This window comes from Photinus pyralis, unplaced genomic scaffold (assembly GCF_008802855.1).
Source record: "Photinus pyralis isolate 1611_PpyrPB1 unplaced genomic scaffold, Ppyr1.3 Ppyr1.4_LG5, whole genome shotgun sequence".
NCBI classification, from domain to species: Eukaryota; Metazoa; Arthropoda; class Insecta; order Coleoptera; family Lampyridae; genus Photinus; species Photinus pyralis.
Window position 1 is genome coordinate 24577066 of NW_022170596.1, and position 215824 is coordinate 24792889.

General features: G+C 35.8%; 16 protein-coding genes and 1 long non-coding RNA gene across 25 annotated transcripts; 11 read left to right on the plus strand and 6 right to left on the minus strand.

Annotated features, from left to right (window-relative positions):
- The first annotated feature begins 16425 nt into the window (after window positions 1-16425).
- Window positions 16426-17261, plus strand: LOC116171316 (flexible cuticle protein 12-like). Its single transcript, XM_031488086.1, has 2 exons — window positions 16426-16562; window positions 16822-17261. The coding sequence occupies exons 1-2, from the start codon at window positions 16554-16556 to the stop codon at window positions 17128-17130; spliced, it is 318 nt and encodes a 105-aa protein (XP_031343946.1). The 5' UTR covers window positions 16426-16553; the 3' UTR covers window positions 17131-17261.
- Window positions 17262-22978: 5717 nt separating this feature from the next.
- Window positions 22979-23652, plus strand: LOC116171571 (endocuticle structural glycoprotein ABD-5-like). Its single transcript, XM_031488491.1, has 2 exons — window positions 22979-23131; window positions 23293-23652. The coding sequence occupies exons 1-2, from the start codon at window positions 23030-23032 to the stop codon at window positions 23590-23592; spliced, it is 402 nt and encodes a 133-aa protein (XP_031344351.1). The 5' UTR covers window positions 22979-23029; the 3' UTR covers window positions 23593-23652.
- A 6339-nt stretch (window positions 23653-29991) lies between these two features.
- On the plus strand, window positions 29992-31135 carry LOC116171482. The gene is made up of 2 exons (XM_031488346.1): window positions 29992-30119; window positions 30180-31135. The coding sequence occupies exons 1-2, from the start codon at window positions 30111-30113 to the stop codon at window positions 30972-30974; spliced, it is 804 nt and encodes a 267-aa protein (XP_031344206.1). The 5' UTR covers window positions 29992-30110; the 3' UTR covers window positions 30975-31135.
- A 4945-nt stretch (window positions 31136-36080) lies between these two features.
- Window positions 36081-36678, plus strand: LOC116171819 (endocuticle structural glycoprotein ABD-5-like). Its single transcript, XM_031488823.1, has 2 exons — window positions 36081-36236; window positions 36288-36678. Exons 1-2 carry the CDS (start codon window positions 36228-36230, stop codon window positions 36609-36611), a joined length of 333 nt encoding a protein of 110 aa, XP_031344683.1. The 5' UTR covers window positions 36081-36227; the 3' UTR covers window positions 36612-36678.
- Window positions 36679-54010: 17332 nt separating this feature from the next.
- On the plus strand, window positions 54011-54576 carry LOC116171857 (flexible cuticle protein 12-like). The gene is made up of 3 exons (XM_031488879.1): window positions 54011-54069; window positions 54120-54244; window positions 54292-54576. The coding sequence occupies exons 1-3, from the start codon at window positions 54061-54063 to the stop codon at window positions 54476-54478; spliced, it is 321 nt and encodes a 106-aa protein (XP_031344739.1). The 5' UTR covers window positions 54011-54060; the 3' UTR covers window positions 54479-54576.
- An 11705-nt stretch (window positions 54577-66281) lies between these two features.
- On the plus strand, window positions 66282-71146 carry LOC116172148. Its single transcript, XM_031489294.1, has 4 exons — window positions 66282-66405; window positions 68364-68481; window positions 68532-68663; window positions 69441-71146. Exons 1-4 carry the CDS (start codon window positions 66394-66396, stop codon window positions 70751-70753), a joined length of 1575 nt encoding a protein of 524 aa, XP_031345154.1. The 5' UTR covers window positions 66282-66393; the 3' UTR covers window positions 70754-71146.
- A 14802-nt stretch (window positions 71147-85948) lies between these two features.
- LOC116171755 lies at window positions 85949-123057 on the plus strand. Its single transcript, XM_031488737.1, has 2 exons — window positions 85949-86102; window positions 121694-123057. The coding sequence occupies exons 1-2, from the start codon at window positions 86073-86075 to the stop codon at window positions 122864-122866; spliced, it is 1203 nt and encodes a 400-aa protein (XP_031344597.1). The 5' UTR covers window positions 85949-86072; the 3' UTR covers window positions 122867-123057.
- A 2667-nt stretch (window positions 123058-125724) lies between these two features.
- On the plus strand, window positions 125725-129117 carry LOC116171314 (neural Wiskott-Aldrich syndrome protein-like). Its single transcript, XM_031488083.1, has 8 exons — window positions 125725-125947; window positions 125996-126223; window positions 127052-127148; window positions 127199-127455; window positions 127500-127679; window positions 127725-127958; window positions 128005-128106; window positions 128704-129117. The coding sequence occupies exons 1-8, from the start codon at window positions 125855-125857 to the stop codon at window positions 128863-128865; spliced, it is 1353 nt and encodes a 450-aa protein (XP_031343943.1). The 5' UTR covers window positions 125725-125854; the 3' UTR covers window positions 128866-129117.
- A 133-nt stretch (window positions 129118-129250) lies between these two features.
- LOC116171315 (queuosine salvage protein) lies at window positions 129251-131387 on the minus strand. The gene is made up of 3 exons (XM_031488084.1): window positions 130515-131387; window positions 130253-130468; window positions 129251-130204 (listed from the first exon to the last, which is right to left on the minus strand). The coding sequence occupies exons 1-3, from the start codon at window positions 130608-130610 to the stop codon at window positions 129521-129523; spliced, it is 996 nt and encodes a 331-aa protein (XP_031343944.1). The 5' UTR covers window positions 130611-131387; the 3' UTR covers window positions 129251-129520.
- A 331-nt stretch (window positions 131388-131718) lies between these two features.
- Window positions 131719-133309, plus strand: LOC116172851 (GPI mannosyltransferase 2). Its single transcript, XM_031490150.1, has one exon. It carries the CDS (start codon window positions 131785-131787, stop codon window positions 133225-133227), a length of 1443 nt encoding a protein of 480 aa, XP_031346010.1. The 5' UTR covers window positions 131719-131784; the 3' UTR covers window positions 133228-133309.
- A 1440-nt stretch (window positions 133310-134749) lies between these two features.
- On the minus strand, window positions 134750-138673 carry LOC116171869 (cytochrome P450 302a1, mitochondrial). Its single transcript, XM_031488900.1, has 8 exons — window positions 137892-138673; window positions 137606-137843; window positions 137374-137558; window positions 135848-136052; window positions 135640-135796; window positions 135273-135521; window positions 135017-135223; window positions 134750-134937 (listed from the first exon to the last, which is right to left on the minus strand). Exons 1-8 carry the CDS (start codon window positions 138046-138048, stop codon window positions 134827-134829), a joined length of 1509 nt encoding a protein of 502 aa, XP_031344760.1. The 5' UTR covers window positions 138049-138673; the 3' UTR covers window positions 134750-134826.
- A 1165-nt stretch (window positions 138674-139838) lies between these two features.
- LOC116171870 (MICOS complex subunit MIC27) lies at window positions 139839-141156 on the minus strand. 4 transcript variants are annotated; one of them, XM_031488905.1, is made up of 5 exons: window positions 141002-141156; window positions 140673-140946; window positions 140392-140625; window positions 140202-140224; window positions 139839-140051 (listed from the first exon to the last, which is right to left on the minus strand). In XM_031488905.1, the coding sequence occupies exons 1-5, from the start codon at window positions 141014-141016 to the stop codon at window positions 140019-140021; spliced, it is 579 nt and encodes a 192-aa protein (XP_031344765.1). In that variant the 5' UTR covers window positions 141017-141156; the 3' UTR covers window positions 139839-140018. The 4 variants fall into 4 exon arrangements, with proteins under 4 accessions (XP_031344765.1, XP_031344764.1, XP_031344763.1 ...); XM_031488904.1 differs by having other exon boundaries at window positions 140104-140224; XM_031488903.1 differs by having other exon boundaries at window positions 140202-140341.
- A 647-nt stretch (window positions 141157-141803) lies between these two features.
- On the minus strand, window positions 141804-150171 carry LOC116171868 (DNA repair endonuclease XPF). Of its 2 annotated transcripts, none has more exons than XM_031488899.1 (15): window positions 149848-150171; window positions 149632-149799; window positions 149407-149587; window positions 149210-149362; window positions 149039-149164; window positions 148857-148993; window positions 148657-148808; window positions 147827-147978; window positions 147256-147780; window positions 147068-147208; window positions 146803-147015; window positions 146578-146754; window positions 146085-146417; window positions 145890-146037; window positions 141804-141982 (listed from the first exon to the last, which is right to left on the minus strand). In XM_031488899.1, exons 1-14 carry the CDS (start codon window positions 149961-149963, stop codon window positions 145891-145893), a joined length of 2721 nt encoding a protein of 906 aa, XP_031344759.1. In that variant the 5' UTR covers window positions 149964-150171; the 3' UTR covers window positions 141804-141982; window position 145890. The 2 variants fall into 2 exon arrangements, with proteins under 2 accessions (XP_031344759.1, XP_031344758.1); XM_031488898.1 differs by having other exon boundaries at window positions 145851-146037.
- Window positions 142392-143968, plus strand: LOC116171871 (ceramide-1-phosphate transfer protein). Its single transcript, XM_031488906.1, has 3 exons — window positions 142392-142735; window positions 142782-143172; window positions 143217-143968. Exons 1-3 carry the CDS (start codon window positions 142626-142628, stop codon window positions 143346-143348), a joined length of 633 nt encoding a protein of 210 aa, XP_031344766.1. The 5' UTR covers window positions 142392-142625; the 3' UTR covers window positions 143349-143968.
- A 129-nt stretch (window positions 150172-150300) lies between the features above and the next one.
- On the plus strand, window positions 150301-158593 carry LOC116171866 (tectonin beta-propeller repeat-containing protein). 4 transcript variants are annotated; one of them, XM_031488894.1, is made up of 11 exons: window positions 150301-150440; window positions 150491-150733; window positions 151273-151608; window positions 151651-152319; window positions 155483-156115; window positions 156162-156348; window positions 156521-157339; window positions 157392-157795; window positions 157843-158158; window positions 158206-158351; window positions 158401-158593. In XM_031488894.1, the coding sequence occupies exons 2-11, from the start codon at window positions 150509-150511 to the stop codon at window positions 158434-158436; spliced, it is 3771 nt and encodes a 1256-aa protein (XP_031344754.1). In that variant the 5' UTR covers window positions 150301-150440; window positions 150491-150508; the 3' UTR covers window positions 158437-158593. The 4 variants fall into 4 exon arrangements, with proteins under 4 accessions (XP_031344754.1, XP_031344755.1, XP_031344756.1 ...); XM_031488895.1 differs by having other exon boundaries at window positions 151651-152253; XM_031488896.1 differs by lacking the exons at window positions 158206-158351; window positions 158401-158593 and having other exon boundaries at window positions 157925-158092.
- On the minus strand, window positions 152641-153571 carry LOC116171872. 2 transcript variants are annotated; one of them, XR_004145550.1, is made up of 3 exons: window positions 153220-153571; window positions 152984-153161; window positions 152641-152815 (listed from the first exon to the last, which is right to left on the minus strand). It is a non-coding gene; the product is annotated as an uncharacterized LOC116171872 (long non-coding RNA). The 2 variants fall into 2 exon arrangements; XR_004145549.1 differs by having other exon boundaries at window positions 152641-152906.
- Window positions 158594-162760: 4167 nt separating the features above from the next.
- Window positions 162761-205720, minus strand: LOC116170293 (protein outspread-like). The gene is made up of 10 exons (XM_031486574.1): window positions 205701-205720; window positions 179571-179636; window positions 174395-174827; window positions 169378-169556; window positions 168363-169012; window positions 167439-168306; window positions 166301-167386; window positions 163889-164586; window positions 162855-163383; window positions 162761-162803 (listed from the first exon to the last, which is right to left on the minus strand). The coding sequence occupies exons 3-10, from the start codon at window positions 174795-174797 to the stop codon at window positions 162798-162800; spliced, it is 4419 nt and encodes a 1472-aa protein (XP_031342434.1). The 5' UTR covers window positions 174798-174827; window positions 179571-179636; window positions 205701-205720; the 3' UTR covers window positions 162761-162797.
- Between the last annotated feature and the right edge of the window lie 10104 nt (window positions 205721-215824).

Below are 215824 nucleotides of genomic sequence, written 5' to 3' on the forward strand. Positions count from 1 at the left end.
ATCGAAAAAGTACGAATTGATTTGGATTCTACGCACCAAAATTAATAAGAAAAGGTGTTTTCCCGAGAAATTTTGGTGCAGTCGATTTTTGGTAAAAAAGGAAGGTTTATACACTGCCTTTTTTTGAGGCCCTCATAAAAAATTGTGTCAGATCGACCCGGAAAAAAAATTTTCTTATAGAATGTGGCCTGTAGAATCCATAATTTCAAACAGTTCCAAGATTGGGCTACTAGTTCAAAAGTACAGCCCTTTGAATTTTCTTTCGAATTTGGTTTCTAGTCAACTTTTTATTGAGAAGTCTGATCGAAAAAGTACGAATTGTTTTGGATTCTACGCACCAAAATTAATAAGAAAAAGTGTTTTCCCGAGAAATTTTGATGCAGTCAATTTTTGGTAAAAAAGGAAGGTTATACACTGCCTTTTTTTGAACCCCGAAATAAAAATTGTCTCAGATCGACCCGGAAAAAAATTTTCTTATAAAATGTGGCCTGTAGAATCCATAATTTCAAACAGTTCCAAGATTGGGCTACTAGTTCAAAAGTTACAGCCCTTTGAATTTTTCTTCGAAATTGGTTTCTAGTCTATAACTTTAGATTGAGAAGTCTGATCGAAAAAGTACGAATTGTTTTGGATTCTACGCACCAAAATTAAAAAGAAAAAGTGTTTTCCCGAGAAATGTTGGTGCAGTCGATTTTTGGTAAAAAAGCAAGGTTGTACACTTTCTTTTTTTGAGGCCCGAAAAAAAAATTGTCTCAGATCGACCCGGAAAAAAAATTTTTTATAGAATGTGGCCTGTAGAATCCATAATTTCAAACAGTTCCAAGATTGGGCTACTAGTTCAAAAGTTACAGCCCTTTGAATTTTCTTTCGAAATTGGTTTCTAGTCTATAACTTTTGATTGAGAAGTCTGATCGAAAAAGTACGAATTGTTTTGGATTCTACGCACCAAAATTAATAAGAAAAAGTGTTTTCCCGAGAAATTTTGGTGCAGTCGATTTTTGGTAAAAAAGGAAGGTTTATACACTGCCTTTTTTTGAGCCCCGAAAAAAAAATTGTCTCAGATCGACCCGGAAAAAAATTTTCTTATAGAATGTGGCCTGTAGAATCCATAATTTCAAACAGTTCCAAGATTGGGCTACTAGTTCAAAAGTTACAGCCCTTTGAATTTTCTTTCGAAATTGGTTTCTAGTCTATAACTTTTGATTGAGAAGTCTGATCGAAAAAGTACGAATTGTTTTGGATTCTACGCACCAAAATTAATAAGAAAAAGTGTTTTCCCGAGAAATTTTGGTGCAGTCGATTTTTGGTAAAAAAGGAAGGTTATACACTGCCTTTTTTTGAGTCCCGAAAAAAAAATTGTCTCAGATCGACCCGGAAAAAAAATTTTCTTATAGAATGGGGCCTGTAGAATCCATAATTTCAAACAGTTCCAAGATTGGGCTACTAGTTCAAAAGTTACAGCCCTTTGAATTTTCTTTCGAAATTGGTTTCTAGTCTATAACTTTTGATTGAGAGGTCTGATCGAAAAAGTACGAATTGTTTTGGATTCTACGCCCCAAAATTAATAAGAAAAAGTGTTTTCCCGAGAAATTTTGGTGCAGTCGATTTTTGGTAAAAAAGGAATGTTATACACTGCCCTTTTTTGAGGGGCGAAAAAAAATTGTATCAGATCGACCCGGAAAAAAATTTTCTTCTAGAACGTGGCCTGTAGAATCCATAATTTCAAACAGTTCCAAGATTGGGCTACTAATTCAAAAGTAACAGCCCTTTGAATTTTTTGTCGAAATTGGTTTTTTGCCCATAACTTTTGATTGAGAAGCCTAATCGAAAAAGTACGAATCGTTTTGGATTCTACGCACCGAAATTAATAAGAAAATGTGTTTTCCCGAGAAATTTTGGTGTAGTCGAGTTTTGGTAAAAAAAGAAGGTTATACACTGCCTTTTTTTGAGGCCGGAAAAAAAATTGTCTCAGATCGACCGGGAAAAAGATTTTCGTATAGAATGTTGCCTGTAGAATCCATAATTTCAAACAGTTCCAAGATTGGGCTACTAGATCATAAGTTACAGCCCCTTGAATTTTTTTCGAAATTGGATTTTTGCCTATTACTTTTGATTCAGGTTTTGCCTAGAAAAATTTCAAGGGATGATTTATTGGGGTTTTATTTTGTTATTAATATCCTTCAATAGTTCATTAAAACTTGGTAATTTTTGGATCTAGTGGATCAAAATCTCCAATCATCACTGAATCTAGTTCATGAAATAGGAAACTCAACTAAGTAATAAAAATTTAAGTTTCATTAGAAACGCATTGTCGTTTCGACTTTGATTTATAGGAGTTACTTATGCTTTTCCTTTACAGCAGAGGACAAAGTGCAGAGCAAAATTGCTTCGAAATAAAGTATCCAAATGTGCAACAGTAAAAGCACCTGAAGGATACGCGACTGTACAACTATAATCAATTACCAATACAACATGTTTGTATTAAATTTTCTCTGTGGGTCAAATAAGATTGCTAATGATCACATTTTTCGCACAGCTGTAAATGACGCCACATCCTAATAGAATACCAAACCTGTTGCTTGACGTTCACTACTGGAATTTCCTTTATTACAATTAAATGCGAAGATAAATAAGCAATACCCATCCTTACAAGTACATCAAAGATGTGAAAAATGTCCGACGATGGTAAATATTGAATATAATTTTCGTCATGCATCATGTGATAGTTAATTTTAATGCACATTCGCTATTTCAAAATTTAGTGAATTCAGTATTGAATCTTTGTCTAATCTACCGATTGCAAAATTAGTAATTACGGTATAAAAAATACTAATGTTGCGGTTATTTAAATTTATTATATTCGATTGACCCGCAATAGTAATTAATACACTTGGACGCATCTAACAAAATAAAGGTACATTCCACAGGTACTCATTAATGTTGTAAATATATCCGTGAGTATTTGTTATTTCGTACGTACATTTTAACGTGACATTTGAACATCTTTTACCTTGGGCAAGGTTAAACGCTGACCAATAACGGTCTTTCCCTTTCTGTTCTTTGGCATTGTGGATAGAGGATTCCATCCATACCTGAAGATATCTTCACTTTTATCTACTGTCGTGATAGGTTTATAAAATTAAATTAATTTAATTCTCGTTTTTTTTTCTGGCAGTAGAAATATCAATCGGATAATTAAAACAATATTTATACCCATTCTATCTTTCGTTTCGATAGGTAGGTATACATATGATGTGAATGAAGATGATTAATATATTGTAATAGGTGAAAACTGGTTATGTAATAGAGGCAACACAATACGAAGATGAAATGTCAGCACGCATTCTACTTTAAATCAGCCTTTAATAACCCTCGAGATGAATTTGCGCTGCAACATTTTGCCATTATTACAATGCTTCAGACCAAACTTGGTAGCATCATTGTTCTGCTTCCGTATTTACATTTTTTTTCGTATTTGAAAATACCATTATTTTCTCTTTGAATATTGATAGACACTTAGCTTTTTTTGGTGCTATATCCGAGGTTACCTAAATAAAAGTTAATAGTCTTATAATAACAATTAGGGATTATGTACACGAACCGGTAAACTCACGTTTAATCGAAATCTAATGATTATTTCAAAGCCAAACATTTCACTTTGTCTTACTGGTATTTATAATAAACTCTAATTCAAGAGCGTACTGAATGAAAGGAGGATGTCAACAAACATGAATAATTAATTTCCATTGTAAATTATTTTTTACTCCTGTTTACCGAAGTGAAAAATTGTTTATCTTGGTAATTGTGCGATTTTAAAAGCCAAGCCGTAAACAACTAACACGTTTATTAGACGCTCCTCGAATGTCAATGTGATGACTTGATGAGTATCTAAACTAATTTATAAATCATGCACTTTTGCGTAATTAGTACCTACCTGTCAAAATTTACCATTTTCCAGCGCAACAAAATAAAATGAAAATCTTCATTAACTGCACGAGCCCTGAATGACATTTTCCTATTTGTCGCATTCCTTTTTGGGAACGTGATATTCAAGCAGCAAATTTCGAAGCCGAAGACTCTAAATGATTGAATCACTCATTGTCAATTTGAGTAATAACACCAACTACAAGAAATTGTTACGTTTGTTACGCTTTAGGGGAAGAGAGTCTGTTATGTCGTAGGTCAATAATCGTAGTACGCTAATATTCACGTAAGCTGGATCGTGGGAGTATAAAGCTAAGCAAATAATTAATAAATGAGGGCACTATAAAATTCTTAAATAGCTTTAGGTAAAGTAAAAAATGAAACGATAACATTTTGAAGCTGATTTACAAGTGACCTAATTGAGCTTAGTATTACTAGATTCTGGATTCTAGACTAGGATGGGAGGGTGGACAGGGTCCACGCGCACCTAGGCCTCAAATTCGGGTCCTTTGTAGTTCCTCCCTGAGTAAAATCGTTCAACCCCTTAATTCCACACGTGAGATGAACCTGAGGATGTTGGAAGGGGAGGCGGCTCTAATCGTAGCCATGTCCGGCTAGGATACCCTTGAGGCCAGTCGGACTAACTCATCAGCTTTCTCATGACCTACCATTTCCAGCATGCCCTTTGACCCATGCGAGCTCAAGGGTGTTGCTACTTGCTCTAGTGCATGGTGACATTCGGAAACCAACCTGGATGTAATTTTACAGAGACCAAGTGCCCTACTATCACTGGTGTTTCTGATAGTTTTGTTCTTTATCTTTTGCGTAAGAACTTTTCTTGCGCTAACCGTTAGTCTTACCCATTCTGAGCGGTATACCGTTGGGAGTTTGCCTAGTGGTTGGGTGATATGGAAGTTCACTTCTTGGGAGTAAATACCAGTGAAGTAGAATATATCTGGTCGGGATGCCACATCATCATCGAGATAGTTTTTCCCTAATACGAATTGAGGAGTGAGCTAGTTCGATCGCCCTTCTAGAATATGCAATCACTTCATCACCTCGCCCAGAATTCGAGAGTGGCCCACCTCAGAACCTCTGCTATTCAACAACCCCTTATTTTTCAGACGCAAGGATGCCATAATGGCCTGCTCTCTCACGTGGAGATCTAGTGGAGGTAGGTGGGAGTTGTTCGCATCGCGCCCGTGCAAGCAAAGCACGGAAGACTTCGCACATGGTTAAGAAGCCTTGGGGGATGGTCCCAAAAGTCTACCAATTGCGCGACGACTTTGCCAGAAAACCCTATTCGCTTTTTCGGCTTTGAGCTGGAAAAGGTTTAGTCCAGAGAATAGAGAAAAAAGAGGGGGGGGGGTACTTTAGAAACGGTCCGGTAGGTCTAAATTTTTGATAAGTTGTCTAGGATGGTTAGTAAGTGTTTGAAATGCAAAATGCACAATTATTCCTCCTCCGCGCCCAGTCCCATTTAAACAAACAATCTTAGACAACATATCAAAATTTTAGAACTACCGGACCGTTTGTAACGAACTGCTGAGAACGATTTCACCGCCCAGGTCACCCTCGCCACATCCACCATCTACCAGGCAACCACCCCAGTTGGGGTATGGCGCTGTGGTAACTTCGGGAATGTGGTCGTCCCTCAGTACCTCGGCTGACTCTGAGAGGTAGTTCGTGTAAGAACCATCGTATCGCCTGAGGCTAGCTTGGTTATAATATGAACTTTCGTTAGAATTTTTTAGGCGGGATACTGAGGGGGTGGATTCTACAGAGGTGCAAAAACTCTTCCATGCCTCTCTCTGACGCCTTCCTATACAGCCATAGGTTTACCGTATAGGCCTCCAATCGGCTGTAGCTTTGCTCTTCTTTGCCTTATTGAACAGTTTGCCCAAACGAGTTTTCTGCTTTTCGAGCACCCTGCTCCACCACGGGTGGTGTGAGTCTTGGCAGTTCTCAGAGGACATCCCTGTTCAAATAACTCCACAATGGAGTTACTTTATCCTGTATGTCGGCAGGACCCAAGAGGCGTTCCCCGAAAAAGTGCTCTCTGTTTTTCTCCAAGGAGATGTTTGTAAAGGACAATATCCGTTAACTTGGGGTTGCAAAAACCCTTTCGGACGGCTCCCTTACAGTTTATTTCAAAATGAAATAAATCTATGATCTGACATAGTCGCTTCTGGAGTGACTTGCCAGTTCGATATGTAGTCAGAGATTCTCAATGATGCCCGACTGAGATCATCAGTCTGGGTAGTTACGAACATGGGTTCACTGCCCTGACTGAGTATTACCTAGTACTTGTAGATATTCAAGTAATGATTTACCCCTAGGGTTGCCGTTAGTGTTCCCCCATGTAGTACGGTGAGCATTTGAGTCACAACCTATAATGAGGAACTCTGCCATCTTATTACTGGGAGGTAGGTTGACAGGATCTCCCGGGAGATATACTGATGCTATTACATTACTCCTTGACCTTTACCCTGTATGTCACAGCTTAACTGTATAGTCGTGATAGCACGATCACACAGGTGTGGCAGCAGGAGCTTTAAGGTCTAGGTTTTTATTGCGGTTCCTTTTGTGCCCCCAAGACCAGAAACCCTCAGGTTCGTGAATGAGGGTAATGTCCTGCTTTACAGTGAGGCGTCTGCCTAAGATAACAGCAGACGCCCTTACAGTGTTGCAGGTTTATTTTGATAAAATTCTCTTTCATACTTATGTATGTAAACAATATCTGTTTATCCGGCGTTGCGGGAATCAGACTCCACCAGCGCCTCAATATTCGCAAACTCCTACTTCGAAATCGGCCCAGGTGAGTTACTAACGCTGGAGCAAGCACTGGCTAGAGTTTACCTCGACAGCCTAGGCGGTGATGCTTCCGTAGCTTGTTGCAGTTGCACACTCGCATATAAGCAAAGGCAATCCGATAGACAATACAATCGGATGTTTTCCGACACTTATTTAAGCGAGTGCCTACTAAGCGTGACCTAAACGGCATCGCCCTTACCTCCTTCCCGTCGGCGCGATCCTGTACGCAACGACATCACCGATCCTCCATTTTTTGTACCAGATTTTATTGGTACTGGTCTTTCGTTGACTGATTGGCCACGGAATCGCCGACTGGTATCGGAGCCGAAATGTCCCAAAACCAACCTAAACCATTACAACTTTCTTTGACGCATTTCAATCCATATGGATGAAGTGATATGATAAAATTAACATGAGTGAATTAATTTATCACTTCAGCTAAGTTAATATAATTTATTAGCAGCTTACGTAATTAACAAACTTAATTCAAATTACAAACAATTGACGGCCGAAAGGGCCAAATTTTAATTAATCCTAATTAAATACAATGCATTATTTCGGAAACGTTAACTGTAATTAAGTCTGCCTTCGAACCACCCTTCCAATGGCGGGATTCGCGCCCGCCATTTCTAAGCAATTGGACCAATAAATTTGTGACATAAGAGATATTAATTATTAACTTACGTAGTCTGGATTAAGATTTGTTTTATTTATAAATTTAGTTGTTAATTTACGTTGTTTATTCGATGCCTAAGTTTTGTTTGTAACCGTACTTATTGTAATTTTTTATTTTGTTTATTTAATTGTAAAGAATTTGGATTATTGATATTACCAGGTCATTCAAACTTTATTTAACTGGTATGTGTTTCTGGCCCTAAGTGCCGATTTGTTTTACTACAATTTTTGAATAAATTTGTGCTTTGTGTTAAAAGAATGGTTTTGTATTAAAATGAGCCCAAGTTACGACCCAGTATATTAAGAGTTATTTGTTATTGAGAGTGACCTTATTAAATTGAGCTAGCTGGACAGGTGTGTGGTGGGTGGCTTAGTGTCCGTATGCCATTGCACATAGGAATATATTTGTGTTAATATTTCGTTGGAATATTCATTGTCTACCAGGAAATCAGAAATCAAACAAAAAAATTTTTGTTTCAGGTAAAAACGAAGGGGAGCAGTTTTTTCATTCGGGGACCAGATATTAAAAAATTATTCCATATAGAGCTAGTCATTGGCCAGTTAATTATTTTGCTAAAGAATTTTCAAGACAGTCGAAACAGTGGTTCAACCCCCTTATATACAAACATTCTGGCGAAAGAATAAATTGCGATAATACTGAGGATATATCGTTGTATCAGTTTATTTAACAAAAAATCATGTATAAGAGGATTCGAAAAACGTTGAAATTTTCGGACTACTTTAAAGTTTTTCACTTATGGGTCGGGGACGTTTCATACCCAGACAACTCATACCCGGACGACTCATACCCGGACACCACATACCCAGGACAACTCATACCCAGGACAACTCATACCCAGGACAACTCATACCCAGGACAACTCATGCCCAGGACAACTCATACCCAGTACAATTGGTACCCAGGACTATTCATACCCCATGATAACTCATACCTACCCAGCACTATTCTTACCGACGATAATTCTTACATAGGGTGCGCCATACCCGGGAAATTTTACACATGTGGGCATCATCTCGGGACACGTTTGTCAGCACCCGAGGGAATAGCTACCGCATTATATACTCCATAATATACCCCTTTGGATCCTCAAGGTTTATTTATATTGAACATGTGTAAGAACTGTTCAGTTTCCTCCCCTCATTATTTTATAATGAAAATTTGGATCAACAGTTAAACTGTGAAATGTAGACTAAAAGTGGTCATGTTTAAAATTTCACTTGAAGTAATTCAATTTTCTTTACTTTGCTTTTGACCGGGAAAATTGAATTACTTCAAGTGAAATTTTAAACATGACCACTTTTAGTCTACATTTCACAGTTTAAATGTGGATCCAAATTTTCATTTTAAAATAAAGAGGGGATGAAACTGAACAGTTCTTACACATGTTAAATATAAATAAACCTTGAGGATCCAAAGGGGTATATTATGGAGTATATAATGCGGTAGATATTCCCTCGGGTGCTGACAAACGTGTCCCGAGATGATGCCCACATGTGTAAAATTTCCCGGGTATGGCGCACCCTATGTAAGAATTATCGTCGGTAAGAATAGTGCTGGGTATGAGTTATCATGGGGTATGAATAGTCCTGGGTACAAATTGTACTGGGTATGAGTTGTCCTGGGTATGAGTTGTCCTGGGTATGTGGTGTCCGGGTATGAGTCGTCCGGGTATGAGTTGTCCGGGTATGAAACGTCCCTACCCGTTCACTTATAACTCCGAAACTAAGCGTAAATACGCCACACGTTTTATCCAGCATGCTGAACCTTCTACCCCATAGAAGATTTCGTAATGATGCCTCGTGGACGCTATGAACAAACACACTTTGAAAATAGTTGAAATTTAGAACGTCATATTACTATAGATAGAATATTAGGTAAAGGAACTTAATGTATACGGCCTGATATTACAGAAATAATTATTAAACGATGGAGCACCAGAGATTAAGTGGTATCGATGCATTCCACACTTTTATATGATTTTTTATGAAGATGAAACCTTTAGTTCACAACCATTTATTTTTATGGTATTTAATTTCTACCTTTTCTTCATATTTCGTTTAGGTAAACCAGGAAATAACACGCGTAATTATACAGCAATATATTGATGGGATAATTACTACGTACCACATTGTTACATAGGTTTAGAGAATTTAGTAATAAAAAAAACCAAACCTTCTCAAAGCGATTTATGTAAAATTGTTACACATTAATAAATGGTACGTCTTCCTAAGTTACTATTACTTACTCAGATATTTATCAGAGTTAATCCAAGATATTTATCTTCTTTAAAGGTTAGCGGTAGATTGACCGAGAAGAACCTTTACTACAGATAACAATAATTATTGGGCAAACACCAGATGACCAAGTTGCTGTAATAAAAACAATGTTGATCGTGACAATTCATCTTGTTTGCAACTTAGCCTTTGATACTCTTGTATAGCTAACAAAAATGAAATAAAATTACACCTATTCAAATTAAGTCTTTAAACCCACTGCAAGCGCGTTATATAAATTATTATATCTACTCATTTTATTATACCATTAAATTGAAAGATCAGGACGATAATTTTCCAATGGCAGCTTTTTCACCATTAAGCACTTTCATCAGTTAATTTGGTATGCAAGAAATTCAATTTGTGAGGGCGTTTCCTAAGTTTACAAACTGGGTTACATACACATTAAGTCCGTAAAGCGGAAAAGAGAAAATTAATAAATATGTAAATTTTAACAATAAGTAGTATCGTCTCATAGAACACCCATATTTCATTGCCAGAAAGAGGACAGTGTGATTTATCAGTGTAATTTTCATCGATTAAGGAAGCATTGTTCTTACGCTTTGCACCGGAAGGTATTTTTAATTTCCTGTTAATCCTGTTAATCAGTAGGAATCTAGGTATCATTACAAACAGTAGCTGGAATAGAAATTTCTTGGACTGAAGAGACTTACCCCTGTCATGTACATTGGCCCCATTTACACACAATTGTAAATCTGTTTCACTTTGGACCATAAAAGTTCTAAATTAATTAACACCGAAATTAAATGCAAATAAAATTCCCAACTATTGAAATAATATAAACCAAAATCGTTTCCTTAGATCTGATTCTTATCAATGAATGAAATACAATGCAGAATCTTTTCATACAAATAGTTCTCATAGGTAGATTTCTTCAGGAATATCAACGTTATTTTAAGCAAAACCAATATGCAATTTTCTAGAAATAACCAACCTTCCTTTAAATTTACAATTATTGATCCTCTTTTCTCGGAAAAATGCCACTTCCAGCCTGGTAACGTTAACTTCGTGTTGAATGCAAAGCTCCAAGTTCCAATTTTACGAAAATAATACACAATATTGTTATATACTCTGGAATAAAACGCCAAGATTCCTCTGTGCTGTGTTACCTAATATTAAATTTTGCCCAATTAATTAAGCTTTGTGTTGTGGGTAAATGGACCAATTGTTGCCTCCCGAATGATGTCTTCAAAATATTATTATCGCACAAATGTTTTACGCAAAAATGGTTTGTAACTCTAGTGCAAATATACAACCACAACGGAAAACAACAATACTGCTATGCATTACAACAACACGCCTATTTGTGTCTATTTGTATATACATAGCGATGAGTGATCGTCGAGTCACACTTGCATTTCTTGTTTACACAGGAAATCGTACTTAACTCGAACTTCCAAAGTCGACTCGATAGTCACTCATTTTTGATCGCCCAATATATAATACCTATTGTGGCTCGGTGAGGATAATGGCTAGCTCTTGGCAAATTCGTTTCTTTGAGGTTCACCCAATGGACCGATTTGCTTAAGATTGTACGACGCGCCTTGCGAAAACGACCGGCGCAGATTTAGCATTGCGTAACAGCGTTTAGCGAATGCTTGTTTTCCCACTCTGTACACTCATATTTATAGGTATCGCCCTTGGAAAATCTGACCCAATAAACGCTTTATTACAACGATGAATGGTATAAATACTTAACCTCCGCGCTATCATAAACTTTTTGTAGATCAACATTCGGTTACTACAAACGTATTTAACTCGCCCTTATTTTAATTACAATGACCCGCTTCATTTGCCTGATCCCGAATATACACATGTACTGCCGCACAAATATTAATTTCCTTACACATTCGCGAACACAAAATTATATTTAGATACGGAGGTCTTGTTACAAAGTTCGAATTACGTTTGTTCAGATTCCATAAGAATAATAAACAAAAATTTGTAAAAGGAATCTAAAGAATATTTTGAATTCTGATGAAATTTCTAGGATATTCCATTCGAAGAAGATCCTAAGGTGATATTTATACGATTCTTTTAACATTCTAAAGATTCCAGACGTTCTTATTAGTTTTATACAAATTCTAAGAATGTGCAGAAGAACCGTTAAATCCTAGCTATATTCTATAATCGCAGGAATATTCTAGAAAAGCTCCGAGGAAAGATTAGGAGAAGAATTCTAATGCGACTTCAAAGGTTATCAGAACGTTCTTGGCGATTCTGTAACGGGAGAGGTCATTTGGGATTTCAATTTTTTTCTCGAACCTTCGTTGGAATCGTATCAAATTTTAAATGTAAGGGTAGATCCGTGTTGTTTTTGGAATATTATTGGAAGTTGCAGGGTGTCGAAATTTAGATATTTAAAGTGTCCCATAAAAAATCGTCCGCGGTGGAATTTCACTAATAAAAATTAAAATCGTGTTGGAAATGAAGTGCATAATTCAAGTTTCATCGCCTCTTTTGTCTTCGTAATGAGTTCAGGATATTATGGCGCCGCGATAACGCAAGGGAATCTCAAATTAAGCCTTTTTTAAGAGCTAGATAAAATTACATCAGTGAAATCGACATAACGCAAAATCAGACCGTGGAAAACTTGCATCAGCTTTCCTCTGTATGAAAATTAATGACCTAAAAACGTTCGGGATTGGTAACGCAAAAAGATCTAACCAATAGGGAATTTAGATATAGCCATTTTTAATTAATTCACCATTTTCACTTTGTCCGTTCCTATGTGTCGCTACTAGATCTTTATCTTAAAAGCTATTCTACTATTTTCGGTATTTGGTTCGTTATGGTGTCGAGGCTTGCACCAAGACACCTTTGGTTAATATCATTTCGCAAGAAAATTTCCTTTCTAATGATAACAATAAGAGGGGGGGGGGGGGAAAGGTGTTCCAAGATCAGTGTGTAAATTCGAAATGGTGGTAATTAATAGTTATAGAACCAAAACCTTCGCTTTTCTCGGATTTTTTTACATTTCGAGAAACCTTCTCTAAATTTGATCAGCTGTTTTTCGGTTAATATTAGGTCTAGAAATGCGCTTCACCAGCCAAAGTCTAGCAAATTTAATGCCCTACAATTTTGTAATGCACTAGGTTACAAAAATATTGTTACTTTACGAGTTATAAGCGAAGGTTCTTACCCCCTTTACAAATTAGTACACAATCTTGAGGCCGAAAACTTATGATATACATCCTGGTGTACTCCTAAAAAACCTGTAAAAATTCCGTTAACTTTGGAATACGTCCATATAAAATGTGATATCGACTGGTTTAATATGAGAGCTCAAATAAGAAAGCTAAGTCTAAATAAGGGCTTCATTGGAGCACTCGCTGGTTCTCAATCCTCTAAAATCGGCAGTCATGTTGTTTGGTAACAAGCAGAAAGTCACCGACTTGAAACATTTGGTAAAATTCAGAATTGGCGACAAAGCTGTTGCACTAAAGGAGGAAGCAAAAAATTTAGGAATAATGATAGACAATTCGTTTAGATACAACAAATTACTCACTAGCTACATTCAGAGAGCATATGCAAATTTAAAATTTATCTTTCCCCATAGGCACTACTTGTCCCAAACTTTAAAAGCTCAACTCTGTAACGCGCTGGTACTAAGCCACTTTAATTACTGTTCGCAAGTCTACGGTCCGTGCATCACTCAGGATATGTCTGCAAGAATACAGCGAGTACAAAACTCCTGTATTAGACTAGTATTTGGTCTTAGGAAGTTTGATCGAGTATCTTCCAAATTAAAAGAATTACGCTGGTTCAGCATGAGGGATAGGCGACTGCTTACTGCGGCGTGTCTGTATCATAAAATTATCTGGAACAAATCTCCTCCATATTTATACCGCAAAATATCTTTTAGAACCGATGTTCACAACTTAAATTTACGGTTTAGTGGTGGGATTACTCCACCCTCTCATCACACAGAAATGTACAAGAGATCTTTTAGTTATAATATTTTTAAAGTATATTCGTCTGTTCCAGATTTGATTAAGCCCCTTTCTCCGCAGTATTTCAAAATTAAATTGCGTCAAATATTAGCCCATGACTCTGTACGTACGTTGTAGATTGTCATTCATGTCTATCTTGTTTAACTTGTCTCTCGTCTCTTTGTCCGCTTTTCTTAGTATATTACTCAATCTCTTTTCATCTCACTCTCATTTAGTTACTCCTATGTGCATTTATTACTATTTCATATTTTCCTTTTTATTATATTACTCAGTTATAAGCATTACTTGATTATGTTAATTCTAATTGTATTCAGGGAGTCGGTAGAAGATCAGAACCTGCCTGTGCAGCAACTGAACCGATAACCCCTGTGGTTTCCATTTTTTTAATTTGGTGGAAATAAACACATTATTATTATTATTATTATTATTATTAAAAGGTTTCTAAAAAAAACCATGTGGGATATTTTGGACATCAAATTTACAGTTGTCTTCGGGTGACGAATTTAAAAGCCTAACGACTTCAAGTACATTTTTGAATTTTTGATGAAAAAAGATTAAATTATTCGATTCCATGTGCATCATAGGTAGAATGCTCCTGATACAGGAAGTGAACCAGAATAATGGTTCATATGACAATACACCTTTAGTACTTGCGTCATTTTTCATACAGCTAGGAGTTTATCCCTTAATTGTAGATAGCGATTCTTGGTCCATCTACGGATTTGTAACTTTGGAAACAAACACCCCTACGGTTAACTGCACGTCACACCAGAGCATAGAATACAATAGAAGCGCTTCTGGTTAGACATGAATCACTTATTCGGGTGGTAGTGGGATGAATGTGTGCTTTCAGAAGAAGGGACATTGTCTGGTTTAGTAACAAGTTTCATAAATTTACTTCCGCTCCTCAGGGTCACCGATAGCGACGAAGAGTAGTTTCGCAAGAGAAGATCATCACGAAAAGGGTGTGAAGCGAACTAACGACTTATCTTGATCTTTCGGACGAGCATAAAATTATTTTAGGGATCTCTTCCACTTTCCAGAATTTTGGATTTCCTTCACACTAATTTCTGATGGTTCAACCTTCGATCGACAATTTTCCAGTTTTGCATCGCTTCCTACAGTTGGAAGCGTATGTAACTTTGAACTCTAACCTTACCTACTATAATTGCTATTATTATTGTGGCATGCAAACGAATATCGTGCGTGCTCATCTCCTTCATTCGCGTGGTATTTCCATTTTGTGCGCTCATTCCGATTAACAAATGTTTCTCATATTGGCGGAATCTGGTTAAAGTGACCCATTAAGTATAAAAGTGGATCTTGTCAACATGCAACTGGTACGAGTTGCGCAACTAAAGGTGCCAGGAAGTCTATTTAAATTTAGATTACCTACTAAACAAAAGGTAATAAAGGGGAGACCGACAAGTGACATTTACAACATTTTATGTACTACAAGTGATTGTGTGAAGCTGTAAAAATATTTTTTTAAATATTTTGAAAGGTTATTGAAAACATCAACGTTAAGCTTTGTAGGAAATTTGCGACCAACCTCCTCTCGCGGTATAAGTGAATGATTGAATTAAGAATTAGAAAAGGTCAAACGTAATTATGTAAAGATATTAGCGTTACTTGTATGCATCCAAGTACAATGGAGATAAAAGAAACTCCGTTACTTAATCCGACTTGTTTATGAGATCTAAAATCGCGTACAATAGTAACAAATTTTTAGGATAAGGTAAAGACGTAATTGTTTTGAAATACGAAGCCAATTATTTATTTATTGATGGCTTAATTGTTAAAAAAACAAAGAGATGCTGCGTGCAAATGATGGGCAGTTGACTTTTATTGCATGTTGTTATAGCAACTGGAAAGATGTTTGCAATCCGATAATTAGGTACAGCTTCATTTAAATCTGCAACGATTTTGTGTAATCGAAGAAACATGGGGAAGATGCAGTTTTCGGAGATTGTTAAGAAACACAATATGCGTATGTGTATGTTGCATAATATCCTTTGGCATTTTCGAATTAATTATTCCAATAGTTATTATTTACACGTAATTTGCGAAATCAATTTCTGACCTGAGCCCATCCGGTGCATCTGTGAAATCCTCCAGTTGCCACATTTTCAACGTTATAAATCAACAATTACACATCGTAGGACCATTTCTTATAAATTAGTTGCTCAATGCATTGTATATTCGAATGGTTTTATAGAGATTAGGTATTCTAATAATTGGCCCGTTTATTTCTTACTTAGATATAATTTTTTTCGAATTAAGTTGCGCAATTCCCTAAACGTCTCAATTTAGTAGGTAACTGAGGCTAAAAACGATAATTTTAGACGTAGGAGGTAATTTGAAATGGAGATTTCGATGATAATTGATAACGCTCTTCTTTTACGTGATTGCAATTGAATTGTCTGCAAAAGGGGGTGATGAATAATGTAGAAAGTTGACGATCTTGTGAAGATTTACCGCATTCTCCGTAACCTTCAATTACGATTACTTACACCTGCATTTTTATTGTAATTTTAGAATCCTAATAAAGTAATTAAATGCGCGTAAAAGGTAAACTCTACATACGCACGAGCATTGCTTAAAAATTGCCTTGACAACCAAAGTACCTAAAGTGTTAATAAATATTAGGATACACACTCCCAAAAGTCAAAGAATGCCTTCGGGAAGTATTTCGCTCGAAGCCAATTAAAGACTCGCATGCAAATTAAATCTAAATACTCTATGACTTCTTCACTTTGTAGACGAATGGGGGATTTTATAAAAAGCTCTCCCTGTTTGAAGATATAAAAGCGGCGTCAACTGAAAACTGGCAGTATTCTGGTGTACACGACTTTAACAAACATCAACAACATGAAGACGGTGAGTGCTATTTACACATTCTATTACTTTTAAGATGTTACTTCACTCGCGTTTTCACTGCCGATCTCTCATTTAGGATGGTTTAGTACATGGAGTGTTGTGTAATAATTTTTTCTTCGTTAGAATTGTAATTGGATAATAAAAGTGCATATACAGTGATTACAAAACCTTAGTGACTGCTACTTAACACCAACAGAAATGGATACATATGCAATCATAGGAATTTATCTCTACTAAGTGATTTCTTTTTCTCTTGCAGGCCGTAGTTATCCTCTCAGTGTTCGCAGTCGCTTTGGCGCGTCCACAACAGCCGAGATCTCCTGACGCGGACGCCCAAATTTTAAAGTACAACAACGAAAACAACGGACCCGAAGGATACAATTTCGACTTCGAGACGAGTAACCAAATTACACGACAGGAGGAGGGCAAATTGGACAACCCGCAAGCGGAGGAATCCAACATGAGGGTTGTCGGAAGCTTCAGTTACCCGCTTCCCGATGGTAAAACCCTCAAGTTGACGTTCACCGCCGACGAAAACGGTTACAGACCACAGTTTACCATCTCATAAACATTTCTCGCATAACGCTCACAACTAAAGTTGTTATATTATTTTATATTAAAAGATAAATATGTAAAAAAATATGTAAATATATGCTTTTATTCCTGTTTCAATAATAAAGACGAGTCTGTTTCAAACAATATTTGTTTTTTGAGATCCATGCGTGTAGGTGATGTAAAGATTCATCAAAAAGTAAACAACTTTTTATTTTCTAATCGAGGATACTTCATCATCGTGTCACCTCCACCAATAAAAATTCTTAGTGTGTTGTCACTGAAGGTTAGCGATTATCGTTAATCAAATACATTCCCTACTGTGACAAAACTTTAACACTTTTTTTATAATAATCCTTCCGAGTGTCTGCCCAAAATGACCCCGTCAGAATAGTCACACCTTCTATATAATTTCAACTTACTTAGAAAACAAAGAAAAAGTATTTTTATGTAAAATGTAAATTGTTAGTACTCAATAATTGTACTTCCATGGAAATTGCAAACGGTAACAAATGCGATACACATTCTTCTGGAGGACCCGAATAGCACAAAGCTTCTTCTAAGATAATTCATAACAGCCGAATTGTTCTAATATTTGGTCAGTATTTCGCTTGCACTACAGCCTACATGTAATTAGGCCCCCTCTTCTAATAATTCAATTTTTGGTAAATTAAAAAAAAATGCTTGATAATTCGAGGACTAAGCAAAAAAACAAAGAAACAAAGAATTGAATAAATTGCCAAATGGCTCAAGCATCATTGAAATTTGTTAAGGGGGTGACCACTCCACCTAAAAAATCTAGGGTTTGAAACTGACTCTATTCCAGCATTTTTTTTGTCAATATTGAAACCGATTTATTAGGAGCGTAGATTTCAGATGGGACACTTCAATTTATAAACAAACGGATGATGATAGTTCAAAGTCTGTCAACACGATGCCACTGCCAACTCGACCTTCAGCCGGATTACGTGCAGCTCTATTGTAAATATTGCAGATTGCAATTGCAAAATGAGAATTATTTTAAAATCCTGCTATATTAGGTGAAGGATATAGTAAACATAAAAAAATGTTTACTAAACTTTTTTGGGCGGCCTCTTCTCTAGGGGCTATTTTGTATGCAGGTGACCTTGTTCTAATCTGTTTTAACGTGGCGAGAGGAGGGGGGTCAAGTAATTCAGATTTAGATTAAGCTTAAAAATTACTGAATCAATTAACTCATTGACAGATTCCTTCCTTTTGCTGTAGTCTTAGGGGGTGTGATGGTGTTAACGTAATAATAAAGCTGTCGGCAAGAAATTCATGTTTAATAGAAACGGCTGCCCTCTCAACTTCCCCACTGTATACACTTTCTTCCGAAAAACTAGTAATATCAAGTAAAGTTCGCTGGTAGCCCACAAAAGAACTTCAGAAGAGAAGAAGATTTGTTTCAAAAATGTATAAAAATATTTCCAAATTTTTTTGCAAAAATATAACAACAAGAATAGAACAAACATTATTTTAAGGGCAGAAATGGGTATAAACCAGGATTCTCTAAAGCAAAAAATATAGTCATTGTATATTGATCAATTATACAGCGGTGTAGTCCCTAGTTTTTATGAAGTGTTACTTTAATTTCATTCTGAAGGAAAAGGAAAATTGGAGGCCATGTAACTACAACTTTGAGTACCCGTTTCCTTATTTTCTTCGATTTTTGTTGTTTTCATACACTTTTTGTGCAATTTTCTTGCAATTAATTGATTATAAGACCTCCCTATTTCTATTAAGCATGGAATATGTACTTAAATTCCGTTATCATACGGTGATTGTGTTTTTGAGGTAATTTGTAATTGCCGGTTTAGGAACATTTTCGCCCCTAGGCACAACCCCCTTAAGTGCCTACCTGCTAATGGCACTTCAGTTTAATTAAAAAAATCCTTTTTTTTTTATTAGTATTGCTGTGTGCAACTGGTCCGTATGTCACAAAGACCGTACACAAAACACCAAAACAAAAACCTAGCTAGCTCTTTCCCTTTACTTATTAACACGGCACAAAACTTCTCCCCTGCACAGAGGATAGATTCGACTCTGCTCTCTGTTAACCTGTTAACTTCTAACAGATAGTGGGTCAAACCAAATACCTTAAACTCCAAACTGAACTGCAAAATTTTGCATAGTTAAAATCGCAAGAATCCAATAAAAACACAGGAAAATTAGAAATCGTCGTTAGAATGAAACACACGGAAAATTAATGACAATTACAAAAGTGCGATTTAATTCTAACACACACACAAGGAAAATGGTACAAAAACACAAACAATTATTACAAAAAGACTAAAATTAAAATTTAACTACTTACATTACTTGTCCAGGAATTGAAATTTCCAAATAAAAGGTATCCGTACACAGTTCACCAAAAATTATAATTTTCAATAAACACACTTTATGCTAACGACAGGGTAATCGCAGCAAGTATAGTGGCGTTGATAAACACCTCTCCTTGCAGCACCTTTGATGGCCAAGACTTCAAAATGTAGAACAAAAACTAGCCGCGAATTCGGCTTCCGTCTACGCAAACGAAACTTCTTCAATCTTCAAACTCACATTGAATGAAAACTTTCAATGCCGGCTGTGACTTCAAATGAGTACTAACTGGCCGTAAATCAACGATGGAATTCGCAAGAAGCGAAATAAATTCTCCAACAAAACGTAACTCGGTGCTGAACGTAGCAAAAAGCCGATTTCAAATTTCAATGAAACATAGTTCTTCGTTGACTGTTGCTAAAAGTTGATTTCAAACGTAGTACGGCGTAAACTCTGACTAAAAGCGACGTTTTTCCTCTTAGCGTCCTATTTAAGGCGAAAACCCTTCTTCCGAAAATCAAAATTGCAACAACCAATCATACACAGTTGACAACGACTATCCCCTCAACGTACGTTAATAGACCAAAAAATCGAATAGTTTTTATAAATCAATTCGTTATCAGACATTAAGAGACTTAAATTCTAGGAAAAAATAAAATTTCATCTCTCTTAACTACACAGAAAGGGCGATAAATCACATCCTCCTGTCAATTAAATTAAACATTTACAATTGATAACAGATAAAGACCAAACAAAATTCCCAGAAATTTCTATGCTAAATAAAATAAAAATGTAAACAAAAACAACCTTGACCGCTTTCTCGTATGACACAATAATCCCCATGCCGTTACATAGACCAACTACAAATTAATAAAATTTAATTACAAATGTTAATTACACAAGGAGACCGCCCTTGTCCATCTTAATTAAGACGTCCGAAAATTTCATCTTGCCAGACGAAATAAACACAGCAGTATTTAACAGTTACAAAATAAATGAAATAGGATTAGTTTACCAAACATTGACTCGGTACACGGCATGTTAAAGTCCATCAGTACGCTGACGACGCACAAGAAATCCCATTTTCCCATAGTTTTCAAATATGGTATGGCAAACTATTTCAAGTTGGGCGTTGGGGGCGACAGGCGCCTTTCCATATAGAGAAAAACACCTCTGAAGTAAACCATGAGGGCCATATAAGTCATATACCAAAAAATTCCTCTTTTTGTCACTACTGCAAATATATCCTAAACAAATTAAATTATGGAATAGTGATGTGCAACCAGTTGGGAAAAGCAATTGATGTGCAACCAGTTGCGAAAAGCACCATTGTTCGTAACGAGCGGATTTCTGCGGAAACGAGTGAAGCGAGTTCCGCAAAAGAAAGCGAGTTACGAATAGCAGTGTTTCCCAACGTGTTTCAGGCAATATTTTTTCTAATTTTGATACTTCTCATCACTAGTTGCGAAATATTATACTTTTCACAAGTGGTTGTGAAAAGTAAGGCATTTGACAATGTCAACGAGTCTTAAAAAGTGTCAGTTTAAATGTCAAAATTTAGAAAAAATAATAAATTGTTTATTTCGCGATAAGTTTGTCGATATTTCTTGAATTCTTTTCATACTGAAAAACATAAAACCTGATGGGAAAAGAAGATAGACCTTCGGCTCGTTCTAAACTATCCTCCGATTCCAGTGCCTTTGTCTCTATGCAACATTGATAAATCGATTATTAAAACCGACAAATTTGCTTTGCTGAAACTTCTTCAGGCCATCTTGTATACCTTCAAGGTATAGGACAAAAGATTTTACCACTCTAGGTAGGGCAATTCAGTCAGACGGACGAATAGACGGACGAACAAAACGCAAACAACAGCACATTTTTTTTTCTTTAAAAAATGCGCTAAAAATTGTCCTATATAAAGAGTAGGCATATTGTTTAAACAATACAAATAATTACTCCCCCCTCCCCTCTGAAAGGCTTCTGATTTAAATAATAATAAAAAGAACGAAAATTTACAAAATAGAGATTTATTAATGAAATCGGCCATTTTTAATTAAGAATTAATCTGATTCGTTTTTTCTAGCGAATTACAGAAGACCCCAAAATCTCGCGCTCGTTTAAATGTGCAATCTTGCTTTTCCCAGGGCTTGTAGTAAAATCGCACTACGCAGTTTTAGTCATGTAGGCTTAATTAAGATAATTTACTCTCAACGCCGGACAGAGTGGCGCAAAGACTTCCGAAACTCATTGACAAATTGCACCTAGAACCGCGCACCCTTAACGAAGGAAAAACAACCCCTTACAATCTCGCTCGATCTGAGATTCCTATGTGCGATAAATTCAACATATACGCTCAACGCAAATGCAACAGGTCAAATACAGTTTTGTAACATATTATAGAATCTAACCTTTGCGTTTCCCAAAAAAAAGGAACATTGGAAAATTAAGTATGTATTAATTACTTATGAGCAAGCTTCAAATTTGCATGGCGTATTTAAAGCCATTATAAAATATGCATGCATTTATGCAGAATAAAACGTCGAAATATTCACTTAAATATGCATTTATCTTTCTAATATAACTTTATACAAAAATAGAAAATGGCCAAAGCGTCAAATTATGTCTGTTGTCAGCAAATATGGATTTGTATCTACAAAAAACTTCTTTGAACCTCGCTGGGGCTCTTTTTGTATAGTGCACATTTTCAGTTCCTGTTCGAGCATCTTATGCAATTCATTTTAGGAATTGATTTCTCCGTTGGTACGAAAATTTGGAATAAATAGAAGTGACTGACTTTCTGTATCAATAAATATCAACGGTTTTAGTGCTTGCAAAATTGTAAGACATCCATTGGTTTTAACTACCGACAAAACCATTAATAGTGACACTTTGATAAATATGCAATAATTACAGAAAATATTCATAATATGCAGGAATTCGTAAAAACCGCAAATCTAATGCATTTATATGTACCTTCAAATTTAATTATGATTTATGAAACGCATAAAAATTAAAATTTGTATTACCTTAAGGGTCGCAGAGAAAACATGACTACTTTTGAGACTGTATTTAAAGTATCCAATTACAGTTGGCTACAGTTGACAAAGGTCTAGGTCATCCGGCTGAACCCCATGGTTTTGTGAGAGGAACATAGGAATTATTTATTAGTAGGTACTTCGCAATTTCTGACAGGTTCCGTAATGCAATACTTACTTGACCTTTACCTTTACTAGTATTTCATCAATTACTGTCCATGATCAATTGAATTTACCCGTGCGGTTTTCAAAGCCACAATGGCTCTTATGCTTATGACCAATTTTGAAAATCAAAGGTACCATATCTCTCTAAATTTGATTGTTATAATTTATTAAACTACCACCAACCATACAACCAATAAAAATTACCTACTTCATCTAATTTCTTTGAATAGAACTTGAAGAATCGCCATTTATCAAAACGCAGGCGGAATTTCAAACGATGTTGCAAATGTCAAAGATGTATTGTTTTAAAAGTAATGGTTTGGGCGTAATACACCTAATATAATAAATGGCATCATCCTCAAATACGAAAGGATGGGAGTTTCTAAGATTTACCTTCTTTTCGGATATAAAAGGCGACTTCAATCACAGAACCAGTATACTCTTACGTTAAACTGCAAACGCATTATGAAGACGGTGAGTGCATCATTTTTATATAACTTTCCCACATTTGTTACTGTCCATGTTTTTACTATAATTAGCAATTATTATCTAATTTCGGTTTTGTTTTACATCACCCGTTGCATCAGTAATTACGCCTTCATCTTCTGTATTTAAAATAATCCATCTTTCCTCAGGTACTCTTAATCCTACCAATTTTGGCGGTCGCACTTGCAAGGCCTCAAAGCCCTGAAAGTCAGGCGAAAATTGTGAGATACGAAAATGAAAATGACGGTATTACCGGATACAAGTTCGGTTTCGACACGGAAAATAGTATCAGCCGGGACGAGCAGGGCACGTTGAAAAATCCCGGCGCCGAGAATGCCGCAATGGAAGTGCACGGACAGTCTTCGTACACGGACAATACCGGAAAGAAGGTTTCGATGACTTACGTTGCTGATGAGAATGGTTTCAGACCGCGTTTCACAATTAGTTAGGTCGTCCAATTGTTTTGTTTGTTTCCTATTTCGCACTAAATAAAATGTTCTTTTACATTAGCCCTGGTTGTGATATTTGTAAATTGTATACATAGGCATAGGAACAGTGCTTGGTCTAATTAGACGGTAGCCCATACTGGAGATTTAGTTGAAGTAGGTTTACCACACCTCGGAACAGAAGTTAAACGGTGTCAAACTGGTGCTACACTAAGTACCTACGATTAGTCTTTCACAGGCAGAGAAAAACCGATTCTGTGCGAAAAACCAAAAACTCCTTAGGGAGGTTAGAAACATTATTACTATTATCGGTTTATCACGATACCATTGTCTTTGCTACTACTGTTTGAGTAGTGGTCCCAAAAATTTAGCTGCACAAAAGATACCAAACAATCCTCCAATTAATTTTGGGTCAAGATTATTCGAAGCCTGCCTAGTAAACCACGAACTTCATCAGTAGGTTTGGTGAAGAAGAAATGAAAAACCACAAAATTCACACCAATGTAGTCAAGTTTGATTAAGCAATGGTAACTGGAAAATTGGGTTCCACCCTCAATTCAGCACATATTACATAATTATCCTGTATTTCCTTTTTTCGTAGCTCAAAGTTCAATGAGCAAGTTTAATTCCGTTATAACTTCACATCAAAAGCAACAGTCTCTTTGGCATTTGAAAATATAAAGGATATGAAAAATGTAATATTTTGCAAAAATTTATAAGCGGAAGTTTGTATTTTTTTGTCAGACAAAAATCTCAAACCTCCACTCAAGGTTCTTCAAAACTACTACTTTGTTGGTATGATTTACCGTTTCCGTTTCGCTTCTTCAGACAGTTCAATCTAAAATATTGGACTGGTAAAGTTTATTATAGCATGTCCATATCCAATGTTCTGTGCCAAGCTGCACCCCATGATGGAATATCTTTTTTAAACTATCATTTTGAGACTATTACTTATAAATTGGTTGGTTGGTCGGCACGGAAATCTAGAGATTTCCAAGGGTAGAGCAGTTTAAGCGTTGCCCATCATACAAATTCTATAGGTTGACGAAATGTGGAGGGCCGATTATCTACTAAATTACTTAACTAGTGGAATTGTATTCGTAAGCCGTGGTGGAAATGAAACCCGTCTTTTCTGCGTCGGTTAATTTCTGTAGAGCTTTGTTTTATTAATGGATTCCGGATGTCTGCGGATTAGATGTCGGGGATTTAGATCATATTCATTCATTCATTCTTAATCGGAGCTTCTGGATTACCACTGTAAATTCGTGAGAAGACGGAATTTACAGTGCGAAAGGATAACCTCTTTCTCTTGTGCTTCATGCTCTTCTTCGATCGGGAAATATCCGGAAATATCCACTAAATCCGCTAAATAAAATCTTTCGGGGTTCGAGACCGAAAGTCTGTGTTTTTCGAGAATTAAAAAACCCAGGGATTGTTACGAGTATTTTGGTTTTATTGAAACGTAAAATAGCTAAAATTTAACAACGCGAGTTCCGTTAGTTACAGTAAAAAGAGAAGACACTTTAAAGTGAATTAATTGTAATGTGCCAGTTTTAGTTACGCAGAAAAAATACGGATTATTTCGAATTTAAGAGGAAGTAATAAAAAGTTATTGTCGAATTGTGCTTGCTAATGTTCATCCCGAGGGCAGCTACTCCCTGGTCAATTAATGGAAGAAAAAGTTATCCGACGGGAAAATCCTAATATACATTTCCGTTAGTTAATCTTCTACGTCATGGTCACTATAAGGAGGGTTATCTTCAGCCTAATTTTAGTATGTTAACTTAAAGAAAACCATCGTAAATCATATTAGACAGAAGTAAAAAAAATTTGGCAAGTAATTTTGAGTTGTATATTCCTAAAGAGATCAACCTAATGGCATATGAAACCGTTTTGTAATGCATACACTTTACCGTTTAGAAATCCATTAGAATTGAATTTGTTAGCTAATAGAACATATCACTTTTTTATTTAAAATTGGTGCGCTCAAATTTCAGTAATTTTCCAATTATTGGGTCCATTTATGAACTGTGTATAGAAAATTGTACCATATATCATTCCTAGGTTCAATAAGTTCATGTTAGTTCGAAAGTCGTGCCAAGGGAAAATTAGTCTAGTATATCTAATAGTCTAATATATCTAAACTTGACCACTATGACCACATGGGGTTTAATTTTGCGAGCAGGCAAAGCAAGAAAAGCAGCTTTTAAAGACAATTAGGAAATTCGGAATTTTTTCATTAAGTAAATCACTAAAAAAATCATGGTAAGTGTAGCAGGAGGTAAATCATTATAAATATTTGCTAAAAAATTCAGATTCATTTAATGAATTAGGTATATTTTGCTTCAACCCCTTTAATTACAATAAGCCTATTACACATTTAATGGCTACGTAGTTAGCACAGAAATATGCAGACCTTAATATGTGACAACACAATATATAAATTAACGATTAAGACCTAATTAAGGGTCTAATTTAACACCCTAATGCATATAGGCCATTCTTCTTTATCAAGATTTTGCGATTCATTCTTAAATTTGGCTATTCAGTGGTGTGCAATTGAAATATTCACCACAAGCATTGAATACTTTATACCCTCAACAGGCTTTCGCCCAATTACAGAGTGACCCTCATAATGCATTTTAGAGGTGGTCTTAAGTTATTCTATACTATTCCGGTATTTACCTTACGAATTACGAAAACTGCAGGAAAACCTAATTCGGAGTAGCCGGTAGAATGCTCGAAACTGATCTAAAAGGATATTCCCATCTCTACCACAGATGAAAAATTCACCTCAACTCAGGTTCGAACACCCGATTGTATCGAAAACCAACATGTAGGTAATCAAACGATATATCAAGGCGTCGTCGAAAATTCACCTTTGATCTGCGGGTCGCAACCTTGTGAGCTCAAAAGGGTGCATTCTGACTAATTTGTAACAGATCACATACAAACAAACAAAAGGGGTAGTGAATACCGCGGCACAAAATATTGCGAAAGTAGTTCTAACGTCGTCTGACACCCTGCCGAAGCCTGTTATGATATTAATACCTTCTCTGACTACGTGTTGATCCCATTTTTACTAAAAATTAATTGATATTTAAATATTGACCTTGCATATGTATATATTACAGTGTCTTATTTGTAATATGTTTGAGATCGTTTATTAAATTACCCTCGATTGTGACATCAATGATTGTTTATGTTTATCCCTATCAAGTATCTTATTTTTTGATTTGTCAAAACCAGAACAAAAATTCCGTAGTCAGCATTGTTTCTTCCTTTTGGATAAGTATTCTTGAAATTTACTAAAAACTAAGTGGCGCCTATCTGGTTTACTATTACTATATCTCTTTTTGCTTTGCTTTACTAGTATATAAGAACCCTGATAACCACCCCGACCCACCGCTACTTGGCCTGAGCTTACCGTGTGCCTATCTCAAGGTGATTTTGTTACTTTTGCCCAAACTGAACGTAACAAAGTTTTTACCCAAAATCGTCCTGAAACCTTCATTTTTATGCCTACTTTCTGTCAGGAAATTTGAGTTTCCGTAACAGAGCAGACTACGTTTCCTGCCGCCTGTCACTTTACTGGCCGCAGCTGTCACTTTACCGGCCGTACCGTCTCTTTATAGGCCGCAAATGTGACATTGCTAAATGTCAATAATGATTCATGTCATCACTGACAGATTGACATTAATCAAAAGTTCTATGTAAAAATTGAAATTGTATAACAAAATACGATCACAGAATACGGCCTTCTCAGAATAGAAACAGCAATGTTACAAATTTGTATGGTATTTTGGCGGACCCTGGTGGGTGTACTGTGAACTAAAGCAGCAAAGTCAGAGTAGCGCCATCTGGTGACCAGCTTCTAAAGCCATGAAGTCATTTCCCCAATTCGATCATAAATATCGATAAAGAATACACAGTTGTTAAATTAAAGTGTATTTAGATACAATCACATTACATTATTTTTAACACAGAGAATTTAAATTACATGTTTACAAATTACATATAAAACTCAGAAGTGAGTGGAACTTACGCTTTGTAGATGTTAACACTTTGTAGAAAGATCCTTACATATCGATTTGCCGTACGAAATATTTGGTTTTAGTTGCTGTTTGGACTAAATATTTTTGTTAAAAATATCTTGAGAACTAAATTTTTTGTTCCAAGAGGTAATAAAACTGCTTCAGCAAATTGTCATAAAAGTTTTTGACAACAAATGTTAACTTGACCCTGGTGGTTACTTGTTACTTGACAAGCGAGGGTGGAAGTTGTTGAATTATCTAAAACGAATTACAATATAAGTATCTACGTCTATATACTTAATTATAAAACTCAAGTCTACACCCTTTTGCGCTGGCAATTTATAAATTCCATACCTTGCATAAATAGGAGAGAAATAACAGCACATTTCAACCGTCTTCGCGTTTCAAGCACAAAACAATCTGTTGCAAAATATGGGAAACGATGCCTTTTTGATATTTCATCGTTACAATCCGTCACACAACACTTTTTACGGTCACATAACTTGTTCATATTTTAAATCTTTCAAAAGTCAAAATTGACGTGTAAAACCATGTGTACGTATAAAATCGACGGTAATAGTATTTTACATTATTAGCCAGGTAAGTGAGTTTTTACTGGCGATAGGAGAAGTTGACCGGCGAGCCGTCAGGCGAGCCTGTCATCTCCTAGAGCCAGTAAAAACTATTACCTGGCGTATAATGTACAATATTTTATTTGTTACTCATTTGTAAACGTAAATAATTAGTTCTTAAATTAATCTTGAAGAAATGTCTAAAATATCATGTTATCCATGTAACAGAGACTTCGCATTAATTCTGGCCAATGAAATTACTAGAATACTAACTTGTAAAATTTTTACAAGTCTGCTGTCAGTTTTACAAGTCAGTAGCGTTTAAAGATGACGTTTACCCGTTTGCGTTTTGTCTTGTTAATCAACGTTTACAACTGAGTAACAAATAAAAATATTTCCTGTAACGAGCAAAATTACAGGTTTTGCAAAAAAGTATTTGAGTCTGCGATAAATAGTTCTCCGTACAACCACGGGAAACGCTGTAATCAGTGACAATTTAGCGCCATTTATGTTTCTGTTCTGTGAAGGTCTTATTCTGTGAATACGATTTCGGGTAAAATTTACTACACAACTCGTAAGTAAAATGACATTACTTGACTCGCAAATTAAAGTACTTGGCTCCAAAGTCCAAAGGGGCCTCGCACTTCAATATTTCCTCGCCAGTAAAGCGTCATTTTCCGGACTTTTATGGAAATAACTATTGTGTTAAAAATACAAATGCTGCTTCCATCAAAATAGTCTTATCAAAAGAGGGGGTTTGGGGTGGACTGGTTTTTATCCTTCATGGTACTCTAATAAAAGTTCTCAACGAAAGGAATTAATTTCTACTAACCATATCTCTCCTCCTCGACCCCTTATTGTGATTGGATATAATTCCTTATATCTCAAGAACCGATTGACGGAGGAAGGTACTCACAAAGTGCGATTGCGACGTCTGGAATAAATATATCCATTGATGATTTCAAAACTTTAAAAGAGAGCATCTCGAAAACGGTTTGTCGGAGGAAAATGCTCTCAAAGGCAAAATGAATCGTCTTGTGAATATCATGAAAATGTTAGAGGAAAGTACCTACAAATCGAAAATGCAATATTTCAGAGACTTTCTGTAAGGGCTTGATTCTTCTTGCATTATATAGAGTAGATTTTGAATGTATGCCAACTAAATAGTTCATCAATGAAAACTAGGTATCGCAATTGAGAGTTAAAATTTCTTCTTCTTCAGAAAATTTCGTTCCACCCGCATGGTACTCAGGCAGTTAAGCATTTTAGGGTAGCTCTGGGTTACATTTAAACAATCCTATTCGGTCTTCAGACACCCTATATGTTACGACCCTATGTCCTTACAATTCCCTCTAATTAGTTAGTTAGGTTCAAATCTAAACCGTGTTAAGTTATGAATTGTTGGGAAAGAACTGGTTTTGCCAATGGCCATAACACTTTGCACTCTCAAGGTACAATTAAGTTCGATTTAAACTATCTTGAAAATGATTAGCATGAGTCACTTTTAATTAAACTACCGGCATTACATCCAGCCAGAAGTAAAACGACTTACCAATATGTGAAGGATAAATATACTCTTTAGGTCATTGTCACTTCTGGGACCTTGTTTCGAGCGGACGAACATAATTTATCCCATTTTTTTCAGCGACAAAGAGCAGCGCTTAACTTTACAACATCCATTCTTCTTGATTGGTATAAAACTATTAATTTCCTTATTAATATTCTCGAAAACAGGCTTTTGATACTGTTTAAATGTTAAAAACCGCATAAGCATGAATATATAATCTAAAGGATGACACAATTTACAAAAGATGCGTCAAATAAATACCTACCCCCTCTTTTTTTCTATATAAAAGAAGTATTATTCTCTACATCAGAACTAGTTTTGTTAAATTAACAGGTGAAAATTGGTGCCATGAAAACGGTGAGTGCAAATCACTTTCGATACTTATTAAATTGTGTTGAAAATGTGCATGATTTTTAGGTCATCGTATTAGTGGTGTTAGCATTTGGTGGGCGAAGTTATTCCCATCCCCAAAATTTAGGTGATGTTACTGCTCCAGCACAAACCATACCTGTTGAAATACAACAAGTTCCACAGCAACAGTTCAGTTTTGGACCAAGCGAAACGACGACTGATGCTTCAAGCTACTACGATTATAGTTCTTCGTTGACAACTGAAGGCAGTACTCATTACGAACAGGATGCCTATCAACCATCTTCAAGTGACTTTTACCAATCAAGTCAGTACACTTCTCCTCCACGCTCCCGAGGTTCGGCACGCTATGGTGTATCCCAACAGCCACGCGAATCTGAGTTAACCTACGTGCGCCAACAAACACAAGATTTCACCAGACGGAGGACCGTCACACCCAGCTACCACACCGACGAAGTTCCAACAACAACCCAACAACCCTTCCGTCGATTCCCTCAACAACAACCGAACACTATTCACGATGACACACAGTCAAAATCAAACTCAAAGGACGAAGAGACAACCTCCAAACGTCGCGGAGGCCGACGCCACCCCGACGCAGACGCCTACATCGTACGCTACAGCAACGAGAACAACGTGCAGAAGGGCTACAAATTTGGATACGAAACCAGCAACAACATGATGAGAAACGAGGAATTGGTCTTTGAAGATCCGGACCACGCTGATCAGCCGACAATCTATGGCGGATATGAATTTACCGATCCCGCAGGCGGAAGAGTTGTCGTCACTTACACCGCTGGAATATTTGGATTTAAGCCTATCATCAAATATATTAAACCGTGAATCATGCAAGAATCTTTAAAGTTCAGTTGAAAATTTACTATTTATATATCAATTTGCATAAATGAAGTAACTGTAACTTATGGTAAGTAGCTAAATTGATTATAGGCTGAATGTGATTAAGAAATTGGAAATATTAGTATTAAATATATGCATAATTAGTCGGTTATATTTTAATGAAGAACCTTTCTTTGAGTTTTAGCAGAACATTTTATGAAAATCTAAGTATCTAGTGGTATAGCGACGTGGTGACATCTGGAAATAGGTAAATTATACGTACCTATATGGTAAACTACCCCCTTCTTGCACCCACAGCTAGCCCAGGGGATCTTCAACCACACATTCCCAAAAAATCGCAACTGCTTGAACTATTTTTTCTCTTTGCCGTTTTTTTGGCATAGAATGACTAGATTATTTTGACTGTTTATTGAAATGGTGAGTCCATTTAACTTACTGGCACGATTCAAATTCACGTATTCTGCAACCCTCGAGCGCGAACATCAATTTTACATAATAACAATGTACAGACAAACAATTTCGGGTTTCTCTCGATATTTCCCGCCAGACGGGCGCCATCTACTTTCCTAGACTATTAAACGGCGAGTCCGATAACCCTTACCTAACAAAATATAGAGCGCTAATTTATATTTCGTAATACTCAACTCCAAAAACGATTCAATTCTTTAATTTGACGACACCAACCCACCAAAATCTAATTAATAACGTGCCTACACCCATGTGTCCTAATTACTCTAAAATCGAAAAAAATTGAAATGGGCTACCGGGCTCCCTTTACATAATATATGCCATAAAAACTCTTAAGCTTGGATCTAAAAAAATTAATTACAGTATTTGATATGACCCTAAGGGCCATTCCAATCAAGTAAAACGCCTACAAATGGATAGATAACAATTCGAAAACTAATTAAGTAATGTATTATTCCCCTTCGGAAATATGACCCAAGAAGAAACCAGGAATGAGAATTTTGGAAAAAAAAAATTTTACTTTTGATTTTTAGGTTCTTGGCATTCCGATTAAGAGCTAAAAAAATTAATTGCAACGGACTCGTTAAAATAAGACGACAATAGATTTCTTAGAATAGCGAAATTTCATAACATGAACATAATTATAATTCCATAGGCGTAACTCACTGGAATTTGCAGGAATACTTAAGCACTCTAAGGTAGCGCCAAGAGCCATGGGTCCCTTTTCCCATTTTAAAGAATTTGATACAAAATAATGACCTTTTACATTCTCCCAAGCGATAGCATATCTCCCAGAACCCGACCTTTAACTAATAAAAATTGTGATTACTGAATCGTCCAAATGTTCCTAAAATTTTCCTAAATTTTTAGGAAAATAAATATGCGTGCAAAATTAAAAATGTATGTATGAGGGGTTTAAAGTTCTAAAATAGAGATTATTAGAGTTTCTCCATAGACTAGATACAAAAAATTTCAACATCTGTGGAGTTTATAACATTGCAAGATTTTCCATGGAAGGAATTTTCTCTCCGAATTTACTTATATAAAATGTTCTGCGTTCGTTTTCCAATATCAAAATTGTACTCAGGTCCAAATTTTGGTTCTTAGTATTATTACGACGAACTTCGGTAGTCCGCACGAAATCAGTAAGCTTTTAAAATAAACGGTGTAATTAGTTAATTAAGTTTAAAGAAACTTTATAATTAAATTAAGTCAATCAACTCAAACGGAAACTGACGGAACGGGACGAGCACACGAACTCGAGCGCCACCAAGCGATACGGACGCGATGGCACAGATAACATGTCGGAGAAACGGTCTCCAAAGATCTTGCGGGCAGCGGAGATCGGCTTCTGGCGAAGGTTCCGAAAGCAGAATTACGGTAACGATTGCCCTAACAGGGACGCAAGCAACAAAGCACAAATTAATTAACGGTAGCTACAGAAAATCAAATACGGGAAAACGAAACAATAACCCTCCCTTATAACTAATCAAACAGCAAGTAGGAAAAAGCTTACCTTGCAATTAAACGTAGCGGCAGAAATTTATGTACAAGTAAAAGCAAAAACGGTAAATACGGTGCGATACACTTAATGCAAAATAAAAATCAAACGGTACGGTTGCCAAAGTAAATTTATGGAAATGCTCAAAATTGCGGAACTTACGAAATGTAACTTACGAAGATGCAGTAGATCCCCCTTAAATAACGACTTTGCCATTTATAAAATTAGGCCATTCCATGGAGGGATCAACGGTTTTTTCAACCGACCACCGTATTCGGTTATTTACACCCAAAAATTAAATCTTCCTTAATTCATTGTGCGGTCTTCGGACGTCCTAAAAATCTGTAATTAAGAAAGCTTATTTTGAGACCCCTCACGACTGTTTCGGATACTGTTTCTGCATCTTATTTATCGAAAATTCGGTAATCCAATTCACACCTATTGTTGGAATCGTTGGAATCAACCGGCGGGGTCGGAGATAGCAAGCTGATACGCGTAGACTGCACGGCCTCGACTGGTTTTAAGCTTGTTCTCAATTAACATAGGAAACTAAAACCGGCTTATAATGACTTAACAAATTTGAAATTCTAAAATATTAATTCGCCTCGTCTTCTAAATGGCAACGCAAAAAAATAATCGAAATATCTTGACGGGAACGATTGCAAACGAATGATTAATTACAGATTTTGTTTACGGTAGCGGCGGCTGAAGCACAAATCTACAAATTAAATTAAGTAGATTTACCTTCTTTCTATCTTCAATTGGCATATTTTTCAAACTACCCCACCATCCCTTTATGCAATAAGCACAATTCATACTGACTTAATACAAATCTTAAATTAAAATACCCTACTTGTGATACCCCTTTGTAAAGCTTATTTAACATGCTAACCTCCAATGTTAAGGTAAGTACAATGCCTATAATTCTATTTCTTCTGCGAATAAAATGACGAATTTTTAATAATTTCAATTGGTTTTTCCACGCTATAAGCTAATTTTTAAAATAAACAAAAAACCAGATGAAACATAAAACCAGTAAATTAGAAAAAGCGATACCCTACTTTTTTATGACCAGATAAAAGCATGTTTAATAAGCTTTTCAGAGAGGTGTCACAAGTGGGGTATTTCAACTTAAGATTTTTACATCAGTATGAGTTGTACTTAAGGGGGTGGTGGAGCAGTTTAAAAAACAAGTCGCTTGGATTCCCCTGGTTTTTAAAGAAATGTGATTTTTTATTTTTTGGATATTTCTCTGTAATGACAAAATATAGCCATTGTACGTGTTCAAAGGCCCACACTGTATAGAACGCTTTAGAAAAATACGCCCCTCCAACATTTTGGCTTTGTTTATTAGGCGCTATAATCACAAACTGAAAGGTTCAAACTGCTGAACTGGGTGACTTAGATCAATTTTACAGAATTACAGCCGTACAGTGGTACGCTTAGTCGAGATTTTTTAGTAAGCCTTTCTTTTTTTGATTTTCTTCATCGTCAATCATTCAAAACAGACAATTAAATTTCTAATACGGACGATCAACTGTCAAATCTCGAGCTGGTATAGTTCAACGTTTACAGGGTGTACAAAAACGAGCTGGGTAAATGATGGTCTGGCCCTTTCCAGCTATAATATTTTCAATTATACCGAAAGTTGACTCTCACTTGAAGCCCTAATTTAATTATTTTAGTTCTACGCAAAACTTGAATGAAATTTGTTTTTGAATTGTTTGAGTTCCTCCAAAATACAGTGCGTTCGAGATAAGATGGTCACCTCAATATCTCCTTTATTTCGTGAGATACGAAAAATTTGTCTAATATAATTTTATATGTGACATTACGATCTATCTGGTCGCATATTCAAACTTCCGGTAACACTCCCGGTTTAACCCGAAGTTTTGTTTTTCAAATGCAATGTCTATGTTTTTTTTGCGATATTTAAAAAGAGCAATCAATTTTCTGTATATAACATAAAATATGCAAATAGTTGATTTACAAAAAATGCAGAAATTCGTGAGTCAATATTTAGAAAATTTATAAAATCTAGCAATCTAGACTGGCGCATGAATTTTTTGGGATTTTTTATGTTTTACACAATGCGTCATTTGAATACTGGGCGTTGAAAAAGATTATCTAATTGAAAAGGAAAATTAGAAACTTCCCCAGACGATCAAATAGTCAACGATTTCAAGCTGGTACAGGCTTTTGACTGTTGTTAAATTTATAGCAACGATCCTATCCCCAAGAGGAAGTAAGATTTTATGTAAAAGAAATAATGAGCTTTAGACACGCCAATTAGATTTAAAAATGAAGACCTTTTAGGAGAATTAACAAGTTTTAATAAAAGTTCCTCGAGCGTTAATTGTATTTAAATTATATTCAAATCGCCACTCTCAGGTACTACTCGACAAATTTTACTACGATGACAAGTCAAAATTGTAATTCGTGTTAATACATTTACAGCAATTAAAACAGGTTACAACTAAATATGAATAAGGCTTACTCAAGGAATGGTTAGTCTACTGCTAACTTCCTTTAAATGCTGCAAATAGTAAAATTATCAGTTATGAAACATAAGATTCCCCCCTAACACAGCGATCGAAGTGTCACCTTTACGTGAAAGAAAGTAAATCGTTTCAGGAAGACGACTTTTAATGCAAATTTGATGCAAATATGTCCTTTTATCATGTTTAGTAGACCAACGTTAATACTTTTAAATTAAATGGCAATATCCGTTTGGTCCACGCGAATTTATAATAAATCACTTTTAACATGAGAATAAGCAACGCATCGTGTGTGAAGAATGCGTACTGGCCTACTCCTACTTTTAATTCTTTCAAGTCTATAATGACACTAATTAACAATCTTCTATGTTAAATTAACATTTTTACTATTTTCACTTTTAAAACCTTTCACGCATCTGTTAACGAAACCTGTAAATATCGCAATGCGCTTATAATACCTAGCCAACATGAAAAGGGGATGACCAAGCACGCCGGAAAATAGGTACATCCTTTAAAGTGCTAATAGCAAGATAACACTAAGATAGAATGGTTGTGAAACGCGATTATAAAACTTCAAGTTCGGACGCTGGTTTCTAGGAGGATGCAATATCAAATATGAATACATCTAAATATACAATGAGAACGGCATTTGATTAAGATTGAAATTTCATTAGTGGTACCCCTCTATTTCTGCTCGGATATATAAAGGATCATCCAGTTCAGATCTGGGAGCATTCGTGTGTTTGGTTACTATTAAAAAAACACAAAAAGATGAAAGCGGTAAGTAATGAAAGAGGAGATATTTGTGGTCATTTTTTTAATTATTTGCAGGTAATTTTCTTTTTGCCCCTTCTTGGGTTGGTAATTGGACAGTCTGATAGACCGACCGGAGAATACAATCGTGCCCAGGACGTCGCCGCCTACATTGTGAGATTCTCGAACGAAAATGACATTGAAAAGGGGTACAAATTCGGCTTTGACACAAGTAATGGTATCAGTCGCGACGAACAGGGAACTTTGACAAATGTCGGTACGGAACATGAAGCTATGGAAGTCGTGGGTGGCTACCAGTACACAGACCCATTACAGAGAAAGGTTACCGTAACGTATACGGCTGGTGTAAATGGCTTTGTGCCCACAATTACATACTCGTAGTGTCCTATCATGTTTTTAACTATTTATTGATGATAAATATCAAATAAAGTCAATTGTGTTAATTTTACTATATTGTGTTTCCACAGAATCATTGAATAATTTTTTTATTCAATGACATAATTTAGTAAATAAATTACAGTTGCATAATTGTGCAAAAGAAAGTAAATAATAAATTAAATGTTATGTTAAAGTAGCATTTTAAATAATTTAAATTAGAATGTGACCCCCTTTTAACTAACCCAACACGCATTATAATGTCCACGCGAGTGTCCACGTGTCTTCTTCCTATTTTGCTCAGTTTTTGCATAAACTCGCCAAATTTGTCATGGATCTGGTACATAAATATAACTTGCGAATAATGAATGGAAACTTGGACCACACACATTTAGTATTGTAGTCAATACATCCTTATTTTTCACGTGTTAAATGTTCGAGATATTTTATGACTACCATAAAGTTGATTACCTTTGATCTCTGCTCATCTACAATGGCTTACCTAAATGCGGAAAATTACTAATTTCTACGTCCGTTATCGAGGGAAATCTCCTTCTTCCTGACATTGGCCTCTAACAGCTCTTCCTACGTTAAACATGAATATCTCGCGAAAAATTAAAATAAATATCTCGTAAGAATATTTAGCGGTCGCACCAGAGCAAAGGAAATCAAAGAAAGTGGTGTCATCAAATCTATGATAGAATTATAGTAAATAGTAATAGTAAATTTTACACAAACTTTAGATCTTCAAAGATCCGTAAGGATTTTACCAACACTGTATTGAGTTTCTGTTAGATAACGAGGTTAGATTGATTAACTGCATGTAAATGGGTCTTGAAAATTATTACTTGGGAGTTATTCTGAATGCCGAAGTGATGTAAATTATTTTCAAAATGGCGGCACTTCCGGAAATATGAGAAGTACCTAGATAGTAACTTCGTTATTTTAAATGGCAAGCCCTACTTTTTATTGCATTCTGACATGGGTTTTAAACTATGGAAGGAACAGGCACTGGTAAGAACAGAACTTCTACATTACCCAACCACTAGGTAAACTCTCTACTGTATTCCAGACAAATTGGTAGGACTAACGCTTAGTGCAAGAAAAGTTCTTAGGCATAACATAAAGAACAAAACTATCAAAATCTCCAGTGACAGCAGGGCTGCACTGCAGGCACTTAGTTACTGTGTAAAATTACCTCTAGGTTGGCTTCATATCACCATGCACTAGAGGAAGTAGCATGCAACAACACCCTTTAGCTAGTATCCAGAACTGGCTCCTCCATTTACAGTTGCAACTGTAAATAACTAAAGTAACTCAAGACGCCCAAACTCAACACAAGCCTAGGTGGAACTTAATGTTAGATTATCGCCATAAGAGAGAAACCTTCAAAGGACCATCTCATAGCCTGCCGCGATTTTGCACAGGGCTATCAAGAAAGAACCTGAGATTTCTCGTGTGCATACTTTCTGGGCATTATAAACCAAACAAGCACATGCACTGCATGGGTATGGTAGAATTACTATCCATCGACGACGAGACGGCACACCACATAAAAATGGGGGTAGTTCGTGTAGTGTAATTACATTAATATGCCTCGGCTGCTCGTCGGTTAATAACCCTCTTCTGGCCTCAACGAAAAGGGTAAAAGGTAAAATAGTAACTGAATCATCTTGATTAAAATTTGAATGGTTCTCATTTTTCTTAAAATAGCCTTTGCTGTAAGACACCACATTTTAATAAATGGGGTTGAGGCGAAACGACGAACGCAAATGGTTAAACCACATTCACTTGCAAAAATCTAACTTCGTATTGGTAGGAAACGAACTACAATACGCAAGTAGTTTAAGAATATTCAGGCTCAAGTCGAAAATTTTATTTGGCGTCCACAAAACACCGTCCGCAAGTAGGTAATAGTTATTTACATATGAGTATGGTAAATCAAGGTTTACGTTAACGAGTGAGATGTTTACTGCCGAAGCGTAGCTGAGGCAGGAATTTCGAAACGAGTAATGTTAACTGATTTAACATACAAGTAATGTAAAACATTTTATTTCATACTACTCTTTTTTTTAATTAAAATGCCATACAATTTTTGATTAGAATGTTGTACGCATTCAAATGCAAACAAAAGTCAATCACTTGATTTGTTTGATCTGACAGTAGTTTGACACATTAATATATAGGTTTATATGGATGTCAGTTGATGTTGCTAGGAAACATTTCCAGTCTGGTAAAAGATTTCAGTCTGGGAAAATACGATTTACCAGACTCAAATCAGTCTGGGAAAGCGGCGATTACTAGATAGTATGAAATAAATAAAATTGTCTGTACATGAATATTTTTTTTATTGCCTTTATGTGTTAGCTTAAGCTAATTAGCTACTCCCACTCAACCCACTATACAATCACATACAGCTATGCCTTACTTGGGAGTCGAACCCAGGATCCTTGTAGCTAAAGTTAGAGCTACTAACGTATACTCATCTGAGCTACGCAGGTCGGCCGTTATACTATTGAGGTACAATTACTCTGACTCTGGGGTAAAACTACGATAAGAGGTAATTCTACAGCGGGGCGTGCTACGACACAGGTAAATACCTCGATTGTTTATGCACTAGGAGCTCTCGATGCGCTTTCATGGATGCTTCAATGTGAAATGGTCTGGATCCGCTCCCAGAACTTGGACGTACACAGACCGACCAAAATTTAGTGGCTTCCCATTGATTCGATGTGGGAATGGAAACAGATGTGCTGTTTTCTGTTTCGGAAATTCTCGACTATTCGTTCTCCTCTCGAACATGCTGCTCAAAATCTTCTTCAGCGGTAGGGCGTAGGCTGGCTGTCGGAAATATCCGGTTCTCGGCGTAATTTCGTCCTAAGTATCACCACGGAGACGATTGCCTTGATAACGCACGACTCCGAAAGACAAATGGCGCAGATTCAGCGTCTGAGGGTGTCCGTAGAATAACTTCCGAACGCTTTTCACTTATATTTATATGCATCCCTACGTTATCTACCGTCCTCGTAAGCGCTTATCCGTACTATGACGAATCTCTCCTTGCGGTTATTAGAATGACTCAAATCAGTCACCTCATTCCGAATATACATACGTAGTAAAGCAGTATTTACGAGCCTATTCTATCTATGAAATGGTCAATGACAAAAGTAATGATTGCCTAATAGGTAAACTCTGCAGCATAAACAACCAGCACGTCTATCACATTGGGCTCCGTCTGTTTCTTCAAGGGAGATACCTTAATTTGTTGGTTCGTATGTCCAAGTTGCACAATCTATTCAAATGTTGGTTGCATATGCTGCAGGATGTACCTATTCGGCGATCATTACTTTTGTCAATCACTATACATTTCTAACTTTATATGTCTAGTACCCTTTTAGGCCACCTAATTATCATCTCACTCTCGTACAATTTACATTATTTATATGGCGTTTAAATGTACCCTTAGTTCAACTTTGTACCCTCTACTTTAGGATTCGTGGCAATAGTAATTTGCTGGTTGAAGTTACACCCTAGCTCGTAGTGGTACTCATACAGAATGCAGGGCGTTCCATAGTTTGACAGAGTTAAGTTTGTCTTTCAAAGCGTAATAATTTGAAATTTTCACGCTTTGACCATCTTAGTTACTGTCCCACTCCCTCAAAACCCTCAAAACCACTTTCAAAACCACCTCTTACTGAACATATGAGAGCATTTTTATTTGAATTATTTTTGGCGATTTTTCCCCGCCGAATTACGCAGAAGTAGGAATTTTTAAATTTGTAAAAGAGTCAGTCAGTGTTCTGAAAATATTACTCCAAATAAATATTGTTAGTGGTAGTTTCAAGTTTCGTTTTGATGATTGGGATGAATGTGATGTACCTCATTTTTCACAGTTTTGTTTTGTTAACTGTCTTTAATCGCGATTCGCATCAGGAAGTCTGGGTCTGGTTTTGAATTACACTCTGTGAAATAGTCTTATTTGGTTACTTTTGCATCTCAGTTAATTAGGAATAAAGCTGTAGGAAAATGCTAGTTCAGAAAATTTGAGAGTCGGCTACAACCCTAAAAGCCTAAAAGACCACGGCCCTAACGATTCCACCACTCGTGGGCGTTAAAGAATTACTGAGTAATTCAGAGAAGGGATTTACTATCTGGCAGTCAAGGGTTAAAATACGGTCCCTAGAAGATTCGCTTTCTGTAAACGCGAGTCCACAAAAAGATTTCGCCAACGAGTTACTAAAAGCGCAGACGGTTTGTCCCTCTACTATTCTCTTGATCGGGCGTAAAAATTTTGATATAAAAAATTAAAGTTAGTTAGTTAAGCTAATGTTTGGTTCATCATTTAACAAATTCGTAATCGTGCAGTATTAATTAAATAAGAGACTTCGTTCGAAATTATGAATAAAAGTGTTGACAGGCGCATTCGTTAGAAACACACCAGTAGAAAACCGACGTATTTGCACAGCAAAATAAACGTGAAAAATGTAATTAACCCATTCTTTCATTAAACCAATAAAATCTAGTCAATAAAAGTTCATAAAGGGCAAATTTAGTGCAAGCGCTTATTACATAAGAGATTTCTTCAATAAAAAATGAAGTTAAATAAATGTGAATGCGTACGCACTTTTAGACCATATTTCATTTACCAGCAAATAACCAACACCGGAAGCGGCCTATAATATCTATCAATACTCACATTCAACCCAGAAAGTCGTTATCCGAAGATTTCCCTATCGAAGAGTTTTAGGAATGCAGTTCTCTTAAAGATCGACACCCTAATTGACGCACTGTAACTAACCATTGAGGATTTCCACCATTTCCACCAACAAGAAGAATTGTAAACCAAGGTTAGTTGCACCTATTTATTTAACTCGTGACAGTAAATAATGAATCGATATAAAAAAAATCAAATTAGAGAGCGCTACATTTATATTTGATCGTAGGAAGGTCAGAATAAAATGGAGAAGAAAATAGAAGAAGGCCAACATAAAAAGGAAGGCGCATTGCAACAAAACCTGCGGAAAAATGGCGCCCAACGTGGGGCTTTGGCGTAGGGACTGCTGTAGTTCTGATGTCCCAATTAGGGTGTCTATAAGATTTCTGAAAATAGGGTTACTTAATGAATTCGTTTCAGTTTCTACACCGTCTGACCTTATTTTAAATGAAATGCCCTAGAAACTAGATACTGTTAATTTCTTTAATCTACCCTAAATGTGTACTGAAACCGAAAACTTTTTTAGACGTACCTATCCCTGCAGTGAGTATGATGATAATCTGTCATTGACCGATTTAGAAGCAAAAAACCATCAAGAATGCAAAGGAGAAGATTTAGATTCTACGCCAATTTTGTGTTAACGCACAATAATTATTGTTCATAGTTGGTCACAATTGCGGTAATTTCGTGTTATCTTTGTTTTAAAGAAAAAAAATATGTTTTCTCATGCTTAATAAATTGCATATATTATTCAACAAGTACATTGGAAGTTTTGCTACGCAATTAGAAGAGCTCATTTCAGGGTCGTACAATTATTTCGAAATTGCAGCCATCAATACAAGACAAGTTAATTTTAATCGCACAATACCCACATTGTATTTACGATATTTATGCACATATAAAGATCCGAATTTACGATGTAATAAATCCCCACGAAAAACCATTTTCAGTAACTTACCCAACATTGCCTCCTACTGAGAGTCGGATGAATGAATTAAAAATAATTATTGGAAAAAAATGTGCAAAATACTTTTTAATGTTTATTTAATTTCGTTCAGGACCTTCGAAATTCTTCGTTATCAACTTGGATTATCAGATCTTCCTTTGCAATTCGTTGGAGAGAACTAAGCGAAAGGCAAATGAAGTAAAGAATTTGGCGGCATTATAGATAATTACACCGCAGAACCTTTAATTTTATTTTGTCATCAATAAATTCCTATATAAGTCATTACAAAAGGTATAATGGTGTGAATTGTCGGCTGATTTGTTTAGAAAGTTTCGCATCGGAATTTAGAATCATCTGCCGGTAATGTTAAAAAGTAGCAAAGGTTAGGGGAGTAGTTTGCAATCGGAAATAATAAGGTGTTAAGGTAATCTTTAAATATAAATGTACGAAATGTCTTAACTTGTAATGACATCATGGAACGCCTCAAATACGTGACTTAGACTGCACGATGAATGACGCTACAACGTAGCTCTTTGGGACCGAGCGTAGATTTCCCCATTGATTTATGGAATTTTCAGTGAAACGTAACCTTTTGTTATATGAAGACACATTTCAAAGGAATCTACCGCAGCAAATTAATGTCAAGTCAATAATTGATGACACAGCGGTGGTCCATTAGTATTAATTTTGCGGCGAAGGTTTCACAACTGGAACCCTCCCTCTCTGATACTGACCCTTGGTAACATACTTTTTTGCACACAACCAATTAAACTGCAAAAAGTCATGTATTGTTTATTATTTTTTAGACTTGGAAAACATTTTTCCAGAAATTGTTCCAGTATATTAACTTCATAAACTACAATAAACCACTGGCGACCATATAAAATTTAAGAAACAGTGAAAAATGTGTCGTTGTATACCCTGTATATTATAGGTAGACGTCATGCGAGGGTATTTTTTAGCTGTAAAAATTCTAAAATTACGAAGGGCATTTGATTGCAGTCAACTTCCGTTGGTATCTATAAGACTACTTCAACTATGTACTCTTGGCACACCCTGAAAGAGGTTTCTTTTGCTTGAATATTTAAAAAAATCACATTTTTAAACTTTTTTTGAAAAACGATCTAGAAAACTGCAAACTTATGATATTTGTTTAGCTAGGAAAGCTCTTTCAGATTATATAAACAATTAAAAATCAAACAAATAACCAATTTATAAAAAAAAATGATGGAAACATGAATTATTTCCTCAGGCCGTCAGGTGCTAAGTAAACTCCTAGCATATTTTAGTTTACCACCATGTTCCCGATATTGAAACCTGATTTATCGCTTACTGACAAATTGACGGTTCACAATATTGACCAACAGTTTGAAATTCCAGGCAGGGGGAGAGCATAAATATTTTATTTGCAATTTTGGAGGACATCAATTGCCATACCAAGAACACATTTTCAAAATAAAATGAGAGCCAATTTTGGGAGCTATACTCGAAAAAATTAGGATTTCTTCGTTAATTTTTTTATGAACAACCTTCGCATTTAGAAGAATGGACTGATTTGCCTAGGTATTTGGATATATCCTTTCTGATTATAAAGAAAGTTGATGGGCGTTCGATCTCGACGAAATTTCGTATCTGGGGTTAGCTTTTGAAACAATTTAGAAATTAAGATATAATAATTATTACTTACATATTATATTTGGTTGACTTGTAGTAGGTAGGTGTTCGAAAAATCAATACTTTGATTTGGGATAAAAAAAGGGCATTATGAAAAGTTATATCCCAAATTATACAGAGTGTAGCACCTAAGATCCCTTGGATCATAATTCCTTTACCATAAAAGGTACCGAAAAAAGTCTTATAGCAAAATCGTACACATATTACCGTCGCCATATTTCTAAAATATTTTTGATCACCAGGGGCGTGCTGTATTCCAGTGGCGTATCAAACTTGAATTTTTTTAGAATACCTCATATTTTATTACTGATTCGAATTTTTTTAGAGAAACTAAATCGCGCAAGCGGCTAATTTTTGAATTGAGGCACAGGTTAAGACCTCTTCCACAGTCACATAATTTTTTTTAGGTACTTTATAAAAAAATTCAATTTTTGATTGACCTTCGCCAAAAGTTATATTTTTCAATAATTTCAAATGGCACCCCCCTAAACAAATTATACCTCTGAGTAGCCAAAACTACAAATTTTCTACTGATACAAAGAAAACCACACATTCCATATCAAAATTACAGAGAAAAATCAAACGAAACACCAATTTGTAAAAAAACATTATTCTCCGAATCTACCTAAGTGTGCCATGATGAAACAAAAAAGGTTCAATTCTCACAATTAACAGTAAAGTATCGGTAGTTTAAGATTGTTTTTTAATCAGTTTGATACGCCACTGGAATACAGCACACCCCTGTTGATCAAAAATATTTTAGTAATATGGTGACGGTAATTGTGTACAATTTTGCTATAAGACTCTTTTCGGTATCTTTTATGGTAAAGGAATTATGATCCGAGGGATCTTAGGTGCTACACCCTGTATAAAAGTCAAAGTGTTACCTGTGTGAATTAAGCCATTATTATTATTATTGTTACAATGGAGTCGAAAAGTGGTAAAGTTTCCTGAAGCTTTCAGCGAGTTTTTTAATCATTCCTAAGTGCGTCGAAATATTGCACGACCAGATTAAGGGATTTTTGTTTGAAAAACTGTAAGTAATTTTAAGACTTTCTTTGTTTATTTGTGTCGCTCTTTGTTTCAGGTTTTTCTTAATTATTTATTGCGTATGAGTTTCAAAATAATTTTTTTTGTCTGTGTGTTTATTTGAATCCGTTTGTATGATACAGATAGAGTTCTCATCTTCACATTTTTTCTATATGTGGCCATGACTTATCTCAGGTGTTATACAAAATTTGTGTAGGTAATTGCCTTTGGAATTTTCGGAAGCTACTGAATCTCCTAAATTATCATTTTTGAGTCATTATTAGGATTTTGTGTTGTAGCAAATGCGGGAGTTATACGAGGAGAGTTCGTAAAAATTGTAAGTTTCAATTTTTGATTTATTTTAGCTAGCTGGACAGAGGTTTGTGGGTGGTGTATAGTCGACCCACTGCACACAGCAGTATATTAAACTAAAATCTAAGGCTATATCCGTGGTTGACTCTATGAAACTCCGGTATCCACATTACAACAATTTGAAACAAATTTTTGAATTGGTTAAAAAATTAAATACTTAGGGCGTGCTATACAATTAGAATAATTAGGAAGTCAATTAACCTTTACGCACTTAGACCATATTATTTTGCATATGTTCAGCCCATTTTGACTTACGGTATTATATTTCGGAGTTCGTAGTAAAAACTAATTAGATCATACTCAAACTCGAGCAACAGAACAGACAGAATAGCTACATATTCCACCCCATTGCAAATCACTTGTCAAATATAGGTGTATTCAGTGCTCAAAGTATCTGCACGACCTCCATCGGCAAAACAAAAAACTATTGTAATAAGAAATCCCTCTCTTGTTCTGGGCCCTCAACAGGCTTTCGCCCAATTACAGAGTGGCCCGTATAATGCTTTTTAGAGTGGCCCCTGCAGAAGGTCCTAAGTTGTTCTATACTACTCCGGTATTTACTATACGAATCAGGAAAACCTAATTTGGAATAATGCAGAATGCTCGAAACTAATCTAAGAAAATTCTCATCTGTGCCATGGATGAAAAATTCTTACCTCAGTCCAGGTTCGAACACCCGACCTCCCGGCTATGTAGCCCAACACTCTACCACTGAGACACAGCACAGGAATAACTTACGGCTTTAAACTAGTGGATTACAAAGTAAAGATACCTAGATAAATGGCGTAAGAATATTCAAATACCTAAACATTGTAAGAATTTAAATAAGAGCACAAATCGAAGGGTAAACATAAATTTTATATTACCTAACACATTATTCCACGAACAAATCACAAAGGAAAGTGCTGACCTCCTATCTTCAGTTCAGGGAAAAAATGGAAGTCACGCGATGATAGATCGGGACGATATAGTAAGTGGTCAAACATGTCCTATTGAAACTTATGAAGAACTTCAATGGGACATTGTTGACCGTTCACCGTACAGTCCCGATCTGGCACCGAGTGATTTCCATCTTTTTCCTGAATTGAAGAAATAGCTAAGGGGTCAACACTTTCCAAGGAACATCAAGACAAGACAAGAGTCAGTGGTGCCAACATTTTATGAAGAGGAAAGCGTCTTCACAGGAACGACAAATGCCTCAATCTGCATGGCAATTATGTTGAGAATAAGTGCACCTACATGTTTTTTTGTATTCGCTTTTTTTTATTTATGGGCCAACGGATGTTGAAAAAAACAACCCTCGCAATAAATCTTTACACTTTCGTGTATTAAAAAGCATTTTTGGTGAAAATTGCACATACAAATCGAGTTTTCTGGGAAAAAGTAACTTTTACTCCCTTTAATCTCCAAATCCCTCTAAATAGTTGGGACCACTTTTTAAACGTCTGGATCTTACATGTTACAAGCATAAAAATTTCTCCATGAAACCCAAGGGCGCTCCGACACCGTGCACGATCCAAATATTCTTGTTTCCATGAAGAATATCTTTAAAAGTAAACAATGAAATCTAAAAAAATTACGGTACCCTCTTCGGGGAAGGAATTCTTTAAATTTTATTGCAAATGATTTCCCCCTCGAAGGAGTTTTTTTTTGGAAAATTTCGTTTTCCATGTACCGATGCAGTGGGGACGTGGAACACTTGAGCAGTCCTCCCTGCTCACATTCACTTTTGAAGGAAACGGTTCCAAAACTACTCCTGCCCTATATGCGTAAATAGCGGTCACAATCGATAAAGAAATATGCAAAAATCCACCTTCCACATTCAACTCCGCCCGTCAATAAGAAATGTTATTTTCTCCAGAACATCCCCCTTAAAATCACCAAAGCCAATATGCCCACATATGCTACTATGCATATCTACTATGCTCCGAAATTCATCAAATATCTTTCTGAAAGGCAACTTCCGTCGTCCATTACTTTTCGCTAAATAGAATTGTAATGTTACCATATTCATCCACACCACATCAGATCTTAAAGTGTATGAATAGATTTTGAATGAATTCGTTTTGAACAGCTTGTGCAATGCAATAATAATAATTGTAAACACATCAAAGGGAATGATGGATGGCAGCAGAGATATCATATTAAAATGGTGCAAAAAATTTCAGATGTTAACATAGTGGCACAAGGTGTAATTAAGTGACCTATACCCCGAGAGTGCAAGCGAAGGGTTTACATAACAGTTTATGAAAATATTAACAAAAGCCTACATTCTTAATTAATAGCGCCATAGAAAAGACCTCAGTGGCTCCCCGCGCAAAGGTCAAATCCCGTACAATAAATAACTCACTCATTTTGCAATGAATATTTACGAGAAACGTATAACTTTCCTTAAAAATCCGCCTAAATGTCCCAAGTTATGGCACCGAAATGATAGACGTCCAGCGCATTAATTTCGTTGACATGAAAGTTGCAACTAATTGGCATGCTCATTTGAATAGACTACATCTTCCTTATTAAGTAAATTAGTTCTTCACATTTGATAATTGCATTGCAATTTGAAATGGTGAAATTGTCTGGAAATTGAACTTCGACATTTATTAACGTTAAAGGACAACATAAATGAAAAATACCCAAAGTATTTGAATTTATTAAGGTCTATTATGTAAACTTGGAAGAAAGGTTTTGGACCAACCGACATGTCTAAAATGAGCGTTGATTTTTGTAATCACTTCTTGATTGATTTATAAGAAAAAATCCGGCGGTAGATTGCATGCCTTTACCTCAACATTTCATCTATTACTGAATTACATGCCTGCAACAGTATTCATCGTTGCTTAAGAGACGCTTGTATTACATGACAGCGGTGGTTTTTTTCGCGTCTTCAAGGTAGATTCAAACTTGTTCAAGCGGACATATTAATTCAGGCTGTGTGATTAATAAAAAAAATTTAAACAATCCGCTGCAGCCACTTTTATTTGCTTACCTGTCCATGTTATCTAACCAAATAACTTTCTCTATACGTTAACCTTGTCTGTGACTAAATACCGTGTGAAATTATTTACCCTTGGACTTATTTTTTCAATCTGTTTAATTAATAGCGTCCGATTGTTATCCGATCGTAATTATCCAAAAATTAGATACCCTGTCTGAGAATACGATTTTTCTTGCATAAACCACTCTTTCCTGTTTTCCAATTCGGTTAGTATTTACTGCTTTGTAAGAAATTAACATAAATGATGTATAATGAGTGAAAGACAGTATGTTTGCCTTCAATCGGAAATGCATTTCTTCCTCTGCAAACGAAAATTCCTGGACACAAATTCTAATGCAAATACACACATTTTCAATTATTATGTGTGCACGGTTGGCAAAGTTAAACGCATACAGCAATCTCAAAACTCTCCTCCTTCAAAAGGAATTGGTCTTGGAATCTTTTGAAATGTTCACAGAATCTTGTTAGAATCATCTTAAGATAAAAAAAAGTTTTTTACAGTCTTACTTCCTTGGATTTTCCTTAGAAATCTGTTAGAAACCTTTTAGAACGGAATGCCCTTATCTTGAAAATTTTCTTTCATTTGTATTTTTTTCTGCTTTTTTAAGCAAGAAAGATTAACTTCACCACAGACTCAAAATAAATTATTGTCGTTCCGGTAAAGCTCCTTTCCTTAGACTTGGGGAAACTGAACTAATAAGGCTAAGGGTGAGTTTGTTCGTTCAATTAGAATGCACGTAAACTCTCTAACGGCCAGTTGCACAAAAAAAATCCAGGATTATTGTTTAATCCGGTATTAAGACATTTGATTGGCTTTAAAGTGCAGTATGCAGCCAATCAAATGTCAAAATTCTTGTTTAATCTCAGATTTGGCAAATAATCTAGGATTTTGATTATAATTCGCTTTCCTGCAACCGGCCGTTAACCCCATTTATTACTACTGCTGCTAAACGCAATAACAAAATCGATAAGGTAGCTACGTCTCTTATTTAAATAGATTTGTTTTTTAACTTGATCGAAAACCATTTCTCTTTAACACTTACGGATTATTATTCAAAAAAATTAATGTTAAAATACAATTCGAAATCGAAACTCCCTTTTTGGCACAAGGTCTTTTTCAGATATAAATCCGGGTGAATATTTAGCTAATCATCAGTGCCGCAGAAACAACAAACCCATATTAAATTCTTATCAACAATTTTGCTGAAAGCGTTCTAAGACCTATCTAATGAACAATTTAATCGTGACTTAAAATGAACCCGAGAATAATGCGAGGGAGATTAAAAGGGACTTATTGCGAATAGGCTGAAGACTTTAAAATCTACGTCTGAAAACTTTAAGAAGGTTTGGAAGGAATTCGAGGACCATTTGGGGAGGGGGGACAAAACGTTGGAAAAAACATGAGGAAAAACTAGCGAAAAACTCAAAACCAGAAAAATTGCTGCTCCTAAATTTTGTTACTCATAGTTGCTCCGTCGTATGTTCAATGGAAAATCCTGCGTGTGCCATTTATTGGGTGTTGTAAACACAATAATCATCCCTTTGCCAGCGTTTTCAACACGTTACTTATTTCCGTATTACCGATTTATAAATTATAGATTTGATTGGATGTTAAAAATCCAGAAAAAAGCGTCAGCTCAGCTGCATTGCCTCAACCCACATTATTCCCTATAGAAACGGAAAGTATCTACTGTAATTTTTCTATTCAGGTAAGAAGATGAATAGATTAATACCTACCGGGTGTCTTTTCTCCGCACGACTTTTCAATTGTGAACACGAAAATCGTCCAAACCCCTTTCGGGCATCTAAATTATTAACGGTAGTAATTGATCTCGTTCTGCAAATACAGTTCATTAACAGAAATTATATAAGGCGTTTTGCGCAAAAAATGACCGATCGTATTGAAGTAGGTAGGCACAATAAATTTACAACGTAAATATTGACCAACTAATTGTAAAATTCTACATTACGAAATGTTTCCGGGTTCATCATCGCATGGTCTTGTTGTTTGTCTTACGTATTTAAGTGACATAAGTTTAATCGGGTTATGCTCGGTCGAGACCTTATGATTTTAGTCTACGGATCGCTTTCACAATTTGACATATAAATCATAGTGTTGTAGTTCGGAAATTAATGTAGAGGGGCAAATGTCTAACTTGAGTTATTTGACAATACGAGATGCAAGATTTGTGATGTTATAAATCGTTGATTAATTGCTCAATTGATTGCCCACGCGTTTGAATGCGTTTGGTTATTTAACATTTGCATTTGATAACTTTATTACTGCCCACCCCTTCAGAACAGCCCAACATTTCTCCCTCCAGAATATAATAATCAGTTAATGTCACAATGTGGATAAAATATAATATTATAGTGATGAATATTTATATTTTGAAGTATAAATAGTGAACAGTATTATAATTATTAATTAGCTTCTACCTGGGGTAGATGCCATTCATAATTTCCTTGACTATAATAGAAATGGTAAGTGCGCAATTTCCTTACCAAATACTTAAATTTTGTTGGCGTTTTCAGTTTTAAAAAAGCCGTCACTACCCCGCAACTTTCCTGGAAGGATACAATTTAACTGGATTATAGGAGCAGAGGTAAATCTCGTCCAAATAATCACTACGAAAGTCCCAAATTACGAATTCAATCGCCAGACACCGGAAGATGGAAATTAGAATTCCATGCATTCTACTTTAACGAGGAAAAGAAATGAAAATTGACACTCAAAAAACAAGGCAAGAAAATGCGCTGTCAATTCGGCGAGGCAAAATTGCGTGGAGGTAGAGCCATCAACTTAAAATTGTGAAATCTCATTAAGGAAGTAGGAGGAAAATTAATAGTATATGAGATACCTCCCCAACCTGATATTTGCCGCCCCCAGCCACCCCCGGTTCAAAAATTCAAATGACACCCTGCATTTTTTTCACGAATTCTGAAAGAGCGTAGTTTTTTTAGTATCACTATGCAAAGAAATGACTTAGTTACATAATGAACTTTGTAAGATATTTAGAGCTAAAAGTTAAGAAGAAAAACTGGTAACTTTGGACAGTGGGCAAATGTCGAAATAAATTAAAGCAGATTGTAACAAAAAAATTCAAACTCTCAAAAATATATAGCTTATAACAAAAAATACGACTTATTCATTTTTTTCTTCATATTAAAAATCTGATATGAGTTCAATATGTAAAAAACTCATTTCTTTGCATAGTGTAACAAAAAAACTGAATTCGTGAAAAAATGCAGGGTGTCATTTAAATTTTGGACCGGGGGTGGCTGGGAGCAGAGAATATCAGGTTGGGACGGTATCTCATATACTATTAATTTTCTTCCTACTTCCTTATGAGATTTCAAAATTTCACCACTAAATAAAAGTCCATATAAAGTTTTGCCGTTGACACGTTGAATATAGATCAAGATCTTTGAATGTTTATAACAATGTAATTAGCAAAGATATCAAAAAACGAAATGTAATCTAACATACCTGTACGTTTCAATAATGTTGGTAGGTGACTGTGAATACCGTATGCTATAATTACCATTAAAATGATTTTTGTTAATTATGTTATTATTTATAACAATATACACTGTGTCCAAGAGAAGGATGTCTATCATGGATATCTCCGAAACCATAGAAGATACAATGATGGTCAAATTAGAGAAAAGATGCGCAATTAAAGAGTAACTATCATGGTTTAAAGAAACCATGGAGATTCCGATTACTTCCGAAGATGTGCCAGAAACACCGAAATTTCTCGATTTCATTTCTATTTTTTTAATATTATTTGAACAGATACAAACAAGTAAAAAACGCTTTCTCGTTTCCCGTTTTGAGCTCTATAAGACACCGTTATTTTCAATACAACGGAGAAATCTTCATCAGCTTTATCATTTTATATGTCCCGCAAAAAAAAACATACTGTACTAAAATAGTATTTTTTTATTACGAATAGCAAATAAGTTGGCGGCTCTGCTGGTTTCAACAGAATGGTGCTTCGGCGCACAACGCCCTAATCGTTCGAGAATACCTATCGGGCAATTTATCTATTTTCCAGGAAATGTGTCCGATAGGTATTTTCGCACGATTAGGACTTTGTCCGCGGGTGTACCATCCGGTTGAAACCAACAGTTTCCAATTTATTTTTTTGAATTCGTAATCAAAAAAATGCTACTCAATACAGTGTGTACTTTTTTTACGGACCATATAAAAAAATAAAGTCGATGATTTCTCCGAAACGAAAATCTCTCAGCGAAGAAAGTGTTTTTTTTTATTTTTTTATTTGTTCAAATAACATCAGTTAAAAAGATAGAACCAAATCGACAAATTTCTGTTTTTCTGGCATATCTTCGGAAGTAATCCGAAAATTCTAGTTTTCTTTCAAGCATAATAATAATTGTTTAATTCCGCAACTTTTTCCCAATTTGACCATCGTCCTATGGTTTCGGAGATCTCCATGTTAGATATCTCTATCTTGGAGACAGTGTATATCCAATGGTCCATACGACCATACAGTGGGTATATACATATATTGTTATAAACAAGAACATTAACAAAAATCATTTTAATGGTACTTATAGCATACGTGGTGGATCTATAAACAGATCACTGGGCGTTAATGGGTAGTGGTAACATGTGCAGACCCATTTTCTGATTGAGCAGCGATTTTCCTTGATCATTTTTACTTGAAGCTCAAAAGTTTTGAGAGTCTCTGGTTTTTAAGAGCTTCCACAGTTTGTAAGAATATTAAATTTTCCGAACACTCTTAAGATTTTCCATGTTAAAATAGAAATACAATTTTTTTCCTTGTATTCAATATAACACACCCGTGAAGACAAAAGGTTTCCGATTAAAAATTAAATATTCGTGTTAACGAAATTGACGGCTTTGACCTCATTTTCTGAGCACCCTTCACACATTTTTTAACAGTTGGTAAACATTACACTCAAATTATTTAAAATCGTTCTGACATTTAATTTACATGGATACAGATGCGTTCACCTGAGTTTTTACCTTCCAGATAAACTTAAATGAAACATGAAAAACCAAACCCTAACACCTGTATAATCTCGGGAAAGTGTTTACAGCCGAATTGTGATTGTGAATAGAATTTCTGCCAAGTTTTGCAGTAAATCTGCAAAAAATATTAATTTTTTTTGTTATTGATTTTATTCACGGCAGCGTATTTGCTTTATGGGATGGGACAATGAGTGACACCCTTGCTGCGCACTCTTACAATAAAGGACCACCCTTTAGATCAATTTGGCATGTAACGCTACCAACCGTCTCAGGTACTGTGAACAAATTTTGATAACGTGAGACATGTAGTCTGTAACCCTTGACAAAAATTATACCTACCAATTATAGGTACCCAAATTTTATTAATATGTATATCCAATGAAAGTTATCCTCCACTTCTGTTCTGATCAATAAATTGTTTGCCATCAGTAATTGTATGTTGGAGAGAACGTGAATAAGTACTATAATGTGTATATGCACGAATATTCCCTTTTCCAATAGTATTGGTTTATGTAATTGGCTAAAGCGCTTGAACCTCAACAACATATAATTTTAAGCAGTAACTCTGTTGATATTATGACTGAAAATTAAGATAATAAATGCCAACGTTTCGTGATGATGTTAAGTGAAGTCGAACCCTCCTCAATTAGATTTGATATAAAAAGGCCAAATTTTTATTCTGCACATCATCACATCATCACAATGCAATCGGTAAAGTTCTATTGTAATGAAAATTAGGTATCTATACTTCCTGTTTTTAGACTGTCTTTACTGTACTTGCGCTAACAGCCACCATTCTTGGTGCTCCTCAACTTCATCCAGATCGTCATGCTGTAATTCTTAAATACGATAACAACAATGGTGGCGAAGAAGGTTACAATTTTGGGTAAGCTAAAGAAATGCAAACTTCGATTTCATCCCCTTGTTTGTCAGATTTGAAACAAGCAACGGAATTTCGCACCTCGAAACCGGACAGCTTGTCAATATCGGTACCGAAGGGGAGTCGATGGTGGTTAGGGGGCAATACTCTTACGTGGGCTTGGATGGCGTCGTGTACACCGTAACTTACGTGGCGGACGAAAATGGGTTTCATCCCCAAGGTGCTCACATCCCACGTTAGCTAGTAGTTATGTAAAGCAACGAAAATTAAATCATGACCTCTACTTTCTACAGAAGGAAATGGTGCATCGTCAAGGTGTAATTGTAACAATTATTGTCTGCCCGTGAACTTTACTTTCTAAATTATGTACCGGAATGATGCGATTATGAAGTGTTCGTAACGTGACCCAGACAAGTTTATTGCCTGGGGCGCACTCTCAACAGTATCTTGTTTCATTAAACGGTGCAGCTTATAATTCGAATTTGTCTTATTTGGCCCCAAAACCCACGTATTTATTGTTTGCGTAGCATTTTAATGCAGAATGTCAATTACACAGTAAATCGACGACAGGTTTAGACAATTTATAATAATTATACGCATAATAACCGTGTTGTTATTGATTACATGCTATTAGTGAATGTCATAAGCCAACACCAACACACTCTTGTGTTGACTGAATATGTCGTCTTCAATAAACATATAAATAGAGAGAATGCAAAGGACCTTTTTCAGTGTTATCCAAAAAGTTTAAGACTGTTCGTAGAAAAGGGAGTTATGCGTGATTTGGGGTAGGATGTGTAAGAATCTCATGAAGGTTGCATACGAATGCCCTCTTTACATGGCACGCAGCATTTCAAATTTATGGATTTTAGCAAAATGGAACTCGAAGGTTAATTCACTTTCCATCTCAACAATGATTGATTGGTATCCTTAGGTTCTGACTCCCAGATTACGATTGATTAATTAAGCTGAAAATATGAATGCAAGTTCCCTATTGAAAAATCACCTAAAGGTCCATTTGAATTGCTTATGTATATTAGAAAATCTTAACTGATTTTTCTATTTTGAGAAGTACCGCTAGAACGGTTATTCCCAGGTCCCAGGTCGAAAGGGCATCACGATTAATTTCTGGTGCATAAATTTTCTACGAAATAAATAAACTACACTCGCCACTTTTGCCCAATTGAAAAATCGCAAGTATTTATTTCCGCATAGGTATCTCCAAACGAGTGAAAATACACAGGACCACAATTTTATTGTTGCTTGACTTTTCTACAAGAAACAACCAAACAATTTCGGCGACTGTAACGTCTGGCCTAGGTGCAAAATCCAGACTAATCTACTTCCCCCAAAATATCGGGACAGAAATTTTCTAGTTTTCAGTCTAAGCATTTATTGGTTTATGTTTATAATTTTTGCTATTGGTTTGGCGTTTGGCATAAGAAACACAACCCTATAATATAAATTGGGAAGATCCTTCGTAAAGGCGAAAAACCGCAATACGATCGTATGTAAAGGAAAACTATCGAACTTGAAATGCAAAAATTGATAAAGCAGAAATTCAGTTCATGAAGTATTATTGTGGTGAAAAATACGGGAGAATGGACAATCATTAAAAGACACAAGAAAAACATGGAAGCTGGTGGTTTTAACAGGATGGTGCATCTACGCACAACGCCCTAATCGTGCGAAAATACCTATCAAACAAATTTCGATGGTCGATAAACAATTCAAATGTTTACTAAATGGTTGTGTATATTGAATAAAAAAATTAATGGAACCCTGTTCCCTGTTCTAAATATACCAGGATTTTAACCCACTTATCCTGAATTGCTTTAATTTGTGCGTACAGATTTTAATTATCCTTGCAGGTACCGAAAGCTCCCGTCATTTGGAAGACGATACAAAATTAATATTTTGTGATTTCCGTTCCGTTTATTAATTATTAGAAGATTTTAGAGTCCCAATGCTAATAAACTAAGATAGAAACGGACATGGTCGCCGGTGTACAATAAATAAGCAGACCTCCCGCTTGACACGCGAATTCCCAGTAACTGGACTACATACTTTGGGTCAGATTTGAGTGAGCATACATACCGGTAGATGTATTGCAGAAAACCTCGTTTGATTAGATTGTGTTTAGTATTATTGGAAGCGCGCTAATTTATTATGGATTTTAAAACTAGTCCGAGATTGTTATTATGATCAGAAGCCGAGAAATTAATTAAACAATTTCGAGTACTTTGATAGTTATTAATTATTTGGGCTATACGGAGCCCTTTTCTTTCCGCATTTTGGGAATTCTATAAAAGATAAGAGCTTTATTTGAGAGGTACTATTTGATTTTCAAGATAAGTGAAATATTTTTATTCCGTTGATTATAAGAGAGCTTTTGCTTTGCTTTCCCGCATCTTGTTTCCGAGTAAATACCGTTAGTTAACTTGTAATTCCGTTCTCGCTTGAGAAATCGCCTATCCACTGGAATTTTCGATTTCTCCATCCGACTGCCTGTGGCCTCCGGAAATCCGCGACCGTCCCGGCGCCTTTGAGCAGGAGCAAAAAAGAAATCTCTTGGTGCCGCTCGCAATAAATCGTACCATTCCAACGAGACTTCCGCACCATCTGTCCTGCAGACTACCGAAGATTCTTAAAGTACTTCAAATTAACTGCATACAATTGTGATTTATTTATTTTGTGAATTAAAATTGATCTTTTGCATCCAACTAATTTCTTTTCCGTTTTATGCTTCGCGCTTATAAAATTGTTACCACGAAAGCGTTAGGGTTCAAGGTGCAAACATTTCGTGGCGCTATTTTTGGAGCAGCAAGTTACCTTAAATAATCAAAATTGTCCACCTAATTTATTTATACGAGGTGCTAATAACATAAATAAACGGCAACCGGTAAAAAGGATAAAGACAATTAATTCGTGCCTTTGTTCGCTGTCAAAACACTTAGGTTATAAGAGTAATTTTGGACATTTCCATACCACTCCAGTAAATAAACCAATTAAAACTAATAAATTGTGAGGAACCTGAAGCACGGGTTTGTTCTGGATTCAAATTCGTCAATCATCTATCTAGATTCACTTCCAACGAGTAACCAAATTTTTACCTAACCATACAAAAGTCCGATTGTATTATCAGAAAGGCGTTCACCTTCCAATTTTCCAACTCGCTGCTACCTTCCCAAAGGAAAAAGTCAATTGTCAATCAGGGCATATTTCGACTCATGGATAAATATAAGTTAATGAATTTTTTATATTGTGTCAAAATAAGAATTGACAGTTTTTGAGGATTTCGTAAGTCTTTCTAACCAATTTGCGTAGTTTTTATGAACAGTCAAATCAAAGATATTGGTAAAGTTTTTCTCATGAAATGTGAAGGGATTCTTAAACTCATTAATATCATTCTTTTGTGTGGCTTAAATTTTTAGTTGAGCATCCAAATGTGTTTATAAATTTATGTTTTGAATAGGAATTTTGTGCCGGGTGTGAAATTAATTACGTATAACTTATTTGCAATTAGTTAAAATGGACGTGATCACGAGACAAAATTTACCTTTATTTCGTATTAGAGAAGATGTCATACAGAGAAATGAGCTCAATTCCAGGATTTCCATAAAATCTGCAAACAAAAGAAAACTCCCAAGCTGCAGAGCCCGAAATGCAAAGAACTGAACAATGCCTGAAGGGCCTCGCCTTACTCGTAGTAAGCTTCTACTTACTTAGCCAACGCTTCGGAAGGAAGTGGCCGTCTACTGAGAAAACTCGATCATAACTTTACAGAGGTCGCAAGATAATAAATACAAATACTGAAGGTAACAAGTTAATTAAAAGTAAGAGCATATAACTCTGAAGGGGAAAAAATAGTAATTGATTAATACGCTGTTACGGAAGTTGTTTTTTGGTTGTGGATCGAATCTTGTTATCAAATCTGGTGCATGGCCCAGTTTCAGCAAATGGCGGCTCCCTTATCAGTAAATAGTAAAGTTACTCACATGCGTATGCAAAACGTATCCGGAATTATACTTAAGATGGGATTGGAACTGGTACCATAAATTAAAATAGCCTTGAAAGTCACATTAAAACTGGAAATTAAAACCCTAAAAGAAATTAAATGTACCCCACGTTGATGATAACCTTAAAATGCACATACCTCTTTAAATAAGAGGGCTAATTATAAATGAACGTGCAACAATCGTCGATGGAAAATCGTATTAAATATCAGCCGGAACCTATAGAAAATATACGTCAAGCAGGTTAAATGCAAATGGCGTACTTACAATAAAAAAAATAACGCAACTATATCCTCCTACTGGAGTGAAGGGGTGAAATGCCATTCTCAAATTGATGCGGAATCCCCAATTAACCGAATATTAATAGACACGGGTGGCGGCAATTAAAATCCTATGAGTTTCGCTGTGTGATTAAAAATCAAGTGCACTCTGTCACAGCTGACGAACGAATGGCGAATGTTAATCAACGATAACGACAAATCGTAGGACCGTAAAATTTCGGGTTAGAAGTGTTACGAGGACCATTCAACAAGTAAATATACCTACCGTTAACAATAATAATGTTTCTAATAAAGAAAATAAATCGTTGCACCATGCTAATACCATTTATGTAATATATCAAGTACTACTTGAAATGCATGCACGAGTAATTCACAGTAAACCAATACACGACTAAAATCGAAGCCGAATAAAAATGGCAGTGGGATCATTCATAGTATCTTCATACTCCACGGCACCAAAGACAGCCATATGTCGACACAGTTGGAGGACATAATGAATTTTCGAGCTGCGGAGAAAATTTGTTCTCCAGCGGTGATCGATTTAATGGAAAATGTATCTAACGGTCAGGGTACACAGTGTTTTAGTGAAGTAATGCCTACCTAGACCCCAGTTTAGACATAGCAAGCCGAATTTATAGTATTTGGAACAGTGTCTTTTTCCTGCGCATTTGGCGTATGTAGTTGGTCACAACGGAGAGAGCTTTATTTCGACCAATTGCTATGAATGTTCATAATAGAATGCGCATGCGCTCATTAGTATTATAGTCAACTTTCAAGAAAATCCAGACTTGAACAGTAGCATGTTTTTGTCTAGCTCTTTAGCAGCTAAAGCTTCGGGCCACAAGATCTAAGAGTACAACCTTATCACCGGTAGTGAACTACAGCATAAATGATATTATTCAGCGACTGGGCAGAATTAAAGCTCTAAATAATGTAGACCTGCAACAAAAACCTGCGTAACTTCCACAATTTTGAATAATTAACCGATCGAGCTATAGAGCATTGAATGCATTACAAGACGCGATTTACACGACCAAAAATTTACGTGACCCGGTGAAAACCGCAGCTGGAATTTCGTTTCCATATCCTTAATACTCAACGAAGGTCCTAATGATTATCATGAATGACAACATGTCGATGCAGAAGAGAAGGAGGGAAAAAAACTGAACTGAAGAAGTGAAATCGAAGACTAAACAGGATATCCTTACTGAAGATAAGCAACATTTATATGCTATACCTCTTCTACGAAGACTATTACCTACTGCTCAGAAAGGCAAAGGAAATGAAACAGTTGAGATCAAGTTTCTGAAGAGATCGAGAAAAAACAAGTTGGAATTATTCTGCCCTAAAGTGGAAAATATGACCGAAGTCGAGAAACAGCATTTACTCTTAATTTTCAATTTAAGGGCTTTCCGTTCCTAATAAATGCGAGTTCGATGAATGTTTAGCTTTTAGGTTGCAAAATGGCAAAAGCAAAGGACACGTTATCATTCCAACAACATACCTACAACACGACGCACAATAAGTGCTAATTTTAGAAATTGATTTTAATACCTGAAGAGTGGCCTTTTTTACGCATTCGTTTCTAATAAAATATGTACCTAATACCATCGCTGTTGCCAAAATGACTCCAGGCCTGGCAATATTGACAATTAATAAACATACAAATTAATTTCCAGTGCAATTAATGAAAGTCGGCAATCGCCCGTAACGAATAAAAAGATTACCAAATCTTACGTAACGAATGAGGCAGAAGGCCTTTACTGGAGAATTCCTTATTACGATTTCAACCAAAATTATTACCTACTAATTACAGAAATGCAATTCTTTGTACCAACAAACCCACATAGCCAATGTGTACTTTTTTCCTGAGGAAGCTTAAATGCACCCGGTAATTAAGGAAATTAAGAAAAGAGAAAGACATTTTAACATTGTTAAGTGAAGAAGCTAATTTTAATAGATTTTTAAATTCAAATTAGGCGATAATCAATGAATAATTCATTCATCTTTCAGTTGTCACCGATACACCGGTTGTAAATATTTATAGTCCTTGAGTAAATAGATAGGTATTTATGTACTTCTCCATTCACTATCTATATTTACGGATCTACTGAATGTTACTTTTAGTTTAGTAAACCTGAAATTTAAAGATCATTCTAATTAACACCAGCAGAGGTCTAATATTTATATAGTAATTTAAAATGCATTATTCAACAGGGTAAACCATATCCGCCATCTCATTGTGAAGTATATAACTGTCTTTAAATTGCAGAAGGATCCTATGAAACGACTCTCTGTATTAATAGTTACCGAATAGATGTCATCCTGTTCGGTTTCGGCACAAATTACAAATTTCGGGCATGGAATTTAAAAAATACTATCGATCAATCCAGAAAAATGCCTTTGGGGCAAGTTGGGGGGTTTAGACTTTCAAATTTGTATTTCCATTTACTTTTAAATGATGACATGCTTATGAAATATGCAAATCATGAATAAACAAAATCTAACGTGCAACGAAAAAAGGTACCCAAATTAAAGTACCCAAATCCATGTACTAAGGAAGTTACTTACTTTTGGGATCATAACGTAACTAGACTGTTGTAAAAAGAGCAAGTTAATGTAGTTTTATTTTATAGCAGATGTTAAATTGACATTTCAATATAGGTTTGAATGAGTAGGGTAGTGCCATTTTAACAGTAAGAGTGGATAATATGATCACTTTAACGGCAAGGGTAGATACAGTGAAACAAATCATACTGCGTTCCAATGACACCTTTCATTCTTATTAAAAATGGAACGAGAAGCAAGATATAAAATGAAGTTCCGAACAGAATACAATATTGTTTCCATGGAAAGGACGGAAGCATCTAAGCTTGCTATTTTGGGCGTCTATACCTACAAAATTTTCGGAAGATTTATAATGATTTATATGGCTTCTGCTATCAAATAAAGTTTTGTACCTATTATACACGGCGATAAAGGGAAACTAGCCATCTCGTGAAAGTATCACAAAAAGAAGCATTGTAACGTTAAAATAAACTTTTAAAAAAATTTTGATTACAAGGCGACAAAGTTAAATCAACAAAATTTAAACAACCGTTTGATTTATTATAGAAATATACCGCCATTTTTTTCTAAAAACCACAATCCGATGAAAAGGTATTTCAAAAAAACTGAAAAGAACTTAAAAATGATGTCAAATTTTAGATTGCGGTTACTGACACATGAATTTTTTTTAAAGGTGTCATGTATTGGAATTATAGTAGAAAGGGTAGTATTTTTACATTTTCATGAAATAGGCTTTAACAATTATCTTGTCAATAATAGGTTTTAAAGATTTGCAAAATCAAAATGGTAATTCAGTTGACGGAGTATTGAATTTTGAGATTGTTAAACAGTGTTTTTATTTAACAACGAAAGCTTACTTGTTATCAACTAAACAATAATTAATTGTTAAATCGGCAAAAAGTTAGATCAACCTTAATTAACAAGCAAAGATAATTAATTTTAGTAGTATTCTATTAGTCAAGGCTGGATTTACCACTAGTCTCACAAGGCCCGGGCCTAGGAGCGCGTAGTTCCAAAGGACGCATGGTGGAGAAACCATTTTTAATTTTTTCAGGCTAAAAATGGGCACTTGAGTCGATGAGTGGCAAGGAGAGCCAGACACCATTATTGAATTCAAAGTGAGAGAGCACTGAGCGAGTCGAAAATAGCCAAAGTAGCTCGGAAAGGCTTCCTGCTTCTCCTCTAATCAGCACCTAGCACGTTCAGTAGTGAGGAACGTGTTACAGAGTTGCCAAGATTATTTGCTGCCAACAATGCCACTGTTCTGCACCGTGTCACCGTGTAGTTTAGATGTGATGCGTGGAAACTTTTTACTCAATTCAGCCGATTCGTCACGGAGAGACCCTCCTCCCATCTTACAACCCTTTCCAACGAAGCGAGGCGATAAATATTTTCGCGCCTAGGAGCTCACAAACATTACATCTGGCCCTGATTACAACAGGGTTCAATTATTAATGGCACATTGCTAGTTCAACATTCTTTTAAACACTCTTTTCCACACTCAAACATTTACCTCTCACATTACCCTAACACAAAAATGCCAACCTCGAAGGAAAATATTCTAGATAAATCCACGCAACCTGGCCTTAAAATTCAGGGGCAAATAAAATAAATACCTCTGCGATTTTCTCTTGCAATCTCCTGGAGACTTTCCTAACACATATGCCAACATTAACTCGGATTTGCTGGACGGTATGCAGTTATTTAGTCGCCTCTTACGACACGCAGTGCCCTCTGCGGTAGAGTTATTCTTTCCCGACTCTACACGGGTAGACATGGCAAAAACGACAGTTTAATACAATAAAAGAGAAAAAGATCTATCTTACTTAACGCTCTCACCCGCTATACAAATCATCACCGGTGTATCTCGTACAGAATTTCATTTTGCGCAGGCAAGAATAGACTTATCTACCGTGTAGTATATAATATACTATTGTTTTCACTCTAGTACTTCACCTTCTCTAAATTTGGATAAAGCAACCCGTAAAATGATAAATTACATGTACATAAAAAACACCAAAATCATAAGCAATTCATGTTAAAGCAAGCACAAGCACATTAAATAATAGAAGAAAAGTTAATTAGACGACTACCTTCTCGTATTGCAGAGACGCAAGAGCTTCAATCAACACGAGATGAGTCAGCAATATATACAGCGAAAAATCGGACTTCCTTCAAGGAAACAAACACACTGATAATATACTTCCCCGTGAATACATACATAAATACTTAATAAAACAATGTAAAGGCATAATCACCTGCACAACAACAAACATAATTCAGTAACGGTACATAGGCAAAAACTTGAAGTACGCTACGCTTCAATATCAGAGCTTTCTGCAAAATGTAAATTGTAACATAAAATTCAATGATTAATAGTTAGTGCAAGAAAGATTGCAATGATTATAGACGCGCCATTACTCAAAAACGGCTCGGATTCCAATACCGTTAACTGACGCTAACTGTCCTGCCAAACTTCGTTGTGTAAAATTCCCCGCATCTGCGCAGAACCGTCAAAATCAAAGACCTCATGGTTGTTGTCATGTATACACAGCGCGATTGTTTAAAGTGAAAGGTGTGTTGCCTAACCATAGGAGTGCGTTGATCTTAAATGTTTTTGGACCCTTTCAATGACCCTTAAAGGCCCAGCCTTTAGAAAGAGCAAAGAGTTAAAAAAAAGTCATAACACTTCTAGGAGACGCTTGGAATATCTTGAAGGCCCAGCCTTTAGAAAGAGTAAAGAGTTAAAGAAAAGTCATAACACTTCTAGGAGACTCTTGGAAGATCTTGAAGGCCATTAGCGACGTAAACTCTTAAATACTGCTAAAAACCCATAGAAGCTTTCAAAGACTTTTATGGTCCCATAAAAGTTCCAAAACGTTTTTCAAAAAAGGTGTATAAAGGTGCATAAAGGATCTTAAGGAATTTTTTTGAGCTGGTATAATGTAATAAACATTTTTATGTCATCTCTTAAACGCCCAAAAAGAGCACATGACACCTATATTACTCTTTTGATGGCACTTTTTTTTGACAATTCTATTAAGCCCGTTCAGCCAAATTTGGCTATTTCAAGGCTTGTAGCACAGGTATTAATCTTTCACTGTTTTAAGCACTATGTGTTTATATTCACTATTCGTTATTGTTTATTAATTATTTACTGTTTATCCACTATCTCCATCCGATAAGTAAATATCCTGTGGTAATCTTCGTTTCAGGCGGGTATGTAGGTTTTTTATTCCTAGATTATAGTGTTCACAGGCTGGGCTTATGCGTAGTTTAGTGTTGTATTGTTTATACAGCGTTTTAATAATAGTATATTAAGATACAAGTGTATAATCAAGTCTTTAAAGCACGCGCAACGAGTTTAAGGGCACGACGCAAAGCGGAGTGCCTTTAACGTTGCAAGTGCTTTAAAGATCAATTATACACGTGTATCTTATAGTATTTTTTATTATACCTGCAGTATAATTTAAAAATAGGAAATACAATGAAGTCATATTGACGTTATACTCGAATACATGTCTAATTAAGTGGGCTGGGTGTTCGTAATTTCACGATTGCCATGGAAATGTCTCTTGACGTTTGCTTATAAAAATCATCGTCTTTGTGAATTAAACGATTTCCGTTGAAAAAGATAATACACCGTCCATTAAATCGCTTGTTGTAAAATCTAAACGAACGTTGGTAGGTGTAAAATCCAATCCAGTAAAGCCTATTATAAAGAACATGAAAAGTTGTTTCCATGGATGAATAGGAAGTTACTTACGAATACAGTCTTAAATGCATCGATAATGCTGGCATATATGAAGGAAATGTCAAAGGTATTTAAATCTTCTATATTTTGGTGCATTCATTCAAAACTTTAAAGCAATGCTGATGCGATTAAAAAGTGGAACAGATTTGGAAGCATACCCTAAATTACGCGCGTTTGTGAAAGCTTCAACCAAAGGATAGGTACAAAAGCCAAAGAAATGTTCTGCATTTACAGAAAGCGACCTAAGAGGATTTTTTATTTCATCCAGATGACAGTTTCAAAAGTCATACTTGAAGTATCCTTACTTAGCAACTTTAAAGCACGTGTGTTTTAAAGGCCCTTTTTCGCACGCATTTGAGTGTTTAAAACGGAGATTGTGATTCAGGTATAATAAAAAAGCATTTACGAGCGGTATCCCGGTTTCTCGGTGGATTTGCACATTCCTGACGTACCATGGAGCGTTTACGATAATTCTAAGCACTCGGTTTTGAAAAACTTGAATTTTATTCAGTTGCATTACCCCATATTGGGCAACCGTATGTGAGGACAGGTCTTATAATTGCCTTGTATATTAGGGTGCCACATTCGATTTTTAGTGGTGAGTTTTTGTTTATCACAGGGTAGAGTTTTACTAACCGCGTGTTGGCCTCGTTTAATTTTTTGTTAATATGATATCCCCAAATAGCACATAATACCCTATAAAAGTGTCGACAATGGGACCTGTACATGAATATCTAAACAGATTACCATTGTTAATGTATTTCTGCAAGTGGGGATAGCACTTCTTTAAAACGACATGGAGGGTGGAAATCATTCTAAATCCAAGAGTCGTTCAAAGGACAATATAAGATTGGATGGATTCTGACATTAACGACAAGAATTCGCCCTTCAAAAGTAATGTATGAATAATAAATAAATCTTACGAAAAATGAAGTAGCGTACCTACTTTAAATAGGACTAAAGGACGTTACCATTGATGACGTTCTTAATAAAGAACAATGGATTTTACAGTTAAGCTAGAAATCGAGTTTCAATGGTAACACACAACTTTTTATATAGTTTTTCACCCACAATTTTATAGAGGCGATTTAAAGTGCAAAAATGTAATAACAGTTGGACTAATTTTGTATGAAAAAATTGATGTAGCTACTAGGACTAAGGTTTTCATAGTCAGTTCTCCGAAACTAACTATCTGCAAAAGTGAACGGTAACATGAAAAAGTGGCCCTTAGTGAAAAAAACCCATTGGTGATGGTGACTAAAGTATAGGTACTGAACATGAAAATGGAGCTCCAACGATCAAATTTGTTTATATTCGCTGCATTAATATTCAAACTGTTTATAATTACAATGCCGCAAATTATCAAATACACATCGTCCACACCCAAACAGTTACCCCAGGGTCATACCATCACTGTTTTTATCATTCGATTACATTATACACGCAGATTGAGCAAGTTGGAGTAACAAATGAATCGTAAAGAGAAAGATTCATCACAAAGGTGAATTGTGCAAGCAGTTAAGGTGGCAGTTTACGATGGTTCCAACGGTAAGCCTCGATTTTATTTAAATTTATGCCTTTTGACGCTTTATGCACTCGAATCTAGCACTACAATTGGTGACAATTTTATGAATGAACTAAGACTTACGCAAATCTTGTCACCTTTAACAATTATTATTACTAATCCATAAATCACCGCCGTAATGCACTTTCACAATGGCAACAGAAAGACTTTATTAGTTAATCTACCGATGTCGATTTGTTGTAATTATTTTTAATTAATAATGACACCAATTTCTATATTATTGATAGCATAGGTAGTATGAGTGAAATCGGTATTTAGAACTAGAAGAAGTAGGTACCAGAAGAACTTATCCAAAAGTTAGCCGATGGTGAATACATTTTTCTTCGTGGGAATAAACTGTTAGATAGATCTAAAAGTAACATAAAACCGTAGAAAATTGCTTAATGGTGTTAAGGTTTTCCATTTCCAAATCTGAAAACCCATATTCGTAGGGGGTGTAATTATTTATCAATACCATATACGGTAATTTCATGCTGCTTTGACTGAATTCTTGTAATTTGTAGATTCAATGATGAAATGTCGAATTTTGAGTTATGTGGCATTGAAAAGCACCAATAAATTACTTTCCTTCGAATAAAACTGTCGATAATTGACAAAGATTTGCATATAAATTAAACAGATAATATTTATAAATTTCCATTTCTCAATGTGTAAGGAAGCAACATGCGGAGAAATACATTTTTCCTGAATCCAACTCTTCATTTCAATCCATAGCTTTGGATAGAAAAGTGACGGACTGAAGAAATGTGAGTCTCTGGACCCTCTGTTGCAGTCGAAAAATTAAATTAAAGAACCTAAATGTTGATGTCATCTCCATCAACGATCTAAATAAATCTATTTAGGTCTTTTTCAATCGAAACAAAAATTACGACGCGTAAATTCCAGCTATGTATAACGGTCAGTTAAATTATAAGGGCTGAAAGCCCTCGTCCATATTAAATAAAATTTATCCTCTACGCCTACGGCACTGGTAACAGTTTTTCTTTTCACAATTAATTTTAACCCCGCCTAGCTCTGCAATAAAATTTAAATACCCCTTACTTTGCGGAAAGTTAGCCCTTTATCTCCTTTTCAAATCAGAAAATGACGCTCTGGTTTGACTGCATATGAATAAATACGAATTCTAAAATAAAAAATTGAATATATTGACAAACTAAAGTCGATCCAATTCCAATCTTCTACACCTTTCCTGATTTAAAATATTCTATAGCAAAATCTATCAATTCGGTTAAACGAATTCAATGATACATTTGATAAAAAACATGGCGGACATGGAGCATTTCGCCACATTGTCTTGATAACTGTACCCAAAATAAGATTGCAGCACCGATTAAAAAACGAGCTTTTCCTACACATCCGTTCTTTGAGTCATTTTCGAATTTTTGATAATCAATATTTAAATGATTGAATTATGTGCCTACTATTAGAAGAACCTTCTCAATCGTTCATATTGATTTACTATGGGCACCTCAAGGACCTTGGTAGTAACCTTTATTATAGTTGCTGATTGTGGCATATGGCACGAATTTAATCTATATAATTACCAAGCCATAAAAATAGTTTTTATTTTCGTTTGACGAATCAACACGCAAACTTTTCCTTTTAAGGCAGACCATCAATTCATCTCCACGCACTTTGTTCGGTAATATTCATGTTGATCTCGTCATCGTGCAATGAACAAACATTGCTCATTTTTCCAATAGATAATGCATCTCTCAATTAATAAACATCAAGGTAATTTAAAATGGATAAATTCGATTCGGTCATTTCGTTCCCATCGCCACTTTAAATTATTTCAACGACGCCGACAATCGAAGACCTTCAGCTCTTCTTCATTTCACTCACGCACGAATCAACAATCGCTTTACTCACCAGGAAGGGAATTCAAGGTATTTTTTAAACATTTTTTTTGTTATTTCAGAGATGGTTTTACGTGTTACTTACTTTGGGAGTGTGCGGAGAGAAAATTAAAGACGAGAATCGACCTTACGAGTTTAGTTTTACAATCGACAGCCAGCAGCATCGTTACGAAAAGAAAGGTTTTTTATAAATTATTCATCTTTAATTGTTTAACTTTCATGAATTTTAGATATAAACGGAATCGTTCAAGGAGAGTTCGGGTTTATAACGGCGGATGGGGTGTATCATGTCACAGTCTACGCAACAGATGAAAATGGGAATTTCAAAATCATTAGCATGAAAAATATTAAGATTAGTGAACGTGAGTATTAGCCATTTTTAGTCCAAACCTGACGTTCATGGTACAATATAACGTTGTAAAAGTTTAGTGGTTTACAGGGACATCTGGGTAGTCAAGAAGGAGGCTCGATATCCCCCTCCCCAAGATTGAAAATATAATTATGAGATAATTCATGAAGTATTTCATTCTCAGTAGAGTAACTGAACGCTTTCATGCCAGACTCCCCTTCAAACCAAATCCTACCCAAATCTCTGTGATGTGGTTCCATTCGGTTTAAAAGAAACCCCCTTGTATATTTCCCAATTTCGACAAGGAAGAAAAAAATGCACACACAAGTCGATAAATAGAGAGAGTGATCTATTCCCAGGCCATTCTTGAAAGGGAATTTCCAAAGAAACTTGACAAAATCGAAAATGGTATAACCAAAAGCCACGTTATGGATGCTGAGCATAAAGTTAAACTAGAAACAATTTTTGGGGGGCCTTTATAGCACTTTGTATGTTCCATTCTATAGAATTTAACAATATTTTTTTATACAAAATTTTCCTCGCCTTGCTCATTCAGTAAACTCATTCACTTACAATGCTATGGTCTATAGTTCGACTCTTTTGTGGTGAACCTTACATTTTCGCACATGCTGTAACTTCAAAGGACGTTAGATCCTAGGGGGTGCTTAACATACTATCCAGCCGAGTTACCCCTTCACCATACATACAGATGTAATCATTGATATTAATAGAAAACTACTAAAAGGATTAAAACAATCTTGCTATCTATAATATGAATTGTTTGTTACAGGCCTCGATCGACTCAAAGAATCCGAGCTTCCCAAAATTCCCGGTTTCCAATACCATACACCTACCACGCCGCAACAATCGTACCCTACTATTACTACAGTAGCGACAACCGTCAGACCTGTGTTATCGACAAAACGTCTACCGAAGTTCCTCACTGCTAGCACCATAAGAGTAGGTTGCGGAGGATGTGGAATTATAACGACACCACGCAGTTTGAAAGAGTTTTTCAATGGAAGAACGGGCAAAATTGAGTCTACAACCGTTGAAACTACAAAAGTTACTAATAGTGCCTATTTAAAACCCAACGCACCCCGTCCCGAAGATGCACCCTCTTTCTTTGAGGGCAGTCCAAAACCACGCAGGGTAATTACCGAAAGTATTGTTATATCCCAAACAGAAGCTTCTACGATTTTCAATCGTTCACCTAAACTAATACAGCAGAATGCGGTTACTGAAGAGTTCAGACCTACACTAAGAACTCATTCGGAAGAAACAGTTACAATGGGGACTTCCAATGTTCCAGTTATCTTCAGTTCTCCTTCGGATAATATAGTTACAAAAGCACCACCTGGGCAGAACCCTCAACTTAGTGTACAGGAAACAACTCCACATAATGAAATAGCAAGAGTCACAGGAGCTGTTACTAATTCTACCCCTAAACCTGGAACATTGGTTATCTTCAGTTCAGAAAGAAGTACAGCACCACCTACGCATAACCCACAACTTAGTGTACAGGCAACAACTGCTCATAATTTAATAGCAAGCGCCAAGGCAGTAGTTGCTCATTCTACTCCTAAACCTGAAACTTTGGTAGATGTAATTCGCCCTCAACTCTTAGAGGAGCCAAATAAGGATGTTATAGAAATACCGAAAGGTGTCAAGCATGCCCACCAAAAAACCGCTAGATACGTTCCAGACGTCTCGGCAAAGGCCAAAATTGAAAACGGGGCAATTCGAGTTCCTGGACACGATCCAATTTTGATACAGGACAAATATCCAAACATGGTTGACGGTTTGCCACACGGTGTCACAAAGGCCGACATATCCGACTTGTTATACAAATTTAATTATACAGTTGGCTTCCATGGTCACTACGAGAAGGGATGGAGGAACGGGACGAAGGTTGGGGGTTACTTTGTCAACGGTAGAGATGGGTATAGCAGGATCGTGACGTATGTTGCGGACGAGTTCGGTTACCGTCCCAAGTTTAAAATGGTGCGGCTCGGTTTAGATTCTCTTGGCACCCCCAAGGAAGACACGGAGAAGTCCTTCGGATTAGAAAGCTTTGAGTTTGTTTGGTATCCGCTTAGTTAAGATTTATTGAATGTGCAAACTTTATATGCTTAACTCTTCACTTTGCAATTCGAGTTGAACTTTGTTGCCATAATATAATTTCTGTACCACCCGAATCTTAAGATAGAAACGCCTGCGTTTATGCATCTCTATATACACTTGTAGTGCAACATAAGTTGTCTATCTGTCGCAAGTTTAAGAGTAAATTAGAATTGCTGCGCTAGCGCTTTCTGGTGGGAAAAAATATTTATATAGATATTCGCTGATTCAACCCCTATTCTGTTGAGCTGACTGAATGGTTAAGATTTTACTCGTAGGTTAAGATTCACAAGCTGTCCTACTTTGTCAGCCCATTCGAAATAAGGTTGGACCCATTAGTTTACCCATGAAAAATATATTGCTACCAATTTCAAATTCTTTTTTACCTTTTTTTACTAAGCTAAATGCCTTTAAGAAGTGTATTATAATCGGTATGTATAAAATTCACATCAATATTAGATGATTTTGTTAGCATCTCTGGTATAAGTATCAGAGTGATTGTTCAAGGGGCTGGTATAATACACAAAGAACAGAGACGACACTAATCCTTAATTACCTTGAATTTTGACACCGGTCCCGTATTTTTCCGATGTCGGGGAAGAGCGTAATTGATTGGAAACAGTTTTGTTCGAACATATCGAAGGTATAAAAGACCGGATGGGAATTCCGTTTGTCTCTACTCAAATAGACGTTTGGATAAAGAGAAAACGTACTGTGAAAGTAACGAAATTTTGAATTATGCCGTAAATTAAATTTACTTTTGCAACCGTAACGTATTTAAATCGGTTGCTTCATTTTGCTTTGCAATAAATTTGCCGCAGCGTATCTATAGCTTTTGGTTTTCCTACACAGTAATTGCTACTGCTCCGTTAATATTACAAGGTAAGTTTCATTAATTATAAAGGGGGGAATATTGTCTCGCTTTTTCCAATTGCTTTCCCGTAGGATACCGAATCAGCTTATTTACTATTTCCGCTTAAGGAAATTTCTCTGCGCTTTAAGTTTGTTGGAATCCATTAATGCTCTACAAAAATTAAACAATAGTGTAATATGCTGGGCTAATACAAACAGGTAGAAACTTTTAAACTACTCCAAGACCCAAAATGGGTTATCATCTAAACCAAAGACCCACAAAACAGAACTTTTAAAAACAATAGCTGTAGTTACTACTTGATTCCAAATTTTATTATTTAAACAGATTATCTTACATACCAGAAAGTTTCGCAATCTGGCGCTGCTTTTTTCACAATTCCCTGGTCAAGTTCCAAACTTCCAAACGGTTTTTCGGCCTCACGTCTTGACTGTTCCCTTGGAAGCTAATCCTTGTAGGTATATAACCGAGGTAAGGCAATCCACTGGCCAATAAAACAGGATACAATATTAATTGTAGGTTTATATGAATCCCTTTCGATAGCACCATCAACATTCCGATGTTCATTTCGTGATTCATTGCGAAATTAAATTAGCGAAAACGATTATTTATCTAAAAGCATAATAATTACATAATCACATTTGAGTAATAAATATTTAAATGCGTGTGTTTAAAAATTAAGGTAGAGTAACGGATATCCTTATTTTATTCATGAAGGATGTTTCTTAATTGCTACGGATTACATTTTGATTTTGGTCTAGGTATATAGATGAAGGTAGGAAATCTAAAAGAAGCCATAAAAACAAATTATAACGACTCTGATTCAGTTAAAATAATGCGGTATGTAAATTAGAGAGATTGATATAAAATACAAATTAATTATATTAACTAAATGAAATGCAAAGTTTGATAAAACTTTACTGTGATACATGTGATTGGATGCAAAGCAGTCGTGCTTTAGTTTAGTAGGTAGTACTGCCATTACGTACTGAAATGGTTTTAATCTTCATTAGAAAATCCAAGCACTTTTAGGTAGGTAAATTTTTAATGGAACACTTTTGATATAACATCCCATACGCAGTACCTACGCTTAAGGTTCACTGTTTTCTAAACTAAATAGGTAATGATTTAATGAAACACACAACAGGAAGTAAGCCAACAACTTAAAACCTAGCCCTAGGTTTATTGGAGCAAATTATGGCACTAATTAAAATGAAAGATGGTGTTTTCACAATGTTAGTAACTTTAATAGCGTTAAATTTGTTTAAATCTAATGTGTGGTGAAAGCACCTGCAAATAGGGCCAACGTCACTAACCGATACCCAACTAAATTTTAAATAAATTCTAGAAAATAGTTTAGTGTTATTTCCATATAATTGTCATGACCGGTTAATGGGTTTCGGAAAGTTACTAGTGACAGTCTGACGAGCGGTAATGCTATCTTAATGAGTTTTACGTTTCCAAAGTAGCTCAGACAGGATTATTCATGATACTATCATGCGGGTTTCGTGAGAAGCGCTGAATTGGCAATATGAAACGGCCGTATTTATTTATAATTTATCTAATTAAGTTAAGCGTAAGGGAACGAATCCGATTTGTTCATGAATAAATATGGCTAATTGATGCCATTTTAGGCGTGCTAAAAAATTTAAAAAAAGAGGTAGGGATTAGTCCAGGAAGAATAGAAAAATGGCGTTCGGTTTTAAATCACGAAAACGTCATGTAAGTGATCCGAACTAAGATCTTTATAGGGAATTTTTAAGTGATATGTTCTTACGCGGGTCTTACGCGAAGTTAGCCCTCGACAATGAGTAAAGTGCCGCAAACAGATTACTTACGGTTAATTCTAACTTAAGAATACGTCTCGTTAATCAACTCGCCCGTGTGTCATAAAACTGCGATAAACCGTACGCGAGAATTCGGTAACGTTCAAGGAATAAATTGATCGTAAGACAGCTGTTGTCCCTTAGAACATGACGAGAAATTAATATTTTATGATTTCAGTTCTCTCCATTAATTAATAACAGATTTTAGTTTCCTATGTTAATTCAAAACCCCCGATATAAGCAAGCAAGGTCGCCGTAGCGTGCAGTTTACGCAAATAACAGACACCTTTTGCGATTGACCCGGAATTCCAAGTAAAAATGAGCATTACTGGACTACTGAATTCTGAAACTTCAACAGTAGCTCATGAAATGAGTTTCAGTAAATCGCATCCGAATAAGTCGTGTCTAGTCTCAAACGAGGTGCGTTTAATTAACTTATATTTTGATATATGTACCAGATTTTTAGGATGGCCGGGGGCAAGAGAGATTAAATAAAAAGGTTTTAAACAACCAAACCGACTACGCCGGCCGGCCGGGAAATCCACATTTTTTGAGAATTTTATAAAAGGCAAAACCGTTGTTTAAGAGGGGATCTTTTTGACGTAAAATCTTTTTGCTTTTATAAGTATAATAAAATATAATATATAATTATGTAATAAAATAATCTGCTCCTACTGCAATATAAGGCGCACAAAATGACAAACTGCGTCAACAAAAAAATTTGGGTTGTCAGCCCGTCATTTAGCGTAAACAGATGTAAACGCTTTTCAACCGTCGCTAAAACTACCAGCAATAGCCGCGTTTACTCGTTGTCTCCGGTATTTAAGGAAACACCACTTCCACCATCAAATAAACTCTTTTTTGAATTTTTAAATCAACAGCCAATCACAATTAGCTTAGATAAAAACGGTAACTACGTCAAACGTCCCCTTCTCTCCAATATTAAACCCGCAATTCTTCGCAACATGTACGTGTTTGTTGCACCAAAACACGTGCGTTAATTAATTTTCGCCTAAAAAACCCTTGTCGCAAACGACCAGCTGTGTCCTACGTCTAACACTTTATCTAAATTGAATAAATTACAAAAGCGATAAAATTTAAACAAGAATTACGCATTTAGTCCCTTCAGATCTTCTAAAGTCTGCGTTTTTGAATTCTTTTGCGGTTTCATCGATTATTTTTTTCTTAAAGTTTAACTTATCAAGTTATAATAATTAAAGTTGGTGAAATGGAGTTGCATAGCAAATTTAGGGTGAGTTTGAAAAGATAACTGCCTAATCTGAATCTCAAAATTAACTCACATAACTCGTTTCCTGAAATTTGTTACATTAGATTAATTTCTTCAACTTCTTCAAATTCATAAAAACAAAACATACGAGACATCATAAATGTAAGTGGAAAACATGTTAAACCAATTTATTACAAAAATACATTAATAGTTATTTACATAAAAGTCAGGAAAATGACACATTACTTGCGAAGAAATATTGAAGTACGAGGCCCCTTTGGGGAAGAGTACTTTAATTTCCGAGTCAAGTAATGTCATTTTACTAACGAGTTTTGTATTAAATTTTACCTGAAATCGCATTTTGATATAAAATTTCAATTTGTATATAACACTTTTGATTAATATCAATCTGTCAGTGATGACAGGACAGGAGCCAATATAGACATTTCGCAAATGTCACAGATGCGGCCGGTAAAGTGACGATGCGGCCGGTAAAGTGACAGATGCGGCCAGTAAAGTGACAAGCGGCAGGAAACTCTGCCTCTGTCATGGAAACTCAAATTTCCTGACAGAAAGTAGGCATGAAAATGAAGGTTTCAGGACGATTTTGGGTAAAACGCATGTACGATCAATTGAGATAAAACAACTCGTGAAATGATAGATTGCAAGTGCATAGAACACATGAAAATGGCGCGGCGGTTATCATAAATTAAGATTATAAGTACACGTGAGAATGCCAATAATAAGTATTCAAGTTAAAGTAGACGATTATGCAAACATTCATATTAAAAGGGAACTTCGTCAGATTCTTCAGAGTATTCCGATTCTTCAAATTTCGGATAACGTCTAAATCTTTAAATTTTTCAAGTTTTTCAGAACCTCTCAGTTTTTCATCTTGGGCTTAACGAGCAATTTACTCAAATCAAGTCAGTTTGTAATTACCTATTCGCAATAAATAGCACATAATTGGTGCACACAACTAAGATTATGGTGCTGGACCGAGAATTGGGGAAGTTTCCTATACAAATCGTACCATCTCATATAAGTAAAGCAAATTCAAACGTATATCACTATTTAAGTTTCTGGTACCGTAATAAAAATCTAAATGAGTTTAATTTGCGAATAATCTAAATATTTAGACCAAATTTCAGGCGGGATTTACAGATATTTGCGATGGTGGTAAACGGCCTAACAGTAAAAGAACATAAACAGTTTAAAGAGAACAGAAAAAAGTACCCACTTTAATGAGTCACCGATATTCATACTAGGAAAATCGAGAAACAAAGGCGTTTCTGGGCGCTACCATTTTCGGTTTGGATGCCATGGTCAAGCGGTAGGTGGAAACGAAATAAGAAGCTTTGTTCTACTAAAGCAAAGAAACCGCTAAATATTTATTTGACATGTAATCACCGTTCGGCGTATTTGCTGTGTATCGGTTTACTTCGCCTCCACAATTAAAGGTCGTTAGTAAATTTTTATGCGTTCGAACACAAAAAAGCAATATAGCAAATCCTTTTTGTGATGCGTAGATTTCAATTATGGCAATTTTGATTCGTTTCATCTTATTAAGGTGCAGGATGTTATTTCAAGCTTCGTTGATTATGGTGTAACACATATTGTGTTACAATTACATTTTTTTCTTTATTTCCTAATAGGTATTATGCTTTTGTAATATGGACTAGGTACACTCGGAGGATCTCTTGCTAAACATTCAGAGGTATTTTGATGATGTACTGCTCCATTTGTTAATTATTTGTAGATAAGGTGGTAGATTAAAAAGTGAATTTTTCAAATAATTTAATTAATATTCTATAGGTTATCGAATCTACCAATTCATCGTCAGACCTAGGCTGAAATAAAATAGAGAAGTATGTTTTAGGAGGAGGAATATTATTGCGGTAAAACCTAGAAGCAATTTTCTACCCCTCTTCCGTTTACATAGGACATAATACATATTACCTTTACATATAACAGCAATTCTAACGTATTACAAGCTCAAGTTAAAATTGAATTAAATTACAACTTTACATCATTTTAGTGTGAAAAGTTATACCTACTTTTTGACTGTCATGGGAAAAAATCACAATTGGCCTTGCAAAATTATTAGTCAGTCGTCGTCTCGCCCTACTGTCAAGGTAGGTACCCAAGGCGTGTTACCCTACTGTTTTATTCCCATTTAGGAGTGCAGTAGATTAAATAGATTCGTGGGTGAGAGTTAACGATTGTAAAATCCATAATAGGAGCGTGAACTTTTTAACTTCTTTTGCTCGTTGTTTCCTTTAGTACCAAAGAAGTGAAATAAAAAAGTTGCACATATAATTCATTAAACGTAAGCGTATGTCGACACATTCCAGTTATCAAGCGGTTTCCTTATTTGTCGAAAATATGTCGTACATTTCCAGTGCATCCCACCTAGTTTATCATTTTGATTTCCCAAGCGTTTTTGCAACAAACGCCTACATCCCACACGGGGTCCACATTCGTAATTAATATTATGGCCATCTAAGTCAAACGATCATTAATGCAGCAAGGTAGATTGGCATGGAGGCTTTATTTAAACATTCAGTGCAGATCTCTCACTCTCACTACTGATTTAACGCGAACGTGGAAAATTTACAAATGTCACAATCTCGCCAGCATCGGAGAGAAAATCGCAACCCTTTCGCTTTCGCCAGGTGAATTTGAATCAACTTCTTTGCTATTGCATTGAAGATGCCCTTGGTAAACAATCCTGCGGTCAACAACCAAAGATATCACCCTTGCACTATACGTGCGGGAAGCGCAAGGACGAGCTTTTATAAAAAGCAGAAATTCCTACAGCACCTCAATCCGGCTTTTTTTTCCGGTCGACTCGTTTCATTTTTTTCTGCGGAAAACGGGAAGTTAATCTGTAAGTCGCAAAAAAAGTTAATTCAAAAATGTCTATTGAAATCGAATGTTGTTAACATTTCATAATGGGACTCGACCTTGCCATAAAACGAAGGTTTATCATAAGATTATTAACCTTTTCGCATTTCTTGCACACGTTCAGCTTTTTGTTTACGTATGGCATTTAAAAAGAGTTACCAAAATTGCTCATTACATAATGCATTGCGTCAATATTCTGTAAAAGGGCTATAAATTGTGGGACTACAAGCAATTAAAGAACAACAAAATTGACAACGCGAGTGAGGTCATCAACGGAAAACATTGGAAAATACTCAAAATTCTTCAATGTAACCATCACCATCCGGCTATCCAAATTTATATTCAAAAATTGAAGGTGCCTAACCTTTCGAGGATCGCTTTCCAATACTTTTCGTATTGAAAAATGCAATACCATCTCAATGCACGTAGGTCATAAGGTCAAGCACATATGCTTTAATGTGTTTTATGTTGATATTGCGGTTGGCGATTAATGGGACTAATGGCTTATAAAAAGAGACGTGGTTCAGTCTGTACGGATCCTTAGCTATCCACCATCATTTTTTTGAATTTAAAGAAAGCTTTTATATTTTTTCAAACGTACGGTTGAATTAAGTCAATGAGAAATGTTTTTTTTCAAAATCTTTCCAAAAAGGAGTGGTGTAGGGGGGGGGGCTTTGGGGGCTACAGCCCCAGGCCCCGGGCCTTAAGGGCCCCAGCCTAAGGATGTACTATTTATGATTTATACAGATTTTGTCTCTCCTTTTTTTAAAGCGGTTTTCTAGTAGGTATGTCAATATATTAATGTCTGTTTTGCTATTCTGCAAATATAATATAAGCTTAACGTTTAGTATTAGTATATAAGTATGTATCAGGGTACTATGTATTGTTAAGTGCGACATAAATTCCTTTTAAACAGAATTCCCGAAATTAATGAGAATGCCAGTGCTAATGCTTAGACTGGACTGTAGACGAACACATTCTTAATATATATTTTAAAAGTAAGTTGGATTGGATTACGCATTGCACTTTGCACAGCATAAATTTTCGACAATAAAAATTAATATCGTTAAATTTGGCGTTTGTTGAAATTATGACCTGTTTTGTATAGGAATAGGGCCCCTCTAATATGTTTAGCCCCTGGCCTACAGAAACGTTAATCCGGCCCTGCCGCGGATATTGTGATTGCGACCGTGACCTAAACGTAAAACGGCAACCCTTTAAAATACGAGGGCTACTAAAAAAAACGTGTCTTCAAAGTGTTCCACTCTGATGCACGCACTTATGCCAACGTTGTTTCTACTTTTGAAACAGTTCAAGAACGCTTTGCAAGTGATGTTACAAGTTTACTTCTTCTCCTACACCTTCTGTTTAATTAGATTGAATGTGGTTCTTGTTATGTAATTATATTGATATGCCTCGGCTGATCGTCGGTTAATAACCCTGTTCTGACCTCAAGAATGAGGTAAACAGTAAATCAATAATCTTTATTAAAATTTGAATTGGTTCTTATTCCCTTAAAATATCGCCTTTGCTGTAAGCGAACACATATTAGTAAATGGGGTTGAGGCGGCTGTAAGGCAAATGGCTAAACCACAAAAATAGGTGAAAATTCTACAACGCGAAAGAACAATGTTCATAAATACCTTTATTGTTTATGCACCAGGAGATCTCTAGATACTTTCCGTTGCTGTATCAATGTCGAATGACCGCCCCCGGTGTTTGGATGTAGTTTGGAGCACACGGATCGACCAAATTCCCGGCGTGGCTTCTCGTTGATTCGATGTGGGAATGAAATTGGCCGCCCATGTATGTTCTGCACGGACCGGTCACGGAATCGGCGAGCAGCTTTGGCGTTGATATCTGGCTCTCGGCGTGATTTCGCTCTTCTACGTTTCGTCTCGAAGACCATTGTCTCAAAGTTGCACGATACTCTTCGCGAGAACCACTGGCGCAGATTCGGCGTCTGAGACTGCCCGTGAACGAGTGCTTTCTCATACGATTTCCACTTATATTTATATCCCTCCGTTCAGTATTTATGTAATTAATTTCCGCTTATCGTTTATAAACCTAACTCGCGCTAGTTCAAGGTTTTTGTCATTTCACATTCGGTACAGACTTATTTAATAAATTCTACTGGCCAATGACGCACTCATTTACCTAATTCCCAATATACCTATATACGTAAAACAGTATTTATGATCCTATTCTATTTACATCTGAAATAAAGTTGCATTTACAACATCGATTGTTACTTTAGATTTCTAATTCCCTTTTTGCTTCGTTACGGAAAATAATACACTCACTTAGATCAGGAGCAATGAAACAATTTTCTCGCAATGCGTAAAATATACACATCCACGCACACCCTAGGTTACATTTTTACCTAAAATCAGGGAAACCCCGTTACAGCTTCTTTTGTAATACGCTTAACAGCTCTTGTCGCATTTGCCTTCACATCCGTGGGAATCGTCTCAAATCTTCTTCCTTTCAAAGGTCCTCCGAGTTATCGAAGAAGGATTAATTGGTTTTTCGACAAACAGTGTCACGTGCGAGATAAGCGATACAGGTGTTTTATCAGTTCTGTCCACCGACAGGTGTACAGGACGGGTGTCGTCATTAGGTAAATAACGACGTTGTTTTTATTAGAGGAGGTGGTTTTTGCTCAAATAGGAAGACTGAAAAGTAAACGAGGCGGTGTTGCAAGTTATTTTGAAAGAGAGCGTAGTTATCCGTGACACTAATTTTGGTACCGGCAATGCAATTTTAAAAATAAGAGACGTAACCGTTCTCAAGTTGTTGAGTGAGTTGTTTTTATGTCTGATCGGAATCTGGCCGATTCCTGTTAAAGGGTGTGTTTTGCCGAACATCGCATATTTCTTGCCCTGACCAGTTTATTGGATTATTATGGACAGAACTGAAAATAATTTTTTAGATCTCTTAATTTGTTTTTGGATGACCGTTTGCAAACGGGGTGTGTTAGAATAAATTTTTGTAATTTTCATTATGTGTCAATTTGAATCCCAATTTGAAATCCAGATAGAGTTTTATTTTTTCTATGTCTGATATTTCTAATTTCGTTCTATCCAAATGTAATTTCCGATTTTATTCGAAATTAGTAACCATTGCACACAACAATACAAATGGTAAAGTTACCTTTTCGGTTTTCCGCTTCAAATTTTATATCCTTTGGTTGTTGTATATCGAGCTACTGCGTTTGAATAATCAATTTCGAATTAATAAACGTGTTGGTTAATTCTTTGGACCCGGATATTCGGAAAATGGCAATTGGAAACGAGTTTTCGGACCATGAATGTACATTAATTTCCCGTGCTCTCTAGAGGTTGTCCATTGTCCATGTTTTGGGACCTGCAGAATCTTAGGGTTGGGAGCTTGGTACCATATGAAGATTGAAGTAAAGGTACACATGTTGTATATCTTCCAACTTGTAATGCGAAAATTGCGTTTCATTCATGTTTGCAGATTTTTCTTACAGTTACATAACTGACACACATTATGATAAACAAGAATTTATTAGAATAAATCCTTCAATAATCTGATTTTGCAACAAATGTATCTAATAACGAACATGACGTAGTAAGTAGTATTTTAATTTTAATTAGACATCTTACGTGAGCTAGCAGAAGTGGGCAATTGATGCAGGTAATGTAAGTAGAGGTCCTCGAGGTACGTATTATTATGCACATAATAGACAGACGTACGCAAAAATGGAGTATTTAAGCGCGGCTAGTTGTTAATCGTGAAGGTTAACTCGAATAAACATGGTAATGTGTATAATTAAAATATTTCTAGGTGAGAACTGTGTCACGTACTTTACCATTGTTTAATTTACCTCAGTTACGATTTAAGTGCGCATACCTACATTAAGAGCGAAAACAGTCCCATTCATAAATTGCTTTTGAATTTATTTGACCTTATTAAAAGCCGAATATCTTAATGTTAAATAGAACAAGTTGAACACCTGTAAGTGTTTTAAGTATTAATGAGAGGCAATATTGATGACATTCTTTTTGCCTTTTTTAGGTACGCATTTCAAACAGTGTTGAGAATCGTACATTTTTCATATACTAGGTTTATGAAATATATTGAAACTGCGAAGACATGTTACCTTAACGTCATTGCCGTCGTAAAACAACCCTGCATTACATTTACTTAATGGCCACTAGATGTATTTTTCATTGCTTAATCGAATGTGAAGGACGAAGTATAAAGATTTAAGATGTGCACGTAACCTCTCCCATAATTGACAAGACGTGTGGCTTATGGAATTGAAGGGAAAATGTATGAGGACACTGCCAATGCCATAAAATAAACCCCTAAAGCAGATCTAAAAAAGCGGTGTGACCCTACGGTGTCATTGGATTTGACTGAAGCGTTTGACAGTTATCGTGTTCACGGACAGACAGACGGACACCATCGATTCCCCTGTAAAGCCTGCATCGCTTCGCTCTGCCACTTAATAAATCCTAAATGCAATTTCTAAAAAATAGATGCCATTTTATAATCGTGTATAGGTTTTTTACAACATACATACTTTGTGCAAACCTATATACATTCCTTATAGCAGCGAAAGCATGTTAAACAGTAAGGGGTGGTTTACGGACCACACGGTACATACTGTATTCTTATATGTTTGCCATGTATTCCCTACTGGCCACACTGCACAAAGTAAAAAAAAAATAAATAAATAAATAAAATCAATATTAAAAAACGTTTTCATTAAAATTTTTATTAATCGGGTAACATCTAATGACCGATAATTAACAATTCTTTTAAAAACTAATACATGCCTAATATGCAATTGAGTCACCTTTTTTAGGGCATTTTCCAACTCATGTTGGAAGGCGCTATTATGGCCACTGTCTCCGTCCGTCCGAGGATTAACTACTCCTACAGTGTTCAAGATATTTAGTTCGTTCTTTTTGCATTCTATAGATTATAGCTCTGGTACCTCAACCAAGAAAAATCTTGGAGATATTTTTGGAAATTTTATTTATTTATTTTCCCTCTTGTTCTAGGCCCTCAACAGGCTTATGTCCAATTACAGAGTGACCCGCATAATGCTTTTTAGAGGTGCCCCTGCACAATGTCTTAAGTTGTTAGAAGGTCTCAAGTTGTTTTTTAACCACAGGTGCTTCTAGTAAAGGTGTGCGCATGCGCAAACTGCGCCATGTCAACTTTTTATTTATAGAGATGTCTTCTGCAAATTTTAATGACATTTTTCGGTTTTTTGGACATAATTCGCTCTTTGTAGACCTACAAGACTTTTTGGAAAGGAAAATTAATCGGCTTTGTATCTCTTACGGTCTCCGAGTCCCCATAATGACACCCTATAATTTTTTTAATAAATACGTTTTTAGTAACAGCACTTTTTATTTTTAATCGGGAAGGGGGGGGGGCGTGAGTAATTTTAGTTTTATGAAAGGGTGCGCCATGGAAATAAGTTTGAGAACCACTGCTCTACAAGATGCTTGTTTTAAATTTAAAACCTGACGTTTCGTCTCCAGTTTGTTTTTTCTTATGGAAGGCATTTTTTACTTTTCGTCGTTTGGTAGAGCGTTTTTTTCTGATTTCAAAAATGTAAACATCACTATTTTCGATTTTATTATATTATTTGTTTAAATTTCCTCAGCTACTGCGATTGGTTCTAAACACATTACTGCAGCTTTCATTTCTAAAGTAATTACAGGAGTAATTATAACCTATTTGATAGCATTGTAAAGAGAATTTCAAGCTCTTTAAGAATATTACCGAAAAAAGTAACCGTTCAATTTAAAAACATTAATTTGTTTTCTGATGCTCTTTTGTTTTTGTATCACTTGTTTTTTTTGAATATGTAGCTTTATCCGAAATTGAAAGTAGAGTATTTTTACTTCTTACACTTTTTCGCTATTTCCAATAATAAAAGAAATATACGCTTGGACACGCAAAATCAATCGCACTGTATAATTACATTTTTTACACGTAGGGTTTTATTCTACTATAAACGCATTTTATACGGAACTGTGTTGCTTGGGGAAGTGACACTAAGAAACCCGATGGTATAACCCTTGGTCCTGTGGTAAATAAACCTCTTCTTTGAGACGTAACGTGCACTGATACCTTAGCTACCTCTTATTTACAATACACTTCCCAAAAAATCTGGTGAGGCAGCACGAATTCGAGAAGCCATGAAAAAAGCGAAGGCTTTTAGATAACTCCTGCCATTTCATTTGGTCAGAAGATTCGAGGAGTTACTAATGAAGCTAGTTCTTCAACCTTTCTCATCACAACGAATAAGTATTGCTGTACAATGGGGTAATGCAGCGGAAATTCTGGATACCATTCCTTTTTCTAATTCTAGTTTAGAAAAAAAATGTATATTCCCTAGTGCCTTAATCAATTATTTTAGAATTTGTTTATTTATTTAAAGTGGAATCCATTTGTAAATTTGTACATTGATCAATAAATAGTAGTCTATTAATTCGCGTTTTTGTTGGCTGTTAAACCCTAAGTTATAAGGGTAATTTTGACATTTCCCTACGGCGGGACTCTGTTAGATTAATCCAGTGAATAAGTTCAACTATTAAATTTTGAGAAACCTGAAGCAATTCAATTGACTTCAGTATTTACTTGAGGGTGATACAACCAGCACCTCAGAATTTGATTTTCAGATTATACGTGGAAATAAAGAACCAAGGTAAAAGTCGTTGAAAGTAGTGTATTCATTACTGAGCTAGCCGTGGTATTAATTATTTCGTTACAAGTAATTTTTACGGTAAAATTTTTACGAATGATGTAGAGAATAAAAGTGGGCTTTCCAACCCTGGTAATTGTAACTAATCGCGGTTACAGCAAGTATAGGTAATGGAATGCGATAAATTTCGTCTTTTCTTTCAATAAATCTGTTTTTATTTCGCAATATAAATTACTTTACGAATTTTATTTGAGTCCATAGTCGAGTGATATATCTGTATTTTGAAAAAATAAATTGGCCTGCAAAGAAAAGAAAGTAATCTATTTCTTTTCCTTCAAAACACAATGGCTTGATTCCTTAAAAGGTAAAAGGCTAAAAAGGGAATTTAATTACTTTCACAGATAATTACCTACAGATTTTATATAATTTTATGAATCGCAGATGAATTAAATTTAGCGGATAATTGGGAACTGAATTCACTAACGTAGATATACGCATTTTCTATAATATAATATTGTGAATCGAGAATTGAATTCCTTTTTCAAGCTAAATTTAACCAGCTTTTTGTTCGATAGCCAAGCGAAGTCATTTTTCGATTGAGGTGCTCTATTTTCATCATGAAAGTTTTCCGCAAAATTTGTCTCAAGTGCGGATTTAAAATGTGTCATTAAAATTCCCAACCAATATCCCAATGCTTTTTAATTTTGAACGAAAACTCGTGACTTGTGCCCATATACGAAAATACGAACATCTTTACAGTCTTAAAATGACCACAAAAAATCATAAATGACCAAAAATTTTATGACGGAGAGCTTGATGCCACCAACAAACCGTATTATTTTTTCTCATTCGACGAATGCAAATTTAATAGCGTATCTCTGCAGGTGCTTCCAAGAGTTAGTTTTTTATTCGCATTTACCAAAGCCAAATCGACGTTTCATTAGCTATCGGACAGCTACTTATGGCATGAGGACTAATCTTGTTTGCCAAATAAGTACGTGTAGTTTTTTACTGGTAGTTTAGTTCCGCCCACGAGTGTAAGTGAATTTTTTAATCTTCGATTATCTGCATGAAAGTAGCTAGTGTGATAATATCCAACTTTTTAGGATCAGGTCCATTAGTTTAAACGTCAATGTCCTCTTTCCTTTCCGGGTTTGTTTTACATTAATTCATATTTTAGGTTCCTAATATGTGTTGCCACTGGACTATGAAGAAATCAATTACCTATACTACCAATAGATGATATATAATTATCCAAAGCGTAGTTTTTAAAGAGGGTAATTAAGCACGCAGCAACAGGATGAAATGAAAGCGTAAGTGAAATGTTTCATTGCGTTCTCTCTACTTACCTACATGAATATTTTAGCATTGAATTAGCTCAGTGCCACTCTCAAAGCACAAAGAAAAAACTATTTTCACTCGCCTGTACGAGGATCATACGTATTTACGAAAACAATACAATTTGAATCTCGAGATGTGCTTTCTTTTATTGTTTTTTCTGTAAATTATGCGAATTTCTAGACCGTTCATTCAGAAGTGTGCCTCATTGCCTGACCCATCGTTAAAATCACCGCTTTGAGGCAATCGCTAATTGAAATAGTAGATCAACCTTGCTTCTAATACGACCTCACGGATTACACCCACACTTTTAGAGCAATGAAGGTCTGGAGCACTTCGGCTCCAGGACTTCAGATTTGCAACCGCTGTCAGTGCAAGTACGGTAACCAGCAGTGAAAGCAGACCAGTGTTAGTGCAGCGTATGTGCTGTGATTACGATGAGGTTTTATCACGTTGCCGCTATCTTGGTCAGTAGAATATTATTTTTTTATTTTTAACCAAAAGGACCTTAAATTATGTAACCAAGCCAATTAAATGGAAACGAGCCCAATTTAAAATTCTAATAAGTTTTTATTTTGTTTTTTAATATCCATATAAGACGAAGCGCCATCGACCACACGTTCTAAAATTAATTATTTTCAATGGATAGGTACGTCAAAGATATACTATGCGTGATGTAACTATGTAAATTACCGTAAACAAAAGAGCTCATCTGAATACTATTTGTATCACGCTCGTTTAACGGTTTTTTTCGTGAACAATTTGTGTTATTTCACATAATAATTGCCGATAAGAAATGGTCAACCACACGTTTTACTTACCTTAATTAATAGAAAGTTGTGCATGTAGTTCACGCGATTACTCATGTTAATTTCCATGCGACAAATCGACGGTAAAAAGTAAATTGGTAATGGACTCAGGTGTTAATACACATTAAATTAGTCAATAGTGAAGGAAATCCTGTTATGGTCAATTCTTTGAGAAGTATGACATTCGGTGGTAGTAATCTTCATGATCGTAGATACAGGGAATGGGTCGTTGCAGTTGTAAATTAAATCCTTTTGGCGTTTATTACTTTGATTAACTGGCATCTGCTAATTGCGAGACTAATGATAAATAAGTTGTCATCTCCGTGAAGTATGACACATTCACCGCGTCAAATTCTGTGAATAATATTTTAGTGATTTTTGGGCGATGAATTTCCCACGTGTGATGCGTTTGCGGAAACAGCTCGTGTTTCGAAACTGTGGTCCCACCTACGAAATTCCTATTATTGAAGCCACACTTTCGCTTATAAAATACACTTCTTCTGTAAAATGCATTCAACCCCCATTAAGAGACGTGTTGTTACCAAAGCGAAATCACATTTCAATCATTAGGAATAGATATCGAAAAGACAACAGTTATAATAAAATGCAGATGAATGTTGATTTGCCATCCCTCAAAAACAACATACAAGGTTGGTGAATTTATCAAATCATTTGCAAATAATGTTATGTAAACGTGATGAGTATAAATTAAACGCAAATTAAAGGTATATTTTCATCTTAATAGCAATAGGCCAATAGCAATACGTACTAGGTGCCAAATTCTTATATCGTTTATGTCTAATGTAGTTACACTGCCAATTTTTTTAACGAAATCAAAATCACCGTTTTAAACAAATTTAGTGTTTTAGCTTTGACTTTTTACATTGTACATTGTACATTACTGGTGGACTATTGAACTAACAGCTCTATCTAGGTTTTTGTGTATGTTCTTTTCAATGGTTTAAAGGTATTTCCAAAATCCCTCCTTCAAGCTGGCTCACCCCTTAAAAACGTTAATTTTTATCACGGCAAAATAATTAGTCAGAACGTTTTTCTAAAAAGTTGCATGTGAAAACCTTTCTAAAATTTAGGTCTTTAATATGTAAGGGCAATCGTCCCCTCCTGAACACTGAAAACCCATTAAAATAAGTATAATAAGTACGTTCATACGTTGTCACAGCTATGCTATTGTAACGGTAATTTAATTACGTACTACCTATATATATTTATAATTAATTAACAATAAATTTCGAACAGTTTTGAAATGATCATAACAGTTAAAATATTATTTATCACTCACAATTTATAATAGCGCGAACTATTTACTACGTCGGCGTTGTAATTGGAACTTAACTGCGACGCAAACTCCAATGTTCTCGAGTTCCTCCGAATACGTTCGAATCTTCTAGAATATGAAAACCGGGTTTTTCATGCAGGTTATAAATTGAGGAAAAATAATTAAAACTCGGGGGTTGAAAAGAGTGAAAAGGGATACAATTTGTAACACAACTATTAATTATATAAAAGAATCTTTAAAGAAAAAAAAGTTGTAGGGCATAACCAAATGTTATGTACACTATTTTCATACACCCTCAAACTCCCCCCGAGAAAAACAAGGAAAATCTGTTTTTTGGGCCCTCAAAATGGAGCCGTTTCCGAGATATTCACGATTTTCGAGAAAAGTCACCCATTTAGGAAGATGAAAAATCCATTTTTTTCATCGTACAGTCTGCGCGGGGTAGTAAAATTTTGGTAAAGACTTAAATTTGAACAATAAAACATAAAAAAGATCATTCCTATACCAAACAAAATTCGAGAAAATCGCCAAAAACTAGGTACACGTTTTTTGGTATGATAAATAGCTTATTTTGCAACTGACTCAACCGCAATAAAAGCATTTAGACGTAAAATCGAATTCGTTTCCTTCACTAACTCTTCTTCCTGCCTGTCTTACAGCTGATTTCGCTGGGCCTTTTGAAAGTTGATTTGCAGGAATTATGAATAAAAGCCTCATGAAGTTTATTCCAGGTTTCAAATCTCAAATAATTTCTTGCTTTAACCGAAACAATAACCGCCCTTTTTTACTTCAATTCATGTCATTTGTTCATGTAAAGTAAAATAACAGAACATTTTTACCTCCTTCTAGCCACTGCGCCCTAGAAATTATTAAGTTTTTTAGTTGTTATTATTATGACAGTTTTTTTCACAACAGCAACACAGTGAGATACTCATATTTAAAAAAAAAGGTCGGATCATCAATTTAAATTATTAACACATACAGACGGACAAACATTTTATTCTTAAAAACCCGCTTAAAATGATCTAAAGGACATTTGATGAAAATTTTGACATATCCAAAAAAACGGCGATCGCAATAGCTAGTTACTTGCTTAAGTCCAACTTACACTTACACTCCCCTTCAAAATTGATACTCGTATTATGCCGAAGGGTGCTCTGAAAACTACCCATTTTTATCACAACCTATAAAATGATATATGAAAGCTTAGGGTAAGTAAAATTCAGATGAACTAAGTAATGATTGTTAGATGCTTTGGAACATTATTTCAGAATATTTCAATCGTTAAAAATCCTCCCCTATTGTGGTTTAATTAAAAAAATATTTACACTAAAAAATATTAATAACTTATCACAAATGCATTTCAAGCTTTCAAAACCACCACTTGCTTCAATTTTGACATCACCAATGATGCACGGTAAGTAGGAACATAGGGATTTAACATGGAAAATTAGATTTATGCAATATCCTGCCCTTCTGTACATTTTACAGAAAAAACTGTAGAGTTTAAAGTTGTAAAAGGTGCATACAAAACTGTTTTTACAATGCCCGCAAATTTAAAAATAAATTTCAACATTTCTGATATTAGTAGCAATAGCCATGACTTAATTCTGAACAACTTTAAACTCTACAGTTTTTTCTGTAAAATGTACAGGGGAGCAGGATTTTGCATAAAACTAATTTCCCATGTTAAATCCCTTTGTTCTTACTTACCGTGTACCACCCGGTATATAAAGATAGCCGTTTTCAAGCATTAATCTTTAGTTATTACGGCTGTCGTCTGCGTACATTGCTAGGTCTGCGTTGATAGATATTGAAAAGGATTGGGCCTAGGATACTACCCTGAGGGACTACCGCATGTATATTTTTTGGTGGGAGATAGGGATGCATGAATTTTAACTGCGATTTTCTAGGAACGAGAATAGTATGGATTTGATGTAGTCAGGTATTTGAAGTAGTCGAATTTTGTATTTCAGACAATTGTCCATACTCGATCAAAGGCTCTTGCAATGGTCTCAACGATGATTGGTGGAGTGACCTTTTCTGAAACCGAATTGAAAGGGTGGTCAAAATGTTCAGTGTTTTGCACTTCTTCATTGAGCCAAGAATGAATTAAAAAATATAACGCACATAGCTATGGCCATTTAAGAAATGATGATCAAACAATGATAATAATAATAAGTTTATTTCTGTTAATATGCTATAAAGGAAATGGAAATGGAAAATGCGCTAAAGTTACTTCGCCTTGCGAAAATCTTCTTACTTGTTTAATCATTAACTTCTTTAAGTTTATGATAGAAAGTACATTAAAAAACAATTTTGAAGCTTTTTACAAGATATACTCGTACATGTCCATTTACATTAAATCGCTTAAAAATTCGTCGTTTTAAAAGGGGGTGAGCTCAAAGGGCTCAAACAAAGTAGTGCTCGCATATAAATATATGTTTTAAATGTCTATATTACCCTTGATTTCCGGTGAGCAAAATGTTTGGAATTAAAAAACTACAATTTGATACTGTAGCGTAGCATTTTTGACGTAGGTACCTCTGTTGGTTTTAGAGTTCCGTTGAAGAGAAGAATTTGGTGAAATTCGATTTTCACTTTTAGCTCCAGTTATTTCAAAATTAATTCTAAACTAGTCGAGTCAAAGTCGACTGAGAACAAAATTAAGCACTTTTGATATACAGGGTGAACATTTCCTCTGGAACACTGGATATATCTTGCAACGCAAGACTTTATTAAAGACAATTTTTAATGTAACCAAAATTGTAACAAGTTTCTAATATACTACGCACTTTAAATTTGTGATCAGTGGCGCTACATCTGCATAGGGGAGGGAGGGCATAATTTTTTTAATGGTAAATTTTCGTTAAATATTATTAAATAGTGTACTTTTTTGGATGTATCAATATAAATACTAAATAGTTGTATTATTTAATTGTATAATAAAACTAGTTTGCCTAGGAAAAACGTTATTCTCCTGTTCGTTATGTCAAATCAATTTATTTTAAAAATCAATTAACATTTTTAAGTAAATCTACATGCTTAAAAATTGTTTACAGTGGCGTGCGGTACAGAACTAAGAGGGTGACTTTTTTAATCGAAAGCACTATTTTTCGTAAGGTACTATTAAAGAATGCACGTTTTTTAATATGATAACATGATCAAAGCAAGAGAAGATGCCGAAAATTCTAATCACCGATTACAGTTCATGAAATTTATTAGATGTGAAGTTGAAAATGGCGAAAGAATTAATTTAGCAAAATATTGATTTGAAACGGCCACCAAGGGAGTACGAATAATCCGTGTTCAAACCTTCTAAATGGTTGATGAAAGAAACCCATTATAAGTGGATGAAGAAACTGTGACATCAAAAATGAAGAAAACTTTTGTGTCAATGCCGGTACGCTACAATGGGTGTGGTATTATGTCAAATTTTCTTCATATTCACTAATTGTAGGACATTAGCGTGGGTTCTACGATTCATAAACAATATGAGAGGTTATGGAGAAGCGGCAGTACAAATGCTTATTTTGATAGGCCAAAAAGAAACGTTTAACAGTTTCTCAGTCCTTATGAGGGTTTGTGTGTTGTGTTTTGGAAACTGTGCAGCGAATTTAAGTTGATCGTGTAACTCTTATTGAAAATTAGAAGTCTTTGGACACTGGCACGGTTATGTTCACTATAAAACTTCACGTGAAGAACTTTAAGATCGTTTTACCGATTTAAATTAGAATACCGTGTGTAATATAAGAGCAAAAGGTAAGGTAGACCCCTGTCCGCAGGTTGTCATCAGCGGATATGAGCCATTTCGTTCTTTCACCAACAAACCGTGAACATGTTAAAGGGCATTATTGTTCAAAAAATTAAACTTCTTTTTATCACAGAATATACAAGCGAGCGTATGACGCTTCAGCAGATCTGTTTCAATTGTGCACATTTCCGCTGTTGAATAATGAAAGTTATTCCTGTAGAAATGTAAAAATGTTGGATTCAGTGCCCACAGAAGCTATTGTGCTGATGGGGCCGATAGGTGGATTTAAATAAACGTGCATGATGGTCTTCTGTATTTGCAAAATGTCGTGACATTCCGAAAAAGTTCATTTACACACAATAATGCGCTAAATTATTGCTTTAGGTAGGCACCTACTTATTAGATATCAATCAGGCAACGCCCAGTCGGGCTCTCCTACACGGTAGTGGTATATTTTTTTTAGTTTGGGCACATAAATTCGCTACCCACCATAAGCAACACGGTGCAAAAACGTACTTATTTGGAGTTTTTGTTTTAAAACAATTAAGTACTCATTACTTCCATGTGGTTGAATGTGAATATTGGAAGAACAAAAATTTTCAGTGAAGGGTGGTTTGTGTTTGCTCATCATTCGTCATTTACAGTTTCTATTAGTAAATAAATGAGATCATCGCTGTGTTACACATTTCCTTTGCCGACAATTCATTTGCAAGTCAAATTAGCGTAATTTGCAAACTTCGTGATTATTTTTTCGAAAATTTGCGCGTTAACTAATCGCATAGTCCAGTTGCCAAAGGTGGGAGATTCAGTGGAGACAACTCCAAGACTAAAATTGAACCGATACCCCGAGCGTTACACTCCCTATTCGCGCACCTTACTTTCCATTTCACGCAGTACGCACTACCAGAAAGTTCATAGAAGGAATTCTTCATAAATGCAATTTATATTACTTGAAATCCAGACTTTGTGCATAAAAATGGAACCAATTATGGGCCGCTTATTTCTGCCATTGGAATGAAAATATGTGCACTAATCCAACTGATTGGCCCAGTTTCAAATGGCCAAATTTCAAGGCGATTTCCACTTTTTCAAAATGAATGCTTTTTTTATGCAGAAATTAAGCACAAATAATGCCGCGAGTAAATTGCGCTCGAATAGCAAAAACGATACAATAAATATTAACCGGTCCAGATAAGTTCAAAGTTGTTAACTTTATAAGTCAATTTACATGCCAGAGTCACGAATCATGGGCACTTTTCGCTTTTAGGATGAAATTTGCTCTTGTGTGGTAAAAAAGTGATAAAAAATTCAAAATACATTCGACCAAGGTCAGAGCCGTTCTGCGCTGTTAATTGTTATGCAAATTTTTGCACTTCATCGATCCTACCGAGAACTTCACAAACTAATTAATAATAAATTAATTAATTAATATCAACTTTGTTATTTATTAATGTATTTTAACCACAGATACTTGTCGTAAAGGCAAACATATCGCATATAGTAAAAATCAGATGTGCGCATGTACAAATTGCGCAATACCAACTTTCGTATGTATGGAGATATTTCTTTGAAATTTTATCCAAAAATGCTTTTAGTAAAAGCAAACGTATCGCATATTATGCGTCTGTCCGTCTGACCGAGGCCTTAACTACTCCTACAGTTTTCAAGATATTTAGTTCGTTCTCTTTACATTCGGTAGAGTATAGCCATAGCCATTTGGAAAGTAGGTACTGATAAACGCATGGAAAATGCGCTAAAGGGCGAAAACCTTTTTATTTGTTATAAATGTTATAATGATTCTGCATTAGAGTGTCTTTGACGCAATTCTTCAAAATTCAGATAATTAGACGTGGATGAGATTCCTTTCAGGACCCTTATTCTTGAGTTCATAGGAATAGAATTAGTGAGGGAAAGGGGGGGCGGAGGTCTCTTTTAAAACCAATCAAGAATAGGTTATTTTGTTTTACGAAAGAACTCCACTCCACTTCTCTCACTAATTCTATTCCTATGAAATCACGAATTAGGACCCAGATTAGAAATTGATATTCGAAATATGGAAACAGACCGCTTTAACTCCGTGATGAATACGCCAATTCGTCTTCGAATATAATTTTTTAACACACCCAAACGTTTCGACTTGCGAATTCAAACAAAAATGTTCCGCTCTACCACTTCCTTCGCTATTTGAATCTCGCCCGGTAGAAATACCGAAACGGGCCTTCCTTTCTGAACGAAACGATCTCGACTAGCATGCCCTTTTAAACGAATAGTAAACCTGCATTTTTGTCACGTGTCTGGATTTAAACAAATCGGAACGAAACTTTAGGTCCCAAGAGATCGTGGCAACCGCGCTCGCCTTTCGCAATACGTTTCTTGTTATCGCCAGACATTCCCTTGTTCACGTTCGCTATGAAGCAACACATGTGTAAATTTTCCTATGCTGAACAAAATACGAATTTTAAAAAATACTTTTAAATTCCTAAGCGACCACCCGTTACCAGTTTGGATGACGTGGAGGAGAAAATTCCGGGCCAAATATATCCCAAAAACCTAGGTAAAGCCATTAATTGGACTTATCTATTAGTGCCCGAGAAAAAACTTAAAAAAACTCAAAATTTTGGGGATTTTTGGACACTAGCTCCCCAGAATTATTTTAAATCCTCATATTATTTGGGAAAAGTTACCAGTTATTTTTATTTTTTGGATGTACGTTTCCGTTGTGTTGAAAAAAAACAAACATGCAAAATATCTGAATAATTCTGTTTTCTGGTTATTCTCCGACAATTCCTTGGAGTTTCGAAATTACTGTTTCAAAGCCTCAAGTTTCCCATGCTTAAAGGCTCCAATTTATAAAATGTTGAAAGTTTTAAAGGGTCAACTCTCCGATGCTTCAGGACTAAAAAGTCTACACCTTTAGTGCTGCATGGTCCCGATGTTCCAAGGCTTTAAGCATTTAGCTGGGCTTTAACGAATTAAGGTATCGAGCCTTCTACATACCAGGACTTCAAAGCTTCCACAGCTTGAAACAACGAAATTCTTTAAAGCTTCAATGCTTGAGGCTTTCAAATTCTTCAAAGGCTCTAAGATTTCAACCCTTCAACGCCTCAAGACTCAAGGTTCTAGAAGTTTAAGATCTTCAAGATGACCAGAATGTGTGAATGCTTCCATGCAATTAAAAAAACTTTTCACTATTGAAGACTTCCAGGTTGTTTCCAAAATTGCAGCAATTTTAATGTTCTATGATTCTAAGGCTTTAATTCCTTGATCTTTATTGTTTCAAATGTTGAAAGCTGTAAGGCGTCAACCCTCCAAGGCTTCAAAGCTCAAAGCTTTAAGACTACAAAATCCGAATGTTCCAAAGCTACAAAGATTTAGCTAAAAGATCTCAAGACTTGAAGTTTTGCAATCTCAATAAACTTTCCAAAACTAAGCTTCAAATTTCCGAAATGTTTTAAACATTTTTGAGGCACATTTCAAAATATCTTTGTTCTTCAACTGAACCTTAAATGGAATTTTGGTTGGGCATTGATTTACTGGTCTCAATAGAATTCCTCAACAAACTGTGTGGAAAATGTTGAGTAGATCGGCATTTTTATGTATCTTTTCATACAGTGAAGCGTTAAGGATATTGTGCCGAAATGTTATGTGGTGTTGAAGAAGATTAGCCATATCTTACATGAATTTTAGTGACAGCTCGATAGCAGGACATCTCAATCACAGTCATTACAATTAATCATCCATTTAGCTATTCTTTTAAACCTCGAAAAAACTATATGTATAGTAATAAATAATAAAGAGTGGTTTTTATCAATTATCACCTTTTTAAAGTATAAGTTACAAAATAAATGAAAATAATGAAGAAGACACGAATGCCAGGCGGATCGAATATATACCCTTTGAAACTTTTGGGGGTTCAAAGCCTTGATATATCAAAATACATGGAAACCTTTAATTTGTGAAGCTTTGAAGCCTTTAATGTATTCAGGAATATGAGATTTTGAGCTCCGAAGTTTTAGAAGCGTTGAGGCTTTGAACTCTTGATAATCGTACTGTGAATGTGTTGGGTTCAAAGTATTGGAGCTTTGGAAATTTTGTAGGCTTGGACTCTCAAACGTTGTAATCCTTCGAAAGCTTTAAAATTTTGGAAACCTTTAAAACTTAAACTTTGGAGCTTGGAGTCTGGTCGCCCTGAAATCGATAACAATTTGAAGGGTTTAAATTTCTATACGTTTGGGGCTGTCGTGTGGAAACCTTCAATATTTTGGAATTTTGACACCTTACAAATTTCATGCTTGCTAGTTTAGAAGCCTTTGAAGTTTTTGACACCTTAAAATTTTTCTGTATTTTGCGGACTAAAAGCCTTAGAAACCTTGCAATGGTTAAAGCTCTAAAGCCTGGGTGCGTTGGCGCCGAAACGTTAAGCGTTGAATTCTTCAAAAGTTCTTCAAAGGCTTTAAGATTTCAACCCTTCAATACATGAAGACGTACAAGGCTCTAGAAATGTAAGACTCTCAAGATAATACGAAAGCATGAATGCTTCAACGCTTTCCTGTATCAAGGCTCAAGGACTTTAACCGTTTAAGGCTTCCTTATTGTCTCCAGGCTTCAAAACCGCGCTTCCAAATTCTAAGGTTTCAAATGTTCAAATCAAAAAGTCTTAAGCAGACCCCAACGTTCCAAAGCTACGAAGATTCAGCTGCATGGAATTCATCGCTTTAGGAGAAGCCTTGAACCTACTAAGACTTGAAGATTTTTAATCGCGATAAACTTAATCTTGTACGTCTTGAAGCCCAAAAGGTTTGCACTTCCGAAATCCTTTAAGCATTCTTGGGGCGCAGATTGCACCCCAAATTTTTGTGTACTTCCACCGATTAAAAAAAAAGACACATTGTACCTTAGAAAAATACATGGTTTATTTGTTTTCTTTCCTTAAAACAATTTCCTCATTTGTAAGTATGATACAATTTTATGACGCTGATTGCTTTCTTAATCTTTAACACTGAAGGTGCAAAAAATGTAGGTTACAAATTAACCGAAAAGTGTCTTACGTTTGGAAAGCAATTTTAAAGAACTTTAGTATTTTGAAGCATCTCGTAATCCTCCACTAGCTCGTACCTATTAATTATTTATAGCAATTTTCCTATGATCATAATAATGTAAAATGTTGTTTCTATTATACAAAATCTAAAAAAATTACTACGTAGCATCCCAATTACATAAATATATTACTTTTATTGATGATACAACAGCTCACTCACGTATCAACTTTACGCAATTATAACGCGTGTAATAAAAGCCTTCATCTCGCACATCTATATAATAAATTAATATAAAGTGAAATTTCAACTCCAAAAAAAAAATCAAACAAGTTCGACTCGAAATTTTACTTTCCCATGAGGCGGCTGTCTTCTTGACATGACGGAGAACAGGCGCGCCTCGAACTTTCTGATCCTATTTTCTATAAGATTGCTTAACATTATTTATTATTATTATAATATTGGCATTATCTCAGTTTTCGAGTTGGACATGGTTTTTGGCACGTGAATAATGCATAAATATTTAAACATCCTTGGTAATTCCTATTTACTTGTAGATTTCTCATTTGTACTTTAAAGCTGCCTAATTACTTTCTCACATTAGCTTTTATATAGGTCAACCGAATTTTTTAGTATTTTTATTTTTGCTTGCAGCATTTCAAAGTGGAATGTGGTAATTAGAAAATTTATAAACTTCAACACACCCTTAGGTTGAAGAATAACATTGTAATAAAGTAATAAAATCTCTGACTGTGGTCAAAGTCCTCATTAGATTGAATTACTTCAGTCGCATGTTAATGAAGCTAATTTGCCTTCATTTCCTAATTAAAGTAATTACACTTTATTGGTTGGTAGGTAATGCCGTAGATTAATAGTCTGTGGTAATATTTAATAAGAAGTTCAAAAACCCTACGAAAGTGTGCGCAAAGTGGAGCAAAATCGATGTCCACAGCAAAAGCGTTATTTCCTGTACGCGGATAATTAGTACTGAATGATTGTGTTACATAAACATAGTTTAGTACAACGAGTACTTTTACTTTCAATATCCCGGGCTGTTTTGCGATTAGTCCGATTAGAACAAATTAACTTATTTACCTATTTTAAACTAGGCGATGGAGAATAATTAAAAATGTTTAATCATTCAGCTGCTAATTGGGTCCCTAATGACTAAAGTATTTAGTAATTACACTCGAAATTGTAGGGTATGATACGCATTAATGAGAATTTACCGTAAGCACGAAAATAGGATAAGTGGTTTCTAACAACAGTATATTCTGGTATCAAAGGACCAATCGCTGAGTCGATTCCAAAACATGGGGCATCACATACTTCTCAAATACCAGGTTAACAGAGAAATTAGCAACTTGTTGCTAGCTAGTTCCAAACCATATAAGATTAGCATTACCCACGACTAGAGATTCTGAGGTGAACCGTCATTTCCATGACTCCTTTCATCATAATTTTTCGAAAGACTTAACGGATAAAGCTGTCTGAAGGTAGGTAGTGCTCCGCTTTTGCTCACAAACACAACTTTCAATGTTTGTTATCCTTATTATGATAAACAACCAAACCTCACAATTTTTTTGCGTAAGAGGACATTGGTGACATGTCGTGCTTTGGTTTGGGGGAATCAGTAAGTCAGCCCATAAAAATGATTTTGCATCTTAACTTCCTATTACTCCTTTGCACATTATGAACTTGCTGATTTCAGGTTTCCATTCTGCTTTTTAACTAAAAATAATTTTTTTACGTTTCATTCGAAAAAAAGACATTGTTTTCAATGTCCAAAACTAAAAACCGATTATCGTAACGGTATTTTGAGCTCAGAAAGGGGCTTTTCTGCCTCATCTGTCACAGATAACAACACAAACAAATAAGAGAGATAGTGCGGCACATAAATATTGCGATAGCCATGTTTAACGTCTGACACTAGTGTAAATCGAATACAAAAACCTTAATTAATACTCAATAAAACCCAGTAATTCGAATGACTTTGCACTAGCAAAAGCAAAATTTTGACTGACAACGAATTGTCCGTACAAATCGGTGTATAAAAGCATGAACTATAACGACAAGAGAATGAAGTCAATGGCCTCTATCGGCGAAAATAAAGAACTAGGTAATAACAATTCCACCATCGAAATAACTTGCATCTTAACTAAACGGGTTTGCAAAGGAAATACATAGACGGTGTAAGAATATTACTGAAATTAGAGTATCTATAAATTAGTAAAAAAGAAAACGTTACAAAAGCATGTTTAAAGATAGGTTAATCAGCACTTTTTGCCTATAACAAAGAGTAGGTACTAGCATAACAATCTGATCAACAATGTACAGAACTGTCAATTGGTCATTAATTTGCATCTTTTTAATAATGTTATTTATCTACGCGATAAAAAAATTTAAAAGTGTACCGAACATCACAAATTTGCTGATGATAACAGCTTTGCTGTCGAAACACGTTCTGTTTAAGTTTTTATGACCTTTGTGTATTATTTTCAAACGTTTTCTGCCCCTCTCAAGTCATTGGAGAATTCTCGAAGATCAATATCAAAACGCGTCCATTGCTGGTGCATTCAAATTGTGCTTTTTATAGGCGTAGGTACTATATGCACAATTTGTATTTGTTTATTTTTATTTTTAAATCGTTTAAAACTCATATCAAACAATATTATTGTCATGGCCTATTAATTGAACAGTTCGAAAGTGAAAATTGAAATCATAGTGAAGAGTGATGCACTAGGCAAACAGACAAAAATCAAAAACAGTCTTTAAACGAGCAGAAAATTTTCCGTCCGAAATTAGTACATACGTAAGGATTTTCACATCTTTTGTTCAAAAGACGTGTGGAAAAACGAGAAACTTGGATTTTTTTTCTCTCGTAACAAAACCCATAAACATCGAAAAATTATGAAAAATAAATATAAATCGTAGGTGCATTTTTTTTTAAAAACCAAATGTGCCTTAAATTCGGATCGTATATTATTCCCTCATTTAAGCGTCTCTCTACGTCCGCTAATTTTCGAAGTCTCAAATCGCAAGAGTTCCTAGTAAATCTAATAAATGTGATTTAAGTCTGGGTTAATTAACATGTACAGGGTGTCCCATTTTTTACCGTTGTATATCCGTAATTTTTAGTCTACCAAAAAAAAGTAATATGGGCGTCATGTGCTCTTTTTAGGTCAAACTTAAAATGGTAAAATCAAAATTTTAAAATAACCGCTCGCTTTAGAGATTCAGGGGAAATTCAAAAATGGCCACTTTCATAATGTTCCCTATATTTTCTAGGTTATAGAAGAGATACAGAAAATAGTTTAAATAATCTTCCGTTTTCAAAAGGCCTCAAAAATGGTTTTTTTTAATGAAAAAATTCGAACATCTTTTTAATAAACATTTTTCCGTATCTCTTTTAGCTAAGAAAATATAGGGTCATTATGAAATTCAACAATTTTTTTGATTTTCACGTGTATTTCTTGAACGAGCATATACAGTGTGCCCAGATCGCGTGGGATTGCATGTTTAACTTTCTTATTATTAATGACTGGTTAAACGGACAATGTTTTGCAGTTATATATATTCTTATTTAAAATTTGCTTGTGAAAGTTGAAAATATTGAATAGGTTGGACGAAAATTTCAAAAAAACTAAAATCGGTCATCTCCTTGAATGTCTTATATCATCAAAAGTATACGAGATACAGAAAAAAAGTTTAAAGTTTAAAAGTTACTGTTTTTGATATACTTAATTTACAATTGATGTAAAAAAAATGCAAGATGGCTACTTTTGAGGAACATTTAGCAGCTTCCTAAAGTTAAATAGGCGCCATATTGGATTTTTAAATTACTTAATAATAATACGTCACTGACCAGTGACCATAATTTTAAACTAAATGTAGAGTGGTAGCGAACTTTTTATAATATTGAATACCATAGAAGCCTCTTTAAAAAATGTTATTTTGAAGTGTTCCAGACAAAATTTTCACCTTGTATAGCGATTTACCTAAGACCAATTGCCCTAGGAAAAAGATATTAGTGCGTTTTGATTTGACCCCCTGGAAGGACTTCCACTTCCACAAGCATTTGTACCTAATTGGAACTCGAGCTCTTTTGTTATTCCCTCAATGATTGACACGTGTGAATGCGTTCCCTCTGTTTCTAATTAAAATCTAGACAAAGCAATTAGCAATTCGGACGTTATACGACCGCTAACAACAATATTGAATATAGGGTGACCAGAAATATTAGATATTAAAAGAGTACAACGAACAGGTGTTGCAATAATCGATTGGGTGTGACGTAGGGTTAGTTCTCAGGCTCTTCAAATGGTGATAGAAGAGTAATTACACTCACCGCTACTGAAAATACACCTTCAAAATTACTAAAAATAAAAAAAATGCATATACCACGTACGCATATCGCAAGGCATAAAGTAAACACAAAGTAAATTTACTTTTTTAAGTTAAGACAGAAGACAGCGAAGTTTGTACCACAAAATTACAGAAGCAAGTGCAGTGCAATATGAAAATTCCCCCGTAAAGTGCTGAACGTGCATTCGGTGCGCAAGGACGAGTTACGACTCTTACGAGGCAAATAACTGTGTTATTTTTTATTTAATTTAATTTTAGTAAAGGCGAACCAAAGCGTTGGTTGTTGTTTCCCTTTTGCGAAATAGAGAACATTTTTTCCATTTAATTAAAAAGTAAGAGTACACCGAACAATAGGTCAGAAAAGAGAGCATTACTCTTAAAAAGAGTACGTCTGGTCACCTTATTGAATAGCAATCAGGAAAAAACCTAAATGTTTAGTGTCTCGTAGTAGATTTATGAAAGAAAAAGGACACATTTCGTCGTCAAAGAGTCCGGAAATGAAAGGGTTATCATCGCAATGTAGGTAACATAATTTTCGATTTGACAATAGACATCATTTAACGGTTGCACGAGCGCCGAAAGTATTTTGAACTTGTCAAAACTGAGATTATTTAATTAGAGGCAAAAGTAATTCTAAAGAACAATTCAATGCCGCAACCATCATTATGGCATTGAGATCGCAATCTAAAAAAGGATTAATGTCCCTTTAACAATGCGTTTGCATTTCATAATGAGGAATATTTTTCACGCACAAACTCTTTGCCGAATTTACAAGAAAATGGACTATTCCCCACACGTTTTATGTAAAATTATGGGCGCCACAAAGTAAAGTTCAGTTATTTACGGATAATTATCATATTATTACCATTTTCTCACAAAAAATAATGTACGTAAACAGGTTAAAACACCTTTGTCGTATTTAAGTGTTACAAAATACATTGGGAATAATTTTAATTACAACTTTTTCGGTCAAAATAATGAGCACCGTCAGTAGGTCTATAATCAAAAGGTATAATGGATTATATATTTCCTGTCTATTTATAATAGAGCAAAGCCATTTTTAGCATTGACACAGTGCGCTTTCACCTTTCAGTAACTATTAATTTTGTTGTATATAGTGTGTGTAATAGCTGTTTTAGTATAAACATATGTATGAGCTTTTTGCTTCCATTCTATCACCTGTGATAATTATGCATGCATTTGTTTTATGCTGTACTTAATTCATGCTCCATGTTACGCACCTTTCTCCAAATATTATACGAAGAGAGTTGAGGCTCCTTAATTCTTCCCTTATATATCCCGATTTTCTTCACAAGTGGGCCTTGTATGTACATGTACAGTTATGTATTATGCAGTATGCTTCAGTAATAAGTAATTAGCGATCCCTAATGGTGCAACAGTTGTGAAGGCATCTCATGTATTCTCGGTTTCATAGTCTCCTCTATGGATAACAGGAGAGAGAGCCTAATAAAAATTGTCCTTAACTCGGAAAATATAACGGGCCAACGAACAGGAACCTTCTCGACTTTTTGGAAACTTGGTTATGGTATCTAAATAGTTCCAGGCTGTCCAGTTATAATGTTGAAACCACATTCTATTTCGTAGGGCTAATGGAAAATCATAATCTCATAAAATAAGGTCCTAAAACATAGTTTCCAGTAATTCCACTCTTTAGATTTAAAAACCAACGGTGCTGATAGTCTAATGGAGCGAAGAAATGGAAATCTCAGTAGCAAAAATGGTGTCGGTAATCATTAAGTTAAATTGAACTGCAATTGTAAGATTTTTTCTTTCTTATCTCAATACCCATGGATAGAAATTATTTCTTCTATGGAAATATTTTCCTCCGATTCTTGAAGTAAGTGTAGATGACATGGATGAAACTTATTCCTACAATAATAAATTGGGAAATTCTATTTTTTCCAGACGTCCCAATCGCCCTTTGTGACTACCATCCTCCAAAAATTTGTTCTTGAGATATAAAGAATTATTTATATCCCATCACGATGAGGAGTTGAGGAGGAGGCTATGGTGGTAGAAATGAATTCATTTCGTTAAGACCTTTCATTAGAGTACCATGAAGGAGCCCCCTCCCTCAACCCTTCCTTTTGATAAGGAGTAAGTAGAGTGGTAGTTGGTAGAAAACAATTCCTTTTGTTGAGACCATTAATTGGTATACCATGAAAGATGAAAGTAATTTCTACCTCCTCCCTCTACAAACCAATTCATTTCGGTGAGACCTTTCATTAGAATACCATGAAGGGTAGAACGTGCCCCCCCCCCGCCATTTTTAATTTTACTTGGCAGCACTAAAAACATACGTATGCAATTTCTGAGACCAGTTGGTCGATGCATGTAAAAGTTATGCACATTTTACATTCAAAAACAGCATCTTTGGAAATAATTCATGGGGGCGGGGGGAGGTCCCCTTTGAGACAGCGTAATTTGATAGCTGTCTGGCACACCTTCAATGTACAGACTACATATTGCAAATGGGCACTTTAGGACTAGAACCATTCCCCTAAAAGTAGTTACAAACCGCAAAAGTGGGTCCGAACAGACGGACGGACGGACGGATAAAACGCAAACAATAGCACTTTTTTCATTCTTAAAAAATGCGCTAAAAAGTTAACAGGTCAGGCATTTTAATAGTCAAGGAGCACAACTAAATAAACCGTTTCAAACCAATAAGACAACGAACGACAAACACAGACGGGCGGATAGAAAGTCCAAATTACCAAAATTTAACCAGTTAGTCCCTTGACCATTGTCTACTTATTACTGAAAACAGAATTGGAAAATTCGGAATCGTTCGCGAGTTAGCCATGATGTACACAGACGGACGAGAGGACGGATAGACAGAAAGTTCAGAATCACGAACGAGTTTGAGTCGCTCGTTAATAAAGATATTACGATGGCAACGCGATGGCATAATAAAACACAAGCTCAGTGAGAGTCCAAACCAAGTAAGATGCCAAAGGCACAAAAATCATTCTTGGAACACCCTAAAATCGCATTGAGAAAGAACAAGCATTTCTTTTAAATAAAGTGAGAGCTTAACACTAATTAGATCCACGTATCTAAAATTTCTTCCAACATTTCCTTTAGTTTCTTCTTCCTTCAAAGAATGTAATTATATTTAGGTCTAATTTTGTAAAACAAAATTCCAAAATTCTTACTCCGAGATTAATTTTTAATTTACCCACGGCTATAGTTCAATAATAAAAATATTTTTATAACGCTTACCTTGCAACCATGGTTGCTTGCGACCCTTTATTTCCTCTTAAACCCTGAAATTCAAAATCTAATACTCCTGTTCTCCTATTTAAAATATACACACCTCTGAATCTAAAATGGAAATTTCCATCAATGCAACAGAATAGGTACCAAAAATCTTTTGTTTGGATTCGTATCAATGAATACAATACAAATCTGTTCCAGGCAAGTAATTTCCACGGGTTGATTCATTTAGTAATATCAAAATTACCTCTAACCAAAATTAATACGCAAATTCCTAAAATTACCCGACCACTAATTTATACAAATTAAAAAAAATTACAGTTATTGACGTGCCGTGGTAAGCAAATTGATCTTAAATCTCCTGATTCGAATTTGGTATGGGCCCACACTCGTAACTTCACTAAAAATAAAATTTCAGCGTACCTCACGTAGTACGCGAAAATTAGCATAGAATTAAATTTTTCGCGCATCCAAAGTGGTACATTTCGACTCGCAAAATCAAGCTTGAAATGTCCACTGGCCTACGTCTCTCGCTATTTAAATCTCGCCCGATAATCGTGGCAACCGGGCTCGCTTTCCCCAATACGGTTTCGCGGTTATCGCTTGTTATCTCTAGACATACTTTTGTTCATGTTCGTTATGAAGCGGTATTAGTGTAAATTTTCCTATGCTCGACAAAATAGATATTCAAACCCTAATTTTTGAGCCAATCTCGTCAGTAAAATGACATTACTTAAATCAGAAAAATATACTCGGCCCCAAAGGGGCTTCGTATTTCAATACATCCTCGCTAGTAATGTGTCATTTTCCTGACTTTTATGTAAATAACTATTAAAACGCTCATTCCGGCAATATTTCCATTTTGGTTGACCGTAAAAAAATTGCTGTCATTTTGAACCCTGTATAAGGAAATCTCTAAAGCTATGGTTCAAATAGGACCATACACCAGCCATGCGGAATAAATTGCATTTATCATATAATTTACGCGAAGCTACACTCCGAAATTCTTCCATAAGGGTTTAATTAAAAATATTGAAACATAATGAACATTTGGCCAATTCATGAGTAGCTTCCCCTACTTGTCAAGGGTGGTGTCTCATATACTGCAATGTATGGCCCCGCAATTCTTCAAATGACTTTTTTGCCCACAATGCTGCCAGTGGATACCTTTACACAGTTTTGTTCTCATAGCTCGTATAATTTATGCATTAAATGCTGTCTGTACGATTAGATCACACGAAACTGTACAGGTACATAAGACAGAAATTCCGGCATTACACAATGTCATTAATTAAAACAGTTGCGATTGAAATTGCAGAATCATTATTATCAACTATTTAAAGTCGAAGAAATTAAACTACCTAGGTACATTACAACATAACGAAATTAAATTACATTTACAGATTACAATTAACGTTATTACAGACGAATGAGCTAACTGGAAGGTATTCAGTCAAGTCATGGTTTGTTAAGATCTCAAATTCGCCATCTAATTCATCCGCATATCATGAAGGGTCCAAACAGATGAACTTTTGTAAATATTACTATTGTGTTATGGACACCACCCATTATATAAAACACGCATTGCGTAAAACCGGAAAATAAAAACGTATAATGTGCGCCAGCCCTGACAACCTATAATTTACGCCCCCAATAAATTAGCAATATTCATGAACGTGAATTAATTTAGTTTGTAACGCGCGTTTGGCGACTACCTCTATTTATTGTGCAATTGTCTTACTGATTTATTGATTGTGTATATTCACGTTTGAACTTTTATGTGTTACAAAAACAGAAGTTGGCGACGCCCAAGGGCAACGCCAATAAAATCCTTCGGCTGCGGTGAAAGAATCTTGCGCTTGTTAACCTTTTGAACTCTACTGCAGCTGTTTCTGAATATGTTAGAGGAATATGGGTTATTCGCAACAGTTAGTTTTCCTCAGCGCAAGGGCCACCAAGGTTTCCAACCCAGTCACAAAGGTTTTGAGAACACCATATCAAATATAGCCACCCCCAAAGAGAAAGGTACTTCACGATTTTTACAGTTTTCAAATGACTTATTATTATGGGTGGTTTGTTTTAACCATAAGGCGCTGTCACATGCAACCCGACCCGCTGTAAATTCTTATTTACTGGTAGACTAGTTAATGGGCACCCTCGTTACGAACTCCAAATAGGAAACTTCACACGTGGACAATATTCCCTTTTATATCAAACAATAACTACGAAATGTCACGTTTAATTAATAATTATTTAATTATTTAAATAATTCGCTTCAGGTGCTTTTCGCTTTTTTTTAATGGAAAAGTTAACTCTCTAATGTCCCAAAAAATGATAACTTCCGCTATGGTAAACTCGGAACGAGTGCTTTTTTACATTTTTCTACCGTATCCCCCTAAAAAACTTCCCAGGCTACTCCCTTCCTATTTGGGGTTAATTAGCCACGCATTTTTTCTTGAATGTTGTTTGATAATTAACCTTTAAGTGCACCCAATTGTTTTTAGTTATCGTGTAGACGAATGGATGAGCAGACGGGTGGGAGGACTACTTTTGATAGTTCCAGCCACTTTTATAAATAGATCGAGATCTTGACATCAGAATGTTACAAGAGCCAGTTTTTAGTATTAGGACTATTAGGGATATATCAAGCTATTTTTGCATGGTAGGCTATTGAAGACTTTTAAAGGCTCCAAATATCTCAAAAACAACTGACATTCTGATCGATAGATATAAATTGCATTAAAGGCTCAAAGACCTAAAAGTTCTTGAATTCCTAAAACAACTAATGAAGGCTTTTACAATCCCTTGGAATCTATGGAATTCTTAAACGCTCTTCAAATCTCTTAAAGATTAGTGTAAACTTGGGAAACGCTGAGCCGTCCAGACTTTAAAGCCGCGATCTAGAAGGTGCTCGGAAACCTGTCAAAACCATGAAGCCACTTGAGACTATTGGCGACCCTTACAAAATCATAATAGTCCTTAACGACTAATATATTTTCTTACTTCAAAGCCAGTCCTTAGTGACTGTCAGTACGGATTTAGAGCCAACCACGCGACAACCAAAGCAGTTGCTCAACTTATTTAGTTTATTGTTGATTTTTAGGCAACTTGTTAACAAAAAACCCAGATAACAGTAAAGAGAAAATTGAAATGCCAACCTTCTAAAACAATTAAAAAACAAAAACTCTTAATTTGGCTATTTTCCGGTATACTTGGTACTGCGATATAGCAAGGTACCAACAATGTATTTGTATTACATTATGCTTAGCTCATTAACATTGGGAGAGAGGGGAGGGGGAGGGGGGCGAAAACATTTTCAACTTTAGGTTTAGGAATTAGTGGAAGTACTTGTCATTACAGCGACTGGATGAGAGAGTGCTTGGAAAAATGTTGGTGGGAATCCCTGCTCTAAGAAGATGGTTTGTAATGGCTACTGCGCTTTTGTAGAATTTGACAAACTCTTTTGACTGCATGTTACCCTCAATTCTACTGCATAAATTTCATTGCTACATAATACGAGGGAAACCCAAAAATCTCATTTATCTTAGCGTTCCACAAGGATCCGTGCTGGGTCCTATTTTATTCCTACTTTATGGTAATGACTTATCACACTCGATCGGTGTTCATAAATGTGTACAATTTTCAGACGATACTACTACCATTACTGAACACAGAATTGGAAAATTCGAAACCGTTTGCGAGTTAACACATGGATATGGACATAGACATGCGCACGGACGGACGGATCGACAGAAAGTCCAAAATCATGAAAAAGCTTGGTCTCTCGCTTAATAAACGATTGGCTTCAAGCCAATAAATTAAAGCATAACATCAACAAAACTTGAAACGTTATAATTTTGCAGCGACTAAAGGTGACCAGAAACCCAGTGAAATTGCTAGGTTGTACAATAGAAAATAAACCTAATGGAGATAGTGTCGTATGGATAGATGATGCGCGACAATGTATTCTAACATTTACTACAACAGTCTGTCAATGATCATGTACTTACATCCAGCTACGACACTTTCATTCACCCCAGAATCGGCTGGTGGATAACTATGTGGGGCAGATCTTCTCATTCCGAAAGAGGCTTCAAAATATGCGAATTATTTCCAATGTTGAAAATAGAGTTCTGTTGCAAATATTGTGTTTATGTACATTTGAAATTATGACTAATCAAGTAATATAAAATAATAGTACATTATATATCAAGGTAGAGAAGTCCAGTATTATTGCCTGAGCACCAAGATTACATCTCGAGGCGCTTGCGCCGAGGGGTGTAAGGTGCGAAGGCAATAAGAGACTTCTCTACCGTGGTATATATACTATTTTTTTCACTACTAGCACTTGAAATCCTCTAAATTAACATATTATATTGATAAGAGAGTTAACGGTTGGACAGAATTTTTGTTTATTAATTTAACATGTCAATCAAGTACGTGGAAGTACAAGTCAAATAGGCCGTATTTTGTTCTGTCATTGAGATTTTTCAAAGAGTAATTTCGTTCGAATTTTTTCAAAATGTGATAATTTTAGGTATGTAATTTCTCTGGAAATTGCGAATGGTGGCAATTATTCGTTTTAGAGAACTTGTCTAAACGTTCATTGAGCGAAATTTCGGGTTGTGTTTTCTAAAAGTGACAGCGTGACAGTTCTCATTATTGACTACTAGTTAATAATAAAAAATTATTAACCACTTTGAACAAATGCCGAGAAAGCCTACTTTACAAGTGGAAAAAAGGTTAATAATCATGTCATCAGACGCTAGTAGTGAAAAAAAACAATTATGTAAGAATTGTCAATAAAAAAAAATGGTATTCGTTACAATTAAAATTTATTAACCAAATCGCAAACCAAATTATATTTTGCACTGACAAAATTCAGTACATGGTCCTATCGAAGCCGGATTTGTGATTTGGAGAATAAGGAAAAGGCGTCGATCAACGTGAGAAGGAATTGGAGTCCCAATTTAAATAACGGAAGTTATCGTTGCGGAAGCAGCATTTATTAATTGGAGGCTCAGTCTTACGAACGGTTATCGTTGAAGAAGCAGCAAATATTTATTATCTGGAGCTCAGTCTTGTGAACAGTTATCGTTGCGGAAGCAGCAATTATTAGCTGAGATTTGCAGAAGAGTCCTGATACAAAGAAAGCGGAAAAAGAGATTCATTCATTAGCCCAATATTCGATTACTAATTGTTAGGAAATTGAGATCGGGTGAGTCTGTTCCAAGTATTTTCTTTAAGAGTTACCATTTAGTTCAAGTATTGAATATTGAACGAACCTTAAACGTTCTGACTTGTGGTAGCAAGAGAAATTTCATTTTTCTGTGCAAGAAACATAGATCTTAATTGTGAAATTTATCAGATTTTGACTGACTTTGACAGTTAAATAGAAATTGATTATTAACAAAAGGTTGATACGTTTCGAAGTTTTGCCTTGTCAGTTTTTAAGTCATGGATGAGGTTTTAGCGCGTAGCATTAAATTGCGTGGTGTAATAAAGGGGAGAATAACTAAGTTTTTCAATTATGTGTCAGGTATTGATTCAACTAATGTTAGCGATATAACGGTAACGCAGTTGCAGTACAAAAGGCAAAAAGTTGAGGATTATTTTAAAGAATTCAACACTATTCAATCTGATATTGAAGAATTGGTAGAAGAAACGGATTTAGATGCAACACTTGACTACCGGAATGAAGTTGAAGATTTGTATTTCAATGCTATAATTCAATCAAAAGCTTTGGAAAGTCAATCATTAAAATCTACTTCATTGGAAGGTAGTAATTCAATTGCTGCAAGTAAGAATCCCAGAATTATAACCGAAGAATCAATATCAGCTATTATTAATAAGTCGGATTCTGTAGCTGTTGACCATTGTACCACTAGTATTTTAAATCCTGTATCTGAAGTTGTGGATATTCACCCTGTTGTAAATAAAGGCACAAAGTTTAAATTGCCAACTATTGAACTTCCAAAGTTTTTAGGAAATTTTGAAGAATGGTTGGAGTTTAAAACTAAATACGAATCCATGATTCATAATAATAAATCTATTTGTAATACTGACAAATTTCATTATCTACGTTCAAGCCTTATTGGTTCCGCTGCAGATATAATATCCTCTCTTGATTTTAATGAGAACAATTATCAGACAGCATGGGAATCTTTAGTAAAACGGTTTAGCAAATCAGGGTTATTGGTCCATAATCATATTAAAGCAATTATGGAATTACCGCAATTGAAAAGTGATTCTTCAGTTCAGTTACGTAGTTTCGCTGATAAAACAAGCAAGCATTTACACTGTTTGTCTATTTTAGGTGAACCCATAGAAAGTTGGAATACTATTCTTTTATACATATTTAAAAATAAATTAGATATGTCATTAGCTAAAGATTGGGAAACTGAAAAGCTTCGATTAAAAGCAAATTCAAAAAATAGATCTGTTGTGGAATTTCTATGCTTTTTAGAACAAAAAGCGGAATTTTTAGAAACGTTGTTGGGACGTTCTGAACCAAAGAAGCAATTAAACATTGTTAATAAAAAAGCATTTGTAGTAAATAAGTCAAGTTATGAATGCTATTATTGCAAAAAGGATCATTCTATTTTTAAATGTTCGGAATTTCTCGCATTATGTGTACAAAATAGAATTGACAAAGTCCAAGCATTAGGGCTTTGTGAGAACTGTTTTATGCCGAATCATAAAACAGAGGTGTGTCGCAAATTCGGATGCAAAAAATGCAAAGGTAGGCATAATTTGTTATTGCATCTAACAGAAAAGAAGGCGATTTGTACTAGTAATCGTTGTAGTAGCAATATCTTGTTAGCGACGGCAAATGTACTGATTGTTGATAATTATAACATTAAACATTATGCACGTGCTTTGTTGGATAGCGGTTCACAGGCAAATTTTATTACTGAAGAATATCAAATGCTGTTGAATTTGCCAAAAACAAGACTCAAGAATTATGTTACTAGTGGTATTGGAAATTTTTCTGCTTCATTAAATGCCAGTTGTGTTGTAAATTTTAGATCAACACAAACAGATTTTAATGCAGAAATAAAATGTTATGTAATTAAAGAAATTACAGGTTCATTACCATCTTGTTCTTTTAGTGCAAAAGAATTGAATATTCCTCCACATTTTGATTTGGCTGATCCTCAGTTTTATGTTAAAAATAAAGTTGATTTATTATTAGGTGCTGAAGTCTTTTGGAGAATGTTAAAACCAGATTCGGTTTCACTGAATTCTGATGGTTTAATGTTGCAAGACACTCAATTAGGTTGGGTTATTTCAGGACCATTATCTGCACCATTGTCTTGTAAATTGCAATGTAATTTATCAACATTTGAATCTGTTCAAAATCAACTTGAAAAATTTTGGCAAATAGAGGAGGTGTTGAATCCAGAATATAAAGGTGATGATAAATGTGAAGTGTTGTTTCGTGAAACAACCACTAGAGATACCGATGGTAAATTCATAGTTCGGTATCCATTTTCAAAACCTATTGAAAATTTGTCTAATACTCGATCGTTAGCAATAAAACGCTTTCAATCATTAGAAAAAAGGTTTTCAATTAATGAACGATTCAGATCTATGTATTCGGAATTCATACGTGAATATATAGACTTAGGTCATATGTCTTTAGTAAATACGCCAGTTGAGAATGCATTTTATTTACCTCATCACGGTGTGTTAAAAGAAAATAATGAGACAACAAAACTTCGTGTTGTTTTTGATGGTTCGGCGCGTGGGGTGGTAGGTTGTTCGTTTAATGAAATTCAACATACAGGTCCTAAAATTCAAGAGGACATAATCTCATTAATTCTTCGTTTTCGACAACATAAAATCGTTGTTGGAGCGGATATTGAAAAAATGTATCGGATGTTGTGGGTAGCAGAAGATCAAAGACATTTACAGATGATTCTGTGGCGGTTTTCACCTGATGCAGAATTACAAACTTATCAGTTAAATACAGTCACTTACGGAACCACTTCTGCTCCGTATTTAGCAATCAGATGTCTAAAAGAGCTTGGAATTATACACTCCAGTAGTCATCCTAAGGCTTCAAATGTTATTCTTAGAGATTTTTATGTTGATGACTTACTAACAGGTGGCGAAAGTGTCTCCGAAGTGTTAGAATTGGCCAATAGTGTTTCAGATATTTTGATGTCTGCTAAGTTAAGTTTAAGAAAGTGGGTTTCAAATTCTGCAGAGGTTTTAAATGCATTTAAAGATAAAACGCGAGGAATGTTTTTTGGTATGAAATCTGATTCAAAGTTGTTAGGTGTACATTGGTTAAGTGACAATGACATCCTTCATTTTAAAATTCAATTAAACGATAAATTTAAGAAAAATACGAAGCGTGCAATTCTATCCCATATTGCGCAAGTATTTGATCCTTTGGGATTATTAGCACCAGTCATTATATTGATGAAAATATTACTACAAGAGATTTGGACCTTAAAGTTAAATTGGGATGATGAAGTCCCTCTAACCATGAAATCTAAATGGAATAAACTTAATAAAGACATTATGGTATTAAATGAAGTTAAGATTCCCCGCTGGGTTCTTACTGATAATGTTAAAATGACGGAATTGCATGGTTTTGCAGATGCTAGTGAAATTGCGTATGGTGCAAATATTTACATTCGTACCATATCAGAATCAGGTATAATTAGAGTGAATTTGTTGTGTGCAAAATCACGTGTAGCTCCACTGAAGACTACGACTATTCCGAGGTTGGAATTGTCTGCGGCTCTTTTATTAGCTGAATTATATAAACTAGTTTGCAATTCTATGACAATTAAATTTAATGCTGTATATCTTTATTCTGATTCAACCATAACGTTGCACTGGTTGAACACACCACCATAAGTATTCTACAAATGTTTGTTGCAAATCGAGTTGCAAAAATACAAAATTTGACAGAGATATCAGATTGGAAGCATATTCGCACATCTGATAATCCTGCAGACGTAATTTCTCGAGGACTGAACCCATCGCAATTAGATTGCAAGTTTTGGTGGCATGGGCCATCCTGGTTGCAAGAACATGAAAAGGAATGGCCTGTCTCATTTTTAGAATTCAATAGTAATCCTCCAGAAATGAAAAAGGTGGTTTGTTTTGTAAAAAACGACGTTTCAAAAAGTGTAATTACTTTTACAGATTATTCTTCTTATTTTAAACTTGTTAGGTCTATGGCATTTGTTTTGAGATTTATACATAATTGTAAAAAGAGATATGATCGAAAAATAAATTGTTTATTACCTGAAGAAATAAATGAAGCTGATTAATAAGATTAGCTCAGCTAGAATCGTTAAATAATGAATTGATACAATTAAATGCAAGGATACCTCTTCAAAGGTCGTTGCAAAAACTTTCTCCTTTTGTGGATAATAATGGTATTATTCGAGTAGGTGGTCGCCTCAATTCTACCGTATACTCATTTATGAAAAGACACCCTGCTCTGTTAAATAGTAAACATCATTTCACAAAATTGATATTTCGGCATTATCACCAAAAATATTTCCATTTAGGTCCAACAGCATTGTTGGCATATGTTAGAGAGAAATATTGGCCTATTGCAGGTCGTTCTTTAGCAAAAAAAACCGTACACGATTGTGTTCAATGTTTTAAAAGTAATCCTACTACAAGTTCTCCTATGATGGCTAGTTTACCGGAACATAGGATCGAAATGAATTATCCATTTTCGATAGTAGGAGTGGATTATGCCGGGCCTGTCTCAATTAAAAACAAGAGAGGTCGTAATAGTAGTACTAGTAAAGCCTATTTTGCTGTATTTATATGTTTTGTGACGAAAGCGATACATATTGAGACTGTCAGTGAATTGAGCACTCAAGCATTTATCGCAGCATTACGTAGATTTACTGCTAGGCGTGGCTGTCCATCAGATATTTATTCTGACAATGGCAAAAACTTTGTAGGTGCGAATAAAGAATTGTCGGCTTTGAGAAAGTTATTGATTAGTGAATCAAATGAAATTCAGAATGATTTATCAAAATGTGGTATTACATGGCATTTTATACCACCGTATTCACCGCATTTTGGGGGAATATGGGAACGAAGTATACGGTCTATCAAAAATCATTTAAAACGAACTTTTGCTGAAACAAGGTTTACGTTTGAGGAATTGAGTACTGCTTTAATTCAGATTGAAGGTATATTGAATTCGAGACCTTTGTGTTATTTACCAAATGATCCTAATGACTTGGAACCTCTTACTTACACCGTCTCATTTTCTGATGGGTAGAAGGATGAATATGGTGCCTCAAGTGGATCTGACGAGTACTCCGCTTAATAGACTAAAAACCTATCAATCAATCCAGTTAATGTTGCAACTGTTTTGGAAGCGCTGGACGAAAGAATATTTATGCGAATTGCAAGAACGTCATAAATGGACCAATTCAAAGGGCGAATTATTAATGGATATGATAGTAATTGTTAAAGAAGACAAATTACCGATATGTCAATGGAAAATAGGAAGGATAATAAAATTACATCCGGGACGAGACAATGTTGTTAGAGTTGCAGATGTAAAAACTGCCACTGGAATCCTGACTCGTTCTTTTTCCAAATTGTGTCCATTACCCAATACTTAGTTGAAAGTATTGTCTTTCAAGGGGGGCGGAATGTTGCAAATATTGTGTTTATGTACATTTGAAATTATGACTAATCAAGTAATATAAAATAAAAACAATTATGTAAGAATTGTCAATAAAAAAAAAATGGTATTCGTTACAATTAAAATTTATTAACCAAATCGCAAACCAAATTATATTTTGCACTGACAAAATTCAGTACAAGTTCATTGCAGAGACGTTTTAAAGCATTTTAAAAGAATGACATCACCGTGCATTTATATTTATAAAATTATGACACATTATAGTTGATATTCATAAATTAATTATTGCTAAAGAAAAAGGTATCAGGTATTTACAATGTCAGCATTCGTCAATTATATTAATTCATTAAACAATATAACAAGCAATAAATTTAATAGGTGTAATATTAATTTATTGTAGCGAATAGTCCAAAGCGACATCGGGGCGCCATCAAGTCGATAAAGGATTAGTCGCCGGTGACAATGAGTGAAGGCGGATGTGACGCATTCTTTTCGGGAAATTGTGTTCATTCGAAAATGATCTAGAAGTTTTTGTTTGCTATAAGCAAATTGAATCGTTGTTAGTTTTAGATCCATATCGACACCGAAGTAATAAATACTGACATCGCACTGGTGTTTTATAAACCTGCATGATACAAATTTGAGAACAACTGAATGATTAATAATAGTTTACTGTTATAAATCAATCTGACCCTAAAAGGTTCTTACCTACACTTTTTTTAAGGCTCTGAAAGCGGTTAGAGGACTTTTATAGACCTTTTGGAGGCTGCAGAAGTTCTTAGAAGGTTTGCTACTTTTAAAAACTCTAAATGCATGTAGAACTGTTAAGGTTCATGAGTCTTTCAAAACTTTTTTGTTAGATCTGCATAATAACCAGCTTTTTTTCGAAACAAAAAGCGTGCATAAATTACGGTTTATAGCAGGACGTGTAATATGTTAAAGCGTGTGGGATATTGGCGCCGGCGCCACCCAATAAGCGATGTTATCACCCACTGCGTCTATGTAAGACACTAATTATCACTTATCAGCATTGATTTTGTTTAGGAAAACCTATTGCCAGTATTACTGGAGAACCTCGAGCTACTAGTTATTTAAGACAAAAAATCAGTATTGCTATACAACGTGGCAATGCGGCAAGTGTAATGGGGACGCTTCCAACTGCGCTCCCCATGGAAGAAATTTATTATTTGTTATGAATGTTTGATCTTTAAAAATTTTTAACTTTGTAATTAAATACTTTTTCTTAAAAATTAAAAAAAAAAAGTTTTGCAGGTATAATGAGAAATACATGCATGTAAACGCCTCAAAAATGGCACGTGCTTTGAAGGCTGAGTTATTCCTACACCTGTACCATAATATACTATAATATACTATTACAGATCAAAAGCTCTTAAAGACTCGCCGTCCAAATCTCTTAAGGGTTTGTTAGAGTCTTTACAGCATTGAAAACTCTTATAGAGAACATATTTGGTGACTCTAGAGCCTAGAAGGCTGTCTAATACATAGAAGATTTTGGAAGAAATTTGCACATTTTTAATGGCTAATATACATGGCAATGACTTTAAAGACCTAGAGAAAGCCCTAGGGGTACTTGAAGACTGTTGCAAACTGTTGTATAAAGCTCATCTTTGATTTTGTGGTCAACTAAAATCAAAATATACGATATTGACGAAAAATCCCACCCGAAAAGAAAGACAGAAGTGTCAGTGAATAAAATAAACTTCTCACTTAACAAAGGTCACTAATTGATAGTCCAATATCTGGTACATTTTGGCACTCAACACAGGTAGAAGTAAACGTTTAAAACGTTACAGCGAAAGTGTTGCACAGCTAACAAAATGTACAATGAAAATGGGTGAATCGTTCTCCTACCGAAAAATATTTGTGAACAACCACTTTAAGGAGTGGTAACAACCACTTTAAGGAGTGGTAACAACCACTTTAAGGAGTGGTTGCGGCACGGACAGACAGATGGAAAAAATGACTACTACTACTACTACTACTACTACTACTACTACTACTACTAAATGTAAAAATCTAATGAATCCAAGCTAAAAGAACTACTTAGAAGTGAATTTATCGAATCTCTCTTTAAGTCTGATAACAGAAGTGTATCATTTGCTGTATGTATTTCTTCATTTTCTACGCAAAAAAGATCCAAAGCTGACGTAATCCTTAGATTCTTTTCATCTCCATGTGTGCCCAGTTTTACTGCAGTTTTCGTGTGCATACTATTTTTAATGTTTTATCACATTCACCTCGACATTCACACAATTTTTTGGCAATTGCTTCGAGTTCTTAAGCAAAATTGAACATGTAGGTACGTTGAAATCGAATTTGTTGTTGTCCAAAAAGCAAATGATGTATTCACGTAATGTTTTTAAAAAGAGAGGTCACATTCTTTGGCCTACTCAAAGCAAGGTACCGCATAGAGATTACGCAAACAATTGTGTAGGCCACATTTGTGTATCTTAAAGAATGTGCAACTATCCGAACGTAATAATAATTGCTTCAAATTGCCGCAGAAGTATGTTGGTACGACTCCCAACTAGACCAGTAAGCCATTTCTGGCGCAAAGGAGGTCACATTAAGTGAAAACAGGAAAAATTGAACTTTACGTTTCGCTTGCATTTACTCGTCAATATAGGTAAAAATCGCATAAGGCTTAATTAAAACAAATTACCAATTAAACCTTCATTGCGTAACCGAGCCGTTATCTGCTGTAACCGTGAACTTTAATTTTATTGATTGCCAACGATCGATTCTCGCATAGTAAAGAAAGCCCGAAATCCTTGCTCCAAAATTGATGCTGAAGTAGTAATTTAAATGACCACACCTAAAGAACGCCCTTAAATCAAACTTGCGAGTAAGGTCGAGGATTGAAACCTTTCACAGGATCTAGTATCTATTGTAAATGAAATGCTTGAATTACGTAACACTCGCATTTAGAAAACGACTATTCAATCGGTCCAATTACTTTTGTGCTAGCTAAACCATTGATGCTATTTTTACCACCTGGACGTTAGTAACGGAGGTATTGGATTGGGCTAAAAATAACCTTCCTTTTTTTTTAGGGAAATACATGTTTTGAAGCACCCGGAATCCGAATCAAACAAAATCTCGATGATGTCGGTCCGTCTGAATTCCCATTTCCGGCTAAACTCCTGAACCGATTGGAACCAAATTTGGTACACATTTTTTTGACATAAAAAAGAGCTGAAAGGCTTTTGGGCAGAACGCGCACAGCAAATTTTTGTATATCTGAACCTGTTACGTAGTGAATATTTTATTACCCGTAACGAAGTTTCTTAATTAGCTCACCGAAGATACCTCGTAAAATAGGAAGTAAGCAAACAATTTCCTTGCAGTTCAACTTGGTCAAATTCGCAAATTGACCATTGCAAATCTCTAATTACTGAGAAGAAGCAAGAGGATCAGACCTTGAAGGAACAAACTGAAGAAAATGTTCGCTTCTTCCTCCGTTGATTAGTCGCCTTTTACGACACGCAGTGTCTCTGCGGTAGGGCTATTCTACTACCCGCCCCTACACGGGGAGTTGACATGTAATTCCTTCTTTGAGGGAGAGGGAGGGCGTTATAATACATATAACATCCTTGTGCTTTTTCGTACCCACTTATCGTTTCTCCTTCTTACGTTTGGGTCCACTCATCCAATAGTAGGAGAAAAGTAAGGGCTGAGAGCGGGGTGAAAGTTTACAGCTAGTCCAGTTACGTAACATGTTGGTTAGTGGTTGGGTTTCGGTATAGACCCTCCCCTCTTTGGATAAAAATATCGAACTTACTAAAGTTGAACGTAAATTTTGTTATCAAAATATTTAACTGGCCCACGGCTAGCTGCTAACTTATAATGATGGGTTAAGAGTTTCTTCTAATTATAAACTCACAAGATCGCGATTAAAGATTTTCATTTTAAATTGAATAGCATAAAAAATTGGTTGGAGACCGGATTTTTTGGTATTTTAGTTCGTAGTTCGCGCTTGACTTCTACTATGCCCGAAAAAAATAGCAACGTTCGCCCTGGCGATCTCAAAACGAATTTTATTGCGGCAACCGAAGTGCATCTAATGCGTCTGTAGCCCAAAACCGAAACCCTTTGTAAATCTCTCCAGATTAGCCCTACTTATTTTTTTTATTAATTAACACCCTTTTCATTATGACTTCTAATAATTAAGTGAACCATTTATCTTTAAGGGCCAATCAGAATAGCTTTAAACCCCACCCCTTTTTTTTATTAAATTGCAGACCTAACTGTAAATTTACACATTTACCTGGGTTCAAAAGTGGTACCAGATCATTCTGCGAATTTGCAGATTTATTTGAAAATTTACACAGATTACGTTCACTTTGCAAAAGTAACAAAGTTACCTTGAGATAAGCGCGCGGCAAGCTCAGGCAAAGTAGAGGGGGTCGGGGTAAAGTCCGGGGTTCCTTACACAAGCAAAAATAAAAAAATTGTCTCACATCGACCCGGAAAAAAAATTTTCTTATAGAATGTAGCCTGTAGAATCCATAATTTCAAACCGTTCCAAGATTGGGCTACTAGTTCAAAAGTTACAGCCCTTTGAATTTTTTTTCGAAATTGGTTTCCAGTCTTTAACTTTTGATTAAGACGTCGGATCGAAAAAGTACGAATTGATTTGGATTCTACGCAAATTAATAAGAAAAAGTGTTTTCCCGAGAAATTCTGGTGTAGTCGATTTTTGGTAAAAAAGGAAGGTTGCCTGCCTTTTTTTGAGCCCCGAAAAAAAAATTGTCTCAGATCGACCCGAAAAAAAAATTTCTTATACAATGTGGCCTGTAGAATCCATAATTTCAACCAGTTCCAAGATTGGGCTACTAGTTGAAAAGTTACAGCCCTTTGAATTTTTTCGAAATTGGTATCTAGTTCTATAACTTTTGATTGAGAAGTCAGATCGAAAAAGTACGAATTGATTTGGATTCTACGCAAATTAATAAGAAAAAGTGTCTTCCCGAGAAATTTTGGTGTAGTCGATTTTTGGTAAAAAAGGAAGGTTATAACTGCCTTTTTTTGAGCCCCGAAAAAAAAATTGTCTCAGATCGACCCGGAAAAAAAATTTTCTTATAGAATGTGGCCTGTAGAATCCATAATTTCAAACAGTTCCAAGATTGGGCTACTAGTTCAAAAGTTACAGCCCTTTGAATTTTCTTTCGAAATTGGTTTCTAGTCTATAACTTTTGATTGAGAAGTCTGATCGAAAAAGTACGAATTGTTTTGGATTCTACGCACCAAAATTAATAAGAAAAAGTGTTTTCCCGAGAAATTTTGGTGTAGTCGATTTTTGGTAAAAAAGGAAGGTTATACACTGCCTTTTTTTGAGCCCCGAAAAAAAAATTGTCTCAGATCGACCCGGAAAAAAAATTTTCTTATAGAATGTGGCCTGTAGAATCCATAATTTCAAACAGTTCCAAAATTGGGCTACTAGTTCAAAAGTTACAGCCCTTTGAATTTTCTTTCGAAATTGGTTTCTAGTCTATAACTTTGATTGAGAAGTCTGATCGAAAAAGTACGAATTGTTTTGGATTCTACGCACCAAAATTAATAAGAAAAAGTGTTTTCCCGAGAAATTTTGGAGCAGTCGATTTTTTGTAAAAAAAAGAAGGTTGTACACTGCCTTTTTTTGAGGGCCCTCAAAAAAAATTGTCTCAGATCGACCCGGAAAAAAATTTTCTTATAGAATGTGGCCTGTAGAATCCATAATTTCAAACAGTTCCAAGATTGGGCTACTAGTGCAAAAAATTTCAGCCCTTTGAATATTTTTTCTAAATTGGTTTCTACATAGTATTGCACACAATCTCGAGACAGTGCTATTTGCTATGCCCTTGACGACTACGACTTTTTTGCATACCAGTAAAATCGAGAGTAAAATGCTCTTTGGGAACGGGATACACACAAATATTATTATGAATAGTTATTCAGAATGAAAACCTGAGTAAACATTCTATTTTGAACTGTTTTTTTAAGTAAGATTTTTAATTTTCCCAAAGAGCGCATGATATGCACAAATCGTTTCTTGAAAAAGTAGCCTTGATTTTTGCAACGAAAATTATGTCACAAATTAGTTTCCAACCAAGCAGCAGTGATCCCCAGAAAAATTCAGTTCAAAAATTTTTGTCTTTTACAAGAGGCTTTCAAACAATCGGGGGGGACACTGTACATATGCGGGAGGTGCATGTTTTAATCCCGAGAGTAGTTTGCTACTCGAGGGATTAAACAAGAGGTTGGACCTGTAACATATATAATATTTTCCCACTCCTGTGTGGGGTGCTTTTCGGTCACTTTTGAGGAGGTTGCCATTTTATTCTCCACACTGCAAAAACTATGCATTTGCGTTACAATGACTTTGTTCCATTTCGAAATATTTTAGAACATCGTATATACACAATTACGAAATTTGTAAACTTTCCAAAAACCTACACTTTTTTCATTAAGAACCGAGCTATAAGATTATATAACTTAATATTAAAATGGTCACTTCGCTTTCCATTTTAGTCCAATTATTTGTAAATAACAGACGGATTTCCTTTCAATGCCTATTATATACGCGTACCTCCATAAAATAATTAAATTTTATTGTTCAATTGTATTTACTTCTATGTAGTAATTAATCGAATTGAATTTTCTCTACCCTACATTCTCTCATCCCACTCGTAGACTCATTCCAAGTTTTGAAATTCGATGATGTAATTATAGATATTGCCGCCGACAATGTCAATGTCATACACCTACCTGTATTGATATTACAGGTTGTTTTCACATGAAATTTTATAGTACGTAATTTAATAGTAGCAATAAAACAATTTAAGAAGTTGTATTAGCTTACAAAGAACCTTCCATCTTCCACTTAGTTGTTCCTAATTTGGCGTTTAATTTCAGGCGGTGAGCATACTTCCACCATCTGTACGTGCATCGAACGATGGTTGGAGCGACCCCTCCAAAGCACAATATCATATACAAACCGACGAAGGACCCGAACGATATTTTCGATACCAAACGATCAGTGGGCAGTACAGGAAAGAGAAGCGGTTGGAAGATGGCACCGTGATTGGAACGTACGGCTGGGTTGATGACGATGGTATTTTTAGAATGCGGGACTACATTGCGGATAACGCCGGGTACAGGATACTTAAAACCAAGAACGTATTTGTTGGTAGGAACCGGCCGGTCAGTCAAGCATTGTCTATTGCAAAACAGGCACCAGCCGAAGCAGGTACTCTTGTGGATGCTGGAAGAAGCCCAGTTGTTAAAACAACCCCGTCACCATTCGTATCATCTCCGAAAGTCAACTTCCTTCCTGCCGGTTTCAGTGTCGCCAATCATCAACCTGCCGTCTTTAAATTTAATGAATACAACGTGCCCCAAACGACACCGTCGTATGTGTTTAGCTCCCCATCCACATACGGAGGTCATACACCTGACGTCGAGCTCTCTTTAAACTCCATTCCTTCATCAACAGAATCGCCGCTTGTCTCGAGCACCATCGCCCCAAGCACCACATCCCCACCGCCATTAGTATCCACGACACCTCAAACAATCTACATACCCTCAACCACACCAACACCCTCAACGCACTACCAGTCACCCTCGGTACAATACGTCCAACCAACCTCCACACTTTTGCCACCCATCAGCTCCAACGCAATAGACTCTCCATTCTACAGCAGCAACCCGCAATACGAACACTATAATGACAACCACAGATTTATCAACCCATACGTTTACCAAAACGGCCCAACGTACCCGATCGACAAGAACGGCCACACGTACAATGGGCACAGCAACAACCTGGGAAACGGCTACAACCCCCAGTTCGCGCTTTACGATGGGGTCTCAGTGACGAACGACGGCTTCCGGTACTACATTCCAAAGCAATACCACGAAGAACAAAGTCTGCCGGGCAATGAGAAGAGCGGCAGCTTCGGATATATCGATCCATTCGGTATTCGACGGGTGATTTACTACAATGCGGGTGCTGATGGATTTAAACATAGGAAAAACAACAGATACGTCGGTTTCGATGCAACCCCTTACGATCCGAGACCTTATTAAGTGTGATTTTAACGCATTAATCTTGCCAGAACTACGTTTCGGTTTTTTAAGTGCAGATATTATGAACTTCGTATGGCCGAAGGTTACTGGCGTCACATTTCCGTTCATCGCTTAATTTGTTATTCCGATTGATGCCTGCGGTACGCTCAGAAAATTATATAAGTCGTATGATCGCACTTCGGAGACACTAACATACTAATTTAATTAAAAGGCCATTAGAATTCAGCATAATGTTTATTTATAAAGTTTGCCAAATGGATCTGCATTAACTATTCAATAATTGGAGATCTGTAGGTGCCATCATTGACAATCCTGTGAATCATTGCTTATAAATTAGTGCAAGTAACGAAATTGTAGTTAGTATTTAGTTATTTATTTAATCTGTATTGTTAACTGTTAACTATCGCACGTAGTCACTGTTTAGTTTTAATGTTGTAATGCCTTATTTTTATAAGCTCTAGTTCCAGGAATTGAGGTATAGTTTTCTGATAGTTTGTAATGGAGTACTTGCTGTCAGAAAACAGTGTTATAATTACGAATAAAAGATTTATACAATTCTTTTTTGTTCCATTGTACAACTACTAGCAAGAACTTTCATGATGGGAGGTAATCTTCCAGGTAGGTTACAGTAAACTCAGAGGTTTGCTCTCAAATTTCGTTTCATGGTATAAGAAAATCAGAGCATTATGGTAAGCGTTTGCTAAAAATCATGCAAGCCCTACATCCTTCAGAGACATCTTGGACACTTCACATCTTAGAATATTTTGTAATTTGTCTAATTCGAAGCTTTGAACTTGCCATAATCTTAATAACCAACTATTGAATATGTCATACAGACGTCCTCAACTTTCCCACACCGGTTTCGTGGAATATTGAGGACCTGTAACTCTGGATTCCTGAGATATGCACTGAATTACTGAAGCTGTGATTTTGCATAAAAGCAGGGCTGACTCAAATGAAAAATTACCCTTCCAATGCTAATGTCAACCCGATGAAAGGAAAAGATTTCGAATGCGCGAAAACTGGAACAATGATTTTTGCTGTAGAAGAAAAACTACTAGCAAAAATAGGCGATTTTTTGGAGCGATTTTGGTTAAATAAATCCTCACAACAGAAATTGACAACACTTGAGGCAAAACTGGGTTCGTGAATTTGGAGTACCGATACCACAATATCCAGTGTATCATCAGCATTGTTATGTTCAATTTGTGACATTTTTGCCATGTTATACGAATTGATCTTGGTGTTCTAAGTTAAATCCTTAGCTGCGGCAAATATCCGCACAAAAACAAAAATATTCCTTTTTTTTAATGATTCACAAATTCCTGATAGACTGATATTTAAAATTAAAGCATCTTCAAATACTCTCAATAAAAGTTCTCCGAGATTATATACAGTGATATTCATGTAGAAGTAGACATAGGGATTTCCTATAGGAATTTACATGATAAAAAGTCTCCTGAAAGACGCCCAATTTTATACAACCAAAATAACTTCTTGAAACAAAGATCTGGCTGTCATATATTAATTACAATATTGTTGCTTTAGCTTCACAGAAAATAAATCTCTTAAGCTCCTTTAACTGTTATCGGCACTATACCAATTGGAAATATCAACTTTTTCTTTAGTTGAACACATCGCACACGAACTGAAATTAGAATAGAGACGTCAAAGCGATAATATTCAAATTAATTAATATGACAGGCAGATCCTCATTTGTTGCAGGTAGTTCCTTTGGTTGCATAAAATTACGCGTCTTTCGACATAGGAAATTCCTATAGGAAATCCCTTCTACATCGAATTTATAAATGGTCAAGATGCGAAAAGGGCACTGTGAATTTTGATTCGATTCGACTCAACTTTTGGCATCGCGTATTATATGACTGAAGCTATGTCCATATTGAATTTCATGCAATTCAGTTGATAACTAACGGAGATGTAAAAGCGATCGGACATTTCTAAACAAAGTTATCGTTCACACGGACAGATAGAGGGACAGACAGACAAAGCAACAGACGGACAGACCAACAGACAGACGACAGACAGAATTCAAAATTATAAACGATCTCTTGGATCGTTAATAAACGGCAAAAGTGTAAAATTATGGAACATGTAAAAAACGGTTTTTTGGTTTCTTTACAATAACTTGTTTAGCAATAAACGCAGAAAAAATTCTTTCCTTAGTGGAATCCTTGACACCATAACGAACCAAATAGCGAAAAAGTAGAACAAAAGCTCTTAAGATAAAGAACTAGTAGCGTCTCAACGAACGAGCGGACGGACCGGACGGACAAAGTGGCCACAATAGCGCATTTTTTTGTGGAAAGGCGATAAAAACGATACATTAATTTCGTGTAGGTATGTTTTTTTAATGCAAGAAAAACGTATATACATTTGCTTTGCATAAAAATCAGGTCTTTAGAAAAGTGCAAATAGTACCTAATAACCATTGGACGAGATAAAAAATTCAATGTATCGGATTGAGAAGTATGGTAATAACATGAATAAGTAATTACTTATTCAATGGTAATAATGAATTACTTGGTACCGTTTCAAAATTAAAAATCTGCTTTCTCAGATCTGCAAGGGTAACAACTTGTACATTCGATTTTGTAAATAATTATAAATGCAGTTATTCTGTGTTTTAAATATCTGAAATTTTGGTATCTCCAATAAAATGACACACTGTGCAAGTTTTAATGGGATTTTTTCTTCAAAATTCATGCTTCTTTGCAGCCTAATTTTTCTTCAGGTCGTAACCCACTTAACAAAGGCCATTTGTGGGTTGCCTAACTTCTTCATTACTTACTTTTTTCCTAGTTTTTTTGTTTGTTAAGTTTATTCAGTGCTGACACTGATACATTTGACGTTTCACATTCACCCTAACCTATTTTACTATTATTATTAACATTTTTTCAGTTCATATAAAATGTAATGTAAATCACTGAGTCATACTCCATACACTTCAATATAAGTGCCCATTAAAAAATGCCTCAAGAAATTTGCGAGAATAAAAAATGTAATATAATAAGCCATGAAGAAAATGAACAGGTATTTGGGTTACTTGGAGTTCGTTGTCAGGTTAGTAGCTCATCATCTTAAAAGTGTACTGTTTAAGTGTCCTTTTAGAGTCTAGCGACCACTGTCATACAGTTATACATCACGGAAGCCCCGCTTCATATGCAATGGGTCAAGAAGGACACGGGAATATTGTGTTTCGTAAAGGATAACTTTAGAAAGAACTACTTCTTTCGATTGTATTGTTTGCGACGCAACAGCATGGTATGGCAGCAAGAAATCTACAATAATTTAGAGTACGTGGCGTGTCAGGATTTTTTTCATTCGTTTGAGGGCGAGGTAATTATAGAATAAGTTATTATTAATAATATCAACAAATACACGGATGTCATTACTCACTGGATTTTTATACCACTGCAGAGACGGTAATCTTCAACTTCCTTTCCTGTTTGGATAAGAAATCCCAGACAAAATCATAGTTGCCAATTGTGAAAAATGCAATTGTTAACATATAATAGGGTGGACATTGGGACAGGGGTAGACCTCATCTGTAAAGCCACCCAATGTAGTATGAATCTTACAATCTTTACAAAATTTCATTAACTCTTAAGATTGCTAAGATCCCATCGCGTTTGCACTTTATATTAGTTTTATTCAAAGCGTGAATGGTGACTGACGACTGACCTGCATTGTGTTCACTATATAATAATAATAATTGACTTTATTCCCATACATAATGTTATACATGAGCATTCACTACATGAGATTAATATAAACAAACAAAAAACATTTTTTTAAAGATATCTACAAGAAAAAAAAAGAGGAGAAAAGAGATAGAAAGAAAGTGAATTTTTTAACATCGAAAAGAAATTTAATAGGGAAAGGGATTCTCTATGCACTAAGCATACAGCCCTGAAATAATATGTTAATGGATAGTGATTGTTGAAATAAAGAAACACCTAAAACGCGACAGTGTTAAAAAATCTGGGAGGAAGTGTGTAAGAATGTTTGTAGATATTTTTTCATGGTACTGTAATTAGGGAAAGGGATGATTACCATCCCATCCCCCCCCTTCTGCTGCTGCTCTTACAAGTGTGATCGATCATAATTCCGAAGAATTATAGACTCCTTTAATCGAATTGTTGCTAAAAAGCGGTTTTGTTTAAGGGATACATGGTAGCCTTTAATTTTGCGAACACCACAGAAGCCAAAGAATTAAAGATGATTGTAGATCGAAAACTACAGGCAAAGAAACGACGCGAAGGTACCTATTTTCCATTCATTTGCATTATTTTTTTCACTGCTGAATTGTAGAGAAACGTCACTCCCGTATGAACATAAATTCACAACCAGAAAATACTAACCCGAGATTACCGTCGAGCAACGATCTAATGATGTATAGGAAACATTCGGACCCAAACGAAAGAAAGGCAAAGCGGAAACGAAACATTACTAAAGCAGACATTAGTAATCCTTCCGAATTTAGGCACGTTTCGCATGTCGGCTTCGATCCCGACCGTGGATTTGACATAAACGGGGACGATCCGCAGCTGAACACTTTCTTCCAAAAGGTAACATTTGTGAAGAATTCTCAATAATTAGGATTGCTATTTAGGCAGGCGTTTCGGAGAAGCAACTACAAGATAGAAATACTCGCGAGTTTATTTACAATTTTATTAATAATCACGGCGGCCGCGAGGCGGTCCAGGAAACTGTTCAAGAAACAAGGAAACCAGCACCGGCTCCCCCATCACCCGTGGCAGGACCGCCGGTGCCTCCTAGAAGCACACACAATGTAAGTAACTAGCTTCAATTTAGTGATAATCACTGTTCATTTTAGAGAGCAGCACCTCCTCCGCCGCCAAGTTTGTCTCAAGCTCAAAAACAAGTGCTGGCACCGAAGACTTCGTCACTGAACAGCGCGCCTCCGGTTCCAGGTATGGCGCCGCCACCGCCTCCACCACCACCGCCAGCTCCGGTGCCAGCGCCTCAAACCGAAGTGCTTCCACAAACCCCCACACAAGACATGCGTTCTGCTCTGATGCAAAGTATACGAGGAGGAGCTACTCTAAAGGTCAGTTAGGGTATTCCGGCTAGTCACTTACTCATTCTTCTTGCAGCCTGTAGAAGTTGACACCGAAAAAAGAGGGACACTCACTGATTCCGGACGAACCGATCTAATGAGTGAAATTCGGAAAGGTTTTCAGCTGAAGCCTGCTGTTGTATGTACTTATTTGTATCAGTGATAGCAAGTGAGTTCAGTGTAAAGAGGAAGGATGACAAAATTACACCTGTGATTTTTTTTAAATGCAAGCTTTATGTTGTCTAACAATTCATGTAAACAAAAAAAATTCATTCATTATCTTAATTCCTTTATTCCACTTATTTGTAATTATGTATTTTACTACTTGCGCTACAAAATTTGCAATAAAATGGCCCCTTGTAGGATGAGAGTGAGCTCTTGTCATTTAAAACTATGCTTTTGTTCAGTTTCATGGTTTTTTGTTTTTTTTAAAACAACAGATTTTGACGCTCGGTGTTATAAATTTTGGAGCATTTTTGGTTTTGTATTTGATGAGAGTAGTAAGTCATCTGTTGTAATGCAGACAGATGCATGCGCTAGTCTATTGACTTTGGCACAAATCCAACTCCATTAATCGGAAAAAGAACAGTAACAACTATTTTAAATAAAGGTATTATCAAGTAAGCTACTCTTGGCTGACTATCATAGTAGTTTGTAATTTTTGAACTCACTTGCCTTACCACTGTTTGCAATTATCATTTAAAAATGTGCAAAAATAAATTTTTGATAATTGTAGGAAAGGGAAGTGAAACCAGTATCGCCGTTGAATGATCAGCCGGGTCGTGGAGACCTAGCATGTGCACTTGCAAGGGCCCTAGCAGAACGAAATCGCGTAATTCATTCAGAGGATGATAGCACCTCTGATACAGACTCCAATGACGAAGAGTGGGATGCTTAGTTTTACAAAATGACAGTATATGTAATAGTTAAAATTAAATATGATTGAGAAGGAAATGTATAACGATCACATTTTATATTTTTTGCTTGTAAATATGTTTTAGGATAACAAACTTTTTATACAGTCTGTTTTTCATTTCGTTGCATGTGCGCAGTTTAATCTTTAATACAATTATGTCTTCCATCATGTTTAAATGACATTTATAAAAATGAATTTGCTGTATAACCTTTAAAATATAGAAATTGGAACTGCGATCTATTTATATTGCATTATTTAAGTATGAAGAAGTACAAACTTGAAGATAATAACGAGGAGGCTCTGTGTGCAATATTAACCAAATTTAATTTAGTACAAAGTGACGGTATTACAAATAATAATACTAAAGCAAGTTCAAATACTTTTCTTAAACAATCTTTATACCTACACAAAATGCAGAATGTGATGTTTCAATATAATGGTATATAAAACAAAGGACTTTTCCTTTGCACTTAAAACAATAGGCATCAATTATGTAACCGAGATCAATTAAGCACGAAGAAAAGGACTTTGTTTGCACACATTGTATTTTCTGACCAAATAATACCTAATAATGTCATCTAAGTATTTAAACAATGCTAATAGTCTTTGTGAAGTGAGTTTGTGTTTGTCATTACATTCAATAATAAATACAAAAAGTTTTATGAAAAGGTAATTTTTTCTGTACAATTTCTTCAGCATGGCTTCTTCGAAAATCCCACAAGAAATGATCAATTAAGATAGCATTCACTTCTTTGTCAGAGTCGACTCGCTCTTTCACATAATCGCATAGTAAACGTACTGCTTCAATGGAGCAACCTCTAATCTCCACTTCCATCTCGTTTCCGTTATCCAAGACGGTCTCACCTTCCAGTACGTTTAGTAAATCGTCAGAATACTTTAAAACATTGTAATACAGTAAGGATTGGGGAACACGATAATCAGCAAACATGGTCATTTCGTTAATATCGTCAAACTGGCCCAATCCGGTATTACGGTAGCATGCCCAAATATCACCAACTAATATCTGCGCTCTTTTGTAAAATGAAACTTCATGATCTTTAAACACTGCTTCATCCCGGTAACATTTAAAATTATCTGTAACTATCTTTAACAACGATTTAGATGAATTTTTCGCTTGGAGGACACAGTTTTTAAAGGAGCCTTCAAAATTTTCCAGCAAGCTTGCACCAACTTCGTGTAGCGATTTTAATCTTTCATCAAACAGTGGAATTTCTGTACCGTTATCACTTCGAAACACCTTTCCAAGTTGATCCTTCGTTACTGTGGAGTAAAATTTCGGGTTTAAAATGTCCACATTTTCCTAAAATAGTTCAGTTACAACACATGGTGCAATACCCAGTTGGTATACTTTTAGAGCCCTATTAATAGCAGTACATAACGCGAAATATCCGGATTTACCATCGACCACCCAACCTGGTTCATTTTCTTTGTGCCAAAAACAAAAGTTTAGTGTGTCTACTACGAAGATCCAGTCTAACGCCCATGGATCTGTAGACTTGGGATGCACAGAATGTTGGCTAAACGCCTCAATCGAGAACTTGCCTGCATTAACTTCCTTTGTAATCTGAAGATTTAAATGGAAATTGGTTTGCAGTAATGTAATTTCTTACCAAGCCTCCTAGATCTTTTATTCCTTCTGGAAGTATTTGCACATGCTTTGCCAGTTTCGCAATAAGTTTACCAGACTCTTTCGGGGATAATATCATGTTTAGTCAATAAATATTGGTCCCTACCTAATACGAAATTCAAACTGATAGTATTATTCAAACAACCCGCGAAGCGAGGGGTCAATGGGGTTAAAGAGGTTAACAATTTGAATAAAAGGTACAGTATACACCAGATCCTCAAATGCAAATCGTGTCTCACGTCCCGCGTTTGATATAACCGTGCCAGAACCATCTCTGTATATACTTTAATATACTGCAAGCAAATTGAGTATGGCTGAAAGATGAATCTATCCGTCAATATTTTATATTTATATGAATGTGTATAAGAATGTGTTTACATCAGAAAAATATTCAAAACATCATAAACGAAAGTAAGCAATGAATGCATGGATATTCGATTAAACGCCGTTCAGACAAAGCAGAGGTATGTTTTAATTAACGTTGTAGTCGATTGTCTTATAATTATTGTTGCATCACACGCCATAGGAATGAGTAAACCGACCACAAAAATTTCCTTTCCTTCCAATTAGAATCATCAAATACTACCAAAAGAATACAATAATTACACTACGAGTTCAACATTAATCTTAAACGAAATAATGCATTATCGTACATGTTAGATCAAATCATAAAAGTTAAAACTCCCTTGATACACACTATCCAAGATATTTCAACTCATTAGCTGTCGAACAAGACGGGACAAAATCCTACTTCCAGCGCTCTCCGAGAGCGTTTACTGATGGCGGCATCCTTATGAACAGATTAACTGCAATCGGGTAGCTGCACCACCAGTTTTATGGGCCAACCCCTGGAAGTACCGAATTGGCCCTTCATTTCGAATTTCTTTGTTACATTTAGAAATGTGTGGTTTCACATTTGTGGGAAGAGTACTAGATTTTTATGCGGAAAAGTTATTTTATTTACGTTAATGCATAACAAATATAACAAGGCCAGTAACGCATGATATAATATGTCTGTGTATCCACCAACATTTCAATTTATTTTATCATTACAGTTCAATTAATGCCCACTACGAACCGAGCCGATTAGTAACCATAATTGCAAAAATACGTGTAAATAGAATGTGTAGTATTAACGACTCATCCTGTGGTATATGTGTTTGGACAAATAACCACAACCAAGCAGAACCACTTCCATGTTTTGAATATAAAATCAACCTCAAATTCGGCAAAAATATGAAAGTATAAGTAAAATGTATAAAAAAAGAATTATCCTATTTGCGATCATAACAAGAACGCTTATTATAATCCTACAATTTTTTAGTAACCTATTAATACCCGACCACGATGCGGGTGTCTTCACATATCCTCGCCTCTCTTCAAACCAGTCCACTTACGACGTCTGGGTTCAAACATCACTCGGTGGTTTCCTACGATGGGACGCCCAATATTTCATGCACATTGCGAAATACGGATACACACACGAGAATACTCTCGCATTTTTCCCTTTGTATCCTTTAATCGTTAGAATAATCGCATCACTGACAAGTTACTTTATTACATTCCTAAACGAAGACTCTCTACTCTTGATCTCTTTCATATTTGTGAATATTGTGGTCTTTACAAAGGCCAGCGTTGAGCTATACAAGTTAACAGCCGTAGTCTTGAATGTCGATTTAGCGTATAAGTCTGCTATGCTATTTTGTATCAACCCTGCGTCGATATTTTTTGTAGCCCCATACACTGAATGCCTGTTCAGTTACCTCACATTTAAATCTATGCTCCATTGTGTTTTTATTTTTGATAAATACAACCGTAAGTTAAATAACTACATGAAGATCATTGTACCCACAAGTTTAAGCGCTTGTATTCGATCAAATGGCGTATTAAACATTGGGTTTTTGATTTATTTTATGGTACAGGACGGTATTAGAAACATAACGGCACCAAAAAGTCTCGTTATGAAATTATTCACCTGTTTTAAGAATGGAATTTTGATAATCTGCGCGATTTATCTTTGTCTAATACCTTTCGTACTTACTCAGTACTATTTCTATCAACAATTTTGCACAGATTTTCAACATAATTTACCAGTCTTTCTTATCGACTTCATTCATAGCAACGACTACGTGTTTCCCGGCATGAGGTCGTATTACAATCAAAGTTGGTGTCTCGATAAAATTCCACTTGCGTACTCGTACATTCAAAGTCACTATTGGAATGTGGGATTTTTGAAATACTTTGAATGTAAACAGATTCCCAACTTTTTACTTGCCGCGCCTATTGTGCTATTTTTGATGTATAATAATTGCAAATTTTTCGCCATGCATAAGCGTTATTGTTTAAATCTGGGCATATTCAATTTTAACTTCTCTACCAGTAGAGAGAAATCCAAGACTGTCTCAACTTTCAAACCAAAAATGTTTGTGTTTATTGTTCACGAAACTTTCTTAATTATTTTCTGCGTTTTTTGTATACATGTCCAAGTTACCACGCGAATGTTATGTTCTGCTAGTCCCGTCCTGTATTGGTTCGCCGCATATAGCTTCAAATACATTAAGGAGCATGATAGCGGAATTAGAAATATGTTTCTATTTCAAAAGCATGATTTTACTCAGAGACTGATTTTGTATTATTTTATAGGGTATGTAGTTATTGGTACGGTCATGTTCACTAATTTCTTACCGTGGACTTAAGTGCCATGCTGTAGTATTAATTTGTATTTAAATGATTTTGTGTATATATCTAGTGTAATCTAGAAATAAACATTATGTAACATCCCAGTATGATGGTGACTTGTTGAATATCCCCCCCATTCCCTCTCTGAGCCAAATTGGCAACGTTAGAAATGGAGCCCATATTGTACTGCTATATGTCCTTCTTCCATTTTCAACTTGGCAGTACCACTATTCCACAATGAAATTTTGTTGCCTTCATTGGTAGTAGAGGGGCTGTCATCAGCTTGTCCTGCCGTTGATTTCTATTTGTCCAGTATAAAAAACTTTAGTTAAAACTCCTTACCCGCTACACATATTGTACTAACTTTCTAAAGTAGGTATAATGTGTGGCTGAGCAAATTAAACAAGTGATAAAACTGTGGAGTAGTGAGGCAACCGATCTCAAAAGTGTGTTCTTGACCATTTCTAAAGATTTCCGCGAGTTCCATATAAACAATTACTGTTTTTAATTAGTTCATTCTGTGGATGCAATCATTTAATTTTTGTTATAATGTTAAATTAGTTATTTGCGAGTTGTTATAAATCGTTTCATAATTGTAAAATAATCAAACAACCAACCATAACAGGTGCCAAGGGCGGCTTTAGGCGTAAGCGGTGTAACCCAACGCTTACGGCGCAGGCAAGAACGGGCGCAAAAATTTCTCAAATTTAATATTTGCCGTATCACGGATATAAACGCAGTTTCTATTTTTAAGACCAAACGATCACGCATAAAAAGATTACCACGATGTAATCCTATTTCAAGGATATAAATGGATGGATATTGGATATTCCTCTTTTTCCGAATGCGAACTCATTCAATGCAACAAAAGCAAATAAACAAAATCAGTTCCCATAACAAGAACAAGTTTAATAAAATAACAATTGAAGGTGTGCCATAATAGTCTAGTGGTATTACTTTGCTTGGAACCGGGTGGTCCGGGTTTGATTCTCTGCATGAAGTTTTTTTAAATTTTTTTACAAAAACAGTATCCCAATTCAACACATTGTCTGATGGGCAGTACGAAGTTGGCAGAGCTGCTAGCAATATATATGTTTTAAATAATATGAACCTCTGTATTTTTAAAAACCTGCTTGCCAAAAGTTCCCCTTATTCAGGCTATAACGCGGCGGGCAAGGGCGCAAATTTTACTGCTTGCGTACACGTAACTTTTGTCTTGAGCCGGCCCTGACAGGTGCAAGCAAGTCTGAAGCGGCAAAATGTACTGTTTTGTTGTTGGCATTACTGAATCGTTCATATATGCGAATTTTTAAATAAACGCGAATATACTTTATAGGCGTCTTTCTCTATACCTCGGTATATAATTATGAATATAATATACTTAAACTTTACATTTATATTATAGACGCCGCCTATATACCCAGTGCGCAAATAGGAAAAAAGAAGTCAAATAAAAAAAACTGAGCCAAATATGATCACGGTACTAACGAATGTTCCAGGGAATTATCAAAATTCAAGGAGTTATTAAATTAAATACAATTGAATGAGAAAATGTATTTTTTCCTTATAAAAAGTTAACGTGAATTATATCCACAAAATATATTTGGGTTTTCTTCTTACAAACGTTTTTCAAATTTCAAGGAAATTGGTCCATCTGGTTTATTTATAAGTAGCGATTTTGTATCTAATAACTGTCCGTCCCATTGGTATTTATACTTCCTGGTTAACTAAAATAAAAATGGTTATAGTAGGTACATGAAAGGGCAATAATTTGGGTAACATTTATCATTACTCAAATATACCAACCTTAAGGATAAAAATGAGCATGTTCTGCTCTGCTAGCCTCCGAGCGATGCACGACCGAGCTCCATGCCCGAACGGTATAACCAAAAACGGATGTGGTTGAGTGTAAAGCTCGTGATTTTTCAACCATCTTTCCGGTCGAAATTCATTTGGGGTAACAAAGTGCTCTTCCAAACGGCACGAGACTTGATTTTGACTTACGACAACTGTCTAAATAAGCACACTTGAGCACAAATGCAATTCGGATAACGGCGTTTACCCCTTTTGGAACATGGAAATTGGAAAACTCGGCATCTCTATCCAGTACTCGTCCGACTCCTACCGAAATCGGTTGCAAACGTAACGTTTCCTTGATAACTGCCTTTGCATAATGAGCCTCACTTAAAATTTCCTTTGTTATAAGACTGTCTGGATTAGGCAGAAGTCTCTTGCACTCCTGATATAAGGTACTTTGGCACAGTCTGTTTCTTGCCAGGTGGTATAAAATGAAGCTTGTGGTGTAAGTTGACTGAAATAGGGTTTCGAGTGTAGACACCAAAAAACACTACATTTCGCTTATTTGGTACTTTTAATTATTGTCGCCGTCAAAACGCGTTTTTTGCTGTTTGTGACATGTTAATACTCACTGTATCAATACCTGCCAATAAAAAATCACAGACGATTCCGATAATATCTTTAAAATCTAAAGCGGGAGAAGACAGGTAACTTTCCAGTAAAGATTCCGTTTTTTTTCTATCTTCTTTAAAAAACGTCATCTTTTGCGATAATAAATCTATAGCGACCCTGTAATTAACGGCGGCTATTACCGAGGCATTCGCCGTCGCCGATACTTACGCTTCCATAAACTGCTGAGATTTTCTCAACTTTTTGTATAGGGGGGTTTCGAATTTGCGCCATAGCTGCGGGCCGTTGTCGGTTTTTAATATGCAACTGTTTGTCGTTAAAGCCGCCTCCATTAATCTGGACGATCTAGAATATGGCTTTAGTTCGTCCTTGCTAAAGCTGTTTAGCCGTAAATCCAGCGTAACGAAACATGTCACTAAAAGTATGCATTCATTAATGGCTCAGTTACTTCAATTTGTTTGTTTTATTAAATTTGAAAATAGGACTATAAAATGAAACGAACAATTATACCTTAGATTAAGTGCCGAAAGATGTGAAGTTCCAGAAACAACAACAGTTGGTTTTTAGGTTTGTCTGTGCGTTCTATTTGTTGAAAATCGAAGTTACTACCCGATATTTTGGATTATTAACACGTTAAGGTAATCAAGATTTCTTTAATTAATTGTTTCAATCAATCCCTTGTTGCGTGGTATGTGTATTCTGGCCCCGAGTGCCTATTTTTATTTCAGCCTTATTTGATCGTTTTGTGTAATAAATCGTTCATCTGTAAATGTTCTATACTGTGTTTAATCGAGCCCAAATTACGAGTTAGATAAAATTTCTCATGCTAAATTTTTCTGTTAGTACCCTGAGTTATGTCAGGTGTTTAAATAAAAATTTGGAAAATCTTACACTCAACATTTTCATTTAAAAATGTGTGGAGTTTTAGTTTTGGTTGAGCTAGCTATACAGGTGTTTATATGGGCAGTCTAGTGACCGTTGCCAAAATTGCTGTGCATTTAAATTTTGAATTTTTGAAATTAAATTTTAGGTCATTTTCTATTTCATACTATTTCAAAATTCTGGTTTTTAATTAAAGTAAAAAAGCCGCACTGAACAGTCTTCACAGACTCAAGAATGGGTGAGGGTTTGTGCCTCCGTTTGTGCACATAGAGAGACATTATACAAGGTCAACATAATAACTCAATGCCTTTGGGAATGCGCTAAACAATGAAAAAATCGTAACCACAATTCTACATTATTGGGGATTTACGATAATTCAACCGGTTTAACCGGGTTGGTAGATTTTGCTATGGTTACAATTATTGAGACAATTGTTTCTATGGTGATTTCTACCAACCCGGTTAAACCGGTTGAATTATCGTAAATCCCCATTTTAAAAAACTTCTTCCTACAGATGATTAGTTCACCCTATAAACAAATACCAGTGTTGAGGGGTCTTTTACATACAACGATAAGTCAGTAAAATATGACATAAATTGTGTATACATTTTCCCATGAATCTGTATTTACTCCATAGGAGCAATAAATGGTGCATATAGTAGGTATGAGTTGGTGATTTTGTTACATAACTTCATTAATGAACATGACTCATTTTTTGGAGTGATTTAGTGCAAAATTGTTTACAATTGCCACTTATTTTGGCAATTATTAATTACATTTATATTTAGAAGCATTAAAAAAAAGTGAGAATTATTTACAATTGCCAGAAAAAAACCGATTAAAATGATACGTACACTCTAAAAACAATCGGGACAGTTCGTGCGAATAATCTAAAAATGGTGTCTTGCAAACATCCTGTAAACGATTTAACCACTCTTGAATGATATCATTTACATCAGGTATAAAATTCTGTACAGCAGTGGGGCTACTCAGCCCTTTCTGAAAGACACTCCGCAACCGTAACCACTCTGGACCATTGCTAAAGCATAAAAGTTACAAATTAAAAACTAAAGACTGCATACTAACGTAGGTAAAAGACCTCCTGTATTGTAAACGGTTGGTCTATCTAAGCGGTACTTCTCTAAGGCAAGATGGCTCCTCCTCTGCGGGTATTTCCCTTCGAAACGAAACATAATCTCTATATCTTCGGGTTTAAACAACCAGACGACATTCACACCGGGTACCATTTCCTCTCGCACGACCTGTCCATATTGTTTCAACTTTTTAAAGCCGTTGCGGTGAAGCCGATCGAACCTAAAGGGACCTGAGAACAGCAATTACAAATGGGACTAATTTGACTTAGACAACAAACCAATGAACGGTAGGTACTGGTGTAAAGTGCCAATAACCGGTAAAGATAACGGTCCTGGAATGTCTCGAAATTTGTTCCCGGCACGAAGCTGGCTAGTTGACACATATTGTGCACAATTATTTAAAATGTGTCTCCTACGTCTATTGAAATGAAACATTTTAAAGGTACAAAAAGGTTAAAACAGCCCAAGAGCGTGTGCATTTAAAATTTAAATTTCGTGCGCAAGTAAAACATGTAAATAAAGGCTGTGGGGTGGGGATGGGGAATTGTAAATGTAAAATTTTTATAAAAACATGCAATACCCATTAGCACAAATACTCTTTATCTTCCTATTTCACTAACTTTTAACTAACACAATATTTATACATAATTATAGCACTTAAATCACAGCAGATGATAAGAATGCATCGTAAAAGATTGCCATGACAAAACAAAACAATGCACTGGGGAGGGGGTGAATGTACAGAGCGCGAAATTTAAAATATTTAAATTAAATTCTAATGCTGATGCCGTACTTATTATGCTCGTCTACACGACAGGATGTACTGATTTATTATTCATTGTAGACTGTATGGGACTATTATCTTATTTGTCTGTTACATAATTGAAATGGAGTAATATAGTTTTTATTTTAATCATTGTGATAAGGTTAATCTTTTTGTTTTGCTCATTTTACAGTCGTTATATATCCACTACGAATTATACCAAAAGTGTTTTTTGTTTCTAACACGTAATGATATGGATTATGACCGTTAATTATACTTTTATGAAACCGGCTCCAACTCCAAGTCACCGCATTAATTCATGTGACTTGGAGCAAACTCAACCAGCTACCTACCCAAATTTTTAATGTATAGGCAGTGGTCGAAGTGAGGCGGTATGGCATACCGATAGATTTTTAGTTTTTGTGAAACATACCGGTAAAAAATTTATCCACATAGGCATGACGACCGTTTTTTTTATAATATACGCATACATACAATACTAAGATTTTATCAGTTCAGCCATACCGGTAAAAAATATTTGCCACTTCGACCACTGTGTATAGGCACATAACACCTTTAATCTGTGGTACATGTATTCCCATATGTAGCGAGTCAAAATGGAAACGAAATAGGTATTTATACCCTTGACAAGTAAAGAATGGAGGTGCTGGTCTCCTCATAGGCAATGAGGGTCCACAAGGAGCGGGTCAAAAGGTAAGGTCAGACTCCTTATACTATATGCATGGGGGTACACTGCTTATACACGGGGACACAGAGCACCTTTACCAATGGGGCAGGGAAGGCACAGCTGTTCTGTACCCCCATCCACCAGCAGATAGCTCTCTTTGTGCCCCCATGCATATATTGACTGACACGACGGTTTGACCCTGCTCCTTGTGCTCTCGGACCACCCTCATTTTTTACATACTGGCGTTATTGAGAGTTCAGAGCGTTCTCCATCACCAGCTATCGTTAAAATGATAATTTTTAGTTTTTCTGCAAATGTACCATAGACCACCAACACTAACAAATACAGTATGGTGTCAAAGCATCCCAAATTTTCCATTAATGCTTAAAGATCTCAAAAACCGTTAACTTTACACCTTTAAACAAAGGATAAATCTCATGAGAGCATCTATAATCCTTTAATTCCTATTTTAAAAATAACATAGTCGCAGGAACAGGTAATAATTGGACCCAGAACAAGAGAGGGATAATAAATAAATAAATAAATAAGGAGGTGCACCTGGGAATGCAGCATATGAGGAGGAGCAAGACTAAAACTAAAGGGTTCAATGCGGCCTACACAGGGAACTGATACAAGACCAGCTCTGAGAATAATAATAATCATAACTCGCAAAACACCTTTTACCTACTTGAAACATTTTGTTATTCCATACCTTATGGACACCATGTATAATAATATACTTTGCACAACACACTTTTGCAAACAAACACAACATTTAAAAGGACAATTTATTTTGTATACCAGCGAATAAATACTAGCGTCCAGCTTCAAAAATTACTAAAACATAATAAAGAAATAACATCGGCATGAATTATACGAACATTTCTTGACTAGCGGTGTTGAACATGTTAAAAATTTCACTATTAGGTTTTCCAACAGGCAATTATTTAGCATTTAATCGCTCCTTTTTACGTCCTTATTATTCGCCTAGAAAAAAAGAAATAAAATATTCCACTTTGCTTGTATAAGACAGCAGAACAATTATTCATTGGAGGTGGGTACAGGGAGTTCGTTCGGGCAATTACAGGATCTGTGAGTTTGGGAAGCGGGAAGTTCGACAGGTCTAAACTTTGTTACCTCTTTTATCTTCTCCTCCTTATCTGGAAGGGAAACAGAATTAGACTGACCTAAACTCTTTACTGTATCCCAAGCCTCTGATAAGCTATCAGGCATTTTGGGTAAAGACGGTACGCTCAAAGGAGGATCGTCTTTTTTAGCTGTGGAGTGAACCTTTAATGTTAGCTGTAAAAGTAGTGCAAATGGGTACCTCCAACAATAAAGTTATAGGCAATCATCACGTATCCTAAACCAATTTTTGAGTATTCTTTTGCCTCCGCCGGATAACAAATGGCAGCAATACCGAGTGCTCCGGCAGATGTATAAATAAATCGCTTAAAAAATCCGCCTCGCAATCCAAAGATAAAACCACTGAAACCACCAATTGCCACGGCACCGTACCTGGGCACTACGTTCTCTTCCTGCCGTAAGTACGTAATTGTGCCTGCAATTAAGAGAAATTAGTTTGAGAGATTACTGCCCCATACTTACCTTCGGTGTGCGCCAAAGCGGTGTGTGCGTACTCTTCGGTAGTTTGCATAATCTGCTTGGTCTGATCGAATGCTGTTACAACCGCACGTCTTACAGTACCAATGGTCGACTCTAACGGTCCCGGTTCTGTTATACACATTTCTTGCGGTTTGCACTCGGGCTCTTTCGTATAAATGGGCAACTCGCTAGGTTTGCACTTGCAATCGCGAGGATGCTCAGATTTCGAGGCATCTGTCACAACGGCGGCGGCCGATATAAATAGGGGTCTTAAAACCTGCGTGTTGAGAGCAGATATTAATTGGATAGGTTAGTCGATGTGGAATACGTACTCTGTTGGAAATCATGATGAAAAAAACATGCAATTAAAAGCAACAAATCGATTACATAAAAGAATTTAAAATTTTATGATTTAGTGACATTTATGAATTTTGAACAGGTCATATGGCAACGCAGCGATGTTGCCACATCGGAATTTTTTATAAACTTTTTCCACCATGTTACTGGATTTGTTCAAGGTTAAAAATCATCAAGAGTTTCCCATGGGCTCCAGAAAGAGGAGGTCTCCCTAGATTTATGGTCAGTTTATAGAATCATTATCATTAGTTCACTAAAGTAGCAGGACAGTTTCGTTGGTTAGCAACACATAATAAACCTTTGTTTCTATTGGCTAATTCTTAATGATTTTTGATAGTGAACTGATAAAGCTATAAACCCACCAAAACTCTCAGAGGTCCACAAACAGGATCGTCACTTACAAGGTAATGTAGACAAATTCAGGACAAACTCGAGAACACAACACAAATGATTCCAGTAATTGGGAAAATGGCAAACAATTTGTCATTTGCCTTAAAAAATATCACATGCCTAACTTACTAAACTGCTCCCTCCAATTACGCTTGTCGCAATATTGGATTCTTGAAATGGAATGCCTACCCAGTAAAGAATCATGAAAATATAGGTACTTTGGCAAACGGCTGCCGATTTCGGGAGTACAGAGTACCAACCCTGCAGGTTGAATATCTTCTCCTCCAGGTCCGAAAATACGTTTTTTCCGAGTTTTTGACAAGATGTACAAACTTAAGAGAAAGATAAACGTCGTGACTCTTATAAATAAATATCAAAAGCAGTTACTTCAGCTTGAGCGCTGTAAAATATATATATTTTGCAATTTTTTTTCATCCCATATGTACATATAGCGTTATCTTCTAATAGGGCACTTTTGCTTCAGTTTCGAACATTTAGAGCATGCCTTAGGCGAGGTTTCCTCCACTTTTGGTGGGTTTTGGATGTACTCTGGTAGAATAAGTCGCCTGAAAAACTAAAAATTAGATTAAATCGATAGTGTTTCTTATTATTTCCACACATACCAAAACCCATGAAACTGCAACCTTAAATAAAAATCTTGGACAGAAGACTTCATTTTCTACACAGGGTGCATCAGCTGTTGAAGAAGGCTGCGTATTTCGGTTTTTGAAAATATTTACTACGCAATCGATGAATGCGGTGCTCATAGTTTTTGAGATGTACAAGAATTTGGGGAATTTTTAACGAAATATTAAGACACACACAACAATACTTAAAATGAAGTTTTCGTTCCTATGACATTACAATCAGAATCTTTTTTGGTACCAAGCTAACTACTTCCTACAATTTCTAAAATTTGTAAGACATTTGGGTATTAATCTCCACATCCACTATCAACATTCAATGATTTCAAAGATACAGAAATGTGATAGACATTCAAAAATAAAATGAATCCCAAATTTGAATTTATCAGGAACACAAAAGCCAGTCAATAGTTCAACTGCACTCGAGTAGTTAACTCAAGTGGGGGAAGGGATATTTTTTGAGGTTATCGTGAAGAGTGGACGTTGTTGATTTATTAATTACCTACGCCAGATAAATTTGATTATTCCATATGTTACACTAGAAGCGCAAGTTAAATTAATAAAAATGAGTAATTTCGATATCTCATTAATCCACAATAATTTTCAACAATCGTTGGCCGAAGAAAACGATGTGGCCCTGAAGGAGTACTTAGACGGATATGAAGAATTGAACAAGTAAGTTTTTGCACTGCTCCCCCAGATTTCCTAAATGTCATTTTAGATTCTGCAACTTAATGGGTGTGATTTTCGGATTCGTAAGTAAAGATTTAAGATCGAAAATGGATATTTTATACGATTATTTAAAAGACTCAAACAACTCGCAGAACTATACCACTGTTAAACAAATGATAGAGTATGAAAAGCAGACCAAACTCTTAGATAGAAAGGATTTTACTTCTGGCAGCCGTACTTTATTAAGGTTGCATCGTGGTTTAGACTTCCTGAGAGTCTTCCTCAAAGGCGTAAGCGAATTGAAAGATAACGAAAACACATCCCCAGTTGGGAGGGCAGCTTATGACAAGACCTTATCACATCACCACACTTTTGTGGTTCGCAACGGAGCCCGATTGGCAATGCATACTATGCCAACACGAGAACAACTTTTAAAAAAGGTAAGTCATAAACGCTGGTTTATATACTGACTGAACGGTTGTAGCTATGCGGTGAAAATGCAGAAGAAATTGAACGGACGATTACCACTTTGCCGAAAATGCTGGACGTCACTACAGTCGTGTTTGATCGCATCGATAATTTATACACTGTTCACGAACTACATACTCTGCCTTAATTTCGCTTGCCAAAATTATTTAGTTAAATTAGCTCAATGTGTACATATAATGACCAAATCAAACATTTTTTATTGCTATACAACCCATTTTAAAAATGGGACTTAATGTCGTGTAATCTCTGTAAGTAATTATATCAAGTGGGTAGGTAACCAACTTGCACCAAAGAGTATTATTATACGTGCTAATTCATTTGAGGTGTAATACACACTAATGGTCTTTAATGTATAAGACCTACAGGGTGTTCAAATATACACTAAATGGGCATTTTGAAAAATCATTCTCATTATTTCGTGGGATCAATGATTTACAATTAAAACCATGTAAATCATTTGATGACTACGTTTATCACATTGGGGGTTGCTGACAGTAATATATAAGTGGTGGCATTGGTATTATTAACTAATTACTAATTAAAATAAGCTTTTAATGGTTTTTATTTAAACTTTGTATTAATTGAAAAGTATTATCACATTTTATAATTATCAGTTAAAGGGGATTTATAAATGTGCAATCATTATCACCTTTTGATTTGAATTGTGCCATTATCTGTGATTTGTTCATCTTATCTTGTGGAAAGCGAAGTGCATTTATATACAAAAATATAGAACTATTGATTTTTTTTATGGTTTTTACTTTGCAGGTCAGGTGTAGGTAGATTTCTTTCCGCCATTTTGTTCCAATATGATTCCCGAACTTGACCGAGATATTTATGAGTTACACCAACCCTTAAACTTTGGTCGAAATCGGTTGATAATTACGAAAGAGTACTTCAAAATGAAATGTATAGTCATCTCTGACCAAAATATTTCTGATATTCTAGGAAATTCACCATTACCCTCTATGCAAAGCCTTCCAGCAGTTAGAATGCATGGTTAAACCATAACATATATTACTTTCTTTCATCTCAAATTGGGATAATACTCTTAACTATTTATATAGACGCCTCCGAAACGACTATATTCTGGTGCAAGCTTTACCTATTATATTCCAACTCTTAATTTATACAGGAAAAAAAAACATTATTGCGAAATTAGATAACGCGACTAGTAGCCGGAGGACACTTTGTGACCAAAGGACCAATCTTCAAATGAGTATAACGTTTGTTTGAAAAGTGATACTGTTCCACAATTTGATTTTTAGGTCATCAAGTATGTACACAACAAATTTCGTGAAATTCTCTCCATTTTCATTGTCTGACCAAGAATTGCAGTGGAATTTCTTTTTTTAAATTTTCAAAAACCAATTTCAGACTTGATTTTCATGTTCAAAAACTCCCAGATACCAAATTTTGTCGAAATCAGAATTTTTTCGCACCCCCGTTAAGGGGTGCGCCCTTTCGTAGCAGGAATTTTTTTTTAATTTTTGCAAAATCGGAAAGGGCATATCACAAAACTTATTGTGGGGTTCAGTGGAAAAGTACAGCGTAGCAAGTAATTGCTCCCTGTGAACTGCGCCTTTAGCATGTGCATTTGATATTCAATTATGATGTTTAGTTTCTTTCTTTTTTTTTACTGTAGTTATTTTATGTTCGTGCTAATAAAGACATTATTATTATTATTATTCAGAGACGTGTAACTCTTGATTGCTGAGAAAAAATTAAAGAAGAAATGCAAATTTCACCACTTTTGGAAGGTTTATTTGGAAAAAGTGCTCCTCTACGGCCCTTTTTTTAATACTCATATGTAACACTCTGTATAAAGTAAGCAAAATAAGAACTAGATTTATCATCATGACACGGACCTCTTAAAAAAAAGAGGTCCGTGCATCCTGATCATAATTATGCACCTTTCTCTTTGGTGTTCCATTTTTTTTTTGTTCATCAGGAGGGTAAGCGAAACCAGCGACTCCACTTTTTCGTGACATCTCCTGCTATGATGTGGCGGTAAATTTGAATTTTGATCTTTTATTATTACAAGTTCAACCACACATTTACTTTGCAACAAAAGACACACCCGACGTGGATCGCATATCACATACTTCTAACTCATTTATAAATCGTGATGGGTCTGCAAGTCCTCCCCCCCCCCTTACTCAGGGGTATCCCAACCCCACCATACATCCCAAACTGTTTAGTACCCTTACCACTTAACATCATCTTTTTTGGAAAGAGTCCTTATGCTGAACGTTTTGGGTGAGAACATATCACCGGGGGATTTGGAGGGTGTGGAATATCCCCCAGGAGAAAGAGAGTTAATGTTAATTTCGTCACCTTCTTCTGCATGTGACATAATCTTAACAATACATTTTTTTTTAAATTATTGTATTACTGTGTGCGAAAATTGCAGAGGCAAGTTTGGAATGCTAATAATAAAATCTCCAAATGAAGAATTTTTGTGCAGAATTCCTATTACACATATTTCAAACACTTATTACTTACTACCGCAAAACCATACCAAAAAAAAATTAATAGATCGCAATCATTAAAATCCCTTTCAAAATTTAAAAAAAATTTACTTCGAATAAATTAAAAGAAATTATCTTTACACACAAAGGGGGTGTACCTATTTCGTTTAGATCAGCCTGTATTTTATCCTGATTACCTCACTTCTTAGTAAATTTAAATTTCTCCCTAGCTTTCCCTTTGCCAACACCTTGTTCTGAGGGTTTTTTGGTGACGTGTTCCTCATGTAAAATTGAATACAAGCTCCGAGCGTCCTTCGCATTTCCCAAAACTTGCTGCAGTTCATTCTAAAATTACAGTATTTAGTAAGTGACGGACACATTATCATGACAACCTCTGTCATTTTGATAACCTGATCCATGTTAGTGCAACGCCTCATAAATTGATCGATATTTTTCGAAGTTATTCCCGGTAATTTGTAAACGAAATCGTAAACGCCGACGTTGTATTTTGTTTCGATTAAATCTAGGTCTTGTTCGTTGCCTAAAGCCGTCGCGTACTCCACGTTCGGTTGGTCTTTGTCGACCTTTAACTCCTCAAATAGTTGCGCTGACGCGTATGGACTTGCGCTCCACACTAATTTAAGCTTCGGGAAATGCAGGGTGAGCAACAGTAATTTCTTCTGAATTTCAGAGTTGTCACTATCAGTGGATATCATGAACTGATTCTAAAATTATAAATGTTTTTGAGGGAGCAATGTGCTCGTATGCTAAAGAAAATGTGTGGCCAATCATGCTCAGTATTGTTTGGGAAAATTCTCCATATAAGTGAAAATAATTGTAGGCAATTGGAACCAAATTTTCATCACAATAAAGCAAGAAACTTACTTGCTGCCATGAAAATGTTTTATTTTGATCAAACTCGATAAGCAGCATGGGTTTTTTATAGTAGCGACTCATTTGGGTACACTGCTGATATAAACGGCCAGAATTTAGGGAACCGATCAGATCTGATATAGATTTCCTTTCGACGCAAATATCAGGTGTTAAAATATAATCCCCTACCTACAATTTAGAAATGAATCAACACTTTCAACAGGCAGATCCAATTACAGTAATAGTAAGCGGTTCAATTTCGATACCGCGCTTATGAATTAACGCTGGTAATTCGCTACGAAACTCTCGCATGTCAACTATTACTAGTTGCTTGGCGGGAGCAGTTGATGCGCCGCCTTGTCGCGTGTTGATCTCTGCGGTTACGGCTTCCCTTTGCAAAGCTAGGCACATGTCAGTTTTACCGTCCTGATCTTCGGGAATAACCATGGTCTTAAAACAGTCTGTTTAGTATAAAGCCCGGGATCAAGCCCGAAATACTCACAGATTTTGTGCTAATCAAATACTCAAAAGCTTCCTTTTCTCTTCTGAGTGATGTTAAATAACTTTGTTCTTCGACTGTTCCATTGTGAATTAGAAAATAGACCTTGAGGGGAACGGTGCTATTACGACGCGCTTCGTATATCTAAACACAGTTATACAAAATCAAAAAAAAAGAGACCATCCTCTCACCTCAATATTTCTAATTGCTGTAATATTGCTGTGGTACATTATTACGTAACTGGGCCTGATTTCTTCTAAAACGTTTTGCAACTCCAATGTGCTGTCCGCTTTTCTGAATGTTTGGATGAGAATTGTAGGATTTACGTTCGCCTTTGCCGCTTCGCATAATTGCGTCAAGTTCATATTTTCAAACTCGGTAAATGGCTCGAACATGCAGTCCGAATCTGTCTTTGAGTCACTCTCATCGCAAACTGTCTGTGACATTGTAAGACAGTAAGAATCCTTGAAGTCGTCTACCTCCTCCTCGGTCTCGCTACTTTTGGCCTCCTCCTCGTTTTTACTTTCCTTCACCACTTTCGCCTTCTTGGGAAACTTAAAGTTGCTGACTTCTCGCCTGCTTTGTGTTTGTTTTGGTGTATTTTTAAATTCGGGCAATTCTTTCAGCTGTTTAAAGTTATTGTTGATGGATTTAAATGTCACTCCGCGTTTTAGGGCCATTGTGAAAAGGTAGTGGCGGGGGCCGAGAGTTAAAAACTGCAAATTTTAGTGCGTAAAGCGGTAAGCGAAAGTGTGCTCTTACGTGGTTTAATTGGTAACATGTTTTGTTATCTTGGCATAATATGAGTACTGTGCCGTTCTCATTGCTTTTCTCTTTTTGCATATCGGCGGGTATTTCGACTTTTAGAATCTCGCTTAAAGCATGCCATTTTGGGCAGAACTCTGGATTTAACTCTAAAACGAATAGATATTATAACTCATTCTCGAATTTTAAGCTGTTTTGCTCGGATTCGTAATACATAATACATTTTTGTTTTGCATTTGTCATGGAGTCAGCTGTACCCTAGGTACAAAAGCAAAGCAATCTCATCCATGCCAATTATGTATTTTAAATTTTCTGATTTGTATAAAGTAGTCATGGGCGGTTATTTTTAGGAATGTGCATATTCATTTTTATATTCCTAAAGACATCGACCTATGAGAACAATTTGCATGAACAGTTTTTGTATTGTACTTATTGATATCCAATCCAAACAAAGGATTTGGGTTATTTTGGTTCATTGATAAAGAATATTGCATTTAATTTCAGTAACATCCCATTGGTTGGATTAAAAAATTTGTTTAGCATTCAGAGGTATTCTACAAGGGTCATTGTTTAGCCACTCTTATAAGAGTGTGGAAAAATTGGAAGCCCTCGTGAATGGACAACGATCAAGGGTAACTCCTGTCATTATTCACTCCTTCCCATTCTTGAAGTCAAACAAAAATACAGGCGTAAAATACCAAAGTATGAATTACTGAAAAGCAGACAAAAACCTCGAGAAAAACAAGTGGTTACAGTGTGTATTTTTGTTTTCTTTTGTCTCTATTTTTGTGTTATGTATGTTTATTTGTATGCGTTGTAATTAGTACCTTTATCTCCAGAAAATACCAACGTGCTGGCATATGTAAACATCAGTTCAGCGGGTTCAAACAAAATCCAGGTACACGTCTGGGCATATTCCATTGTACGATAACTACAAACCAAATTATAAAAAGTGACTGAATCTGCATACAATAAAGTTCTAAAACAAAGTAATGAATAATTTGTGTTTCTAATTAAGGATCAGTACATAATAAGATGGCGTAAAGTCTTCAAATCGGCCACAAGCTGTTTGCTTTTGGTACTCAGTTGATTCCAAATGCAATCTAATTGACTCTGAAGTATCTTATGAAATTGTTTTGTTAAACAATTTTCAACAGTTATCTCCTGCAAGTCATCTACTATTAGAATGTAATCGATAAAACAAAATACCTGTAGCTCAACTGTTTTATTAACACGTTTCAATTCCTTGACTGTTAAATTCATCAAGTCAAGAATGCAGGTCTGGATCTTGGCCATTGTGTCAGAAATGGGTATTTGCAATTCGATAACTTGAGGCTGAAAGGCTTGTTCATCATTTAACTAGTCTATAAGCAAACTGACCTCTCGTGCACGCAGGCTTTGCACTACGGTGGAATGAAACCTTGGCCAAATGTACACTTCCTTGACAAACAGTGCCCGCATTACTCTCTCAATGTGCCCATATCCAACTGTAAAACTTTGTGGACTGTTCGAAAATGCTTTCACAAATCCAGTCTGAAAATAACATAATTATGATGGCGCCACTGCGACGCACAAACCTTGTTCTTCTGCCTATACAAGCGCAAGGCAAAAGCTTCCTGGCAACTCTCCAACACCGTGTGCCCTCGCACAACTATTATTCCAGTAATATGCTCGACTGGAACACGATTTTTTAACAAATCCACCACAAGTATCCTTGTAGTGATAAACTGAATACCGCCCAACAAGTAAATCTCCTCCCTACGAAGCAACAAGTAGAAAAAAACCTCAAAATGAGCAAACACCTGTCTTTAATACTAGTTTCGAATGTAATTCTGTGTGTATGTTCGCCTTTAAGTTTTTCCACGTAATGTTTCTCTTCGTTATCCGAGCAATTTAAGACCAGCACTAAATTTCCTGGATCGCTGTACACCTTTAACAGGTTTATTAGCACCGTATCCATACTGAGGCCCCTGAAAAATGTTTTTTTTGTAGGATTCGCTAGTAGACATGAAAATTACTTGGCAGCGACAACTAAACCGTCTTGGTGTACGATGTCTAAAAAGATTTGGGTCTCGAATTCTAACATTCTGTCTAAATCTTTATTTTCGAAAGATTCCTCTTCTAGGCAGTCCATTTTTTGAATGATAACCTAACCTAAAAAGTAACCAAACAACAGGCAAACAAAAAACCAGTGACGTGCGCCAGGGAGGGTCTAGTAGCAAGTTTAATGGCCCTGATATCTGTAAATTGTAGCTGTGGGCAGTCTAATGGCTAGGCCTTCAAAGCTCTATATCACACATATTGGGGTGCTATGTAGAAAAAACCGGACTCTCTTAGGTCTGAAAAGGGCATAGAACGCGTCTTAAAAATTATTATACGGTTAAATTACAGAATGTACATCATAAGGTTCTGAAAACCACTCGAAGAGGTGGCTATTCAGGTTATTGGCCGTCATATGCCACTATTCTTACGAAACATCCTATACAGAAAGGAAACCACCCAACCAGTGGATTGATTTATCTGTCATCATCAGCTGATCTACTTGACAGCGTTTTGTTTACGGTTCCATCCCATCAATTATCATTTGAATTTATCTGCGATCGTATCTAGAGTAAGCGAATTAAGAGCCAATTAATCCTTAATAATGATTTTCCTTATCAGAAGGGTAAATGTTGAGGAATGCCAAGTTCCTTACTGTTCTCAATTAATAACGAAGGGCGAGTTCACACGCTTTCCACATCTGGTTCACTCTGGAGGGAATTGCCTTATGTAGGTCAAGAATTTAAGAAACTCTCCGCCGTACCCCACTTTTTATGGGCTCTGGGAGGTGACCATCAAGTCTACGTTTACGTGCACGGTTTGGACATTCCAATAAGGGTTCGCGAGGAATCATACGAGAATGAGGTATGACTTTTCTACGAAGACGTAAGAAAGGCCATTTTAAGATTTTATCTTATACTCGGACTTTAAAGACCAAATTCTGCATTTCAAATTAACCCCTTTGATGATGTAATGACTTAAGCCTTACACCCTTGCGGTTCAATATTTACATTCTTAATCTGTTGTAAGCACTTAGGCCTATACTCTTCCCAAACAACTTTTTCAAGACAAATGAAAAACCTTGGGCCTAGGAACCTTTTCAAATTTTTTGGAAAGCTGCCAGAGGACTCTAGAAAGCTTTATAAGTAATTTCCAGAATAGGCTTATATGTGCTTTCCATGGGCTCTGAAAAGGATGTGAAATTGCCTTTTCCTGAGCTAGGTAAGCCTAGAAAGGTGTGAAAAGTGTATAGAAAGCTCTGGTAGAAACCAGAGCACTGAAAGGGATGTAGGTTCATATTAAACAAAAGCAGCCAATGCTTCTGAAAGAAAGCAGCTAATTTAGTCCTCTATGCATTCGCACCTCTCTCGCGCAAAAGTGTAATAAATACTGATGATATTTAGCGCTGGATACCAATTGAAGGATTTACCTCACGTTTACTACCAACCGACCGATACCATTATTCTTCTGCCGATGGAACTGTGGACCGTTCGACCGACAAGATTAGACTACCATCTATGGCATGGCAATGGGAGGGTGATTGGCAGTTGGAACTCACATTAATGGGACAACCCTTAGACCATAATGGATGGACTTACGCTGTTGACTTTCCTTCCCAATATTACCCAAAGAAGCAATGGTCAAGCTGTGTCAGACGGCGATTATGGGTTAGATCTCGTAGATACAGTGCCATGAACTCGTGGTGTGCCATTGCTCCGTTGCATAAAGATGCGACCACTGTAAGTATTGTTTATCTGACGCCTTATGATTGTTAATTTTAGGAGCCCTTTATCGATATATCGGTTGGAGGAAATAATGTAGTCGGTGCGGATCCCGGTACTATGCTTGTTTGGGCGGTCACCTCACATAATAGAGTCATGTTTCGCACTGGCGTCTCCGCGAAATCACCCGAAGGTGCTAAGTGGAATTCTATTCTGGTCCCTCCCGGCTGTGAAATAAATCAGATTAGCGTGGGAGCTACCGGTTTAGTTTGGGCTTCGCTCCTAGATGGTAGAGCTCTTGTTCGTATAGGTGTGACCAGAGATTCGTTGCCCGGCGAGTCTTGGGTCGAAATAAGAGGTCCCGTGGAGAGATCACGTATATTACATATTTCCGTAGGTACCTGCGCCGTGTGGGCGGTTACTCAAGATAAGCAGGTATGGTTCAGAAAAGGGGTTAAGGGCGAGGGCGCGGGGGTAAGCGAGGAATTGGCCGCCGGAAGTGGATGGGTGGAAATGGTGGGACGCATGTCCATGGTCTCTGTTGCGGCGAATGATCAAGTGTGGGGGGTGGGCGCCGATGATCGGGTGATATATTTTCGAGCCGGAGTAACTTTGGCGGATCTCACTGGAAAACGTTGGAGAGCGTTGCATGCTCCTCAGCAAGTTAGTAGAGCCAGTAGTAATGCAAGTCTTAATCGGGATAAGTTTCATCGTAGCTGTAATTCGCTTGTAAGTTCCTTATGTAGTTGACATATCACTAATGCACAACTGCACACAGTTTATGTTATTGCATGTATGCTTTAAAGACAAAAGTTATTGCTTTTTGCATTTCATTTTCAGGCAAATGGCACTTGAACAGTAGAATGTTTGGTGCCACTATAGTGTGAGGTCTGCTGTATAGACTACTAGTGGGCGGTCCATGGTAATAGAATTGTTACATAAAAACAATGGACTGGTATTATTATTTGATTTATTCTTTATACAAACATGAAAGCAATACTTTTGTCTAATAATCTCGCCACCGCCCACACCTATCTTTATACAGTATAAGTAGGATTTTCCTTAATTTGTGCCCATGTCATCGATGTATTATAATATAACGTCATCACTAAGTATGTTTACATTGCATCATGCAACAATGGAAGAGAATATGTATGAACCATACCGATAGTACTGCATTGTGGGTAGGATAGCCATTACATCAACGACTTCTATTGACCAATTACTAAAAAATATTTCAGTGGTTATTTGTAACAGGTAGCCTATGCCGCGTTCTTTTAGAACTTGCAAATGCGATTGAATCGTTAGATGGTATTCTAAAATACAAAGCTAAACTGCTGATAATATATACACAAACACTACATTCAACTGTTCAACGTGTGCTTTAACTTACCGTGTTGGATCATGTCGTAGACAGAGTTCCAAATCGCTGCTTGTGTTTCACGATCACCATCGCTAATGGGTTTCTTACACTCCCTTGCTTTTAGGACTTTCTAAACGTTTGGTCGATTAAGAAATTTGTGAAATGGAAGTCACTGTTCGCAGGCCATATTTACTGCATCCGCAATTCTCTGTGAAATGAAACTTGTTACGTATACCAATTCTAATATTACTAAAGTAACTGCTCACCTCTCACTGCTGCGGATGGTAAAAGTGGACCACCATGATCCCTTTCTCGTTCAAAAAAACGAATAAGATTAGAAATGAGTTGCTTACTTTTTCTTGGTAAACTCGATGGCATTTTTTGGTTCTACAACTTTTGGGGCAGAATATCGCAGTGAGACTTACGGAAATTATACTTCTGTAATTGTTCATTATGAAACTAACGGATTTTTTATCGGTTAATATAGCGAAAACCGATAAAATAATGAAAACTGTATCAGTTGTCAAATTTGACGTGTCGTAATGTAAACATAAACTATACATTACCTGAAAACATAAAACCTGTCCACTAAAGGTTATTGATTTTATTTTTTAAATAACGCACAACTCTGCCTCAGGAACCTATTCTTTGTGAAATACATTGATCACTCTAACATAACTAAACACGCAATTCCAAAGTTTATTGTGGTTTAAATTTTTTAAATTTTGTTAATACTTTGGCATTACAATATTTCCCAAAAACAGAATTGATGAAGTTGCTGCAAACTAAGCAAAATCCTACTTTATACCTTTTTATATGGTATCTCGTGCCAGAGCTGGGCAGAAGACTTTCAAAAAGTATTTGAATTCTAAATGGTAAATACTTTACACAAATCAAAGGTATTTGAATACTAAATACTTTTACGTCCAGCACAAGCGAATACTAGATACAGATACATTGAAAAGTATTCAAATACTTAAAAAAATAAGTATTAATATTTTAGAATGTATTCGAATACTTTAAAAAGTATTTCATTATCTTACTTTGAAAAGTATTCGAATACAGTAAAAAGTATTCAAATACTTGTCACTCAAATACATTAAAAATATAAAATAGTATACTAGATAAAAGGGTTAATACTACTTAAAAAATCAAGTTATACTTTGTATGGGGTTAGCTTTTTATATTTCTATTGTTATATACAAATTTAAGGGGAGTAAAAGCGTATTATTATATAGGAGGTACCTACCAGAACCTTTCTTATACCAGTTATATCCTTAAGAATACGTGTACCAGTTTTCAAAGCGATCGTACGTCGTGCACATGATACGTACGCCTTTCTGAAATTAATCCTAGCGATTTTGGAACAGATCCATTTTTGACCATCCGTTTGTCCGTGTGCATGATAACTTGTTTAGAAACATGCGATCGCTTTGAAAATTGGTACACATGGTTTTAAGGATATAAGAAAGGTCCCTATTGTTTTTAAGTTACGTAGACTATCGAGTTCGGTATTCAGATGTATCGGATTTTTATATTTGATTTTGTGACAATGGAAACTTTCCCTAAACATTTCTAAATTGTTCTCAAATATTTGAATAACTTAAAAGTACTGCCTTTTTTTGAGGCCGGAAAAAAAAATTGTCTGAGATCGAGATCAATCGAGAGTGGGCTACTAGATCAAAAGTTACAGCCCTTTGAATTTTTTTTGGAAATTTGTTTTTTTCCATAACTTTTTATTGAGAGGTCTAATATAAAACGTACGAATTGTTTTGGATTCTACGCACCAAAATTAATAAGAAAAAGTGTTTTCCCGAGAAATTTTGGTGCAGTCCATTTTTTGTAAAAAAGGAAGGTTATACATTGCCTTTTTTTGAGACCCGAAAAAAAAATTGTCTGAGATCGACCGGGAAAAAACTTTTTCTGATAGATTTTGCCCTGTAGAATCCATAATTTCAAACAGTTCCAAGATTGGGCTACTAGTTCAAAAGTTACAGCCCTTTGATTTTTCTTTCGAATTTTGATTGAAAAATCTAATCGAAAAAGTACGAATTGTTTTGGATTCTACGCACCAAAATTAATAAGAAAATGTGTTTTCCCAAGAAATTTTGGTGTAGTCGATTTTTGGTAAAAAAAAGGAAGGTTAAGTATTCAAATACTATGCGAAGTATTCGAAATTCAAAACACCTTTATTCCATGAAATGAGTCATCAAAGAAACTTCCCCAGCACCCAAACCTGCTTCTGTTTTGCTTTCGTTTGGCTCACAGTATATTTATTTAATGTTATCACCTCACCCAAATCCAGTTGCTTCATATTTTTCAAATCGCAAGGATTCATGCTAAACACAATACGCTAGTATACATCACAATGCCAGTCATTAATATGGAAGGTCTACTGCATCATTGAAGATTCAAAATTCGAAAAATAGGAGGTCTTTGTCCAAGATTGAATCCAAAATGATTTAGCAGGATCTGGCGTATCCATATTAATGTGTAATTGCACAAATTAATGTGCTGCATATGTTCTAGAATCAAAGACCGCACAGTATTAGCGAAACAACGGCTGGCATAGCGGAATGGGAAGAACAATCTCATTCGGCGCCCACTGCTCCAACCTCTTTACCAGTGGGAGAGGTGACGGGGAAACATTTCGAAACTCAATTAAAAAATCCCAAAGCGTGGAGTCCGGTACGGTCGGTCGGTTCGGTTGTCGGTACCGAGGCTCACCCAGAGACTGACGATAGCATATGGCAGGCGGACGATTTCGGAAACTCGAGTATTTTTTACACCGAAGACGAGGAGTTGTGTTGGGCCGAGTTGGAAACCTCGTGGGGTTGGGTGGAGGCCGGCGCGTGTATGCTGGACCCCTCTCAGTTACCGAATTGGTTTATTGAGGCAAATACGTTACATCAAGCCGAATTGGAACAACCTTGGCGGTTACAGATATTAGACAATCTAAAGAAGCGAGTGCCGGCTGTAGAAATGTACGCGCATTACCCGACTGCTGTGGATACCACGTCATGGATGCAATCAAGCGAGGCGCGCGTCTGCTTAAATCCCGCTAATTCAGGCAGCGTTTTTATCGAATGTATTCTACAGCTGGAATGGGTACATACAAATGGAGTTGTAACAATCTTAAATCTCGAAGGAGCTGCTACAATGGTATTATCCCTTTGTTTCTGCAACATTTGCACAATTTAGTTTTCAGCATCAATTTAGTGTAACCGATATAACGTGTGTGCAATGCTGCAGTGAGTTGGGTTGTCCGAGATTAGCAGTGCATACACCTCATCTCCCACCGTATTGCATTAAATTTCAATTTTCGAGTGATTCTCAGCTTGAGGAGTGGCAAACTCATCTGATTTTTGTTTGTGGACAAGTTCACTCGATTGCAGGTAATTTTATAATTGCATTTGACACATATTTAAACAACTACTAGACTAAAACGCCCTACAGACGGTACGATTTGTCATACGACTTATCGTACCTACGTATCGGCGTTTAATTGGATCAAAACTTTGCCATTCATACACTATAATAGTATTGTACATACAGCTTCAATTCTAGGTAAACCACCTGAACAAAGTCTTTGGGCGGTTACAACATTAGGCGATATTTTTGTAAGTGATACAGTAGCTTTAGAATCCTCTCAGCTACAAGATAATAGTTATGTGCAAGAAATAGACTTAGCGGGAAAAGAGGTCCCGGTATCGATACCCATACATTCCGGTTGTGTTCCTGGTACAGAACTGCTACTAACAGGCTGTGTTGCCGACGACGTGGATCGGGTCGGCATAAACTTAGACTTACACATAACTTACAAATTGCGTCACAAGGCGTATACAGAACTGGAAAACACCGCGCTACATTTTAATCCGCGATTTACTGACGATATAATAGTGAGAAACTCGATGATCGAAGGAAAGTGGGGGGAAGAAGAACGCGATGGGAATTTGCCGATAAAAAGCGGACAGGAGTTCAGCTTGAAGATAATTAGTGGGACTGAGGAGTACATAATTGATATTAATGGGACGAGGTACTGCACATACAAGCACCGCCTGCCGCCCCATTCCGTGATTACAGCACTAATCTGGGGTAAAATACGACCGTTCAAGTTCGTTGTAAAAAATCCACAACCGATTATCAATCCGCGCGATTTATTCTGGAGACAACTAGGTGGTCACCTGAGAAGGGTCGAGAGTTGTGTTTCAGGAGTCACATGGGGTATCGGTTACGATCACACCGGCTGGGTTTATAACTACGGATGGGGCGGTTCTTTTATAGGAAGCTTAGATAGTCACAATATTAATTCGATGACTGATTCACAAGATTACCGTTTGTACGAGAATCAGAGGTGGAATCCGGTCTCTGGTTATACGTCAACGGGTATGTTGCCTTAAGTTGGTAATTCCAGTTCATTTCACTATTTATTCTTTAGGACTGCCAACTGATAGACATATGTGGAGTGACGCGACAGGAAAACAAAAACGCACAAGAGATCAAGTAAAGTTACCGTCGATGCATTGGCAATGGGTCTCAGATTGGCTAGTCGATTTCCATGTACCTGGTGGTGTTGATCGTGAAGGATGGCAGTATGCGATGGATTTTCCGTCAACATATCATGCTATAAAACATTTCACAGATTATGTGCGGCGGCGTAGGTGGTATCGTCGGTGTGCCATTGCTACCACGGGCCCATGGCAAGAACTGGGCCATACAAAGCTACTCGAGGTGTCGCTCGAAACTGTAAGCGATACTGTAGACGGTGTTGTATCCGTCTGGGGATTGGCTATGGGTGGGCAAGCAATGGTTCGCCTTGGCGTTACTCCATCAAGTCCCATGGTAAGTAAACACCTCCTTTAGTCCTCCAAGTTTCACGTTATCAATAGGGTACGGTTTGGGAGCATGTCGGTTCTGACCAAGCACTTAGCAGTATTAGTAGTGGACCGTATAACCAAGTCTGGGTTATAGGGAAAAATGGCTGTGCTTATTGGCGGGTTGGTATAACCAAAGATAAATTGGAGGGGGATTCTTGGGCTAGTGTCGAACCGCCGGCGGGTGTGCAACTGAAACAAGTGTCCGTTGGAAAAGTTGGCGTTTGGGTTTTGGATAAATTGGGAAAACTGTACATCCGCAAAGAGGTTACACCTGTATTTCCCGAAGGAACTCATTGGCAGTGCATTACCGCCGACCCGCCCATTCTGAGTACGTACTAATGGCATACCATTAAAAGGTTGTAAAGATATGTTTAGGTTCGGCTCCTAATACTACGGGATTTAAACAAGTCAGCGCCGGGAATCGAGAAGTGTGGGCTGTAACTGATGGTGGTGTTGCTTTAAAAAGGCACGGTATTTGTCTGGAAAATCCAGCTGGAACTGGTTGGAATGTTGGAATTTCTGTAAGTGGGAGTCATGTTGAATTATGAATCATTTTGACATTGTTTTTAGGGCAATTGGCAACACATTTGTGTTAAAGCTTTGTGAATGACTGATGAGGTCTCTTCGTATTACTACCAAAGCAGCTGATTTTATCTAGTTTACATTTTAATTATGCATTTTAAACTGTGAATGTGATCCTAGCTAGTGCTTTTATTGGCAATTTTTATATGTTAAGATTTAAGAATAAAGTATTTACAACATATTTTGTAGGTATTTTTTAAGTTAAGCAAAGACTAGCAACAACATGGCCCTTTCACGTGATAGTGACCCTATACATAAGGTGGTAACTCTGGGGAAAAATTACAAACTGAACCTTAGAGAAGGAAATGAACCACCTAATTTTCCAGTTGAAACGTTGGACATTTCGCGGTACGAATTAATTCCTACGTTGTGTAATCGGTTATTTTACGACTTGGAACGTGAGACATAATCGGAACGTGAATTAAATAAAATTCAGAACTTTGTGCGTGAGAAAAGACAAGAACATTACGCACACAACACCAAAGAAATCTTCGGGATAAAATCCCAGGCATAACCCACACAAATGCATGAAATAAATCAACTACGGCAAAGAGAAAATAAAACAAGTAAAAATGGTAGGATAAAAATCAAGTCATTGAAGAAACAGCGAAGAATCGAACTGTATTAGGTACTTCCTTCGCGGTAATAGTTAAACCATTAATACAGAGAAACATACCTAACATTAGAGGACCCCCCTTTTCTTGTATATGCTAAGACACAAGAGCTGCAGTCCGCACGAAATGAGTAAACAGATATAACGAAGAATCGTACTGTATGAGGTACTTATACTCCACGGAATAGTTACGCCTTGCTTCAATAACAAATATTTTATGCAAAATGTAAATAATAACAAATTTTGATATGAAATTTAAAGATAAATGGTTAGTACAAGAAAGAATAAAATGATTACTACCTATAAACACGCTTTTCAAATTACAGAAAAGGCGGGCTGAAAACTCGCTAATCTCACAGATGTATTACACGGTTATTATTTTGTCCACAATTGTATTTAATCACACAATCAACTCACTGATAACTTCTTAACGCGAGCTGTCAAATTAATTAATATTAGACGTGACTCTAAATTTACACGGTCTTCTCTCAATCAAGTAATTTTTTAATCAACTTCAATCCACGTTTGTCAAACTCGACATATTAAATTATCCATAGAGGAAGGGTTTTGTGTATTTCAGTTCATCGTGCAGCAAGCCTCTGTTGTTTAGTCGCCTCTTACGACACGCAGTGCCCTCTGCGGTAGGGGTATTCTTTCCCGCCCCTACAGGGGAGTGGACAAGTCATATTCTGAATATTGAAATCACAACACTAATTGTAGGTATGGTAGTTGTAAAAAAAAAACAAAATAAATATATCTAAGCTGCTAACTGGAGGGCTAGCAATTCTGTGATTATTGATGGATCGCACCCCACAGCCACTTTCAAGGTCCATAATTTTTTTTATTTCAATATTTTGGCCTGGAAGCTCGAGTACCTTTCAAGTCTTTTCTATCTGGGGCGTTCGTTCCACCCCACGCCCGTAAACTTGAAAGTTTTAGTGGCCAGTAAACTAGGGTTAAAAGAACTCCAAAAGTATACGAGTAGTTTATGGGATCCAGATAATTTTTAAAATTCACAGTATGGCGTGGATTATAGATATGTCCATTGGAAGATGAATTGGATGGTCTTTTAGGGCTTATACATATTATCAAATAAGTTTATTGATTGGAGAAAAATTTAATTTTTATAGGAATTACCAAGGTGATTATTATACATGAGCCACACCTGGAAATTTAAAAAATCATGATTCATTTGTGCCCAGTTTGTAAAATGTTTCACATAGAAGGAGAATAAACTCCAAAGTAACCTTTCTGTTGCATGTGGTAGCCGTGGAGTTACTTGAATATGCCGGGCGCGATTTTTGATCTGTATTCATTTTATTTCATTGATCATTGATCGGATTTATGGCTCAGTGGTAGAGCATTGGGTTATAAATCCGGAGGTCGGGTGTTCGAACCTGGATTGAGGTGAATTTTTCATCTGTGGCGGAGATGGAAATTACCTTAGACCAGTTCCGAGCATTCTACCGGCTACTCCGAATTAGGTTTTCCTGCAGTTTCCCTAATTCGTAAGGTAAATACCGGAGTACCAACTTAAGACCTTCTGCAGAGGCACCTCTAAATAGCATTATGCGGTCACTCTGTAATTGGGCGCATGCCTGTTGAGAGCCCAAAACAAGAGAGGGATAAAATTAAATCATTAAATAACATAAAATCAAAACATCAACAGGTATACGTAAAGAAAAGTGTATCTGTGACATAGGTAATTTAATCTTCGACATTGGTTGTCCTCCTAACTGTGATAAGCCAAGAGGGTGTAGAATCGCAGTATGCATTGGTCGTCAGGATTAGTTCATTTATTGACACCATGGCTTCATCGGAGCAAGCACATGTTAAAGTAATATGGGTCTTTTGAAGCGGTACCTGAAGCTGTCATCGAGGGAAAAAAAGCAAACGTACTTAAGAAAAAGGGTGGAACTGAATTTTGTATACGACTGGTTGCCAAAACTAAACTACCAATATCAGAATCACTATATTAATTATAAAAATTTAACGGACAAGTTAGTACAAGATAAAATTGCAAAGAAATAGGTTCAACAAAAATATTATTATTAAGATCATATTCCAATCACTAGGTACTCGTATACCAGTATTGAATGTTGGCAATTTAGTTATTTAAAAAAATAATACAATGGCATTATGAGAAAATGGTAGGAATCGTTAACAATCGATCATATATAGTTTTAGTTTCAGGCTAAAACAAACAACGTTGGAACACTGATCAAGTACCAGGTTCCACAGATATTTTTCATTCCGCTATGTGGTACTGGCAAAGTATTAGTTCCATGTCATAATATATGTTGTGTAAACTACCTGCAGTAATCAGTCACCCTGTATGCCTAATTTCAGTGTTTTTATTAAAGTTAGATGTGGTCATGGGTTCGGATTGAACTCAATGTAGATTATGTCGTTTGATTACGATTGTTCAGAATTATTAGTTGCTAATTTTCTTTAGATTACATTTAAACACCTGGATATTATTTGCTTGGTATTTGTTTAGTTTATCTCATGTATTTCTCTGGTCGTCAATAAGAAGTTTTCTTATCGCTGAGTACGGTAATTAAATTTTAAGGCAAAGACGTGTTTATCGCTATATTGAGCAAGGCGCAGTTTCATTTTGAAGACGAGCATTATTTTCTTAAGAAGGAAAGGGAAAGTATTTTAGAAGATAATCGAATTTTTTACGTTAAAACACAGCTGTGTTTGTGTGTATTTGTTATTGGAAAACAGTTAGTTTAACCGTCATTGAAGGTTTTTGCAACTTCAAATAGAATTCTAACTGTCACTTGTATGTATATGTGTGTATGAAGAAGGCATTAATTTATTTCTGGGGCTAGGGTGTTTTAGTTACAAGCCAACGATGCGATAAATTATTAAAAAAGAATGTAGAAGTTTAGCATGTAATTTTTTATTTCGACAAACAATTCCATTTCTTCTTACGATTCTCAAATCTTCTCTCACATTACATAAAAATGAGTGTGTCATGAGGGTCCAAACTGCTACCTAGAAAAGCAAAAGAAAAAAGTATAATCAAAGAAGCACAAGATTTATGAAAAACAATATGACTATAGATAATGAAATGATGAGCTGATAGAATACGTAGTATGCAGACGAAATGGACGCTATAACCTGAAACATAGAATGAAGTTGTAATTAATAAACAGACAAATACTCAATATAAAGAAAAAGCAGATAATACATCCTAACAAAAGTTTAGAAATCTTAAATAAAACCACATTCCCGTGTCCTTACTAGTTCAGAAGTGAAATGACTCTGTAACATAAATAAAAGTTGAGCACACAATATTATTCGTAACTCATTATAAAATATAACAAAAATTAGCTTGGTACAGTATATTTTGTCACAATGTTGAAGGAAATTCAGTGAAAGTGAAAATTCGGTGGAAGTGGAAATTCTGAGAGGAGGGTATTTCCGAAAAAACGAATGTATTAATTAGACATAAATTTATTAAAATTCTATAAACAATCCATATAAACCCAACACATCTGCATAAACAAATAACTGTGGTATAATAATCTGTTACGCAATTACATGACTGTCAATATTATTTTGTACATTCTGGATACATCGGAGAAACAAATACACTAACATTAACATACAAATCTTACAAAAAAGATTAACAAACAAGAGGAGAGGATATAAAGGGTGCTGTAATCTGTACACAACGGTGAATATTGTACTGTTCTAAAAATTATGGTATAATACGTATGAGGGTTTGCCAGGACTAGTTAAACGGTGAACGGATACACCATCAGTTCTACAAATAAACAAAACCTCATTAGATTGCAGGTTGCGATTCTACATATACCTGCATTGCGGAGAGCTGAGGGTTCCGCTCAAGCTGGAGTATATGCTGCTGTGCGTGGGCTAGTTGCCTAGTGGTGCTCCCTAACTGCTCCTCTAACGCAGCAGCTTCTAAGCATTTCACCGAAAGACGTTCTGTCAACTCGAGAAGCTCATTTTGCTGTTGTCGCGTAAATTCTTGTTTGAATTTGATCACCTCGCGTTGCACCTCGGCCTCGTGCGCCTTCCGCATCGCGTCCAGCGCGGCGAGCGTGGCTTGCGTTTCCTCCGCCAGCGCCTGCTCTTTTTCTTGTCGCAAAATTTGCAATTCCGACGAGTGATTTTCGCGCAAATCCTGCAGAGTACGGCGATGGCCGTGCTCCATTGCCAGGAGGACCCTCTCGCACAAAATCTGCAATTGCTCAAGATCGCTTTGCTGCAATTTGTTTATGCTGGTAGCGAGAATACGACGATATGCGCCACGGAGATTTTCGACTTGCATGTGATACTCTGTTCCTAAATGTAAACGTCTTCGTTCTTCTTCATTTTCGGACCTACATTAAAATGAATATTAGCTTTGACAATGCTTTAAAATCATACTGTGGCTTCTGAAGCAGAGGAGCATAAAAATGCAATGAATGCGTGAATTTATTCAATTCAAAGGCGCATTTAGACGGCGCGAATTTGACTCGCGCATAATTCCCGCGAATTTGATGCGCAGTGAGACAAACGTCACCCTAAACCCCCAGTATCTGTGAGACAGTCATGGAAATGGTCTATCCACGTGCGACTGCAGCATCTGCCAAAGTTGCAGCATATTAAAAAAAAAATCGAACGTCGCTGAAAAAGTCAACGCCCAACTGGTTTACATAGCGCGAATTGTTTCGTGCGAGTATCCTTTGATGCGCGTTCGAGACCGACTAACCGGCCGCTCACGGTGCATCTGCCTCGCAAGTTGTGATTCGCGCTCTGCAACTGTTTATACTGCGCGGGGATTGATTCGCGAGTCAAATTCGCGCCGTTTAAACACGCGTTTAAATTGCATAGATGCCGACTTACATTTTTGATCCATTCCTAAAACAGATTTGGACCTTGACTAAGAGTTCTTGCAATTCTTGACATCGAACGCATACTTCTGGCCATGTGTGAATGTCCTGAAGCGTCGTTACCGGACTACAACTACCCAAACTTGCATAGCTTTGTATCTTGTATATTTCTTCCTCTAAGCACTGTAACGAGCGAATTATTTCATTTAAATTTAACTGATTTACAATATCACGGCACTCGTCCTTATAACTGTCTAATAAACACTTAAATTCTGCATCTAAACTTTGGTTAATTTGTACCAAACCGGAATTCTCCAATTCGTCGTATAATTTGTTATTGTCGATTAAATCTACAACAAAATCGTCCGAAACATCCGCACTTCTGTTCGTACCGGCCTGCTTATATTCGCCACTAAGCACACTAATACGAGCGTCGATTAAAGCTTTATGCGCGACGATGTCGGCGAATTCGTTTAATAGGTTATTGGCGAAACTACCGCCGCGTTCCGACTCGACCCGCCGTCGCCAGTTCTGCCTTTGAAGTTTGTTTAAGCTGTTCTGATAACATTCGCTAAGCTCCTCTATACTGCTTTGCATTTCCATGTGTAGGTGATCTTCCACTGCATTGGACCACAATTCCAATGCCGCCCGTTCTGATGCGAAAAAACTGAAGAAGAAATTGTGATCGGAGCTGCTGTTCGCCTCGTATACCTATAAAAACATACGTATTATTAAGACAAATATGATGCATTCTGTGTTTAAGTCTACATCCAATAATAATAGCATTGACGGTGACTCTCCCCCCTCCCTCCCCTTCTCTGAAAGATCCTCCAGGATCACGTTAGGGAAGGGGAAGATATAAGATAGTGGGACTGAGCCCTACCTGGTGGTCTTGCCCCCACTGGAAATTACGGTTGATGGATCCTTTACAAAAATTACTAGGCACAAAAGCGCCACTCTTAGTGCGCCAGGGAACTAGGGGCCTGCTCACATTTTACATGGAGCGGTGGGGGCCACCTTTTCGTGAGGGAAGGTCAACTATCGCCTCTATAAACCAAATACTCAGGTAACTATCAAATGCAACTGACTACACTCAGCAGTGGTCATCCTCCAGCTGAAAGTGTTCAACATGGCTCGGCACCCAGCAATAATAAGGAGACTTGGGGAAATCGGCATCCCCCGCAACATCTTCCGTACCACAACAAGCTTTCTGCAGAATCGCACAATTGTGACTGGTTCGGAAAGTGCATCACGCAGAGCTGTCCACGAGGGTCATGCCTAGGACCGCCGCATTGGAAACCTGGTTCAGGATCATGAACGCGGTAGAGCGCGCGCTGGTGTCAAAATTGGGGGAAAGGATTGGGGACCTACACAAACTGTTATTAAAAACATAACATGTATCTCCATGCACCACGGCTGGCATGGTGCCAAAGTACAGGTGCTCACAGTAACAAGTTAGGGCAATACTGGATTCGGTCCAACGGCCATTTTGGCTCCAAGTCACGAGAGGGTACAGCACAACCTCCACATGGATCCTTGAGATTCTATCCATGATTCCAGCACTGCATTTGGAATCAAAGCGAATTTATGAGACCTATCTTGCTGTAGTAGGTGACGAAATCGACAAAGCAACACTACCGGCTCAAAGAGTCCATCCGGCAGATAGACACGCTGCGAGTACATGTCGACGCTAGGGGGACACAACTTTGAATTTTTGGTGTACACTCCTATTTGAATTAACGCGAATTAATTTGAATTAGGTAACGTGAATTAATTTGAATTAACGTGAATTAACTTGAGTTAACGTGAATTAATTTGAATTAACTAGAATTAATTTGAATTAACGTGAATCAATTTGAATGAACTGGAATAAATTTCAATTAACGTGAATTAATTTGTATTGATGTGAATTTGTTTGCATTTATACCGGGTGAATTTTTCAAAACCGAACATAGGCAATTAACGTGGGAAAAATGTTTTTTGCAGATCATTGCTCCCCATATTATTTTAGAGGGTTCATAATGACACCAATCGAAAGATGATTTTGAATTAACGTTAATTAATTTGAATTTGAATTTTTGGTTGTACTTGTTTCCCCCTAGTGTCGACGGGTTTACTGCTTTGATATTGACCTTTACACCTTGAGAACAATACTGAATAGAAAAAGACGAATGTCATACTATCATAAGCATCTGAAGAAAATTTTCTTCATGGCGAACGGAACGGAATTTATCCCTTCTTCAACCTTTTTCATGCAATTGATCATGGTAGGTAGGTGAAATTTTGAAAGAAAAAAGAAATTTCGTTAGCTGAATCTTAAAACAAGAGTGATTATGACTTAAAAAATTGGTCCTTCTAACCACATCAAGACTTTTATTTCATCCTCTATAAGAATATCAAAAATTAACAAAATAAAAAGACTTACCTGAGCTGCTCGCATGAGTATGTGATTAATTTCCGACTGTATTAATTCCGCATTAACCGTCTCTTGAGCGGTCGACCAGGCGTCGTTAATGATGGTCTGATCGAGACTTCTCAGTCGACACGTCGTATCGTACGCCAAGTTTACAGTTTCGGCGGCCAACGTCTCTGCTAATTGTGGTAACTTTGTGGTTTTGTACGTACAAAAGGCCGCGTTCAGCTGAACTTGCTTGCGTTTGAGCGATTCGATCGCGGGCGTAATAACGAAGCGGCGTATCGACTTTCTGTGTTTGCTGAAACCGTGCGCCGCGCTTATAAGACATTTCGCTAATATTTTTGTCAGGTACTCTACGCTCGTCTTACTCGCGGGCGGTTGTTTTTGCGCGCAGTTGCGCAGTTTATCTTGCAGGGACGAAATTAAATGCGACGTGTCGATTAATTCCTTATTTACCAGTCGATCGCATTCAATCTCTCCCGATATCGGCGCCTCGAGGGACTCTTGTATTCGATTAATCAGTATATTTTCGAACGCCATCTTCTCTGCAAGGATACAAAGCTCAACATTACTGTCCAGTTTGCCGTTTTTCCTCAATATGCGTTTTTTCTCCGCCATGTCATTTAATTTTTCCCTCAGAATCGTTTCCAGTTGTTTCACCACCGATTTAACGGATTTGTCGACGACGTCTGCCTCTGTACAGCTTATAAAGTAAGTGTCGGAATTCAAAATGTCGTTAATTTCGTAAAGGTTGTTTTCCAAAACTGATAACCTATCCACACTGGGCGAGGCGGCCCTTTTACTTCGACCATTCTTCAATTTTGATATGTTAACAATACACTCGCTTATTCTCTCTCTTATTTCCGTGATGGAATTATTTCTCGTCCTGCTACACTTTTCCGCCTCCTGCTCTGCAAGCTGCTTTATATTAGATTCTGACGTGCTCGGCGTTATCGTATTCAAAGATTCGCTGGAATTTGCTACACTTGTAACTTTTGTTTCGAGCGAGCTTAGACGAATTAGAAGCTTCATGGGTTCTGATGTAGTCGCGCTATCCAACGACTTCCTACGTAATCTGCGTAGAGACCGTTGTCCCTGAAAAGATATTAACTATCATAAAAGAAATAAAAGTTTAAAAAAATCTTACGGGAGAAGATCGATCATCAATAGGCGAGGCTCGTTCGCCGTTGCGCTCCTGCTTGTACTTCCTTTTAGATCGCGATTTCTCCAGAACTAAGATTTTGGCTTCTAATTCGTTAACCTTATCCTCAACTTCTTTGTTAATCGACACACTCTCGCGTCCTTTTAGCGACAACGACCTGCGTTTCTCTCTGGAATCTTGCAGTTTGGATTTGAGGCTACGCGCCTGCTTTTCCGCCGTGCATAATTTGTTCGTTAAATCTTGCAATCGGGACGCCATCAAAGTGGAATTTGACTCGTTCTCCTGACGCGCTATCTCTAACCCGCTGCGTAAATTGGCGTTTTCTATCTCCATATCGTCACATTTGACGAAAGCCTCACGGAGTTCTCGCTTAAGCGACCGTATTTCGATTACTGCCTTTTCGAATCGACTTTTCAAATCCCAACACGTTTCAATCAGCTCTTTGTGGGTCGCATTTTCCAAGTCATTGTCTAAGTCGACGTTCGTTAAATCCGTAAGAGAATTTATACGGTTTCTACCCTCGAGCTCTTGGAGCTTCTTATAAAGGCGCTCGTTTTCTTGGTTGTCTCTCGCGTATCGATCGTTTGCGCGGTTCAGTTCGTCTTGTAGTGTTTCCACTAGGGACTGTTTAACTTGTAGATCTTTCGCGAGATTGGAACACTTCTCTTCGTTGTCTCTCGCGAGGTTTTCCGCCTCCGTCAGGCGCCTTTGTAAACTTCTCTGCTCCCGCAAGTGCTTCTCGTCTGCGTCACGTAATCTTTGGTTTAATTCGCGTTCGGTGTGTTCCAAGTTGACCAGTAATTCATCTGTCTGCTTTTTGCGGACTAGCGATTCTGATTGTACCTTTTTCAACCTAAAACAAAACCCCTTGTAAGAACTGGAAACCGTCAAACAATACAACGAATTTACCTAGCCAATTCGCTTTCCAAACTTTTCACTTCGCCCACGGCATCGCATAGTTGCCGTTTGAGTTCATCTATCTCTCCAGTCTGTTTATTCAAAACGTTACGTAGCTCGATTTCGGCTGTATCTTTGGCTGTGTCTAATTCGTCTGTCGAAACACTATCGACTGTCGATTGCCTCGATTGCGATCGGGGTAATCTTGGACGGGTTCTCGCCCTGTCTTTCACTCGATTGAGTGCTGTACGTGTTAGGGGTGGAGATGGTGGCAGTTCTCCCCATTCACCCGATCCTCTTCTACCTCCCTCGGATGCTGTGCGATACTCCTCGTCGCTTGAAAGCAACAACGAACGTGGCGTCGCAGGAGTCAAAGGACTGTCTGGAGTATCCGGCATCGCCTTTTTTAAAGCTTGCAACCAGTTGGTTCGAATTCCGGCCGTTACGGCGCTTAGAGTTAACGTCGATCCTGACCAATGAATTTGAAATCCGTATCTGGTATCGATAGTGGTTTCGTTAAAGCTCGTTATCGTGGACAGTTCCACTGTAACTTCGGGCGTTCCCTGCTCATCCTGGTCACGGTAACCGCTTAGTGATGGACCGCATAAAATCCACCATAATTTCGTCCACTCCTTGTCGTCTCCTTTTAACCACAACCAACCCTTAAAATAGCTCAGTTTAGTTTGGCACACAATAAACGGAATGTTGCCTCATTGTATTGGCAAATCAAGTTTCGCTATTGATTGCGAAAGGAAAATAGGGCCAGTAATTGAATTTATAAATTGTCTTGCGGACGCTACAATTATGAAACACATACCATAATCAACTTTCTAATTAATTACTTCATTAATCAATGAAATCTGTTCCGCAGTGAAACAAAGACGTAAACTCTATTAATACAATTGGAAACAAATACTCTTTTGTCCATCAAATGGAAGCGATAATACAAATTCCGGGAAGATGCGTAAATAAGGCAATGAACTAAGAAATTAGGAACGATATTAAAATTATTTCCTGAAAAGCGCACCTTTTTTAGATGTAAGAGACCTTCAGATGGTAAAGCTAAGCTGGACTCTGGGGATCGATCGGTTAAAGCTGTGGCGATGTCCCTAAGACGTTCATTACGCCAATCCCTTCTTGCCCGAGACTTTTCGTCGCACTGAAGTTTATCTCTTGTTGGTGGTGAACCGGAACTTACCACATAATCTGAAACAAAAGTAAGATGAAATGAATTATAGTGATACAACCGTCGCACTCGCTTTTCCGTATCATTTCATTCTTTCGACCAAATTACAGCTTTATACGTGTTCTCAGTGTTGAGATCTCCAACCCTTAGACAGACATAGGTAGAAAATTCACGCAGATTGTATGTAAAGCGTTATTCCAAAGATCAAAGAACCAGACAAAATGAATCAGCGTTTCTTCAACAGTGTATGGTTGTCACACGTAAAAGTTCTTACAAAAAGAGTATTATTTATAGAGTAATTTATTTTTAGATAAAATGGCGTGCTCAACACGAGCCAGTAAGTCTATAGTATATAAATCGTAACCATTATGTTGCACATTCTAGTAATTCGAGCACTTGCATTCCTTGCAAATCGGAGTGCAATCTGAGCTTTATGAGAAATTAATATTTAATTCTTTGTACATATTAAGAAGTGACATCACCTCATTACTTTCTGGTATCTTTGTAAAGGAAACGGAAAGTGTTTTTAAACAATACGCGCCGTGTGAAATAGTTTAAACCAACAATTCTTATCAAATTTATCACTGTCAACGTGTTTGCCAAATAAATTTTGCAAATTCAACCATTGATTTGAATGGATTCATAGTTAAAAAAAAATAGAGGAACAGAAATTGTTCAATCACTAAAAAACTAGCCCCAGAGCCTATAGAACCTATGGGGACCTTAAAATTTAGAAGAGTTTCGCCAAATCTCGGGCATTTGGCGAAATTATTTTCGAAAAATCACCTTGTTTCGTTATTGCTGATGTGCTTCTATACAATCAGGATCTTTCAAAATTTAATCGGCGATCGATAACGAAGAGGTGGTCTATGGAAGATGCGAAAGGTGCCCCGGGTTTCCCCTCTCGGTGGTCGATACGGAAAAGGCGATCCTTGCCAGATACAAGATCCAGCATATCTCAATTTAGTAGTCGTCAAACTACTTGATAAAGAATTGCTATTTAAAAATAAAATAGCTTTGTAGAAAAACTGTGAAAACCTTTGTCTTTTGCGGTTCGTGTGACCCTTGAATTAACTTTGTGTTTAAAAAAGGTTTTAGTATGTTTCGTACGGATCTTGGTCCTTTTTTATGCAAAAGGATGCAGGTAAAGTAACAACGTGAAATCGTACAAATGAAACTACAGCGGATTTTTCGAATATTCGATTAGATAGAGCGCCTTATTTAGTAACGAACAAGTTCACGTGCCTCAAATTCGAAACGTCAGTTTAACAATTCTTTGTTTGACGAACTCGTTCTGTTCTACCAATTAAATAAGCCTTAAAAAAAACTTCGTGAGATTATGTAATGAGAATTATATATCTTGCGTGACTATCGCTCGGACGTAAAATTTTGGGTGGTCGTGAAAAAGTTACGACGATAGTAAATATTAAATCACTTCGTGTCGCAAGTTGCTGAACAAGGAGTTGCCGCACGAAAAGGGCCTCGTTGATGCAATTAGTGGTTGGATGGCACTTGTAGAAACGCGTACGAGGGTAACACTTTGACATGTTTTTATTATTTAAGAAGAGATCGACGCATTATAATTTTCGAACGAGCTTAAAGTGCGCTTCAAGATTATAATTTCGGTTTTGGAATGATAATTATAGCGTAGATTTTTTGCCCGGCTGTGTCGAAACACCGGCAATTAGGACCGGGCCACGGGCTCCGCTCCCCTTCTTCCCTCCAAGTTCGGAATTACATGGTGCATGAGCATTCAAAGGCAGCAGCCCCAACCAAGGTCAAAGTGACATCTTGCTATATCATCCTTGTCAAATCCCATTTACTCATACCGCATATTTTCGAAGCGACTTTGATAAATTTAACAATTAAGCTTTTATATCTTCAAATAAAAAATTAATGGGTCCCAGGTACCTATACTATTTAAGTTTAGTTTTGCTACAATTATTCTCGAGAAACCGATGAATTTAATATATTGTACTTCCATCAAGCATATTGGTACATGTCAGATTTAGTAGAAGTAACGAGATGAAATCACGATGGAAGACTAACCGTAGAAGACAAATTCGAAGCATGAAAACAAGACGAAGATCGTTGATATAATAAGTAATGATGTCTTTCCAAAAGAGTAGACACTTACAGGTGAATTGAAAAAAAAAGCAATCTATCCACATTTGGTCTGCTCAGCAGGTCAACAGGACAACTCTGTCGAAACGTCTAAGGAAATCGCTAGCTTATCTTTTTGGTTTGTTGCGTGGGATGACGCCTTTGTATTTTTAATCGAGGCAGAATAAACTTTTTAGGACTCTCTATGACGTATTCGGCAATTCGAACAAAAATAAGTATTATTTATACAGTGTATTTATACAGTGTCCCAAAAGCGGTCCACAGCCCCCAATTTGAAAATTCTTAGACCACGTCTAAGACAATCTATAGAAGATAGATTTATATAACTTCCGTTCGAGATTAAAGCTGTTGAATTTTGAAAAAATCCAAACCTGAGGCTTTGTATCTTCATCTCGATATAAAAGACAGATTGCTATAATAGATTTAGCCTGAGCAAAAAGACGTGAAAAGCGTATTTTAATAATTATAAAATGTTATTGGACATGCAAAAACCAATATGTTATTACTGTCAAACATCACATTATGGTTAATTTTAATCATCTATCTTTATGCGCCAAAATTCAACATTATTTACCTCAAAAACTTCAATAGATTTATCTTAGAACCTAACGTAGAATCTAAGGATCAAATATAATACCGGGTGTCCCATTTAGAATTTTCAAGTTGGGGAGCTGAAGACCGCTTTTGGGAGACCCTTGTAAATTGTGCTTAGGCCAATGAACTTTTGTATTACACTTACTTTTGCAAAACCTCATAAAAAACGAGTTGGAGGGGGGATCAAATTATAGTGAATAACCCACGTAACATCAGAAACAAATAAAAACGAAATCAGCACAGCACGTCTGTTTATTTTATTTTCGGAGGTAATCGGAATTTTCTGGTTTTATTTGAAGCATGATAATAACTATATTGCGCAACTTTTCCCTAATTTGAACATCGTCGTATATTCTATGGTTTCAGAGATCCCCATGATAGACATACTTATCTTGGACCACAGTGTATATCTTTGTGAATTCCTATTTTGTTTCAAATAAAAGTTTTTTTATATTTACTTTTTTATCACATGGAATTTTTTAATTTTTCTAAAACAAAAGCGCAACAAATAAATTCTTTTTTTAAATGACAAGATATTTTTTGCAATCTTTTTTAATAGTACCTATTTTATTTCACTTTTTAAACATGTATAATATGAATACCCTTGCATCGGAAAAATCTCGAAAAACTGCGCGTGAGTGAGAGGATCGCGATAGAATTTTTTAATTTTTCTAAAACAAAAGCGCAACAAATAAATTCTTTTTTTAAATGACAAGATATTTTTTGCAATCTTTTTTAATAGTACCTATTTTATTTCACTTTTTAAACATGTATAATATGAATACCCTTGCATCGGAAAAATCTCGAAAAACTGCGCGTGAGTGAGAGGATCGCGATAGAAATCCGAGTAAGTAATTGGTCTACCAAATAAAACTACTGAACCAAGTTACCTTTCTTTGGGCTACACACACTTGCAGCTCCATCCTAATGAAGGCCAAAAAACCAACCCATTATATCCAATAACAATATCAGGCAAAATTAAACACATCTAATAAATATTCATATTGATCTCACTCACGTTTCTGTCTTAAAATATTTAAGTACCGTTAAATGTAAAAACTAATTAGTTATCATTATCACAATGTCAATGAATTCACCAAAATATATGCAATACCAACGGCTTTAAATTCCAGAGATGGCTACATTTAACTTCACTCAATTTATGAAAATTTTATCTTAAAGATATACAACCCTTATTTTTACATAAATAAAATACCGGTACCTCGTATAAAATGCCCTTTTGTAGACGACAATGTTGGCATAAAACGGGTTTAGGGCTGTTATTCTTGGCCGATACAATGCTTCGTGAAATGATACGAACTGTAAAATTGATTGTTCCGTCGGATACCTTTTCTTTTACGAGTTTGTGAGGGAGGCGTAACTGTCTGGGTGTAGTTTTTTCGGAGTTCAATCCAATTTTTATGGATTGCAAGCAAGCAAAATTTTTACTGCCACAGGAGTGTAATCCTAACTGTTCTTTAAATGTTCTAACGTCCTTTGTACTACCGTAATAGGGAAAATTCCCACCACGCAAAATCGTGCACTTTTTTTATAACTAGAAAGGTCAACCCTTTATTTATTTCCAGAACTAAACGCAACATTCAGTTTAAAATTCCATTCTTTTTTTTATTAGCACAAATAATTTATTTACGCTTAAACACTTATAGTTGCTTACCGAAGGAAAATATTCATTCGGCTAAACCTGGACTGAAGAAGTTTCTTTTGCTTCCAATTGTCTTCGCCGTTTTTTAAATTTTCGGAAAACTCGCAAGAAATTAATGTTTCATTCGCTCTGGTAAACTCGAATCCAATTTTTGCGGCAACCGAACGTGGCTCCCTTTTGGTAGTCTTAGACCGAATGCCTAAAAACTTCCTAGACTAACCCTTTCCTATTTTTTTCATTAGGTAATTGACGCTGCGTAAATTATAGGTCCAATATCTTTGCAACAAAACCCTAGCAAGATGAGATTTCCCCCATATCTCCGACTCACTTGAGCCTAAGACTTCCGGAAACCATTATAAGAAGTAACAGTATATATGATACAGCGATTATAGTAACGTAAGGCGAGTAGACGGCCACAATTAAAATGTAATCACAGATAAATCAAAACCGGTTGGATTATTATACGAAAAGGCTTACCAGTTCTTGGTGGTGATTCGATGGGTAAATTATTTGACGGTTCCGGTAACCAGGTCGGTCGTGGGGCTTCTTCCTTGGATGGCGATTCTCGTTCTTCCTTGAGCGGAGGGGTGAGAAAGTTGGTGCGCGGACTTGGCCCGGTGCAGGATAGGTGCCTTGGCCTAGGCGGCTGCGGCGAAGCGCTACGTCCCAATTGTGGCAAACTGGGTGAAGCTCTACCACCTGGAAAGGTTGCGTTCCGCTTATGCCGCCTAGGAAATACGGCCAGCAGTTCCGCCCACCAGCGGGCGTCTTCACGGCTCGCCGCCTTAATGAATGTAACTCTGTCGGGCGATGTTAGGGCTAAGGAGTGAGGATGGCCGGTTACTTGCTCGGCACCGGTCACCTCCATTACTTTACACATGTCCACCGAACCTTGAGGCACCGTATCGGGCTGAAAAAAAAGAAAGGCAATGTGTTAAAATAATTAGCGGTGGATGAGCGGAAGCGTCCGTGCGTGCAACTTTTCTAAGATTTATTCAGGTTGTTGACTTATAATGCACTTACTTTGCATTGCATATAGCCATACAGATATATGTATTATTATTAATAGTTTCCTATTCGTTTTGCAATAAATTATAATGACGAACCGTAAGTGGACGTTTTTAACATTTTCTAATTAAAAACATGACCGCAATTAATTTTAAATTAACTGCTTCATTTTTTTTAATCTCTAACGAGAAATGGGCTTTCCTATTCCTACGGATCTTAATTAAATTCAAAGTCACCAAATTGACTTTTAAAGAAAGTATTAATTGATGCTAATAAGCGATAAATCATTCCACATTCGTACGCGGACGATGTTTGCCCAAAAAATTATAGACTCGATTCGAACCAATTTTGGTCGATGAAGCATCATTAACATGCTGGAAATAAATAAATAAATCACTTTTATTGTGCGTGCGTGCGTGGACAACGTCATTATATGTTAGAAGTTAATGCGGTTATACTCAGGCAATCTGATCTCTATCTAAGATCACAGCCCTTCTGAGAAAAAATACAAGAAGTAGAGCTTGACGATTCTAAGAGGTCCTTGTCTTGACAAAACTGGGCCTTGGAATAACACTGATTCCAGCGTGACAAAGTTTGCTTCCGAGAGTTCACCTCCCAGAAACATTTTCAGGGTAGCTCAATCTTGGATAATAATCACCCTTAAAATAACTGATATGCACTCACTTCCAGGTGAATTCCTCCTCCTCCAGCCGCCGAGGATTCTACCCTAGGATAAATTCGTTCCCGCAGAAGTACTCACTCGCATGCCTCAAGGAAACTTATAGACCAGTGCACCTTTAGAATACCTGATTGATATACTCACTAACAGAGGTTCCCACTATTTCTGTGAAAATTTCCGGTCTAGTTTTGCCTGATAAACTCCGTATCACAAACGACCAGATGTGTCTTACCTCTAGCACGTTATCTAAATTGAATAGATCGCCCAAAGCGATAAAATTTAAACAAAAATTACGCATTTACAAAATTTCTAAAAGGAAACAAACGACACTGAGAGACAAATTCAAGTGAAATAAACCATTATTTTTGATGTTTGGACAATAATAAGGTCCCCATGACATTGTTTACACAACAATATATTTTATAAATAAGTTTTTGTTTGAAAAGAGCGTAAAATTTCCTACATTTTGATGTATCACTCGTGATATTTCATATTTCTATTCTTAAATATTGTGTATTTTATACATTAAAATATTTTTATTCCACATGTCTAGGTTTCCATGGTGGACAAAATATGGCAGGATTGTTTAAAACAACAATTTATTGGTTATCTGGAAATGTTTATTACCTAGTTTCAAATATTTTTAATTTCAAATAGCACACAAAAAACAAGGAACGAAAACTGATCTAAATATACTCAGATAAATAGTAACAATAAAAGGAAAAGTAAAAAAAAATAATAGGAACATGTGTTTGAATTCTGTAAAAAACGTTTTTAAAGCAAGAAGTGTTATTTTTGTGCAAGTTGTTTTTCATTTGGATAATAATAGATGCACCATTTTGTTTTCCAAAATGTATGAAAACTACGGCGTATTTTAACAGATACCCTAAACGACGGCAACCGTTTGGAGATATATATATCTCGTAGGCTGCAACAAAATCTAGGACACCATCGTTCTTTCACTAAATCTTGAGAAAATTACAATATTAATAAGGAAGCTCAAGAAAATGAACTAAAAGAAATTACAGTACTAGGAACTATAAATCAAAATAGCAAAACGTCAACAAGAAAGTTAAAAACATAGACAGGTGTACTCAAATTTAATGTTATGCGCATTTTAAAAAATAATAAAATAAGATCGTATATAAGATGATTCAAAATTGGGTGCAACGATTTTAAGGGCGTATTTATCAGCCAAAAATAAGAAATTTTTTCATATAATCGTATGTCGTAACTTGCTTGGTTTTCTAGATGCGGGGTTTAAGTTTTTTTTAAAAAATCGGTTTTTTATCGATTATTCAAAGACCCTTACGACGACAATTAAGCCTACCAAATTTTTTTTAATCGGCTGAAAGGTTTTTGAATAATTGATAGAAAACGGATTTAGAAAAAAATCTTTTACACCATGTATCTAGAAAACGAAGCAAGTTAGGACATACGATTAGATGACAAAATTTCTTATTTTTGGCTGATAAATACGCCCTTAAAATGTTTGCACTCAATTTTGAATCACCCTTTATATTGTTGTATAATCTACATCATGGGGACGTTTTATTTGGTTTCAGCACCGACAGTAATGTTGGGTCACCCTGTCTGTGTATAATTCCATTTATTTTTGACGTTAAATGTATGATCGCAAATTTAGAATGAACACAATTTCGATCATGTTATTCAAATTTGAGGTCAATGTGTATTTGATGGTGTTGTTTAAATAATCGCTTTGTTTATATTATTGTGAAGATGAATTACATGCGAAAAGATAAGGTTCACGTGTAACTAATTGCATTGGACGAGGCCCCCATCAGTAATGCGGGAATATTCAACAGATAAGTATAACGAACGCATTAGGCTCGTGAAACTCATGTTACTGTGGAGGAAAGGACTCAAGGGCTAATGTGGTAGGTATTTACTGACGACCACTTATTGGACCGTATACATATGACGGACCACTGAATTCTCGGCGATATTTGCAAATTTTACAGGACCAAGTTGAACAGTTTATTCAATACATACCTACTTATCAATTAATTTATTGCAAAGGGTATTTTTCCAACACGACAGATCACCACCGTATTCTGCGAGAATCATCACCCATTATTCTAAATGGGCAGTTTAGAGAAATATTTGAATGTATAAAATGCAATATTACAAACAATATTTAATATAAATAACATACACATTTTACACTCTTTTCAAAAACCCGAAAATATACAGGGTGATCTGCTGCAGACAGAATTGCAGCTTTTGTGGGTAGTACAGAATCTACATTAATTTCATTTGTTGCCAGGCTCCTTCACCAATAAAGTACAAGAATTCCTCTTTGAAATACCAGCATCTTCTCATTCTATTTCAGCAGGAGTTGCTTCTGAGTACAAGAACACGTCTTGTTGGGTGAGGATGGATTTTGTTGGAAAACAGTAATAGTAAGGCGCTATATTCTAGCACGAGTTCAAGTTTCGAATGAACGAGTGCTAGAAAGGCCTTCTGCAACATATGCTTTATACTATTTTCTCTGTTGAGCATTTTAATTGTATTAAAAAAATTAACAATTCTGACATTTTCTGTAATAAATACTTCAATAAAGAAATTAAGTTGGCTACGCTACATTTTGAAAAAATTCAATTTAACAAGCGCGTCAAATACGAATTTGTGCAGTATATTTTAGTTTTTTCAATAAAAAGTGAATAATGTGCGAAGAAATTCTTCCTTCCACTCCTCCAGAGCTTCGACAGTTAGCAGAAGAGACTGTTCATAATTTGCTACCAGGCAATAATTCCACAATTATTCTAAAAGTTTATAATAATTGTACATTTAGTGACAAAGATTAGTTTTGTAATTTTGTTAGGTTATAAAACCTCATTTGTATTAAATGTGGATTTCTCTAAGTACCTACACTGAATTTTCAATACCTAATGATTTCAATTACCCGTATCGTTAATAACTGTAACATAATGTTATAACAATAAGTGAAATTAGTCCACATTTTACTAAACCGTTGAGATAAGTATTAACGTCTAAATCATCCAGGCAGAACTTTGAATTGAACATTCGCGTATATGATCAGCCTGGATGATTTAGACAAGCATGCCAACCACTGAATACCAAATGTTTTTAAAAATCTGTCAGTTGTGGAAAATAGTTACCAAAAATAGTGTTGGAATGAAACTCATTCCAGCACTATTTTTGATATCGGAATACTGTCATTATAAACGCAAAACAGAGAAAATATTTTACTTTTTCTTTGCAGAAAAGGGTATAAGTATGTTGTCACAGTCACTGTACAGCGTGCAGAATAGAATTATCAATCGTGCTAACTGTATATATCCACCAGACAGTATGCAGAGTGTCTAATATATATTAGTACGTTACACGGATTTGAACCTTTTAACTTACATAGTTTCTTGGAGTATCATAAAAACTGGAAAAAATTCCAAAATTTGATTATCGCAAATATTAAAATAGCCACTGCAATTAAGACAAAACAGCGACCGCAGCAATTTCGCAGTGATTTACGAAGCGGAAACATTTTAATTAACGTCCAAAGAACGAAAATAGAACAAATGTGGTCCCGAATCTGATTCTTGAGCGACATCCCGCTTGATTGATGGCGTACACTTTTTAGATGTGTAGGAATGAAGTTAAAGTAAATTGTAGTAGAATGCGACGGACTGCAATTACCGCACGAAAATAGAAAACTATTTGTGAAAAACTACCGTCAAAACAGCGAACACGTGTACATTAAAGACTACACTGACACGACACTTTAGAGGCGATAAATATGACGTTTCGGCTTTTTGTTGAAATTCCTTCGCATTATTTAAACATCCACATCTCGTAAAGTTGAATATTTTTTATGAAAATGTAATTTAATAGTCGCTTTCACATCAAGATGTATTCTAAAGATAGCAGAAGTATGCGCAGGGTTGCGCTCTAGGAAGTATCGTATGGTATGGGTAAGGTACTTACATGTTCGTCGACTGAATAATTAAGCTCGCCATCATCGTAAAGCACAAACCATCGTCGCTGCCATCTCTGAAAGCAAAAACATCGTTATTAGTGCAAAAAGTTTTGATGTGCGCACATATGCGTCTAATTAATATCTAGTTTGTTGGAAATTTATAGAGCAACAACTTCGATGTCTACGAACACCTCTTCTAATAAACGAAGTGAGAAAATTAACGTAGTATATACCGACGACACGATTTGTTTATGGATGGGGCGTTGAACTTCTTGCACCTGCTTTACAGCTTGATAACATACAATCAACGTTTAGGAATTTCACAAAAACTGGAAGATTACATAGACTAAGCGTGTTCAACGACCAGTACAATGAATATTATCTTTACGCGATAACATTCCTAAGACTGTTAGGAGAGATCTGAAAAAATCCATTCAGATTTGACCAAATCTAATGCGATCCGAAAATATCCAGCTCCACTCGAATATTCATACGTTAAACTAACAATGAATCGAATCTTGTGGCAATTATTATGATCCAAATTTTCAAAACGTAATTTGGGATTCATTGTTCAAAGATACCCATTTCCAGATGAGGGTTTGAAAAAACGTTTACAAAATCGACGAAAAAAGTTTAGCACCGTTTGGAGAATAGTTCCAAAATGAAGTGTTTTCGATTCAGTTTAGTTGGAACACCTTTCTCTTCACCACTCTCTTGTTTTTATACCTTGGGCAAACCAAATTAGAACCATTCCTGTAACTTTGCCGAATTAAATGTTTTACACACTATCATTGAATTTAGTTATAAATTCAATGACACTAATGACACTATGTACCTGTACCCTACATAGGTAGTAATTCAAAATTTCAATTAATACCCACATCCACAGTGGAAAACTGAATTAACCAAAGAGACTATTAAACTTCTGGTGTCAACATAAATGTACCATCATACAGTGTGTTCGAGATAAGAGAGTCACCTCGATATCTCTTTTATTTGGGGAGATAATGAAAAATTTGTCAAATATAATTTTATATGTGACGTATCTATCCTATAGCTACTATATACCGGGTGGTGCACGGTAAGTAGGAACATAGGGATTTAACGTGGGAAATTAGTTTTATGCAATATCCTGCCCTCCTGTACATTTTACAGAAAAAACTGTAGAGTTTAAAGTTGTTCAGAATTAGATGGTGCATACAAAACTGTTTTACCTGTTTTATTAAGCTTTTGGTATACTCGCAAATTTAAAAATAAATTACAACATTTCTGTTATTAGTAGCAATAGCCATGACTGTTGTTGTCTTATGAATTACTATACTAATAACAGAAATGTTGAATCTTCAAAACAGCATTTTTTAAAAGAAGCTTTTAGGCATTCAAAATTATAAAATTTGTTACTAATCTACGTAATTTAAATTTGTGGTCAGTGGCGTACTCCTGCATGGTCAAAGGGGCACATTTTTTTTAAATACCAACCACTAGTTTTCATTACATATTCTTAAAGAGTATACTTTTTTGGATATAGCAGCATAAAAATGTATTATTTACCCATGATAGAAAAGAGGTAAAAACTGCTTTAGATATTTTACAAAGAATCCAGTGGCGTAATCAAAAAAAATTTTTACCACCGTTTCCGAGATTTGACCCACAGTTGGCACTTTTAAATGCAACACTCTATATATCTTAACGTCAAGTTTTTTTAAATATAAAATACACTGAGCGACCAAAATATGGAACACATTCGTTTTAAAATCATGTGTAAAATGCTCATACACTTCTATCATAATTATTTTCTTGCGAATTACTTGCACCAAAGAGAAAATATACAGGTTGCGTTACGGTACCAAAGTTGATTTGTTTAAATGGAATAGTATTTTTTTAAATCCATGCATAATTTGACAGAATTTAAAAAATACCATTAACAATATCAAGTTTGGTATCAAAATTACTTTTTGGCGCACACTGTATATTTTCTCTCTCCTCGCATAGATAATGGAACACTTCCCTACTCTCTTATAAGAGATACGGTTTTGGTAAAGTAACAACCTTAACGATTATTTTGACAATTTGGAGAAGAAATAGACAGTTTTTCCTATACCTACTGAAAACATTAACAAATTCAATAAATCTAATCTAACCGATGTCTCAATAAAAAAATCCGTCCCCAAATAAGAAAGTTAGCACAACCTATTCTTTGACACGTCATTTCAATTTGATTTTATAAGAAGCATCTTAGTGTATAGAATTTATAAGCCCAATAAACGGCAAAAGGGTAAAATTATGGCACATGAAAAAAGTTTAAGTTTTACTGTAACTTTTTTAGTAACAAACGCAAGCCTCGACACCATAACCAACCATATAGCGAAAAAAGTAGAACAATAGCTCTTAAGATCGAGATCTATAGTGGCGAGACGGACAAAGTGACCACAACAGCGCATTTTTTTTGTGGAAATGAGTTAAACAATGGAAAAAACCAATAGGGAAAAATCCGTAATTCGAATTTGACTAGCCTTAAAACTGTACCATTTCGAATTTTCGATAGTAGAGCATATAAAAATAAGTTCGATTTAAAAATTGAACATGACTTACCCTTTTTTGGGTCGGCGTCACGGGCTCCCTTAATTTCTCTTTCATTATTAACTTCTTGCTCGGCACGCAAGAAAATGTATCAATTTTTTTAAATTAAAAATATGGTACTTGATGATTTGGCGCATTTAAAATATTGTATAAAAAAAAGGACACAATCGCCCTCGGGAAGCCTAACCGAATAACATTTAATTACGCTCTTTTTAGCAGGCAATTTTTCACTTGAATAATTTTTATAATTAAAATTCTTTATCAAAAGTATTTATGGCATTTTTAGCATGTGTAATCAGGCGATAAATATTTAGATTCCTGTTATTACTATTACTTTTTGCGCGCCAACCAGATAAGTGCGCGTGCAAGAAGAGGCTGCCCCATTTACATTAAGTACCGAACTTTTTTTCAACTGCTCTAGATATGCACTTGCAGTAATTATAAAGTCTAATTACTGTCAGGTCTAATTTAATGAAATTACAACGCTGGCGTGATTTAGGTTACGCTCCAATTTATGAGCGACATAATTAGAAGTAATTCGTCGTATCGCCTTCTTCATTTAACGAGTAGTTCCGTATTACCGACGTACAAATATGGCTCTAAATTCAATTAAAATAAAAATTTCATCCGGTACGCAGTCGATGACGGCCGTTTTATTAGGGTTACCGGACAGTTGATCGTCCTGAATTTACCGACCGATATGGAAAACCAGGACGACCGAAATAGACGTTCCCAAACTGGTGTCTATGATCATTTTTAAGAATATTAATTACGCAAATTGATGTAAATAAACCTTTAAATTATAATTTGGCGAACTTGACACCAAAGATGAATGGGTATTTTATTATTAATTTAATCGCGATGCAAATTTCGTCATCGTTGAACTTGCCAAACGCTTTTGGGTGCGCTTAGGTCAGTGGCGAAACGATTCCCTCCCCTCTTCTATCTCTGAAGTTTGTATTTTTTTTTGTATTCTGAAAAACGGCCCCACTGCGCCTACGCAAATTTGAAGACGAGTAGTTTTTTTTAAATTTTTGTGTCACGATAAACCGGCTGTAATGTCTAGAGGTGGTTTACTTTGCGAAGGACATTAATTCGTGACGTCCTTTTTTGTTGCAGAATATGCATCAGCCAAGGAATTTTAAACATGGATTTTAATCGCCATAACATGGCCAAAGGAATTTGGAGATTACAAACTTTTTTCCATTTTTATTCGTTTTTTTGCAGTAATTGTAGTAACCGGAACCTGTACTTTCAGTTACTTACGAAGATTGATAGATGGTGACATGGTGTTTAAAAAACGATTCGGTCGAGTGACACCTTAAGCCTTTAAGGGATGATTTTATCGCAAACGACGAACTTTGTCCTATTCGGTAGGGTAGGCCGTAGGCGTAACATCCTGAAATAACTGAATTTTAGTAAACTACAAAGTACTGTCTTCTTTTTCAGAAGAGAAGATTCGAGGCCCTTCACTACTGTTGAATTTAAACATTTTCTAAACAGAAATTTGTAAGAGGGCTAAAATGGTGTAAAAGATTGCGTTTCCCGAGACTGTAGTTACAAGCCATGCGCCTCACTGGTAGTAGTAGGCAACAATAGTACTTTCCGCTATTTTGTGGTAGTTCGGCAGCTGTGCCTTGAATTGGATATGTATTCCACAGGAGTGTGCAATGGCTTCCGCCCAACTACACCACTCACAAAACACAAAACTTCTGCGACTTGTCAAAGGCTTTTGACTGTGTAGTGCACCAGACGCTAATCGAAAAACTCCAGTTCTATGGCATCCGGGGACTGGCAGCGCAGTGGTTTCAGTCATACCTTGAAAACCGCTACCAAAAGGTGTTAATACGATTTCAGAATAATTCAGTCATTCAACGCTATACATCAGAGCTCAAGCATATAACATGTGGCGTTCCCCAAGGCAGCATACTGGGTCCCATTCTGTTTTTATTATATATCAATGATTTACCAGAGTTTTAGTGCCTGTGAGTTTACTCTATTTGCAGATGATACCAATTTATTAATTAAAACAAACGATGTTCTGGAGCTCGAACTTAAAGCTACGGAAACAATTAACAAAGTCTTTCATTGGTTTTGCAGCAATGAATTAAAATTCAACTGCGAGAAGTCATGTAGCATTAAGTTTCCAAGAGCGATGGTTCAGGAGCTAAACTTCACGACTGAGATGGGAGACTTAACTAACTTAAATGTAACGAAGTTCCTTGGGATATACAGTGAATTTTTTTTAAATGCGAACATAGGAGTTTGCATGCAATGTAATTTCCCTATGTTCGATTTAAAAAAAAACACATCAATCTATGAGGTGTGCGCGGTTCACATTCCCAAATCGTGCAACTTGTGTGACTATGAACAGCAACTGATAGTCTTTATGATGAAGAGCACCCGGTAAGATTTTTTTAAAATCAGCCGTGTGAGGCCATAGCAACTTTAGGATAAACTTACGATAACTTGACTTCACATGGCACGCGCTGACATCGCAATTCATTGTGAACCAACCTTCAATTATTTGTAGGCCATGTGCACCTGGTATTCTACTAATTTGATTTATTCAATACATAAATGAAGAAAACAAGAAAATAAATAACAAAAACAATTACAACAAATGTTCGAACTGGCCTCCTTGACATTCTAAGCAATAACCTAACCGATTTCATAATTAAATTGGACGGCGGTATTTTAAAAAATGTGACATCTGTCAATTGTATCTACTACTCATTTGAACTACTCAATAGGTTGATGTGTTTTTTTTAAAATCGAACATAGGGAAAATACATTGCATGCAAACTCCTATGTTCGCATTTTTAAAAAAAATTCACTGTATATTGACGATAAGCCAAGTCAAAAACTTGGTAAATACTCAAACTTGTAAAGCGATTTACCACGCCTACTTTGAAAGTCTAATGGTTTACGGGATTGAATCTTGGGGAAACTCTGTGGATTCCGATACAATTTTCAAAACCCAGAAACGAGCATTAAGAATCATGTACAACATGAACAAGCGCGACTCTTGTAAACAAAAATTTGTTGATGCAAAAATTTTAACAATGACCAATCTTTATAACTTAAGAGTCACACAACACATTTATAGAAATTTACAGATTTTAGACAAACATGAAGACGTACACAACTACGATACTCGAAAGAAAACAAACATTATTCTACCCAAATACAAACATGCTTTCAGCCAAAACGGTCCTTTATACACTGGTATAAAAATATTCCAGAAACTTCCACCTTCCGCCACAAACGCTTCAACACTTAGACTTTTTACAAAAAAACTTAAAAATTTTTTATATCAAACAGCTTTCTATAATCTCAACCAATTTTTCCCTACGCCTGTACAGGGCTCGGATACACATATGACGTTTGCTAAGAGGTTATTCTATAATTTTTATTACTTCAGTTTAGTTAATATGGTATTTTATAGATTCAATAATGTGTATATGTGGGAAATAAAACTTACTTTACTTTACTTTACACCCATCCGTCTAGCTCAAACAAATCAAAATTGAAACTCAGAATTTTTCTAATTTCTCCTTGTACACTTCCGACACCTCCTACAAAGACAATTTTTATGGATACCTGATTGACAAAGATAAAAATCCATTGCGAGACACATTTAATGAAAACTAAACCAAAATTCCTGGAAGAAAGAGAAGCTAACATGTTTAAGCAAATTTCTCCGCACGCAAGCGTTCGACAAATAAAATTTAAAAAACTTAAAATTACTTAGTTTGTTTTCTCTGTTTGTAATCCAATAATCTCGTCGAGAATGCTTTGCGATATTAATTATCAAAGACACACAAAAACACACGATTGTCGCTCCTTGGCCATTAAGGTAAATGACCAGATTTCGCAATAAACCAAGTGCTTTCTCGTGCTTTCCTTGATTTAATAATAAAAACAAAGGCTTTAGGTTTACCCTCAAATTCATAGTAATTAACATTCCTCATTAGGCTCATGGTACCTACAGTTTTCAATATTGTTAGATTAAGTTTAGGATACCACTCAATTTTTTATTAGCTTTGGAACAATATTCATATCATATTATGATAGAGCTAATTGCTAAACATGAACAAAAAGTCGATTACTTCCAGTATTTGCAATTTCTTTCGCCAGCATTGCTGATCCCCTTAATTTAAATTCACTTTTTCAGACCTTCAACCGCAAACAAATGAATATTTTCTTTCAATGGAAACAATTACATTTTTATTTCTTCAATAAAAGTTCAAGGTCTACTCAAATTGATATTACTCTCACGACGATGCTCATCATCATCGTCAGTTCAGTCCGCACTACATAATTTGAAATTCCTGTACGTTGTCGAAATCAAAAGTTCAAAATGCCACCATGAATTCTTGATCGTTCTCCTTGACCGTCGTCTTACAATGAACGAGCCTCATTTGCGCCAATTTAAAAGAAAGCAATCTTTCGTAATGATTTGCAAATTGTCCTTCAATAGAAAACGTTTTTAACAGATCAAAGAGATAAAAGCAACACGGGAAGCTTGTTACAATCTCGAAAAGTTCTGCGCAATGATACGACACTTTTCGAATACATCCCACAATTGTACCAATTTTAATTAGCGAGACAATTACAACATCGAAAAACACGCAAACTTCTCATATAAGCTAGCAATTACTAGGACTTCGGGTTACAAAAATAGAGCTCATTTAACGCAACAACTACAGTAATGAGAGTTAATTTTGTATAAGGTTGCGTGCGAAAGGATGGCTTACGTGATTCTTGAACGTTAGTTTTTAATAAGGTCGGCTTCTGCTGATAATAGACCAACTTAATATTTTCTAATTCATTGAAACCTTAAAACGCATTTTGACTTTTCATGAAATTATTTAGGTTGCAAGCGGAATGGCACTCCTAATTAAAACACCGAGGCCAGGATGTATTTTTCATAAACAAACAATTGAATGAAATAATTGGTGATTCACGTTTAGTAATTGAACAAGCAAAGTTAATGTACACACAATTGACATTTTCATCAAATTTATATCTCCAAACCTACACCTTGCACATTAACTCTTTAGGATTTCTTTGAATTCCCCTTCAAGTTTTCATCAAATTTCTGTGTTCTATCAGTTTCCCAAAAATTAAAATGGTTCATCTTTAATTTTTCCTCGATTTTCTCATTTATTATTCAATTTCCCATTAAGTTCTCTTTAAGTTTCTCTCAAATCATATTCACCTCAAACCTCTGGCGCCGCCCCCCTCAAAAGGGTTGTTTTCAAGTTATCCCAACGTTCCTTCTCAGCTCCCTTACGTTCCGATATCATTATTCCCGAACTATCGACCTGACATACTTTACTTACTTTTGAAATGGTTTCCAAAAAGGATACAAATGGATCATTCACGTGAAGTTCTAAAGTTACTAGTATTTGTACTTACTTTACAATAGTTAGGAACATGGCCTAATAATGGCCTCTTATTAGGCCATGGTTAGGAAAGTGGTTCTGTCATCGGAAGGGGCCCTATTAAAATTTTTTCTTCCCTCAATTATACAACTTGCCTAGGTATTGTATAGAATACCTGAATTATACAGATTGCACTTAAGGATTATGTTGCTGAATGGAAATCTACCGCTATCACTATACATATACAGGGTGTTAAAGTATGTAAACAAAATTGGGTGGTAGAGGGGATCAAAACAAGGATTTTTTCCAAATAAACCGAGGGTCCAACGTGTTTCGTTTGGGAGCAACCTCCAAAAAAGTGGTGAAATTTCTTCTTTAATTTTTTTCTCAGCAACCATAAGAGTTAGAAAGACTTGTGGCACGTCTTTGAATAGGTTTTCGGGTATGCCCTATCGATTTTGCAAACATTTTTTCAAAATTCCTACCACGAAAGAGCACACCCTTATATGGGGATGCGAAAAAAATTCTGATTTCGACGCAATTTGGTATCCGGGGGCGAATCTGAGATTAGTTTTTAAAAATTCGAACAAAAATTCCATTAGAATTCTTGGCCGGACAACGAAAATGGACAGAAATTCGTTGTGTACAAGGAACAAAATTATCGAACAGTTTTTTAAAAACCTCCATTAACTTAGCCCCACCACCAACCGTAAAAAATCCAACACATTCTAAAAATTAGTGCTAAATATGTGCTAATTTTTTAACGTATTCAAAATTTTATTGCTCAAATAAAACGGCTGTTTTTAAAAAAAATAGTGGGTGGTGCCAGCTTAATATAAACTGGACCCACCCAAAAAAAAAAGACTGCGTGCAAAAAATTGGGCGAATGTCACGCAGAAATTTGTTGGTATTTTGTTGCTGTAAAGTAACAATAACTATGACATGCAATTCGCAAAGAAAAGTGGTTTATTCTTGTACCGAAGGTTATTACATTATACATTAAGGGTTACTTATAAAGGGCCAACACCATTAAATGATTTTTGAGTTACAAAAGGATTCGTTAGAAGATCAATAACTATAATATTAGAATCTATTTTCTGCGTGACATTTGCCCAATTTTTTGCACGCAATCTTTTTTTTTGGGTGGGTCCAGTTTATATTAAGCTGGCACCACCCACTATTTTTTTTAAAACGGCCGCTTTATTTTAGCAACAAATAAGCAGTTTATATATGTAGTGTAACATTTAACAAAATTCTACGGTAGGGGTGCTAAGCTATAGCTCTTCATATTGGCATGAGTCAATGTCAATCACCCTTTATTGACCAGTGTAGATTTACTGTAACATCAAGAGTAATTTTTTGCGGAACGAATTTCAAGCCGAATGATGATACATAACAGAATTGCTCAGGCGAAAAGATCAGTGTCATTTTCAAAAAATGTGCTAAAAAGTCAATCCATCGCTTACGTAACTATAAACCGCTATGGACCATCTTCTGTACACTAGATTTGTCGTGTGCATCGAAGAGAAAAACGAAATGTAGCAAATTAATTTTTAAGAAAACAAAACCGTGCGATGGTTCCGAACAATCGGCCTGGGTGGTATCAAATGATCGACAATGAGGGTCGTTGAAAGAAAGTTGGAGAACACACCGTCAAACATTCGATAGAAACCCTGTGTGATTTAGATTTCTCGATGAAGAGTGGCAATAACGTCAATTTGAAAATGTGAAAGTTGGTTGGTTTTGTATAATTATTATAAATAAATATACTTAGATAAAAACAAGGAGTTACGCGACGCTCTGGTTCTTCCGATACAATGCCTTCCACACTTCACTTCTTCTACGGCGTTTAACGGACACAATTTAAATAAATCTCGCTCGATTGTCTTTTAATAATATATTGTATGTAATGTACGCGATATTGCATTGAAAAAAAAACAATCAATTTCCGCCCGACTTGTCCGTGTATATCTATGCCGGCGAGGCTGGACGTAAAGGCCGTTGTTTTGCTATATTCAGCGCTGTTCTACAAACCCCGCTTTGTTTTGGTCATATAAACTGGAAAAGCTACATAGAAACTGGGTTAAAAGGTACCGTAACGCGGGTTTTGTTAGGTCCGCCTCACCTACCTTAAAGAATGGGCACATATAATACCCACACACGCCGATTACATATGCAAAATAATTATTTATAAACAGCTACGCTACAATCAAAGTTTATTTAAACGTAGGTTAATTAATTCCATTTTGCAAAAAAGGTTCAGTTACATCATTATCGTTCTTCAGCTTTGCATTCCTTTGCATCTTTTTTCGCGTACATCAGAATGAAAGTCAAAATTCCTGGAGTGTTTGTCAATTCCACTTTTATTTTCAGCATTTTTATCAATTATGCGGGGCGGTCCGCGATCTATTTCGAATGCCCGAAGAATACTTATTAGGTATAGGTATAATATTTGAAAGTGTTCCCGATTTTTTACTTTCAAATTAAAAGACTAAAAACGGTGTGCCGATGAAAACAAATTTCTCTTGGCCGATATACATATAACCTTTTGAAGATTTACCGATCTTCATATACTGATCACTGTGAAATTGGACGGGCCATAAAAGTCTTTAGCGGCATATCGATAGATGTTTGGATGATGAATTCTTCGCAATTTTTCTTAGTAGTGGAGAATGGTACACAAAAGGTGAAAGCATTTTTATATTTGCAGCAAAACGCATTGGTTATTAAATCATCTGCTGGCAAATTATAACTGGTGGATAGCGTATTTTCCTAACAAAATGTGCGTTAACCACAGGGTTATCCGTTGTGTGCATCAGAAACATGAAATGATCTTCAATTACATCAACTACAATTACATGCTCTTCCGTTGGCCCAATCGAAAACTACTTCTACAGTTTTTCAAATATCTAATTACCTCGTTTATGTTTACAATTTAGCCATGATCTAAGAAATTTGTTTAATAGTTCTGTAAAAACAAAATAGACTGAAAATTCAAAATGGCTGCACAAACTTGCGGTTCGTATCACGATGCACAGCTCCACAAAGTGTATGCAGATAATCCAACAGTATTTAAAAGATAAAGACGCCCCTTTTTTGACACCCTATACAGGGTGTTTTTTTGGGAGCTTTAGTTAAACGTTTCTGGGAAAGTAAAATAGGTAGGTTTTTGAACATTTGAACTTAGGAGTTACTCTGAAGGCCGAATCGATGTAAAATATTTTCAAAATGGCCGCACTTCCGGAAACACCGGAAGTAGATAGTAACTTCGTTATTTTAAATGGCAACCCCTATTTTTTATTGCATTTTTGGATTCTACGTGAAATTTCAATTCAATTGATACCCATATGTCGATATCTGCCATTTATGGTTTTAAGTTATTTTGACTTTAAGAAAAAAAAATGGCGGATGCAGACGGTACCTTGATTAATTGATTACTTGAAAACGGTTGTAATCATGGCAACCCATTTTTATCAGTGCATAGAGAATGAATAGGGCTTTCTTTTAGTGTACTTAAAAAAAAGTTAAGTTGCGTACAACCGCACCTATGAAGATCCAAATTTAAGAAACTTCAAAGTCTATAAACTCAGATTTCTTTAAATGGAATGACCATGTTCTTAATATTGCATGAGATATAGAATCGAAATTGGCATATTTTGATATTACATGTTCCTATAGCTATCTTTAACAGTTTCTGATTTATTCCCATTTCATTGAATTGATCTAGGAATTGATGCGATTTTTTTCGGATAAAAAACTTCGTTGAAACATTTTTGGTATGGAATTGTTGCTAGAATAGATATGGCATTACCTCTCTTAATTTCCAGACTTATACGTTGTTTAAGAAATTCAGTTGAACGACTCTGTCTAGATTTTTCAAAAATTTTCCGTCCTATATCCTTAACAACAAACTTATTTATTAATGAATTATTTAGACTAGAATCAATGATATTAACGAATCCATTCCTTGATTTGTTTAAAATTCGATTGTTATAAAATCATGGCCGACTACTAAAAAGAAAATCCGAAAAAATAGGTCAATTCAATAAAATGGGAATAAGTCAGACTGTTAAAGATAGCTATAGGAACATGTAATATCAAAATATGCCAATTTCGATTCTCTATCTCATGCAATAGTAAGAACATGGTCATTCCATTTAAAAAAACTGAGTTTTTAGACTTTAAAGTTTCTTAAATTTGGATCTCCATAGGTGCGGTTGTACGCAACTTAACTTTTTTTTTAAGTACACTAAAATAAAGCCCTATTCATTCTCTATGCACTGATAAAAATGGGTTGCCATGACTACAACCGTTTTCAAGTAATCAATTATCAAGGTACCATCTGCATCCGCCATTTTTTTTCTTAAAGTCAAAATAACTTAAAAACCATAAATGGCAGATATCGACATATGGGTATCAAAAGAACTGAAATTTCACATAGAATCCAAAAATGCAATAAAAAATAGGGGTTGCCATTTAAAATAACGAAGTTACTATCCACTTCCGGTGTTTCCGGAAGTGCGGCCATTTTGAAAATATTTTACATCGATTCGGCCTTCAGAGTAACTCCTAAGTTCAAATTTTCAAAAACCTACCTATTTTACTTTCTCAAAAACGTTTAACTAAAGCTCCCAAAAAAACACCCTGTACACAGGGTGTCCTGTTACTGGATGGACATAGCTTAACACCATATTCCTCGGTCAATTTTAAGTCCAAATTTCCTTATACACTTTGTCCAAATCTCAATACTTAAATTCTGGGTAATATTAAATTTAACAGTGTGTAAAATAAAGTACAAAGCATGTTGAATAATAGTTATTTATTATACAAGACGATAAAGGGATATTTTAACCATCGAGTGAAAGAAATTTTCACGAGGTGGTTAGTTTCCGTTTATCGTCGTGTATAATACAAAACATTATTTTATAGCAGAAGCGATATAAATCATTGTAAAGCTGACAATTCCGAATTTAATTTAGGGACGTCAAAAATAGTAAGCTTAGGTTCTGCCGTCGCGATAGTTTCTATAGAAACAGAATTGTCATATGTTCTGAACGTCATTTTATCACGCGCATTTCAAATAAGAATGACAGATGTCATTAGAATGCACAATCATTTGTTTCACACTATCTACCCGTACGGTTACAGTGATCACTTTATCTATCCTTAGGGTTAAAGAACGGTTTCGTCTACTCATTCAAACCTATTCAATTAAAATGTCATGTTAACGTGTTATATTATTAAATTAATTAAAGTTATTAATGATACGAGTTCGTTCATGAACGTCATAATGAAACACGTGTAACGTTAAATTCACGAGGCGTAGGCCGAGTGATCTTAGTTACACAAGTTTCATTAATAACGTTCATATAGAACGTGTGTCATTCCAAATTTAATCTACGACGGTCCAAATAGATTTTAATCAGATTTTTAAATTTTTTAAACGTTTTCATAAATTATGATGCAAAATTATCAAGTGATACTAGTACTAGTGGATGTCATGGTAATCGCATTTGTCAATTTTCAGGTTTGCTATAGAAAATAGTAGCAGTTATCATTTGCGTGCTTTTATGAAAGCCGTAATGACATCCAATTGGCCATACTAAATCTGTCATAGTGACATCGTCGTAGATTAAATAAAGTAACGTAATATTTTTTCAATTAAGAATTTGTTATTTTTGACAAAAATTGAATTAAAGTTTTGGTTCAAAATGTCCATGTCCATTCTGATGTGAAACATTCTCCAATAATTCTTGCAACTCATTTTGTAGAACAATTAGATAACGCTCAGATGTTAAACGTTCTTGAAAAACGATAACAAAGCAATTGCATGGCCTACAAGCCTACTAGATTGATTTATTAAATTTAATATTGAAATGGCCCTACAGAACAAAAGACTTGCGTTCTAGTCAATCAGACATGCGGACAACGAACATCAGTACACTTCCATTAGCTTCCGACAACAGTCCTCCTTCCTTCGAAGGGAGAAAAATTTGGACCAGAGATCGATTATCTTGGAGGCCAGGGAAGGGTAGCTTCCTTTTCATCTAAATTGGTCTGTTAATAGTTAACTATATGGTTTGCATATCTTTACACTATGAATAATTATGGCTCGTGCTGGAATGCTACAGCTACTGTTCATCCTTGGGGAACAACTTTCGAAGTATGTAAAGTGAAGATGTACATTAACAACTGTTTTTAAAGAAAATTTATAAATCAAAGCTTTTAGAGGTATCAGGGCTCGCTTCAATCGTATCACCCATAACTCCACGGATTATGAAATAAGCGATGTAGTTTGCCCAATATTGAAATTAGAGAGGTTTTGATATGTATTTTAAAAAATTGCGAACCATGAACCATAACCAAGAAGTTAAAGACGACGTTATTTATGTTCTGTACCATTCAACCGTTGAAATTAAAGAATTTTTGGAGCGTGAATAAACGTAAATGGATGCTACACCCATCCGCTATACCTACGTAGATTGAATGTCCATCACGCATTGTACCTGTGTACATAATAAACAACAGCATACATCCCAAACACGTGATTAGAATATGTATTTCTACATCTTAATTGGAATTTCCTCGTGAACGTTTCGCACATGTCGTCGTACTCCACACGCCTTGGCATTTAAACGAAATAATCCCAACGTAGGTATTGAATTCGTGTTTTACGCAAGATGATGATAAAATACAGACATAATTTTTTCGTGGCAAATACGCGTACCTACCTACCGGTAAAAAGCAAAAGGTTACCAACATCGTTTTTTTTTTGGCGAACCAAACTAGTTATCCTTCCTAATTGCAAGTTCAATTCTTAACAACCTGTTTCGCTTTCGGTTGTAAATGTCGAAATATTCAAAAGCGATTATCATCACATTATAAAGAGCGGCGACGGTGAGTAAATCAAAGATGTCGAAATCGTGCCTGTGAATGAATTTCCTAAGCGAGCAGCATAATGAAGTGGTATTAGCAGCGTAGTAGACTTTCACGTGGACCGATTACAAACTGGATTAGATTGCGGGCAATAGTTATCATTTTTACTTTTCTGTGTCGTTGAAAGTTAATCTAAATTAAATATTTGCACTGTCTTATCGGTCACTTCAAAAATCGAAGTGTGGCGTTAGGAAGGTTCATTTTGCCACTCGATGAGCGTTGAAAGGTGAATTGGTTTTAGATACGCACTTTTTGTCGTTGACTCAAGCGAGTGATTTGATCAATATTGAGGCAGGTGAATATAAATGACTTGATTACCAAGCGATGTGGTCATGCTTCAATCCCACTTCCTTATTCTCGGCACCCAACTGTTTTACTTTCATTCACCAAGAGGACCAATGAGCTAAATTTTCAAATTCGGTTCTCTAAAAAAGGCTGCTTCTCTGCGTAAATACGACGAGTTTTTTAACCTGTTTGGAATTTTTACCATGATGACCTAGGGATTCAGCAAACATAAGAATCAACCAAAACATCAATAAATAACGCAAAAATGTGGCCGCTTAGGTATGCGTTGTGTTTTAATTATGCATTAGGCATTTCGAATTCCCCGGTAGTTATATAATATTGACCGGGTCAATCGAACCCTTCTGTGCGGATCCATTCATTAATAAGTTAAACGAAGATTTTAAAAGGTCAAATGGGCATACCAACTGGCGACAAAATCAAATTCAGAACATTCATATTTATAACATTTGCTCAGAACTGTGGAGCTTTTCAACTCTATTATACATTTAATAAAATAGCTACTACTTAAATCGATTTGAAAATTACAGACTTTAAATTTCACTTCAAATATTCACGTTTACTGAGATCCAAATATCGAAAATGAGCACAATGCTAACGTTAAAATCAAAAACTAAACAAAATTCCTACTGACCCACAATTTACAGCGTAGCTACCGACACTTAAGCATCAGCAAGTAATTAGCCTTCCCAGAAGAATTAAGCATTAAACGTTCAACAAATTTTACGAATAAGGCACAACATTTTGGTCAAAAAACCAATAAACAACCATGATACGCATTTACGTAACAACAAAAAGAATACACACAGGGGCGGACTGGGTACTTAAGGGCCAGGTGGAATTGCATAGGTTACGGGCCATTAAAGTATTAGTGTAGTAATGAAGGTGGGGGGGGGGGTAACTCTGAGGTGCACCACAAAAACAGAATTTTTTAACAACCTAACATCAACCGCAATTAGAGAAACGTGTTAATAATTTATTAATAGTGCAAGAAACTAAATACAGCACATACTTATACATTTCCAACGCCCCCCCCCCCCCCCGGGTCAGTCCGCCCCTGAATACACACACCAACTGAAAAATTGGAGATGGTGAAAAACGAGGTGGAATTCACAACAACAATAAATATTTGTTGATATAAACGTCGAATATCGACTAACAAGGAGTGTAAATTTAATGCCGGTGGCGTCGCACCGTCGAAACTGGTAACGTGCTAGTTTAAACTTCTGAAATGATAATTGGCGCTTTTGGCGATATGTTGAAACCATCGGTGTAAAATAAGAGGATGTATGAACTCTATAACTTCAGCATATAAAGCACAAAGTAAATCTATGGTCGACGCAATTTTAAAAGGGACCGGAAATACCGCCTTAATATATCACACGTTCGTTAGTGGAGTTTTTTTTACCAGAATCACGATCGCGCGCACTTATTTCAAAACGCAGGGTTAACACAAATAATATAATCAAATTTGTACGTGATATATTGTAGATGTAAATGATTAAATTTACCACAAAAAAACTACACGGATGTGTAACCCCCCCCCCCCTCTAACCCTCCCTCTGAATTATAAGGGAGGAATTATAATGTCTTCGTCACAAAACTCTTACGTAGAATGTAGCAAAAAATTGAAAAATATACAAATGATAAATTGCTTTTAGATATTCAAATTACGACTGCAGCCCAATTCAAAAAACTTTGTATTGCTAAACATATTAAAATCCCTTTCAAAAGGTTCTTAACGGTCACGGCAAAAGCGCACCTACGCCCTTTTTTAAAAATATAAAAGTTAAATTAAAAATCCGATACAACTGAATAGCGAAACTATCCTCGAGATCTTCCCACATACATAATTTTTACAACACACATTAAGGGATTGTTTCTGTCCCACCAGGTCACTAGCTTGTAAACAAATTTTTGAATCGGAATTAGTTTTACTTTTATTCGAGGTCCGTATATACAAAATTTCATTTAAATATCTTAACAGATAAAAAAATTTAAATGACTCATGTGCAAAACAAATTTTTTGATTCGGCATTTGTTTTACTTTTACTCGAGGTGCCTATACATACCAAATTTCATGGAATTCGGTTCATGTCCAAAAATCGGACGTTTCTTACACAAAGTTATCGTGCACACGGACAGACAGACAGCAATACGATCTCGAGGATCGTTAATAAATCCAAAAAGTTGGTAAACAATTGCTTGGCCATGATTTACATTTATCTACGGCAGAATTAGGTAATTCTTTAATTTAACTGTCATCTCTAATAATCACGTCAACATGAATAATACCAAAGACTTATCAGGAGGACAGTCTTTGATAATACCCGTAATTACACTATAAAAGAAAAGGTCTTTATTGTAAAATCGTTTTATGCTCGGAATTGTACACGGCGAAGTTTTGTTTTTTTTTGGGTTGTGTATCCGATGGATATTTTAATTATCTATCCGAGGATGTTTTCGCCGTCAACTTGCTGAAACTTCGGTCTGAATATCGGAAATCGCAGTCAGGGTATGTAACATAATTCAAGTAAGATTCCGTAAGATCGGAGAATTTTTTTAAAGTTTTATCTGGTCAGGTGTTCATAAAAAGTTGTTATCGGGCAACAATTAATTGATTTTTCGACAAGCAACATCACGTGCGAGATAAGCGATGCAGGTGTTTTATCAGGTCTGGTCGCGTAGAGGAAATTCTAGTACCGTCGGGTTAATAACAATGTTGTTAAGAGGAAGTGTTTTTTTTTTGCTTAAATATCGGAAAGAAACGAAAGGAAAATTTTTCTTCACTTATATCGTTAGAGGCCGATTTATAGATTTACCAGAACTGCATGGGAATAGATCAGTAAACAGTGACGTCCCGAATTAAGCACATTTGCAAAGTATTTAAAAGTTGAAGGTTCAAACCAATTATGAAAAATAGTTTGAATAGTGCAAAAGTTTCTCCTGTTTATTGAAACGGTACATTTTGTTGTTTTCTAGACGAAATTGGTGAAGAATTTCTCCACCAAAGAGATCAACCCAGAAAGCTTATAAACTGCAATTACTGTACAGGGTGGTTCAAATTCGTGGCTCTCGTTAGCATCTTCTATGGGGACTGTTTTTCTGAGAATCTGAATCTGTTATCAGAATTTCCGTAGCACGCTAGATGTAGAAGCTACAGGTCACTGTAACTTTCTTATTTCTTATGGGCGCCACATTGGATTTTTACAAAATGAGACAGATCTGCACCAACTAAAAATGTAGGGCGTGCCCAAAAAATACGTTTTCAATATCTTTAATGGGGCACTCTGTATATTTTTATAGTTTTGAGTAGCCCTGTATTTGCTGATTACAGGACATAACACATAGTTGGCTATGCATTACTCAACCAACTTCAAACAACTTAGTTTCAAATAAAAGAAAACTCAATACCAATAGTCCATTTTACTAGAGAATTTCGTAAAATCGACCCACGTATTTAGTTCATATTTACTTAAATCGATTGGCCAAGGATTCCGTTAGGTAAACCGCGATGATAAATACTTAAAACACATCGCCACTTTTAGAAATGTATTGAGTTTCGGTTACGAAACCTCGTACACTTTTAAAAATCTTGCGTTATTCTCCAATTTGAATACCAAATTATAATGTGTACAAATACAATCTAGTTTAAATTAACGTTGTTTTGCATACGAAAAAATTACAACATAAAATTGTAGGGTTTGCATTAATTTTGATCTTGTTAAAATAATGTTGCAAAAAGGTGTCTAGAAAATATGAAAATTGTATACCGCGACCAAAGCTTATTTAAAAAAAATATTAACGATTTTATGGCCCATTATAATAAATTGAATTAAGGATTTCGATAATTTGCATAACCATACATTAATTTTTTACGTATTAAGTATATACATTCACCTCTGCTGGTGTGCACTTTTATTTATTACCATTAAATCGCCACCTAATAATCAATGTTTCATTTCTAATAAGACAAATAGTTTTTTTTAAGACTCGGTTGGAAGTCGGTCCCCAATTCGAAAGGCATATACAATTCCGTTCCGCACATATTCAATTAGTTACTCCAGCCTATTAAAATTTAAAAAAAAACGTTTAATTTAAATTAATGGGCGTGTATTAAAAACTGATCCAAGTGCTTATTAAGTTATTAAAAATAGTTACAAAAAAACTATAGAAGAGAAAGATGGAATCAAATTAATCAATTTCGATTATTTAACGAACTATAACAATAATATTACTTCATGAAAAGTAAAAAGGCCACATATTAAATGATTACCCACGTCTTGTTATGATCACGACGTTCTTTTTAAAGTTAAGCAAAATATGATTATACACTATGTCCAAGATAATAGAAGATACGAAGCTGGTCACATTAGGGAAACGTTGCGCAATTAAAGTGTATCATGTAAAGAAAACCAGAAAATTACTTGCGAAGATATGCCAGAAAAATTTAAATTTGCCGATTTTGTTTTTATTTGTTTCTGATGTTATTTGAACAGATACCAAAAAATAAACACTTTCTTATTGCCACTTTTTGAGCATACAACATTTCGTTTGAGAGAAATCATCATTTTTTATTACGAATTAAATATCTCAAAACTGTTGGTAATGTTAGGACCCTGGCTCATTCGTTGCTTTGTAGGTTTCAGAGACTTGTTCGAAAACGCTACAGATTTAGCAACAAATGTCCAATGGAAAAACTTTTCTTGAACGCAATACCGACCGGTTCAACAAACACAAATTCAACCCACTTGCAAACCCAAATACCGGAAACCGTTACATTTTCCTTTTATAAAGCAAATGATACATAAGGCATATTTCATACTTAATACATAACAACCTCGATAACAACTGTTCAAAAAATTAATACAGGGCGCAGAAAACTTACTTTTTTTAAATTCAACTTTTTTTCGTTCAAAAATAGATTCTACACTAATGAATCCTATGTCTAAAATGAACCGTTTTTATAGAAAGTGGAACAAAAATTATGCAACCGTTGCCATATTTTTAATTATTACGTCGACTGTCACTTAAGAAAACTGTCAATAAATTTGACATTTAAGAATGGTGAAAATATGAACAAAACTTAAAGAATCTAGAATTTGGTGCTGTAGGTGTGACCCATTCGAAAGATTCAGTGAATTTTGGAAAACTTACTTTATTACGCAGTACACACAAGTGGAATACGTAAGTTATTAGTATTTCAGACATCGGGGCGCCGGCACCCGCCCTTGAGATGCCATAAAAGGTTAGTCACCGGCGATGTGACGCCGAAGTGATTATTAGTGAAGTTTGCGCTCGTATGTGATAAATTTGTGTACAAAATTACAGTTTTTTGAACAAGCTAAAATTTCATTTAATGTCGACGTTTTAGATCATCCTTCGAACTCCTGTAGTGCCATTAAACTCAAAAGAAAAATCAAAAGGAGCACCTGCAGAGCATTTTTCACGTCCGTCCAACTTTGAACAAAGCTCAAGGCTCAAACTCATAATTGTGGCTAGGTTTTACAGCACAGATTCTTATGGCAAATATGTCAAAGTGTATCAATTATTTGCTATGTGCGATCTTCCGCGCAAATTAAGAACGGATAATTTGTGAGTTAAGCATCCTCATCCCTAAAATCACCCCCTCGATCCAGAATTAAACTGCAATTTGTTTATAAAGTTCGTATTTCATTTGAGTTTGAAGGTATCGTTTCCATAGATCAATTCAAGGCTAGCTATTTACAGGTTTATGTACCTATTTTCCTTTTCTTCAAAACGAGGTGTGATTCTAAAACTGCCCCGGGAGGTCGACTTCTATTAATAATATAATAACTGCTTATTTATTAAACGAAATTGATCTTAGTATTTTTTGTATTGTATCGAGCGTGGTAAGTAAATTTGCGGTTCATTTCACCTTCTCATTTAAATTCAATGCCACAGCCGACAGTTTCATAACTTTGCGATTTTTTTTTACTTCTCCTTTTGTTAGATGATGCGACTAACGGAAGGCAACACGATTGAAAAGTAATTGTATCATTAATCATACCGCGTTGCCGTTATGAAATCCAATATTATTATCAATAACTACACGAGAAGCTCTTGTTCGGTTGTTGTACATTCGGCTCGTAATTCATTACTGCATTTTGTAAAGAACCAACAATTCGACGAAAATCAACGCTTTAATTTATTTAGTTGTAGCTACGATAAATGGGACAAGCGTCTTTGAAAAGAGCCTAATTATTCGCTTCCTACTTGATCTTTTACTTTTTCTCTACGTTTTTCGCTTATAAAATCGCCTGCGGGTTAGCACTGCACGTTCAATATTTGAAAAGGCAATTCTTTTAATGACACACTTATTTCTTAACCCACTTCAATTACGGTTTCCTGTGCCTACTACTTTTTAAGTTCGTTTGATGTGGTTCAATTAATTATTTCTCTAAATGTTTTTATTATTCCATACGAACTTATTGTAATAGCTGTCCGTGAGAATGACAAGTTTTGAGTTTGAGATTATTATCTGCAAGGCAATGTTTTTCAATGTTGTAATTTCATGAAGTGCTTATTGTTTCCTTTGGAATGTTTAAAAAGCAATTTATTATACTCTAACAAACTTGTGGGCATTTGGCCAAACGATCCCGATAAACCTTGATCCTAAACGAATTTCGAAGCCTAAGATCTGGTACTGCTGGATATACAGGAAAATAGTGCTTTTGATGGAGCATGGTTACGGTTAACTGAATATGGAAATTGGAGAAAAATTAGGAATACTTTAATCTATTCTACCACAAAATGTTTTTCACATTTCACTTACTTATACAGGGTGGCCATTTGAAAACGAAACAGAGCCTATTTTGGGAACCTCAAAACATTTACGAAAAAATCCTCGGACCCGTCAATTTTTGATTCAAGGGGGAACCATTTTTTTTGCTAGCCCCCAAAATTTTAAATCGAATGGGGAGTCGAGTGATAACTTATTTCGAAGGTATTTTTATGTGGATTATAACACTTAACTTTTAAATCGCTACTAATTTGCCTAGCCGATACAGGGGCTAATAAAAGTTACAAAAACGTGTCAACATTTTCTTATGAAAAAGAAATGTTTGTAAATGAATTAGTTAAATAACAAAAATTAATACAACAATAAATACAAAAAATGTTGTTCTCCTACATTCTGAATCGTACTTTTTGTTGTTTTTTTTTCTTTTTAATACCTGTAGGTACCTAGGTGGCTATGCCAATTCTGCAACGGAAATCTTGGTTATTGTTGAGAGCGTTATTATAGCAACATTTTAAAGTTTAATAGTGATTGTCAATTGTTGTTGTCAAATCATAGTAGGGACAAATAGCACTTTAAAGTTATTTAGTTGCAAAATCGGCACATTGAACAGTGATAATGGTTTATTCACTTGCTGAAAGAGTTGAAATAAATGCTCCTTTTTCTATTGGGCTGATTCAAATCCCAGAATATTTCGTGAGGTGCATACACAACATCCCGAAAAATTGAAGGTTTGGGCTGGCATTTTTGGTAACCATATCCTAGGCTCCTTCTTTTTACCTGACAATCTAACAGGAGAGATGTACCTGGAGTTATTAGAAAAAATACGATTCATCCAGCATTAGTGGAGATACTAGAAAATAACAACGAGTACTTGGAAAATCGTCTAGTATTTCAGCAGTGCGCCACCCCACTATGCTGCAAGGGTTCGTCAATATTTGGACCAAACGTTTCCAGGGCAATGGATTGGAAGAAGAGGAGCTATTGAATGGCCTCCTCGTTCCCCGGACTTAAGTCCGTTAGATTTTTTTTATGGGGGCATTTAAAAACTAAAATGTATGCTAGTCAGCCAACATCGTTAGACAACTTGCGACAAAGAATAATTGATGAATGTCGTCTAATCACCCCAGGAGTTTTGCAAAAAGTACGGGAAAGGTTTGAACAAAACCTGTATTATTGTATGGAAGTCGAAGGCCAACATTTTTAACATTTACTTGATTGATTTTAGCTTTAAGCACTTAAAATAAAATTGATTTAAATTTAAGAGTTATAATCTACATAAAAATACCTTTAAAATAAGGTATCACTCGACCCCTCATTCGATTTAAAATTTTGGGGGCACTTGTCACCCCCTGCTATGGCTTTGCCCCCAGGGGGGCGAAACTAGCAAAAAAATGGTTCCTCCTTGAATCAAAAATTGACGGGTCCGAGGATTTTTTCGTAAATGTTTTGAGGTCCCCAAAATAGGCTCTGTTTCGTTTTCAAATGGCCACCCTGCATGTTACACACCTCGTTACACACTGTATAATATTTTGAATAAGACTCCTTAGGATTTAAAATCAACAGAAGTCCTTGAAGGCCAATAGATACTCTAAACTCTAAAGGCTCTAAAAAACGTAGAACTTTTTGAATTAATTAAATTAAAGATAAAATGCCCGTTCATTTTTCTTGGAGATCTATGAAATGTTTTGGAGAATCTCATGATTCTTATTATATGTATTATTATATATTATTTAGAAACTTGTAAAGAAAGCCCTATAACTAATACGGATAATTACTCATTTTATTCACTCCGAAGCTATTAAATGGGCTTAAATATGCCTTCGGTTCTCACGGCGTTGTCCGATGACACTTATGAGATGATTTTACTCTCGTGCAAAACGTACAGTACATACCGAGCGATAAGAAGTAATCACCAAAAAAGTCACAAAAAAGTGGCACAGGGTCATAAAAACCACAAATGTCGAACTTCGAAAATAGCTGAGATACACTGCAGCCTCAACCAAAATAGGACACAATTATGAGTAGGCATGGGAATTTTTTTCGATATATCGATAGGTATCGATAGTTATCGATATATCGAATAACAATAGGTAGAGCTAAAAAAATCGATATATCGATACTTATCGATAAGTATCGATATATCGATACCTATCGATATGTCGATAACTATCGATATGTCGAAACTATCGATATATCGATATGTCGATAACTATTGATATATCGATATGTCGATATCTATCGATATATCGATATGTCGATATCTATCGATATATCGATATGTCGATAACTATTGATATATCGTTATGTCGATAACTATCGATATATCGATATGTCGATAACTATTGATATATCGATATGTCGATAACTATTGGTACGATAAAATTATGTTATTGTTGAGATTTCAACGAGCGCTACTATTTTTATTAATAAAATCCATTTTCGGGTTTACTCTCGTGTAAATTTACTATTTTTAGTTGCTCGACGTTTCGGAAACTTAACTTTGCTCCCTTTCTCAAGAGAAGCGCTACGTCACATCATCATCCATGCCAAATAAACGCAGTAATAAAATCTTTAGAAAATAGATCTTTTCGTCTTACTGACGATTGCTAAAAAAAAGAAGCACTTCAAAAACTTGAACAAAATGTTGCATCAAAATGGCTACTCTTTAGATAAAATAAAGAAGACAATCAAAGGGTGTAATCATGGCCTATGTATCGGTACCTGATTGATGGTTACAGAGGACCAGTCACAAAAAAACAGAAAAAGCTAAGAACACTTCAAATTTAGATATACAGTTTCAATTGATTGACATTTACGAAATCTAACAAAAAAACTCTTGATAAAGGTAGCAAAGAAACGTCGAGTAACTATTAATAGTCACTTTACACGAGAATAAACCGGAAAATGGATTTTATTAATAAAACTCGATAAGATAACTATCCCTGTCGATAACTATCGATACGTCGAATATTTCTCTCAAATGAGGCGTGCAATTACCGCTTAATTACAGCGGTAATTGAATTGTAGAAAGCTAAAGAGCCCTGCGATAATTGCACATTTAATATGGTAACTCCATTAAAGTTGCAAGAACTGCATTGGGTTATTTTCATATTTTGTTAAAAGAGCCCTCTTGTCTTGTCGGGCTCTTTCGCCAAAATATAAAAGTAAACTCATGCAGTTTTTAGACACGCTTTCAAAAAAATTATCGGTAATATTATATCGATACCTATATATTAAAAACTATCGCCATAACGAGAACTATCGATATACCGAAACTTATCGATATAGCGGCAGTTATCGATCTTTCGATAGTTATCGGTGTATCGATAACCATCGATATTTCGATAATTATCGGCATATCGATAAGTAAAATATATCGATAGGTAAGTACCCGATACTTATATCGATGGGTGAAAACAGTTATCGCCCATCCCTAATTATGAGGGTGTGTCCCACGCCACCTCTGACCGCACAATACATTTTGAAACACAATTTTGCTTGCCCAAATCTCATTTCAAAAATTAACCTTGTGTAAATTTTTCGAATGTTCACTTCGAAGGAAGAGTCCTTCTGAAGCAAATTAGACCGACTCCGTTCCCTTTGGTGCTAGGTATATAAAATTATTATGAGTAGAAAGAAATTAAACTGGTAGAAGTTACCGTTTTCATCGTTTACTAGTAGGTACGTGGTAATCTGAACGTTGTTGTAAGATTGCAAAAAAGGACCTTCAACGCATATATGCTCCAGATGTCTGAAAAATTAACCTCGAAGTCCCCGTTTTTATGCAACCAACGTAAATTAACAATAATTACAGGTCTTCGATAGATGCTGTTTTTTGGCAAAACAAGACAAGGCAAAAAATGACCGCCGGTATTGAGATTCGCTGTAAACATTGAATAAAAACACTATTTTTATTCAATGCTGTAAATCAGTTCTCTTGTCCTTTTTTATCCTCGTTCATGCAGGAAGTGCATAAAAGTATTTTCTAATTAAAATCCAAATACCTCTGCAAGTAATGTAAAATAAAAGGACGTTTGCGTACAGCCTTCAAATAATACATCATGTCCGAAAGTGCCTATGAAACCTAACGCACGCCGTAGCGTATATTAATGGCGGAATTACAGTGGAGTTAATTAAAAGTCAAAATATCAATTATAAATAGATACCTTTACAAACCAGTCTGGCCGAATGATGGATCACAGCGCAATTTTTCCATAGATCTTACCTGCAAGTGAAAGAAAAACATCTTAAGTGTGTTATATTCCATATAAATGAGAACGAAAATAAAAAAAAACACGCCATAAATTATGTAAGTTACCGTAAAGTGTAATTAACAAAAGCATAAATAATGGATATAACAGCGTGTCATGAGATTTTCCATTGTTTTTAAAGTCCGACTCAATTTTGACGGATAATTTAATTACCGCGACGACGTTGAGTAAATGTACCATCGACAATTAAAAAAAAACGCCCTGTAAAAAAGGCGGAAATTTCCCATTCGGGCGATAATCAACCTTGCAATCGATTACATTCATTTCATGAGATCATGAAACTCTCGATGCAACACACCTGAATTCGTGAAGAATATTGTTTGATGCATTATTGCGGTAGGCCTTGTATGCAACCCTGATTAACGGCGTCATTGCAGGTCAGGAATGCTATTCATCTGTCTGTATACCAAAATTGGAAATTGCAATAAATGTATCGTAATTATTTTGCCCGATTGGGATTATTTTAATATAACTGCTTCCCCAGTTCACCACACCCCAATTTGTTATTTTTCTAGTCAATATTTGGAAAAATGAAATTTTTAGGACTAGAATATACCTACCAAGTTATCTTTATTTTTTCTGATTAGTTGAGACACAGTTCCAAAAATAGGGGGTTGCCATTAAAAAAATTTAGTTTTAACGATTTCTTTAATTCAATTTTTAATGTTAGTTCTTGAACTCGGATTTACCTACTTTCACCCAAATTCGCCATGAAATGTTCATTTTCATGCCTACTTTATGTGAGGAAATTTTATTTCCATGATACTTTACTTTTACATGATTACTTTTCCTGTCGCCTGTCACTTTTCCGGCCGCATTTGTCGCCTTGGGTCGCCTTGAAATTTTATATATTACAATACGATTTCGGGTAAAATTTGATACAAAAGTCGTCAACTTGACTCGGAAGTTAAAGCCTCTCGCTAGTAATGTGTCATTTGTCTGACTTTTATGTAAATAACTTCGTAAATAACTAATCATCAAAATATCATAAGAGGAAACGAAACTCCAAACGTGATTTTTGACATAAAAATAAGAATATATTATAAACGGCAAACTTTAGAGACCGCAAATTAGACACAATATAGGTATATACAGGGTGGTGCCTAGCGCGACGCAGCATAGGGATTTCAATGGTAATTTCGTTATAGTCAATTACTAGCTCCCCTAATTATTTTAGAGCAAAAGTCTAAATACGTTTTTTTTTAGAGAAAAATGCATCTGTTCATACTTTTAGTTATAATTTTCCATTTTTCAAAACCGTAGAAATCGACAAAATAAAAAATTACATTTTTATACATCAGTGATGCTTTGGAATCTTTTAACAAACTACAAGCGCATCGCATCTAAGTTATCGTTGTTTGACGTCGAATGATTTTCATATTTAATTCTGTTTCAACTAACCGACGCAATAAAAGGCATCTTAGGGTAATGTTTTTTAGAGAATGTATGCTGCATCTGCATCAGATACTATTTGTTTATCATTTTCCGGAATCAGAGTAGGTACCTACATAATCGAAGAAAAAAACTGATTTGAAGAAGATTTGTTCCTAAACTTATATTTGGATTTTCCGCTACTGCAGCCAAATCGTTCAATGTATTGTCGTTTTCCTGATGGTTTTGACGGACATTTTGAACGTTATTGCACTTGCAGTTCTTTAACTAATTTATAAACAAGTACAAATTTAATAAACGTCAAAACGTGATCGCTGTTTTTTTAGATAATTCCAACGCATATTTGATTTATTGTAAAATGAACATTTTTATTTTGGCGATTTCTATGGTTTTGAAAAACGGAAAATTATAAGTAATAGTATGAACAGATGCAGTATTATTTTCTCTAAAAAAAACCTATTTAGACTTTTGCTCTAAAATAATTAGGGGAGCTAGTAATGGACTATAAAGAAATTACCATTGAAATCCCTATGCTGCGTCGCGCTAGGCACCACCCGGTATGGAATTTTACGTAAAATCTAAAAATGAAATAATATACCTAGGTATAAAGTGTTCCGATTCAAAATAAACAAGTGGTCTAGTTATTAACATAGCAATGCTATAGCATCGAATTTGTAACACCCTGTATATTTCTAACAGTTCAAAAGCATTGGCCGATGTTAAATTACCATTACACTTCAAAAATTCCGTTAAACATTACCAACATGCCTGAAAGTTTGTACATCACACTTCTGGAGTCGACTACCTACTCGTTGAAAAAAGTATCATTGAAAACGTCGCCATCAGTCTGCATTCTCCTTCCTATCTTCATCGCTTTAACGTCAATTTGGGGGTAAATGTGAGGGAAAGGCGGTGTAGCTTCTGGAAGAAGCAGGCAAGGCGCTCCCAGTAACCTAGAGAGAGCTAAGCTCGGAAACATTGGTCCTAACCATCATATGCCGAAATAAAAACTCTCTTCAGCGCTAAGTGATACCTGATACCTGACTAGTCGTCTGTCAACCTCCTAGTGCTGCCCCCTAGGAACAATCTCAACACTCCTAACGGAACTTTGAGATTGGCGAATGACAGTAAGACGAACCAAATCGTCAAAGTGGAACAGCTGGCGGCGAGGACTGCATGACCAAGAGAGAGTTTGTACGTCAGTCAACGAACTTTGGGTACCGGGCGCCCCCCAATTTCAGGTAGCCTTTTGGTGGCAGGGGCAAGCTTCCAGTGACCGTTTAAAAGCCCAATGCTTGTGGGACCTTCATGTCCGACAAAGCCCGGTTCTACGATTCGGTTGGCAAGCAAAGCTGGCGTCATGGAGACGGTCCAGTGGTTGGAAAACCACGTCGCAACTGCGAAAGCTCAACATGAAGTTCGAAAGAAAAAGGATCTCCTAAAGCCTCACGTGTTTATGGCTCACTTTTAGGGAGAGGCGGGAGAGTCGACCGACCACATTTTAAAATGGTATACACAACCAAAATGCAGACATTAACGTAAAATCCTGCAAAGAAATCTACCGCAACGTGGTCCAAAACACCACGGTTGACAATACGTCGGTCAATTATCTAGACAAAAATCAGCGATTGGCTTACAAGCTCAGGCGAGTTCTGTTTCCTCGCAGACAGAAAAAGGCCGGGCAAAAACCAATCAAACCAAACCTACTGAGGACGCTGGGTACTCAAAGCCCAAAGAAACCTCGGAAGTAGCCTTCCCTCTTTCAGACTTCATTACAAAATCAGAACCAAATTTGATTAACGCCAGTTTAGAAATAAACTGCACAGCTGTTGTTTTCTCATCACACCGTTGAACTACAAATTTAAATAAACAAAGCGAATTCCGTGCTTAATTCAAAACCGACAACCAAATTTACACTTAAAAAAATTGATATTCCACATACAGGGTGACCCATTATTATTCTAGGTGCAAAGCCCAAACAAAACGTCTGCATGAGGTTGTTTACACAACAGGTTCCTGTCAAACAACCCCATATATTGTTTCGAAGATTACATTAACCTTGTTTTTTTAATTAGCTTATGCGATTAAGAAGTGGGCGAAGGTAGAGCCAATCTAAAAATCAGGTATTTTATTTTTATTTTTATTGTCTTGTTTTACAGTGGGTGACTGGCTAGTAGATTTTTTGACCCACATAATCCGCCGACTTATGCTTATAATTATTATTTATTTATATTATTGATTGAATTATTTATTTTATAACATAATCAAAACACACTATTTCCTAGCGAATCTGAATCAGTGAAGGACAATTTGAGCTTGAATTTTATGCGTGTCAACTTGAAGGAGAAGTAAATTCCTGCATTTTATTTTATAATCGAACCTTGTGTCCATGTATTCAACACAGAGAAACGTTATGAATAAATTTCGGTATCTTAGCAATGTCGAATTACAATCGATGCTCGCTCGCCAAAGTACCCAAACACACTCTACATGCAAATTGAAGCAACATAGTACGTAGGTCGAGTAAAGCACAATTTGTATTCGACAAGAGTACAAAATAATACTAATAATTATTACAAATTCAAATGAACAATTTGTGGGCGCAGTTTAAAAACATTGTATGCATATTAGAATGAGCCCACGTGGTTTAATGTGCCAATATTAAAAAAAACGCATCGCAAAACCGAAGGAAGGAAGGTGTTATCTTAAACAACTTCATTTTCAAGTCAATTCGACATCGTTAAAGTTTAATTAAGAAATAAGTAGGTAACCCAACCGTATGGCGTAAATGTATTTTCAGTTCAACCGCTCGAGAAGAAGAAATCGCGGAAGTTCAAAAAAGGTACACACCTGTGGATTCGCACGCGACATTTAACTATAAGCGAACTTATTTTCTTATTGTCTTTTTGATACGTCAAAAAAATGCTGTTAATAAATCTTAAATAGACGTTTTCAATTAGTTCGTGTCAATCAAAAGCGGATTGGAATTTTTCTTCTTATTGCCTTCGAAACTAAAATTTATCTTTGTCGAATTTTCTCTAACCTACAATTTTTTTTCGATCAATTTAAATGAGACACCTTCAATATTAATGATATTTTGGTCGAAATAAGCATAAAAACAAGACTAAACGTGGTAATTTGAAATCTGTTCTCCTTGGACAAAGTAGATTAATTATGGAACTCGATCAGTTTAAGTGGGAGTCTTTGCGTTGGAAAGTCAAAAAAACAGTTTGAAATTTATACGTCTTTCTGTTTTGTCACAAATCTCCGGACTACTAATTTAGTAATTTAATAAAAGGATGCTGCAAACTGCATTGGACTATGTACAATAAGCAACAAACCCGAAAAAAAATTACTTCACAAGCCAAAAAGAGCTAGAAATGTAAAGAACATTTTAGGCGCTATCAGATGTAATAACGACGAATCTTGAAAAGGGATCGTTATAAATTTAACTTTTATTTGAATCATCACTTTTTTGCTTTTATTTTTTAGATTAAATTCCTATTTACTTCCTTGTTTTGATGAACCCGATTAATGGACAAAAGTTTGTATGAGGGGAATGTGCCAATCATAGCTTATCCACATCTGATATAATCATTTTTGGATAAAAATCTGCATTAATATTTAATATTAACAGCGTTTTGCGCTTTGGAAAGTTTAATACAATCATTTTTGGCCAAAAAATGCACCATTGAAAAATAATACGGTAGGTATATGCAAATATTTTTTCGCATTTCATCCCCTGAGAAGTGCTTGAAAGAAATGAAATTCCTATTTACACCTTGAAACGGTGCTGTGATCTTAATACAACAATTTTTGAACATTAAAAATTGAAAGATATTAATAAAAAGAGGGACGGCTTTATCGGCCATCTTGGATTTTGGTTTCCGTAAAACCTAAAAATTTTCTAAGGAAATGGTACAGCAATCATCAACTAATTTCAAATTAATTAAAACCAGGATTAAAACCTTTCTGGCAATACCACAAGCAGAATCCGAATCTACTTAAAAACCTCGAAATAAATTAAATCATCGAATTAAAAGTTTAAATCCCACGAAATTATTCACAATTCTAGAATAATCAAAACAAATTCCATGGACCTCGTGACCGTAAATCGCCAACATACGTGATTAAACTAAAGGAACAAGAAAAGTCGACACTGATCCGCCTTACCCTATATACAAACCACACAATACATTAGCTAAAAACAAAACCCATTTTACTTTATCCAAGATACACACCACACGAAACTAGGATAAAAATCCATTTTACTTTAGATAAGAGCCACTCAATCGCAAGGTTAATTTGTTTTTCAAAAGCGTTAGTTCCGAGTCACATTCCTAATTGCATTGTAATGTAAAGAAGTACTTTCTAAATCTTGTTAGTATTCGGCTGTGTACAGGCGCGTTAACATTACGGTATTATTATGTACTATAGTTTTATCACCCTCGTCATCTCCTACAGTGTATGCAATTACAATGATATTATTACTTGTGTATCCCTTTCGGGAAAATATTTTTATTGAACGCTTTGCTTTTTTCGCACCCATTCATAGAACTAATATTCACATACGAATATCTTTTTAGCGCATTTCCACAAAAATAAAAAAAAAATGCGCTATTGTGGCCACTTTGTCCGTCCGCTAACTTTGCGACGCTACTAGTTTTTTATCTTAAGAGCTATTGTTCTACTTTTTTCGCTATTTGGTTCGTTATGGTGTCGAATCTTGTACCAAGGAAGGAATTTTTTCTGTACCGCTTACAAAAATAGTTATTTGTTTCATTAGTACAAAAAATGTCAGTTTTCGGGACGAGGAAGATAGTTGCTGGACGACGCGTCAGCGGAGTCCAGCAACCTTCCGAGTCCCGAAAACGCATTTTTTGTACGAATAAAACATAAAATTTTTTCTCCAACCCCCTTTACTTCAAATTATATTCGAATTTAGATTCAGTCACAGTTCACTACTAGTATAAAAACTTCTGCTTTCTTGTCCTCACGTGTCATGCCACTCTAGTTTTTAGGTTAACTTATAACCTATTCGTTCTTACTGCTTACTTCTCACCTCTCGGACTTTGTAGGGAGCAAATCTTGAGGTAGCATGTTCTGCCGTTTCTAAAATCTCTGGCGGAGTGCAATCCATGTCGCTATCAGTTTCAGTCATTTCTATTATATACACAATTAATATTGTTATATTTTGTATTGAAATAAAAAACTTACCATACAGTTTTTTAATTAAAATTAATTGCAATTAACTTTTTCAAATTTTGAATTCAAAATGACAGATAATAGTGCAATGTGTCTTAAGTAGATGGCGTTACGCGCGATGGCGGGTTGTATACGTATTAAAATTACGTTCACCAAATATGTAAATTACGTTACACATGATTTAAATAAAAATAGCGAGCGTAAATCATTTTCAATACATGTACATACGTATAGGTAACAGCATTATTTGCATTGAATATGCAAAAATATTTGATTTGTATGTATAGAAATATCTTACAACCTGCAATGTAAACCGATGTCAATGTGACATATCTCCGTGATTGTAATTTTTTAATTGGCCAACTTTCAAGGTCAATTTCGTTTTGGTACTAGGACCAAAAGTATCCACTTTTTGTACAGTTGCCATGGTGAAAGCGATTAATCCGCAAAACGTCAATTTTACGTACCGAACACTGTCACAAAATAGCGTCTTATTCAGGTGGTTGGAGAAAAAAGTTATTGTAAAAAAAACAAAAAACCGTTTTTTACATGTTCCATAATTTTACACTTTTGCCGTTTATTAACGATCCTAGAGATCGTTTATAATTTTGCATTGCTATTTGTCGTCTGCCTGTTGGTCTGTCCGTCTGTTCCTTTGTCTGTCTGTCCATCTATCTGTCCGTGTGAACGATAACTTTAGAAATGTTCGATCGCTTTTACATCTCCGTTAGTTATGAACTGAATTGCATGAAATTCAATATGGGCATAGATTTAGCCATATAATACGGCAATGCCAAAAGTTGGATCGAATCGATTCAAAATTCACAGTGCCCTTTTCGCATCTCGACCATTTATAAACCGAATTGCAAACTTTTTTACTTATAAAAGTATTTGAATGAAATTTGATACATAGGCACTTGGGATAAAAGAAAATCAAACGCCAATTTCAAAATTTGGTTTTGCGCATGCGCAGTGCCAACTTTTTTATTTATGGAAGAATTTAAACGAAATTTGATACATAGGCACTTGGGATAAAGGAAAATCAAAAGCCAATTTCAAAATTTGGTTTTGCGCATGCGCAGTGCCAACTTTTTTATTTATGGAAGAATTTAAACGAAATTTGATACATAAGCACTTCGAATAAAGGAAAAATCAAACGCCAATTTCAAAATTTGGTTTTGCGCATGCGCAGTGCCAACTTTTTTATTTATGGAAGAATTTAAATGAAATGTGATACATACGCACTTGGAATAAAGGAAAATCTAGCGCCAGTTTCAAAATTTTATTTTGCGCATGCGCCGTGCCAACTTTTTTATCTATGGAACTATTTAAGTGAAATTTGATACTTAGGCGCTTGCAACAAAGGAAAATCTTAGTTTATTAGTTAGTTATAGTAAATTAGTTTTAAAATTTAGGTTTGCGCATGCGCAGTTCCAACTTTCTTATTTAGAAAAGCATTGAAATGAAATTCTTCTCATAAACTGAAATTGAAGTAGCACGTCAACAATGGATTGCCCATGTGCAACGCTATCTTTCATATTTGTGGCCGGATTTTTACGATTTTAACAGAAGTTGCATCTTACAAATGGGAAATGAATGCAAGTGGAAATGCGCTTTATGTAAATCGTTTACGATTACTTTTTAACTTGTTTTCTTCTTCTTTGGTCAATTTGAAATGAATAATTTGTTATTTTTTAAGGGTAGCGTAGGTTCCTTTTTCCTCCCTCTCTATTTAACTTACTTATACCACGTGTATAGCCAAACGACGGTTAATGTTTGTGTGAGTGCAACAAAGATAAGTTATTTTTTATGAGTAAAACAGAAACAGTGCCGAGAGTGCGAAGTAACATGACATCACATTAGACGAAGTCGTTTTGAAATTGATATTAATTATTGCAAATACCGGAATTTTCGTGGCCCACTAAAAAGTTTCCGTGGCCTACCAATATTCTGTCTTTCATTTGTGGCCCCCAAGAAATACGCCATATGGCCCCCCGTGAGAAACTCCTTTACTTATTTTCTTCTGTTAGATGTCGCTTAAGAGCATTAAATAATGTGCTTTTATTTGCACTTGCAGACCCATACTAATAATTTCTCCACAGTCAAATGATCAATCAGTACAGCCGTTTTTTAAACGTCAGGTTTGTTCTAAAATATGATTACACACTTAATTAGTTCAACGTGAGTGTTACAATTAACTAATAAATGTTGCGTGGCAAATGATTATCTAGTTTAGAGGTCACAATGGTCCCGAAATAGAACCATGCGGAACTCCCTTTGATGATTTAATTAGCAACACATTTTTCGAAGCGTTCGAAATTTTCCATGCCATATAGATAGTACATTCCCACAGTCATCCAGGCGATGCCCTTCTCTACTAGGAATATTGTGGGAAAAGCGACAAATAAACTTGTTTGTTCATTATCCAATTGATGTCGTTCGTTCAACCATCTGAACAAAGCGAAATTTGACTTTAAAAATTCAATACCCAAGGTTAAGTGTACCCTAATGATCTTTCACAAGCAATAAAAAGCGTATTAATAACGAAAACATTATCCCATTGAATTTTTCCCACATCCTTGGCATTTCGGGTTTAAAATGTCCTCCTCGGTAAAAGGTTTCGAACGAAGTCGAAAAAATTAGCATCCTGAACTGGTAATTAAACAATTGTTAAATTTCCGTCACGCAATACTTTCTAATCAATCATACGCATAATCGACGACCACTTTTGCCACAAGCTTTTTTTCGCAAAAGGGTACTTTACCTCATGAACGCTCGTGCTTGTTAACGGTTACGGAAATAATTCGTGATTTACGACACTTTCATGATTTAGGTCAATAAATAATCGATTGATCAAACGAACAAATTATCTGCCATTTTATTTTAAGTAAGTATGTTGGTGCGAGTAAGGAACAAATACTTTTAATTATTATAACCTCGATTATACGTCCTAAGAATTTACATAATCGAATACCGTTATTTAAACAATATTGCAGGTGCATGTAAACATTACGCCCGATGTGATAACATCGAATTACCACACGCCGATTTTTGGATACTTTCACATTTTCAATCGATCGATTACAATTTTCTCGGCTTAACGTGCAGTTATTGAAACAAACAATGAAATTATTCCTTGATTCACTTTAATTTCAAACAATTAAAAACTAATTAAAAAATGTAATGGACGGCAAACTTTATTAATCAAATTAAAATTAAGTGGGAACGGTGACTAATTGTACCATATTCGCTTTGATAGGGAGGTAATAGACGCGTAAGCAATTGTTTAAAAATATATTACAAAATGGAGAAAGTGTTATTTTTTTAAATGATGAATAAAAAATCTGAATTGACGTGGGCGAAGTTATGTGCAAATCACAAGTGTGGTGAATTAGTGAGCTAATCGAATCCTAATCACATAA

What these genes read in the sequence shown, in the direction of transcription:
- LOC116171571 (XM_031488491.1), top strand. Translation starts at nt 23,030, where the DNA reads ATGGGAGTTTCTAAGATTTACCTTCTTTTCGGATATAAAAGGCGACTT. An exon ending in GCAAACGCATTATGAAGACG is followed by an intron (nt 23,132 to 23,292) that starts GTGAGTGCATCA and finishes ATCTTTCCTCAG; the next exon opens with GTACTCTTAATCCTACCAAT.
- LOC116171857 (XM_031488879.1), top strand. An exon ending in GAAGAAGGTTACAATTTTGG is followed by an intron (nt 54,245 to 54,291) that starts GTAAGCTAAAGA and finishes CTTGTTTGTCAG; the next exon opens with ATTTGAAACAAGCAACGGAA.
- LOC116172148 (XM_031489294.1), top strand. An exon ending in GCATCGTTACGAAAAGAAAG is followed by an intron (nt 68,482 to 68,531) that starts GTTTTTTATAAA and finishes CATGAATTTTAG; the next exon opens with ATATAAACGGAATCGTTCAA. An exon ending in AAATATTAAGATTAGTGAAC is followed by an intron (nt 68,664 to 69,440) that starts GTGAGTATTAGC and finishes TGTTTGTTACAG; the next exon opens with GCCTCGATCGACTCAAAGAA.
- LOC116171755 (XM_031488737.1), top strand. Translation starts at nt 86,073, where the DNA reads ATGAGGTTTTATCACGTTGCCGCTATCTTG. An exon ending in ATCACGTTGCCGCTATCTTG is followed by an intron (nt 86,103 to 121,693) that starts GTCAGTAGAATA and finishes GTTTAATTTCAG; the next exon opens with GCGGTGAGCATACTTCCACC.
- LOC116171314 (XM_031488083.1), top strand. Translation starts at nt 125,855, where the DNA reads ATGCCTCAAGAAATTTGCGAGAATAAAAAATGTAATATAATAAGCCAT. An exon ending in TTCATTCGTTTGAGGGCGAG is followed by an intron (nt 126,224 to 127,051) that starts GTAATTATAGAA and finishes GTTTTGTTTAAG; the next exon opens with GGATACATGGTAGCCTTTAA. An exon ending in TTCAGCTGAAGCCTGCTGTT is followed by an intron (nt 128,107 to 128,703) that starts GTATGTACTTAT and finishes TGATAATTGTAG; the next exon opens with GAAAGGGAAGTGAAACCAGT.
- LOC116171315 (XM_031488084.1), bottom strand. Translation starts at nt 130,610, where the DNA reads ATGATATTATCCCCGAAAGAGTCTGGTAAACTTATTGCGAAACTGGCA. An exon ending in TAAAAGATCTAGGAGGCTTG is followed by an intron (nt 130,469 to 130,514) that starts GTAAGAAATTAC and finishes TTAAATCTTCAG; the next exon opens with ATTACAAAGGAAGTTAATGC. An exon ending in CTATTAATAGGGCTCTAAAA is followed by an intron (nt 130,205 to 130,252) that starts GTATACCAACTG and finishes GAACTATTTTAG; the next exon opens with GAAAATGTGGACATTTTAAA.
- LOC116172851 (XM_031490150.1), top strand. Translation starts at nt 131,785, where the DNA reads ATGTATAAAAAAAGAATTATCCTATTTGCGATCATAACAAGAACGCTT.
- LOC116171869 (XM_031488900.1), bottom strand. Translation starts at nt 138,048, where the DNA reads ATGTTTCATTTCAATAGACGTAGGAGACACATTTTAAATAATTGTGCA. An exon ending in CCAGTACCTACCGTTCATTG is followed by an intron (nt 137,844 to 137,891) that starts GTTTGTTGTCTA and finishes TGCTGTTCTCAG; the next exon opens with GTCCCTTTAGGTTCGATCGG. An exon ending in TCTCAGCAGTTTATGGAAGC is followed by an intron (nt 135,797 to 135,847) that starts GTAAGTATCGGC and finishes CGTTAATTACAG; the next exon opens with GGTCGCTATAGATTTATTAT.
- LOC116171870 (XM_031488901.1), bottom strand. An exon ending in CGCTTTGGCGCACACCGAAG is followed by an intron (nt 140,626 to 140,672) that starts GTAAGTATGGGG and finishes TCTTAATTGCAG; the next exon opens with GCACAATTACGTACTTACGG. An exon ending in CTATAACTTTATTGTTGGAG is followed by an intron (nt 140,342 to 140,391) that starts GTACCCATTTGC and finishes TTCACTCCACAG; the next exon opens with CTAAAAAAGACGATCCTCCT.
- LOC116171871 (XM_031488906.1), top strand. Translation starts at nt 142,626, where the DNA reads ATGAGTAATTTCGATATCTCATTAATCCACAATAATTTTCAACAATCG. An exon ending in GGATATGAAGAATTGAACAA is followed by an intron (nt 142,736 to 142,781) that starts GTAAGTTTTTGC and finishes ATGTCATTTTAG; the next exon opens with ATTCTGCAACTTAATGGGTG. An exon ending in GAGAACAACTTTTAAAAAAG is followed by an intron (nt 143,173 to 143,216) that starts GTAAGTCATAAA and finishes GAACGGTTGTAG; the next exon opens with CTATGCGGTGAAAATGCAGA.
- LOC116171868 (XM_031488899.1), bottom strand. Translation starts at nt 149,963, where the DNA reads ATGGACTGCCTAGAAGAGGAATCTTTCGAAAATAAAGATTTAGACAGA. An exon ending in GGTTTAGTTGTCGCTGCCAA is followed by an intron (nt 149,800 to 149,847) that starts GTAATTTTCATG and finishes AACATTTTTCAG; the next exon opens with GGGCCTCAGTATGGATACGG. An exon ending in TGTATAGGCAGAAGAACAAG is followed by an intron (nt 149,363 to 149,406) that starts GTTTGTGCGTCG and finishes TGTTATTTTCAG; the next exon opens with ACTGGATTTGTGAAAGCATT.
- LOC116171866 (XM_031488894.1), top strand. Translation starts at nt 150,509, where the DNA reads ATGCCAAGTTCCTTACTGTTCTCAATTAATAACGAAGGGCGAGTTCAC. An exon ending in AGGAATCATACGAGAATGAG is followed by an intron (nt 150,734 to 151,272) that starts GTATGACTTTTC and finishes GATGATATTTAG; the next exon opens with CGCTGGATACCAATTGAAGG. An exon ending in ATCGTAGCTGTAATTCGCTT is followed by an intron (nt 152,320 to 155,482) that starts GTAAGTTCCTTA and finishes CATATGTTCTAG; the next exon opens with AATCAAAGACCGCACAGTAT.
- LOC116170293 (XM_031486574.1), bottom strand. Translation starts at nt 174,797, where the DNA reads ATGTGTAAAGTAATGGAGGTGACCGGTGCCGAGCAAGTAACCGGCCAT. An exon ending in TTGGAAAGCGAATTGGCTAG is followed by an intron (nt 168,307 to 168,362) that starts GTAAATTCGTTG and finishes GTTTTGTTTTAG; the next exon opens with GTTGAAAAAGGTACAATCAG. An exon ending in TTTAGGAATGGATCAAAAAT is followed by an intron (nt 163,384 to 163,888) that starts GTAAGTCGGCAT and finishes ATTTTAATGTAG; the next exon opens with GTCCGAAAATGAAGAAGAAC.